Genomic DNA, 288,358 nt, shown 5'->3' on the forward strand with positions numbered 1-288,358 from the left:
GATGTTTAAGTAGTGTGTTATTTGCAGAAGATTGTGAAAATATTTTGAAGGATTCCTCTTTCACTTATCCAATAGTTACAATCACTGTCGTGGAGACATTGTTAGTTTACTCTCAAAGAAAGTCTCTCCTGAAACACTGTCAGTTTTATGAAGTCTTATCTTTCTCTGCAAAGTACATTAGGACAAAATTAAGTTTGGATCAAGATACCAACAATATTCCTAACTAAACTTTCTGAAAAATCTTTAGGCAAAACTTAAACCAATTTTCTAAATTCTATTTCAGTTTTGAAAGCCTCCTTCCAAAGAGCATTTAGAAATACCAGTGTTCAAAATTAAAAAAAAAAACAACCAAGGCATATCTACTCATTTAATGGTAAAAATTTTTGTAAAAAGCAAAGCTATTCCTCATTCTCTTCTAAGTTAATCAATCAACCAGTAAATTTGCAGTAAAAGCAGAATATGAAGGACTGTCAAATGACAGTATACATAAATTCTATATTATATAAGGATTACTGTCACTATATTATATAAGGATCACCTATAGTACATTAGTGATGGATGAGGGATTGGTTCCTCAACAAACAAGTAAGGAAGTTGTGGACAGAGTAGGCAAGTCAAGCACCCGGGATGATAGGAACAGGAAGGATAGAGCAATCAACAAAATAGAGCTGAAGTGGAATCACCTCAAGTGTAGGCATGTAGAGATGGAAATGCATGAGAAATAACCTACAGAGAACACTCCCGAGCCTGTACTGGGGAATCAGCATGCTTGGGTGCCTCTCTGAAGGGCCTCTTCAGTAATGCACATAGCATAGTGTTAGAAGAAAAACAGGATGGATGGATACAGGATTTTTAGGAAGGACAGGCCAGGAAGGTGAGGAGGGAGTGCTGCACTTCCTGTGAGAGAGCAGCTGGAGTACACAGAGCTCTACCTTGGGATGAGTCAGGAGCCAGTCGAGAGCTTATGAGTGCTGTTGTAGTGGGCATCTGCTATAAATGTCCTGATCAGGAAGGAAAAGTAGATGAGATCTTATTCAAACAACTGGAAGAAGCCTCACAGTAACAGTCCTGGTCCTCATAGGGAATTTAACCACCTTGATATCTGCTGAAAGGACAATACAGCAGGGCTCATCCAATCTAGGAGATTTCTGGAATGCATTGAAAACAACTTCCTGACACAGCTGACTGAGTAGCCAACAAGGAACGGTGCTCTGCTGGACCTCATACAAGGAATAACTGGTCACGGATATAAAAGCTGGTGGCAGCCTTGGCTGCAGTGGCCATGACATGAGGGAGTTCAGGATCCTAAGAGCATGCAGGGCAAGAAAGCAAGACTGCAACCATAGATTTCAAGAGGAGAGACTTCAACCTCTTCAGAGATCTGCTTGGAAGGATCCTAAGGGATATGGCCCTGGAGGTAAGAAGGCTGTAAGAGATACGGTCCTCCAACCTCAAGAAAGGAACAAGCAGAAAATCAAGCAAAGACACCAGGAGGCCTGTATGGATAGCAAGGATGTCCTACTTGAACTCAGACATAAAAGGAAGTGTGCAAAGGTTGGAAGTAGGAGCAGGTAACCCAGAAGGAGCACAAAGTTACTGTTCCATTGTGCAGGGATGAGGTTAGAGAAGCAGAGGTCAACCTGGAGTAGAATCTGGCAAGGGATATGAAGGACAATAGGAAAGGATTCTGCAAGTACATAAACAGCAAAAGGAAGACAAGCAAAAACATAGGCCTGCTGCTGAATGGAGCAAGAGAACTGTTCAAAAATAAAGCGGAAAAGGCCAAGGTACTCAATGCCGCCTTTGCCTCAATCTTCAGTGGTAAGATCGACCTTCAGGAATCCCAGATCCCTGAAACCAGAGGGAAAGTCTGGTACAAGGAAGACCTACACTTGGTGGAGGAGGACTGCTCAGGGAACACTTAAACTAACTGGATGTATATAAATATGATCATGGGGTCTGAGAGGTCTCACCCGTAAGTGCTGAAGGAGCTGGCTGAAGACATTGTGGGGTCACTCTTGATTGTCTTTGAAGAGTTATGGTGACTGTGAGAGGTTCTGGAAGACTAGAAGAGAGCAAATGTCACTTCTGTCTTCAAGAAGAGCAAGAGGGAAGAACTGGGGAACTACAGACTTGTCAGCCTCACCTCAGTACCTGAGAAGGTGATGGAGATAATCCTTCTGAAAAGCATTTCCAAACACATGAAGGACAAGGTGATCAGGAGTAGTCTGCATAGAATTATGAAGGGGAAATCATGCTTATCAATCCATTATCTTTCTACAATGAGGTGACTAACTTGGTGAATGAGAGGAGAGTAGTGGATGTTATTTACTTTGGCTTTATTAAGGCTTTTAACACTATCTCCCACGACATTCTCTTAGACAAGCTGATTAAGTACAGGTTACATGAGTGCACAGTGGGGTGATTAAAAACTGGCTGAACGGCTGAGCCCAGAGGCTTTTAACCAGGGGTGCAAAGTCCAGTTGGAGGCAGACCACTAGCAGTGTACGCCAGGGGTTGATACTGGGGCCAATACTGTTCAACTCAAGGGAGGTGATCCTTCCCCTCTACTGAGCACTGGTGAGGCCACACCTGGAGTGCTGTGTCCAGTTCTGGGCTCCAAAGTATAAGACAGACATGGACATACTAGAGAGAGTCCAACAAAGGGCCACTAAGATGGTTACAGGAACTGGAGCATCTCTGCTGTAAAGAAAGGCTGAGAGAGCTGGGACTGTTCAGCCTGAGGAAGAGCAGGTTCAGGGGGATCTTATCAATATGTACAAAAATCTGATGGGAGAGAATGAAGAAGACTGAGTCAGATTCTTCTCAGTAGTGCCCACTGACAGCACAAATTAAAAAATACGAAAATCAATCTGAACACAAGAAAACACTTTTTTACTGTGATGGTGGTCAAACACTGGAACATGTTGCTCAGAGAAGTTGTGAAGTCTCCATCTGTGAAGATATTCAAAAGCCATCTGGAAATGTTTCTGTGCAACCTGCTCCAGCTGGAGTAAGGGAGTTTAGACTAAATGATCTCAAGAGGTCCCTTCCAACCTCAACCATTCAGTGATTTTGTGAATAGCCCTTTTACAAGGCAATGTTTTCAAGGCAGTAGGTGTTATATCTGACACATTTGTAGTGTGAAGATGATAAATAACACATATCAGACCTTTTTGTGCTGCTGCATAAGGATGCTTTTGTGCTCTTTTGTGCATCTCCCATGAATCCTTTGAAATTGCAGATTCCAAAGCTCTTGTTAAATGGCTCAGTTGCATGACAGCAGAAGTACCCAATTTTCAGAAATATCCCATTTTCAGACTTGCCAAACCAAATTAATTGTTATTACTGATGTGTATTTTGAATCATAGAATCATTTTGGTTGGAAAGGACCTTTAGGATCATCAAGTCCAACCGTTAACCTAGCACTGGCAAGTACAGCACTAAACCATTTCCTGAAGCACCACATCTACACGTCTTTTCAATACCTTCAGGGATGGTGACTCCACCACTTCCCTGGGCAGCCTGTTCCAATGTCTGATAACCCTTTTGGTGAAGAAATTTTTCCTGATATCCAATTTAAACCTCCCCTGGCACAACTTGAGGCCATTTCCTCTTGTCCTATCATTTGTTACCTGGGAGAAGAGACTAACACCCGTCTCGCTATAACTTCCTTTCAGGTATTTGTAGAGAGCAATAAGGTCTGCCCTGAGCCTCCTTTTCTCCAGACTAAACCACCCCAGTTCCCTCAGCTGCTCCTCATAAGACTTGTGCTCTAGACCCTTCAGCAGCTTTGTTGCCCTTCTCTGGACTCGCTCCAGCACCTCAACATCTGTTTTGTAGTGAGGGGCCCAAAACTAAATACAGTATTCAAGGTGCAGCCTCACCAGTGCCAAGTACAGGGAGATGATCACTTCCTTAGTCCTGCTGGCCACACTATTTCTGATACAAGCCAGGATGCTGTTGGCCTTCTTGGCCACCTGGGCACACTGCTGGCTCATATTCAGCCAGCTATCGACCAACACACTCCAGGTCCTTTTCTGCCAGGCAGCTTTCCAGCCACTCTTCCCCACACCTGTAGTGTTGCATGGGCTTGTTGTGACCCAGGTGAAGGAACTGACACTTAGCATTGTTGTTTCTCATACAGTTGGCCTTGGTCCATCAATCCAGCCTGTTGAGATCCCTCTGCAGAGCCTTCCTACCCTCAAGCAGATCAACACTCCCACCCAGCATGGTGTCATATGCGACCTTACGAAGAGTGCACTTCGTAAGTCCTCATCCAGATCATTGATAAAGCTATTAAAGAGAACTGGCCTCAATACTGGGCCCTGTGGAACACCACTTGTGACTGGCCGCCAACTGCATTTCACTAAATCTACCCTCTTTCAGTTGAAAACTGTTACCCCTCATCCTATCACTACATGCCCTTGTAAAAAGTCCCTCTCCAGCTTTCCTGTAGGCCCCCTTCAGGTACTCGAAGGATGCTAGAAGGGCTCCCTGGAGCCTTCTCTTCTCCAGGCTGAACAACCTCACTCTCTCAGCCTGTCTTCATAGAAGCGGTGTTCCAGTTCCAGCCCTCTGATCATCTTCGTGGCCCTCCTCTGGACTCACTCCGACAGTTCCATGTCCTTCTTATGCTAGGGGCTCCAGAGCTGGGCACACTACTCCAGGTGGGGTCTCACGAGAGCAGAGTAGAGGGAGAGAATCACCTCCCTCAACCTGCTGGCTGCACTTCTTTTGATGCAGCCCAGGATACAGTTGGCTTTCTGGGCTGCAAGCGCACATTGCCAGCTCACGTAGAGCTTCTTGCCAACCATCACCCCCAAGTCCTTCTCCTCAGGGCTGCTCTCAATCTATTCTCTGCACAGCCTGTATTTGTGCTTGGGATTGCCATGACCCATGTGCAGGACCTTGCTCTTGGCCTTGTTGAACTTCATGTGGTTCGTACAGGCCCACTTCTCAAGCCTGTCAAGGTCCCTGTGGCTAACTTCCAGTCAACTGGGACCTCCCCGGTTAGCCAGGACTGCTGATAAATGATGGAAAGTGGCTTGGTGAGCACTTCCACCAGCTCTCTCAGTACCCTTGGGTGGATCCCATCCAGCTCCATAGACTTGTGTGTGTCTAAGAGGCGTAGCAGGTTGCTAATCTTTTCCCCTTGGATCATGGAGGGCTTCATTCTGCTCCCCGTCCCTGTCTTCCAGCTCAGGGGTTTGGGTACCCGGAGAACAACTAGTCTTGCTACTAAAGACTGAGGCAAAGAAAGCATTAAACACTTCATTTTTTTCCTCAATCTTTATCACTATGTTTCCCTCTGCATCCAATAAAGGATGGAGTCTCTCCTTGCCCTCCTTTTGTTGCTAATGTATTTATAGAAACATTTTGTATTGTCTTCTATGGCAGTAGCCAGATTAAGTTCTAGTTGGAGTAGGATCAAGTTGGCAAAATAAGGATTCATAAGGACAAACTCATCCTGAGCTTACATTCACAAAAAAAAAAATCAATTTTTAGAGGCCAGTTTATTCTATTCAGCATAAACAAGACCACTGTGTACATCCTTCCATTAGAGCATTCATACAGTGTCAAGAGTCCTGAGCATAATAAGGCTGTCATCCCCTAAAACATTCTAAACCAGTGGCAGAATTAACATTATAAATGACGAGTTATATATTCTTCTCCTTTTATAGATATGCTGTACACCTACTGAGCTACACTTATGAAGAGCAGTGTTTCACAGGTAGCGTGTTTAACCTTCATCTCATTCATATAATATTGGCCATTGTCAAAGATACAGTTTTCAAACTAGCTAACCCATTGGTCTTTTCTGCTATGGTTATAGTGCCTTTTGTTCTTATATATCAGAAAAATAAAAATGATAATAACATGGCAGCACTGGTAAACTCTTCCTTAGGTCTATAGTAATTTAATTCTAAGATGAAAGTCGTATTCATCTGGATAAATTATGTAAAAATGCAACTTCAGCTTCCTAGGATATTGAGAATATGTATTTTCAGATTCCTTAATAGCATTATATTTTAGCTTCTTGATGATATGAATTTCATTAACCAGGTTTTTTTTAATGCTGGTATGAATTTTTGACTCTTGGTTTGTACTCAACCATATTCCTTAATTAACTAAGTTTGTTTTTTCATGCTACAAGGACTTTGTACTGTTCTGAAGCAAGAATAGGTAAAAATCAGGGGACACTTACTCAGCTGGTAAGCTGTCTGTCCATCATAACTTTCACTTTGTCTTCTTGTTTATCAGAGTTGCCTCTCACAGATTTCGGAGATTAGATTTTTTGCAAAAGGAACTCTTGATATTAAATTTTTAGAAAGCACAAATGTACATTTGCAGACATATGCAAGGGGAAAATAGTGATGCTGTAATATCCCATTAAATAAGAGATTTTATGTATCTGGAAAATACATATCTATCTGGAATTTCAGAGTAGGTTTAGCAGGCAAGTGCAAGGCATTGGTTAGGACAGCAATTCACACCCTTTCACCAGGCAGGAAAATATATTCTTTTTCCAACAGAGAGGTGGCAGAACCAAGGACAAAGGGAACTGACTGACTAACTGAGAGTAATGAAGGTAAGGAAAGGAAAAATATTCCCACCAGGCAGAGCAAGGCAATGATTGCAGTCTGCTTCCAACAGAACAGGTATGAGCACAAGCCAGAAGCACTGATGAACAGCTCAGTGAGTGGGGTTAGAAAACGGAAGAGAATAAGATAACATCTCTAAATTAACAATGAAATTGTACAAGGTAATGGAGGCACCAGCCTAGCAACATGAATTTCCGTTTTATAAGTTCATATAGCTGTAACAGCAAATCAACATGTCCACCAGAGTCTTTTTTTATTTTGTCGATACCTCCAAACGGGGAAGGAATTTTCCCCCGAAGAAGAAGTCACAAGGTGGCTGTACCTAGCCAAAATATAGTACAAAAAGAAAAACAGTAGTTTTTTAATTCTTTAATATGAATTTGATTTCTGAAACAACACATTTGAACCACTTCAAACATAAATATCATCATCTTGCTCAAAATCTCCATTAGAATTTGGGTTTTTCAGCAAAGGAAGTCTGAGTCAGACCTTTTATGTTAATGTTTTCCTTTCTCTGTCTCTATCTACACTAAAACATCATTATGTACAATAACATGAGAATTTTTAACCATGTTCATAAACATGTGAATTTAACTTCCTATGCAAAAAAAAGTTAAGTATTTAACACAGTGAAAAGAAAAAAGCATCAAGAATTCTTCATCTGAAGTGAGTTTAGAAAACCAAAATTTACCTTATTATATCCTTTCCGGCTGAAATTCTGTGGGATTACATTTGACAGGCAATAACGCTGGCTCAAAATTTGTGTGATGGAGGCTGCACCAAATCTCTGAAGAAAAAAAACTGTTTAAAAGAAATAGATAGTCATTGTACTAAGTTTTGTATCAGGAATCCAAATACACTTTTGAAAATCTTTGTGCTTTAAAGACAGTTCGACATTTAAAAATTGAAGTCCTTTACAAAGTCACATATTTTCTGATGTGTTTAAATACTTTATGTGTTCAGTAAATGTCATAATGCCATTAATTCTCTTTGCAGAGACATGCAATTTTACCCTGTTATCAGAGGAGATTGCACTGTAGTGCAACCAGTGGAGTGTTTTTCTGAACACGAAGCCTGGAGTGGATTTGTCTGTAAAAAATTCAAAAGCAGTTGCTTGGAATTTGGAGTTCAGTGAACGTTTGCACCTCTCATGAGACCCCACCTGTAGTACTGCGCCCAGCTCTGTGGCCCCCAACATAAGAAGGACATGGAGCTGTTGGAGTGAGTCCAGAGGAGGGCCACGAAGATGATCAGAGGGCTGGAACTGGAACATCCCTTCTATGAAGACAGGCTGAGAGAGTGGGGTTGTTCAGCCTGGAGAAGAAAAGTCTCCAGGGAGCCCTTCTAGCATCCTTCGAGTACCTGAAGGGGGCCTACAGGAAAGCTGGAGAGGGACTTGTTACAAGGGCATGTAGTGATAGGATGAGGGGTAACAGTTTTCAACTGAAAGAAGGTAGATTTAGATTAGGTATTAGGAAGAAATTCTTTCCTGTGAGGGTAGTGAGACACTGGAACAGGTTGCCCAGAGAAGCTGTGGATGCTCCCTCCCTGGAAGTGTTCAAGGCCAGGCTGGATGGGGCTTTGAGCAACCTGGTCTAGTGTAAGGTGTCCCTGCCCATGGCAGGGGGGTTGGAACTAGATGATCTTTAAGGTCCCTTCCAACCCAAACCACTCTATGATTTTATGAATCTGAGCAAAGTAAAAACAAATTTTCAGGTTATTCAAATCTAGTTTTCTTTTTACTTAGTCAATCATTTTGAAAAGTATACTCTGTACGTGAAAAGTAGCCCCTCTCTTTTTTTAATAATTTTAATGTGAAGGTTTTTTTGGCATCCTAGTACTTTTATCACATGACTAAACCAAGGAGGTTGCTAAGCAACCTTCTGCAGCCAGGAAAAGCACAGGCAGTCTTAACAGAAGATTTATGTTGGTGACTGAAATACTAAGAAAAAATTAACAGAATATCTAAAATCCTCCATTGGTTTTTAAAGCCCTTTTAGCCAAACATCAGTAATTTACTCTTACTAAATCAAGAGCAGTATGAGAAACTAGTGCGGCCAAACAATTTTTTCATATAAACCTTCTGGGAAAATAAATGCGTAAATAATACTTTTATATCACACTATTGAAGCCTTGAAATATTTCTGTTCTGGGTTGTTATGGTATTTACAGAAGCTTTTGAACATGACAGTCCTGCTCAGTTAAGGGAGTGGTTAGATGCTCCTTCTTGCAGCAATAACTGAAAAAATGTGGATGTGCCAGGGGTCAGCCAGCGCTGACCTGGAGACAGCTGGCACCACACACACAGCCCTGCTCAGTACCCACAGCCTCAGCCCCATGCGGTGTCATCAGAGCTGCCTGGACAAGAAGGGGGTGTCTGCAGGCAGCACAGATCGTACCAGCTCCCAGAGAACAAGGTAACCTGCCACAAGTTCTCTTCTGGTGACGAACAGTCTCCCTGTACACACAAAATTTTTTGCTGCAGCACTAGCACCCAAGCAATAGGATTTGTGACAGGACAAGGTTCTTCTAAATCCCCATTTAAACAGCTGTCCAGGTCCATTTTCAAGTCCAAATTCAGCCATCATAAACACTGTTAATGCACCACCACACATTCAGGTGTGTGTATCACCCATGCTCTGAAGCATGCTGGAGCAGGATTGCTGCCTCATGGAGACTGAATGCATTAAACAAATACATGTACCAGTATCCCATTCACCTCCTGACCTGGAGGCAGGCTTTACCCTGGTACTGTCCTGTGCTTTGAATTAGAGCAACCTACACACAATGCATATGGAAAACACAGCTCATGAGATCCAGATCCTTTCATATGCTCTTCATACTGTAGCATGCACTAGCAGGCCACTGTGGGGGGAACAGGGGTGTTGGGTTTCCTAGCACTCTAATAATGCCTTAATAGTTAGAAATTAACAATAAGACCCTAGGTAGGTAATTAACTGGATTACAATTTTACAGTATTGCAGAAGGTGAAAAACAGCAGAAGCACAAAGAAAACTGATGTTCAGTGAATGGCAGAGACAGACAAACCAAGCTTGTAAAACAGTGGCCTGCCTAGATAAGAGACGTTTGGAATTTTAAACAAACACATTTCTGCTGCTGTTTGATTCCTGCTTATACAGAAAACTACAGATGTGTACGCTTTCATTGCATATGTACAGGCCTGCATCATGAATTTATCCTCTCAAATGAAACAACTAACACACCACAAATTTTGGTAATTAGCTCAAAAATATAATTACATCATGTAAATATTAGCTTCCTAGCTAATCTTTGAGATCTATTATTTATACATTTCCATTATTTCCTTGAATTTTTTTTACTTCTTGTTTTGCTGATCATTTGCTTTCTATTGGAAATATGCTTTTATTTTCCATTACAATTTTTAAAATATCTAAATAGCTGCAGATTTCTCATGTAAATCAGATCTCTATGTAACTCATAACTATTTTAAAAACAAAGCCCGGTTTCTCAAAAAGGCTTAGATACATGTTCTTCTACCCTAGATAGTGGCTTCATATTTAGTGGGGCAGTTCATTTCCAGCTATAATTTCTGAAGGAACTTTAGCATATTGTGGACCACCCTGTAAGAGAGTGATGATGGCAAGAGAACCCTTGCCCTCCTTCTCAATTGTACTGCACTTTACTTCATAAGCCAGATTCTCCCATGAAGTACCTCTGCTTTGTAAAAGTGAAAGAGAAATCGCCTTCTTTCAATCTCTGTAGTAGATGAATGCCTCAGAAAAGTTAATTAATTTGTCCTCAGAACACCATTGTTTAATAGAAGAATGCTCCTGAAAACTAAAACACAAACAGAATGTGTGACTTTCTCAAGGTTATCTGCAGAGTCAGTGACAAGGACAAGAACTGCTACCTCTATGTCTCCTCTGTTACTGGTGTCTCCAAAAACTGTCACTTCTATATACTTCAGTGTTTCAGCCAGAACACGTTCAGTCACAGCTCTACCTGAGGTAACCTAAGAACCAGCAGTTCTTTTTATAAAGAAGCATTATTCCCTTTCTACACATTGGGGAAATTATGGTGATGAAATAATTTGCCCAAGTTCACAAAGGAGCTCAGTGACAGAAGAGGAAAAATAACTTTTTTCTGCCCTTCTGGGTACAAATCCAATACCCCACTCTCTCAGCCACAAAGCATAACTTGCTACAATGGTATTAGCTCTGTTCAAGGAAAAATCACCTGGAGGCATACACAGAGGCTTGTTTATAATCATCAGGGACTAGGAGTCAGATCGCTAAACCAGCTTTGCACACAAAAACCTGAAAGATAAGAGAGAACACAGGCCAACTTCATATCTGTTCTCAAGGCCACTTGGCTCTTTAGAGTTTTAATTTTGCAGATTACCAAGAGGGCATTTTGCAAGCTGGGGTCACTTCAACTTAGCTCCCAGCAGTGCGGCAAATAAGATCCTGTCCATGTAACTGCACTATAAGCTCTCGTTTGGAAGAAAAATCTACACTTAGGAATCTATCGTGGTAAAGAAAACACAGCAAAAGGAAATTCACACCACGGTGCCTGTGAGACCTGGCAGTTCATCTGGCAACAAAAGTACATCTAGGAGTGAAGTACACAAGTCCTCCATTCATCTCCCTGAGTGATAATTCTAAAACCTATTTTGCCACCACCAGTGAGTGTTATTTCACTGCCGAGCAGAGAACAAAAGAAAAAAGGATGATAACACTATAATAATCAGCAACTTGTTTTTCCCCATAAAAGGCAGAGACTGAACTTCAAGCAGAGTTTTTAAAAATGCTTCCATTCTGCTGAGTGAAATCTTGACCACTGAAATCAAGAGTATTTCTGCCGCTGAATTCAGTGGGGCCAAGATTTCATCCATGATTTACCCAGTTTAATCTGTACAACAAGCACTAGTATGTGTATTTTCAAGACCTCAGTTGTCAATGCTGGTTCTCCTTAAAATATGGCACTTTATTACAATGCTTAAAGAGAAATTAAGCCCTTTAGAAAACCTAGCTAAAATAGTCCACATAGTTCAATTTGATAAAGCCTTTTGGCATTTGGATTTGTAATATGTTAGATTAGATTGCAAACTACTGGGATACGAAGATAAAAATGTCAGAGTAAATGCAGGGACAAGAATCTTGTACCCAGGATTTTGATACCTAAATATCTGTAAACAGTAATTAAGTATTAGAGTTTCTTACTTAACTGAGTTGTACATCTACAGGCCAGTGTCAGGATGCCGAATTCCCTGCTCGTCTGCGGAATTATCTGAAGGGAAGCTGATCTTTGCTGATCATCAAGTGAAGTGAATAAGCATTAGGATTTCTGGCATGCAAGGCAGGGGCTACAATTAAAAAAAGCAGCAGCATCAAGAAATAATGATAAGTAATGTTCATAAACCTTTTAGGAAAGTTCTGCTATGGAAAGAATAACTGGTATTAGACACAGACCCCTTATCTCTGGAAAACACATTTGTTAGGCTTATAAACAAGATATAAATTATGTATACCCTTGCTGCTGTGACAAAATACAACAAATACATTAAAAAAACATTTCATTAAATTTTAAATAAATTGCAGTTTTAACTCATTGTTTATTTCAAGAGGTTATTTTTTCTAACTTTGCTTTATCCTTATATGGCAAAAGTTGTTGCCAACTCCTTCAGAAAAAAAAATTACCATTAATGTTATGAAAAAGAAAAAATTACTCACATAGCCACCAGAAAAAAATATTTTTTTTTTCAGTGCACAAGATTAATGGCCCTGTCCCCTGGCCACTCTGTGGTGTTAGAGTAGCAAATTACAATGGCAGTCACCAAAAATTTTGCCCACAAATTTGGAAAGAAAAGCAGTACTCAATAGTCCTCAAAGACATTTCAGTCTTCATTATTTCCACAGATGGTTGAAAGATTTTGTCCCCCAAAACACTTGAGCTTTCCTCATTGCTGCTGTGGCCTCTGCTAGCATAAACAGCTGTTTCTTTCTGTATCATTTCAAGCTTCTATGGAAGTGATATTCAGGTAGCATAACGCTTTATGCTTGTTTTTTCTTTTGGTTGATCTTTCTGTGCTTTCCCTTTTCTCCTCATGTTCATCACTTTTCATCCTCCACGTTCTGTACCACTCCCCCCACATCAGACAAAATTCTCCTCTCTGCCCATACCCCATAGCCTCCGTTTTTAGGTAAACAAAGACTTAAGAAGAGCATTACAAAAAGTGACAGTGGCAGAATGTGCTCTCTAATGACACAGTTTTTTGCAAAATCTGTTTAATTTAGGAGAAAAGCAGGCAATAGGTGGGTTTTGCATGTTGCACTAGTTAACAAATCATTCTACTGATCAATTAGGTGCATTTGTGAAAGGTCAGACTTTGTTGGGGTAGCAGCTGAGTGGATTATCAGTTTGTGGAAAAGTATGTTTAGCAGTATCAGCAAACCGAAGCCCTTTGAATCTTTTGTTCTGACAGATACTCAGAATGAAATTCTATAGCAGCTGAAGCAAAGTAAGATAACTGGTTTTGTTAGAAAAAACACAGCTGATCTAAGCTAGGCTTTCAAATATACAGGAGCTTTATCTAACTAACCTTTTTCACTCCAAAACAGAGCATTTTAGAGCAGGAAATAAATGCAGAACCATTCAATGGAGTCAAACACTTTCTTTACATCAAAGTATAACAATGTTTAATGCTTCTCATTGTTTCAGTGGTCATGTGTACAACTGAAGAGGGCTAAATACAGCGTTTGAAGCTGGTCCTTTGTCATAAAGCTAGATCGATCAGGTGGAATGAAATTCCCTTCAAAAGGGATTTTCAAAACCACCAAGCACTGACCTAACACTGCTTTAACTGAAGCTAGCTAATAGACGCTGCAGACAGAGCAAAGGCATATGGTCTCTCAGATAGCTTAGGCTGATGATAGGCTGAAGAGAAGCCCATGGGAGAATGAAGCACTTAGATTTCAGAAAAGTACAGTTTTAATCTCAAGAGAAATATTGAAATAAGGTCAGATAAGTTATAAACACTTATCTGACAGAAGTGTATTAAGCATTGTTGATACAGTTCAAAAGGAAAATGTCTTGACCTGGTCAGTGTGTGTTACTACCCGTGAATAAATGAGCTATGGGTAAAATAAGGTGTTCCCACATTAATTGCAGAATCCCTTGTGATTACTACAGGGTAGTGACTGAGAGCTATTTTCTAAGGTGAGAGCATTGCCATGTTTCAGAATTCAGGAAAAAAGTGGCTTCGTTTTATTTCCCCAGTTAAACTTTAATGTCAAGTTGAGGTAATTTGATACTTTATGTGTTTGCTTGGGTTTGTTAAGAAAGATGGACTACAATATGTCAATAGTTGAGTCTTGGACAGTTTCGTTCAATAGGTATTTTATAATAATATTCTGAATAGCTACTTTGAAAGTTTCAGTGCCCAAGGTACGGGAACGTTTTCTGACAGTTTTCTTGAAAGTAGAATTAGATTCTAGACTGAAGGAAATTATGAGTTTGGAGATTTTGAAGAAGGGGAGATTTCAGCACAACCTATCTTGTGGAATAATAATTCCAACTTTCAGTTTGACCAGTGGTCTAAGAAACCTCATGCTTTGAGCCTTCATTCACTTTGCCTAGAGTTAAAGAAAAATCTTTATACGCGAATGAGAGAGAATCTGGAATTAGTACCAACGATGACTCCTTAATAAACTTAAATCCTGTAGAAGATTGAATGTTCTTTTTATTCTTCTCCTGGCCAGAAAAAAAAAATCTTATACAGCAATTCTAAATTTACAGAGCAGCTGAAATTTCCATCTGTGGCAGTAGCCAGACTGAACTCCCATCCCTCCTACATCCTTCAGGCATTACCTCTTACAGGTCTAACTAGCCAATCTATTTTGAAGTGACAACATGCAGTTCTTCTACACTCAACTGCAATATACTGGTTTTCACTGGAGCAATCTTGACTTAGAGTCACAACACGGAACAATGAATATTGCTTAAATTATTTATTTAGGACAAAAGCATAAGGAGAAAACAGGCTTTATACCAACAGAACAGAAAGAAGCAGTTGACCAAGTACACAACCAAATTCATAAAACAAGCTTAATATGTCTAAAGGGGATGGATGGATCTCCTGCAAGATCTCACATCAAACAAAACAATCAAAAATCAGTAAGGCTTTCCATTGTAGGCCTATGGGTCCTCATCTGCAACCACCATTATCAAGTCCATTATCCACCAGTGTTGTAATTCCATCATAGAAGGCCACCAAATCTGTCAGGCACAATTTGCCCTTAGTGAAGCCATGCTGGCTGTCACCAGTCACCTCTCTCTTTTCTATGTGCGTTGGCATAGTTTCCAGGACGATCTGCTCCATGATCTTGCGAAGCACAGAGGTGAGACTGACTGGCCTGTACTTCCCCAGCAGTTCCTTTTTCCCTTTTTAAAAATGGGGGTTATGCTTCGTTTTTTCCAGTCACTGGGAACTTCATCAGTCTGCCACGACTTTTCAAATATGACGGATAGTGTCTTAGCAACTTCATCTGCCATAAAAACAATGACAGATTGTCGTTTGGAGTTCATGGCCTGGACAAATCAATCCACTCCTTTGGTTTCTCTCCTGTCTTGTCACTACACAGGAATTACCATTGCAGCCCTTATTAACTTGTTGTCCTGGCAGATGTCAAGAAAAGTTCTTCAGAAAACTATACTGAAAACTATGATACACAATCTAATATATAATCATATCATGCAAGGAGATTTTTCTCTGGTCTCATATTTTAAGATAGGGGATTATTATTTTATACTGCATCCTAAATCTTACGTATCTTCTGTAATTTTAATAACCAGTGACAATGTTTCTGTTATGCTCACACTTGTAAATGTATATGAATTATTGCAAGCTAAGAGCAAGTCAATGATGCTTAATAATTTGCTCAATAAAAGAATTTGATATTAAAGTTCAGTTTTGATTTTTTTTTTTTTTAATGACTTTCAGAAAGTAAGTTAACCTCTTTCTGGTAATTTTTCCCAAATTTGTAGTAGGTTAAATCTACTTTTTGTCTTCAGCTAAAGAATATTGCATAACTAAGTACAAATTATGAATTACTATATTCTGCAGGAAAATCATTTTAGATGTTATATTTTCTACTTTGTTGATATTGTACAACATATAATTAAAAGATAAAACTACATCTTAATGGCTGTATGTTATCCATTACTCCACAAAGTTTCTTCTTATTATCCGAAAAGACACAGCAGCATGTATATTACCCTCATCACTGAAGTACCTTGTTAATTTTGCAGCTGGAGACATTAAAACATACCAAAGATCAAAACTATTTCAGTTCTCTCAAGAAATCTGTGGCAGAAGACATGGAATTCCCCAAATAGTAACTTTATTGTATAATAATTTTTCCTTCTTTAGATATTCTTTCACATTTCTATTTGATCTCCCTTTTCCAAAACAAAATGACAAACGAAATTAGAAACTGAGGTAGTAATAAGCAAAATAGTGGTACCACATTGTTTTCTAAGATCTGTAACTTCAGAAACATCTATTTCATATTGTTTCAGGTTTCAGCAGCAGCACTACACATCTGTTAAATCATAACTAACTCAGAAATCACCACTTTTTCCTGAAGATATGAGGTCTTTTTTCGAGCATTGCATTATCATAAATATGTTTATGTCTTTTTCATCTATCATCCGTTATCAAATTACCTACTTTTAATATTTTGTTCTAGTACTTCCTAAAAAATCTCCTTAGTCACAGGCAACTTGTACAAATGATAATTTCAGTAAAAGTTATCAGTTTATATTCACTCCTCTTTTAGCCTATTGGTACTGATTTCTAATCACTGTATTATTTCAGGCTTTTTCTGTGAAAAGAAGAATTGAAAATTCATTCATATCTTCCCAGTTTAGCTTCAGGGTTTTTTATTTTTCATATATATATAAGTAAATTAGTCTTCTTTTGAAAGACTGCTAAACAAATATGCTGCTTGAAAAATATTTTTTTATTTACTTCTTCTGTTATTAACTGGTCACCCTGGTAATTAAAGAGTGCATTTTCAAAGAGTGGACATTTGATTTGTCTAAACAGAAGAAATGATGCTGCATACATAAAAATAAGTACATGGTCCTTTTGACACTTCAAAAATACCTCCACATTTTTCAAAATATGCTAAAGACACAAAAAAGATCAACAAAAACAAAACTAATGATGGGTCTCCAACAAAACACTGAAGGCAATTTTTTAATCAAAAGAACACTTTGACTACACCCTAGTTATAGTTTAGAAATTCCACTTGGATGGACTCTACCCACAGCCTTCCTTTAAGTAACATTACTGGAACTGAAAAACCTTCAGAGTGAAAGCACTGGGAAAATGTGATGTTTGCATGGGTATGACACTTTGCAGGAACATTTCTCTGAAAAATAGCTCACAAAACAATGCACCATATAGAAATGGTCAGTCTTAGCTTCATAACAGCTCATACTCTTCTGTAAAGTTCTACCTATTATTATTCATATAAAGAAGGTGGATTCGTATTTGCAGAGACTATACAATGCTCCAAATCCTCTGGTCTTTAAAAAAATTGACGAAGAAAAAGAGAGAAAGAGAGAGAAAGAAAAAAAATGAAATAAAGAGAAAGAACAAAAGAAGGAAATACTTTTGTTTTTAAAATCACACTTTGAATTGTATTGTTTAGGCTTCCATGTCTTTAAAAAAATGACACAGACTGTAAAGCAATAAGATGATGTACAAACCTGGGATGCAAGTGGGGAATAGGAAAAGGGAAAGGAAAAAGAGTTCTATTAGACTGGAAAAATGTCAATATATTATTATTTCTTCTTAGAAGTAAGTATGCTGCAGAAGAAATGTAAGAGTTTATAAACTAGCCCCAATGTGTGGTCCAGTTTAGTGCACATTACAGTGCTTAAAGGATTTGGACATTGCCTGTTCAAAGAGCTGATGTATACAGGTTTCTGTGATATGTCCTTTAGCATTCTTAAAATTTGTAACAGTTATTTCATAAAAATCAGTCCTCTCTTCATATATGGTTTTAGTGCCTTTTTGATCTCATCAAGCTAGCAGGTAACTATGTGCAAAAGATGTAAGGATATCAGTTGCTTGAATTGTTCCTAGATGTCAAATTTGTTAAATATTTATAGCATTGGTTTATTGACCTTCTGAACATGCATCTTTTTTTCTACTTGCCATGAATTCTGGGCTCATCTGGAAAAGATTGTGTTATGCCTTCATGAGGATTTTAAATGGAGAGCCCTAAATAAAGTGAATGACACTGAATATTCAGTTGTTTGCTGTGTGTTCTTTTATGAATTTATGACATTTGAATTCTATAACAGAACCCTGAAAATCAACCTTCCAATTCTCAGGAATATGAAAATCATTAACATTTTGAGTTATCCTGAGGACACAACAGAAAACTTTAAGAAAAATATGATACTTGAACAAGAAAAACTTCCCAGAAGTCTGATTAAGGAGAAAATGTCAAAGTCATTGAGAAAGGTCAAAATAGGAAGTATATTTGACATCTTCCACTGAAGTAACTTCACAGTATTCATTCTACTGTTTCTTTTGGTTTTAGTCTTACCACAGAACAACAATAAATAATTACTCCTTCTGTTAAAAAATCCAGGCAAAAAGGAAAGAGTATGTTTTGCCATTTTTACATAGTACTTTACGTAGTCAATGTTAGTTCATATATTGGCAACTTCACTGTTCTCAGTTTCCTCTGCTGTTTCTGTATGCCACACTCCAAACAGCAGCAGAAAAAAGTCTGGTAAAATTAGGGCATATGTTTGCAATACCACAAAACTTAGAAAACACTATTATCATAGGGTATCATACATAAAAATCTCTTTCCTTTTTAGCTTTGACTCTAGTAGATTTGAAATTCAGCAAATCACCATCCATGCAATCTCTACACAAAACACCTAGTAATCAGAGTTTTAAACTCAGTTCCAACTTTCCATTCTTCAGTATATTTCTTCAGTGAGGTTAACTGACAGCAAAGGTGGGGAAGAGAGAGAGTTTTCACCAGAGAAAGAAATAAAAATAAAGAAAGAAAAAAGTCTTTTTCCATAATCAGGCACTCTTCTTCTCTGTGGGAATGTTCAAACAGTTAAGAGAGCACCTGCTGTTCATGGGACGAGAAACATTTGTACTGCCAAAGAAAGTATTTTGTATAAAACTGCATGGATCAACAGTGACACCGAGCGGCCAGTGCTTTTGCCACAGTGATGCGTTTACCAAAGCTGCATTTCCCTGCTCTTTTGTCTTGTACTCTTTCTGCATGTAAGGAATAACTGTTAAGCAAGTCTGGTTTAATAGGATTAAGCTAAAAATTGGTGGGTTTTTCTTTCTTTTACTAATGTCTTTTAATATTATGAACAGTATGCAGTGCATGATGTTTGCAAATATCAGGTTTATGTAGGTTTAAGGCAGACTTTTACTACTTAATGCTACAAGTAACATATGCAGCCAACGTGAAAGAAAACTGATACAGCCAATGTGAAAGAAAAATAGAGGCAATTAATAAAGAAAAAATGGCATCTTGTCCCAATACTGTGAAAGCCTTTAAGTTTAAGGAGTGCTTACCTGTAACACAATATTATACCAGCTTTAATTAATATTATATTAATATTATAACACTAATATTTTAGTAAGATTCCATTATATAAAGATAAGCACACACATTATTTCCCGTAAGCAATTATCTATATGGTTGCACTCACATTTCATTATCTTAAGCCCTGATCTTGCCAGTGAATCAACACAAAAGGACTTCAAATTCTTCCAGGCACAAGCTGCTTCTTAAGCTTTGTAGGCAGGATTAACTGAAATAGAAGGAAAAGAAAAAGGATCTATATTTAAATGTTATTTTTTCTTTTGAAGTGTTAGGGTACGGCTAACTAAAATGTGTTCCCATATGGTATATGAGGGAGGGAATAATATCTAAATTACTCTACCTGCAGTTTTCAGACTAATCATTACTAGGATTTTTTTCCTGCCTAATGTTGTGGATAGGAGTTTCACTTGCTATATGACAACACAGTCTATGTATTTAACTGACAATTAAGTTAATCACTTGTTCACCACAGGACTAGTGATATATACACAAATCACTATATAAGTATATGTATAAACATGTCTTACCCTCCTGGGATCATTTATTATCCAAAGAATGTAAACACTATCCTTTTCAGACTGATGAACAGTATTTGTTGAATGACTGCTCTCATATGCAATTAGGTAGTGTGGCATTGATGGTGAAGCATAAAAATCGTAACTGAAAATCCAGAATGTTGAAAACCAGGACCTAAATTTTGAACTGAAAGTGAAAAAACACATAAGTCTACTATTGGAAGGATTAAAACTGCAGAGCAGGTGGCCTAATCCACAGATAAATTAGCTTTGCTAAAAAATACAGATGCATTTGTAAACCGAAAAAAAAAAATCTTGTTTTCTTCTAACTAGCTTTGATAATAAGCTGTTGCTAAGGAAAGTTTTCCAAGAGGTTTTCTAACATTTTTGTATAAATATTCTCTTCCAGTGGGATATTGAAGTTCAGTCACGCAGTCTTGCTTTTTTTAGAAAATGGTATAGTACTCTGGTCTAAATGAAGTATTAAACACTTAAGACAGTTTTGAAATATGAAAAAAATGTTGTCTGCCCTTTTCTTTTTACATCAGTCAGTTTTGGAGGTACCGCTGCTTTCCATGAAGCAGATTCTAGTGTTGTGGCAGAGATTCCTAAAAAGTAGGGTTGCCTGCATATTTTGTATTCATTCTTTTCAGAAGTGGAAACATCAATACAGCAAGGCAGGCTAAGAAAATACCCAGATTCTTCCAACCCAAAAATGACTTGCAAGAGCTCAGAATCTATTACTGCTTGACAGCTGGTAAGAACAGAATTCTATGGCATTGATAGAAGATTAAATTCTATACTTTTTCTTAATAAAAACATCTAACAGTCTCCAAATCTCTATTAAAAGATTTATATTCCAAAGTATTTTCTACAAAAGGGCTAGTGCTTTCATACTTAAAATTTTAAACACAAAAGGTTTTATGATGTTGCCATTCCAAGGAGACATTCTCCTCCAAGCATTCTCTCCACTGCCCTTCTACCTGCCAAGGATAGTCTGATTAACACTTCCCTCTGGAAAGCATTTCTGCTAGACCAACACTCTGCTTTATCAGCTCCTTTGCAGTTTAGTGAAACAGCATCCATGACCTTTCGAAACCTCCTTCACCTTATGTTATATTTTTCCATGGCTGAGAAATGTGATCACTTCTTCCAAAAGAATATTAGACAGCTATAGTCGGTCACCCCAGAAGCACTGTTGTCCCAGTTATTAATGGCAAATAAAAATCTAGCAGCTAGCTGGTATTTGATATAAACAAAGCATTTACCCACGGCAAATTTCCTCTACAGATTAGAAAGGAGAAGTTTAAATTTCAATTCATAACCGCTTACACTAGAAAAAATAACACTTTATACAAACACAAATGGGGAACAATGAATGGAGGTCATTATTAGCTCTTAAGAGAAAGAAGGATATAAAAGTAATAAAACAATCACAGTGCGATAGTTCAGGACGAGTGGACCTTAACTCTTGCTTGCCATGTTTCAGCAAATGAAGGCCATCAGATACTGTTTGAGGATCAGTTCAGGATTTTTTTGCATAAATTTAGTAAGAAAACATTTATTAAAAAAAATACAAAAGCAGAGTCAGATCCTCGAAACAATGAACGGTTCATCACAGTACAATATTTTAATTACAATAAGTTTAAATTTAAAATGGAAATTAAAGAAAGCTTTTTAAAAAATGGAACAGGAGAAATTCTTCTCTTCTCTTTTGCAGAGAGATTGCTTTATAACAAGAACATGAGTATTTTCATATACTTTGTTTATGTTCCTCTATATGGGAGGAATATACTGCATGATTTGCTGGACCAAGGAACCGCAATTCACAGTTTTATTTTACAACAAATATCACTTAATGCAGTCCTCAGGGAGGCACTCTTATATACTCAGATATCTTGGTTTTGTCATCACCCACTCAATAAGTCTTTTTACCCACAACAGAAAACATTTTACTACTGATATTTAGTATCATTTAACTATGCTATTTTGATACAACAGAGCAAAGTATATACTAGAATTTGTCTCAGAGTGACACTCATTAAGTAAAAACATGCAGTTTTTAATTGAAGAAAGTATTTCATTTTCAGTAACTCAATACAACTTACTTATGTGATCTATAGTGAAGTGTTAGTTTCTGGGCATAAACACACAAACAGCCAAAACCTGTGTTATAACATACAAAAAAAATCTACCCTTTATAGCCATTTACTTACGCCAGTGGGAAGAAAACTCTTTTTTACTCAGGATAACTTTCTTCTTTCTCAGACACTACAGAAGATGTTTAGTTTGAGAAGGGAGGATCTATGAGTGGGGAATAGCAAGTGTCTGCTCTCATTTCATAGCCCTGCAGTGCTATCTCCTCCATTGTCCTGTGTAGGGAAAATCTTAGAAAATGCTAATGTAGTAAACATGGTCTTCATACTTCTTTCCAAGAGCTTCTAATTTCTGTTCCCAGATCTCTTCTCTCATCTTATGCTGTTGCATGGATCTCAACCTCAGGTCCTTTCTCAAGTTTCAAATGATGTACACAGGTTTGTCATCCACCATCTTTGCACATGGTAAGATAAGGAATTTATAGTTCTCACCAAGAAGTCACAGATCTAGCTGATACAGTTTGCCAGATGACCGAGTCTTTTATAAAACACTATACACTGTCTCTTCCTTTCAGGTAGTATCGCTGGAAGAAGACACATTGGTGTTATCCAATGGGGCATAACTTTCACCATGACCATTTCTCCCTTTGCCTGTCAGCCATTTAGTGGACCTATAGTTCTGGTACTTGCATCACTATGAAATACAATCATGTTGTACACTAAACCCTCCTTCTGCATCAAGGGAACCAAGCGTCAAAAAGGTGGCTACAGAGAATACTTCACAACTTCAGTAATAACTGTGTGTTCATTAGAGCAAGTACTTCCTCTCCTGGCCTCTTGGTCACTCATACTCTTTCTCCAGCCCTCTAGCCCAGCTAATCCACTTCCTGTAGATTAATCTATTAAAAAAGTGGATTTATGCCTGGCAATAAAGTCTTAAATATTGTTATGACACACGTTTTTAAGGAAGTATTCAATGCTTGGAAGGTGCTGTAATCATCACTAAATGATAGGCAAGATAGAAAAGTAAACACACACAGAATAATGCATTGCTTCTCAAATAAAATAGTCCTCATGCCCTGATCACAAGACACAAACTCAGTAGACCGAGTTACCTCCTGGCAAATCAGTGATAGTCCAAAGGAAAAACCCCAGGAGTTCACAAATGCATTCTTTTAGTCTTATCCCAGAAAAACAGTAGGCTCAATATTTTTTGGCTTTCATTAAATTTCAGAATAAATTGGAAGAGGGAAATATGATATTCTTCATGGAACAATAACTTATTCAAGCATTCCAACATTTTGTTTCTATACAGGACAAACTTTCCATGATTGCTTCAGCTCTGAATTTTTTATTTATATTTTTAATTTAGTTTTCTGTAGGCTGCTTTGCATTGTCACATTGTGATTCAACTGAGCTCAAGTTCACAGTGTTGAATAAGCCTCCCAAGCAAGCTAAAGAATTTTTATGTCTTAGATCCAGTTGAAAAGGTTCCTGCATTAAAACCATTGATGTGTGTGAACTAAACCTTCCTTCAGTGTTGGTGTTGGAATAAAATATTCAAGACCATAAAAGCTGGCCTCAAAAACTCTGGAACCTGCTTTAGCATTAAAAGTAGTATCAATACAATACCATAAGGTCAATGACACTTTTCTAGTTTTATTATTACTGTATATAAGTATATATAAAAGTGTGTATATATATCTGTGTATATATATAAGTGCATATATATATAAGCATATATATTTTTCATATAAATTCCTTACAAAAAAAAAATGAATCTGACACTATATCAGCAACATAAAGGCAAAACCTTCTTGAAAACTGTTGTTACATATCAGATGAAAAAAATGCATTATGGAAGGACAAGAAATTTAACTATGCAAAATGAAGGGTCATCTGACAGTACAGAAATAAAGAACTAAGATACCTCTTTATTTTAATATCACACAAGATGAATACTTTACCTCGTATACTGGTATTAAAAAAGTGCTTATAGAATAATTAGAATATATATGAAATATCTAGAGCATATCACAGCTGCTACATAGTGTTATACTGTTCTGTACTTACTCTCCAGCAGAAACAATAATAGGAATTATCTTGCTTTAGTAGTAGCAAAGCATTTGCTGCAACTAAAGGCCAGTATTCAGAAGGAAGACAACAAAATAGAAATATTTGAGCTCCTATAACACCACCTCCAAAAACTCTTTAAAAGTTATTTTGTATGCTCTGTATTTTCACTTACAAATTCCAGTTTTGTTTATTTTCTGAAAATAATAATCCCATCCAAACTAACGCTAAATGACATACGTGCCCTGGAACTCCAAAACCAAAGTAGGGAGGATTTTTGTACATAACTTTCTTAATTTTTGGAGTCTAGTGAAGTCAAAGAAAGCATCTTCTCTTTTCATTGACAAGGATGAAATCTGACCTAGCCTACCCTCTGAAGCAGAACAGCTGTTGATTTCAGCAGGGACAGAATTTCATTCATCCCTTAGCGTTCCAAGTTCCAAGGAGCTTTTTTCTGCACGTTTACACAAAATATAAATGAGCATTGTGTTTTGGACTTTCAAAGCAAACCATGACTTAGAGACAATACCCTTGCAGCCATGGGAAATTTAAAAAGTTAAACTCAAGAAGGCTGAGAGAGACGAATATTTTTAGTAACAGCACAGTTCTTGTTGGGCTACGTTACCACAAAGTTTGGAGAACACTGATTTAAGGAAGTTCGATATCTTTCTGATAGCACCTGCTCTATCCACATAAACATGCAGTTTAATCAGCCCAGGCTCATATTTAAATCTTCAGTTACATCATGTTCGTTCAGTCTAGCGGTATAATTTGTAGCTGTTGAAATAACACCACACTTTAAAAAAAGAGGAAAAAAAAAAGGTAAAATTATTTGCATGATCACTTTGCTTGCTATAAGCATTAGGCTTCTGCCCTCTGTAATCATAAGGGAAGTGTTGGATTCTTTTTCTTTCAGACATGATGAATTTAAGATGCAAAATGAATTTTAATCTTGATTCTCAGGTATCCTGAACCCTATTCAGCACTGGTCCCAAAGGGATGGAAGGGTGTACATTTGAAGTGTATGCTTCCCAATTCCCACCTGAGCTTTATCAGCTTCACCTCTCTTCTACTGCATATCAGAGATCTTCATCTGTATTTTGATGTTCATCGAGATAGTCATGACCCCAAGGATCATTTTAGAAGATGACTAGAATGGCCAGGCTGGCAGTGGATGTTCCAGCTTATTCTCTTTCCTTCAGACAGTCAAGGGGCAAACTTTGGGAGAAACAGTTGGCTTTGCCTTTTCAAGTATTTCCTTTAAAAGGTTTTGGATTGCTGGGCCTGCTGATGTTGCAGTCTTTTTTACAGCATGACAGCCACTGAAAGCAACAGAAAATTGTCGATATAGTGTTTTTCCACCAAGGTATAAACAGCTGAGCCAAACTGAAATTCTATTATTTGCAGATAAAGTGAAATCTCTGACTTGACCAGGCATATGCACCTTTAATATGCCTGTTTTTTTTTATTTTCCAATATACTTCGAGTTAAATATTAATTTGGGGGAAAAGGTAACATGGTCCATAAAACAGAGCTTAAAAAAAAAGCTATCATCAACTGTGACTGAGTAAAACTAAAGATTGTGCCTAATAGCAGTGCAGTGGTCACAGAAGCCTGGTGTTTAAAAATTAATTTCTAGTTTGAAGCTGTTACTGACAGTGCCAAGAGCATACAAAGTACATTTGTTCATCACCAGAGCTAGTTTCAGAGTAGAAAATTCAAGAAGATGACAAGGAAGTCTGTCCAGTTTTTAAAATAGATCTGGGAAATATTTAAAATCTCCAGGCAGTGAAAAATAGATTTCCACGAAAGAAGAGCTAAAGGGCAAATTAGAGAAATATCTCATCCCCACATTTTACAAGGCTATGCACTTGTCTGCTTCACAAAGGATGGCCCCCTATTAATTTGACAAAAAGCTAATCAGATGCAATTTAGGTTTTACTAAAATAGATATTTAGGGAACATCATCTGCTCTCTCTGTTCGCACTTGAAAGGAAAAAGGTGTTTCTGTTTAGCCCGCACCCAGGGCTAAATAATAACAGTTGTTCTATCACCCAACGACCCCTCCCCAGTCGAGAAAGGGATTTGGGAAAAGGGAAGGAGACTCTTGGGTTGAAATGGAAATAGATTTAATGAAATAAGAAAACCAATATCAGTACTAATGCTAATATAAAATACACAGAGTTATACTCAGCCCATATAGTGGTCGCAAGCTGCGCGCTCCCAGCAGTGAATGCCCGATGTCAAACCCTGCGAGCACCACAGCTCCAGTGAAAGCACGATGGTCACAACGAAGGGGAGAGCAGGCCTTGGGAGCAGAATGATGGGTGAGACCCTCCAGGGATGACGACTATTGAGAAGTGAGGCCGTCCCCAGCAAACTTTCCGATTTATAGTGAATGTGGCATTTATGGTAAGGAATACTGCCGTTGGCCAGCCTGGGTCAGCTGCCCTGGCTTTTGCTCCTCCTCACTTTAGCACCTGGCTAACTCGAAACTGCTAATGGCCTTGATCACCATGGAAACCCGCAAACCACAGCTGGCCAGAAACTAAACCATAGTGTCTTATCAACTTTGTTCTCACCGTGTTGGCTGCTGCAGGCTTCTCAAAAGTGCAGCTTTCCTGTACAGAAAATTGATTCTATGATACTATCCCAGTGAAAATAGGACAGCTATTTATCAGATCATTGACTTCGTAAACCAGAAACAAATATTACACCACTTTTCATGCCGTAAATGGAAAGAGAAACAGATTTGCAGATTCAGTCACTGAGCTGTAAATCTATTCCTGCAGCTACTCACAAGCATAGCAGAAAGACTTTATTGTACCCATCAAAGGTGTCACCATGTACACCGATAACAATTAGTTTGCACTTTCATCTGTGAACTCAAAATTCTTGAACAAGTCTGAGCGCTCCTGACCAGCAGTCCTAATATTTTAACAGAGGTACTGAGAATGTGTTTTATCTATCCAAGGACTATTACCTGCTCTACTTCCAGTACCTCAGTGAATGAAAGCACACAGAATCACACAGAATCACACAGAATCAACCAGGTTGGAAGAGACCTCTGGGATCATCGAGTCCAACCGTTGCCCTGACACCACCATGTCAACTAGACCATGGCACTAAGTGCCATGTCCAGTCTTTTCTTAAACACATCCAGAGATGGTGACTCCACCACCTCCCCGGGCAGCCCATTCCAATGTCTAATAACCCTTTCTGAAAAGAAATGCTTCCTAATGTCCAACCTGAACCTCCCCTGGCAAAGCTTGAAGCTGTATCCTCTTGTCCCATCACTAGTTGCCCGGGAGAAGAGGCCGACTCCCACTCCACTACAACCTCCCTTCAGGTAGTTGTAGACTGCAATAAGGTCACCGCTGAGCCTCCTCTTCTCCAGGCTAAACAACCCCCGCACCCTCAGCCGTTCCTCATAGGTCATACCCTCCAGACCCTTCACCAGCTTGGTCGCCCTCCTCTGGACTCGCTCCAACACCTCAACATCTTTCTTGAAGTGCGGGGCCCAGAACTGGACACAGTATTCAAGGTGCGGCCTCACCAGTGCCGAGTACAGAGGGACGATCACTTCCCTAGACAGGCTGGTTACACTATTCCTAATAGAGGCCAGGATGCCATTGGCCTTCTTGGCCACCTGGGCACACTGCTGGCTCATGGTTAGCCAGCTGTCGATCAGCACCCCCAGGTCTCTTTCCACCGGGCCGCTTTCTAACCACTCTTCCCCCAGCCTGTAGTGCTGCATGGGGTTGTTGTGGCCAAAGTGTAAGACCCGGCACTTGTTCTTGTTGAACCTCATGCTGTTGGTCTCGGCCCATCTATCTAACCTGTCCAGATCCCTCTGTAGGGCCTTCCTAGCCTCCAGCAGATCGACACTCCCACCCAGCTTGGTGTCATCTGCAAATTTGCTGAGGGTGCACTCAATCTCTACGTCTAGATCATCTATAAAGATATTGAACAGCACCAGCCCCAGAACTGAGCCCTGGGGAACACCGCTAGTGACCGGCTGCCAGTTGGACTTTGCCCCATTCACCACCACTCTCTGGGCTCGGCCATCCAGACAGTTTTTACCCATTGAAGAGTCCACCCATCCAAGCCCCGGGCAGCCACTTTGTCTAGGAATGACCTAAAGAAATAAGACGGCACACTGCAGGAGCACAGAAAGCAAGTAAGCACTAAGACTGTTCTAAAGACCAGCTTTTCATTGTTAATAGCATTCTTCCAGTATCAGAAGTGGATAAAAATAATTCTGTCTTTCAGAACAACTGAGGAAATTATTCATAGTGAACAAGTTCTGTAGTGAGTTCTCTTCAGTAAGCAAAGACATATTTTTGTGAAGATGCTTATTATTTAGACCTACTTGACAGATAGCCAAAAAATCCTGAAACATTTTGTGGACTCAGTTGTTTGCAGCTCTCTATTCAGGGCATGCCAATGGTCATCTAACAGTTAGAGTTTGTTTCTGTTCCTTAATTGGTTGGTTGAAGTGCTTTAAAATGGAAAAATATGAAGACTAAATAATCTTTTTATTGCAGAAATACTTATTTGCATGCAAATACATGTCTCTATATGTAGAGCAGCTATTCCCCAAACATCCTTGGGAACAATAATATGTTCACATGAATATTTGTAAATAGCAAATAAAAAGAGGGCAGGAATATGGTCAAAGACAACAGCTGTTCAGAATTTAAATTCATGCTTTCCAGCATATAGAGAAAAATTTTCAGTGGATCTATTTTCTACTGCATGTACTTCCCTTAGGCTTTTACACCTGCACGAAGCATGAACACTGTAGGAGTTACTCACTAGCAGACCAGACTCATCCATTCTCATTCTAGTTGCACTTTTTGCACATGCAGCTTTCCAAGTGAATGTTGGGGGAGAGTCATGCCCCAAATGACTGGCTGCAGTGAGTAATGTTTCACATGACTTTACAGTACAGCTAGAAATGCCAGTTAAGAGCTTAATTGTAATGCAGCAGGAAAAGATCAATTAAATTGATAATGGTATTGATACTGGGCTTTCAGCCTAGCAGCTGGCAGTATAACAAGATCCTATGGCTGGCAGCTGAAGCTAGACAAATTTAGCCTTTTAATCAGGTACACATTTTTAACTGTGAGGGGAAGTAATTAGAGCAGGTTACATAGGTTTCTGTTGATAATTTAAAAATCAAGACTATTTTCTGAAAACGTATGCTTCATTGCAGGTGGAAAGTTGAGGATGGTCTGTATTCTGAAAAGGAGAAACTAAATGATCACAGTGTGAATGTATGTGATCGCTTATTCAGAAACTCCTTCAAATTAAGTGCTACTGGTTTTGCCATCCACTAATTACCACAGCTATTGAGGTTGTAATGCTGCTAGAGTTGTAACAGCCTAAGATCCAAGAGAAAGCAAGGCTTAAAATATGAGACTTTTCTGAAAAGGCTAAATGAAAAGGGGAAACAGGAATAAGGAGACAAGATTCAGGTCACATAAGTGATTCTACAGGTTGAAACAGAAGCAACAAATTCTGAGATTGAAGTTAGGAACAGTTACTCTGAGTTTAAGTTATTACGTTATTCATTTATATAGTTTGAAAGGAAAAAAGAGGTCATCACCTGTAGAAGAGACAGGTTTTTACCAAGTATCAGAAAAACAGAAACAAAACTTTAGGCCCACTGTTATATTTCCCCTACTGTGCATGACTACTAGATGAGCACTGTACAAAAAACAAAATCTGTTCCTGATGGGTCTTGTGTTAAGTATGCAATAATGCCGCAAATAAATAAAATAAGCATCTTTTCTACTCATTAGTTAGAAAATAGCATCTTTATCTCAGTTTTAGCTGTACAACTTTAACAGAAAGGACAAAGCAGGACAAAGAAGTGCCAATTTTATTCTGCACTGACTGCATCAAGGTTTAGTACACATGCTGAGGAGAGTGCAGATACTTATTAAAGATGCTGACACTGGCATAAAAAGTAATTACAGTATTGTGCCCCCCTTTATAACAAACAGCCCTACTTCCTTATCTTAGAGGTGACTCAAAGCCTTGAATTAGAATTCTCAGGGTTTCCCACATAGGCAAACACTGCAGGATTAGAACAAGTGGATACACTTCCTGCCCATATTGCTTACTGCTAGCTATAATTATAGTATTTATGAATTTAAACCTTAATGACAACAAACACAGTAGCTCCACTGCTCTTGTACTAGAGATGTCCCTTTTAGTTTTTCCATAAGCACTATATTAAAAATGGGGGAACATTCAGAGCATGTTAGAGAGAATTATTTTTTTTCCCCTCTTCCTCCCCCCCTTTTTTTTTTTCCCCTTTTCACCTCAGATGTAGGGGTGCTTGGAGAGACTTCCATGCAATACATGGAAACACTGATGCAAACCCCTAAGTATTTGTTAAATCTTCCCTGAAAAATAAAGTAGTAAATTAAAAGGAACGGTTTGCAGCAGTTTTTCCCATCTCAAGGTCTGGCTGGGGTTTCTGGAAACTATAAACTGGTGACTGTGACTACCATCTCTGGTAAAAGGAAATAATCTGTAATAAAGAACAACACTAGCGTCAGTATGGCTTTTGTGAAGGACAACACTACCTCACTAACCTCCCAGAATTTTATGAGCATGTAAATACATGCATAGATAAAGAGGATCCAGTGAACATAAAGTATTTGGATTTTTCAGAAGCATTTGAGAAGATTCCACACTAAAAGCTTTGATAGGAACAAAGCTGCCATGCTCATAGTCTTTGAATATAGGAAAGACCATTTTATGAGTTGAAAGATGAATAAAAGATAGGAAAAAAAAGGGTTAAGACTTAATAGTTTCTGTCTGGGATAGAGAAGAGCCAGAAGCGATGTCACCTGAGGATGACTGCAGGTGTTGTCTTTGTTCTCTGAATAACATCACTTTTTTGCCACTGCAAGAGGCAGGCTAGACAGGCCATTGGTCTGAATAAATAGGCTGGTGTCCTGTACAGCTGTCTTCTTATAGCTTATTATCTTTTTTTCCAGTACTTTGGTTTTATGCATACCTTGAAGAACAAAAAAATATCTGGGGCAAAAATTAAAAAGAAATTATATGAAATGTTGTGACAAATTAAGGACAGATCTGAATCAGCAAACAAACCCCTGTCCAAGTGTGGGCATATGCAAGTCATGCAGCCTGCCAGAGGGCATCCCGTGCTTGGGATAGATCAGCCTACCTTACTTAGGATATCTCTGAACAGTTTACAGCATTGTTCATAACCTCTGATATTTTAACTCAGTTTGGCTTTTGCTTTACTCCTAATATTGTGCCTGTGAGAGAGGAATATCCATTTTCTGTTTGCTTTATTTTGTTCTGGTTTTTAAACATCATCTCTTATCCACCAGTAGCAGTTTAGTAAGGCCTGTTACATTTTGACAGTTTGAAACATGAAGCTGTGAAGATAAGGTGCTGATATAGTGAAAAGGGACATTTCTAACTAGGGAATAGCAATATATTTGAACAGTGAAAGGGGTAGTATAGTCCATTTTTTCCCCCTAGCTTTTGTTTCTGTGATTTGTGATATGGTCTAGGCAATCCTGCTCCGGCAGGGGGATTGGACTAGATGATCTTTCGAGGTCCCTTCCAATCCCTAACATTCTGTGATTCTGTGATTCTGTGATTGTTATCTCCTTTCTAATGAATGTATCTCTTCTTTCTCTTTTCATATTTTCACACTGCTGTAGGTCTCATTAAGCAAAGTAACTTAAGCGTACTCGTTAACCCCGATAACAGCTCCCCACAGCACTAACGTCAACATGGGATGATGTGATGTGGCACTACCTGAGGTAGTCCTCGTAGAGGTAGCCCCAGTATTGGGAGGTGCAGATTCAGTATGCTTTATTTAGCTTTACACCTTATTGAAAGTATAAGTTGACTAGATAAATTTCCAATTTCTCTAAGATTATTACTCCAAGGACAGTATAAGTTCATGAATTTAACAGTATTCATAAAACATCTCAGGTCTCTTTATCTCACAAACTTCCCTTATCTCTCACGCTGCAGTGTTATTTAGTAAGTTTTTTGGGGGAGAGAGATGTTTTGTTTTTCCTTTTTTTTTTTTTTATTGCCAAGTAAGTACATAACAGTATTATCATGAAGTGGAATTTTAAAAAGTTCTGCAAATATTTTCATGGCTCCTTCTGAAGAATTTCTTTGCCATTTCTTTTCTGCTTTCCTTGCTCCATGTTTGCCCAGGTATCATGGGCAGCTATGGTCAGCCATCTACAGTAGAGTGGACATACAATGAGATCCCCTCCCTGCATAGCTGTGTGATGAGGTCCCCTCAGAAGATCTTTGGTATCAAGATCAGTGAATCCAGGACTGCAACCAGAGCCTGAAGCCTACAATGGATGTGAAGCACCTCTATACTCTGAAGGCTATCTGCTCAGTGACGCTATCACTCTTACATGAAACACATCCAAGACCTTGTTAATACTCCCATGGTTCTGGCAGGAATATCTCATCTGGAATATTTTCCAGTTGGAATGAACCTTTTTAGTTAAAAGAAAATCTAAGTTCCTGGAGATCTGATGTTGCCATTCTATAGCACTAAATAGGACTATCTTCTACTCCCAAGAGCTCCTGGAAATAGAAAAGTTATACACAGCACATGAAAAGCAAGTAGAAAACCAGATTATTTTAGAATGGTTTAGTTATATCATTTGTATATACAATAGATTCTGAAAGCAAAAAATAAAGTATATTATTTATAAAGAAATTTCCCTGCAATTCCTTAGGACTTTTATAATTCCTTGTCTTTATTTCGCACTTCAATGGATTACTTTGCTTTGCCATGACTATCAATGCATCCAAACTTTCTCATCCAACTTTTGCTAAAGTATTTTAATTAAAATGGGAGTATTTACATTTTTTATATCATATTAATATTGCAGTAGGCATAAAAATTTCACTAAATAATATTGAATAATTAAGAAGGAATATATTATTGATTAGATAAGAACAGTTTCATACAATATAAAATGCTATTGTGCTTTGTTTGTGTTTTAATATTTGTTATTGAAACCTCAAGCTGATATTGGTAAATTACTTTCTACAATATAGACTAAGCAAATTTTAAATGGGCATCATCTAGTGTTGTAGAGATATAGAGGACATTATCTAGTGTTGTAAATATGAACACCAGTCTTGTTTATTTGACCCCTAAAACAGGGTTTTAAAATACCTGAAGATAGTAAAAGTTAAATTTTCTACTTACTGTACTGTTTACTAAGTTTGCTACTTACTGTATCATCTCACGATTTGGGGCAGTGACCCAAAGGGATATCTTATCAGATAATTTATTATGTATAAATGTTATTCTTGGTTATGTGCCTCATGATATTCTTCAGAAAAAGCCTGAAACAGGTATTATGGGGGAACCTGATAGTGATTATGAAAAGGAAACCGTATTCTGAAATGAGAGTACACTGAGACATTTATTTTCTTCTGAAAATAATCTGTTGTAGAATTCCACAGTTTGAATCTTCTGTGCAGTCTCTTGGTTTCTCTTCATAAATGTTTAAGGCATAGTCTTTGAAGTGCTCTCAAACTGAAACTTTTCAGCCTTACTTTTCATTTTCGACCAGTTTCTTGAAAAGAAATCTTACAGAACGTCAAGTAAATCTAATACAAAGGTGATGCGCGGTCTATGTTTTAACCTTGTTTCCTCAGGAAATTAAGTTCTTGTGATATCACTCTTTCTTTCCTTTCCCTCTCCTCTTCATGCTTTTTTGATCTTGCTTTCCAGGTCTGACTCTGTTTGACAGAGGACTCTCAAAGGTTTTATCCAAACTAGAGGACCTACTTACCTGAGCACAGTCCAGCTGCCCACTCATTGGCCACATGAGATCCAGCTGCACGCCATCCTCTTCCCCGAGTGCAAAGGAAAGTTCCTGTCCTCTGTGCTGTAAGGAGCAGCAAGTTACCGGTGATTCAGTAAGATGGGCCAAAGAACACGAGCAAGATCCAGAAATATTACCAGAGGGAATCAATGAGGAAGCTTAAATATATTGTGGACCTGGAGAGAGATGGCTATATCATGATGGGAATGTGGGAAGTACAGAAGTCACAAATTGCTAAGAAGCTGGGGTTGCTCGTTTGGAATTTCTGAATTCATGGAATTGTTATTTTTGACTCAGTTGTTGTTGTTGACATTGGTCATTACTGACTTACAGAATTTTTATTTAATGTCTACTAAGTTATGTGTTCAAGAGTTCCATTATGAAGCATAGTTTATATGTAAGCACTCACACCTAATCATTGGCAAGATGCTCAGACGTGAATGGCTGTGTAGATGTACATCCAGCACACAAAATATTGGCTACGAGCAACTGTGACATTTAGACCTGAATTAAAACAGCCATCTTACTTCTATCCTCCCACAGGACCAGGGGATACTTTAAGGAACAATCTTACTCTCAGTCCCCAATTAAGCACCATAATATCTAGAAAAATAATGATGTACATTAAAAAAGAAGCTGTTGCTGAAGCATATTAGCTGTTCCACTTCCACAGGCTTATCGAAGGACTACAAGAACAGGGAATGGCAATTACGTCTGGCAGTATTTATATGCCTACTTATAGACCCATGCTTTATTACCCAATTACCATATGCCATAGGCCATGCTCTGGAATGTGATCCTCTCCTAAATCGCGCTTCCCAAGCACAACTAACACCAAAAAAAATCTTCAATTACTAATGCAAATCTATCAGGATTGAGTGTGTAGAAAAAAAGAAGGACGATGGTTGGGATGAGCTGAATCAATTCATCAAGCAGAGGCACCCAGAGAACAATCACTCGAGCAATATAAAATATTCTCAAAGGGTAAAAAGAACTCCTTAGCTTATAAAGCTTGCAGAAATTCTTTATGTTCTATACTTACCCTTCACTATTTGCAGTGTTCACCAGCCTTGTTGTATTCACAGCTTATTCTACAGTGAAAAATTAGTATTTTATATTTATTCACCTTAAAACATAGATCTCCAAGTCCCTGACATACACGCACACCACTTCTAAAATGCAACCACCTCTAGTGTATTTGCAAACTATTCAGATAAATTATTTATATTAACTAGAGTAGGAAAATTGGAGGATTTTTTTTTTCATTTGACATAGAACCAAGAACAAAAAAGGAGCTGTATGCTTCTATCTTTAAGACAATGGCGCACATCACTTTATCCTACTAGCTCTCATAGATTAAAAAAGTGGTTTTGCCTTCTCTTCCACCTGTGCCACTTAAAACAAAAACACATGTTAGTCCAGTCAGAGTTAAGGTCTTCTAGAAAACAAACATGACTAACTGACAGTTATTCAGTGTCATTACTGCAGAAGTTAAAGAGCTGAGCTGAAAATAATGTTCTGTTATTGTCATTTGCTCTCTCTTCCCCTGTCGCCTAGTCAAAAAGAGCAGTTCAGCTTTGAAAACTTCATCAGGTGCTGTGCACTCAGCTAAGTTACAGATCATATCAAGATTTAAATCATCTGACTATACTCAGTAATGATCTTCTTAAAGCTGCAGACACTACTATGTTAGGGGCCTATTTAAAGTGTAAAATGTACACAATGGGATTACTATGCTGTTTTTCACAGATTATTATATCATTTATTATTTCAGTTTAATTAAAATTGATAGGACTCATCATCTTGGAAATCATTTGACTACTTCTATACCTCCCTAACTTTTCTTCAGCACATAAAATTGCCAATTTTAATTATTTTTTTCTCTGCTGGCTATGTACTTTTTCAGTCTGTAAGCCAAAATATCATGTATGAACAGTAATTAGATTTTAGAATTGATGGGTAATAATTTCCTCAAAATGTTATTATTTTTCCTGTAAAGATTCCCTTCAACCAGTGCTGAGCTCTCCCTCTCCTTGACTAAATAAGTATCTATTAAGAAGTGGCTACTTAACAGTAAACTCAAGTCCACCAAGCAGTAGGCTCAGAGATTTGTCATTCAATTTTGGATGAAGAAGGCTATATGTAGAGGTATAGGCAATGGGAGGATTTTTTGGGGTTTTGTTTGTTTTTTTTTTCCGAAAAGGAACCTCTCATACATGCACAAATAACACATACAAAATTAATATTTATAGTTTTGAGTTCTTATTCTTAAAAATTCAGGTAGAAATCCTAACTCTGCCATTATCTTTGATATGGTCAAGTGGCAGAGAATTAGATGCATGAAATTACATAAATGCCAAAAAATTAGTCAGCACAGTATATTACCAGCACTCCAGCTCTAGGACTCTATGATTAAAACCCTGAGGTGCATAAGGGCAATCTGCAGTGCACAGGGAGAGTTAGGCCGAGTCTATTCTCATCTTCCAATAGGCACTTCAACACAGCAGTTTACAGATCAGGCAGACTACCACTTCTAGAGAGCACATTATTGCTTCTGCCCCTGGGAGGCTTTTTTTGCAGAAGTGGAGAAGCAAGTGGCATAACCATGCCCAGGTCTCCTTCTGACAAGGAAATGCAATGAAGCTGCAAGACAGTAGCTGCAGCTGGGCTTATGATCCTTGCTATAGCAATATTCAGCATAACCTTGGACACCACAAACGGAATCTGAAGTGACTTATACATTGATAAAAAGTACTTCTTGCTAGCCAAAGTGGAAATGTTAGAAACAGCTGGTCATCTGAAATCCTAATGCTGTGTGTAACTTCAGCACCATATGAAAGCAGCACAAAGGTACCTCAATTCAGGTCCGGAAGAGTGGTGATACAAATAATTTCATTTACCACTCATTTTTGCCTGAAAAGAGGATAATCTGAATTGCTCTTCACCCTAGAGGGAGTCAAATCTTCCACTTAAAAGTAAACAACATCAACAACAATAAAAAGTGTACAGAGGTAATTATCATTCCATACAGAAATATTAATATATTAGAATAAAGCTTTTAAAAGGAAAGTGGACTTCCTGCATTTTGAATCACACAGGTACTTCCACACTTACTCTCTTTGCACTAAAAAACCCCCACAAACCAATTTTCATTAAGTAAGATGGCAGATATCTTATTTTGGGGCTACTAGGTTTCTCTGCTTTGTTAATAACAGAATTCAATTTAAAATTCTAATACTTTCAGCAAAGTATTTGATTAGGCAGATAGAGAGAAAATGTTTTTCTACTACCTAAACTGCACACAACAAAACATTTTTGATCTGTACCTCACACAATATTTTTTTGTCTTTTTTTCCAAGTTAGTTAACCAGTTATGAAACTCTGTTTTGAGACAGGTACTTTGTTTACACCATGAAACTTGTTTTAGCAGGAATTACATAACTACACTAGGATTTATATTACAGAATTTTAGCACCTAGATTGATGGAGTATGTCTGTAGGGGAAAGGAATGACATTTATGAATGTGGTGTGTTTTGTTTTTTCCATTTCTCTTTGTTGCTTTACCTGGTAGAAGCCAATAGGCTTTGGTTTTCTTGCATTTAATGAAACACAAGTCAAATTTCTTAAGATGGTATCAAACATATGAAAAATATATCAAGACTCATGCAAATACTTGGACTATGATGGAAATAAATCTGATATAAACTATAATAAAAGCTTAAACTTGATTAACAGTATCGATTAAATCTATAGAAACGAGTAATCTCTCTTTTCCTATTCATCTGAATTCTTATACTGCCATAGTACCACTAAATAAAATATGGACAACCTTTTCAAAAGCACAGAAGTAGGTGAAAATATAGCACCAAACAAAATAAATATGTTCATTCCTATTGAAAGAAATAGTGCTGTTTGTTAAATATACTTGAGAATATTATTTCCCACCGTACCAATAGTATAATTTTATTATAATCCCTATAGATATTTTAAAACTTACTGAAAGTCCATGGCTATATTGTTATACAAACAGCATTCTAGATAGATTGGGTTACATAGTGTAAAATTGACTGTAGAGAAAATCCTGAAGATTTTTGCATTAAGTGAGTCTTGGTGCAGGATTGCGGAGGAATCATGAAAGTGTTTCTAATAAGGCATTTGCAGGTGCTGAAATGTTATTACTAAGCTAGCAACTGCTTTGAGGAGTCAGATGTGAAAAATTCATTTCTGGTATCAGAGGAGCCACCACTAAAACAAGGTAAGAAAGGATTTATATGTGAAGGGCTTCAGTTTCTGCAGAAATCTTTTGCACATCACAAAACCTGAAAGGGTCCTCATTAGGATTCTTTTGTAGATAAATGAACATTCTTTGCATGAAATCCAAACAGAAACTCAGTGAAAAACCTGCTTTTAAAGAGCCTGAAAGTGATTTCACAGACATTGCAATGCAGCACCTTCCAAATAATTTATTTAAATCTCTTACCATAGTTCACATTCTCCTCTAATTATGAATTGGAAACACTAGTTTTCAGCATGTCCTGGTAATACTGTGCTGAACCTATAAGCTATTCAGTATAAAATTATAATGAAACAATGGAATACTAAGTAAAATCTCAATTCAATGGGAACAGAATAACCTCAGGTGCTGGAAAAGGACTCCACAACCTCTCATTTCTCAAGAGGCAGTCTACAATTAGCCAGGCTGGTAGCAAGATGTTCTAGCTTCTAGCTAAGATTTGACCAGGGAAAAAACTAGCAGTCTGCAAGTGCAGAAGAAACCACACTGGTGAGGAAGCATGGCGGCCCTCTCACCTCGCCATGGCATTATACAGTATTGAGAAAGAGATTAAAAATGAAGGTCCCACCCTAAAATAATGAACATATTTTAACATTAAATATTTAAGCAACCCCAACGAAAACTCAAGAATAAACTCGACTAAAAATAACTCTATGTTTACCTGCCCTACATACGGACATCAAAGGCAACTTGGGATTCGTCATCTCAGAGCTTAAGGTTAGTGGGACGCACACTCATTCCTTCCTAGGAAGGATATTCTTGTAGGAGGTGGCATTGCAGCCTAGAGCACAGAGGTTCACCAGCCTTTGTGGACTCAGGTGCACTGCCCAGTGCGGGTGCCCAGGCGCTGGCAGCAGGGCTGCAGGGTGGCCTCTGAGGAGAGACGGTGGCTGCCCTGTGCCAGACACAGCCGGTTCCAGCTGGTTCTGACAGACCCACCCCAGGGCATGGCTGAGCTCCTCAGGCAAGATGGTGGCACCTTTGTGAAACTATATTTAAGAAAGAGCAAAAAACACGGCATGGCAGCTGTGAGAGAGGGAGTCCGTGAAGAGGAGGAGGTGTTTGAGGCATCAAAGCAGGGTTTCCCCTGCAGCCCATGGTGAAAACCATGGTGAGGCAGGCTGTGCCCTTGCAGACCACGGAGGTTAACGGTGGAGCAGATATCCACCTGCAGCTCGTGGAGGACACTACGCCAAAACAGGTGGACTGTACCCTGTAGAACTGCTGGAGCAGTTCCTGAAGAACCACAGCCCATGGGAAGGACCCACATTGGAGCAGTTCGTGAAGGACTGTGTCCCATGGGAGGGACCCCACATGGAGCAGGGGAACAGCGTGAGGAGGAAGGAGCAGCAGAGGGAGTTTATTTTAGTTTAGTTTCTCAGTATAAACCTATGCTTAGCTTGCCATTTTCTCTCCTCTTTTGCCATTTTGCAGGAAGACATGACACACAAAAATAAACCTCTCCTTGCTGGTAATAATACAACTTCCAAAAGCAGGTTAGCCCATTCTGAAATGCTGAATTAATTTCGTTTCAAATCATCATGTTTTCTAGCAGTTTTGAAGTAATACAGGAGAAGATCATGACCAGAAATTGGGATTTGTTCAAGAGGATCATCTGTGTAAATAGGTTAATGGTTTTACACCTCTAATGGAAGAAACAGAAATTAGTTATACTCTATCCATTCCTCTGGTTCTTATATGATCCTTACTACTGCTCTGCTTTGTGGGTTTTCGGTTTTTTTTTAATTTAATCAGTAGCATCATTGAACTCATGTCAGCTGGTTAGATCTTAAAAGGTATCTCATCTATCATTTCTGATGTTTGGTGCTTGGCAGACCTATTTGCAAGCACTCAGTGAATGAGATGATAAATGTGGTATAAATGTTTAGAAAAGCAGATGTAAATATAGCTCTGTTTAAATTCGTTACTTTCAAGAGAGTACTAATCCTTAAAAAAATCACGTGGGTGGTGTTTCATGCATAGTATTAACAAAATTTTTATTGTACAAGCCAAAAATCTAAATTAAAATGAGAACTCTCTCAAAGAAATAACGTTATTTTCTTCTAACTGAAAGCCAAGTTCAATTGTTTCAAGAACAGCAAAGTACCAATTCCCGCTGCACACTGTCAACGGCAAGACAAGAGCGAGCAAGACAGGGCTCAAAAGCTGTGATTTTGGAAACCTAAGGAAATATATCCAATAAGGCTTATAATTTAACTCACTGGACAGTATAAAGAAACTAAACCAGCCAGCAAAGAACAAGACATACAACAAATGGAGCTATGTGTGAAATACTCCCTTTCTTGATGCTGATGACTTAAGGCTCAAGGGAGACCTTGAATTCACAGCTTAAAATCTCTGTCCTGGAGCAGGACACCCCCACTGTTCTTCACACAGGAGCAAACAGATCTCAGATTTTGCTTTTAAGACAATGAGAGTAGAGACTGAAGTTTAAGAGTTTATTCAAAAGGAGTCAGAAAGGAAGCAAAAAACAGAGGAGGAAATTTTAATGAAAAGTACATAAATAGGCATGGAAATATTTAATAAGAGAGATAAAAATGGTGGCACTCAATAACAAAGTGAAGGAAGGGAAATAAGAGACTCAGAAGAAAAACGTTGTAAGAGAAAAATAACCGTTTAAGGAAAAGTAATAGGGTCATAACTCTTAAGTATCTCAGGAGCCCTCCAGAGCTACTTCCTGCATGCTGTGGTTTTGAGGCTGTCAGTCAGCACCATAACACATACACTACCAAGGCTGTGATGCTTGTATATTTTTACCAAACACATTAATTTGGGAAGCCAGCTGTGCAATTATTCATAGAATCATAGAATCATAGAATGGTTTGGGTTGGAAGGGACCTTAAATATCATCTAGTTCCAACCCCCCTGCCACAGGCAGGGACACCTTTCCTCTAGACCAGGTTGCTCAAAGCCTCATCCAACCTGGCCTTAAACACAGCCAGGGAGGGGGCAGCATATTGCATATTGGTGAAAGACCAACTCCATTGCAATAAGAGCTAAAAATGCTGCTATTTGACAAAAACATACTATAGATAAAAGTGCAAACATGTCAGAGAACTTGAAACAGGAGTCAGTTATATTTATATCGCTGAAGCTAATTGACCTCTGTGGATTTTTTTTTAAACAACAATGAAAAGTATAATTTCTTGAATCTCTGAACTTTTTTTTAATATAGTGTGTCATTTGTAGACTGGTATGCTGTCTTAATGTCTGATAAGTGTGTGGGTTTCTGCAGGTAGAATTTGACTCGGAGAGTAAAGCCAGCAGGTGAAAATTTCTGTTTCTCATTTAATTGCTCTGTCACATTTGTCCGTCTTTGGAAAGCACAAGAAGATATTTCACAGTTATGTAACCCTACATTTGAAAACTGCCAGTTTTATTTCACAGAATCACAGAATCACAGAATCACAGAATGTTAGGGATTGGAAGGGACCTCGAAAGATCATCTAGTCCAATCCCCCTGCCGGAGCAGGATTGCCTAGACCATATCACACAGGAACGCGTCCAGGCGGGTTTTGAATGTCTCCAGAGAAGGAGACTCCACAACCTCTCTGGGCAGCCTGTTCCAGTGTTCAGTCACCCTCACCGTAAAGAAGTTTTTCCTCAAATTTAAGTGGAACCTCCTGTGCTCCAGCTTGCACCCATTGCCCCTTGTCCTGTCAAGGGATGTCACTGAGAAGAGCCTGGCTCCATCCTCTTGACACTTGCCCTTTACATATTTATAAACATTAATGAGGTCACCCCTCAGTCTCCTCTTCTCTAAGCTAAAGACACCCAGCTCCCTCAGCCTCTCCTCATAAGGGAGATGTTCCACTCCCTTAATCATCTTCGTGGCTCTGCGCTGGACTCTCTCTAGCAGTTCCCTGTCCTTCTTGAACTGAGGGGCCCAGAACTGGACACAATACTCCAGATGCGGCCTCACCAGGGCAGAGTAGAGGGGGAGGAGAACCTCTCTCGACCTGCTGACCACACCCCTTGTAATACACCCCAGGATGCCATTGGCCTTCTTGGCCACAAGGGCACACTGCTGGCTCATGGTCATCCTGTTGTCCACTAGGACCCCCAGGTCCCTTTCTCCTATGCTGCTCTCCAACAGCTCTGTCCCCAACTTGTACTGGTACATGGGGTTGTTCTTGCCCATATGCAGGACTGTACACTTGCCCTTGTTATATTTCATTAAATTTCTCCCCGCCCAACTCTCCAGCCTGTCCAGGTCTCTCTGAATGGCTGCGCAGCCTTCTGGTGTGTCAGCCACTCCTCCCAGTTTTGTGTCATCAGCGAACTTGCTGACAGTGCACTCTAATCCCTCATCCAAGTCATTAATGAATATATTGAATAGAACTGGTCCCAGAACCGATCCTTGCGGAACTCCGCTAGACACAGACCTCCAACTGGACTCTGTCCCGCTGACCACTACTCTCTGGCTTTTTTTCCACAAGCCTTTGTTGTCATTTTGTTCCAGTGATGACTTTGAATCACTTTGCCACTGTTTAGTGTACTTTGTAAAAAGCTCTAATTATACCCCTCTGTATCATTCTAAAAACATGGAAACTTGGGGAATCTTACACTGATCGCAACATCAACCCTTCCACCACTAAATGTGCCAAAGCATATCAGAAAAAAAATGGTGAAAGTATTGCACTCACCAGCATAGTAGAATTTCTGTGCTCCAGGAATGTAATAAGGCCATACATCTTACAAACTCTGTCCTCTCCTGTGAGTTTAGTTAATATCAGAAGGAACTTTCTTTGGGTTTACCTGCCAGATAAATGATACATATTTCAGTGAGTGGAATTTCTCTACCTCATTATACAATGGTGGCTTCAGAACAAATTATTGTTTCTAATTCATCAGTCTGGTGGAGATGAGTCAGAAGCAGCAAAATGTAAATCTCTTTATAACTAATTTAATCCAATCCTTTTTCATTTGTCATCACAGTGACAAAGCTCTATTGTCAGCTGAACAGATGTACTAAACACTTGTCTCTTGCATGTGTTAAAGGAGCAGCAACTAAAAAGAGATAACTTCTGACTAATACATGTCAAAGAAGAAGAATTCTTTTTTTTTTTTTTTTGCTTAGTAATTTGCTTGGGTGTTTTGTTTGCTTTACACCAGGTATGAACTTCTAGTACTGCTGGTATATGGAGGAAGAATTACGAATGTATACACCTTTTCAAATGCCAGGAACCCATAGCTCCTTTTATGCCTTCATTCTATGTTTATATCAAAATGCACAGAGATTATGATCTCATAATGAAAGAATACTGGCTAAAATAATCCTATTAAAATGTTGACCTTCCACCAAGTTAGAACTACTCCTTTAATTTTTCTGAAATAGACATACTTTGCAACAGGAGAACAATGTTCTTGGTAGACCATGCTCCTTTTATTTTTCTAATGATTTAATGTTCTTTAGAGATTGTTTTGTTGTTGCTTTTTTTCAGAAAAGTGGAATATAAAACTTTCTTTGAAACTGAAAAGAAAGCATTACATTTTATTATCATAAAATCAAAGATGAATAGATTAAGTCACTGTTATACCAAAAATCAAATATACTTTTCTCCTGTGGAAAAATAACATAAATTACAAAAATAATGCAACAATATAAAATCAATAAAGATATTCAAGCATCATCCTTGAATTCCTAGCTATAAATTATGATTTTTGTATTCTATTCTTCTACCTTAATTTGTTTACAGGCTATTCTAATTCCGGGACATGTACCATAAAGTACTGATTGCTGACTTAGATTTTTTCCCATTGAAATGGGATTGTAAGTAAGTAAGAACGAATGTAAGTAAGAATGAAAATTACATCATTCAAACTAAGATGCTCAAAATACATGAAGATATTTTAGTCTTGGAAATAATAACAATACTTGTACTTGAGCAAAGGAACAATAGTGTACATTCTGCAAACACTCTTCAGAGTTCTGGTACAAAGAAAGGGAGCTTATCTGCCCAGAGCTGATATACCCAAACTGCAGCTTAGGTTAAGAGGTCCTTCAAGAAGAGCTCCTAAGAAGGCATTTCCTAGTGAACTGCTCACTAAATCAAGAAGAACAAGTGGGTATTAGGCCTAAATAACTGATATTTTATATGTCCTCTCTGATGGTCTAAAGAATATCTCGTTCCCCCTGCTAAGGGGAACGGAGGACCCCATATGCAGGCCGGACCCAACTCACAGGGAAGTCTGCTGCCTCCCTGGGGCTCGGGTAAGGGATGTTGCCAGGAGGATTCCTGAGCTGGTGAGGCCCCCTGACTACTACCCACTATTAGTATTCCAGGTGGGTAGGGATGAGATTGAAGAGAGAAGTCCCAGGGCAATCAAAAGGGACTTCAGGGCCCTGGGGCATTTGGTAAAGGGGGTGGGTGCACAGGTTATATTCTCTTCAATTCCTTCGGTGTTTGGTGAAAATAGGGAAAAGACTATGAAAGTACAACAGATTAATATGTGGCTAAGAGACTGGTGCCGGAGGTGGGATTTTGGGTTCGTTGACCACGGGGCGGCTTTCATGACACCAGGCCTGCTTATGCCGGATGGGGAACAGCTGAGTCAGAAGGGGAAAAGGGTTATGGCCCAGAAGTTGGCAGGGCTGATCAAGAGGTCTTTAAACTAGGTTTGATGGGGGAGGGGGATAAGACCAGGGCAGCCACAAATGAACCTAGGGGTGACAGGCCTGCGTCGGGGGCAAGGCCGTTAGCCCAGCTGAAGTGCGTTTACACCAATGCACGCAGTATGGGCAACAAACAGGAAGAGCTAGAGGCCACTGTACAGCAGGAAGGTTATGATGTGGTTGCCATCACAGAAACATGGTGGGATGACTCTCATGACTGGAGTGCAACTATGGATGGCTATAAGCTCTTTAAGAGGGACAGGCGAAGCAGGAGAGGCGGTGGGGTAGTGCTATATGTTAGGGAGTGCTTGGACTGTGTTGCAATTGAGGAAGATGGTGAGGATGACAAGGTTGAATGTTTATGGGTGAAGATCAGGGGGAAGGTCGGCAGGGCGGACATTACAGTGGGAGTCTGTTATAGACGACCCAACCAGGATGAGCAGGCAGACGAGGCGTTTTACAAGCGGCTGTCAGAAGCCACCCGGTCGCCGGCCCTTGTACTCGTGGGTGACTTCAACTTGCCGGATGTCTGCTGGAAATACAACATGGCAGAGAGGAAGCAATCTAGGAGGTTCCTCGAATGTGTGGAGGACAACTTCCTCATGCAAGTGGTAAATGAGCCCACTAGAGGAGGGGCCCTGCTTGACCTGTTGTTTGTGAACAGAGAAGGACTAGTGGGAGATGTGAGGGTTGGTGGCCGTCTTGGGAATAATGACCATGAAATGTTAGAGTTTTCGATAGTGGGGGAAGTAAGGAGGGGCAAGAGCAGAACTCCTGCCTTAGATTTCCGCAGGGCAGACTTTAGCCTGTTTAAGAGGTTGGTGGACCAAGTCCCGTGGATTTGGTCTGAAGGGCAAAGGAGTCCAGGAAGGCTGGACATGCTTCAAAAGGGAATTGCTAAATATTCAGGAGCAGGCTGTCCCGGTGTGTAGGAAGACAAGCCGTCGGCGAAAAAGACCGGCCTGGTTAAACAGGGAACTTAGACTAGAACTTAAGGAAAAATAGAGAGCCTACTTGCTCTGGAAGAAGGGTCGGGTAACTTGGGAGGTCTATAGGGATGTTGCCAGGTCGTGTAGGGAGAAGATTAGAAGGGCCAAAGCTCAATTAGAGCTTGATTTGATTGCTACAGTCAAAGACAACAAAAAAAGCTTCTACAAATACATTAAAAGCAAAGGAGGGTCAAGGAGAGCCTCCACCACTTGCTGAATGAGGAGGGTAGTGTAGTGTCAGGGGATGAGGAAAAGGCAGAGGTGCTCAATGCCTTCTTTGCCTCCGTCTTTAATGTCAAGACCGGTTGTCCTCAGGAGACTCGGCCCCCAGAGCCTGAAGTTAGGGACGGGGGGCTGTGTGAACCTCCCATGATCCAGGAGGAGACGGTTAGTGACCTGCTGTGCCAGTTGGACGCTCACAAGGCTATGGGCCCAGATGGGAATCACCCCAGAGTAATGAAGGAACTGGCGAATGAACTTGCCAAACCGCTCTCTATTATCTACAGGCAGTCCTGGTTAACTGGAGAAGTTCCAGCTGACTGGAAATTTGCAAATGTAATGCCCATCTACAGGAAGGGTCGGAAGGATGATCCAGGGAATTATAGGCCTGTCAGCCTGACCTGGGTGCCAGGCAAGGTGATGGAACAGATCATCCTGAGTGCCATTACACGGCACATGCAGAACAATGGGGGCATCGGGGCCAGCCAAAATGGATTCATGAAAGGCAGGTCCTGCTTGACCAACCTGGTCTCCTTCTATGACAAAGTGACCCACTTAGTAGATGAGGGCAGGGCTGTGGATGTAGTCTATCTAGATTTCAGTAAGGCATTTGACACTGTCTCCCACAGCATCCTCCTAGACAAACTGGCTGCCCGGGGCTTGGATGGGTGGACTCTTCAATGGGTAAAAACTGGCTGGATGGCCGAGCCCAGAGAGTGGTGGTGAATGGGGCAAAGTCCAACTGGTGGTCAGTCACTAGCGGTGTTCCCCAGGGCTCAGTTCTGGGGCTGGTGATGTTCAATATCTTTATAGATGATCTAGACGTAGGGATTGAGTGCACCCTCAGCAAATTTGCAGATGACACCAAGCTGGGTGGGAGTGTCGATCTGCTGGAGGCTAGGAAGGCCCTACAGAGGGATCTGGACAGGTTAGATAGATGGGCCGAGACCAACAGCATGAGGTTCAACAAGAACAAGTGCTGGGTCTTACACTTTGGCCACAACAACCCCATGCAGCGCTACAGGCTGGGGGAAGAGTGGTTAGAAAGCGGCCCGGCGGAAAGAGACCTGGGGGTGCTGATCGACAGCCGGCTAAACATGAGCCAGCAGTGTGCCCAGGTGGCCAAGAAGGCCAATGGCATCCTGGCCTCTATTAGGAATAGTGTAGCCAGCCGGTCTAGGGAAGTGATCGTCCCTCTGTACTCGGCACTGGTGAGGCCGCACCTTGAATCCTGTGTCCAATTCTGGGCCCCGCACTTCAAGAAAGATGTTGAGGTGTTGGAGCGAGTCCAGAGGAGGGCGACCAAGCTGGTGAAGGGACTGGAGGGTATGACCTATGAGGAACGGCTGAGGGTGCGGGGGTTGTTTAGCCTGGAGAAGAGGAGGCTCAGCGGTGACCTTATTGCAGTCTACAACTACCTGAAGGGAGGTTGTAGTGGAGTGGGAGTCGGCCTCTTCTCCCAGGCAACTAGTGATAGGACAAGAGGATACAGCTTCAAGCTTTGCCAGGGGAGGTTCAGGTTGGACATTAGGAAGCATTTCTTTTCAGAAAGGGTTATTAGACATTGGAATGGGCTGCCCAGGGAGGTGGTGGAGTCACCATCTCTGGATGTGTTTAAGAAAAGACTGGACATGGCACTTAGTGCCATGGTCTAGTTGACATGGTGGTGTCAGGGCAACGGTTGGACTCGATGATCCCAGAGGTCTCTTCCAACCTGGTTGATTCTGTGATTCTGTTTCCTGTTACCTTCAAGAAAAACTTGAGCACTTATAACACATTTCCAGAATCTTACACAGGTTTTCTTCCTTACCTGTTACAGGCTGGTAATCCCTGCTGTCTTTCAGAACAATAATGAATAAAGGTACTAGTGTGTTCATCCAGATTTATCTCAAAGAACAAAGCAAATACTATTACTGTTGACAAATAATTAGTATTTGGGGCTCCAAATGAACCTGTAGCCTCTTCATTCCCAGCCTGGGCAACCAGGCCTTCCATCTGCTTAGAGACAGAAAAAAAAAAGTGATGGCAATCCTAGTTGCCACCTATGTAAAAAGATGAAAAAGACATTCAACAAGAAATTAAGGCAAATCTTTGGACAAATACTTTACTGTATTATTTTTTCTGTTCCACAAATGAAACACAGTTTCTATAATTTGTATAATGTTTTCTATCAGATCTATGAAAACAAAACCAAAGCTGTGCAAGCTGTACTTGCAGTTTGACCACAAACCTCTGTTTCCACACTGATCAGCACACAGATGTAAATCCCTGTACATGCATATTTGAAAGGATGGCGGAAGGCTGAAATCAGCCAAGGAAATCTGTGCCGTCTCATTTGTTTTTGCAGCATGAGGATGAATCTGTTTTCTGTGTAATGCCAGAAGATAACTGCCTGCATTGCAGGAGGGATTCCCCTCCTCTTCTTGCCCTCCTCCGAGAGAAAAGCTTCTTATGAAGCACTGGAGATTGCCTACAGCTAAAGGCAGGTCAAGATTGTTGTGGTCTAACCCCAGCCATCAAATAAGCACGACAGCTTATTTGTGCTGACATTTGTGCTCACATCTCGCTCGCTGTGAGAGAATCACAAGAGTAAAAGTCAGAAAACTCATGAGTTGAAATAAAGACAGTTTAAGAGGTAAAGCAAAAGCCATGCACACAAGCAAAGCAGAACAAGGAATTCATTCCCTACTTCCCATGGGCAGGAAGGTATTCAGCCATCTCCAGAAAAGCAGGGCTCCATCATGTGTAACAGTTACTTGGGAAGACAAACACCAGCTGCTACTGGTGGTTCTAAGATCTCCAGGTCATTAGTGAAATTTCTTGGTCATTTAAAATTTTAGAAATACTCAGAAAAAAGGAGCTTTAAATCTCTCTTGGCCAGACATGGCACATTATACCTCCCACAGTCAGCTCAGCATGTGGTCAATTGGTAACACATTCCATTTTCTCTCTTCTGTGTTCCCATTAAATTGCTACTTTTGGTTAAGCAGCACTAGTCTTTGGTTTACCATATAGTGTGGTCAGTGCGTGACCTCTAGTGTGAGTGCAAGAGGAGGAGAAGGTGGTTTGTGTTGGATTTGGGTTTTTTGTTGGTTTTTTTTGGTTTTTTTTTTTTTGCAAGAGTAATTTTAGGAAACAGGACACAGTGATGCAGGAGGCCACTTCCAGTTCTACAGTCCTGTGTCAGAGGTATTTAAAAATCCATAGGACTTAACTGTCTTAATATTGGTAAAGTGACTGCATTGACTTGACTCGTTTTTCCTCTATTAGAGAGCAACTTTAGCATTTTTGTAATACCAAATTCACTTTTCAATATACGTTACTGCTGATACCACCATCACCCCCCACCTACACGCCATCTGTTTGCACATATTCTAGAACACTAAAACTGACATTTCTGGGTAAAGCCACAATGTAACTAATAATAAAAATAAATTCTACTCCTAAGTAGAAAGACTACTCATAGATAAAATAACAAAATTAAACGCTGTCTGTCAGAGGCAAACAAATGCACATTTTCAATCTTACATGGTCACTTGGGATAGACAGGAAAAAGAAAAAATAAATCAATTTTTTTTGTAATCAAGTCAGTCAACAATACATTGAAATATCTAATGCTTATATGTTCTTTTTACCACCTATTCAAATTGAAAGCATACAACTTGGATACACTTTTTAAACTTATTTTCATTGGGCTTAACAGAAGAAAAATAAAAGGAACAAATTTAATGTTACTGTCAGATCATCCATAAAGTACACTAAGCTCATCAATTCTTTGAAAAAAATATTGGGAAATGGCCAAATTATTTAACTTTGCAAAACAGCTGCTTAGCATTCACGATACTCAGTACCACTAATCACAGAATCACAGAATCACAGAATGTTAGGGATTGGAAGGGACATCAAAAGATCATCTAGTCCAATCCCCCTGCCGGAGCAGGATTCCCTAGATCATATCACACAGGAATGCGTCCAGGCGGGTTTTGAATGTCTCCAGAGAAGGAGACTCCACAACCTCTCTGGGCAGCCTGTTCCAGTGTTCAGTCACCCTCACCGTAAAGAAGTTTTTCCTCATATTTATGTGGAACCTCCTGTGTTCCAGCTTGCACCCATTGCCCCTTGTCCTGTCAAGGGATGTCACTGAGAAGAGCCTGGCTCCATCCTCATGACACTTGCCCTTTACATATTTATAAACATTAATGAGGTCACCCCTCAGTCTCCTCTTCTCCAAGCTAAAGAGACCCAGCTCCCTCAGCCTCTCCTCATAAGGCAGATGTTCCACTCCCTTAATCATCTTCGTGGCTCTGCGCTGGACTCTCTCTAGCAGTTCCCTGTCCTTCTTGAACTGAGGGGCCCAGAACTGGACACAATATTCCAGATGCGGCCTCACCAGGGCAGAGTAGAGGGGGAGGAGAACCTCTCTCGACCTGCTAACCACACCCCGTCTAATACACCCCAGGATGCCATTGGCCTTCTTGGCCACAAGGGCACACTGCTGGCTCATGGTCATCCTGTTGTCCACTAGGACCTCCAGGTCCCTTTCCCCTACGCTGATCTCCAACAGGTCTGCCCCCAACTTGTACTGGTACATGGGGCTGTTCTTGCCCAGATGCAGGACTGTACACTTGCCCTTATTATATTTCATTAAATTACTCCCCGCCCAACTCTCCAGCCTGTCCAGGTCTCTCTGAATGGCTGCGCAGCCTTCTGGTGTGTCAGCCACTCCTCCCAGTTTTGTGTCATCAGCGAACTTGCTGACAGTGCACTCTATTCCCTCATCCAAGTCATTAATGAATATATGGAATAGTACTGGTCCCAGTACCGACCCTTGAGGGACTCCGCTAGACACAGACCTCCAACTGGACTCAGTCCCATTGACCACCAATGAACTAACGCTATGAACTAACGCTATGAACGTCTCCCAAAACCTCAGAATACATTTATTTGGGTTAAAAGAATGTCATTTGCAAAAACAGTTCAGAAAAGAATGCTGTCAAAATGCCTTTGAGACGCCTCAAACCCAGCTCTGACAATGTACCTTGATTTCAGTTTTAATCTAATCCTAACTATGGGAAATATACCTAACTAGCAGTTCATTTTCAGTGCAATTCATGAAGTTAGTGTAATGCTGGGGGTTTGCACCATCATTAATATCACCATGTCTGCTATTCCAGATTCATAGAAACAGCTTAAAGGACAGAGGGAAAACTCTACTCCCAATACCAGTTTTCTACCACAGGTCTTTTTTTGGTAGGTGTTTTTTTTTTTCCTTCATTCTGTTGTTATTGAACAAGGTTCTAAGAAAACCCAGCAGCATAATAAAAGCATGGGCTTTCAGCAGAGGCATAGCCTAAAATACCTACTGGCTTGGTCAGTGTAAGGAGTCGGGAACTGGTTGTTGCCAGATGCTGATAACCTGGCTTTCACACACAGCAAAAGAGACGCCTTGGTTCCAGGTGGTTTCCGAGAAGCACAACTGGATTTACTCTACTTGCAATGCTGTCACTTTGATCAAGACTAGCAGAAGAGGTGGGTAGAGCAGTGCAAAATTAACCATTACCACATGGCAGGACCAGGGAAGAAATATTACAGCAGATGATCTTGAATCTCCTTGAGCAAACTTAGGAGAAAGGAATGGATGTAGATTGTGGTGTAAGAGGATGGTAATCAGTGGTAAGAAGGGCATTGAGCTGAAAATCTGAGCCTGGGAAACTTGCCTGATCTCACACTTGTGACAGTGATTTTCATCACTGGCCCTGCAACTTAGTGACATTTCTTAATCCTGTCACTAGAATCTATGATTCCCCGTAAAAACACACAAAAGTATCTGCATTGTTCTCCAAAGTAACTCAGTTCTCTCTTTTGAAAAGAAATGGATGTTTTCATAGTCCACAAAAGCATCTATTCCTCCTGAAATCTTCATCCGAGCCATTCCTTTTGGAGGAGCTCTCATGTTGTTAAGAGCCAGATACAAACTTTTTTTTCCGTAATTTCAAAACTTACTGTGTTGTATTTCCATTGAAAGATCTACTTTTCATTTCATGAGAATGAGGAGGAACTTCTTTACTTTGAGGGTGACAGAGCACTGGAACAGGCTGCCCAGGGAGGTTGTGGAGTCTCCTTCTCTGGAGATATTCAAAACCCGCCTGGACGCAACCCTGTGCAACATGCTCTAGGTGAACTTCCTTTGGCAGAGGGTTGGACTAGCTGATATCTAGAGGTCCCTTCCAACCCTTAACCTTTCTGTGATTCTGTGATGCTTACCTTTCTTCTCCTGTGCTGAAAGACCTGCAAAGACAGAACAAAGGCAAAAAAGCAGAGGCTGCCACAGGAACTAGCTATAGTTTTTATAGGAAACTTTCTCTAACATCTGGAGCTGTCAGTCTGCTGTGAAAACATGACTAATTTCTCATCACTAAAACTATGAAATATAAATTTTCATATATCAAGTCTATGGAAATTTTTGTGTTGTTCCTTTATGAACACTTCCCTTCACGTCGTTTTTAACCTAGATAGGCCAAGACTTCTCAATGTCCATTTCATGCTTGTACAATGCCTGTAATCTTCCCTTAGCTTTGTTAATTATGCTTTTTTTCCCCCTCAGTATTAGCCAAGCAAGCACTAGATCCATGGAAAAGTTGTCAACTTCATTTGTAGCTACTTCTTTTTTTTTATTTTATTTTGAAACATACTAACATTTTTGTCTTTTTGAGCAAGGGTATATATTAAATAGAAGCTTATTATTCTTATTACACCACCAAATCCGTTTCCTGAGTGGCCCAGAAGGTGGCTTGCTGCAATACATATGAAACATTCAAACTCTTCCTTTCAGTATGAATCACTTTTACTGAATTGGATATATGAATTACATTTATCCAAAACTGTGCACCTGAACTTACACTCAGCTTTTTCTAGCTTTGGTTAACCTAAGTGATTCTGTCATCTGCAAATTTCCTTCCCTTTCTCCATTGTATCTGTCAGTAAATTCATAACTAAATGTTTATTTCAGAGTGACTAGTGAACAAAAACAGTCAGGACAAGTTACACAGATTTCTTTTTCAGGCCTGCTGGTCCTAAAGAATTCTGCAGTGATTACTTTTTATAAACAAAGTCAAGACAACAAATACATGTATTATTTATTTACTCCACAACACTAGGCATAATAAACATGGGCCACATTCATATGGACTTGTGGTGGCTTGACCCTGGCTGGACACCAGGTACCCACCGAGCCACTCTATCACTCCTCAGCAGGACAGGGAGGGAAGAAAATAAGATGAAAAGAAACTTGTGGGTCAAGATAAAGGCAGTTTAACAAAATTCCTCAGAAGCAGGGCTTCAGTACATGTAGCGATTACTTCAAAAGACAAACATCGTAATAACAAATGCCCCCCCACCCCCTTTCTCTTAGTTTTTATTGCTGAGCATACATCATATTGTATGGAACATCCCTTGGGTCAGTTTTGGTCAGCTGTCCTGGCTATGTCCCCTCCCAAGATCTTGCTCACCCCCAGCATACTGGGTGAGGTGGGGGAATGCTGGAAAGACAACCCCTGATGCTCTGCGAACACTGCTCAGCAGTAGCAAAAACACTGGGGTGTTATCAACACCTTTCTAGCTACCAATACAGAGCACAGCACTGAGGGCTGCTATGGGGAACATTAACTCCATCTCAGCCAGACCCAGCACAGGACTGTACACTGCATGGAAAAACTAGACTTCAATCTGAAATAACAACATAATTTCTCTAAATATCATTAAGTAGCAGGAAGTTGCCGTAGGCAAACTGCTTTCTGCACCCAGGAAATATATCTGTTTTTCTGCTCAGTAAAACTTTTCCTAAAAAAGTCTTTTAATTGCTAGCAAACTTTTAAAAAAAAAAAAAAAGCAGACAATCACAAGGTATTGCAGGCTGCCCTGAAAAAAGTAAGTGAACATGATGTCAGATTCTTGTGCTAGTCTCAAGGAAGAACATTCAGCGGAGCCAGTCAATATGACTAAAATGTGCATTTATAAAACAACAACTACAAAAAGACTTCCATGCCAGTGACAGGAGGTGATTCAACTAGCTGGCTGGAAGTAAAGGTTGTTTACCAGGTTCCGGACTCCTAATTGGGTGCCTAGCTTGCTAAGTAGCAGCTGGTCTTTAATTAGTTGAAAAATTATTATCACTAAAAGTTGCCATAAAAAGAAAAAGAACAATATAATTAAAGCATTAGAATCCATATGGTGGGATACATATCTTCACTTGTCAATAGCTGTTTTTCCTCTCTTTCCCACTCAGTATTAATAAGGCAAAACTGTTCATTTGCCAAAAAAGTCTCCTTTACTAATTTGTAGTGAAAGTAATATTAAAATGGAAGCGTGCTGGAAGACTGTACATAGTGTAGTGTTTCTCTTTGTCTGTGAAATTATCCAAGATGCTATTTGCAACAGGGGTGAGTTAGGAATGATGAGTCACCCTTGCCAGTACACTTAATCATGGTAGGACATAATTATCTCACCTTCATTCATTACTTATAAAGTAAAATTAGATTAAAACCTCTTTGCCTATAAGACTTACCAAAACACAAATTTTATGCCTGTAATGTATTAAATATGACTGTTGCCTGAATGCATATTGCAATATGTAACTGGAAATCAGCAAGCAGTTGCACTATAATTATCTGACAATATTTTATGTACCACTATTTATAGAGGTTTACAGACCTTCTCTGCACTTAAAGAATATTTGCCAATGTATGTGGAATGATGAGATTACATGTGAAGCAATACGGCGTTAATATAAAAGAATAAGTCTAGGCATATTTTTTCTAAAATATTTTAAACACCTGTGGTATCAATTTTAATATTATAGAGTATTACACTATTTTTATACTTACTGTACTTACTGATTTGGTCAAGGGGGGAGGGAGGAGGATAATATTAGTTGGTTTTGTAACAGTTTAGTATCTGTTTAGTGTCCAGATTAGCTGTGGAAAATGGATAAACTCTACATTGCTCATATCAGCAGCAGGCAACCTCCACTTATCTGCATTTGTTATTGTTTATATTACAGGAGAGAAATCTAGGAAATAAAATTATCTTCTGCTCCATGGGAGTAGACTGTCTGTGTTCTAAGTCTAGAAAATCTCAGTTAGCTAGAGTTAAAACCAGGACATTCAGTATAAAAGAAAGGAACTGTGTGAAAGCCTAAATTTCCAAGTGTCTCAATTATCCTGAAGTCTGTTTCTACAGCACAAAGTTGAGAAAAACTAATTTTAAACAACCCTTCACCATAAAATCAATTGATTCTTGGCAGTAACTACAGTGGAAACAGCCTTTCATAATTTTATATAAACCTTCCTTTAAGGTTAGGAAGTTGCAGACAAAGAAGAAAATATTAATCAGATAAGCAGCATATAGCAATATGCATCAGCCTTAGTCCTTCACAATAATGCCTTCCAAAGGTTAAGCAATTATTTTTTTCCCCACTGAAGTGTTGTTTCCTATCTAGGTTGTTCTACATTCAGAACTCACTCATATTAGGCCACTGTAAGGCACCAGAAGACATAAATGTGCTCTAGGGCAACTGTGCTACAGTGAAAAAAAAGGTATCAATTTTCCAGCTTAAAATACATTATCACCAGGTCTTCAAATTACATTGCTGGGATGAAGTAAAAAAGGTTTATCTAGGAATTTCATTTCATTTTTCTCTTGAACTGATTTTAATAGGATGCTAGTGTAATTTTCTGTAATTTAAGATACAAAGGGGTTTTTGATGAACATCACATTACTTTAACACTTGTATGTCTATAACAAAGACATCATTTCATTTTGGTAAATGAGAATAATATTGGACTTTTGTTTAGATTTAAGGTCTGATTTGTTCTGATTTATCTGAAGAAAACACCTTGAAAATGCACATTCTCAGAAAATTACTTAAATATCCATTTCACTAAACTTTAAATATTAAAATATAATTCAGAAAATATTGAAATAACTCTGTGTTCAACTACTAACTGATTAATGATTCTTCTATAACACTGTAATACAGCACTTAACACTCATGGAGAATTGAGACCAAATTTCTGTAGAAAAAAATTTAAAGTGTTTCACAAACAGCCACTGCTTTTTGCAGGCAGGGGAATTTCATAGGGGTAGAAGGATTTGATTTAATATATTTAGTTCTTCTCCTGTCCTTAGTAACAAAATAATCCATTAATGATGGTTAACACTTTTTCTATCTCACTGTCCCCCACAGGTCAACAAAAATCTTTATGGGACTAAAACCAGGAATTATATCCTTGACTCGTCGTATGTTGAAGAAATTAAATATACTATGAAAATACAGTGAAGGCAGTTGTAACTCATCCCTGCATTACTGTTTTAAAAATATCACTGCTTATGTTTGTCCTCCGCAATGTTCCCACCAATGTTTTGGTAACTCAGCTGTGTGACCACGTTCCAGTCTGAGTAGAACAGAGAGGTCCTAATTTACTCTGACAGTAGGAATGGGTCAGTGAGACTGGAGGGACCATTTTCTTCAATTTTATAATACATATAACAGCAGACTGCCATGTATTTACACTTACAGACAGCTCTGTTGTAGTCAGGACTCCATAAGTTTTCTTCCAATTAAGTTTTTCTCTATTTTAAAAATAATTTTTATTTGAATCACTGTGGAAAAATGCATCAAAACAAGGCATCCTAGCTGCTAGATTGTTGCATGGACCCAGATTCAACCTTCATATAATTTCCAGTGGTAGGTGATAAATGAAGAGATGGAAAAAGACAACTGTTATAGAATTCTGATGAGTAAGCCCTTTCTAACTTCAACACAGAAAAATGAAGACTCTATCTGATTTCCATGAAACAGACTGTATACTACAAGCAGCAGCTGGAAGAGAGCTTCTTAAAAACATAACTGTTAAAAGACTATACTCTTATGGTATCTATTTTCCGTGAGGGCTGAGCCACCCTGACCTGTCTCATTGAAAGTTCTTTAAACTCACTAAAGCCTACAAGGAGAGCAGGATTAAATACAAAATAATAGCAGCAAACTAAAAAGGTGAGAAAATCTTTATTTCTTTAATCACAGTTACCAAATCCAATAGTTTTAAGCCATCATTCTGCACTGCAGAGTGAAGACTGGTAGAAAAGATGAAAAAAGAAATTTTTGATTCACTAATGCATGACAAATTTCTGGTTAGTGGCCTGGTATTTCATTTTCTGGAAACTCAGCCCATATTTAAAACTGAAAAGAGTGTTTCCTCTTGCTAGAGTCCCCCAGTATAATTTCAACAAGCTAGAAAACTTTTCACTATTTTTAATCTTATATCCTATACTTCATAATTTTATTAGATATTACTTAGAAGTATGAACAAGTTTTGCCTTGATAAGTTGCCATAAAGGCCATCTGCAAGATGTTTAGATGATAAATACATAATCAGATTAGAGAGGTATGTTTGTAAAACAGTCAAATATATCAGTTGAAAATTCTGCAACCTATTATTCACTAGGCTGCTTTGGTATAGAAAAAAAAACAACAAAAAACCCCTAGTTGATCTTTTTGATCTTTAGAAATTTTTCACTATTTCTGGGTTATATGTTTCCACAAGGTGAGCTGCCTGGAACATTTCTCCCTCACAGCCCCATGTTAATGCAAAGTCCTGAGATCAAGAAACTACAAGGGGAAAACATAAGCAACTTATAATAGCTTGCTTACATTATTCAGCATGTGGTATATGAGCACAAAATATTTACAAGGTTCATTTTACATGCACATTAATTTTGTAAAATTAGAGACACCAAGAGAGAGTCATTAAGTGTCAATTAGACAATAAGATCAAGAATGTTGGCAGTGCTAATAAGAAGCCTAGAGTTTACTTCCAAAGGGAAGACGGTTCATTAACATTTTAATTTCTTTCTCAACAGTTCAATTATAACACGCCTAATGTACTGGACATTAAGCTTTGGGGGCCTGAACCAAACTGTAGATCAGAGTAAAATGATCATACTCTTTTGATGAAGATGTAGATGTGACTTTTTGGGGAACTTTTGTTGCTGTCAAACCAGTTGATGACCTAACTCTGAAACCTCTTTTACGAGTCACACCTCCTTCACCTGTAAATATTTAGGGCAACACCCAATAAATTGATGAGAATTTTTTCTTTTCCACTGGAATCTGGAGTTCCCCAACTGATACTAAGGTGCACACAAATGTCAGGGAACACAAAAGCAAACATTTTGTCTTAAAAAGGAACATAAAAAGTGGCAACATGACACTTTTTTCAATAGCAGAAAACGTAGGGCACGCTGAATGTCTTAGGTATCTTAGACTGTCTGCATGGTAAAGCTTTCTCATGGTTCAGTCAATTGTCAATCATCTCAAGTTAACTGATTGCAAAAGAACTTAAGTTCACAATTAGTTTTAAAATATAAATCCAGATACTAAAATTTGTTGCAAAATCTATAGCAGAGAGTTCTGATTCTGGGAAAGAAAACAGTTTCTGGTGTACATAGTAGTTCAGAAGTTGTTATTAAAAGCAGATAGTGATGTGGACTCTAGCCTCTTAATAAAACTAAAGTTATTGTCTGAAAATGGAGTATATAAATAAGAATGTTAACGAGACTTTTTTCTCAGAGTAAAGCCTATGTAATTTTGCTTGCTTTCAGAGTTTTTCCTCCTGTTGGTCTAGCAGACGTTTTATCTCGATAATAAAAAAAAAATAGGAGAAAGTAAGTGATTTTTGCAATCCAAGTAGCATATAAACTGGCCCTCCCTTTAAGATCTAATCATAAATACGGCAGCATAGGTAGTATCATTTTACTGTGCAATTTCTTTTCTCAGTTCATTAATTGTGAAGAGATAACTCAAAAGACAAAAACAATTGTCGTTTTATGATAGTGTCCTGTATGGTCATGAGGATGGGATACACTTTTATGTGTTCTTCTCACTAATGATACATCAGGGAATAGAAAGGTGGACATCAATAGCTAAGAAGCCAAAAATATTTATAAGAATGCTCAACATACTGTACTTTTGGAGGCAAGAAGGTGTCTGGCCTGCCTTTAATTTTTATTACTTATTTTTCAGCTCTAAACAGCTGACAACAGGCAAGGCTAAAGAAGATTCTCATCATAGGTGCTAAGTAAAAACAAGGGAACATGAGTGCAACAAAACACAAGTTGACCACTCTTTATTTAATAAATAACAAAAATATATCTTCAAAGGTACTGAGGAAGCAGGTATTGGAAAGGGTAAAATACGGTATATACAACAATGATAGTTCATGACTATCCGTTGCTTTTGCTTAGGGCAATCAGGAAAAAAACTGAGTGCTGTACTTGTCTATTTAAATGATGGCTTAAAAGGGCAAAACAAAAGCTTAAAAGGGCAAAACAAAAGCTTAAAAGGGCAAAACAAAAGCTTGAAAGGAAAACTTGAATGAAATAATGTTAGTTTATTTGTAAACCATCTTTGAATTACTTTTTCATTTGTAATGAAAGATTTACTATGAAACCAAAGTGATGTAAGTGCATTATCAAAAAAGGTTACCGACCAGTGACAAATGTGTGATACTACTGACCACATGCTTTAACAGCTGTTTTTGTTTTGTTACATACCTTCAAACGTACCAGGTTATGTTCTGCCAGAGATCTAATACTTGTCTGTGTGACTTCCATGGCTTGATTAACCAAAAAAACGAAATCACATAAAACCTCCAGATTCTGTTTGAGGTAAACATCCAAAAAGAGTATTCACCCTAATACTCTGGTACAGTTAACTAAAATCTGTCTATAAACTTTGTCCATTTAAAGTGTGACTGCTCATTTCAGAATATATCGAAGAAAGAGATCAGGTGAGTTCCACAAAAATGTTATTTGATTATAGATTTCATTAATCTTCACTAGAAAGCCCAGCATGACAATAAAGTCTAATAAAGACCCTTTACAGATAAGATAAGCTTTTTGATACCTCTTGGTAGTGCAAATCTCAGGTACAGGCCAGAGCATATGCTCAAAGGTGGAAAAACACTTTGTTCTTTATACAGCAGGGGTTTTCACCTTTCTTGTCCTAGTTGTGTATTCTAGGCATGCCAGACAAATTGTAGAACTCTGAAGTTCCATTTAGTCCTAAAAATGAAATTTCCAACAGCTACAGCAGAGAACTAATTAGCAACATTCAGTAACTAATGCATGACCAGATGCATACCAACAAGGCCTTGGTCTGGACTACAGTGTCCACAAGTTGGAAGGGAATCAGAGAAACTCCTAAATTCCACTTGCTTGAGCTACATTTGAGGCCCTTCTATAACAACTGAAATAAAAAAAAAAACAAAACTTGGTGAAACCATGGAGAGAACATTCATCTTTGAAGTCTTTAGCAAGTTTCTTGCCAATGACTTCTGACCTTGATTCAAGCTATTTGAAATATTTGCTTGATCATCCTAACGCATCTGATGAAGAAAGAATTATTCTAAGGGAAATAGCATTCACCTATGGCAGAACTGATTTGTATTTCAGCATAGGTGTCATCCCTCTGCTTTGTTATATGCCTCTCAAAAAATCATTTAATATAGGAAGCTTATGCAAACACATTAAGCAGGAAGGTTATTTTTTGTGGTTTGTTTTTTTTAGTTTTGTTTTTTTTTTTAAATAGAATTTTCAAGAGGAATTTCTGGCTGTACATTTGGAATTCCAAACTAATGCCTTTTTTTTTGAAACCCAAGGAGTTCAGAGAAAGAAGAGATGGCCACAAGAGACTCAATTGGAGATAAATTAACTGCTAACTGCAGAAACATCAAATTCCCTGTAACTTCTTCCTCATCATTGGCTATAACAAATCAAGGTTGTATTATTCAAGTAAGCAACATATTCATGACTGTTGAATTTCAATAGCAGTATTTTGCCTAACGCTGTCAGGTTGTTTTGACAAATTCCAATAGTAAATGGTAAACATCCTAAATTTGCATTTTTTATTAATTCAGTTATATATGAGAAACTTTTGAATTTTTTTCATGACTAACATTAAAAAAGATGAATAATCATCACAGGATATGTATTTATCCCAGAACTATTATTCAGAGAGAACTAAAGAAGTCAACGCTGCTATGTTGTAGCTAGTTTGTAGGAAAGCAAACCTTTATAAAAGGTCTTTTAAAAATATTTTACATTTAGTAACTGCTCTCTATCAAGATTTCAATCTCAGAAGATAAACTTTCTAAATGAAACTCAGTTACTAATATTGAAAATTCATAGAAAGTTCAAGCTAGTGAAAACTTTTCTTTAAAAGCTGGGATGAAAAAAACAATAAATCTGAATTTACTTCTGTTTTGCTATTTAATGAGTAAAAAAAACTTTCTTAAGCTAATGGTGGGATTTCTTGCTATTTTACAGATATTTCATATTTATTTGTCTGTACACTAATTTTTAGAACAGATCCTATGCCAGCATTTTAAAAACTCATTTACCTGTCTAAGCTGTGTTATACAAGATCAAAAAGTGATAGAAACAGAACTAAACCAACAATCTCCAGGGTATGGATAAAATGTACTGTTGTGTAATTCAGCAATTTAACCAAGAGTCCAAGACATATTCCCCTACCTGAAAGTTGTGTGATCTCCCATGAAACCCAGTTTCCTCTGGGAGGAAAGCCTGTAAGCATCCTCATGTGAAAAATGTTCTACCTATAACAGCCTGGGAAGACCTCAGGATTGTTATATGCAGTTTATGATATTTATCATCCAATGAGCTGGAACAGTTCCAATGTATACAACGAATGAGTAAACAACAAGGAAAAAAAAAACCTGAAAAAAAACTTAAGTGCGGGACACCAATCACAAGTGTAAACTACTAAGACACAATAAACTGCAGGCTAATGGCTAAAGCCTATTTGAAGAAATTATATTTCAATCATGCTGTAATTTAAATAGACATGTAAAGCAAAACTAGTAAATACAAACACATTATTAGCTTTTAAACCGAACATATTGGAAATGTAGATAGGGGAGAAAATGACAAGTTATAACACCCATATGTACAGCAAACCTCAATTTATTCAGACCTATTAGTTCTTCGGCAGTCTGCAGTACTGGACAAAGCAATGCTAATTAAGTTTTGAAAGAAAAGGCTTTACTGTTTATGTAACCAAAGGTTTAATTTGCAAAAAATTGCATTCTTTATTACCAGGCACAACACATATTATAGGTTCATTAAGGCACTGAACTGAAATAATTTAAAATGGCAAACAGAGTACACTCGCTTTAGTTTGCCTTCTGATTTGCCAAGGACTACAAATGTAAATATGTAGATGACCTCCAGGGGCATTTATAGAAATGGGTTACAGAACTTTGTAACACCTCTTTGTCAACACCTAAACCTCCATCTCTCTAACTAAAATAGCAGGACTGTTTTTCCCCCTAACTGAGCAGCAGATGGATCCCATTTGCAGTAGAGTTGCAAGGGAAGCAGTACAACATCCAAATCTAGTGTGAACCATGAAGAAAACTTTGCAAGGCTTCCTGCCTTTTTTACAGAGAACAATCTAGGCTCAAAAACCATCGAGTTTGACAAATAATTCCTTTTTGACAGCACAGAGAATATTTCTGGTGGGTCAGAAGCAGGATACTATACAGACCATATCCAAGCATTCTGAATCTTCCCAGTCAATCTTGCTGCAAAAGGCTCAGTTTTGCAAGTTCGTATATATTTTTTCAAACAATCCAACTTGCAATACATTCCATCACTCCATCAAGGTAAACTGTTTCTAACCCAGCCATACATAGCTCAGGTTTCCTAATATAACTTATTGAAACTGCACATTTGCCTTAACTAGCCTAAATCGAATGTATTTTTTAGAGCATGCTATGCTTACAACAAGGACTTGAGTCAGTACTTTCTGTTTTTTTTTATTCAGTTTCCATTTGGACTGAGGCACAACTGAAGTTGTTCTAATTTGGATGCCAGCAACAGTCTGATAACTGATTCTCTCCTACTGAAACAGCTTGCACTGGAAAACAGGATTTAAAAATCAGAAAGGTGATATGACAGGGTAGGCTCATAACAAAGTGTCTCAGCCAGTGAGACATGTACCCCTTACCTCCTGACTCCTGCGGGCACCACCACCTTCCCCAGCAGAGCATGTAAGCTTTTTCACAGACTCCTTAATCTGGAATTTGAGATGTGGAGCTGGTGGTAACCTGGCAGCACCCACAGGAACACAGACTGTGCCAGCACTATATCAGGGGAGAGAAGAATCATAGCAGTGAGATAAAATTCCCATAACTTTTACTCTCTGATAAACCTGTATCAGCAGAGCAGTCCAAAACTACCTCCATATGTGACAGTGGAAGGCACCCCAGGGGCCCCAGGGGTGCCTCTGGCAGACAGAGCCAGTGGCATCCTAACAACTTGCTTTACACACAACAGCCCAGAGCTCTTCTCAATGCAGAAACAAAAATCAACAATACGGCCAAGCCCTCCTTGTTAACTGAAGAAATCTTTGGGGGATGTCCTTCCCCCACTGGACAGATTCTTGGATAACATTTGCAAAGCATTATAATGCAGAAATTGTGTCTCAACTTGAGTCACGCAGTAAAGGTAAGCTCTGCATGAACATACTCTGTAGACCTCAGCTGGTCAAACTGACCCCAGAGTAAAGCAGTCTCTGCTGAGGCACAAAACCTATCAGTCAAACTGCTCTTTTGAACAGGTAGCCCAAAATAATACCTGGGAAAAACCTCTGTTTCAAAGAAAAATTCCAAAATAGTAGCCAATATTCAGCTCAACTGTAGTACGGGGAAAACCGGGGGAGGCGCGCTCGCGGGTGCTGGGGAATGGTCCGGAGTAAGCTACGTGATCTCAATGTGAGTATGGAAGCTTCTCGTTTATTAACAAAGAAAGCAGTGGTTATATAGACTATGCATATGTTAATCGCACGCCCTGATCGCACTTGTGATTGGTCCATAGGTTTACATATTCAGAGCCGTGACCGCCCCCTCCCCTCCCGGATGTAGTTTTGCTTCCCGCGAAGCAGGCACCACGAGGTTCTTTGTTCTGCTCCGTGCAAGGGGAGTGCAAGGTCGCTAGCTCTGGGCTTAACCCTTGCTCAAAGCCTGGGTTGCTCAGACTGCTCAGTGACTGACACAGGATCGTGCCCCTTCTCACTCAACCAAACCTCTACACTCAACTACAGGAAAAAAGAAAACAGATTCCAGCTCATATTTTCCTTTGGGTTTTGGGTTGTTTCCCTCCCCATCCTAATAAACGTTAAAAACCCCACACAAACAGAAAACAGGCATTATGTTAAAACGAGCATAAATCATGCTTATGTGCCAGCTTTACACCTACGATGGCTGCAGCAGTCTAACAAGGTAATGATAAACCTGAGATTTACCAAGATTTTAATCCCAGTCTTCCCACTATTATAAGCCCATACATAAAATACCTGTGTCTCATTTAACTTCATTTTGCAGATCAGAAAGTAAGCACTTACCAGGCTATTCAATAGCTTTCACATGGAAAGACATACAGAAGTTGGGGTTTTTTAAAAACATTTTTATTGATTTAATTTTTTTCTGAAAAAATCCATCGCCTATTTTAGAGAAATAGCATTTATTCAAATAATTACCATTTATTCTCTGAAAATTACACTTCCTTTACCATTCCACAACATGGCACAGGAATAATAAAAAGATCAGCAGCCATTAAGGTATTGCAACAAAACACATTTACTCTGCAGGTCTTAAATCAGTCTGAAATGTGTAGTGCAACAATGATATGTCAGATAATTGGTCCAAAACTTTGATACCTATTTGAAATAAATCATTGCAAATTTAATTTCTACTTTCCCAAATAAATTTTCCTTGGGTTAACCCTGTTACCAGTGTGCCTCTGTGGATGTACACATGACTGTATGCACACATACACATATATAGTGTGTTTGTGTATCTAAACATACAAAACCAAATTTAAACATATTTTAGTAAACATCTTTTCTTCTTGATTTTTAGGGCCCTTTAACAGCAGCCATACAGATAAAGTATCTGTGATATGCTTTTGAAACAGAATAAATGTTTCTATAGTCCTTAGATCAAAAAAAAAATCACAAAACATTTTCTTCACGGACATATTCACTTCAATGCACAAACCCCTTCCATTGCTCCATTTATTCCATTAGTGTAGGGGCTTAAATGATGCATGAGGCTTTCAGCAGAGGTAAATGTCATTTTTAAAAACCCAATAAAAAGATAAACAATACAGCAACCTTAACTCAATACTGAAAAATATTTGCAAATAAAAGTACAACTCTAAGCAGTACCTTCAGGTCCAGCCTCAGACAGAAAGTAAAGTCTTTTCTCCTGATGGCATTAGGCCCTGATTCAAATCAGCATTTAAGAATGTGCTTATTAACATTAAGCACCAGCTTTAGCCAACATAATTTCAGTTCAGGCTTATATGCTTTCTTGAGCCAGGGCCTCAATGATTACAAGAGGCTCAATTACAAATTAAAGGTAGCAAAACAGTCAATAGTGCACTGGGAAAATTAAAATCTACAAACTCGCTTCAGATTTAACAACTGGTCAAATATGGTAAGTGCAAAGTCTGAAAGACTAAACTTGCTTTGTCAGTGCTACATTCCAGAAGAATAAATAGAAAACACTATAAAATATTTGTTTGATCTTATTTTCCCTGTACTTCTTAGCAGAGTTGCCAGATACATTATTTGAGTCATTTGTCTAATTTTTTCAATCAAACAAATTATTTTCCCAATTAAGCTGCTCAATGCAATCAAGAACAGAAGTAAATGATGTGAAAAATGTTACAGCACCTGTGACTACCAAAAATAGAAGAGGGGATAAGTGAGCATACTGCTTCTGTATGGGAAGAAATTCAGTAGCAACATAAAGCATTCTCAAAACCATCTGTTAATAAAAATCAAATGTCACTGATGCTGATTAAATTGAATTTTTCCTCTGAAATTTTAAGGAATTAAGAGACTATTTAAAACAACTTCCAATAAACAAGAAATAGTTTAAAATTCTGTCTTCTACCCTAAGAGGTCTGGCCAATTCCAATCAAACTTGAGGAACACTAAAGGCATCAGTAAGCTCTTAAAAGGCTGGTGAAAATCTGTGGCAGAGTGGCTAATCAGAGCACAAAAGGGACAGCAGCAAAATAAAGCAGATGCTGTTATTAATGCCTCCCCTGAAGCAAAGGTGCAGTGCGACTCATTAGCTCTCTGCTCTCTTGGTCCTGCCTCGTAACCAGACAGCATCTGCCACACCTGGAAACAGCCTCAGCACAGTGGTGCCTTTTGCCTATCCAGCTGTTACAGGACAAAGTGAAAACTGGGATATGTCACAAGAGAGGAAGGAGGCAATCCCATGGGATAAGTGAAGGCGAGATCCACAAAACAACTGAAGAAAATCAAATAATTTCATTGCTCACATAGGTTTTGTTTTGAAGCAAGATTCTGTTTTTCAGATTTCAGGAATTCAGGGCTTAAAAACCAAACTAGCTGCAGTGTAGTACATCGTGCGTCTTCAGGAGCTGCTACCTGCATACTCAGAATGCAGTAAATGAGGTAACTGAGGCTGCTATCTCAACCTTGGGACCTCTCCTCACACTCATAAGAGGCGCAGCTGTAGCACAAGCATTTCCTAGTCCCTGCAAAGAGCATACTATTCACCTTTGTCCTCATGGTAAAGGGAGGGGTTAACCTCCTCACCCATTTAGTAACTGGCACTTCTTAATTGAGCGAATTAGTGCCCTTCTGATATGTTTGTGTGTGAACTATTTTTTCTTAAGGAAATTAATTTTTCATGTGAATATTAAATATTTATCAGATGCCAGCAACTTTGTCAGCACCAAGCAAGCTCTATCCAAACAGTGACAGAAGTGTCTGCCTTTGTCACCCTGAGCTAACCAAGGTCCGTTTATAAAATCACTTCAGCCTGTTGAACAAAAAGAGATGATTCTACTCTTCCAATTCATATACCCTTTTAAATTAGATGTTGCTTTGAAGACTTATTTTTGTCATCCTCAGTATTCTCTCTCATTGCTTAGATGTCACAATCAGATGTACACCATATAGACACAGTTTTGAGGTACAAGAACTAATACACTGTCTTACCTACTACATTCCTCTCCCTTTTGATTCTTTCATATGCCGCTGTGTCAGAGGACAAATCTATGGAAGCAGATACTAATTTTATTCTTAAATACAAAAAAACCCCCACCATGCAAAAATCACTTTTAAAAGCAGATGTTACTCATTTTTATAGTGTTAGACAATTAAAAATATTGCAGGCCAACAGTATGAATTTCAGTCTTCCTTCCAAAAATATCTCTCCACTACTTACAAGATGGTACAGAATATAAACAGAGCAAAAGTTTTTGATAGTGCTTAGAATTATTCTATCAAACAAAATCTGCAACAAAAAATAATAGACAAAACCCTGGTATCATCTCACTGCACAGGAAAACTTGCAAATTTCAAGTTTCACATATTCAGTTCTCTCAGTTCAATCAAATTGTAATACGTGGCATACACATATACAAAATGAACAGCTGCATATAAACAAGTTGTATTTCCTCAGCACTGTACAAACTACACACATCAAAAAAGACTACTTTTGCCCAGAAAATACACGTGCACACACATCTCTCTCTCTCTCTCTAATATACGTATATATATAAAAAAACCTCCAGACTCAGGGTATCAGCTGGAGGTTTCATCATGAAGTGCTCTGTTCTTCTGCAGCACTGTATTTAGTTCCTGAATCAGATTTGATGGCAATTTGTTATCTAATTCCAAAGTAGCTTTGTTTGTTTTGTTCTTCTTTTTCTTCAGTGCCTTCTGTGGTCTTTGGTTTAGGCCAGTCATCCCTGCACCTACATCCTCAACAGAGATCAAGCTCTGATGTGTTTTTGCATGATTTCGCACTTTCTCCTCCTTCCGTTCCAAACATTGTGCCACAATAGATGCTTTTTCTTTCAAGTTTTTTCTTTCTTCCAGAAAGTCATTTTCCTGATGCTCACTGAATTTTTGTTTCCCAGATTGCAGTTCTATATTCTGAGCAAACAAGCAAAGAGAACTCACATTAACACAATATTCAATAATATTTAGACTGCAATTTTTGCTCCTTAGTTTCACATAACAGTTTAAAAGAAAAATCAATTTTACTCAAGAGATGAGACAGCACAGTTAATAGCTTTAAATTCCCACAATTTGTGCTATTATCATTTAGTAAGCATTTTTAGTGAGCATATTTTCTCAATTAGTGATACTTCTGAAAATTACATAAATCTTTCAATTAAATGCACTATGACAATGAAGACATTTGTTTTCATATATTCACAATTTGATTTTTCATTCTACCACAGCAGACTAAATTTTAAGGTTTTACAGCAGATCCACATACTTTTAAAAATCAGAACTCTTAAATCAAACAAATACAACTGAGAATGTTGCAATTTTGATAACTTAATGACTGAGATACGTGAATATACAAAAGATAATTTTACATGATCACACAAACATTTTCAGCAGCTGTTCAGTACTACCTGATAAATTATAAAGACTTTGTCTGCGTTTTCAAATTTTGGCTAGCAATTTTAAGTAACATACTGGGAACTCAGATAAGACAACAAACCGATGGCAATGCAACTGTTCCATATTGGTGGGCTGTTTTCAAGTTCTTAAGCTGGAGGATATGACAGGTAAATCAAATGCTGCATCTAAATTTGCAACTAGCGTGGCCCTTTAGGAGCACACCTGTACAGTGAAAGAAAAATGCTGAGAACCTGACATCCACAGCAACAATATTTCAAGGCCTTTTTTTTTTTTAATACACTTCAGACTAGCTTTAGCTTTCTTCTACTGGCAGAAGGCCTATTTTTGGCTGCAGTGCATTAGATATACTTCTCCAGAATATCTTCAACTTCAGTTTCATCTGAAAGCAATTCAAGTCCACATGCTCCAGAACCACTCCACAATATGAAGCAAAACACAATATATGGGAACAACTGGATGACTTGCTCCTAAAGTGCACTCCTGATACTAACTAGAACACTCATGTAGATGTATCTAAACTAGCTCTTCACTAGTGTTCGAATATTTTTTCATGTTTGCTTTAACATATATGAGGTATCAAGATTCCATGAGACTACTTGCTCATATGCTATGGATGAGTAACTCCATAAAAATCCAGCCAAACTGAAAAAGTGCCACACAGGAAAGACAAAAAGAACCAAAGTGCCCCTCAGCTTTAAGTATCTTCTAGTAGTCAACAAAGATGTCACACATGAAAGAAGAATTCCAAGACCTCATTTTCTTTGAGAACTGTAAGGCTCTTCCACAAAACGAATGATCTGCCTACGGCCACACCAATAAATTCCTCTACCATTCTTATCTGTCTTCTATGGGTTAAAGTGATATTTCTTTCTTCATGAGGGCAGCAAACTTACAGCCAATACAAAAAATGAGTGTTGATGCAGCAAATTAGTTGCTGTGTAGGAAGAAAAATAGTCAATATTAAATGAGTTTACACTGAAGAGATCTAAGCTATAAAACAAAGTCTAAATTTGTGCAGTCTCTTGAAATTTCACCCAAGCTAGCAACTGTTCAATAATAAAAGAAACAAACATTTGGATGATATAAATCACAATTTTTAGAACAGCAGATAAAGGGGTTATTTTATTCATATTACTTTTAGCATTTAAGGAGGCTAGTATTTCTATTTGCATTCATCGAGAATGAAAACTACCCATTAATAATGAAGTACCAGTGGCCATGATATGCAAAAAAAATACCAGTTCCAGAACAACAATGCATGCAAGAGTTCATACTGCTACATGGGTTACCACTGGTGCGTGCTATGGAACAGATTTTAGCTTGCCTGAAGACTCCATTGCCATAAGTAACAACTGCTATCAGTTTAGAATCTTCTGCTGTCACCTAAGCCAGCAAGAGCATCCTAATATTTAACGTGTTCAGCTATATTCAATGAAAAACAGTTCAAGGCAACTGAGGAACTGTCACAATGACTCATGGATGTGGGGAGTTCTGTTCTGCCAACTATTTGAAAAGGCTGTAATTTTCCATTTAAAATAATTTCTGTCCATTTAAAATAATGTTCTTGCATGAACAAGAAAATAGTGAGATTATCACCAGTGATTCATGCTCAGTTAATAAAATAAAAGGACTATCTGTGATAATATACATGCAATATGTGAGATGTAAATTGTCATGCAGTACCTTTCAGAAAACAGAGTAACACACTCCAAGCTATTCACTGTTACTCAGCAAACTAAGATATGAATTAGTCGTAAAATTCAGTCAGGAGCAACAATCTTCTATTTACAGATTTTTTTACATCATGTTTCAATTTTGCATCTTTTGAGAAGAAAAATACCAACTACACTTCTGAAAATTTTTCACAATGGGCACAATCAGCCATTGGAATAATCTCCCCAGGGACGTGGCAGATTCCCCAACACTGGACACTTCTAAGATTCAGCTGCACAGGATGCTGGGCCGTCTTGTCTAGACCATGCTTTTGCCAAGACAGGTTGGACCAGATGATCCTTGAGGTCCCTACCAACCTGGTATTCTATGATTCTATGATTGAAATATAGCACTCAAATTTAAAGGTTGCCTACTTCTCTGAAACAGTCTATTGGCATGTAGCCCCTTAACACAGACTACTACTCAACATTTTGAACTTTTAAAGTAGATTCAGTATACATAGGAATCCTAAATCCCAGACTTTTGCACTGTAAGAATATTCAATTGATGGAACCAAATTCTGTTGTTCAAATTAGAGCACTAACAGTTACAGTTATAAAGTTTCCCTTATAAATAACATATTGAAATGACGTGTGAACAAAACTGCCACATCAAATTTCTTAAGCATATTATTTCTTAGTATTTGATCCACTGCCCACTGTTAGTCACATGATATAAATTAAACTGCTGGACTCCATACTTTTCTTCCAATAACCCTTAATGTAAAAAGCAACAATTTCATGTTAGAAGCAGCTGTTTGCCTCTAAATTTCAGCCCCTTAATCAAGTAACTGGTGAATAAATTGATAATAATATGTACATCTAACTACATTTTTCCTTTTTCTGCACATTACCAGTAAAAAAATACGGAGCAACTCGATATCTATTTGCATCCTTCATTATCCCCATGACATACTGTTCCTTTCAAAATGCTACACAGGTATAACCTATTATGAGTCAGTATGGTATTTGACCATGGCTTGAAAGAAAATTTTTTGTTCATTCCTCAATCTTCCCGTATTTTGAAATAAAATTACAGACTTACTGCAGATATACAGCAATGTATTTCTGTTTCAGGAAAATGATTCTACATGAGAAATATGCATATTTTAAATGCACTATCCATGTATGCAAGTAGTGCAGAAATAATGGAAATATTTTGATTCTATTTGTTATTAGAAGGATTCTTAATTATACAGTGTTTTCAAACTTTCTGTATTATATATTTATCTTGTTAGCATACAATAACATTACTTCCAATAATGGGAAAAAGACATTCATTATAGACTTTTTAGCACAGAACATTAATATTAAACTTGTTGGTTTCTGAGCATCTTTGAGGTTTTTTTATTTTTTCCCCACTTATCTTCACATCACAAAGATGTCACTTTTTTCACTGTTTGGAAAACTTCCAGTCTCTTTTCCTGACTGTATGAAGATAATTTTGATCACATTTCTACTACAAGTTTACACGTTGATCCATAAACAGACCTCCATTTTTCATAAACCAGCATCTTTCAGAAAATGCTTGCTAGTGTTATTACTCTCTAATGCCTCGAATGGAGATATTTTTGCTTGTTAAAGAAGTACTACAAATCAATGGAAAGACAGAAGGCATGGTCTTCAAATGGATATGTATTGCTTTACTGACTACACTGCTGTACGATATTTCTCCTTAATAAACCATAGCACATACTTACTTTCCCCCACTATTTTACTGTTCATTCCAGTTTTGGCTTTCCACATAAAAAGTGTTAGTTTTTATTTTCCATTATATAATTTTGTGTTAATTTTCCTAAAACATGCAAATACCCTTTGCATAAAACTTCTCTAGATCTAGTCAAGGCATAAATAATGAAGACTGTAATCTTCTACTTTTAAGTTTAAAGGCAGACTTTCTCTAAGTTGCACTGTACAAAACATTAGAGTCCTTCCTAATGAAGCACATTACCAACAAAAAAAATAATTTAAAAAAATTCTAGTAGTATAAGGTATTAAGAATTTTAAATCATGAAGTTCAAAATCCAATAAAATCTTTATCCTAGAACGCCCGAATTTGTAGCCAGCTCAAAGAACATATTAGAGATCTCAACTGTACCTGTATTAAAGGACAGGTAAGAGACATACCTAAGGGTTATGAAGTTTTTTTAATGACAAGACCTATGATTTACTTTCATCAAAGAAGTTTAAAAATGCAAACATTAGAAGGAACTTAAAGAACTGCAAAAATACTTCCTGAGAGAAGGTTAAAATGAAAAGACAAATTAAACAAAATAGGAAAACCATAATTGCATTCACACTGTATTATACTCATTTGGTATGGCAGAGCAGAAATGCCTGAAGAAAGCATAACAAAAGAAAGATGGAGTTGCCTTTTAGATAAATCACTAGTTCTACCTTTGCTTTTGGTTTGCTATGGCACTGAGTCAGCTTCACCAATCTGTGCCTGAACCAATGTCTCTGTAAGTGGTGATAACACATACTGTATGATCTACCTCCCTTCAAAATCTTCTAAAACATGCAAGAAATAATACTGCATACAGTCAAAGGACAAAGCTGTTCTGTTTCAACACTTATTCTCTGCTGCATTCAGATTAGTTACCATTATTTTTCCCAAGCAGAACAGTGCCTCCACCACCACTGCTACTTCTCAGCTGCAAGTAACGCAAATAAGTCCTCCCCACACGCATCAGTATCTTTAAGTGGATACCAGAAATTCATCTCAAGTTAATATGATAAGGTTGAGACATATCACTAGTGCACGTAATGTAGTGACACACCTCAGTCTTTGCGAAGAGTTGTAACTAAACCCTCTTGTTCTTCTTTGAGACTAATAATATTATAACTTAAATGTATCACAGTCAGTTCCATCTGAGCTTTTCCATTACATTCACATAGCAGGTAACTAAAACAGTGCAGTTATCTTAGACAGAAGAAAAAATAAGGTAGAAAACGCATGCAGGATCGTTTTCAAGGACTTTATTAAAATAAAACTGTAATAAAGTGTACTGTAATAATGCGCATTACATTTCCAGGTAAAAGTCCTATTTACTTTTAAAGAACAATCAAAAAAAACCCAAACACAAATAAAAATCCACTACTGATTTACTGAACAGCCAAAGAGATGACACGAGTTTAGGACACAATGTTTTTTATATTAAATTGTCCTAACTGTCCCTTTAATGACAAAAAAATGAAAAGGACATTGATAATAAGAACATCTACATTTTACATTTATCCAGCTCTAGAGAGTTCAGTATTCCTGGACTATTTAAAAGTACACTATAGTGGTTAGAAGTTCTGCACCAAGTTTAAACCCCACTTACTTCTGCACTCCCTCTGATTTTACAAGTGGTGTTCTCCTGTTGAATGGGAATTAGCGGTAAGCCTCCAATCTTTGGACTTTTAGTCATGGACTGTTTTCTTGCTTTTCCAGCAGGTGGCCATATATCTGCATGCTGAAGAACAAAATAATCATTTTTGGTATGCAATTTCATAAATACACAACATTCTTTCATATATAAAAAACTCTGGGAAAAAGCTATCTACTGCACAACACCATGCCCTCCTCTAGTGGGAGAAGGGGGAAAACACTATGGTGCTTAAAATGATGTTAACACTTCGTCACGCTGCTGCACAATATTGAATTAACAGAACCAAAATGTCTCTATATAATTTTCATGTATCAAACATCTTCCCTCCATTTTCTGTATCAATACAATTATCTTCTAAGAATAAAAAATATCATCAAACAAGACACGCACATTGACTTGATTCACAATTTCAAAATTCCACATAAGCGTGCTTTCAGGAGTCCCAACAAGTTTCTGATATAAAATAAAATGTCCCCAATTTGCAATCAAGTGTTTCAAAATTTATATTAATAATTTAGGAGAAAAATCATTGCTTAACCTACAATAACAACATGTGTTATCCAAAAGGAAATGGCTTCACATTCTGAATGCTCCAAAAACACAAACTACAAATAAACAGATCTGGCTTCAAAAATAGTATTTGCTTTAGCTCTACTGAAACAGGTCAGTTTTGGGGAGAACTCCAAAGTGTGCAGCTTCATTCTGAGTAAAAAACATGACTGGGATGAGAAGGGAAGGAAAAAAAAAAATCATTAACTGAATATTTCAAATAAAATGTTAAAACCTCTTTCTGTAAGATGTCTATAATGAACTTTCATTAGCGGATCACGTAGAATTTCACATGTAGAAATTTGAGCATATGTGCTTGAAGCTCACAGAGTCCTCTGGTGATGTTAATGGTAACCAGAAAGGTAGCTCTGAGGACAAGGTAGTTTAAGAGTATTTTCCTGAAAAAGCTTCAACATGAGATTCTGTAAATCAAAGAGGATGTACGAGGCCTACAGAAGAATAGTTTCTAAAGCTTGATGAGCGCACAAAGCTAAATCAGCACAACTCCAAAGGAAATTGGCAAGCCAGAACTGCAGAGGAACCCTAATGAAAGCTGAGAATACTTCATGTAAATACTGGCAAAATACTAATCCAAAGCAGCAGTTATAATAAATAGGAAACAAGAAATTCTAACTAAACATAAGAAAAAAAACAATGCTTTTTTACTGTGAGAGTGGTTAAACACTGGAACAAACCGCCAGAGAGGTTATAGAGTCTCCAGTTATTCAAACCTGACTGGACACAGCCCTGAGCAACCTGCTCTAGCTGACCCTGCTTTGAACAAAGGGTTTTGACTAGATGATCCCCAGAGGTCCCTTCCAACCTAAATAATTCTGTGACACCATCCAAATCTGTAATAGCTTCCTTTTCACAGGTGTCAGGATCTTCAGTGCCCTTTATTTTTTTTAATGGTATTCAAACCTTCCAAATCCATGAAGTAAGAAGTCTCTTCAAGACTGTATACAAAAATCCAGTTGTGGAGCTGTGATCACACTTGCAAATGGTCTGCAAGTAAAATCAGCATTGTTCCTAAAAAGCCATTAGAATCAGTGATCGTTGACTTAGAATAGCAGTCTAGAAATCAGAAGCCTCAATTCCAAATTTAGAAAAACTATTTTATAGATTCACAATCTTTACGGAGTAAAAAATTCTCACGCATGGTGCTGACCAGGGTGATGTAGAAGTCTGTTATAAGAGTTCTCCCAAGTGAACATTGAGAACATTTTCTTCCAATGAAACATTGAGAAAGTGTTATCTGAAAGACCAGATCTTGCCAACCAAAATCAGTTTATTGTGGACCAAGACACAAGAAACAGATGCAGTTAAGAAAGTGATTGAGACACTAAGTCAGCTTCTTAAGGAAACCATCTCCCTTAATTCTCATCAAGCTTAAGGAAACTATCCCTGTCAGTAAAGCAGCCTCACTTCCCTTTTGTGTCTGTAATTATTTCTTAAAATAGAAATCTGGGAAAGTACATCAGAAATAGTAGCAACGCATTAGGCCGCATAATAAATGTATTTATTCATAATTTTGACCTATCTGCTCAGCTTCACCTCATGGTAATATAACGTGCCTCTCTCTAGTTGATCAAAGGCAACGGAACTGGAGGAATATTATTGTTTCCATCTTCATATCAATGAATTACTTCCAACTGTATGCTATCTATGCTATTAAGTGATTTTGTACAAAACTATTATAGAATTCAAGAATCAAGTTTCAGTCATACGTTTCGGGATGATTTTGCATAGAAACAATGAAGAAACAATGGTCCTCCTTCAAACCCTCCTAGTATTTACCAGCTTCAAGTACAAGATTAATAACCTCTGGGCTAACTTGACTTTCTGTATCAAAAGTACTCTTGTTACTGGATTACAGGGGTACCTACACTTTGCTATTTATATTCTCTGCACCATTTATACTACAGGAATACACATGATCTGAAAACAGGGAGGAGGGGGAACATAACAATAGTACTACTATCTTACTGATATTAATTATCAATAAAGTCTTATTCTACTCAAGCACTGAGGAGCACAGTAACATACATTTATCTCCCTCCTAATTGCACTGAATCATTAAATATCAATGTCTTAACACTTCAAAAACTACTTTATTTTTCAATTTGTAATCTAAGTTATTCTACTGACAAATAAAATGTGCTGCCTGCAATCTCTCTAACATGAAGGTGTTCAAATACTGTGATAACAGATAAGGTAAAAGACAAGCTATCTTCTGTAAAGACGGCCTCAATTTGAAAATTCTAACTAGAAATAACTTCAGTTGACATTTACAGTTTTCTGGTTTAGAAATGGGATAATGTGATAATAATTGGCTGCTGCTGCATGATACAAAACATTTGGAGATCTTATAGTAAGCTTTAGCAACATGAGCCATTGCATTCTTAAGGAGATTTTCACTGTAAGTTATATGTAAAGCAGTAGATTGTAATAAGAACAATTCAGCAAATCTGCATCATTAGCATTTAATTTCTTATGTAACTCAAAGACTGACAACTTTACTGATGTCCAGAATGCTGATTAAAACAAAAAAAAAACAAACCCCACAAAAAAAACCAAACCCAAAACAAAATCAAAAAACCCTTCCAATGTAGCTCATTAGTATTGCTAATTCATTGTACTGTTCATTCATTGGAATGAAGTTTTTTAAAAAAATAGTATTAATTCACAGCAATTAAAAAAATGCACATGAAATTTTTAATTTTTTTTTGTTAGAAAAAATATCCTGAACATTGAGCAGTGTCCCTATTGTCAGAGGAACATTCTACATACCACACTGCCTGATCAGAATCCTAATTGACTGCCCTTCTTGTGATTTTACATCAAAAGGACTTCAACAGTTACCTAGCTTGTATGCGTTATTCTTAAGTAGCCTATATCAATAACCTCTGAGCCTATTTGTTGTGACACCACTCATGTTATGCCCATGAGATGTATGCAAGGACCAGTGGCTGTTTCCATAGAAACTACAATAGTTACTTCAGTTAAGGAAGCTGAGTAAGACAGAAGTTTGAAAGTCTTACTTACAAGGCATGCATTGTACTTCTAGCACTACTATCTATGATAGGTCAGATTCTGTTTTAGAAAGCTTCTAAGAAGTATGTATTGCAATAGCCTTGTGCCTAGTCTACTTTATGTAATATGTAAAGCTCACAGGTAATCATAAATCTAGTAATGTTTATTCACAGAATTATAGAATCAACCAGGTTGGAAGAGACCTCTGGGATCATTGAGTCCAACCATTGCCCTGACACCACCATGTCAACTAGACCATGGCACTAAGTGCCATGTCCAGTCTTTTCTTAAACACATCCAGAGATGGTGACTCAACCACCTCCCTGGGCAGCCCATTCCAATGTCTAATAATCCTTTCTGAAAAGAAATGCTTCCTAGTGTCCAACCTGAACCTCCCCTGGCAAAGCTTGAGGCTATGTCCTCTTGTCCTATTGCTAGATGCCCGGGAGAAGAGGCCAACTCCCACTCCACTACAACCTCCCTTCAGGTAGTTGTAGACTGCAATAAGGTCACCGCTGAGCCTCCTCTTCTCCAGGCTAAACAACCCCAGCTCCCTCAGCCGTTCCTCGTAGGTCAGACCCTCCCAGACCCTTCACCAGCTTGGTCACCCTCCTCTGGACTTGCTCCAACACCTCAACATCTTTCTTGAAGTGCGGGGCCCAGAACTGGACACAGGATTCAAGGTGTGGCCTCACCAGTGCCGAGTACAGAGGGACGATCACTTCCCTAGACCGGCTGGCTACACTATTCCTAATAGAGGCCAGGATGCCATTGGCCTTCTTGGCCACCTGGGCACACTGCTGGCTCATGTTTAGCCGGCTGTCGATCAGCACCCCCAGGTCTCTTTCCGCCAGGCCGCTTTCTAACCACTCTTCCCCCAGCCTGTAGTGCTGCATGGGGTTGTTGTGGCCAAAGTGTAAGACCCGGCACTTGTTCTTGTTGAACCTCATGCCGTTGGTCTCGGCCCATCTATCTAACCTGTCCACATCCCTCTGTAGGGCCTTCCTACCCTCCAGCAGATCGACACTCCCACCCAGCTTGGTGTCATCTGCAAATTTGCTGAGGGTGCACTCAATCCCTACGTCTAGATCACCTATAAAGTTATTGAACAGCACCGGCCCCAGAACTGAGCCCTGGGGAACACCGCTAGTGACCGGCCGCCAGTTGGACTTTGCCCCATTCACCACCGCTCTCTGGGCTCAGCCATCCAGACAGTTTTTAACCCATTGAAGAGTCCACCCATCCAAGCCCCGGGCAGCCACTTTGTCTAGGAGGATGCTGTGGGAGACAGTGTCAAATGCCTTACTGAAGTCTAGATAAGACTACATCCACAGCCCTGCCCTCATCTACTAAGCGGATCACTTTGTCATAGAAGGAGACCAGGTTGGTCAAGCAGGACCTGCCTTTCATGAATCCATGTTGGCTGGCCCCGATGCCCCGATTGTCCTGCATGTGCTGTGTAATGGCACTCAGGATGATCTGTTCCATCACCTTGCCTGGCACCAAGGTCAGGCTGACAGGCTACTCACAGTGATAGTCCCCGAAGTTCATTGAACATCATAGGAAGGACAAGAAAAATCTGACACAAATAAAAAATCCTTTTAAAACCTTAAACTATGTTCCAGTACTCTGCTAGGTTGAATTCTTCCCATCTCGCTTACTCTCAGTTCCTCCTATGTAAATATTAAACTCTATTTGCAAGGATGTGTTATATAGCATTCAAACATACACCCTCCTTACTCACAATCTACTAGCAAGCAGATTACTTAATTTAGGATAACGCCTATCCAACACAATGAATTGTCAGTGTTAACTAAGCTAACCTGGTTATCAGAGAAATACAGCTGTATTGGCACAGCTCTTCAACAGGGCTAGTTCACACCACCATGTTTTAAGATAGGGCACCCTTCTTTCATGACTACTTTGCATGCAGCATGCAAACTAGTGAGCAGAGAAATAGCACTCAGGCATTGTGGCACACAGACACACCCTTTAGGTCAGTGGCCAGAATTTCACCCAGAAGAGGTTTATTACTGCAAAGGAAACGAGTTGTCTTTCTTTAATCAGCTTCTCTACAACACAGCAGGAGAAAAAAATGATGCCAGAATGTAATGCTCTTCTCCCTTACTCTCAAAGCACTCAGCTTTCATATGAAAATGACATTATAAATAGTAGTCTTCATAGACTAAGACCATCTTTTTGCAGCTTTATTATATTGAGTATTCCAGAAACTTTAATGGCATTGCAACTTTATCCATAACACATACATAAGATTGTCTAATTGAATTTTCGTAACAGCAGTAAAAGTTACATTTCTTTGATTAGATTAGTACCTGTGCAGTAAAAATGCTGATCATCCACTCCATCTGCACATCTTGTCCATCACAACATATATACCTAGAATGCAATACATAATTAACAAGAAAAACAACCAAAACTCCTGTTCCAGTTAAACACATTAAAGAATAGGCTTCTAAACAACTTCAAACAGTGCTTACATTAATTTATGAATGCTATCTATATTGATTATTAGCTCTCCCATAAAAAGATAGGGAAATATAAATACTTCAAATTATCACTTTACCCTACTTTGAAGACAAGGCATGTGCTTCATTTAAAGGACGTGCATAGGTTTAAAACCTATCATTCTAAATTTATGAAAATAGTTTGCTTTATGGCCACAGAAGAGGGACAGACACCTAACCCCAAAAGATTACCAAAACATGAATAATGACTGTTTAGTTAATTAAGAAAAACACAGCAAAAAGTCAACATGCAAGCAAAATAATGCCCATTGTTTTCAAACATTCTTATTTTGAAATTGAACATTTCAACAAATATTAAACATTGAAGTTAAATCAATCACGTGTTTCACGTTTACCTACCATTGATGCTTTTCAGAAAATACTGCAAGTCCCCAGCTGAAAGAAATAAAATTTTCAAAAATTAGTTCCAGAAACTCAAGACAGGGACACATTCCTCAAACTGCAGAGATCCATTACCTTTATATAGTGATTCTAAGTAGGGAAAAAAAAAATTTACAGAGTTTTAATGTGTACTGCGAATCTAGAATGAAATTGTGGGTTTGATGATGGATTTGCTCATTTTCTCACAGTTGATTCACAGGTAATGAACATTCTGCTCTGGACAAAGGGTTATAGCCAAGCTCTGCAGGTGACGGCTAACTACTTGCCTCATTTTGGCCATGGGTGTACTTTCTGAAAGCTGCTGGAAGTAAAACTGCTAAGATGGTGCTCATCAAAGAGTCCACTGCAGTGTGGAAGTCACAGAGGGAAGAGAGGTATGCTTGCACTACAAACAGAAGGTATCACACGAGTCTAGAGAGATTTAAAAATTGCTGAAAAAAAGGGAGCAGGTGTACAATGAAGCCTCTGAGGTGAAACACAGACGCTCCTGGAGATCCAGAAGAGACTGCAAAGTTTGCTTTTAAAAGTAGACTGAAAATAAACCTCAAAGAAAGAATCTGCCTGCAAAGACTCATTTACATAATCTTTTTATTCCTATCTTGGACTAATCTCCTACCCATTCTGCGCTTAACTCAAAAAAACCCCAAAAAACAACGCACCAACTTTTTCTCTAACAGAACTAAGCTTTGAAATTTACAGACCTTTTTGGGGCATTTTGATATGCCAACTGTAAAGGAAAAGTTCAAGCAGATCTGTTTAAATGCTACAGACAACTTAGAATCCCCTTGGGACAGGATCCTCTATACATTGTCTCAGTGTCAGCATTCTGGAAACATCTGAGAAAAACAGGTGTCATTTTTCACTGCTCTCTTCCAGAGATATAGTCACTGATGTTTGTTAAGGGCACTCTAGTCTTCAGCTAGAAGAAGAAACATCAAAATAACATGGATCCTGAAAAAGGAAAATCCTTTCCTGAACAACAGGAACTGTCACTAAAGGCCATGACTAGTTGGTTTTCTCTTCTCTCTTCTTTCTTGGTGCAAAGAAGGTGTCCCCACCAATGAAATGCAGGACACATACTACAAAACTAAGTGAGCTAGCAGCAAACATATCCACGAGAGATAATACACTTAAGATTAAGAAAAGCCAATCGATAAAGCAATTTCCTAGAACAGAGAGTTAACATGGAACACAAAAACAGAGATAGAAACAGAACAAATAATATTATAGAGGGTAATTTAATTCAGCATACTTCAATTGGCTTCTTGACTTTTCCTTGTTCCACAATGTTTTATGTTCCCCTTTCTTGATGATACTAAAAGTACCTTGCTACATAGTGTTTAACTTATTTTCTTTTCTATTCTTACTTTGTTGGTGGCTTCATTTTCTTTTTCACTCCAAGATAAAGCTTCAGAGAACTGACAGGCAACACTTTTTCAGGTTTGCTAGCCTGCAAATAAAATAAGATTCTAATTATTGTATCAGTAACGTGCAATACAGAAAATGCCACATGACTGTCTTCACAGTTAGGCTTCTTTCATGGGCTGCACCCCTCTTTTCTAACAGATCATTACATTTTTTCTCTCTTTCTTTCCCATTAACAAAGTGTGCCAATCACTATTACTGGAAGCAGACTAATGAAGAACTTGAGGTCCACATGAAGTCACAACACTGTAACGCAACCGGAATAATGAAGAGGTAGCCGTACAATTCACAAAATTGGAGTGCTGTAATATATAGACACAAGCTCTTTGACAGAGACAGTCAGGGAACATGAGGAGCGGGGTTGCCCTCTGTTAAAGGAGCTCTTCTATGGGATGGACAATATCATGGTATTTGCTTCAGATCACCCAATCAGGATGAAAAAAAGCAGATGAAGTCTTTAAACAACCCAAGGAAGTCTCTGGATAACAGATCCTGACTCTTATGGGGCAGGGGATGGGGAAGGCAGAGCTTTGCTCTCGCTGATATCTTCTGGAAGGGCAACACAGTGGAACACAAGCAATCCAGCTGATTTCTGGACGGTGTGAGGGATAACTTCTTGACTCCAGTACTGCACGGGCCAACAAGAGGTGATGCACAGCTGGGTCTGCTATTTACAGACAAGGAAGAACTGGTCAGGGATGTGATAATCAATGGTAGTATTGGCCATAGTTATCACGAGATAGTAGAGCTTAAGATCCTGAGGGTAAAAAAGATGACAAGTAAGCAGAGGACAGACTACAGAGACTAGAAGAGCAATGTTTGGCTTATTCAATGAACTGATAGGTGGGGGTCCATGGGAGGAGGCAACTCTGAAGGGTAAGTGAGCTCAGTAAAGATGTCAGGTCTTTAAAGACAGCATTCTCCAAGAAAAAGAATGGTTCATCCTGAGGGGCCTCAGGAAAACAATTACATTTATCAGGAGACAAGCCTGATAGGTAAATAGGTAGCTCATGGTAGAGCTCCAATGCAAACAAAGGCAGTATACAGGAGATGGAGGCAGGGAGAGACTATGAAGGAAGAAATTTAGAAACACTGCCCAGGACATGTAGATGTGGTGTTAGGAAAGCCAAAGCTCATTTGGAATTGAGATCTGCTATGGACATTAAGGGCAACATGAAGAGCTTCTACAGTGGTACCTTAGTAGTAAAAGTCTGAGCAAGGAAAATGTAGATTCAATGCTAAACAGGGAGGGTGAATTAGCAACATCAGACACAAGTAAGGCTAAGGTAACTCAGTATCTTCCTTGCATCAGTCTTCACACCAGCAAGGTCTCCTAGGCCTCTACACTTACAGAGAGGGTTCAAGGAGCAGAATAATGACTGCACCAGAGGAGCATTGGATCGAGTCAGGAAAGACTTGCGAGAACTCATCACGCAAATCCATTGGATTAGATAGGCTGCATCCAAGGGTTCTGAGCATGCTGGCTGACATCCTTGAAAGGCTGCTCTGTGTCATCTTGGAGGTGTCAGAGATCAGGGGCAACTGCTGGTAACTGGGAAAAGGAAAATATTGCATCCATCCTCAATAAAGGCTGAAAAGATAACTTGAAAAAACAGTTGCCTGCCAGCCTCCTTTCAGTCCCTGAGGAAATCCTGGATTGAGTTTTCTTGGAGCACGTTTCTGAGCATGTGGAAGAGAAGGTGCTACTGGGAGCATATAGTATGACCAATGTGATTGATTTCTACAATAAAATGACTGGATTTGTGGATGAGGGGGGAGTAGTGGATGTCATTTACCTCAATTTTATCAAGGCTTCTCACACTGTCTCCCACAATATTCTTCTACGCAAGCTGGGATGTTATGGTCTGGATGGGTGGTCATCTATATCGGTAAAAAGCTAGTTGCACGATCAGACTCAGATGGTGACAGTTAATCAGACATACTCTAACTGCAGACGTATGACAAGGGGAGTACTACAGGGGTCTCTCCTGGGACCTGTCCTTTTTAATGTCATCATCAATGACCTGGAGAAGTCAGTCATCAAGTATGCACAATGACCCAGTGGACCAGTCAATACGCTGGGGGGCAGGGCTGAATTCCAGAGGGATGTATACAGGACAAAGAAATGGGCCAACAGTAATCTTACAAAATTCAACAACAATAAATACCAAGTCCCCCAACTGGGGAAGGGAAATAAACCTTCAATGACACAGATTGGGGAGCAGCTCTGCTGAGAAGGACCTGAGGGTGCTGGTAGATGGCAAGCTGGGCATAAGCCAGCAGTGTGTCCTGGCAGCAAAGGTGGTCTCCTGGGCTGTGTTAGCAGAAGCACAGCTGGCAGGTTGAAGAGAGTGATTTTCCCCCTCTCCTCAGCACTTTGAGACTGCATCTGCAGTCCTGAATCGAGTTTTGGGCCCCCCAATAGAAAAACAAGAATCAATAATCTGGAGTGAGTTCAGCAGAGGCCGACCAAACTGGCTGAGGGCTGGAGCACTTGCCCTGTGAGGAGAGACTGACCTAACAGCAACCACCCAGCACCTACAGGGAAGTTATCAAGAAGACTGAGTGAGTCTTTTCACATTGTGAGAAGATGATTAGATACAGATATTGAGTGACTACATCAGTGGACAAGGGAAGAGCTATGGATGTCATCTATCTCGACTTCTGTAAGGCCTTTGACATGGTCCCCCACAACATCCTTCTCTCTAAATTGGAGAGACACAGATTTGATGGGTGGACTGTTTGGTGGATGAAGAATTGGTTGGATGGTTCCATCCAGAGGGTAGTGGTCAACAGCTCAATGTTCAGATGGAGATTGGTGACAAGTGGTGTCCCTCAGGGAATCTGTACTGGGACCAGTATTGTTTAATATCTTCATCACTGACATAGTGGGATTGAGTGCACCCTCAGCAAGTTTGCAGATGACACCAAGCTGAGTGGTGCAGTTGACACATCTGAGGAACGGGTTGCCATCCAGAGGGACCCAGACAAGCTTGAGAAATGGGCCCATGTGAACCTCATGAGGTTCAACAAGGCCAAGTGCAAGGTCCTCACACCTGGACTGGGGCAATCCCTGGTATCAATACAGGCTGGGGGATGAAAGGATTGAGAGCAGCCCTACAGAGAAGCACTTGGGGGTACTGGTGGATGAAAGCTGGACATAAGCTAGCAACGTGCACTCACAACCCAGAAGGCCAATCGTATCCCAGGCTGCATCAAAAGAAGCGTGGCCAGCAGGTCAAGGGAGGTGATTCTGCCCCTCTACTCTGTTCTGGTGAGACCTCACCTGGAGTACTGTGCCCAGCTCTGGAGTCCTCAGCACAAGAAAGACATGGACCTGTTGGAGCGAGTCCAGAGGAGGGCCACAAAAATGATCAGAGGGATGGAACACCTCTCCTATGAAGACAGGCTGACAGAGTTGGGGTTGTTAAGCCCAGAGAAGAGAAGGTTCCAGGGAGACCTTATTGCAACCTTTCAGTACGTAAAGGGGGACTACAAGAAAAATGGGGACAAACTTTTCAGCAGGGCCTGTTGCGATAAGACAAGGGGTAATGGTTTAAAACTAAAAGAGGGTAGATTTAGACTAGATGTAAAGAAGAAATTTTTTACAATGAGCATGGTGAAACACTGGAACAGTTTGCACAGGAGGTGGTAGATGCCCCATCCCTGGAAACATTCAAGGTCAGGCTGGACAGGGTTCTGAGCAACCTGGTCTAGCTGAAGATGTCCTTGCTCACTGCAGGGAGCAGGACTAGAATACCTTTAAAGGTCCCTTCCAATCCAAACTATTCTGTGATTCTATAAGGAGAAACTTTTTCCCATTAGGACAGTCAGGTACTGCAACAGGCTGCACAGAGAGGTTGTGCAATCTCCATCCTCAGGGGTTTTCAAGACTTAACTGTATCAAGCCCCGAGCAACCTGTTCTGACCTCAGTTGCTAGTCCTGCTGTGACAAGTTGGACTCAGAGACCATGCTATTAAGTATGCCTAAACTTGCTTCTGTGGAATTCTGAGGTATATCTAATTATCAGCACTAGTTTTTGGAGGACTGAGAATACATCTGAAAACTGTTGTTGGGAAGCAGGGGAAGATTTTGCTAGTGTATTGAGAGTTATTGTTTCCTATAGTCTCTTTTATCATGACACTTGTAGGTTTCCTTGTAATTTCTAAAGGCTTTATGGGAGATATCAAGAAAAAATAGCATGCAGCTCACTTCCGTTCCGTATTACTTCTACTACTGCTCTCTACAGTAGGTTTTCAAAAAACTTAGTCACAGTACAACCTGTAGGCATTCCTAAACATTGCTTTATTTTTATTTTTTAAAGCTTGTAATGATGCATAATTACAATAGCTAAATGAGCAACTGACACAAACTCCTTTTACTAAAGGGTCTGTGAAATAGTAAGATAAAAATCCTGTACTTCAACCCCAGACTCTAGAAGTTGTCATTTAATATCAGAAATGTTGATCTGTTTGCCTTTCTTCTCTTTTTCATATGAAAAAGAAAGCTTAAGTGAGTGCCTAAGAATCTGGTGAAGAGTTTGTCTGTTGTACCTTCATATCCTTATAAAGAAGCAAGTTTCCTTCCTGTAACACAAAATAACGCTCTTGAAATTTGTTTCCGGACAGTAGTTTTGATGGTTCTTCTTTGTACTTCAGATTGCCTGCTTTCACACTATTTTTCTCATTTTTCTCTATCAAGAAAACAAAAAAGCATTTTGTTAGAAGATTTTATAACACTGGAAGCTGCTAGTTTTTAAGTGCTCCTTGTATTACAGTTTATCAAAAGACTAAAATTACACTTCCATTGATTTGTTACTATGTTACATACATAAAAATAACAAAACTATTTATATATAATATATAATTATATATTACATTTAAATACATATTTTATATTAATATATATTAATAAGAAAGGTATTCTTACATACTGACACCGTTATGATTTTAATTAATGGGGGGAAAAAAGTCTCTGTGTCACTTCTAAGATAACATGGAAAAAATCCACCAACACAATTTAATTAAAGGAATCTTTTCAGAATAGAATGTGCAGTTAAGTCTAAAAGTATGACGTGGATACTTTTAATCTCTGTGCTTAGAGAGGCAAAATTTTCATAAAGATCTGGTTTTGTCATCACAGAATCACAGAATGTTAGGGATTGGAAGGGACCTCGAAAGATCATCTAGTCCAATCCCCCTGCCGGAGCAGGATTGCCTAGCCCATATCACACAGGAACGCGTCCAGGCGGGTTTTGAATGTCTCCAGAGAAGGAGACTCCACAACCTCTCTGGGCAGCCTGTTCCAGTGTTCGGTCACCCTCACCGTAAACAAGTTTTTCCTCATATTTAAGTGGAACCTCCTGTGTTCCAGCTTGCACCCATTGCCCCTTGTCCTGTCAAGGGATGTCACTGAGAAGAGCCTGGCTCCATCCTCATGACACTTGCCCTTTACATATTTATAAACATTAATGAGGTCACCCCTCAGTCTCCTCTTCTCTAAGCTAAAGACACCCAGCTCCCTCAGCCTCTCCTCATAAGGCAGATGTTCCACTCCCTTAATCATCTTCGTGGCTCTGCGCTGGACTCTCTCTAGCAGTTCCCTGTCCTTCTTGAACTGAGGGGCCCAGAACTGGACACAATATTCCAGATGCGGCCTCACCAGGGCAGAGTAGAGGGGGAGGAGAACCTCTCTTGACCTACTAACCACACCCCTTCTAATACACCTCAGGATGCCATTGGCCTTCTTGGCCACAAGGGCACATTGCTAGCTCATGGTCATCCTGCTGTCCACTAGGACCCCCAGGTCCCTTTCCCCTATGCTGCTCTCCAACAGGTCTGGCCACAACTTGTACTGGTACATGGGGTTGTTCTTGCCCAGATGCAGGACTCTACACTTGCCCTTGTTATATTTCATTAAATTTCTCCCCGCCCAACTCTCCAGCCTGTCCAGGTCTCTCTGAACGGCTGCGCAGCCTTCCGGTGTGTCAGCCACTCCTCCCAGTTTTGTGTCATCAGCGAACTTGCTGACAGTGCACTCTATTCCCTCATCCAAGTCATTAATGAATATATGGAATAGTACTGGTCCCAGTACCGACCCTTGAGGGACTCCGCTAGACACAGACCTCCAACTGGACTCTGTCCCATTGACCACCACTCTCTGGCTTCTTTCCTTCAGCCAGTTCACAATCCACCTCACTACCCGATCATCCAGACCACACTTCCTCAGTTTAGCTGCAAGGATGCTGTGGGAGACAGTGTCAAACGCTTTACTGAAATCAAGATAGACCACATCCACAGCTTTACCATCATCTATCCACCAGGTTACGTCCTCGTAAAAGGCTATCAAGTTGGTTAAGCATGACTTTCCCTTGGTGAAGCCATGCTGAGTGCCCCTAATGATCCCCCTGTCCTTGATGTGCCTAGAGACAGCACCAAGAACAAGTTGTTCCATCACCTTTCCGGGGATGGAGGTGAGGCTGACCGGTCTATAGTTACCCGGGTCCTCCTTCTTGCCCTTTTTGAAGACTGGAGTGACATGAGCCTGTCTACGTTTTCTGTTTGAGTCAAAATACACGCAGAAACACACATATATATGGTAAAAATAATAATAATAAAAAAAACCCAAACCACAACTTTGCAGTCAGCTTTATTATAAAGTACTTAACTTTGTACTTAAAAAGCTTTTAGTTTATAAAAATATCAGAACCATTGAAGGTTCAACCTTCAATAGAAGGCTCAACCAACTTGATAGCCTTTTATGAGGACGCAACCTGGTGGAGAAATGATGGTAAAGCTGTGGATGTGGTCTATCTTGATTTCAGTAAAGCGTTTGACACTGTCTCCCACAGCATCCTCGCAGCTAAACTGAGGAAGTGTGGTCTGGATGATCGGGTAGTGAGGTGGATTGTGAACTGGCTGAAGGAAAGAAGCCAGAGAGTGGTGGTCAATGGGACTGAGTCCAGTTGGAGGTCTGTGTCTAGCGGAGTCCCTCAAGGGTCGGTACTGGGACCAGTACTATTCAATATATTCATTAATGACTTGGATGAGGGAATAGAGTGCACTGTCAGCAAGTTCGCTGATGACACAAAACTGGGAGGAGTGGCTGACACACGGGAAGGCTGCGCAGCCATTCAGAGAGACCTGGACAGGCTGGAGAGTTGGGCGGGGAGTAATTTAATGAAATATAATAAGGGCAAGTGTAGAGTCCTGCATCTGGGCAAGAACAACCCCATGTACCAGTACAAGTTGGGGGCAGACCTGTTGGAGACCAGCATAGGGGAAAGGGACCTGGGGGTCCTAGTGGACAGCAGGATGACCATGAGCCAGCAGTGTGCCCTTGTGGTCAAGAAGGCCAATGGCATCCTGGGGTGTATTAGAAGGGGTGTGGTCAGCAGGTCGAGAGAGGTTCTCCTCCCCTTCTACTCTGCCCTGGTGAGGCCGCATCTGGAATATTGTGTCCAGTTCTGGGCCCCTCAGTTCAAGAAGGACAGGGAACTGCTAGAGAGAGTCCAGCGCAGAGCCACGAAGATGATTAAGGGAGTGGAACATCTGCCTTATGAGGAGAGGCTGAGGGAGCTGGGTCTCTTTAGCTTAGAGAAGAGGAGACTGAGGGGTGACCTCATTAATGTTTATAAATATGTAAAGGGCAAGTGTCATGAGGATGGAGCCAGGCTCTTCTCAGTGACATCCCTTGACAGGACAAGGGGCAATGGGTGCAAGCTGGAACACAGGAGGTTCCACATAAATATGAGGAAAAACTTGTTTACGGTGAGGGTGACCGAACACTGGAACAGGCTGCCCAGAGAGGTTGTGGAGTCTCCTTCTCTGGAGACATTCAAAACCCGCCTGGATGCGTTCCTGTGTGATATGATCTAGGGAATCCTGCTCCGGCAGGGGGATTGGACTAGATGATCTTTCGAGGTCCCTTCCAATCCCTAACATTCTGTGATTCTGTGATTCTGTTTGCAATGTTAGAGACTAGATTTTTCAGTACGTTTTCAGCAATATAAAATTCTAAATAAAATAATACTAACAAGTATTACTAGTACTTATAAACTACTGCACCACCACTTCTAGATGTTTTTGGTTTCCCTATTCCATTCAATATATGTTTTTTTTTTAACTAGTTTCTCAGCTTTTCCCAGCAAGTCCACTTTCAAATAGGAAAAACTTCTGACCAATAATTACAGTAATTACCATGCTGATATGACTCATGTATATAAACTCAAACCAAAACAGCACTTCAACAAAGTAAGGGACAAACAATAATAAAAAAAAAAAAAACTACTTGCATCTTATGAAGTCTTTATGAAAAAGCACAGAATTCAGCAGAATTCTGAAGTATTTTTTTTCTCCTTGGGGTAACTAGTGCTGGAAGCAGACTGCCAGTGTGAAGAGAGAGCAGATAAGCAGGAGATGAACTCTTCTCCATTCCAGTGAACATCATTTCTCCTTGAAGAGGGAGCCAAACTAACAGGGCTAATAATTCCTTTATCCCAAAACACTACAAGCCTACTACTTATGCCATATTTTGGCTTTCACGACCTATCTTCTTTTGCTAAATGTAGATATTTCATGCAAGTCATTAACTTATTTAGGAAATACTTAATAAACACGTTTAGGAGTCCCAGAATGATACCACTAGTTTTTACAATATATTAATTTCAAGACAGTAAATAAAACTGTGCTGTAAAAGGAGTATGTGGTGTATGGAGAATAGCATCCTTACCCAACTACTCAATTGGCTTTTTTCATTAAGATTCCACTTAGGATTTGAGCATCTGATATCAAAACTATTATTCAGAAGCAGCACACAATATAATATCACAAAATAAGAATAAAATGTTTTAAATAAATCAACAATAAAAAGTAACAGAACATACATTTTCATTTGGTCAGGAAAGACAGGAATACAGAAAAGACTAATTGTATAATTATTTTTTTTTATTTATGAAGAGCAGTATTATACAGTCACAGATAACTACACAAATAGTCATCCTTTGCAAGTGATGCTTGCCATAACATGTACTAATCAAAACTAAGTATTTTTTCCACCTTCATATATTCTGCTAAATGAGCAGTCAGTATCTTCAAGTACTGCATGACATGCACAAAGCAAATATGAGGGGTGACAAGGGAGAATTAAGAATTTGCAAGAAATATCACTAATGACCATAAAATGCAGGGTCTAATACAAATATATTGCAGGGTACTGTTTGCAACTACCTGTATTTCAGTATTTATTGTTTTTGTCCTTCTTTTAAAGAACCTGTAGACAATTATTCCACACATGACTATTTAGGAAGAATCCCAACATTTTAATAGTGAAAAATGTATTAATGCACGAGATGCATGGTTGGGCATGCACAAGAAGTACAGAAGTGATATCCAGTCTCAAATGTCCAATTATGCAAATACACTTTAAAGTGCATACAAAAAAAAACCCCACTTAGGTTATATTTCAAAACTCAAGAGTCAGATTCTACTGTCATTTATACGGTGTAGAGAGACTTTGGGACTAACTTGAAAAGTTGTATCTCAATCCCATCTTTCATACTGGCTGAAAAACAGCTGTTTAAAGAGTCAGAATTAAATTATTCCTCCTACTAACCCTAATTATTTGTAAAAAGATGATAATTAAAAATTTTGAATCTAATTCTCTCGTTTTATATCTTAGTACAAACTGAAGTTATGAAAAACATTTTAAAATATAATGGAAATTAAAAAGATAATAAACTTCTTTGATTTCATCAAATAAACCCAGCTACATTCTAATCAACATGTTTGCCATGAAAGGAAAATCTCAAAAGAAAATTTCACAGTATTTTCATTACAGTTTAAGACAGAATCTAAAGACAGAATCAATACATTTCAACAATTAAAATCAGAAGTTACTTGGATTGCCTCAGTTATAAGGGCAAATACACACGCACAGGTAAAAAAAGCGGTAACATATTCCCTCTTTGCCAATAAGAATATTTGTTTCATGTTCAGAATAGAATATGAACCCTTATCCACACAATCACAAGTTGGTTTTTTTTTTAACCATACCAAATGAGAGTAGCAGGATACTTCCACATTTGTACCAAATTGGAAGATTTTAAATTTCTGCACGTAGCTCTCGAAAAACTTCACAGCATTCCCACCGTAGCAAATCTATCAAACACTTGATACTGACAAAGATCTTAGAAAAGCCTGAAGGAGGAAAAATAATAATCCTCTAAATAGATGATGTTCTATATTCTTTAGAAGCCAATATTTCATAAAGTAAATCTAAAATAATCGTGATGTGTCCTAATCAGAATGATTTTTCAGATACAAACTACAAAACATGTAGAACTTTCTAGAACTTTACAACTACTAGCTACTAGATGCACTCAATCCGTTGAGGATTGATTCACCTAGGGTTTAGAAGTTTGCGTTTTTTAATAATATCTCTGAATAATAGCCCCTGGTCTCAGAAATCAATACTTCACACTCAAAAAAGAATTCTTTACTGGTAAAATTTCAAGGATCTATATACACACGCTTTATAGTGTATCTATTCTCTCATATTTTTCTAACAAGTAAACCTTTAACGTGGGAAATTTTCAGGTAAGGAGAAGAAAAAGGGTCTTGAAATAGAACTAACCTGTACTGAGTATCTCTTTTACCAAAATATAATGCACACCTTGCCCTTCTGAACAGCACTTGAAAGAATGCTCCTGCAATAAGCATGAAAAGCTATAAATTGTCAAGAGAGAACAACTAAAGATCTGGAGGAAAGTGGAAAACTCACCACAAATTTACTGAAACATGTCAATACAAATAAACTAACATTTGATTCTAGTTGATTTCTAGACAATAGAAAATATACATCTAGACCTCAATACAATGTTTGACATTGCACAACATGAGAAATTAGTTTAAAATGGAGAACATAAGCATAATAATTATGAAAAAGGAGAATGTACTCTGTATAACGAACATGGGAAAAATTGTACTGACAGGGAAGACAATGATAAGTTGCCAAGATGAAATGAAGCTAATAGAGCTGTTCCTTTAGGCTCACTATTGAACGAACATTATTTCAAACATCATTAAAATCTCTGGAAGAAAAAGGAGAAAAGTGCTGATGACACAAAACTCTGAGGTAACACTAACAGGAAATAAAGGTCAGGAATATTGTAATTTAGTCTGTAAGATTCTAACATAAACCAGAGAACCAAAGGAAATTCATGGACTTCAGTTATAAATATAACATGATCACAGCCCTATTAATTTTACTGCAAAGGAGAACAACATCCATCCACCCAGTTGTCCATTTGTATGGGCTGAATCCACTGTTAAAAAAACATACTTCAAATAGTAGTGATTGGACTTCTGGCCTCAGCCCTACTCCTCATCGAGAAGGAATTAGCCACATAAAGAGCATCAAAGACTGAAGAGATTAAGGTCTCCCCTTCTTCCTTCAAGCCAGCAGTTATTTCTCATGCACTTTGAGATGGAGAGCCCCAGCATAACTACAGCTACCCCCTCCTCTAGACACTGGGAGCATCCCTTCCCCAGTGACCTCATCCTGTATCCCTTCTCACTCTGACACTATCTAATGATGTAAGTACAATGTTTACCTAAAAAAGCCGTATCTTTTTATCCTGAAATAGCTGCTTACTTGTTTTAACAGTGTGTATAGATGCAAGATTAGAAATAGAAACAATAAACATGTAGATTCCTGCAACTACAAAATGTGGATGAACGGTGCAGACTTTCTGTGCATCTTTACCTACTCTTAACATATACACCGTTTTGATGAAGCTAGTGAACTTACTCCTTAGTATTGCTAATGTTTCAGAGTAAATTTACAAGCTAGAAGTGGACTCAAAAACTCTAAAAAAATGAAATGACTACACAAACTGTGTTTATTATTTTATTATAACAAGATCCGGTTAGAAAAAGTAATGTTTTAGAAATTAAAATACATTCACCATGTAAAAGTTCCTTAAAATGGCAATTCCACTTTCAGGAAAAGACTTTGTAATCTACGAGATTACTCTGCCTTGTAGAGTTTGCAGAAATCAACACTATAAATCTGCAATATGGCAGAGATTTTTCCTTCAAAGCACTAAGAAAACCAATACAACTTATTAAATAAGGTTTTAATTATTTTAACACCCAAAAAAGCCAGTAAATGTAAACATTCAGTCAAAAGCCAGTGTGTCTAGACTAAGGTCAAACTGAATAAAACTATGCAAACAATTACTGTGATGGGTTAGAACAAACAGATGTAGAAATTAGGAGAGAAGGAGGGCAAATGGCAGATCTCCCCTTTACATAGTACCACATTTTGTAAATGGAACTTCAGACATAGCCTAATCCTTATGTGTTTCTCAGAGAAGTGGTTCACACAGTCCTTATGGCCTATTCCCTTTTCTGATTATACCTTAAGACATACCAAGTGAGGTGATGGGAGTTCATATATGAAGCTTTTAATGAAGTAGGCCATTTCTCTCTATTCACTATCTGCTATGACACGTTTAGAGACAGTGGAACTCAAATATAAAAGCCACGAATAGCACACTACTCATGTGTTGGTTCATATTGGTGGAATATGCTTTTACAGGAATAAAGGATGACGAGAGAAGCATATTACTTTCAGAAGAATAAGCATAACAGCATAACTTTTACTTTTTGAAATCAAGAAAGATATAGATGGAGAGATTAATACCTCTGTGTATGGGGAAGAGAGGAAAATAAAAGATTACATATTTGAATTAAGTCATTAGATAAAATCAGTGACAGCATACAAGAGTTCAACTGCTTGAAATAGTAAGGATAGTAATTTTTGGACACATTTAATTTCTAAACTCCTGCTTCCTTCAAAGCAAATACTACATACTATTACACAGGAGATTTAAAACCAGCTATTATAAAAAAAAAAAAAATAGGACTCGGGCAGCTTGTAAATAGTATTTTTCCACTATATATTTGAGCTGTATTTCCTTTTAAGTGTCAGATCTAAATTCCGCATCCTCTTTAAAGGCCAAATGCTTTCTAACTCATTCACTTGCTTAAATATGTCATTCATATTAGCTTTGTAGTTTGGAGGTATGGGATTATATAATATAAATTATTATCATTATATAGCATACTTATATAATTATATATAAATTACATTTTATATATATTAAATATAATCATCATATATAAAATATATACATATATATAGTCCACAGAGAGAAAGTATAGTGTAGTATATATGTGGATGGACAGTGCAGAACTGCACTATGGATAAAAGAGCAGTCTCAAGCTCCACAACAGATGATTGCAAACTGTGAACTGAATGCAGAGTTTCTGTATAACTTCTATGTTCAAATGGGAGAGCTTATAGTTTGTAGAAAGAAGAACATACATTATTTCTACGTTTGAAAAGGAAGTCAGCACAACCCTCAATAAATCAGTAAATTTTTTATAAAGTAGTAGTAATTCAGATATTCTGGGACACTTTGCCCCAATGAAACAACTATAAAAGAATTGCCACCCTCATGTCCCTCATGAAATATCGAGGTTTTAAAAAAGATACGTACCACTGTAGAGTTTTATCATGTCTGCTGTTAGAAATCTCTTTATTATTAGATATGCAGTGCCAGGCTCTGGTAGTGAACTCCAGTGAAGAACTTGTTCTAGCACATTCTCTGTATAATGCAGAGGGCGTTCTGAAAAATGCCAGAGGAAAAAAAGACACGTTGAAATTAAAAAAAAAACAACACAAGATTGGAGGCCCTTGGAAGGTACACATGTCTACACACAACACTGTCTCATTCACTTTGAGCTGTAGAAGAAAAACACTACTTTCAAAATAAGACAATCAGGCACTTTGACTTTCTGCAGCAACACCTTTGCCGGCAGGGCCTGCACAAGTAACAAATATCAAATTAAACAAGCAGCAGTCAAATGTTCAGTGACTCTTTTGTATTTAGTTATAAATATTTTCTTCTGTAAAGACACTAAAACACTGCTTTCAAACTAAATTCCAAGCATCAGAACAGACTGCCCAAGGAAGTGGTTGAGTCACCGTCCCTGGAGGTATTTAAGAGACATGTAGATGTGGTGCTTAGGGACATGGTTTAGTGGTGGACTTGGCAGTGCTAGGTTAACGGTTGGACTCAATCTTAAAGGTCTTTTTCGACCAAAACAATTGTAGGACTCTAAATACAAAAGTTAGAAACAATCACAGGGCATACCTAAATATGATCAAACAGGATTGAGACCTGCAGCTATACTGGGCCTCATTGGCCTAGGCTCAAAACAAAAATGAATCATCATAGCTACCAATTCTCTGCAATCAAAAACCAAAGAATTTGAAGCAGTTACAGTGGAAAAAAAAACACTGGCATAGATTATATTGTCTGTTAATGATCAAAGCAGATTGAGACAGACTCTTGGTTCCATTACATTCCTTTTACTAGAAAGGAAAAGTATGTGGTCTTACTAGGTCTTCTCCCTGTTGCTGTGGTCAGGGTATTTCCAGACTTCCATTTTATATTCCAACCTCCAACAAAGAGTACAGCGAGATTAAATTAACAACAGATGAGGGCATGACAAGACTGTATGTGTGCACTTCAACACTTCAGTTGCTCAAACATACATAGGTATCATCCATCCTAAAATAGAAACTCTGAGACCCTTTCACAAGGTTGAAAAACTGCAGTGATAAGGAAGACCAGCCACTACTCTGTACAAATCCCAGATCATATACCAAATGAAAGTAGGGAAGATCTTGCAAACAGTCTCTAAATCTGCCTTACCAGATCCAGCAGAAATCTAAGTGTGACATGTACTGCAACACAGCCTGAGGTATCATACAAGGCAACATCAATGTGGATGGAGGGAGACTGTACATCTCCCCCCTCTATTAATCCTTCCTCCACACCCCGCCCCCCAACCCCCCCCCCTCCACCAAAGGCTTTCACCTGCTCAGCAGTAAGCACCTACTATAATTCATGAAAGCACACAAACCTTAATGATGGCTTTGCAGGCTACAACTTAGAGCAGTGGATCCAAGTGTCATTTTACCTCCAAAGAGAGATTTTTCCAAAAGTTCTGAGTTCCATTTGTATACCAACTTATGTGGGTAAGGCCTTGAGAAGAGCTGGGTACAGCTTCTGGAAAGTCACACCTGTGTGACACTGTCATGTTGGGTCAGTCAGTCTAACCCTGTGTCTCTTGAGTACTGAGGGGAAAAGTATGCCACCATAACCTCATTTTTCATTTCTGCTAGGGTAGATGAATATGAAATGTCAATAGCTGCTTTGGGACTGTCCAGTGCTACACTCTAGCAGAACGTATTTTCCTGAACACCAAAGCTTCAGAAAGCAGCAGCCACAAATAACACACTTAAGTGACAGAAAAAACTACCACTGTTTTGGGATGAAAAAAACTACCTTACCTATAGACTTGTTATACCACTTATACAAAGATTCTATTTTTCAGACATGACAACAAAGCAACTTAACAAAAATACCATTCCGTAGATAGCAGCTCAATCCCTACTTTATAACACCATTTCTTCTGACCCTTTTTTTTTAAATGGCCAAACTTTTAAAATTTCTTTTCAACTCTTGGGAAACTGTGGACTCTGATGTGATAAAGTAAAACCAACTTGTTGCCTTTGTACAAGAGAGAAAAATCTATTTTAAGGAGAAAAACTTTACAAATCAAAGGCAGGAAACACTGGCAATCACCACATCTTCCTAGAACACCAGCACTCCCAGAGTAAACACCTACTGTTTTATTTATAGTTACATTCAAGACCATCTGTCATCATGGATTACACGGTACACAAATCATCATGCTGAAATGCATTAGCTATTTTACCGGCAACATACCTCATTTACAAACTATCCATCAAGCACAAATTACTAAAAAAAAAAATATACCCTATTTTGTAAAAGCATATGGTACGAACGTTCTGTATTAGGTTAGATAAAATTATCAATTATTTCAACTTTTTTATATGCAAATAATTTAGTTGATTTTTAATATTGCAATTTCAGTATTTTGAACAGCAAGTAGTCAACACATATGCCCAATTACCCTTTTACTTAGGTCATCATATGCTGGTACATATCCAAAACCAGTCATTTTCACCTTAAACAACATTAACTATCAGGAGAAAATTACTTTTTCGAAAATATAAGATTCTAATTTTCTTGACTTCTCAGGGTTCGTTTTCATGGCAGTGTGTCTTAAAAGCTAAAATAACTCTCACAAAACTTCAGGATTGAGTGTAACAAAATGAATACCACCATGCACTGGCCAGGTACCAGACCACAGCAGGAACACAAGCAGGAAAGTAATTTCTGTCAGAAAGACACTGATCATTAATGTATGTTTGAAACAAATAAGCAAACTTTGTTTCTGTCATGACATGTCAGAATCTCAACTTATTTGTAAATGCCTTACATTATGTCATGTTCAATGGTGTTTGTTAAACGACGCTAGTAAGATCAACTTTTTTAGTTCTTTAGTGTCACATCTGGACCAAAGACTGCCCAGGACTATTTTTCCTCTATTATTTTCTCTGTGTTTCAGCCTTTTGAAAATCTGCTAGTTTCAGCCATAGCACCACAGGAGTCTTGCTGAGTAAGTGCATCTTCCCACGCACATTATTTTTATTTTTCAACGTTATTAATTCAGTTCACCTGTTCTGATGCAGAGAATCTTCCAGAAAGGGGTCTGTGAAGCAGACATTTCATCAACACAGTTTCTAATGACTGGAGCCAGGTGCTGAATTAGGACTTTATTTAGTTTGCTTTTTGCTTGTTTGTTTTGGATTTAAAACACTGGTATACCATTTCTACTTTGCATTGTAAACTCTTGTTTCAATAGGATACATGCTAATCCCTTGTCAATATTTATTGTCCTATATAGGGCCTGTAGTGTCTCACTTTAAGCTTAAATTTTGCTGGTCTTCCATAGTCATTAGCTCAGATAACATTTCTAGCCCAGACTAAAATACCAGTTGTTGCACCCAAATACCTCAAGAAGGTGCTGTGGGGTCTATCTTTTGTATTTACTTTTATGTTCTCTTGACCATATCTAGTTTAGTTTTCATCTGCCTGGAAGTGTTATATACCAAGTTCAAAAAAATAAACTCCCCTCTTCAAATTTTTCCATTACTCAGTCAAAAGAAACAGGATTTCAAGAGTACTTGTAGGAGTTATTAGCACTCTTCTAAAGATAATAGATGCTAGCATTCTTTGTCAGTTGACACCTGCATCTATGAATCTGGAAACGAACTCTATGTTACAACTCTGCACAGCATCACCACAAGACTGTAAGATGCATAGAGGGATCAGGATCCTTTATTTTAAGTCAAAAGGGACAATGCACTTCCATTCTCATTATTGATACTGCCAAGGTGAAGAATGAGTATATCAGCAATATAAGTAAATCTGAGATTATTGTAAGCACGTCAGAAAATCAAGTACAACAAAACTATTCGAACAATCTTGGAACATTTAGTAATCTTAGTTTTCTCCTTTTTTTTATAAGTGGTTTTTTTTCCTTAACTTGAAAATAGGTACCGTCACTATAGAAATAAACTAGTCCACAGTCCACTTCTGTAACATGAAAATAATAGGAGCTGCAACTTACTATGAAGTGCTAATAGATGTTGCTTTTTACTAAAAGAATATTTCTGTCCCCTCATGTATTCTCCAAAAATCAGATTACATTAGTGAGTATTCATCAAAATACAATGTTTTAAATTAAAACATCTCTACTACTTTATGTTATTTTAAGTATCTCTAATAACAAAGTGCAAGCTCCAGTGTGCATAAAGCACTCCCAATGTTAAAACCTCTTTACAGTTCATGAATATTGTCACTGTGTGACATTTGCTCCTGTTGGCAGCAGAACCGTATTTAAAACAAATGTCTCAAGATTCTGCTAGATGCACCGTAATGCCACTTTCCATGAACACAGCATTAGACAACTTCATGCCTCCTTTTTCATCTACACACAGAAAATAATTGACTAAATAATATAAAAGATCCTCTCCCCTAAGTATTAGTTGTATTTTCTCATTTCATTTTCTGAAAAAAACATTATTCCTTATAAAATCAACTGCTGACATTCTAATAAGTTTCTTCTTTGAGACTTATTGGTAAGACCTATTTTTCTATAGCTGATGACTAATGAACTGCAAAGCAGCGTAATATAAAGAACATTTTTTCAGCCCTCAATTTACAAGCATTTTAAAACAATTCATCACATTATTTCTGGCAAAGTGTAGAAAGAAATCATGCAGATGTCCTAGTAACCAAATGTAAAACAATGGCATGAAGGCTAACTTTTGTTTTGTTTCTATAAACTTTTTAGTAACTCTTTGACTAAGCTTTTGATTATGTTAAGTATTGAAAAATGAAAATAATAAAATTTTATGAACATGCATAAATTTAAGTGTCACTAACCTAGTTCTCCATTTTCAAGTACTTCAAAAGCAGCCCAGATATCATCTTTGTTGGGAATAATGTTTTTGATTCCTAAAACATCGTTAGTTAGTTCTTCTGCTTCCATCAAAGGTGATACCTGTAATACAAATTGAGTTAAGTTTATATATATTAGAATTACCGATTTATGATGTATTTTTACAAAATCTGCCCCCCTGCAAGTGACTTTTTAAAAATAAAAAAGCAGACACTGAGTTGTAAACCCATAAACTATTTGCCAGACTGCAGCATGCTTCCCTTATTTTGTTCCATGAAATATAAGTTATAATTTTTAGCTGACTGATAACTTGGTAACTTGAAATTCCTTTTCTCTACTCTTAAAAATCAGGAAAAAAAAAAAGCCTTGATATGTTTTATTAGGTTTGGGAAAGTAAATATTACAGAAGTAGCATTTTTTTATCTTAGCAATGCATATTCCCATTTTTACCCCTATTAAAAGAGCATGTCTTATATGCATATATGTATGTGTGTATCTATGTATACCACATACCACATATGCGTACAAGCGCAAGTGTTTGAGTCATATGCTGAACAGAACAAAACAGAAACAGAAACAGAGGTGTCTAACACTTAAAAAGAAAAAATGCATTGCCCTGAATTTTCTGCTTCCTTCTTAACAATATCTGTCCTTTGTCATTACAAAAATGTTTGGTTTTTTTTTTTCTCAGCATCCAAACAATAGACCACTACTACATGGAGACGAGTATGTTGAAAATGCACTATCACATACAAGGCCGAAAAATCTCAGTTATAGTAAGTGACAAGCTTTGGTTTCTTAGCACTCAAGGAAAGCAAGATAGCCTCTGGCAAAAAGAAAAATCAGGAGCAAGATCATTTAAATGGCCTTGTACGATTGAATAAAACCAGCATTCACTGTGTACTCATTAATGTTCTTGTGTGTTGCAGCCATAGAGCTGCAATAGTTTATACCACTATATACTGCAGTAAAACTAAAGGAGGACATCTCCCCTTCAAAATCGTATCACAACGTTCTCCTTAAAAATGCATAATAATCAGTCTTCACAAAATTTAGGTGACACAGCAAATTAAAAAAATATTTAAATGAATAGTGATAGATATAAATTCATACTTTCATTATGTAATTATATAAAAACATGTATGAAAATAAATTTGGTATACTTCATGAGAAAGTGCTTAGTGAAAACACTATTACTTTTATACACTAACCCTGATTATAATACTACAGTCTGGCTCCTTTCTTTCCACGTAAACTTCAATAAGCAAATCTCCAGCCTGGGACACCTAAAACAAAACAATTTAAAAAAATTAGACTGTCTTAAAAATATTTTAAATATCCTTTCAAACAGAGAAAGTACAATTATTATCTAGGAGATGTGCTACAACCTACTGAACTCAAACTTTTTTTTTTCCACCCACTTATCTACAAAAATAGTCCAAATGTTGACTCTAATGGGAAAACCTGCACTACATTCACTTTTATTTGATTAGTGTAAGGAAAAAAAACCCTATTCACAGATTCAGGAGGAAAATCCAAACCCTGACTAAATCCAACAGAACCATATAAAAAAAAAAAAATGAATACACTTTACAAATATACATTCAAGAACAGGAAAATTTGAGGAGACATGAAATAAGTGAAAATTTTAAATTTACATTTAAGACTGTAAAGTCTAAGACATGAGTGTACCTTAGTATCTTAAACTGTCAGAACCCTAACTCTGATTTAGAGGTTAGCCAGGCTCACTTCAGAGCCAAAACAGATGAACAAAATATATAAAACCATGAAAAAGGACAGGGCAGGAACCCCAAACTAAAATGAGTCAGTTAAAAATTAGAGGAAAAATTGCAAATAACAGAGTATTTCAGTCATATAGCCATATGTAGACACACAGATAATCAAAATTCATTACTATGAAGACTACATTTATGATTATTAATCACAATGAAAACTTGTCACTATGTATTTAAAAAAGGAATCAAAACAAATGCTCTTGATATCAACCTCTTAAATACAGCTCTTCAAATTTGTTGGATAGATATCTAAACTTTATGTACAAAATGCTAACATGTGGAATAATTAGATGATAAAATAAATGTATTACATATTATATAATAGTTTAATATACATTTAATATACAAACAAATATAATTTAAGGATGTCTAATAATATGAACTTACAAAGAAAATGGAAAGTCAGTAAATCCAACATTTTATGATCAAGGAGAAAAATCTGATTCATGAGAAGGAATTTAGTATTTTTCTATTGTTACTAGTTTTGCTCATCTATGGCAATAAAATTATCTTTGTGGATGAGAAATTACTTTATTTCTCTACAGTTAAAAATGCCTCATGTTTTGCCTGCTCTAGTTCCCTTACAGTATAGTTATAAGCATCTTCAAAAGATTGTAATTCATCCCAGTGCCAAAAGTATTTTCTAAAATGAAATACACAGTGATGATCAGAGCATAGGAAGGAAAAATAAGGCAGAAAAATTGGACCTTTCAGGAGGTGTACCCTTTTATTAATAAGCCAATATAAAGAATTAATAATCAAATAACATTAAGGCTAACAATTTCTGTCTTAATTTTGAGAACAGTATTCATAGTAATGCTACTTATTTACATATTACTACAAACAGAGGAAGAGGTTAAGAAAAGTAAAAAAATGCATCATATACAGAATAAGATATGAAGAAAATGACAGAAACAGGTGAGCATTGGGATACATTTTGACTAATTTACAGAAGCTAAAACTATTTCTTCAGAAAAATAAATGGCAGCACTCAATTTTAAAGAATATTAACATTCTGGAAAACGGTGACTTTGAAGTTAGTTTAGCCTCTGAGAATAGAAAACTAATGGAAACATTTGTGAGGAAAAACATTACAAAGTTACTTTGAAGAAAGCTGCTTAATTGTAGTGGCACAAACTCAAAAAAGCTCATTTAGTTGTAGAATTTGCTTTTCTGATGATATTACAGAAAAAGGTTGGAAATAAGAATGAAGCTGACATTTGATTTCCACTGGGCTCATGTAAACAACCGTATGGAGAGAAAATGTGATTGATATAAATTACAGCAGCAAACAGAAACAGCTGGCATAAGTATATGGTGGACAGAAAATGAAGAGTGGCTAATGAAGTGCCACCTGGAATGGAACTTCAGTGACATTTCAGACATGGGAACTTCCAGGCCTTCAGCAGAAATTTGGTTCAGTTGCTCTTCTCTGAACACTCTGCATCACCAGCCTGGAGATAAGACAACTATAGCAACCTATATACTCAAATGTATTAAGTACCCACATCACTGTTTTTCCACACAGATATGCACATGTTTTCATGCAATAATATCAGACTATTAGATGTTAAATGGAAAGGATTCTTACACACAATTCTTAATTGTAGCTGCTTATTGCCAATTACCCATGCTGTTACATGACTTGGTCTGCACCATGTCATTGGTTTTAACAGTAATTGGAACCCTATCCAAAAAAGTTCCCAAAGAGCTACCTCTCCTGCATGAGCCTGAAGTCCAATCTCCATGCTACATGGTCTGCACATGCAAGTCTGACATATTCATAGTCTTGCAAACTGCTTACATGCTGAATAATGGTAGCTACTGAAAGAGGAAGTAGAGCAGCTGAAAAAGAATGTGTTTCAGCATACTCTCTTCTTTCACTGAAATAATGAAAGATATCAACTTAAAGCTACATCATTCCAACTAACCACTGTTTCTATGCTGAAAATGTTTATCCTATTTCATGTCTGTACTGACAAATACAGCTCATAACAATTGGCTGGGGTCTGGCTACTCTTTAAATAATGTTAATGAAAGCATCAAATGCTATGTCAGACTTAACAACAGCAGTTTAAAATAAGTTTATATGGCCAAGCCTGGTAAAATGTAAAAGTGTAGGCATCCATATAATCTAGCCTTACAAAGTTATGAGTAATGTGATCTTCATACTCATGACAGAAGTTATAAGTGTAAAATATAACAAAGAGGAAGCTCCATCTTTTTCAAAAGCACTTAGTGTTAGTCCAGGTCTGGCTTTAATGTATTCCCCCAGCAAAACCTACTGACAACACCATGCATAGTTAGGGAAATGTTGAACTCTTCTAGAGAAAAGGTTATATATAAAATCTGAAAACATCCTTGTAACCACCTAGAAGAAGTTTCTTTAATCAGTGGATGTCAGGCAGTAAATACTTTGAGATAAAAGCAAGTGCACCACCTTTGATCAGAATTACTCCCTTCTGCATTGAAGTGGTCCCAGGCATTAGACATCCATGCATTTCACGTTATGTGCACATGGAGTTTCAGAAAAATGTATTTTTAAATTGAAACACTAGTTACATTAATCATGTCTGCTACAGAAAAATTGGCAACTGGCATAAAATGTTCCACAGCTTAATTCAGAGGGGAAAAATGTTCATAGTCACAATCAAATTACCACAAATGACAGTCAGGCTCTTGAGGACTCCATTCTTCAGTTGTTATATTCAAGGGGTAACAGGCTGACATAATAGACAGAATGCAGTCCCTATCCTTAAAAGCAGTTCAAACTTCAATTTATCAACCACTAAAAGGTAGAAGTTTTGTTCCAATGTCCATTGCTTGTTTAGAAATCTATAAAGAAAAAGGCTGTTATCTCTGGGGCAAGTGCTCCCAAACAACTAAGGTCTCCTGAGTTTATATTTGCTAGCTTGACTTCTGGTGTACCTTGTTCCAAGAAATGCCATACAGAGTAAACATACTAATGGTCTGATAAGATCCAAAAACATTTTCTAACTCAAACTCAGCATTTCATTATGTCTTCAGATACAATATTGACAGAGATTAATTAATAAAATCCAGTGACCACATTTGTTCTAAGAATTTTGCATTACTTATTTTCTTTATAGGGAGAACAACATTAACCACAGCTTTAAGTTGAGATCATTGTCCTGTTTGGCAAACAGGGAAGTCAATCATTCTGTACGCTATTTTCCATTTTATGACATTCAAGTCTATATTAAAGAATAAAGCCATAAAACAATGTACACAATTTATAGTGCACATCCATTTTGCCCACGCAATACAAATAATATAGCATAAAATATTTGATTAGATGTAATAGTACAATATTTATAGAAAAGAGTGAAAAAGGTGGTACTTTGCTACAATAATTTTTCATTAATAAACAATTTTTCTGTCTCCTTTTCACATTTACATCCTTCTAGCATACAGATGTTTCTGATATATTTTTCCTTTGTTTATGTAACAGTTCATATGGAAATCCAAAGTGTTCGGTCATGTAAGGTCTTGAGCAATGCATTTAATGAATATAGCAAAAACTTACAGATAAACCCAGGTGATAACACAATTCAGTGAAATTTAGTATCAGTGACATGCCATATCTAGGAGAGTCAGTACGCAGACTCCATAGTCCAGCTGAGACTCTCTCATCCATCATATCTAAGTATTTAGCAGTTATTTACCACATTCTTTGGAGAACTTTTTTTCCCATGGGATGAAAAAAATAGATTTTCAAATATATACATTTAAACACAATTCCTAATGCATTTCTATTTTGCCCTTTCTCTCCCTTTAAACTGAAGTAGGAAGTGTAATATTCTTCAATTTTGTAAGTTCTACTTGTACAAGCATTCTCTCTGAAACTAAGAGTAGTCATTTCTAGCACATTTCACCTGTTAAGAATGAATGAGAACAAATTTGACAGTTGCATACCACCTAATAAAATAAGAAGTCCTTTCACTGCTGCCTTCCAAATTTTAAGTACTACAAAGCACTGCAGATTATCCCTTCCTATTTATGAGGCCTAGATGGATGAGCAGAGAACTCCTTTCTGAACTCATATGTACAAACGAAGTGTAGAAGAGATGGAAGCAGGGGCAGGTGACCCAATAAAAGCACAGAGCTACTGTCCTATTGTGCAAGGATGAGGTTAGAATAACCAAGGCCAACCCCAAGCTGAAGCTTGCAAGGGATGCGAAGGGCAACAGGAAAGGATTTTACAAGTACATAAACAGCAAAAGGGAGACTAGGGAAAACATGGACCTAGTGATGAATAGGGCAGGGGACCAGGTGGTAAATCACACAGAAGAAGCCAAGGTACTCAATGCCTTCTTTGCCTCAGTCTTTACTGATAAGTCTGACCTTCGGGAGTCCCAGGCCCTGAAATCTAAGGGAAGGTCTGAAGCAAGGAAGATTACCTTCAGTGGAGGAGGACCAGGTTAAGGAGTATTTAAAGAAACTAGATGTGCATAAGTCCATGGGGCCTGAGAAGTAGGACCCATGAGTGCTGAGGAATCTCACTGATCTCGCTGTAAAGTCACTCTCACAGAATCACACAGAATCAATCAGGTTGGAAGAGACCTCTGGGATCATCGAGTCCAACCGTTGCCCTGACACCACCATGTCAACTAGACCATGGCACTAAGTGCCATGTCCAGTCTTTTCTTAAACACATCCAGAGATGGTGACTCCACCACCTCCCCGGGCAGCCCATTCCAATGTGTAATGACCCTTTCTGAAAAGAAATGCTTCCTAATGTCCAACCTGAACCTCCCCTGGCAAAGCTTGAGGCTGTGTCCTCTTGTCCTATCGCTAGATGCCCGGGAGAAGAGGCCGACTCCCACTTCACTATAACCTCCCTTCAGGTAGTTGTAGACTGCAATAAGGTCACCTCTGAGCCTCCTCTTCTCCAGGCTAAACAACCCCAGCTCCCTCAGCCGTGTCTCGTAGGTCAGACCCTCCAGACCCTTCACCAGCTTGGTCGCCCTCCTCTGGACTCGCTCCAACACCTCAACATCTTTCTTGAAGTGCGGGGCCCAGAACTGGACACAGTACTCAAGGTGTGGCCTCACCAGTGCCGAGTACAGAGGGACGATCACTTCCCTAGACCGGCTGGCTACACTATTCTTAATAGAAGCCAGGATGCCATTGGCCTTCTTGGCCACCTGGGCACACTGCTGGCTCATGTTTAGCCAGCTGTCGATCAGCACCCCCAGGTCTCTTTCCGCCAGGCCGCTTTCTAACCACTCTTCCCCCAGCCTGTAGCGCTGCATGGGGTTGTTGGGGCCGAAGTGTAAGACCCAGCACTTGTTCTTGTTGAACCTCATGCCGTTGGTCTCGGCCCATCTATCTAACCTGTCCACATCCCTCTGTAGGGCCTTCCTACCCTCCAGCAGATCGACACTCCCACCCAGCTTGGTGTCATCTGCAAATTTGCTGAGGGTGCACTCAATCCCTACGTCTAGATCATCCATAAAGATATTGAACAGCACCGGCCCCAGAACAGAGCCCTGGGGAACACCTCTAGTGACCGGCCACCAGTTGGACTGTGCCCCATTCACCACCACTCTCTGGGCTCGGCCATCCAGCCAGTTTTTAACCCATCGAAGAGTCCACCCATCTAAGCCCCGGGCAGCTAGTTTGTCTAGGAAATTATCTTTGAAGAGTCATGATGACTGGGAGAGGTTCCAAAGACTGGAAGAGCACAAGTATCAATTTCATCTTCAAGAAGGAAGATTTGGGGAACTAAAGGCTGGTCAACTTCACCTCAGTCCCTGAGAAGGTGATGGAGAAAATCCTTCTGGAAAGCATTTTCAAATGCACGAATGAGAACAAGGTGATTGGGATTAGTCAGCATGGACTTATGAAGGGGAAATCACGCTTAACCAGACTGATAGTCCTCTACAATGAGGACACCAGTGCATGGAACGATAGCAGCAGACATTGTTTACCTCAGTTTTAGTAAAGTCTTTGATGATGTTATAGGAGACACTATCATCGACAAGCTGACAATGTAGAGGTTAGATAAGTAGATAGTAATGTGGATTGAAAACTGGTTGAACAGCCAGGAAACCATTAATCTTCATCATTGACCTAGATAAGGGGACAAAGCACGTCCTCAAGAAGTTTGCAGATGGTACTAAACTGGGAGGAGTGGCTGACACATTCAGAAGGACCTTGACAGGCTGGAAAACTGGGCAGAGAGGAACCTCATTAAGTTCAACAAGGGGAAATCCAAGTCTTGCACCTTGGGAGGAGTAATCCCAGGTATCAGTACACACTGGGGAACGACCAGCTGGAAAGCAGCTTTGCCAAGAAGGACCTTGATGTCCTAGTATACAAGCTGATCATGAGTCAACAATGCACCCTCACAGAAAAGAATGCCAATGGCCTCCTGGGCTACATTAGGCAAAGCACTGACAGCAGGTTGAGAGAGGCGATTCTTCCCTTCTATTCAGCACAGGTGAGGCCACACCTGGAGTACTGTGTTCAGTGCTGGGCTCCTCAGTACAAGAAAGATATGAAACTACTGGAGAAAGTCAAGTGAAGAATCACCAAGATGCTCGAGGGACTGTAGCACCTTTCATATAAGAAGAGGCTGAGAGTTGAGACTGTTCAGCCTGGAGAAGAGAAGGCTTGGGGGAATCTTACCAACATGTACAAATATCTGATGGAAGGGAATGAAGAAAACTGAGTTACTCTTCCCAGTGACATCCAGTGACAGGACAAGAGGCAATGGGCACAAATTAAAAACACACAAAATTCAATCGTAACACAAGAAAACAATTACACTGTGAGGGTGGGTAAACACTGGAAGAGGTTGCCCAGAGAGGTTCCATCCTTGGAGATATTAAAAATCTGAGAGGACACAGTCCTAGGCAGCCTGTTCTAAGAGGCCATGCTTGAGCAGCAGTGTAATTAGATTAGATGATCTCAACAGGTTCCTTCCAACCCAGACAACTGGAATAAAGCTGCGCAAGGGCAAGTTCAGATTAGACATTAGGAAAATTCTTCATTGAGAGGGTGGTCAGTCACTGAACAGGCTGCCCAGGGAAGTGATCATGGCATCAAGCCTGTCAGAGTTCAAGAAGTGTCCGGACAATGCTCTTAGACATATGGTTTAGTTTTAGGCAGTCCTGTGAGGAGCAGGGAGTTGGGACTGGATGATCCTTATAGGTCCCTTCCAGCTTGAGATATTCTATGATTCTATGATAATTCTGTGGTGAGGTGGCAGGTTTTGTTCCACTTTTCAGGTTAAAGTGATATTACTATTTTTCTTAAAGAATTTAAAGCTTAGCCATGCGTGTTATGAGAATCAAGTCAGAGTCATTAACACAGTAGGTGTGTAATCATCAATTCAGAAAACTGATTATTAATGCTAGAGACTTTGCTGAGAGCAACACAAAAACAGTTTAAAATCCCAGTTCAATCTTTCTATAACTCCGCCTCCCAACAACCTGGAGAGTCACAGGGAAACCAGTCCAAACGGGCCCAATTATTCAAGAAGGTTCCAATTCGATTATAAAATTTGGAAAACTAGCTTTTCAAGTGCTGGAAGCTTTTTAACAAAAACCTTACCAATTTTAGAAAGCCTAGACTTTTATTTTAAAGAACCAAAAGTAAGTCTCTCTTTTTCTTCAATAGGCAGTATTCTAAATACAATACACCTCATAAAGGTGATTTCACAGTGGTATTTGGCATGGAAAAAATACAGAACAAAACCACTTTATTTGGGTCTTCTCTATATTCCTCACAGCTTCAGTTTTAGACAAACTCACCTAGACAGCAGGTGCTACTATATTATCCAATCCATCAACAGCCTTTCAGTTTCCTTTCTACTTTTTTTTTTCCCTATCTAATCAAAACGTCTCCACTATCTCTTTCTCTACTCATGAAACTCCTCTCATATCTCCCTAATCTTTCCAGAAGGTATTACAAATATTTAACTGTTACAGCTTCCCAGAATTGCTTGGAAAATGTTAATAGTGTAACAAACTGTAACAAGCATTTTTTTGCTTCTAAAACCACAGAAAAGAATGTATTTAAAAGTCTGTGCATTTTCACTACCTTAGGCTTTCAAATTTTATTCTCTGAACTCAATAAGGTCCTTTTCATGGACTCCAGAATTAATAAGTTCCATTAAAGATACTTCAACTCTCCTTACAGAATGCCCTTAGGTATATCAAATTTGGGTTTCTTTTTTTTTTTTGCCATTACCAAGGCAAATATTTCAATTCTGCAAGACAGACACTAAAAATAAACTTTAAATCGTTTCCCAGTGACTTGGTCACTCCCCACCGGGCACCAAAAGGAGGAAATAGGCATTCTACCTTCTATATGCACATTCACAGTAGGTCATTATTGTCAGAAAGCTCCATGCCACTCTGACCCAGACAATAAGGGAATATGAGATAAAAATAAGACTCCAGATAGAAATTCACAGAACATGCAATTTCAACGTGTATTTGCAAGACCTTGTCTTCTTAATGATGGCTTACAAGGTACCATAAAACTGTTGCTGGAAGGGGGAAGGCAGCCAACAGACAAAGCATTATAGAGTTTTTTTTCTGCTAGCTTTCTATTGGTTTCTAAAACCCTATAAGCTCCAAAATCACTGAAAGCTTCTCCTCCACTACTTCAGATTTCTGAAAAAGCTTTTAAGATCCCTACATTTCCCTTTACCTCTCTTAATTCTATCACCTTGGTAGTATTATGAAACTTATCAATTTTTGCTTTAATTAGGACTGTACACAAATACGATTCAGACAGTGAAACATGCCATCACTTCGTTGTTTCCTACCACTCTGAAGTTATTAAAAAGTTGTTATAGGTAAGACTGGAACTCAAGATGATAATAAGTGGCATAAGATGTCCCATTTTCTTATATTGTATCCCAAAGTTCAGTTTGACGGTTAGTATGTGTCTGAAGATTCCCTAAATAATATTTGTGCTTTGGTGTTCTAGAAATGGTCACAAAACAGGATGTGGCTAAAGATTCAGATGCTTTAAACTCAAAGGGATGGTGAAACTCTAATGAAGAGAGACCATGTATACCCAAAGCTCGTGAAATAATAGTAGTATTAATATACACTTGAAGGTATTTAATGTGCATGTTTAAAATTACAAGAAGACAGGTCATCACTTCCACACTTGCAAATGCTGACGATTTCTTTCTAGTACAATTTATGAAGCATAATAAAGCATGTAACAACCCGAAAGTTACCCTGGTGCTCAGGCCAGAACATAATTCCACAGTATGCTTTACACAGAACTGTTCTGCTTTACCAGTTTATGCCTCCTCTTTTATTTCATTTTATTTGTCTCAGCTCTGTAGTTAACAACACTAGTCACTACACAAATGTAGAAATTTACATCTAGAAATCTAGGTATAAAAACCTGTAAACAATAAAATAGTCCTTGTTAAAATTGTTTTCGTACCAGTTGATATTTGCCACTTACCTGAGTGTCTTTCCACCTGGTAATAAAGCTGTTCTCTATATCCATTTGTTTGACCTGGTCTTCATTTATCTGTTTAAAATGGAGCATTTTTTTTTTTTTCAATCAATAAGTATAAGGGAGCTAGTATAAAAATTACAACAAAAACTAGCAAACACTAATTTAATATAATAAACTAAGATAAATACAAATATAGAGGAATGTTTACATCTAACAATAGTAAATAATTAATAATCATGTAACAATAATAAATATTGTTACAATTAACAATGCTGTTAATCATGTTCTTATAGAGGCACCTATGCAAAATATTCTATCAGTCAGAAAAAGCACTTCGTTGATAGGATTCATTACTATAAACTTTACCAAAAACATATTAGAAGAGAGAAGACTCCATGAAAAAAACTGCCAGTGTTATAGTGGTACAGTAAACTCTAAACCAAAATGGCTAATACGAATTGCTGCTAGTAATATCTTTTCTATCCAGTTGGATTTAATGTTCTCTCTAGGACAAAGGAACCAAACACTTTCTCTAGTCTTTATTTTAACCACAGCTCAGAGACTAAGAACACAGAATTCTTCCTAAAATTTGAATAGAAGTATTATTTTTAATAGTCGTAATCTTAAAATTTTCTTAAAATTGATATGCTGGTGTCAGCAAGAAGAATGTGCACCATTTTGGAAAACAGTAGCTCACAGCAATCCAATAAATATAGTCTTTCCTACACAGGCTAAGCTAGATGGGAAATAAAATTTAAAGCAGACAAAGAACAATGTCCACTGAATTAGAGTTCAAGAGCCCTGCAAATGCTCAGACAGTGTAAATAATAGCAAAATCATCTTTAAGAAGATTTCTATATTTTAGCATGTCTAACAGCTGAGCAATTAGGACACATTTATATAAAGATACCTACATCAAAAAGTTGCACGTAATTTTTAATTAGGTCTTCAATTACATTGACTTCTTCACTAGTTTGGCCTTTAGTTTGAAATAAGCATGAGGAAAACACCATGGCTAGATTGTGAGGGTTCATATGATTGATTTCAGAACACTTCTGCACCCTGTTGAAGGAAAAATAAACATTTTTAGAAGGTTTCGTTGTTCCTTTAAGTGTCTGAGGCTCCTCTACAGAATAAGGAGTAGCATTTCAAAAAGAATAACTAAATGCAATGAAAAAATCTAATATTATTTCTTCTTTTTAATATTTATTTCTTTATATTATTTATCTCACATCTCATTACAGAAATGAAAACTTATACTTTCTATCTGCATCTCAAGAGGTATCAAAATTATTTAGAACAGAATAAAAATAGAAGATTTCAGTTGGAAGGGACCTACAATGATCAACCAGTCCAACTGCCTGACCAGTTAAGGGCTGACCAAAAGTTAAAGTACATTATTAAGGGCATTGTCCAAATGCCTCTGAAACACTGACAGGCTTGGGGCATCGACCACCCTCTCTAGGAAGCCTGTTCCAGTGTTTGACCGCCCCCTTGGTAAAGAAATATTTCCTGATATCGAGTCTGAACATCCCTGGATGCAGCTTTGAACCATTCCCATGCGTCCTATCACCAGATACCAGGGAGGAGAGATCAGCACCTCCCCCTCTCCACTTCCCCTCCTCAGGAAGCTGTAGAGAGCCATAAGGTCACCCCTCAGACTCCTTTTCTCCTAACTAGACAAGCTCAAAGTCCTTCGCCACTCCCCATAACAGATTCCTTACAGCCCTTTCGCCAGCTTTGCTGCCCTCCTCTGGACACATTCAAGAACCTTCATATCCTTAAATTGTGGGGTCCAGAATTGCACACAGCACTCAAGGTGAGGCCGCACCAATGCTAAATACAGTTTCGCTATATTACGTTACATAATTATATCCTACAAATTTATGATCTAAGATCAAACAAAATGTGGAAAGAAATTAGATCCTTCTTAGTGTCTATACTTTTTCATATCAGTTCTGTTGTTTACATAGTGTGTCCTCTTTTGGAAGCAAACACTTTAAAGCATCACAGGATTTTGGCTGTTATACACATGAATTCAAACTACTTTCAGAACAGATATAACAGCATATTAACATATCTGAACTGGATATGCTTAGAAATATCATTAAAGGCAATACTTACTATAATCTTTATCTCAATAATGGCACCAACCAATTTAATGATGGTATAAAGAGTTTTTAAAGGACATCTGCTATGTACCTGGCTATGTAATGTAATTTCTGAACACAATATCCTGTAAAGAAAAGGTTCTACATATTCTCTACCCACTACAATTTACCAGGAATATAATTTAACTTGTTCAATAGATAATATAATATAGACCATTACTACTTAGCAAGTCACACATTTTTTTTACACATTTCTGCTGCTTATTTGATCTAGGAATAAAACATGACCTTTGTTGCTTAAACAAGTTTATATTTTGGATATACTCTACCACTACCTCAGCTGCAAAATGAAGTATTGATGAAAAACAGAAAGGGTAGCTAACTCTCAAAGTTATGTGCAATACAGATTGAGGAGAAGGACATTTTCCCTGAAAAAATCTTTTAATTTCAAGAACCATTTGCAACAATCCTCTCGCAGACTAGCAGACTGGGGTAAAATGAGTTTGTATAAAGAAGTTACACCAAAAATTACCCTCCTTGGACACATACACTGGCAGCCTTCTCTTGCTGTAAGGCTGTTCCATCCCATTGATATTTATAGATACCCACTGCTAAAAATACAACCAAAGAAAAAGCACATTGTAAATTAAAGGTAATCAAATATAATTAATTGTCACAACTAGGTAAGCGTTTGATGCTTACTAGTTAATGAAACAAGCCTCATTTCATTTATGGTAGAGTTATACTGAGAACACATTACAATAGATTTCTCTGCTACAGTGCATCATTTGCCTTGACCTGTAAAGATGTTCAATTAAAGCAGCCAAAGTTGCCCTATTGACTGGTGGAAGCGTTCGAATAAAAGCTCCATACTTCCTCACACGTTCCTTTTCATTCTGTGTATCTGCCGGAAAATAATAATCATTGAGCATTAATAACAATGCACAATAAAAACCAACAGCAGTTCTCATTAACTATATTGGCATCACCTAGTCATTTAAAATTACAATTTACCCCATCAACCTCTTCTTCATAAAGGCAATACTAACAATCTACTATTAACAAAGTCTATTATTGTTGTATTCCCAGTTCAGGGAAACAATATCAGCAACAAAGAGGGCCAGTTCTATATTCAAGCACCATTAGTTTAAGACTAAATCCCAGGATACCAATTGCTTTTCCTCTCAAAGGATATTTAATCTGTAGTTTGTGCAGGTACATGTGTGAGTGCATCTGTGTATGCATAAGTGTAAATGTACTTCTGAGGGTTCCCAGAGATGAGAAAGGAAAAGACCTTTTAATCTTTATTTGTATTGCAAAAGTGTCTCAAGGGCCAGAACACCTTAAAGATCCAAATATATAAGACTGATAAGAGAAGAGCAAAGGGAAGGGGTGGTGAATAAATTGTACAAAGTTACATAGCTGAACACAGCAGAGCCGATGACAGGAATTCCAATCTTGGGAATTACAGTATCTGAGACACAGCCACAGATCTCTGCCTTCAAGTTAAGTCTGCCTCCCCGTGCTGCATAGATACTACAGAACATAATCCTGTTCAGGATATGAGCAAAGTTAATGTAAATTTTATTTGAGCAAAGTTAATGTAAATTTTATTTATTTATTTATTTATTTAGCTTTTTCCCCTCAGCTCCTTGCTTCTCTGAAGTTTCTGAAAAGACAAAGCACAGAACAGCTCCCATCTCTTCCAGCTGATTGCTAGCACTCTCCACTAAGTACGGCACTATGTTTCGATTTCTTTGGTAATTGGAAGAAAAAAATAAAGGTCTTCTACTCTATCTTCCTAAGTGTTTTAGTCTTCCCGCCAGTACTTTCAGTGTCACTTAACTATAACACACAAGATTCTCTGCTGTAAAGCTGAAGCAGAATTTTAGCCCCATGTGCAAATCAGTAAGTTAAATCACTGTGACACCATTATGCGCTTTCACAAAAGAGCGAACTTAAATCTAAACTGCTACAGATACAACTTTTTCTGATTTCTGATGAGAGCAATCTTGTGGTAAGTGAATAAATCCTTAATATTCTTTCCTCTAGTTTGTTCAAATTGAGGTTAAAGGTCAAAAACTTGTAATATTCATACTTGAATTTCCCAAACTTCTAGTGGTTCATATTAAAGCAACCACCATCCTCCAAATCAGAGAGGACAATGCTTTTAATATCTTTTTTTAAAAACAAAACTTGCCACACAGTAAATAGGCTTATATGATTTCAATGTACTAATGCAGAAATTAATGTTCTGTCTTAGCTTTTCCTATGCTTCTCTTATTACTGTGCATCATCTGCAATTTCATAGCATAGCTTGGGAGGGAAAGGGCTTGTTTCTTGCAGTCTGTAAATACTGCAATATAGAATCAAATAGAAATATAGCTGTTTTGCAAGAACACTATAAAAATCACCACAATTTATGTAATGAGCAACTAATTAATGTATTAGCAATCTCATGGTTCTGTTTCCAACCACAGAGAGACACACATTCTCATGTTTTAAATAGACAAGTTAGTCTGGGTTGAAGTTACTTAAATTTTCTTTCAATGTTAAAGAAAACAAAAAACAAGTAACAGTTGTTAACAAGTTTACATTGTTAATATACATAACTTTGTGTGAATGTTCATAAAAGGTATTTGAAGAATTTAAGCAGCAGGACTTTCATTTAGTGATAGCATCAACATTTTGACACTTTTGAACTAAACTTCTACATACAGTCAAAAGACAGAATACACACTTTTTTCCTACTCTAACGTTTGTCTGTTTCTTGAATTCTACCATCAATGCTTCCATAAAATATTAATCACCACTTCTTACCTTGGCTGATCCAACTACGACACAGTGCATTATTGGTCTAGTGTTTACAGATATATTGTCAAGGAACCATCACTATTTGTTATTGTTCTTCTGGTTCACTCAAAGGCAATAAAATCATCCCTGATTAACATAAGTCTATTGCAGCCAAGCTCTAAACACTTTTTTCCTCACTACAATTGTTTTACCAATTACCAAATAACATAGGTCAGCACAGGGTAAGTGATTAACAATCCCCTCAAATTTGATACTGAAAATGTACATACAACCTTTCTTGTATGACTGTTATTGAATATATTACCTAATGCAGAGATCCAGAATGGATAAAGTTCTTTAGTGAGAAGTGCATCGTCTATTTGAGAAAGAAAACTTTTCAATACATCAGTCACATCTTCAAGCTGATGCTTTCCTGCTCTTAGTTTAACACTCCTTGCATCTTTTTTGAAGCTTTCCAGCAGTTCAGCAACATTGGAAGAATCGCCATTCTTAAGGTAGATCTGCTTGCTACCTAAACCTAAGTTACAGAAATACAGGACAGAAAAATAAATACATATGAAAACGAGTATTCTTTTAAAAATTCCTAACATTATTATATGAAAAGCATATCTGGCTGTCAAACATATTGTATCTCCTACTAAAATCTCTCTGATCTTTTGCACATACTCACTTTGTTAGTAAAACAACTTCCAAGTCTGCTCACACCCAAACAGACCTCTTTGCAAAAATACACATCATAATATCAAGCAAGCCTAGGATCACAATTGTAGGAATACTTTACAGGCAATTCATATCCCCAGATCTTTTCGGGACTTCCTAAAACAATAGTTTCAAACGGCACAGTAACGGAAAGAAGTTTTGATGACTGGTATTGTATTATACATAAAACACAGCTGCTTTCATGAGCAAAATTCCCACTACTTACTTACCCTGCTGATCAACTCAACTTAGGACTCAGTAAAGTATTGTTGCATTCATCCAGCCTGAAACTTTTCACTCTTAAAAGCCTCAAGATTAGTAGAAAGTATTCCTTTTTTTCTGATTTTTCTCATGTTCAGGAAGACATCAGGCAGCCACTATTCTTGTATTTAACAACTAAAAACACCAAAGTCCAAAGCCAACTTAAAAGAAAATTCATGGCCTAAAACAGTCAAGACCACTTCCAATTACTGCATATAAGAGTAGCCAAAACATTGTTTGTTTTTTGTTTGTTTTTTGTTTGTTTGTTTTTTTAAACTTGTGAAAGTTTGGCATAGAAGTGTAGTCCCATTGTTTCTCTTTGTAGAGGTGTTTCCCACATTCCCCACATTTCTTGAAAGACAATCATATTTTATACAAAACCCTGCTTTTCTTATGTACCTGTCAAATTAAGTACTCTGTCAAAACCTATGAAATCACGTCTTATGTTCTTGCAATTCACCCTTTCTGTAATGCCCACAAGCACTACCATTTGATACTGCCTTTCTGTTGTTACTGTCAGGAACAGCTGTGGGACCTGATAATGTCTGTCACTTGTAGACCACAACTAAAACCAGAACCTTTACCATGATGACATAAAAACATGTATGCATACAAGTAATGCATACAATACCTTCAGCTTTCAAATGAGTATTTTAACACCCAGTAATGCTGATCTTGAAAAAACATATTTTTTCAATAAAGATCTAACTTTTTTAAAAGACATTAGGAAATGGAACTTTAATTTAGAACACACACGAGCAATTGTTCTGAGTGGCAGACATAATTAACCTGCTTTAACAACATTTCAATGCATGAATGTAAACTATACTTAGAATAATTCCTATTGCTAATGATTAAAAAATAATTTAGCAAAAACATTTTTTTTCCTTGGTTTTAGGCAATAGTTATAACACAGACACAACTATTCACCATAATGCACTGTTGCCCTATTCAAAAGTTTAGTTAAACTTCAATCACTGAAATATAAATTAGGCTTTCTCATACTGACAGAGGTTACAGGCACATTTATCATCTTCCTGAAGACAGATTTGTACAGGGTTCATATGTTTGCCTGAGCATTTCACAAGAAAACTGATGAATTTGCAGTAGTACATAGGACACAGACATCATCTGCATATGATCTAATACTATGGAAAGTTATGCTGGCAAAATTTACTTAAACAAACAGTAACTGACTCTATGTCCTTAGACTATTATGCTGAAAAAACAGCAGCCTTAAGACTGAACTCAGCTCCACAGTTAGTATCCATTTCCCAGAAGATGTGCTGACCAGTCCAGGCCATAGCCTTTCCTGGTTCACATAGCTTATTTTCAAGGCTGAGGTGTTCTGCAGAGGCACTGGACCCCAAGGCTGAGCTACCTCAGGCAAACAAGTCAATTTTTAAAACAGGAAGTTGTCTATAAAGGGCATCTACCAAGTTGTATTTCCCCAAACTGCCCATTCTCAGATGTGTGGCAGTGTACTTCACCATTGCATCAAAGAGCAGTGAGGCTAATGAGGGGTATGGTTTTACTTTAGGTAACATACAAACTTATTCAATAAGACCTGATGTTGTGGGGGCTTAGGTATTATACAAATGATCTTAAATTGAATAAAATCCACTATACTTACCATACTGTGTAACAAATGCTATACAGCTGTTCACTATAATAGGTACATCATTTTTGCTGAGCTGCTGATCTTGTAACGCATTACCATCTGTACCTGCTGCTTTTTCAATTGCAGTATACCAGACCATGAAATCCAGCTTCGTATGGCCATGGATGTATAGCGTTCTGAAAAGTATAAAAATATTTTGAATGCAGAAAAGAAATAGAAAACTGATGTTATTGTACTACAGCAACATAGCAGATGTCTGGAAAAAATAAGAAATACTTGGAATAATACATCAAGGCACCTTCCACCACATAGAGCTGTGGTGGTGGCCTATTGTTCCAGCATCTTTTATTTTCCCAACTACATTTGTACTAGCAGTGTCACAATAAATGATTATCCACAAACAGTGTCACAGGCCTTTGAAAGGACCTGACCAACATTTTAATTACTCTTCTTCAGTCTTGCTCCTACACTGTGCATTTATAAGTCCAAGTCACAGTTAAGCAGGAAACAGAGATTTAGAGACAACTTTCAATACTGGAAAAGGCTTTCCTCTATTCCCCACCTCACCACACTTCTGTAGAGGAGCTGAGACATACTGAACTTCCCTCCTTCACATGTATCAAAATTATCAACCTCAAGAAATCACATAGCTAAGGAATATGTATGAAAAAAAATAAGAGTTGAGGTAGAATAAGTTAACGCAAGTTTTTAATTACCTGTTTATCTCAAAGCATAGCCCTGTTCTGATTTTATGATTTAAAAATGCTACAATCACCTCCTGTTTACCCCTGACAGGCTAGCTTCTAAGAGGGAATTCCAAAATTGAAAAGTTTAAGGGTTTATGTCCACCCATATGCATGTATATAATAAACAACTGTTTTAAGTGTTAAAATAGCAAGTAAACTTTTCTACATACATAATCTTCGTCTCCCACTAGAGAAATGTAAGGGATTCATTTTCTTTAATGACAATTTATTTGCTAACTATGAAAAGTTAAAATGTTCTACTGAACTTCTATGAAAATACTTTCATCAAAATGTAAACAAATATTCATTTTGATCATTTTATTTAGGAAAAAATCCAAAACATTTTATATAATGATGCAATATTTAATTTCTTTTTTTTTTTTATTAGCATCTTTCAATTTTGCTTTTATAAACATCTCCATTCTAGCATTCCTATCTCGAGAGGAAGTGAGGATGCAAGTCAATGTACACACATAGACGCAGGATCTGAAGTATTCTCAGGATCCACCATACAGAATTAGCTATTCAGCAGCAGAGTAGGAGACACTGAAATATTTCATCTTACTGAAGCCTCTTTTTGAAAAGTCTCTACTTCATGACTTCGGAAGTCATATTAACCACCACACATGCTTGGCTAGTAGAAACACTGATCCTCCCTTTTCCATTAAGAAAAACCAATAATTTGCATAAAGCTCTCAAATTTTTACAGCAAAATGAGTGTGCCTAATTCAAAACTTTCAAATGTTTTCTAAAGACCTATCAGAACAGATATCCTACATAGGTGGTTCTCAACCAGTGGCTTCCAAACAATAGATCATCCTGACATCCTCCGGTATTGCTGTAGCCATATATAGGAGGAAATGAAAAAGTGTGAACTGAGTGGAAAAGAGTCTGACATTGCATGTTACACTATTCCTTTAGTACTATTATTCACAGATCAGCAGAGGTTAGGACTTTGATTTATAAAAGATTTATGTTGCTTCCCAACACAAAAGATGCACGCATATATGCATATTACTGTCTTTTTATTTTCCCTGCAGAACAGCAGGATTCACATTACAGTATTATGCAAAAGGATAAATGGAAGCCTCAACAGATTATTTTTTGTTATCGAAAGAATTATGATATGTATAGGAAGCAGCATACTGTAAAGTGAAAATATTATTACTTCTAAACAAGAAAAAGGCAACTCTGCTGTATATCAATGAATCTGTATCAGAGCAGGAGAGAGGAAATATAGTAGCGTATTGAACTTCAAAGACAATTTAAGCTTATCTGTATTTTTTCAGAGATAAGAAAGTCTAAATCACGTGCCTGTCAATCAACTGTTGTGATATATGAATTACGTAAGCTATGTGAAAAAGACCATCCTGTATTCTATGGATCTTCCCATCTTCCCCTCAGTGCATCACATTAGAAAAAACATATCAGAACTACCAAGAGATTATGCTCTCATTGTTTTGTATAATTTGAAAAGCTGTTGAGTTAAATTCAAATTACAGAGGAAGAGGTTACTTAAAAATTAACAAAGAAAACGGTGTGCCTCTAAGTAGTAGTCCTATAGTACCAACATATTCATGAAAGAGAAGCTGCTGGTAAAAAAAAAGTAAATGTGAAAAATCTTGCTGCTATTGTAGAACTTGTGACAGTTCATGGAAGGGAACTTATTATTTTCCAAAAAAATATTAACTTTGCCCAAAAATCTCCACAGCGATCACTTAAGAAAGTCAGATAAGTCAGAGAAGCAATTTCAGCATCTACTACAACACCATAAAAGAGAAGAAAGGAGAAAAGGAAATAAACCCGCTACCAGACACAGTTCAGAATTCAGTCAATTTACTGTGGAAGTGGCTTAGAAAGCTCATCTCAAACTGCGGTATTTTTGGCAGAGAGTGCAAACACAGCATACATTTAAATCAAAAACATAGAGTAATGTTCGAATAATAAGTTTAAGCATTCCTTCTAATTTTAACACTTTCAGCCAAACGTAAAAACATTTTTTTCCTATTTGGAAACCATTTGTTGATCTCCATGAACGTGGAAGGTGGTATGAAAAGGAAAGGGGAAATAGCTGGCAGCAGAAAAGTAGAACTTTCCTCAAAGCACAGCCAAAGCCTTCTACAGAACTTCATGAAGTAACAGACACAGCTTTGCTGATCCAGCTTCTGCTTGTCATGTCAGTGTCATCATCTCTGCCACACAGTTTTCAGAGACAGGAGCAGTAGCAAACACCTGTATTTTTCACTGAACTAACTGCTATTATCAAAATATAAAGATATATTAAATGCAAGGCTGAAGACTAAGCATATAAACACAGGCTGAAGTGCACTGATGTCCCATATACCACAAAACTGAGCAACTTAATGTCAAGATTATTTCTAAGCTTATAGAAGTAATCACATTTGAATTTTTACTGCAATGTTTACAAAGATCTACCTATCATGCAGACTAACATCTACTTTGCGCAGACTCTGAACTGAAAGGCATTCCTGCAATATAAACTCAGTGCCTTCTGCAGTATGTTTATATATGTACTACTTCTTCCAGTTCAACAAATTGATAAAGAGCATACACTTCATGACAAATAGCAATAGTGACTACTTGGTGAATAATGGCAGAGTTTTTGCTCTGTTTAGTGTGAAGCACATACAGTCCATGCCCAATAAATTAATCATTTAAGTACTCAAACAAACAAGAACGCCCGCCAATGTAGATTTCTGCCTTAGTGAATTAAAGCAATTGAATTGGCATAAATGACTGCAGTAGTCCAAGATCACCTAGTCTCAACATAAAGGGAGCTACTGTTAGCTTTATTGTGGACTACCATCACCTTCTGGTGCATCCTTCTGCACCAGTAGTCAGACAACACCCATGAGCATGCTTCACCCACAACAGTGCAAAGGCTTATCTTGAACCCACCTTGCAAAGTCCACTAGCTTTAGCTATGTCTGCATGCTTTGTTGCACAACTCTGCATTGGGAAAGCAGTGATACTAAGTGATTCTGCATAAGGGTTGTGGGGAGGAAGCGTGAGAAACAGACATCAGCACAACTCAGTGCCCTCCGGCAATTTTCAAGTGATTCTAATAATCTACGTGTCTGAAAATAGAGGTACTAAGACGGTATGCATTGCTATGAAATTTTATAGGAATAAACAAATTGCAACCGAAGCATGGAAATTCCACTAATAATTACAGATATATAACAAAGATCAGCAATATTTCTTCAAAGGATATTAAGGGTCTTATATCCAGCACATCATACTGGAAGCACAAGTCCTTTCACTCATCTAAACCTTATGTTTAGATTATTTCTGGATTCTAGAATTTTGTGGTCATACCTGCATTTTACAAGAATCTTACTATCTCCAAAGGGTTAAGAAGAAAGCACTGTGATTAATGAACCATCAGCATAAAGAAATTGTGCCAGTATGTAGGGAAGGTTTATTATCTATAATAAGAAAGAGCTAACTACAAGAGAAGTATAACAGGGAGAAAAAAAAAAACCACCATCTGGATTACATTATCGTCTGAAAACATTCACTGACACTTAAGAGAGCTTAAATGATTACAGGTAAAAAAAAAAAAGAAACATTTGAAACTGAATTCTCTGCACAACTGTTTTTCCTTAAAATATGGCTTTACAGATTTTGCATTATATTTTATATATAGAAGATATATTTTAAAATTACTGTATACAGTTGTTTTCAGACACCTTTCCTCTCTTCAGTGTACAGTTTCCTCTGTTGACCTCTGTCGAACTACACAGGAGTAGCTGCTTCACCTATCTACTAAGCAGCTTCAGTTTGGATGACAACAAGAGATCAAGTGTCACCAGTCACTTCAGGAATTTTACAAATAGGTAGGAGAGATCAAGGGGATAAAAATCCAAACTGAACATGAAGCAAACCAGAGGACATCTGTGTGTGACAGAGGGAAACGTCAGACACAGAAATCTGGAAAATGGTTTGCCACTTCTAGCAAAAAGGTCAAGAAGCATTTTAACTATGAAAGCAGAACATAAGAGGAGGTGAATGACCATCTGATTATGGTATAAGAAAACAGTGTTGTGAGAAGTCAGGATTTTCCAGCTGGGTTGGAGATAGTTTAACAGGTTGGACAATATGTTCCAACAGAGATCAGAGTGCAATGAAATTTCAGTATGTGCTACAAAAGGGAGTGTGTTCCTTTCTAATTTACTTTACCAAAGATATCCAAAGACAAACATGAAACATCTTTGAGATCTGAAAAAAATCATCTAGAATTAGAAAAAATCTAGGATTATTGTGAAAACTTAGGAAGTACAAAAAACTTGAAAAACAACAACAATCTCCAAAAGAGAAACAGTCTTGTTGCTTTGAAAATGTTTTAGCCTGGTTCAGCCTCTCATGACATGCTATTACTTTGCAATGTAGAGTATGATTACCACCTCTTATTTCTGAGCTGATAGTCTTCTGCTGAACAGCGAAAAGAGATAGAGAATAAATGAACAGCAAGGTGCTAAGCAGAAAACAGGGTAGCGGAAAAGGTGAAAAAAAGTGAGAGTGGGAGTTATTGTTTCCATATGTAAGACACACCAGAAAAATCTCACATGCCTTTTGGTAGTATTCTCTCTGAATTCTTGTATTTTATACAAGCTGGAAAGCATTATGCACCTTGCAGCCCAAAATCAATTATAAACTCTTCCTCTGAGTAGTTATGGATTAGATGCACGTTCAATTTATGTACCCCATGAATTTAACATACATATAAATTTACTAAGTATTTTTTAAAAGTCCAGAATTCACAGATTTATTATATTATAATTATTTCAGCAGTAAGACTTGAAGGTTTTATAGTTCTGAAACTGTTTACTTGTGTATGCAATCACTCTTTTAAGTGCGAAGTCCATTTGTAACAACTTAAGTCATTCTTTTGCCTAGAGTAGCCAATGGAAAAAGTGTCAAAGAAAAAGATATATATGTAATGTATGATTTCCCCTAATTAATCAACCCAAAGACTGAGATTTGAAAAAAAGGCATAAGTATTTGAAAGTAATGAGAAGTTAGTAACAAAAACAACAGAAGAACAGTATGAGCTTCAGTAAGAAAATTCCCAAGGTATTTTCATTGTCTCTTCTAATAAAATTTAGCAAGATGTTGTAAGACATCTACCACATTTATTTCTTTATGCAAAAAAAGAGTGGGGTTGGTTTTTTTTTCCTTGGTTTCATTTTTTTCAGTTTATTTAGTTTTGTTTTTTTTCAAACTTTTCTTACTTCTGGAAAAATCTTACTTGTTTTGTTTCATTCTTGCAATACTGTTTTGGGGATTTTATCATTTATCCTGCATTTAAGTGATTAACCAATTAACATGAAAGTTGTCAATAATCAGTATATAGGGTTTCTTCCAAGCGATCAGTCTATGCCAAAGTTGGCATAGACAAGCACTGCTATAAAATAACAGACAAAACAGGAAAACCTAGAACCTACGTATGTCATTTAGTTGATGCTGATGATGTCTCAAAGGTATTAATTAATCTAGGGTTTGGAGGGGCAGAAGAAGGATTGCTGGTTTTGTTTCCATTTACAGTAACGGAGTCTAAAGATAAAGGTGATTTTATTCTTAATCATTTTCCCCACACACACACATTAGGATTTCTTATCACTGCAAGATGTAATACCATGCAACTGTGCTGAACACCTGGATACCTTTGGAGTAATATCCTAGGCAAGAATCACTATGTCAAGGCTTATATGCCCATATGGCTTTTAATGGTTAAGATAATGTGAACACTATGCATTTAAATTCTTCATGGCAGACTTCAGTGAAGAAAAATTAAACGTATTCATGGCCACCATAAATCAGCTAGTGCCCTTGTTGAAATTATTTTCAAATAGTTCAGAATTTCCATTAAACTATTAAAGCAGTTCAGGGAAAACCTACCCTCACTTGACAGAAATATTTTAATGAAAGAAATAATAAAAGATGACTTAGAGCTAGAAGTTTTGCTCAGCACTGATATCTATGAAATTAGATGCACAGTTTGTATTCATCTGTTGGACTGCACCTTGAGTAGGATACCCCTGGTTGCCTGGTTGGTCTGTGCAGCTTACTTAATGCTAAATCTTTCAATATGATGCTTCGGAAAAAAACCAACAGGAAAAAGTGTTTGTTTCTGATCTGCATCATCTTACTGAATCCTGGAACTTAACTAGTACCTTAGGAAGAATTAAACTTCAGAACACACAAGTTACGAGTTTCTCCAAGTTTCTCCGACTCTGAATAGATGTCAAAGGTATCTGCGTGTTTTTTTTTTTTGTTTCCCCAAAGAGAAAAAACAATCTTCCTTTATTAATCTACTACTGGCTGTTCAGAAGACTGTGTAAACACTGCACCACTTCTTACACAGACGTTTGTCCAATAATCTATCATTGAAATAAAAAAAAAAAATCTACTACAAGATAAGAATTATTTTGAATAATTTTACTTTAATCTTCAAATTTGTTACCCATATATGAGGCAGAAATACCCTACCTCACTTCAAGTTTCAACCTCCCATATCGCTATATTTGACAGAGTCATCTCAGAGTCATCTCATTACCTACTTGGAAGCAAACATGGATCATGTTTACCTCACAAGTATGTTTTTTTCTAGCTAGTATGTTGCTAACTGAGATCAGACATTAAAATAAGACTAACCAGGGGACTCATACATACCCTCTCAATCCTGGCCTAAACAGAATTCTGGGACATAAGAGCAATTAAAAAAATTGAGAAGCGGTAAACGCTCCAAAGAGGTACTCTTTCTTTACAGGGTAAAAGAAGGTAGATCCTTTTGAAGAAAATGTTATTGGCAGACTAATCTGACTGGGAATAACTTTCTCAGTGGGAAAATCACTTTTAATTAAGCAGCACTTGTTAGCATTTCCTGACACACATATAAAACATAACTAATATACAAAGACTTTCTCTCCTTTAAAAAGTCTGCAAATTTACTCTCTCTCTAGTAACCACAAGTGAAAAAACTCCATGACTGATCAGCAAGAATTCTAAGACATCAATATAAAAGCAGATCAAAGCTTTATTCAGATGGGAACCTTACCTTCCTTTTTCCACGAGTAGCAAGACATCTGTTTTCTCTCCATTTTGCATAACACTACTGATTGCTGAAAACAAAACACATACACATTCATATGATCTACACAGACACACATATATAGACAAACACATACATGCACGTGTAGACGTTTTTTCAAAATGATCTTCAGTGACAAAAGGAGCATGGAATTCTTAAAACATTTCAAATAAAGACTGCTGCTGATAACAGAAACGAAACTCCACAAAATCCCACAATACACTCACATTTACAAGAAAAAATAATGCAGAAAATTATAAAGAAAGGTTAAACAGGTACTTTTTCATGTGAAAACATGCTACAGTGTTTTATTGTATTAAACTTGTAAATACAAGTTTTAGAAAATATAATGATTCAGAAGGAAGCTAGATTTTTGAATCTATTAATTTAATTGCACCCTAATTGCTGAAGATATTTACAATAACATAACGTGAGTTATATTTATACTGTGAAGACCACTGCCACCCTTCTTTTTTTTAGCAGGAATATCATAAGGCAACATAAAGCACCCTGCAAAACACCTACATTATACATAACACAGAAAATACATCTGGATAGTTTCCAGTAACAGTGCTTATAAAACCATACTGTGCACTATACTAAAAATGGTAAATTAAATGTAACCTGTTTACTAACTCAAAATTCTGAAAAGTTAATGCTTTCACGGTTTAGGTCTTATATATAATCCACATCCTAAATCAACTAATTCCCAGAGACAGTAAAGTCATGAATATCAATGAAGCTCAATAAACATATTCTGATGCATGTTATAAGAAGTTTTTGTATCACACATACTCCTGGCCTCATTTACATTTACTGAGCAAATATCAAGAAGGTAAGTGACTATACTTCCACTGATTATTCATTATTTGGCAAGTTTCGGTCTTAATAGCGGAGCAGATTTATTTTGGGGAAACCAGAAGTAAAAGAAAAGATAGGAGTATGGATATATAATATTTACAAGAAATACAACTCTGTTACACAACTAATATTTAAAAATCAAAACCCAAACAAAAATTATTTTCAACCAAACGCTGAATGCCGGCTAAACATGAGCCAGCAGTGTGCCCAGGTGGCCAAGAAGGCCAATGGCATCCTGGCCTCTATTAGGAATAGTGTAGCCAGCCGGTCTAGGGAAGTGATTGTCTCTCTGTACTCCGCACTGGTGAGGCCCCACCTTGAATCCTGTGTCCAGTTCTGGGCCCCGCACTTCAAGAAAGATGTTGAGGTGTTGGAGCAAGTCCAGAGGAGGGCGACCAAGCTGGTGAAGGGTCTGGAGGGTACGACCTATGAGGAACAGCTGAGGGAGCTGGGGTTGTTTAGCCTGGAGAAGAGGAGGCTCAGAGGTGACCTTATTGCAGTCTACAACTACCTGAAGGGAGGTTATAGTGAAGTGGGAGTCAGCCTCTTCTCCCAGACAACTAGTGATACGACAAGAGGACATAGCCTCAGGCTTCGCCAGGGGAGGTTCAGGTTGGACATTAGGAAGCATTTCTTTTCAGAAAGGGTCATCAGACATTGGAACGGGCTGCCCAGGGTGGTGGTGGAGTCACCATCTCTGGATGTGTTGCAGAAAAGACGACATGGCACTTACTGCCATGGTCTAGTTGACATGGTGGTGTCAGGGCAATGGTTGGACTCGATGATCCCTGAGGTCTCTTCCAACCTGAATGATTCTGTGTGATTCTGTGATTTCTATACTTGAGATATACACAGATTTTGGATGCTCATATGATTAGGGTAGGAGCAATTACAGTTGCATTATCAAAACTCTAATATTTGAAACAGTTCTCCTACTGCCTAACTTTTAATTCTGAATCAAGATCAAAAAGTATTTACAAGTTAAAAGATAGCTAGAAGCATAAAAATATTTCTGATTAAAAAACACCTTCACAGTGTTATTCACAGCAAATGTAAGGTGGCAGTAAATAAACAGTAGAAAGCCCTATGGCATTTAGGCAAGTTCCTACAAAACAGTCCACAATCTGACAGCATTTACAAAGAGGATCATCAATAAAGAGCTAAATTATCTTCTCTATATTACTTTAATATAAAATCTCAAATTATTTTTACTTTTCTACATAACACATTTCCTTGTCCAATATAAAAACAAGTAGGGCAGATATGCTTAAAGAGGATTCAGCACATAATTACAGACAATGATATAAAACTGGTCATAGAAGACCATTTGTATAAATATTCTTATCTTTCCACATCATGATATTAAGCAAAGAATATTTTTAGTATCAGAAAAAAAGAAAAGTCTATTAGTCTGTGAAACAGTTTTCCAAGAGGATTATAATTTTTCCAGTACATTTGAGTATTTTGAAAGTAGGCTTGTCAATCACCTCAAGAACACGTCCTGCAGTGAGCATTTCTGCCCTGTCAAAAATATGAGACAATAATCCCAAAAGGTCATATATTATTATTCAATTCTGTACTTGTAAGAAAGATACTGCTGCAACTGGAACAAAAATTGTCTTCATTCATTATGAAGCTGTGAAAAATCTCTCTAGCGTGTGCCACTAAGTAAGGAAAAAAATCCAAGACAAAACTTTAGCAACTCCATATTTAGATGAGAGTTGGGAGAGCATCTCTCATGCAAAGGAATAGTTACCAAGCTCCCTAATGTTTATGACTTTAAAATGTAATAGAAATGTCCTTAATGACAGTGAATTAATTCTGTAGAGTATTTCCTAAATTCTATATGTTAAGAAAAATTCTTACTTAGTTCTTGCAACCTCCTTAGATATATGGAATCTTCTTCAGCATTCTCCATTTCAAGACAAAAATAAAGGCTTGACTTCTCAACAGCAAACCAGCCTTTTCTCCACTGATCCAGGTTATGGCAATCTTTGTAGTACAGCTGGCCAATCAGGTCACAGTCTCTCTCTAATAAGCATTCAGCCACAGGGGGAACAAAATACTACCAAAGAAAATGGTGTCAGTCAGGTGAAGGAAAAAAAAAACCACCTCTTCCCCTAAAAAAACCCAAATCAAGATATTGCAAATCTATAAGATTCAAGGATGAAAGCCACAGTAAAAAAATAAGACTTTCAGATTTATCAATCATAAACCCATATATACACTAAATTTAAATTATAAAATCAAGTATAACATAGTTTTTCCATTCATACTCTACAATTCAAACATTTTTGCTTTGTAAACTAGAATTGATTTAATTAGTAATGTGACTATTAGCATTTGGTACTGTATAAAATATGGTACTGCTTTATGAATTCAGTTTCGGCAAACAGAAGAACAGAATTGCAACCATAAACAGTTGAAATAAATTCATATAGTATATGTCTTTATACTAGAGAACTTTTAATATATTCTTAAGGTCGGCATTAAAATGTTGCTTCGATTCCTTTTCCATTTTATTTTATTATCTTGTTTCAAACATTAAATCACAGAAGTTATTTCTTCCTGCTGCACAAGAAACCTTTACACATGAGGTAGATCAGTATTCATCAAGAATGGATTCTCAGAGGATTTTAAGCTAACAATGACACTTTATCCTTTGTGCAAAGGCTCCTGGCCTAACTGGAAAAGATAATTATCAGTATTACCTTAGCTATTGCCCAAGTCCATTTTCTTTGTGAATATGCAGTTTCAGCTCCAAATAGAAAAACACGTTCTGACATTAAGTAGATTTCAAAGGTAAAGATGTCCCTAAAGCAAGCAAGAGGAAAAAGGCAGCTGTATTTAGTCTTCGTAACAGTAGACACAAGTCTCATTTCTCTCTCTATTTTTATATTATTTCATACCTATGGAATGGAATCCATCTGCATTTCTCCTCCAATCTTACAAGTACAACCCAGCTAATAATAGAGTATTTTATAACACAACATGATCAAAGTGCTTTTCAGGTCAATAATACATGCTTAGAGGCTACTGCATAATAGTTTTTTCAGTAATTCTGAAATGAAAAAATTTTTATATATAGTCATTAAAATTCACAGGATTTTTTTGTTCACGATATTTCAGCAAGTATATTTTTGTGATGCATTCAAAACATTTTGCTTAGGTCAAATATAAGCAGACCAACTCATTGAATGGGAATTGTAAACACGTTACCACAGAATCGCAGAAATGTTGATTCAAAGGGACCTTTAGATGTCACTTGGTCTAATCTGCTCAAAGTGGGACCATCAATAACCATAGATCAGAGCAGCAATGAAAAGCCTTGAAAACCTTCGACGATGGAGACTACTATTTCTCTCAGCAACCTGTTCCTGTCCTCCACCTTCCTTCTAATGAAGAGGCTTTTCCTATCATCCAGCCTGAATGTCCTAGGGTGAAACGTGTGTTCACTACCACTCCTTCTATCATCACTTGCTGCCACCAAGAAGAGTTTGGTTCTGCTGTGTTTACGACTACCCTTTGAAGTTGCCGTAGCTCGAGAAGTTCTTAGAAGTTTTTTGGGGGGTGTCTTGTTTTTTTTCTTTTTAAAGAGTACATAATTATTTAAACAGATGGACCCTTTTTAACTGATAAATAATAAGGATAGTAAAAGAAGAAAAAACAAAACAGTTGAAATTCGGGCAGAATTTAGAAACTAAATATTTTGTTGGACTTAGTGTCAGTCTTCAACTTATAAATTATTGTTCACCCACCGATAGTATGATTTCATCTGTGACCTCTCCCCAGAATCCAAATAGATGGAATATGCTTTTTCCTTTCAATGCTGGAGATTGAGATTTGTCTAAATCTGGAGAACTGAACACTCATTTTCAATAACCACTTTGAAAATTACATGCTAATAGAACAGACATTTTAAGGACCAATTGTTCCACTACACGAAATATCAAATTTAGGGAAGTTTCTCATAAAACTACCCAACTGCGGTAAACCACAGCAGGAGGTTAGTCATTCCCTAAAAGTGAAGTATTCAGCCAACACATTTTTAATTTAGGTATTATCCTGAAGTGGAACCATTTGGAGATGCAGCAAGCAATAGGTTAGATTTGATGACAGAAGAAGAAAGTGATATTCTTCTTTTTTTTCTGGAAACCACAAAGCTATGCTACTGCAGAATAGCGAAGGCCATCTCCATTGTATTATGCAGCATGTTGCTGCATCACTATGCTTCAGGATTTCTCTCCTCTGCATGCCCTTTTTCTCTGTAGTAGCTAAAGACACTTTTGCTTTGTAACTACAAGGATTGCAGGATTAGACTGTAGAAAAAGCTTGTTATTTTACATACACACACATATAAAGAAATTTAAAAGGAAGTGTTATGGAGTTTGTTAGACAGATCCAAAGTATAGATTAAACAAAAATGTTGCCCTAAAAAAATCAAGTGTCACTGGGATGCAACTCAGATTTAGGAGAATCTCCATGTGATGTTTTTAATGTACAAATGGGATGTGAGAAACTTATAAAAGAAACAAGACCACAAAAAAAGTTGTTATCTTCAAACTAACACAATGTTCAACAGTTACACTGTTGTCCTCAACTGAGGACAAAGAATGGGTTTCAAAGACTGATAGATCTGTGACCAAAACAGAAATCCTTGTGGAGAATTCTAATCTGCTGCATTATTATCAGGAAGAAACAAAGCAAGAGTTTTGGCTTGAGGCAGAGGTCAATCCGAGAAAGAAAAATGAGTATTAATTGTTCAATTTATCATCATGTAACCTTTTAAGCACTGAGAATATGCATTACAGTTTTAATAAGAAACAGATGTATCTAATTTATGCTGCCCTTTTAAATTATCCTAACATTTTCATCATATCATTATAAAAAAAAAAAATCCCCAAATAGCACTTATTTCTTGAAGTCAATGTAAAATAATTCAGCTTTTTTTCGTAAATTGCATGTTCAAAACTCAGGAACAAATGAACAGCTCTGAAAACCCAGAATAAAACCTTTGAAATACCTGAGTTTATTTATCAAAATATTAATTTGGGAACCTACCCTCTATTTAAAAAGAAGTCTGACTTGTGCACTACAAGACAGATAACTTCATTGATGTCAATCATACCATTAGGAGTTGTAGTTTTATCACTTTCATAGTAGCTTAGAAAGCCACTTTCCAAAGTGCACCATCTTCTGTTGCAATCTGTGATTAAAAAAATAATAGAAAAATCAGTTGGCATAATAATAAAAATTACCTCTTCCTATAGAGGTCGCCTCACAGGATGCATAGCTCTGTTGTAACAGTAATACATTTATGATGAAATCTCAGTCTCATTGACTTCAGTGGGCTAAGAATTCAATGTCTGTGTTGATACTCTTAACCTACAGGAACTCTAGCACATGGTAATTTAAGAAAATATTTCAAATAAAACACACCTATTTTTACTTTATGAATATATTAAATCGACTCATAAGTTAACTTTACCATTGTATAGGGGTTTTACTTCACTTGATGTGGAACTTGATGGGGGAAGAGCTAGTACATGGTACCATGTTACATGTTTATCAGAAGAGATTTAAGGAAGTGAAAAGAAAACACGCTACAATGTTAGAAACACTGAAAGCTACAAGAACAATATATTCTGACAAAAGCTGATAGCTAAATGACTGAGTGAATCACGGTATGCAGTAGCAAAAAAAGGGCTACTCTTTCATTCCTGTTGCTGGAACTAGAGACCAAAACCAAGTCAATATGTCTTCCATTGTTTGGTAATGCTTGGGTGTCCACTCACTGTCAGAAGATGAAGGGAAACAATTTAAGCCTTTCAAATAGTCTAGAAAAAACAATGTCATACATATAGAACTTGTATCCACTGCACTCTACTAGAAAATGCAAGGAAAACACTATCAGAAGTTGTGTTATTTAACATGATTAATTTTTTTTTTTTAAATATGCTACCAAAATAGTAGGGGATGACAAACTGATAAAACAGAAAAACTAATAGAACAACCCTTTCTAGGTACATCAGTGGTAGAGCTCAATTCTCTTCCACTACAGGCCCAAGTGTCAGATAGTAATGAAATTGTACAGAATTTATTCCTTTATACTGGGGGAGATAAATGGATACATTGTAGATAGAGGGTAGCTATAGCCATTTCAGGATGACATGTTCACATTAGAATGAATTGGAGATCTCTCTTGTTGCTATTCACATATATACCTGGCAAGGGTAAATTCATTCAGCAACACTGTAGTTTACAGAATGCTAACATTTGTAGGGTGCTTTCAATGTGTAACAATTTACAGTTGCTGAGCATGGTTAAATTACCCAATGAAGAATTCTATCTTCAAATAACTTTAAATTAGATATATTGGAGTATTTAGTAATTGCCATCTGTGACGGACAGAGTTTGTATGCCTTAAACAACTTGTTTGACAACTCTGGCTGGAGGAGTGGATGGGTGCTATAAAGGCCTGGAAGTATGGCAAGAGATAAGGGCCTTGGGAATGGAACAATACCTTTGTTGTGCCTTAACTGGTGTGATTTACAACTCTGGCTGGAGGAAGGGAGGCCGGATGGTATCTTTTCCTTGGGGCCAGGCTACACGTAAAACGACTTTGCAAGGCATCAACCACGCTTGTGCAGAAGCGGGGTCATATAGCGGACACCACAACTAGGGGGGATCGCGACCACCAGCCACCCCTTGAGGGACCACCGACTCATTTCGAGAACAATCTAAGACTACAAAGCACAGGCGTCGCAATTAGCATGAGAAGCGAGCAGAGGGGGGAGACAAGAGGGATGTTACCACCCTCTCCTCTCTCGCGTGCAAATAACCTAAAGTATTTAGAACTTCTCGCTTAGGATGCTGGGCGTGCGCTCCCACCCACCACCTGAGGACCAATCCTGCAAGCGATTTACCAGAGGAGCAACTCTGCAAGCAATTTACCAAATCTACAAGCAACTTACATCACTGGATCCAAGGGTGGTGATCTCTCTTTTCCTCTCTCTCATAGTCTCTACCCTCTTTCTCTTTTCCCTTTTCCTTTTCTGTCTTTTCTCAATGCCTTTAGAAATCCAAGACACTTACGACCATGCCACTTTCCCTGTATTAATAAATTGTCCTTAATTTCATACCAGTTATTTGGTGTCATTTCACCTTAATTTACTCCAAGGGATTTATGAACTAGTTGAGACCAGGTCGTAACACCATCTACACTTTAAAAAAAAATACAAGGTGGAGGAAAAAAAATCTGCAGAGCAACTTAGAAGTATTATTTGGCATATTTAATTAAGACCAAATGTCTACTCCTTCTTATGAACTTAAAATATGAACACAGCACATGACATAGCATATTAATGACTATTTGCTACTCAAAATACTCATGCATTCATTCTAGCTTACATCTACTTCTTAGAATATAATTTGAGGTGCATCTATTCCCACCACTGCAGAGAAGCAGGTCCTAAGAGAAAATACCCTGCTTAATTCTACAGTCTTAAAATTCCTATACAGCTGCAAATATTCTGGTAAAGTATTTGTGAGAATCTGGTAAAACAGCTCTGGGAAAAAAAAAAAACCACCAAAAACAAGCTGCTGTTGTAGTTAGCCAATACTTACTTAGTATGTTATCTGATATTTCATCCAATCAGTTTTTCTGTTATTTGCTATATGATTTATACACGTTTTACAAATATCTCCCCTCTCCTATCCCCCAAAGACTATTCTACAAAATAGCTTACTGCTTCAATATTCATCAAACTGTTACAACTATCAAAGAGGATTTTGGAATATCAAGGCTTTTAACGGGGCTCCATAAAACCTTTTAAACTAAAAACAGGAGCAGAAAACCAAACATGAGCTACTAAATCTCTAACCTTTACTTTTTGATCCATTGCATCAGAATAGCACCAATGTTTGAGCTCTCTTCCTGCTGATCAACAGCTGTTAATTAACAACAACTTTCCTCAAAAGTTATGCACCCCTGCAGAAACCACTGATGGATAATGGGAACTATACACAAAGTTGGCTTACACTCTCCTGCGCTGAAATCCACATTATGAAAAACTGGACTGTATTTCCAGGTGTTCCACCTGGTTGTTATAAAACCTGAGTTCAGTTCACAGCACTGAATGATTTCTTGAGTGTCCTTTTACCATTAGGGCTCAGCCCACAAAATGATAACAGTTTTCTGTGACAATAAACACAGCGCTTAAATTTTCAGCCCTTGGCACTAAAGGCAAGGCTGACAACTACCTCGGAGATTCATAGCACTGAGGAAAAGCCCAATGTACTTTGGGACAGGGCCCAAAAGTTTGGCAAGTGCTGTAATCCCCACTCAGAGAAGGGTGCTCCCTTCTCTGGCCCAGTGAGAACTCAATTAGTTCGCAAAAAGTCAGAACTGCTTCAACAGCAGAGCTTCTTTCTTTCTTCTAGAACTAAATAGCTGGGTCACTTTTTTGTGCAATATGACCTTCTTATTTGAATCTTTACAGGCAGAGGGAACTGAAACTGTATATCCCATCCCTTAGTATTCTAAACATCAAATTATTTTCTAAAGAGAGTAAGAAGGGAAAAAAAAATATTACCACCTATTCCCAAAAATCTTCGATATGCAAATCCCATATTACTTCATGATAATGAGTTTCTATAAAGTTAGAAACAGTTCTTGATGTAGGGAAAAAAAAAATCAATACAGAAGGAAAAAAAAAAGATTATGTGCTTTATATTTTAAATAGCAAAAAAACCCTTTTGTCATAATACTTATTACACATGGCTGAGATATATTAGAGCCCTCAGGCAAGAGCAGTTTCTAATTCAAAATTGCAGGGTTTTTTTCTGTTGTTGAAAGGATGTTGTTATTACATCTTCCTCCCTTGTCCCATTTGTCTTCTTAAACTGCAAATGGTCAGGGAAACCTATCTCGCTATGTATCTGTAAAGCACCCATCCCAGAAACATCACTCCTGACAGACACATGAGTAATTCAACATTAATGCAAAAACAAAGCAAGCAAACACCCCCAAAAAAATCCCCCCAAAAAACAAACAGTAGAACATCTACCATCTACAAGACATTATCACAATTTCAGAGGCCAAAACCTGAGCTGAGGGAAATCTGGTTCCTTTCCATTCACTGTATGTTCATCCAAGTAGTAAGTACAATGCTAAGCAATAGACTACAAGCTTTCAAAGCAGCTTCATTTCTGTCCACTAAAAACTTATGATGGAAGGCAGTCAAAATTCAATTGTTTCTTGTCTGAGGGCTTTCTTCATAAATACTTTTAAGGTATCCGACTAACGATGCTCACTCCCATTACATCTCCCCAATAAGCACTACAGAAGACTTTCTGTGAGCATTTATAGCTAAATCTTCAATCTATACAGGCATTTAAAAACTTATACTGCACTTTCAACATACCATTGTGTTAGAAGAGACCAGTAGTATTGCCTTGTACCTGCTCTTTACTTCTCTTAGTGGACTCTAAGTTTTTTTATGAATACAGATACTGACAACACAGAAGAGGTGGTCTGCACTTAGAGTAAGTAGTAGTGAGGTCTGCAGTTACACCTTTCTTTCCTGAATAAGCAGTTTCAGAACAATCCTGAAGAAATTCCTGTCCAGCAGCAGTCCTCTGCCACAACAGGTGTCTGTTAACAACTGCAAAGTTGCCTGTTGATCACTCAATGCTTTCAAGTATTTGGACCCAGACTAACATATAGATTCTTCAAAAGCATATTTAAATAGGAGTTATATGCTTTAACATGCTTTAGTCTCTACTAAGGATCTTAAAGGCATACACCACAAGAATATGGACATAATCATAGAAAAATATTTATATACCAACACAGAATGCCATGTCAAGATTTTAGGAGCAATAAACTCAGCCATTAATCAGCCCATATTTTAAAAATCTGTATCATTTTTTTGTTTAGATGGAAGAAAAATATAGGAACACAACTGGGGAGAAAAGGGAAAAATAAAGCTAAGTAAATTATCTGATAACATCTCAAAAAAAAAAAAAAACAAATCACAGAAGACTGACAGACACAGAAGATCACAGAAGATCACAGAATGTTAGGGATTGGAAGGGACATCAAAAGATCATCTAGTCCAATCCCCCTGCCGGAGCAGGATTACCTAGATCATATCACACAGGAACGCGTCCAGGCGGGTTTTGAATGTCTCCAGAGAAGGAGACTCACAACCTCTCTGGGCAGCCTGTTCCAGTGTTCGGTCACCCTCACTGTAAAGAAGTTTTTCCTCATATTTATGTGGAACCTCCTGTGTTCCACCTTGCACCCGTTGCCCCTTGTCCTGTCAAGGGATGTCACTGAGAAGAGCCTGGCTCCATCCTCATGACACTTGCCCTTTACATATTTATAAACATTAATGAGGTCACCCCTCAGTCTCCTCTTCTCCAAGCTAAAGAGACCCAGCTCCCTCAGCCTCTCCTCATAAGGGAGATGTACCACTCCTTTAATCATCTTTGTGGCTCTGCGCTGGACTCTCTCTAGCAGTTCCCTGTCCTTCTTGAACTGAGGGGCCCAGAACTGGACACAATATTCCAGATGCAGCCTCACCAGGGCAGAGCAGAGGGAGAGGAGAACCTCTCTCGACCTGCTAACCACACCCCTTCTAATACACCCCAGGATGCCATTGGCCTTCTTGGCTACAAGGGCACATTGCTGGCTCATGGTCATCCTGTTGTCCACTAGGACTCCCAGGTCCCTTTCCCCTACGCTGGTCTCCAACAGGTCTGGCCACAACTTGTACTCATACATGGGGTTGTTCTTGCCCAGATGCAGGACTCTACACTTGCCCTTGTTATATTTCATTAAATTTCTCCCCGCCCAACTCTCCAGCCTGTCCAGGTCTCTCTGAATGGCTGCGCAGCCTTCCGGTGTGTTAGCCACTCCTCCCAGTTTTGTGTCATCAGCGAACTTGCTGACAGTGCACTCTATTCCCTCATCCAAGTCATTAATGAATATACTGAATAGTACTGGTCCCAGTACCGACCCTTGAGGGACTCCGCTAGACACAGGCCTCCAACTGGACTCTGTCCCATTGACCACTACTCTCTGGCTTCTTTCCTTCAGCCAGTTCACAATCCACCTCACTACCCGATCATCCAGACCACACTTCCTCAGTTTAGCTGCGAGGATGCTGTGGGAGACCGTGTCAAACCCTTTACTGAAATCGAGATAGACCACATCCACAGCTTTACCATCATCTATCCACCGGGTTACGTCCTCATAAAAGGCTATCAAGTTGGTTAAGCATGACTTCCCCTTGGTGAAGCCATGTTGAGTGCCCCTAATGATCCCCCTATCCTTGATGTGCCTAGAGACAGCACCAAGGACAAGTTGCTCCATCACCTTTCCAGGGATGGAGGTGAGGCTGACTGGTCTATAGTTACCCGGGTCCTCCTTCTTGCTCTTTTTGAAGACTGGAGTAACATTCGCTTTCCTCCAGTCCTCAAGCACCTCTCCCGTTGCCCACGACTTAGCAAAGATGATGGAGAGTGGCCTAGCAATGACTTCCACCAGCTCCCTCAGCACCCACGGGTGCATCCCATCAGGGCCCATGGATTTATGGAAGTCCAGATTGCTTAATCACATATATCTACTGTGATATACACACATTTTCACTCCAATAAGCTCAATTTGTTGTAAGGTTATTGGAAGTCCTAATTTCCACTCGGAATACTTTCAAAATTTGTGAGCTTGAGAAACATCCTAGGTGTTGACCATTTAGACTCTTACTAAAAAGGCAGTGATACATTTAAATGATTTCCGGAATATTATCATTTTAGATGGAAACTACTTTTTGGCAGTTAGCAGCATCCACCTAAATATAATTAAAGTGAGAAATGTTTCTAAGTGGTTTTTATTTATCAATAACTGTTGTTAACTTGAATATTTTTTCAGTAGTTCAGTTTTCTTCCTCTGTCAAGCACTGAATAAAGAAATCAAGACAATCAGTATTTTCTTTATCTGAAAGAGGTCTACTGAATCAAAAGAGGATATGTCATGTCAAAGACACTTTATCTTTAAAAAGTAACGCAAGAAGTTTAAAAGAACCATATTAATCCAAAACATACATATTCATGTATTATTCAAGTACATAAAGAAGAAGTGAAATACCTTCTTTTAATTTCTTCTCTGTAAGAAGCTTAGCAGTATTAGAAGAAGCTTTGTATAAGAATTCAAAAAGAAAGGTGGAATGTGAAGAATGTTCAGAGAAGCCGCTTTCAAAACAAGTATCACAGTTTGGGAAATCTATTAAAAGAAAATAGAGTTTAAACATACAGAACTTCAGTTATATCCATTATAACCATTTCTCCACAGGTCTTTAACTGCGTACCTGTAGATACCCAGTTGCTCTGTAATATCTTTACTACAGCACAGATACATCTTATTGATTTGTTTTTATAATTAGAGTAAAATTCTTACATATTAATCAAAAAAAATACAGGTTCACATTTGTTACTGTCCCAGTTTCACTGGGATTTTGTTTCAGTTTGTGGCCAGCCATGGTGATCAGGGCCATTAGCAGCTAAATCCAGGACAGCTGACCCAGGCTGGCCCACAGGTGTATTCTATATCATTAACAACCAAGTTCACTATAAAAGGGAGGGCTTGGTGGGAAGAGGTGGGGCTTGTTTTGCTCTCCTGTCTTCTAGCTTTTTTTTTTTTCCCCCTTCTTTTCTTCTTCTTCTCTCCTTTCTTTCTCTCTTCTCTCTCTCCCTCTCTCATTGCCAATAATTGGTATTCCTGGAACCTGCTGCAACTGTAGCTAAGTATACTTTTGTGTATTCTCATTTATATTGGTTTCTTTATTTTATTAGATCTGTTTAATTTTAACCCATGAGTCTCCCTCTTTTTCCCAATTTCCTTCCTCAGCTGGGGAAGGGACATTGGGTGAGAGAAAAACTGTTATTGTTTATCCCCACATGCGGGCTAAACGAAGACAGTTACAACATTGCCAATGTCTACTACTGCTTGCTAATGTAATCTACAATATGGTTTTCTAGTGTACTAAGCTTTTATTTTCATCCCTTATGTAACATGCTTCAGCAGAAGGGCACTTTTTCTCTTGAGAGCTTATCTAGAAGTTTACAACCAACTCTAGTAACAGACGGAAAATGATTCTGAGAATCCCTGGCAACCTGCAATGACCTCCCTTTCTCTGAAGAGAACAACAAGCACATGGTGATGCTGCCTTGGCAGGAGAGCTAAAAGTAGAAAAGACAGAGCCAAGACAAGCAAACTTCTCTCTATGGCCTTAGGACCACTTGATAGCATAATTAGCAAAAAATAGCTCTGTATTTGCACAATGACTGAGCTCAACATCCTAGGAACCAGTGCCTGGCACTTGTGCCAGAGCAATGCTCAGGCAGAACTTAAGGCACCATGTCTGCTCTAGGAAGTCCTAAATCATTCCTGCATTTCCCACTAAAACTTTTGTTGTTCAGCCTACGCAGTGTTACTTTGCAGAATGGCATAACACAATGGAAAGTTGGCCCACAATGCTTGTTGCAGTACAGCATACCTAATTTTTTTCCTGTGTGTGAACTTTCATTCCCAGACTGCTTCAGATACTGCAAAGCCTTTTTAAAAGGTAAGCTCAGGCACAACCATACTCTACAATTCATTTATTTTTAAGAATAGCTTTCTGTTTTCAAGAGCCTCATAACAGTCACACACTGCAACCAGAACTGTTGACTTTCAAGGCCAAAATTTATCACGTGCTCCAAGCTGTAACAGAAGTTGTGATCTGAAATAAAGATAGTTTGCTGGGATACATACTAATACAAGATCAAGAGGTGAGTTTTTTCGGAGGAGAGTTTGGGAAAAAACAGGTAGGTCTGTATGCAGTAGAGGTAGATATCAATTTTTAAGAAAAAACAAAGCCCCAGATGAATACTTTAGATACACGTTAACTGTATATGCCTATTTATTCTGGCAAAAGCCTAATAGTATTGGCAGAGCAGATGATATTTTTCTTCTGTGTTGTAAGTAAGGGTATGAGGTCTATGAGTTATCACAGGCTTTTTTCTTATTTTTTTTAAGTCCTAAACTTGATGTCTAAGCAAAATAAAAGTAACTTGTACACAATTACATACTCTGTCTGCTGAAATACAGTTAGTCATCACAACTCACCCTCTCCTATACCACTGTTGTTCAATTCCATGACAATTTTTCTTCTGAATTTCTTCCTACCTTCCCTTTTGCTCATTATAAAATTAGAAGAACAAATCAAAGAGAATATACCGTACCTGAGAACTTATTATGGTACAGGAATTCCATTTGCAGTCTTTGTCCAGCTTTCTTGGCTAATAAGTATGGAGTACTGTAAACAGGGTCTCCAGTGGCACACATAGCATCAGCACCACTGAACAGCAACATCAGAGTTTCTAGCACATCTTGTTTAACTACGGCAGCACACAGAGCCTTATCATGGAGAGGGAAAATAAAAAGTCTCTTTAAATTAGAAAGTCATTAGCAACAAGTACATGTAATTTATATGCAAATACTTTCACCTCCAATATTGTTGCCCTGCATTTTCAAAGACCATAAATATTGAGAAGTAGCCAGAATCATGAAGTATGGTCTGAATCTAGAAAAAAGTAGCAACAACAAAAAAAGAAAACCCAAAACCATCACCACCCCAAACCCTGCAAGATGTTGCTGCCACAAGTTTCACTTGGGCAGAATAACATGAATTAAAACAACTGGAGAATAAGCTTGTTGTTTATTTATGTGAAAAATTCCCCCTCATTTTCCTTCACACACTAAACTACTAAAGAAAAAATTCTTATTATTTCGGACCTCAAAAGTTCAACCCAAGAGACAAGATTTGATCCTTAAATTCTATTCCTAGGAAACAGACTGAAATTCATGGGTAATTTTTCAAAACTATGGTCACAGTCAATAAAGCAACTGTTCTTTAGGGTATCTTAATACTTGGTCATCTTCCTTGAGATTTAAAGATCTCACCACATCCTAAAACATCAGTCACGTTTCATTTTTATATACACAAAGACAGACAAACACAACCTTTTTTTTTTCCCCCAAAATATTGGTCCAAAACCTTAAAACCAGGAGTAGCTGCACAATTGCAGCAGTCTATTCCATAATAATTTCTATGATTTAATATGTATTATTAAATTAGTTAATGAATGAGTTTTTCTGAAACGATTAAGGCAGAAGTCACTCAAGACGAGTACCCTCTAAAATTCATCCGTTCTAATAAACATATAAGCATTCAGTAGGCACGAGATGACAGGGCAGACAGCTCAGTAAAAGTTCTAGAATTACTTGGCAATGACCACTTATTACATGATAATTTCATGTCTCTACAGAGAATTTGACCATTACATCTGATGTATTTTCCCAGTAGTTAAATCATTAATTGATAGACATCCTTCCTCCCCACCAGCAAAAAACAGACTTCAGAAAAATCAAGCCTGTAAAACACAGAGCTATTTTATGTGATCTGCAGTTACAATATTAAATAAGGTCTCTTGCACAGCTGCTACCAATAAATAAAAAGCAATCCAAATGTTTTATTTTGCAAAGACATAAAGAGTTCCCATTGAAGCCCAAAAATGTTTCCAATTCCAATGAAATGCAGAAAACATTAATTCAAGTTCTACAGTGGGATGGTTCAATACTTTGGCTAGAAGTGTTTTAAAGACAAGTACTTACATGCCCATATTTTAACTTCTTATGTGTATAATTGATATACAACTTATAAGATGTATGGAGAATAACACTTCCTTTTTGACACAATAACCACTGAACAAACAAGACCTCTCTAGTTCAAACCACAATAACTTTTAAATGTTACTGCCTCCTCACAATCTCTGCATACCCATTGAGACAATTTGACTCGTGTAATTGAATGCATTAGCATTGTAACATATATGCATTTAAACTCTTCTATATTCATGAACTCTAAACAATCATGACTCTGAAATTAACATATTAGAAGTCAGTCAAATGGACATAAAAAATTGGCACAGAAATTTATAATTATAATTAGCATTTTCCACTTCGTAATTTTAAAGAATTTGTGTTATTTGTGTATAAGGAAACACAGAGAACTAAAATAAGAATTTATCTTATTTCATTTCCAATTAGCTACAAGCTACTATAAGTGTGCATGAGATACTTTCGGCATTGATAACACTGAATCATCTGAAGTACTGGAATGTTAGATGTTAGACATATAAGATATCAAAAATACATAAAGAAGGAATCTAAAGAAGTGAAGTGGGACTCTGCATCCCTAGAGTGTGCATTTGAATTAAAATAAAGATCCATATTCATTGATGGCTGTGGAAGACATACTACAGGCACCATATAGGTACCATGAGCTTCTACAAATTGGAAAAAACGAGGAACTAAGAAATCACAAAATGACTCCTGTAAAGGCTCCAAACCAACCTTTATTCAGCTCTGTGAGAATGTCACTCAGGATTCTGAATTCATTTCTCACCAGTTTAACAAGATGACCAAACTGCACATACAAAAGGTATAGTATGGGCTTACCCATTCTAGTATTACCTTATTCAACTGTTCCTTGGTTTTGTAGGGAAAAGGTGCTTTCCTGAATTTTCCCTCTTTGTATTTTTGTGTAATGAATGCTATCCTTTTTTCTGCAGGTGCATCCATATGCAGCTCTTCATCTGGAGGAAGATTTCCTGCCCAAAAGCTGTTTGCCCTCTTATTTCCAATGATGACAAAGAGCTGGATGAGGTGTAAGAAAAAAAACAAGCAATAATAGCATGAAGGATATGAAGCTAGTCTCCATAAAGTTTTCAGCTACTAAAAGTTGAAAAAGAAAGTTATTAAAGAAAAAAAAAATTGCCTGCAGGAGATGGAAGCCTCTCTCAGTCACTGCCTATGGTCATCTATAAATGAATAATAAAGTCTGTAGTCATCATCTACCATCAATAGCAACTAGGCTTTACAAGGCTAACCAGTTATAATATTTCAGTACATATTAGAAAATACCAGTAAAAGGTGAGAGAAGACTAGCATATATTTTAAAGAAAACAGTGATGACTCAACACTCTCTATCAGCACCACTTTTTAACACCCCAAGCAACTAAACTGGCAGTGAGAAGTTTCCTTTCTTTTTCCCTTCCCAATACTGCCCATCATGATTGTTCTCCAAAAGCATTTCCCCCTACCCCCCCCATCAGATGCTTGTAGAAATATTAAGATAAATGGTATAGATTGTTATCAAAACAAATGAATATTTTGAATCACACAAACGTACATTATTCCCAGAAGCATGAAGTTTGCTATAACAGCTACATGTTATTTAGCAGCTGTATGTTCAGTTTTCTTGTGAGTAAAGCAATAAATAACTCCTATTCATACAGTAGTTTTCAAGATGGAACAAAGAGTTAGAATATCACAGCATACCTCAATAAGTTCATTACTCCAAACGCTGGCATCCATTTTTAGACTCCGGACCTTTGAATCTCTTGGTCCTAAAGATCTGTGCTGTCCTGAAAATCCAAGAGTATTTTTACTTAACTACAGCACTTAAATTGGGTTTCTCTTCCGCTGAACTAACAAAAAAACCTAATGAAGACAGTTTTATTCTAATTGCTATTTTTAAAAAAGGCTGGGGTTGATATTTGAATATAAAATCAAAGCACCAAAAAACCCCAAAATTAAAACAAAAAAAACTTAGATTGCATTTGATAGTACTGAATAAACAAAGTAGGCCGTCTGATGTAGAAAACTTTTGGGAGGGTTTCTTTTGAAAGAGAGCCTAGAGTTATAAACTATTTCTTTGAATCTACTGCTTAAGCACATATTTAAATATAAAACATGATGGAACTAGATTTTTAGTCGTATCTGAAAAAGCTATCCCTATGGGCAGTAAAATATGCCCCGATATAATAGAATTAATACCCCAAGTTTATACACTGAAAATTGTTATCCTTTGGCACCCAGCCTTGCAAAAGCCAGCCATTTCCCATGAAGTCCTAGTGTGTCTTCATTTTCACTAATTTTCACTAATTGTGAAGGATTATTCATCTAAGGGAAACCAATCACCTTACAGACCTGTCATTTATACATGGAAGTGCTTTAGAATACGGATGACCTTGGTATTGAAAAAAAAAAAAAGAAAAGTTATGTTCAATTTTTGTCAAAACTGTCACAAGGATGGCACTGTTAAAAATAAAAAAAAAAAGCCAATTCAAGGACATATACAGATATGCAAATATGACATTTTGTAGAACCCACACAGCCTGTCATTAATTACTCTACCTGCGCACTTCTTACAAATGACAACACAGAGATTGATGGATGCCCAGTCAGGACTGGGAGCTTTACAGTCAGCACAGCTCCTGTTGGACTCGTTGAACCAAATCTTCTCAGCTACTTCATAATCAGACAGAGTTTCTGCTATCGATTGCTGCAGTGCTTCAATCCAGTCTTGTTTCTCTCTTTCTGACTCTGCTGTAAAGCTGAAACAATTGACTTTTCTGTGTTATTGATCTTTATTTTAAAGACCAATTAAACATAGTCTGCAGTCTTTCATTTATTACATTTACACTTGAAATCACAGTCAAAAAAAAATCTTCCTCTACGCAGATATAAATACTAAGATGGAATGTATTATTTTGTAGTTTTAGTCAATGAATATTCTCTCTATTTTCGTGTTCAGTTTTCAACAAAATCACTAATAGCATGAGCTACATAGCTTTCGTAACATTTAAGTTATGTTCCAGAGTTACTTTCAATATTTTTACGTTACCATGCACAAAACTTAAAGCCTGAATTTTAACAAAGTCATAAAATGACGTAAGGAAACACGGAGACTTACTGAGGAGTAAAAATGCACTTGCTAACTACAATAGCCAAAAAATGCTTTTCATTTATATTGATCTTTTTAAAAAATACAAATCATAATAAGCAAACACCAATATAGTGATGGCTTAGAGAAAGTCAAAGAACTAGCTATCTACCAACTAGCCACAGATTCAAATCACTGATCAAGACTAATTTACCTGCTACTCCAGTCGACTGAGAATGAAAGAAAATTCTTTGCTAACATTTAGCAAGCCCAGGAGAACAAAGTGATTTCTCCTTCTCCTGCATTACTGAGATTTTATTTAAGAAACACCACAACACTTAATGAAAGGCTTTTATTAGCATATACTTTTATGGTCTTAAAAATCGTTACAACAGCATCAGCCAAAGGGAAACTTTCTACTGATTTCAATGGAGGATTTGTACAAGCGATGGCATATGATTGATTCTTTTCTTTTTGAATAAAATATTTAATATTAAATGGATGCAGCATTATTTCACTACTGCAGTTTGTTATTCTTAAGATGGAGTCAAGTTGTTAAAGTGACTTTTTTTTTTCTGCCCTCGCACAGAATGAACAAAGGCGGCTACATAAAAATACAAATTGGTGGGCACAGGATATCTAGTCAGAGAGGTAACAGATGAAGCACAGAGCTAAACAAAGGAAAGAAAATCCTTCTGTTTTTTTTTAAAAAAAAAAGCTGAGCATTCTTAATAAAAGCATTACCTTTCATCCAAACTAGATAAGTCACTATAGTATGAAGCAAGTATTTCTTTAGTGCATTAGTTATTTGCGTATTTTGTAACATTAATATTAAAGTTCTCACCTAAAGCTTTTATAAGGAGTAATTATTTCAAAAGATTGCTTTGCAGTCCGATCCACTTGTTTTACATTTGCCACGTTCATAGGGATTAAAGTGATACCAAACCCTGTCTTAAAATCCTAGGGAAAAGACAATAAAAGTTCAGGGTTTTATCATTCAAGAATCAAACATGCATAGCACAATTAAATCAGCATGGTCCAAAAATCCACGGTCAGTAATTCACATTTTGTCTATAACATGCAAACTCTTTCTAATTCATTAATGTATAAATAAACCTACACTAAACTTTGTCCAAACACTATGCTTCTAATTGCTAGAATGACCTTACTTGATTGTTAGTAGGACACAAAAAAGCACACTGTAACTATTAATAAAGGAAAAAAACAAGGCTAAATAACAGATTGCATTAAAATGTGGATCCAAAACTATGGAAGTATCTAGCTTAAATCATACTTTAATGATTAAATAATGTTTATACATCTAAATCCTCATTGACAGCAGTTTTGCCTGCTTTTAAACAGATTGTTTTAACAAAATAAAATACATTATGTATAAAATTCTTTCTTAAACCTTTGGTTGCTCATGCTTCTCATGTATTACATAAACTAAACATGTCAAACTTGTCTTTGAAAAAAAGTCCTACACAGCAGACAAAATAGACAAAGGGTTATCTGTGACTCAATTATTAGAAATGCTAAGCTTTTTTGCCTTAAGAACCAGTCCTGATAAGAATCAGCCCTCCATTAACACAGTTGGGAAATAAAACGTTTAGTGAGCTCTTGTGAGGTTCTCTCAAATGCATGCATTTTGGAAACACTGATAAGCATATATGTTATTTCTGAACTACTCGGAACACCATCAGTATCTCCTTCTTAAACTGATTTAGATGTTCATCTAATGGTATCCACTTCCACAAGTTCAATCTCTGAAAATATCAGCGTACTTCTCGGAAACAGTAACTGCATCAGAAACAAACTACATCACCCAAGCAAAAAACCAAATCCACATATCTTACCATCTGCAAGGTGTTCACTAAGTTACCTCTCACATAGCAAGTAGTCGGGTATGGGGTGATAAAAAAAATGATCACTGGAGAGGAAAAGCTTCAGAGTTACCTGCCTGCACAGCAGGGATTCTTTTTCTAGTATATACATATTTAAACTGCATAATGGACAAGTTTATTTTCATAAGATTTTCAAATTTTCTAAGTATTAAAGCTCACATCGAGAAGATACTTCACAAAACTCTTTTCACTTCATTCCCCTATTTCAGGTATAAGAAAAAAAAAATATTATGTTAGCCATGATTGATAAGGCTAAATCTGAACTAAAGAACACATACGGGGTCTACACACAAGTGGAAGTACTAATTATATCACACAGGGCATTGACGAGAATCATGCCTTGAAAGGCATTACCGTGTCCATTTTAAGATGAGATTTTTAAAATGCCATAATTTCCACTAACTAAACATAGTGTGGGATGAGTCAGCTAATGTTTCCTTACCAGACTTCTTATTAAGAATTTTAGGGGTTTTTTTACCTTCTGTTACACTTGACAGTAACGGTGTGGAACCCAAGTGTGTATTTCAGCACAAACTTCTATAAAAATAATAACTTTTCAACAAGTGCCCTGGCTTAGCCACTCCTCATATATTTTTTAATATTTCTACCTTTCTTCTACCCTCATATCCTGTAACATAGACATTTTTCTTCTCCCCCCTCATCTTCAGCGCCCACCCCATTTTCCTATAAATCAGTGGTTTTCATACTGACACATCTGTCTTAGAAGAGAGCAGAGAGTTTTGTGAAGCCTACACAGTGCCTAATTCATCTTCAAATATCAGTTCTATGGGAAAGGAGTGGGCAGGATAATCTCTTTTTGAGTATGAACTTGACAGCATGCTCTGTAGCAGTGAAACATTCTTAAAGTCGGACATCACCAGTGAAAAAAACAGAAGCGTGAAATATAGGATAAAAAAAGACTGAGGATAGTACAATACTAAATTTTTATTTCAATTAGCGGCAGTGTCTCAAATCAAACGAGCAAGACGAAAAAAAAAAAACCCACGTTTAACCTTCTAGAATTAAATGGTCTGCACTTCTGAGATGTAAATTGGACGCAGGTTACATTTGTTGGTTTCAGTTATTAGAAATAATTGGCCTTAAGAAGTCCTGATTTTTAAAGGACAGGTAAGAAGACTATACTTGTACCTGAATAACAGTGCAATGCATTCTTTGTTAAATAACAGCTGAATGACTGCCAGAAGCCACGGTTAATAGTAGTTCAATATACTCTTAGGTCCAGATCAGAGTTCTCTGAAGGTAAATTATGAGTAATGAAGACTACTGAAATAATAACTACCACATTGAGCTAGATCAAAAGTTCACCTAGTACAGTAGCTTCCCTTTAAGCACTCGCTACTGGAAACTGTCATAAAAAGAATGTAAATAAGAAAAGGTACATTCTCATGTTCCCAAATAAGCTTCCAGCAATCTAAGGACTTTCAGCCCAGAAAGTCTCTGAACAAATACTTGCAGCAAAGCCATCATACTTACTAGACATTCACATCCACATCCTCAAGGAATTTAAATAAATTCATGCTTTGAGGCCTCTGCAGCATCCTACTTCATAAATTTTCCAAATACTAATTGTACAAAAAAAGTAGTTCCTTTTTGCCTGATAACTGAGAATTTCATTACATGACATTGGAGAAAAGAAACAGTAACTAAACTTTATTCATTTACATATTCCACACTGTTCCTTCTTGAAAATCTCTATCCTATATTCCCTTCAGTCTCTTCTTTTTTATGCCTTCAAACAACTAGCTGCACCCACTTTCATTGGAGCAAAAAGGGAGCAGGCTGCATGGAAGCGCCCTGCAGGCCGAAGATCACACACGTTTTATGCCTGTGAAGACAGACACCAAACTTTGTTGTACTGAACTTAACAATTAAGAATTCAGAAATCACTTTAGAAATTAAATGCATTAATTTGAAAGTCTCTATCCATATTTAGTTGGAGCACCAACTCTCAAAAATTTGCATGTGCACCCAGTGTATGAACAATGACACTGAAGAGAGAGTAACTATTATGTTTTAAATTCAGCAAGTGGGTAAGAACTTACAGTACTGAATTTCAGTGTGAGGAATGTCAGAAAGATTAAGAAATTGGAAGTGAGGAATATACTTTTCAGAACTGAAGGTGGTGGCAAACTAACCAATTTCATTGGTGCATTAGAGTGAAGTTATTTCTGTAATGGTCCAAACAAACTCTACGGTAACTGAACAACACTTGGCATAAACCAGGCTTTGTGAGCGACAGGTACACTGGAATCTAATTTTCAAGGCTCAGAATTATAAGCTTTCAGGAGTGCAGTCCTGTTCTCTCCTTCAGAAACACAAGTGGGAATTGGTATAGGGAAGAAAGAAATGCTCTACTTCGAAAGATAAATTCATTCACTTTGAGTGCACACAAGGACAACAGGGCCATTCAAGCACTATACAAACGTACTGACAGCAAGACCAAGCAGTATCTTTTCAGAATAAGGATTGTCTTACTTCTACAGAATGAAAGCTCATTGTTTCACATAGATTAAACTGTGTTAGACTTTCTGACAAACAAAGAAAAGTTTAAGAAGATTCAAAAATGCAGAGAAAGCTGAGGGGTTTGGTTTTGGTTTTTTGTTTTTATTTTTTTTTAAGATATAGACATGTCTTAAATGTCTATATTTATACTATCTTCACGAATTTCAAGAAAGGTTGAAAAAATGGTTGACAATAAGAGCTTTTTTTAAAAAAACAAATTCTTTACAGATATAATAATAGATCAAAAGTATTTACTAAACAGTTAACTGAAGGCTAAAAATACTAATAGGGGAAAGTAGTTATCTAGGAGATGAGTACTGGCTTTCTGGTAAGCTGTTGTTCCTTCCTGAAGGAGGAATGATTATATGTGAGTCACACTGTCATTACCACCCCTATCTGTAAAAGACATAACCTATTAAAATTTGTCATCTGTATATAAACTGTGAAATTATGTAACAACTTCTTTTTAAACATACCTTTAACGTGTATCTATAAAGTGCATATCAGTGTACAACATTGCTTTCTCTTATGTATTATCTTTTCACAGGCAAATGCTACCCTGAGACAGGCTTTACTAACCTTTCTTCGGTTTTATTCTGATTTTGAACCTCCTTGAATTTCATCCAGTCTCATATGTTTTCTAACATATTACCACTGTTTTACAGACATAATAAACACCAAGGTTAAGGAAAACTTAAGTATATGTATGAATAAAAACATGCAGCTACATCTAAACAAGTCTAATTTTCAGAGTTGCTGAACACCTAACTTCTGGTATGTTGTCTTAAAAAGACAGGCCCAGGCATCTTTCTCTATGGAATTCTTAAACAAATCTGTAATCAGAGGCTGAATCTTGTGGCTCTCAGTTAATGAACAGACCTTCTCTACAAAACTACTCTTCCTCTCCCTGGAAAGTATAATACTTTTTTGGTCTTTTTTTTTTATTTTTTCCCTTCCACTCAGTTTTGCACTAGTAACACTTGGGCTGGCATTCTTGTTGGTTTAGTCAAACCAAAATTCATCTGAACACAGGAGTTCTAGAGCTGCTGTTTGTGTTCCTCAACTTTTACTGTTTTAGCAGTTATAATCATGTCTTTGGATGTGCTGTCTTTTATGAATCCAGCATTTCTTCCACAATATATAAAGTTGAGTAAAAAAAAACAATTTGCCTCAGGAAAAGATTTCAGAAAAACCCAACAAAAAAACCCAACCACAATCATAAGTTTACCCTTACCCCTCACATAAAAATTCTTGGAAATAAATGCCAAGTTTTATTTTAAAGGTTAACTAACTCTATTATTTTCACATTAGAAATATCAGTCCACATTTTTATCTCAGTTTTTTGCTGGAGGACTAAGGGGATAACAGCAACAGCAGAGAAAAAGGAAAATTGCTGCCATATTTTAAAAGAATATATTTCTACGTGTACACACACACGCATCTACATACACGTGTAAATATATATATGTAGCATATTTTGAAGTACAGAAAGTACTTAAGTACAGAACTCTGAAGTACAGAAATAGTACTGGTGTATGCTGGGAGCACTGCGCTTTTGGAAATTGCTACATAGAACCATAGAATGGTTTGGGTTGGAAGGGAACTTAAAGATCATCTATTTCCAACCCCCCTGCCACATCAAGTGAGTATTCTCACTACACATCAATTTCCTTTCTGTGAATGAAGAGATCATGGTCCCTTTGCTTTTTTTGTCTTTGGCTGTCAGATCTTGAGGTCATGCAATATTTAAGGGTGTGAGTGCGAGCGCACACACACACACATACAAAATAAGGCCCCTATAATGGTAAGAGGTACCAGATAATACAAGAAAAATATACTACATATAAACACATATATACACACATACGTATGTGTGTGTATATATATATGTGTGTGTGTGTGTGTGTCTTTATGTACACACACTTTTAACATCCATCTTTCTTACCATCCTATCACTAATTTACAAAAGGCCCATCCATATTTCTGCCCATACACAGAAGGTTCTTGAACTTTATTCACAGTATCTCTGATCAGAGTCCCAACATATGACCTTACATGTTTCCTTGAATTTACCTTTGCTATTTGCAATAGCTCTTTAGGTTTACTTTGGGGAAGCTACCACGAAGTTTGTGACAATTAGACTAATTTCTGAAAGATCTGAGAATTCCCTTAACAATTTAATATGATTTAGACTTTTCCTTCATTCTAGCCCCATGGCATTCGATTCCCTTCAAACAAGCAAATTATTTTAGAGCAATTAAAAGCCAGTAACTAGAATCCTTCAGCTAAAGCAATCATAATTTCTCTCCTCCTTAATTGCAGGTATATATTTCAGCCTTTCCAGCTAGTAAGGAAGGCTAATTTCTGCAACAAAAGTGGGAAAAAATTGTTTCCATGTTAATGAAAAATTAAGACATATTTATGTATTAGAGTTTGAGAAACAGTGCAGAAATTGCTTTGATGATATTAATTCTTCTCCACAAGTTAATATTGATTTCCTCTCCTTTTAAACTATACTTAGGCTTAGCCTCCTAAGTTACCTTTCATCAGGCTTTTCAAATCTTTAGAGACTGACATCCCTCATCACAGACTAAAATCTTTTAATATAGATTTTAGGTGATAGTTACATATCATGGATTGGAATAAAAACTGCCACAAGCAGACATATGTACTCTCTCTTACAGTCTTCCTAATGAGGTCTCAAAATGAAACTGCAATGAAGCATATAGTATATAATTACACACACACAAAATGATGTTAAAAGAACATGAAGCTTGCCAACTCAAGCCCTGATGAGCAAGGAGATGCTAGAATTCAAGTTGTCTGTGCATGTTAACTCTGCAGCTTCGTGCTCATCTGTTATGTGAGGTAGTCACATCATCAATTTTAGGTTCTTAGCTAAGCACAATTCCTGTGTCCCATAACAGAACAACTTGAAAATTATTCCAGCTATTATTGCAAAACACTTTGTAATGACAACCTGACATCCATAATTTGGAGGTTAAAAAGAAGGAAGAGAGCAAAAGGCAAGAAGGGCCACTTAGATTAGCTGTAGTAAGTGCCATGCAGTAGGCTTGTTTGCAGTGGAGCATATTGGATGCACTACTGGAGTACATCCCACTCTACATCATTATATTACTAAGAAATCTAGTACATGTACTTTGAGTCAGCTTTGTGTTGAAAGCCAACACAGAAGAAGTAGGGACAACTAAGAGATTTATTTCAAAATTTATTTAAAAAAAAAAAGTCATCACTGTGCCCAGGTGGCCAAGAAGGCCAACAGCATCCTGGCTTGTATCAGAAACAGTGGGGCCAGCAGGACTAGGGAAGTGATTGTTCCCCTGTACTCAGAACTGGTGAAGCTACACCTCAAATATTGTGTTCAGTTTTGGGCTCCTCGCTACAAGAAAGACATTGGGGTGCTGGAGCACGTCCAAAGAAGAGCAACGAAGCTGGTGAAGGGTCTAGAGCACCTTATGGGGTGAAGGGTCTAGAGCACCAGCAAGAGTCTTATGAGGAGTGGCTGAGGGAACTGGCATCTGCAGAAAAGGAGGCTCAGGGGAAACCTCATCGCTCTCTACAGCTACCTAAAAGGAGGTTGTAACAAGGTGGGTGTCACTGTCTTCTCCCAAGTAACAAGAGATAGGACAAGAGGAAACAGCCTCAAGTTGCGCCACGGGAGGTTTAGATTGGATATGAGGAAAAATTTCATCACTGAGAGGGTTATCAAGCATTGGAACAGGCTGCCCAGGGAAGTGGTTGAGTCACCATCCCTGGAGGTATTGAAAAGATGTGTAGATGTGGTGCTTAGGGACATGTTTTAGTGGGGGACTTTGCAGTGCTAGGTTAATGGTTGGACTTGATGATCTTAAAGCTCCCTTCCAACCAAAACGATGCTATGATTCTATGAAAAATGACTCCTGACCAACACTCTAAGGTAGTTAGGACCTTAGATGTTACTTCTCATATAAGTTACATATCTCTCCATTCACTTACTACAGGAGTAATTCAGAATCCTCATTTCAGCAGTAATGTGTGTGCATTTTGCAGTATCAATACAATTTTAAATAACTTGATTATGCACCATCACATTCATGCCTTGCTTGTTGTATGGGATGCATCTAGGACACACGAAGATGAAAGTCCCCTTCCTGTACAGGCAGCAAAATACAAAAAAAGGAGGATCACATAATTAAAGTGACTGAATACTATCTTGGAGAGTTAGCTCTTATCTTTGACTTTGCCAGTTTCTACTCAGTGCAAATCAAAAGCCTTAGCATACAATCATTTCACTGTACAGTTTTCATTTCCTGTTACCTGACTTTATGCTCTAGGGTTTGATTTGCAGAACTGCTGAGCAACTGGAACTTCAGCCAAGACCTGTGAAAGCAGTATTTTGAGCAGGTATAGTTTGACATAAAACTATTCCCTCCCAATCCCCTAGAAAAGACAGAGAAAACAGAGAATGCAAAATATATGGATATTTGAATCATTCAGTTTCTTGGAACTATGTGGTCATATGGCGGAGGCAATCATGTTCCTTTATGTAACAGGAATTGATGAAGAATAATCACTGTTCCTCAAATAGCCAAACACAGCAATTACTGATCATTTCCTCACAGAACATTCCTTTACTGGTGAAGGATTCTTTCTGCAAGGCACTTTACAACAGCGTGCAATAAAAAAGGCACAGGTTACTTCGTGAAAAGAAATGAAAATTATCAAACAGTTACTAAGTAAACAATGCACTGAATGAGGTAGTGATCCTGTGGAAGAAAGTAGCATATTATAGTATCTACTGCACAGTATTAAATTGTATAGATTTAATTGGATGAAATTAAGGGTTTAGAAATAAGCCCAGTCTCCCCATGTTTAGAGTGGGTGCACAAATCTGTAATCAGAGTAATGTAATTTCAAATAGATCTTTAAATTTTCATAGTTTTTTTTTTTAGCTAAGTTATCCCCAAAAATTAAGTTTACATAATCACAGGAGCATCTGTCTCCCTACGTAACCCCAAGTAAGTTTTTACTCTAGATAGATGCTTGGCTTCAATCAAATTCGACATAATAGCAGCCACTGAATATCTCAGGTCTTAACAAGACTTAAGGAAGATAAGTCAGAGCAGAGGACATGGACTCTAAGTTTCCCCACTCCCATCCTCTCCAGTCCCAGAAGGAAAGGCTTTAGTGTATGGTCACAGCGAATTAACACAAAATGATGCAATATGGAAAGAGATGTTCAAAGACAACAGCTACAAACAAATACATACATACATAAATTAAAAGCTTCAACTTCTTAGTCCTCAAAAACAAAATAAGAAGATGACAGAGGGGGGAGGAAAAGTTGTAATTCCAAATATTCACAAGTTTCTTGCTTGTGCAGAAACATGCTGAAAGGGAAGGGGGGGAAAAAAAAAAAAATCCATGCTGCAGCCATGCCTTGCCTTTACAAACAATTTGTGTGCATACCATTCAGTGATGGTCCAATAACCTTTTTGTTACTTCTGAAACAATTTGCGTGAGCTGTTGCATCAATGTAAGGAACTGAATTCTACATAAAGTTGTACATTTTAACACAAAGCAATTTAAAGCTATTACTGGAAAGTAGAGTTCATGACTTAAAGATACTATAGTCATTTGCTTTGCTGCTTTAGAAAAATACTGAAAGGAATGAATTCTTCAACTATTGTACAAGTCAGAGTTCAGCTGAGGTACAGAAGTTTGATTCAGACCATACTCCATTCTGCATGCACATGCTTTCTTTTTCTTGTCACTCAACATGCTAGGAAAGCAACAGTCTCACATCCGAGGCACACAAGACAGAACCAAGCATCAAAAGCAAGCTGGTAACACTGCATACAAAACCTGCCTTGCTATCTTCCCAAATACCCTGGCAGATATCAAGCAAGAGAGCCAAAAGTGCTCCCTTTGTCACCAACCCTCCACCCCATCTGAAAGACAAGGGCAAAGCACGAATTTGAACAATTATAGTAGCTCCCTTCCAAGCAGGTCTCCTCTGCAGCATGAAGCTCATTCAGAAATCAGCATCTTATTAGCTAGAGAGGCTGAAGCAACTGCAGCCTGCCTGGGCTATGATCTTTACTTTTGCTGCTTCATGAAACATTGTAAGACGACATAAAGGTAGTGCAGATAAATAAACACATAAGTAAAATTCAAAGCCTGTCATGAGCAAGTACAGCCTATACTCAAGGCTTTCATCTTTATTCTTATTTCAGTGGCCATTTATAACATTGCTTCATATTAAAAGAGACAATCATGTTACTTAAGATACACAACTCATAACACATGGAAATTAATTCCATTTCAGAGTCCATTTCTTGCTACTCAATTCACACATTTTTCATCCCAAAGGGATGCCAGTTTAACATATGCAAAACCTATTATTACCTGGAAATTCCTCAATTTTCCTCACTTTTATTGTTTGACTCCTTCTAATCGCCTAAGACTTTTTTTTTTTTCATTTAGCTGAAACAGGTATCCCTATAGCCACCATCTCAAACTCACACATAGTTTTAAACACTTCCCTTGTAATGAGCATCCAGAGCACCTCTTGTTGATACAAGGACATTTTTAAACATAGCTATTACTATTAAAATTTTAAGTAGCCATCTGGACTCTTCTTTGGAACTGCTTTCACAACTGGAAACCTTCTTGGAAGATTTATCAAGACTGTTCTCTGGAGACCAGAAGGATCCGTGTATTTTAAAAGTACCATGTACAGCTATGATTTTCTGAATTCACATCTTTATAAATTTCTTGCTGAAGCTTTACATACACACCCCGCAGATCTTGTCCAGGCAAATTGCTAACAAAGTGTTTGAACTCCTAGAGGAAGGAAAGATTGTGAACGTTTTTGTGATATTTTAAAATCTAGAATTGTGGTCATGCAAAATTGATGAACCTCTTTAAAGACCTTTTTGTACAGTTATCATTATACAATAGAAAAAACTGGTACGATACCCCCACTGGCAAAGATCCCCTAATGAACCAAGAAAATCTCCCAATAATGGGGTTCCTGCTTTCCTCTAGATTTACCTGTGGAGATAAACATATATGACATTGACCAGTAAAAAGTATCACTGACCAAGCACAATGCTTTTACTTATTGACTGCAAACAGTGAGGTGCTAAGACAATTAGTTCTCACTGTATATATAAAAAATTCTTATTTACTACCTCCTACTTTAGTAAAATAAAATCTAATTCTATAACAACATATTTTACAAGTAAAAATAATTCATAATTTCTCCTTCAATAAGTATTAGCAAAAGTAACATTTTCTGATGGAGAAAGTTTTCCAAAGCTTTTTTAACTTATGAATCTAATCTCCAAGTAATCTGCAAAATTCAAAATATTTACAAAGGACAATTAATTTCACAAAAAAAAAAAAAAAAAAAAGGAAATGTTTCAACACTTTAAAAAGTGTCATCCGCATAAGCATAAATATGATGGCCATTTTTACATCCTAAAAAAAAAAAAAAAAAAAGCATCTATGGCTTTCTGAATACCCCAAATTCCAAACATATCCCATTTTATCCTAAGTGGATCACCATGAGATTTCCCTGCTGATGTTTATAAAACTAACAGTTCAGATTTCTGATCCTATCAAACCAAATGGCCCTTCTGAGATGATGCAAACTGCAACAAAACACACACAAAAAAATCTTATTAGGGGTATTTTAACGAAATATGGAGAGTTCTGGATTGCACTGACAGTACTTTTTCCAGCTAAGGAGATTTTAGACACTTGATGCTCACCGAGCCATGAAGAGAAAAGTTGCACTTTAACAAGTGACATTATGATCTTCAAATCAAGCGGGAAAAAAAAGGATAAGGAAAGTACAAACCCACACAAAAGCTCTTGGTCAGGTGGTATAAATTCTCATCTGTTTAAGAAACATTCACCCTAGCAAAAAGGAGAAATTAAACCCCACCAAATTTCAGATTTGCTTTAAATTTGAAATTCAGAATCTTTTGAAATATCTGAACCAAAACAGCAAAATAAATTTTCTTCTTATGAAAGACATAAATACATATTTAGTAGAAGAACTGTATTTTGAGTGTGTGCGCGCATGCACAGTAACTTTGAAGAACATGCCTTAGACTCCATAGAGGTACAGACATTTTCTAGAAGTCAGTATAAAGCAGCAACTTCCCACTAATGCCTAGAATCAGAAACCTAAGGAGACCAAGCTGATTTGTGAATTCTTTCCACTTCTGTAATACATATTCTAAAACAGTGAAGGGACAGCAGCACCAACAGTTTTGCCATACATTCTTCTGTGCCTGGACCAAGAGAGGGCTGATGCCATGACAACAGCAATGCTGCACAGTGGTTTTTGATAAACAGGAATCTCTCCTAACCCAGTCAGCCATTTCAGCATTTTCTCTCCTGGGAAGACATCCTCCTTACATTTAGTTCGATCAAAAAAAGAGGGGAGGGGGGGGTGGCGTGGTGTGTTTGTTCTTTGTTTGGTTGGTTTTATTTTTAAGAAAATATTTCCTCCTGCTAGCTTTGGATTCACACACACTAATTTGTCTCTATAAGACAAAGATGAAAATAGCTGATGAATGCACAGAATATATTTTGATTTTTTTTTTTGTAAAGCAAAATCGCTAATGGACACACATACTGCTACTGCGTAGCAGCTATTCACTTTCATATTTGCCTAGGCTTTTTTTCATGAAGGTAATGATTCCACATACAGAAAACACTGTTAGTATAAAAGTAAATATGTAAAAGAGTTCCACAAATCAATGCCATTTACAAATAAGCAGTCTACTTTTCACTACTTAAATACTGAAATACCTAGAGTATTAAATGCTTACAGAGTTTACTGAACTCCTAGCAAATCCATCATAAATAAGTTTTATTAGTTCATACAGAAGCCATTGCCATTTGTTTTTAGTGATTTTTTTTTAATTTTGATTTCATAGTGATTAAAGCTAAGAAGGGCAACCATCACAGCTACACAATTTAACTAAAGGCATTCACAACTCAAATAAAGAATAACTCCATACAATTACAGAAAAGCTATTCAAATATTTTTATGATAGTCAAAAATAAAACAAGGGTCCAGCTCTAAAACATCTGCACTACACTCATGTTTCAGGATTGAGTCTAGAATTAATATAGCCTTACTGAATCAAAATGGCTTTGTCTTAATTAACAGAACAGTCTAAATTTTAAAGAATATCAGTCTTCCAAAACTCAAAAGTTATGAGCTAGAAGCACCTTATGTAAAAATTAAGTCAATTCAAGCTTGCAATGAAATTATTTTCTGCTAGTGAGAAGCAAAGGCTAACATTCAACAGAAAAATACAAACTGTTTGTACAAATATGGAGCAACCATATTCTAAAGAAAATACTATGACAAGTTAAAAGTTAAAAAACAAAACAAAACAAATTCCTTAAAAAATCCCCACAACATACTCCTCTTGAATAACCTTCATACTCTGTGTTACTAAGCTAGAGAGATAGTTGGTGGAAAGAACACTAAAAATTACACGATCTTTAAAAAAATCATCTCCATTTACCATTTCTACATTTATCTTATGTTTGTTTCACTGAGCTCCCTATTGTCACACAATGAACAATACAGGAAGGTCTTGTAGGACCCAGAGTAAGCTACAGCCACGTGGCTCCCTTGCAGCGTAATGATTCCACCTATCTCCTGCATTGTTTTCACTTCTCAGGTCTCTCACTCCCATCCATCTCCTTACACAAGAAATAAATCTTGCTCATCTGGATTTAGGAGAGACGGAAAAGCAAAACTTGCCAACAGCAATGTTAACTCTGTTTCAGAGCACATTCTTGGGGTAGTGCAATGGGTCTTGATCACTACTTAAACTGTTATTCTAAAACTATTAATAAACTCTGAGTAATGCAGCAAATTGAAGCTTAACTTTCAAGGTTACAAATTTGTTACCTTAATGTTCTATTAGAACAGCCTTCAAAATCATGCAATAATAAAAAATAAAAATTATTTTGAAACATGTACATATTACTATGTTCAGATAAGTCAAGATGCCTTACAAATCAGAGATTAGCAAAGAACAGCACCTATAGTCGCAGTTTGTTCATGGAAAGAGACAAAAAAAGTGAAGCACTGATTTACAGGCTGATCTAACAGCAACATCCTGACCTAGACACGCCAGCAAACTGAACCCATTCATGTCATGGTGAAGCACAGCTATGAAAAAGCTGTTCCGGCTCATAGCTGAAGGTATGCAGGTACATTTCATCACACAGAAGTGGCATCAAAATTCCAACGGCTCAATCAAGATAACACTGTAAAGGAGAATCTCACAAACAGTAATACAGAACTAGAATTAGAATTATAAAATCACCCCATTTCAGGATATTCAGAAATCTACCAGCAGCATTTTGTACCAACTGTGGGTGAGGAAGCTTGTAACACGCTAAAATGATTTTTGAGAACAGAAAATCTTCCAAAAAATCCTTCTATATTAGCAAGAATGGGCAGCTGCAATCTGCAAACACACTGAAGTTAGAAGGTGGTATGTTTTCCCAGCATGACCATGCCATTTAAGAAACTAGGATGAACAAGAATTCAGGAATGAAACAAAACGCTGGACTAAAATGAAAAACTGACAACTCTGACATTAATGGAAAGCTCCAGCTGACATTCACAGAGCTGGAGAGCCACCCCAGGTATCTACGTTTAGAACTGTTAAGCAACAGTTTTCCTTAAACTGCCCTGTATATACTGAAAATGCATCTTTTAACCTTTCCATTTAGAAAGACAAGCAGATAGAACAAAATCTGCACAGGTCTCTCAAGGTTAATTTTAAAATACATCTGCATGCAGTGTATGAGAATGAAATTTAGGTCTGCGGCTGAAAGACCTGCACAATTAGAAGACCTGAACAGCCAGCACCACAGAATCATGCAGAACTGTGATGAGATAACATCTTCTGGTTTTGTACCTACAATGCACTCTATTAACCTTTATTTTTTCTTCTCCCTGTAAAATTCCAGTACAGCTCCATCTGCATATATTCAGAGATATGTTTCTGATATTCCATAGCCCATCAATAAGAGAAGGATGAAGAAACAGAGCCTTTGAAACAGAGCTTTGTGTAGATGTAACCCTTTTATTTCCACATTAGCATTTATTGCTGAGAACACCAATAAAGACACACAAGTTTCACATCTAAACTGCTAATTGTACACCTTTATCGTAAAGAAGTGCAAGTACCTAATATCATCCTCAAATCAGACTTCTAAGTTTTACCAGCTGCACATTGTCATTAAATAAACAGAAAAACCTGTAAATTTCTAAATGCACAGAAATTATTACAGAGCACACAGAAAACACATAGAGAAACAGACGATGTATTTATTCAGGGTGAAATAAACCCTTTCTAGATAAGTCACAAAAATGGCAGGTAGCTCTGCTGTGTCGTTGGTTTGTTTTAAACAAAGTAAGACAGAAGATGCTAGAATCCCTCTCGCTTCTCTTTGTGAAAAAGAAGTGCAGGGTGAAACAAACCAACCTGAAAGTCAGAATCCATCTCCTACCCAGGCATCAGTGATGACCAGTCAGCACTGCCTCCTCCTCTTCTCTTATGGCTACTCAGGACTAATGAATTTTGCCTTGATCAGTTTCTTAACTTTCGTTATGACCCCCATCTCCTGGCTCATCAGTTTTCTCGCAGCCCAGGAAATTGGCAGCTGCTCAGTTCCTTCAGGGGAGAGAAGCGAGAGTCAATTGTAATAATGGGCTGCAATTACTCCTGTGTTGCAGGAACTGAGCTGCTGTTGCTGACTGCTGTCATTTTATCTGCCTTTGAACTTCTTTATGACCCCATGGCAAAGAATTACAGCCCTCAGCTGGAAAAAACATCACACCTCTCATCATCACACAACATCCTGCAGAGCCTCTGGAATAAGTGCCAGACAGGTTGATTGTGGAACAGGAGGCAGTATACAAAACCATATTAATTATACTAATGCAGCCACACTGCTTCAAGACCTTTTTCAAAGCTTACTCACATATCTCTAACACAGCTCTGCATACTGGCCTTAGACTGTAGACATGTATAAACATGAACAAATGCAGTATAGTGGATATAGACTTCTCTGTCTAGATGCGGTGTATAGAAAACTGCACTATTTGAAAACATTGGACAATACAAGACAGAGACAATAATTTTGCCATAATCAAAATGGAGTCATATCCAATGGACAGCAGTATTTTTATAATAGCCTAACTCACCTTAAAGAAATGGACAGGAGCTGTAATACTCAGTTAAATATTAGATATCAGAATCCCCAAAAAGGACTGGCGAAGTCAATAATTAAGGTGTTTATCTTCATGAGGAAACACACTAGTCAGTCATTGCATTTTTTGGCTCAACATTTTTTTCAAAGCAACTTTTATTGGAAATACTGCAGAAGTACAACATAAAGGTCCCCAAAAGACAAAAAAAACCCCAACCAAATAAAGTTTGAAATGCTCAAAACACACTAATGTCACTAGGCATCACTTAGAATACAAACAAGATTATTTCCACCTTTTATTTCCTGAATCATTGCTTTCCACCTTCTCTGTTACTAAGCTGAATATATTTTCCTTCTCAGCCACTGTCCAGGCCTGTTCACATGGTCATCCAGCTGCCCACTACCAATTGTTTTGGCAACTTTCCACCTTAAGTGAATGTAACAAACTTGATTTTTTGCTACAATTCAGTGCATGTAACATTTCAAATAGAATCATAGAATCAGTTTGGTTGGGAACGATCTTTAAGATCATCAAGTCCAATTGTTAACCTAGCACTGCCAAGTTCACCACTAAAACATGTTCCTAAGCACCACATCTACATGTCCTTTACATACCTCCAGGGATGGTGACTCAACCACCTCCCTGGGCAGCCCGTGCCAATGTTTGACAACTCTTTTGGTGAAAACGTTTTTCCTGATATTTAATCTAAACCTCCCCTGGGACAACTTGAGGCTGTTTCCTCTCATCCTATCACTTGTTGCCTGGGAGAAGAGACCGACACCCACCTCACTACAACCTCCTTTTAGGTAGTTGTAGAGAGCGATAAGGTCTCCCCTGAGCCTCCTTTTCTCCAGGCTAAACCACCCCAGTTCCCTCAGCCACTCCTCATAAGACTTGTCCTCCAGACCCTTCACCAGCTTCGTTGCTCTTCTTTGGACTCACTCCAGCACCTCAATGTCTTTCTTGTAGCGAGGAGCCCAAAACTGAACACAGTATTCGAGGTATGGCCTCACATCAATCAATCATTCTGGTGGATCTCTGGGGCAGGGGTTTGACCCACATGCTGAGATAGAAATAACTTTTGAGTGAAGTTTTCTGGAAATATCTGTAAGATACTGATTTTTAATGAATGGGTTTTAAACCATGCCATCTCTAACAAGATATTATTTTGCCTGTAAAATATTTAAGATGGAGAATTTAATTTAGTAACAATGGCATTGAAGTGTTTCATGAGGCAATAATTCAGTCAAATTTGTTGGCCTAGCAACCAGGGACAGAAATTATTGCTGAGAAAGCATGCTGGGGTATTCCCCACATTCTTGCTACACTGTAAATCATAAATTCCCTTCCTTTTGCTGTAAGGATAGTGCATTTATTTAGATTAAAGTTTGTAGATATAAGATAGTGGAGTAAAGAAAATAATGCTTTGTTATTATCTGAACAATACCATACTGCTCCAAACAACATAAAGAAACCAGTACAAATAAAAAACAATTTATTTAACGTCCAAAAGGTTAAAATGTCACTTAAGCTATAATGATATTAAAGTTATAAAGATGATCCTTAAAATACTGATAATGCTTATTTTAAACTATCCACTTTGCATAACTGATGAAAACTCAAATGGTCTAATTATTTTAGTAGTCCAATAGCAACTCCAACCTGCTCTTTCTCCACTGCCAGCAAAGATACTGTTCACATTTCCAGTGCACACTGTGCAGAAGACAACAGTTCTGGAGCAAGTGTGCACTGTTTGATTAACTGTTTGTAACAAAAAAAGGTGGGGGGGTGAAAAAGCATGAAGGTAAAAAAAAAAGGGGGGGGGGGTGGAATGACTACAAATTCTGGGCATTTTAAACAAATTCTAATGGTCCTTACTCTGATGAACTCCACAGAGACTGAAGTGAGACCACCCAATCTTAAAAATCATCATGAAGAAACAACAGAAATCTATGACTGCCAGAACAGTTCTCTTTATGAACACTGTGCTTTTCCTGTGGGTTCAGCTACTGCAAGCTAAATGCATTATGATCAATCATCTGCTTTTAAGTGCTTGGGGTTCTAGACATTACAGTGTCAGTTACAAAGCACATTAATGAATTGCAGGTATACTCTTTGGTCTCCTGCTGGTGCATGCTAATCCATTCTATTTAGTATTGCAACCAAGGAGGACATTTTAATCATCATAATGTGACTGCCAGTGCTCATCTGATCATACTCTTCACAGATGAGGAAAATACTAAAGTCTTCAAGATTACTGCTTTTCCACTTCAGATTGGACAAAAGAATAGCCTCTCTGTTAAAGTTTAGTTTCACAGAACGATGCTCATACAATTTAGCTCTTTATTATACAAGCAATGTACCAAAAAAAAATAAAAAACCTTTTGCGACATTACTTGTCTGAGCTCTGCCACACCAATTAAAGATTAAATTCATAAACCGCATTTAGTTAATTGAGTTCAAACAGATTTCAAAAATGGCAAGTTGGTAAGAGAAGATGTATGCTAAATAATTAAAAATTTGCAATGGCATATCATGGTATTTTTGACTAATTAGAAAATAGAATTACAGAATCACAGAATCACAGAATGTTAGGGATTGGAAGGGACCTCCAAAGATCATCTAGTCCAATCCCCCTGCCGGAGCAGGATTGCCTAGACCATATCACACAGGAACGCGTCCAGGCGGGTTTTGAATGTCTCCAGAGAAGGAGACTCCACAACCTCTCTGGGCAGCCTGTTCCAGTGTTCGGTCACCCTCACCGTAAACAAGTTTTTTCTCATATTTATGTGGAACCTCCTGTGTTCCAGCTTGCACCCATTGCCCCTTGTCCTGTCAAGGGATGTCACTGAGAAGAGCCTGGCTCCATCCTCATGACACTTGCCCTTTACATATTTATAAACATTAATGAGGTCACCCCTCAGTCTCCTCTTCTCTAAGCTAAAGACACCCAGCTCCCTCAGCCTCTCCTCATAAGGCAGATGTTCCACTCCCTTAATCATCTTCGTGGCTCTGCGCTGGACTCTCTCTAGCAGTTCCCTGTCCTTCTTGAACTGAGGGGCCCAGAACTGGACACAATACTCCAGATGCGGCCTCACCAGGGCAGAGTAGAGGGGGAGGAGAACCTCTCTCGACCTGCTAACCACACCCCTTCTAATACACCCCAGGATGCTGTCCTGGTTTGGCCCAAATCAGGCCAATTAGTCTTAGAGAAACCAAGGTCACTGCTAAATTCCTCACTGCTTATGAGTGAAGAGCTGAAGGGGGCTCGCACCTGCAGGGAGGAGCAGACAGGGCAGGTGACCCAAGATTGACCAACGAGGTATTCCATCCCATACATGTCATTCTCACTTTCCTATTTATCACTAACCCACTGCCTCCTGGAGGTGGGGCCCAGGAGGGAGGGGCCCTCCTGTCTCCCACTGATTGGTACCAGCTTTGCCAAATCTCCAGTTAAAAGCCTGCAGGTGTGATGGCAGGGGAGCTACTGCATTTTCCCCTCTGCCCGTGCTGGGGAGAGCTACTGCATTTTGCCCTCTGCCTGTGCTGGGGGGAGGTACTGCATTTTCCCCTCTGCCTGTGCTGGGGGGAGCAACTCTGCCTGAGGAGGATTTCCAAGCTCTTGATCTTGGTTTTGTACATATTTGTATATATTTGGTTATTTCTATTATTATTGTTATTATATTCTTTTTCATTATTATAGTTTATTAAAACTGTTTTAACTTTCCAACCCATAAGTCTCTCTCCCTTTTCCCTTTCCCTTTCCCTTAGCGGGGGGGGAGAGGGTTAAGAGAGCATCTGCCACCTGGTTAATAGCTGGCCCAGCTTTAAACCGTGACAGATGCCATTGGCCTTTTGATCCAACATATTATTTTACCACGGGATTTGAAGCCAAGCTAGTAGTTCTTAAATGCAAGTAACATGCATAGTGATGGATAATGCTCTTAGAGGAAAACAGATTTCCCCAGTACTGCATTAATAGTGTGTCCTGGTTTGGCCTAAACCAGGCCGATTTTCCTTTCAGTGATTTTTACTTTCAGCTAAGTCTCCTCTAAGTAACTGCACTTTCTGAAACTAACTGCATGTTTGCAGACAGTGTCTGCTTCCAGGACTGATAACGCTCGAAGTTTGTAGTTATCACTGAGGCACTGGTAGGGATGTTGTGCAGTAAGGCTCTTGCTGTACTTATTCTTAGAGAAACCAAGGTCACTGCTGAATTCCTCACTGCTTACAAGTGAAGAGCCGAAGGGGGGTCGCAGCTGCAGCGGGGAGCAGACAGGGCAGGTGACCCAAAATTGACCAACGAGGGTATTCCATCCCACACACGTCATTCTCGGTATAAAGGGGGGGGGATCACGAGGGTCTCGCTCTCTTTCTGCTATGGCCGGTGTCCAGGGAGGACTCCGTCTGTTTTCCTGCTGCCCCCGATCCCGATCCGTGCGTTCCTGAATCCAGCTCTCGACCGTCGCTAGGCCCAGCCTGGGCCTTCCCGGAGCCTGCCCTGCAGTGCCGGTGGTGACGTGGCTGACTTCAGGGGAGCTCAATCTTGGTTTTGTATATATATTTGTATATATTTGATTATTTCTACTATTATTATTATACTCTTTTTCATTATTATAGTTTATTAAAACTGTTTTAACTTTCCAACCCGGAAGTCTCTCTCCCTTTTCCCTTTCCCTTTCCCTTTGGGGGGAGGGGGGGGATAACAGAGGGCATCTGCCATAGGTTTAATAGCTGGCCCAGCTTTAAAACCGTGACATAGTGTTATAACCTTATGACAAGTAGATCTAAACCGTCTTCAATTGCTTACACATGTGCTGTGCCACTCTAAAAAATCTTTTTTTTTTTTCATAATATTCAAACAAATCCTACTTTTCTTCACTGTTAATTTTTACATGATCAGGTTAGCTGGCCCTATACATTTTAGTCGTCCAGAAAGCCTGAGTGAGCATTACTGAGAAGATAACTTTGTAATTTTCCTTCCTCCTTCCCTACCCTCCACCCCAAATCAAATTAATCACAAAGCTTTTGATCATTGCAGAAGCATTAGGCTTTCTCCCGTGTTTCATGATTGCTTTAGGTATACTTACATCTCAGTGAGATTTTAATAGCATAAAAACAAATGAATAAGAAAAATATCCTCATAGAGCCAAAGTTTAACTGCACATAGAATAGCTTAACATTTAACTTTTTAATTTTTCTTTGATAGAATTCCTGTTTATGTCCTTCTCCATGTACTTTAATAATATTTTCAACAACCTAGAACAACATCCCACAAAATTATTTTTGAATGTAAAAGTAGATCTTCCCTGTAAATGTTGTCACTGACAGTTTTTTCTTGTCCGATTCAACCACCTTACTTTAATAGCATAACACTTTAAATCCATTTTTAAATCTTTTTTGGAGTAGGGGTGCGATTAGTTTAAAACTGAAGAAGTAATGGTCAGAACAACATCAAACCTTTCCCCCCCAACATAATTTCCTGTAATCATTCATTTTGTATTGCACAACAAGCAAAAAAGGAATTTTTTAAGCTTTATTACAGAATTCAAGTTATTTCCTGTTTAATTTTTTCTGATGTTATGCACAGAAATTGATCTTCGCCATGGTTTTGAGTGTGGAAGATTGGAATGAATTCCTTGCCAAGGAACTGTTGAAAAATTAGGACTATGACCTTAATCTATCATCCCACCTACAGCTTGATGCAAACAACTGTATTTAAAAGAGGCTGGATCATTTGCTTCCACTTCAAATCACCAGTGTATCAGTATATTTGATCTTAAACCCACAACTTTTTCTGTCACCTCCACCTATATAAGGCATTCCGGGCCAGGCTCATTCGTGTTTGTAAACATGTTTGATCATAGTCCGCACTAGCGATCAAGTAGAGAACTCTTTCTTTAGAGAGCTTCCCAGTTATTATTACAAATAACAGCTTATCACCACAAAATCTCCACAAGGACGTGTGTTCTTGGGGTGAGGGCAACAAGGATGGGGGACAGGGGGAACACAGAGACACAGACAACAGTTTCTTGCTTTCTCATTCTCAGTAATTCCACCTTCCACTGCCGCACCCCAGTGCATATCAGGCACTTCTCTCTCCTCTTACTTACCATCTATCTAATATCTGAAAGGTCTTCCCCTTCCTCCTCCCACTTTCTTTTGTTGCCTTTAATCCCCTACCTCTTTCCCTAGCTTCCTTTCCAAAACTGTCAGTTGCTTTGCTCAGGGTTCCTTATTAGATCTCAAAATCTTTAAGCAACTATTTTGCTTTCTACTCAACTTACATTCAGCTCCTACCTCCAACTCTTCTTCCATATTTCTGTTGCCATCACCTTGGACTCATTTCATATTCACAAATATTATCCAATGATACAACGAAGAATCTAAACACATTAAAAAGGCTTTCTCATGCTGCTTTAGCATGACAAACAACCATTACTATTTATCTTCAGGACTTCATTTAACTACACTTGGGGGTTGGACTAGATGATCTCCAGAGGTCCCTTCCAACACTTAACCATTCTGTGTATGATTCTGTGTGATTCTCTGTTCACCTTCCATTGCTAGACAATTCCTACTGTATTTAATAGATCGTTTACCTAATTTTTTTAAGCATTTTGCTTTCTCATCCATCATGTTCGTGATTATTAATCAGGATTACATTTCTCTCTAGGGAAAAACAGAACATTTCCTAATGAACAATCCCCTTGCAGAGGATCATTATAAATTCCCATCACTATAGACCAAAAAGTCACAGACTTCTCAGTCTGCCCCTGAATCCCAACCACATCATCTCTGGCACTGTATTTCACAGAATCATAGAATGGTTTGGTTTGGAAGGGACCTTTAAAGATCACCTAGTCCAACCCCTCTGCATGGACAGGGACATCTTTCACTGATCATGTTGCTCAAAGCACTCCCCTTTAAGCCTGTGTTTCTTAACAGAGATAAGAACACATCTGTTCTTACGCACACAGAGATACATGCACACATCCCTTCCACTTCCCTCCACTGACATTCACATCGCTTCCTCTCTTTCAGAATGCCAGTCTCAAGCATCATCTTTGACTTGTCCTTCCATCTATCCCCTTATTGGTTTTCTACATTATCATACCCTTTGCCATCTTCTATCTGTTTAATATAGTATCCTGTAATACATCTTTTGATGCTGTCCAGTTTTGCTTTAAATGCACCATTAGCAATAGAGAGGAAATGAAAATTACTAGGTGCTCTCTTATTGGTTCACTCAACATGAATAAACATCTCCATCTGCCACACAGCAAATCATTTCAATTTTCGACAAAACAAAAAAACCCTCTGAAATCAGTAAGAGCATCGAGCCAAAAGAAACAAGAGGTTTTCGATAAGAAATGGATACTACTGCTTGTACGTAACGGAGAGAATACTCATCACTGTTCAAGCTTTAACTTAGAGCCATGCATGGAGGAAAAAAGTCACAAATGATTACGGCACACAGCCATACATACCGTTTCCCAGTCTTTATATTTGGTGAAGCTTCCTCAAATATCCCAGGTAAATACATCTATTTCAGAACCACCCAAAGCAGTAACAAAGAGGATCCTGAATTCTCCTTATCAAAGCCAAATTCTAGTGCAAATACTGTGACACCTAGGCCCTCCCTGACTTTAGATACCAGTGGATCCTAAATACACGCTAACAAAGGGGGTATATTCTAGCCGACCAGGCAAGAATCTGTCAGAGCTCTTCTGATGGTCACAGAGGGGAGGTTATCACTGGCACCACCACAGCAGACTGACATTTTAAGCCAATGCTTGAGCTGCCATGAAGGATCAGATGATATGTTTTTATTTAAGCATGAATGATTTTGAAATAGAAATGGGAATTTCAGCAAGTTGCAGGTTGAACAAATTGATTCTGTATGATCTATTTTTCACTTTTGCTCCAAAGAGGAAGTTTAAGAAATTTACACTACATGGAGAGTCAAAGAAATTGATGGGTTCATACTAGCACTATATCACTGCCAGAAGCTCAAGCTAAACCAATCACTTTTTAACTAGAAATAGGCCTGAGACATGATGTTCTGATCTCAATCTGAACTTCACAAAGTTCATGGTGGTTATGTTAGGATTTGGCATTTGGCTTAGGATCTGCTCCACTTTTAACAATGAAGAAAAATCTTTTAGAATAACAGTGGACTCTCCTCTATCAAGCTTAATAGAAATCAATGAATCAGCTTGATCCGATCTCATTTCAACATTGTAAGAAGTCTAAATAGGTGTCTTTTAGCACTGCAGTTATAATAAACCCCTCTAAGTCTCTCTGGGAGTCATTCTAGTATGGATATGAATTCCAATATGAAACGGATTTGAGGACATCCCTGGACATATTCCCTGGTAATTACTGGCTAAAGCACAAACCTGAGACGAGGAAAGATTTTTAGAACAACAGAGCCCTCTAATGGATTAATGCTGTATTACTGGGTTTTTCTTCAGTGCTGCAGTAAAGATAATTTTGTTTTCAACTTGAAAATAAAACACAAGAGGTACCAAGAGAAGAATTACAGACTATGAAAGCTCAAAGACAGAAGCTATTTATTCTGATTCACAAATAGCCAGAAATCGCATAAAAGAAAGAGACATTTTTCAAATGGAGGATCTAAAAAGAAATCTCTCAGGGCCATTTTATATTTTTGGTTTTAAGTAAATAAGCTTTGGGAAGAAGCTGGGTTTGCACCATTGTTTGTAATATTCATACATGCAGAAGGAGCTGACAGGCTGGCAGCATGTCTAACCTTCATTCTGTTTCAGGGCTTGATTTTGGTTTGCCTTCTGCTGCACTGCAGTTAGTGATCTCTGCAGAGCATCCATGTAGTAGAAGGGAATAAACATCTAGTAGAAAGGCTGTATAAGAGTGTTCTTTCATGATCAGCTAAAGCAAATCTGGAATCAACAATGTTGAAAGGGCAGAGCGGATACAATTTACCTTACAACTGCACAAGCAAAAGAAGCAACACACATGTGCACACAGAAAATAATAATTAAAAGAAATCCGTTAGAAAGGAAATTGATTTGGGGGTGGAGGGGGGAAGCAGTCTTAGATTATCTTAGACAGTCATAATCTGCACCCTGAAAACATATAACAGAGCAATCAAGAACCTTTCAACAGTCACTGACTCTGGAACAGTTTTGTATCAAGATAAGCAGTCAGAAAAACTGACTCAGCATAGCGGGCAGAGCTGGGAGTGCCCAAGTGAAAGGTCCTGCATGTGGGTCGGGACAATCCCAAGCACAAATACAGGCTGGGTGGAGAATGGATTGAGAGCAGCCCTGAGGAGAAGGACTTGGGGTGATGGTTGATGAGAAGCTCAACATGAGCCAACAGTCTGCGCTTGCAGCCCAGGCGGCCAACCATATCCTGGGCTGCATCAAAAGAAGCATGGCCAGCAGATTGAGGGAGGTGATTCTCCCCCTCTACTCTGCTCTCATGAGACCCCACCTGGAGTACTGTGCCCAGCTCTGAGGCCCCCAACATAAGAAAGACATGGAGCTGTTGGAGTGAGTCCAGAGGAGGGCCACGAAGATGATCAGAGGGCTGGAACTGGAACACCCCTTCTATGAAGACAGGCTGAAAGAGTTGGGGCTGTTCAGCCTGGAGAAGAGAAGGCTCCAGGAAGCCCTTCTAGCAGCCTTCCAGTACCTGAAGAGGGCCTACAGGAAAGCTGGAGAGGGACTTGTTACAAGGGCATGTAGTGACAGGACAAGGGGGAATGGTTTTAAACTGAAAGAGGGTGGATTTAGATTAGATATTAGGAAGAAATTCTTTACTGTGAGGGTAGTGAAACACTGGAACAGGCTGCCCAGAGAAGCTGTGGATGCCCCCCGTCCCTGGCAGTATTTAAGGCCAGGTTGGATGAGGCTTTGAGCAACCTGGTCTAGTGGAAAAGTGTCCCTGCCTGTGGCAGGGGGGTTGGAACTAGATGATCTTTAAGGTCCCTTCCAATCCAAATCATTCTATGATTCTATGATATCAACAGAGAAAGATCAAAGGACTACCTGAGACAAGACAGATGCTCCCAACGGTTATATGCAGGTAGGGTCAGAAAGAAGGAGGAAAGCAAAAATTGGATGCCTGGTATGGACTCTCCAGAGAGACATAGTTAGTTTCAAATGACCTATCACTCTAGAAGATAAATTCCTCCACAAGTCTGTATACCTCAAAGTGCCACATTTGTCCCTTAATCAAGAAGCTCAGAATATCCATAAGAGAGCACTCAAAACTATTCAGGGCATAAGATGAATACAGTATTGATTCTGAAGGTAAAAGTGGCTCATTACAATGAACGTCTGCAAAGCTCTCTTTATTGATGAGAATGCATTCTAGGGATTCTCGCTGATGCCCGTCCACAAATTTGAGAACAAATGAGAACAAGGCAAGCAAGTAACAACACCTCCCCCAAACACCCTCCCATGTTCCAGCTGCTTGTAGGTCATCAATTTCCTCATACAGAAATAATACCTTCCATTTAATGTCCTGCAATAGATTTTTCTTTCATTAGTTCACAGTCATTCATTGAACCCAATTATCCCCATTTATTCCCTATCTACAGCATCCTAAAGAGTACCACAGCTAAGTACTTCGTATCATAATATATTCATGCCCAAAACAAAACAAAAAGCCCTAGATTTTGGGAGCTGAAATTATAGGCCTACTTCATGGTTTTTAGTACTGGATTTGTTTAAAATATTACAGTGCACAAGAGAAACTGGCCAATCTAAGTTCTTAAAAACACAAAGAACATCAGTTTTGAACATTTAGCTGAAGTATCACTTAAATATCACAATCTATTTCTGTACAGCACACTTTCCAGAGCACTGTATTACAAGACAGTAAAACCAGTGCACAAAATAAGCCTTCTGATTTAGTAGAGTGCTTATGGCACACATTTTAAGAGTGAATTAATCCCAGCCCTGCCACTAACCTGTTGTGACAGTCAGGGCTTTTCACTTCACCTCACTATATATTCGTTTTTTTCCATTGTACAATAGACATAATGATACTTTGCCTGCTTTTTGAAGCCTTCTGAGAATTGCAGCAATAAAGTACTACATAAAAAGAGATATGCATTTATATTGAAATGCACCTATTCACAAAGAGCCATCAATTTCCAACTCACTAGTTAAATCATTTTTATAAGCATTCATTCACAAAAAGCATATGAAAAATTTACCTGCTCATTTTTGCAGATCCACACAGTATTCCCCTGAAGTAGAATAAAGATTTTGGCTTTGTATCCTTTCAACTCAAGATATCCACTTTTCTCAGGGGCGACAGAAGTTCGAGACTGAGAGTTATTATCAGTCTGCGATTTCAAGGCATTGAGCATCGTATTAACCCAGTCATTCCTTTCTTCTAAATAAGAAAAAAAAAATATACAAAGACATATGGTTAGGCAGCACCTCCATTCTTTACACGTTAGTTTTCCTGTTCTTCCTACTACGCTATGCTGGTTGATGACATAGCTATACCACATCAGAGAAAACATCCACGTTGAAGAGGAAGCGTAAACAAAAATGACATGAGAGTCCGTACCAGTGGAGTTGTTAGCAAAGACTCCCAACAATTCAATTAACTCCCAACAATCAACACACAAATTGAAAGTTATACAAAATGATGATCAGGATTCTTAAAGTCATGACTATTAGTTCTAAAATGCTTAATTCCAGATAGCTTAAAGACTGAGGTGCTAGACAGGTGGCATGTTTGCTTTCTGGAAGCCAGACCAATGTGAAAGAACTACTGAAGTTATGTAAGCAAAAACCAGGGAGCCTAAATAACATCCGTCACTAAAGAGGCAAGCCATCGCCAATGCTATTCTATGTTTGGCCATGCTTTTAAAGCAAAAACACTTGGCAATTTACAATCTGCTCCATTAAGGTGCAGTGGTTAAGCTTGATACTGCCAAGGGTACTGAGTAATCAAGAAAATGCATGTTTTAATATCTTTGCATGCATTATTAATTTAACATCTTACAAATACATGAACACAAGCAGGTGAAGTAATGAAGTTCCACTCAGTCTCATTCACTATGTTCAGATATTTCACCAGACTAAATCGATACACTTTAACACTGAATACTCTGAATGAATTAGACTTGCCCCATGCAATTGGAACATCATGAATATTTCAACTCTTTGCTCTGAAAGATTCAGGTTGTAAAATATATTGGTGGCAGGAGGCAGGGAGGGAAGGAAAGTTCTATCCACAATATGTATAAAGTTGACACAACCAGTGCTGAATACTGCAAAGAGCACCATTAAAACAGTAACATGCTTACTTCATAAATGTCGCGTGCAACAAGACGGAACAAATACACAAAGTGTCAGAAAATAGTTTGAAGAAGAGGAAGATAGCAGCCCAACAGACTAGCACAGGGAAGGTGATCCAAGCACTCCTCTTAAAAGTTTTGTTTTAATACACGCTCTTCTAAAGTACTTTGAAAAGATCACTGGAATATTTCAGTATAGTTGAGGGCAAATTACTCTAAAAGTTTTTTTTTTTAATGGTATTTCCCTCCAATGAAACAAAATCTTGCCGCATCTGAGCAGATTATGCTCTAATTCACTGCTGTCACCTAACTACTTAATTTTTTGCCCTCAAATGCCCCTAAACTTTCCGAAGCATCATATAGAGTTTTTCCCCTCTAGATATTTAAATAAATCCAAAACCAGTGTATTTTTGATATACCAAAAAATAATAAATCAGAGCCCTGAAAGCAAATGAAACAAGCACTATAATCCACTGACTGCAGACCAATATTAGTACCAAGGGACACAGGTCAATGAAGACAAAGATAGCATTCTTTATTTTGATATTCCAGCAGAAAGAAAGGAAAGTTAATAAATAAGGTCCACAGGATGAAATATGTATAAAAGTCTCCATTTCAAAATCTTTGAAAAGTAGTTAAGTATCCTTCAAATAGCCCAAGAACAATTCCCAGCAACCTTACAGTACCTGAAGGGGGCCTACAGGACAGCTGGAGAGGGACTTTCTACAAGGACATGGAGTGATAGGAGGAGGGGGAACAGTTTTAAACTGAAAGAGGGTAGATTTAGGTTAGATATTAGGAAGAAATTCTTTCCTGTGAGGGTGGTGAGACACTGGAACAGGTTGCTCAGAGGTGCTGTGAATGCCCCCTCCCTGGAAGTGTTCAAGGCCAGGTTGGATGGGGCTTTGAGCAACCTGGTCTAGTAGAAAGGTGTCCCTGCCCGTGGCAGGGGGGTTGGAACTAGATGATCTTTAAGGTCCCTTCCAACTCAAACCATTCTATGATTCACAGAGGGAATAGCATCAAGTATCAGTTTGTGCACATAACAGAACGCAGAGTTATTTACATAATTTACTATGAATACATCATCCAGCTCCGGATACAGTAAGGACCAAATTACCTGTGCAACATATATTTCTAACCTTAAGTGAACAGCTTTACAGACAGGCCACTATGTCCAAGATGGTTATATACTAAATGAAAACTCAATTTCATATATAACAAGTAGTTGCTCTGAATATATTTTATAAGTCAGTATAAGTTGTTAACATTTTTATAGTATTCAAAGGCAACGGTCCATAAAGCAAATTACAGCCCTACCAAACGTATTGCACCAAGATGGTTATGTTCCAATTTATAAAAATATTTTAAAAATAAACTGAAAGAGAAAGGCAAAAATAAAAATAGACATACTTTTAAACTCAGCTAAGACCATAAAAACGCCTGAAATGATTTGAGCCAAACCTGATAACAAGGATTTGTTCACTGATGCTGCACTCCTGTTACAGCCTGCAGCGAATGTTTACAACCAAGCTATTACCCATAAAAATGGGATTTGATAATGGAAATGCTGAGAGACCCTCAGTTACAATGGGTCTGGTGTGTACTGCTATAACTACATATTGCACATCTTTAAGTATTCCATTTTATTTGATTGTTTCCATAAATAAATCATACGTGCACTGATATTGATTCCACGTAGTACAGCTGTAGGTTGATAAAACATTAAGTTAGAAGGGATACTAACTTCCTTACTACAATTTACATTTGTATTCTCTATCAATACATGGCTGGCAATACTGTATAAGGCAGTAAAGAAAGACACACAGAAAAACACAGATTTCCTTTGATCACAGCATCACATTCAAGCCATCAACTTCATTGTTGCTCTCTGTCAATTTTATATCAAGTGGTGACTCGGAGCAGATGGCTGAGAGCACACAGGCTGTAAGAGCTCCTAGAGAGACCTGAGGAACATCCAGAAAAATTCATCTTTGCGAAGGATGGGGGAGGACGCAGAAGAGTTGGAAAATAGTATTCTCATTTTCACAGAATGTTAGGGATTGGAAGGGACCTCCAAAGATCATCTAGTCCAATCCCCCTGCTGGAGCAGGATTGCCTAGACCATATCACACAGGAACGCGTCCAGGCGGGTTTTGAATGTCTCCAGAGAAGGAGACTCCACAACCTCTCTGGGCAGCCTGTTCCAGTGTTCGGTCACCCTCACCGTAAACAAGTTTTTCCTCATATTTATGCGGAACCTCCTATGTTCCAGCTTGCACCCATTGCCCCTTGTCCTGTCAAGGGATGTCACTGAGAAGAGCCTGGCTCCATCCTCATGACACTTGCCCTTTACATATTTATAAACATTAATGAGGTCACCAAAGTTTTGATACTTTTGAAAGCCATTCCCCAACAATTTCAGTTGTTCTTACAAAGCTTACAGTTATCTCCAGTTCCACTTTATGAGCCCAAAACAGCTGGACTCCAGAAACATTTCTGGTAATATAACAACTTATATTTCACAAACATAATTTATCAGCAGTGATTACACGGCTTTTTGGCAATCATTAGAATTACACATGTTCTACTTACCTTCTTTATCCACACGGAAGACAAAAGTCCTATGGGATGTGACAACTTCAAATTTATTTTCCCCATGAACTCTTACTGTTGCTATAGCAGACAGCAGTATTATTCCCTTTGAGAACACTTCCTATAATAAAAATGCAACAGAAATAGTTAATAACTCTCATGGAACATTAAATGTCTCTCTCGTAATTTTACTTGCCATGATGTTTAGGAAGTTCACATACACAGGCTGTGCTCCTAAAAGTTCACCACACTATTAATAAAACTGCATTAATAAGTAAACCACTTCACTACCTACACATCATCAACCTCACTGTTCTGGGTCTATGCACACCTACTGCCTTCTAAAATAGAGTAAAATCCCATAGTGAAACAGAACGCACATATTTGAGACACCACTTCATAAATTGTCTCATGACACTAATATTGCAAAATATCACACTCTTAAATTTACAATTTTATGCCAAAGTAAATTACATTGTCTATCTCACAGAACTATAAATTAAAGAAAATATAATTATTATACTTGTAAAATAGAATCAGACAAGGGAAAAAATTGTGCCTTCTCCAGGCATAAAATTCCAACAATTTTTTCTGTTCCTTCCCCACTCCTTCAGTGGCTAGCCAATAAGAAAAGTAAATTCACTGATTTTATCCCTAATTTTAAACTCAAAGGGGGTCATCACTCTCCAAAAAATCCATTGTCCTGTCATTACAAACAAGAATCCTCTAGCTTGGATCAGGTATGTACTTTTACGCTACATGAGGTAGGAGAAGAACGATCCCTCAAAAACATTATTTGGTGTCAGAGCAAATCTTCCCAAAATTTACTAATTTCCAAGTAGGAATCAGGACAACTGAACTGAACACAAAAGCAAGATAGGAAAAGGGAATTGCTACGAGTACTTTCTTCACATGGCTCATCTTTTAACCTAATTAACCTAAGTACTCCATATGGGGTGGGGAAAGGGAAAGCTCAAGTAGACATGCAACACTTCGGAAATACTTCTGCACAATTCCTGGATTCCAGAGTTAACGCTGCTGCTCCTGCCCCCACTATGCTTTGACCAATTGGTTTTCTGACTAAGACGATTCAGATATACTGCCAAGATTTATGATCCACATGCAGTAACAGTCCAAGAGTCAGCTCCCCATAAAGAATTTGTACTGCAATAACTTTCCTTCCAAAGTATAAATTATTATAATAGACTTCATACAAGGTCTTAAGGAACCACTGTGAATGCTAAACATAAAGGATACACAGGATCATTTTTTTGTTTACTGAGTTTAATATACTACCGATTTCCACCAAATTCACACTCTATGTTGTTTTACTTCTACTTTTACTATTATATGTCAGTGAATGCAATTTAGCAAATAAATAAATAGAAATATAGAAATACAGCTGAAGCGAACATGTTACTATCATTACATACAAGAACTACTCTGTCACTCAGAATGATCTTAGTATTGCACACCTATTTTCATTATGGCTATATTTGTTAGAAGAGAGATTTTAACATATTTGTTAATAAGGTTGGATATTATGTTAACTACTGATCCTTCACAATGGTAAAGCAAGCTTATTACATATGCAATTTCTAAAGGTGTTCAGATGTAATTATATTACGGTGTTTGCAGGCATCTACTGGCTGTATTTGGTACTGTAAGAGAACAATTCAGACTGCTAAAAGTCACAGTTATTTTATTTTATTTGCTTAAAAAAAAGTCAGTTTCCTTTTAAGCTAAGCATAGTTTTGGTTTACTATTTAAACAATTATCCTTTTTAAAGCTTTGTTCTCCAAGGCATACCTATTTTCAAATACAGTTTAAATCATAATAATTTTTCAATGTTTTTTTCTGCAGCAGCTTCTCTTTCACATAGAAGAAATAATGCCTACAGTTAAAAAGCTCTTGTTGATCAAGATACAATTTCTCTCTTTGAAATACTCCAGACTAGAAGTTAGGCAAATTATTTAAGAATACAGAAAACAAACACAGACAAGAACCTCACAAATATTTCTTCTGTTACCGAGAGGTGTACTCTAGTTTCAGGGCTGCTAAAAAATTCTCTGACAGAACAATTTTCTAGTGGGAAATAAAAATATTTTTTTATAACAACTGCTTCGATGAAAACTTTTCTTTTCACATACAGCCCAATGAAGTCCTCCTTGACAGTTGTGTTTCAGAGCTCAGCTAAAAGATTCTGGAAAACACCGTTTTGCACTGCTTTGGCTTTCCTTCCACAACAGATTAAATATGACCTATTTCAAGAATGACAACGATTCACCTGTTTTGCAGTGAATTTTGTTCTTTGTTATGCTCACATGCAACATAACACAACAAAATATTGAAGTTCTCCATAGGAGAAGGCAAGGCTCTTTCCTAAATCACTAATACATTTGTCAGGGACCCCAAGATGTTTTTAAATAAAAACTTTTTACATAATCAGCAGTCTTTGCCTTACTATAAAGTGCACATGAGAGCACCAGAGTTCTCCTGCCAAAAGCAGAAAGACATTTGAAATAAAAACTCTGCATACTTTGCCTTACTATAAAGTGCACATTAGAGCACCAGAGTTCTCCTGCCAAAAGCAGAAAGACATTTGAAATAAAAACTCTGCATATTGAGTAGCTGAAAAGAATTCTCAGATTCTGCCTTCCCCTCTTCAGTTCGCTCTCACTGCAGTTAACCACATTCTGTTAAGGCAAAACCACATGGGATGTTGCTCTGACCACACCAACTTGCCTAGGACCATGAACGCAGAAGAAACGAGCAGCATCACAGATTCAAACAAGAACTGTTCCTAGTTCAGATGCTGTTTGTAGAAAACTAAGCATGTTTTTCATATATGCAGATATAAAGTAAAGAAGAGATCTCTATCGATAAGAAATTGATGCACAACTAGATCAAAGTTAGAGAAATATTTAGAAAATTAAGGTTTAAATCATTCAGAGAATTGTTTAGACGGGCTACGTGCACATTTTCAGGACTACTACCCTCTCTGTCTCCCCCTCCCCGCCCCCATCCTCCACTTGTTTCACTCTTCATTAGCCACATAGCACACTTCCCCTTCTTGAGAACCTCACTCTTCTCAAGTTCCTAATTTGAATGACAAATAGAGCTGTTTAATATTGGTAGTGTTTCTGGGTAAAATAAACAGTTTCATTCTACTGATTCCACCCTTCTCTGCTTGTAATAATCAGAAAAATATCTGAGAATCAATTGGTTTCCTTTTGAGAACTACTTTTAATTGATATGTGAAACCAAAAGCATAGCAATTCCTTTATAACATGCTTGTCTACGTAGGAACATCCTTGGACAAACACACATTAGAATAGATGGATATTGCCCTTAAGATCTAAAGGGAAAACAACTTATCCATTTAAATATATATATATATATATATATATATATATATATATGGCTAGCCATGTAGCTAGGAGGAGCGACCTGCTGCCTTGCAATGAACTGTGTAACTATCCCTGCCTTTTACCAGAACTGGCTCCTAAGCTGCATGAGGGTCTTGATATAAGCTGTAAATAGCTGCTTATAATGTCAAGACAATGACACACAAGCAACAGCAGGAACATGCTGGTATCCATCTAGAAGGCAACACGAATACTTTGGGCGTGGGAGTAGCAATCCAGCAGAGACCACTGTACCAAAAACTCATGTTTCCCAGTGACACCACTGCTCACCCAACACAATCCCACTGCGCACTGAGAACTACTGGTAGTCAACTATATTTTCCTCTTATCTGCAAGCTAGTCCAAGACTTTCACCAAATCCTCAGTTCCCAGAATTTGCTTCAGGCCTCGTAGTTCTCAGACATACGAAGTTCTTCGTGTATATGACTCATCAAGTTAACAAGTCAGACACTCCGATTTGGTCAAACTGTATACACACACAGACCAACCAGCATCTCTTTCAATCCTAAGAGTGAGGTTTTGTACTGAGATTCCAAGAAAAAAATGAGACAAAGATGCTTCAGATCAAGCCTTTTGCAAGCTCTTTATGGTCTAACCTATCACATAGACCGTTTAAATAGAGGACACAGAGTTGATAGCTTTCTATGCATCGTGTGATACACTAAACATCCCCAGAAGGGAAGATTTCTGGAATCTCCTATGACAGACGAATGTATAACAACTACTATTCTAGAGCAACCGACCTCCAAGTAACTTTTTCAGTGACCTTCAAAAAAAAAAAAAAATACCCAGTGCACATACAAGATTTAAAATTATCTCTTAGAACTTCTTTCCCTAATTATGCTATAGACAGTGTTACGCTAATCCCAACACTGTATTTTTCAAGTCTTTTCAACACTGCTTTTCTGCTCCTCTGAAGCCCTGGGATGAATACCACAAAGGGGTAACATTTTTTGTCACTGCAATCCAAATGTTATTCTACTGTTTCCTTCATCTATAAAATCATGTCTTCTACTGTGAGTGAAGCAAAGTAAGCAAGTAAAAACAGATTGTTTCATGTTCCTAATCAGTAGGCATAAAAATTAATGTAGATAATTTTTTGAGCTTGTTCTTAGTTTCTCTGGCCCCTCAGGAAATAAGCAGTCTTTTCTTACTTCAGTTCTACCCCCCTCATAATCTGATAAAATAGGTCTAAGAGTGTGCATATTATAAAGCATCTATAGGACCCTTATTGATTACCACCACCCAGCATAATGCTCAGGAACTTTTATTTGAAATTGTATTTTGTTCCTAATTTAATACGCATCTTCAACAGAAACTACTTTCCAGCATTTCAGATAACACACATGTATATAACCTCATCTCCACCAAACATGCATACTATAAACTCAAAAGTGATAGATGATTGTAAGTTCTACATTTCTTCCAAGAGAAGAAATTAATCACAGAGCAAAGGAAAAAGAATTTTGTAATGGTCTAACATGTACTAAATAAAAGAAAAAAGAAAGCCATGTTTAAAGGTGGGTCTCAAAAAATAAAAAGAGGGGTTTCTATTGCGAAAAAGTAGTATCAAAAGGTCAAATAAGTCTTTTGTAAACCTCAGTTTCATAGAGGGAATACACATTTTGGTGAAAACCATGGTTTACAAATCTGTTTTCATATCACATATCAGAAGTGAACTACTGTAATCAAAGCAGCTCATGAGTCTGCACGTTTCAGTAAGATTCAATCCTTAAGTACAGAAACAAAGAACAGTCACTGACATCACAGACCCATTCAAACATAACCTAGTCCAATGATACGTAATTATTCCTAGAAGACAAACAGGAAAGAGACATTTTTAATTAAAGAGTAAGCAAGTGTATGGGGTTTTTGTTTGTTTTTTTTTTTTAAAAAAGGTCTTCCATGCCAAATTTAATTTCTCTCAAAATCTCCAGCACGCTGGGTTGCCATGACAAGATGCTTTGCAACCACCATCAAAATAACATTGGATCTCTTAAACATGTTTTTCATGATCCTGTTCTGATGATACCTACCTGAAAAGGCCAGGAATACAAGCCCTTCTAGAAAACAAGAGGATGAACAACACATGAAGATCTCAAGGACACCTTAAAATATTTAATAATGTCTCATCCTAGTACTTTGTAATTTAAAATTAATTTAAGATGAATATTCATTTGTAATTATTTCTGAATTTCTTCATGCTAATGTGTGTATTACACAGATGTATTTTGTCCCAAACGTGACCAAAACATGACACTTACCTTTTCATTATTGTAATAAGAAATGCTGTCTCCATCGAACTTAACCCAGCGCTTCTGAAACATACGTTTGCTGTGAATCAAAAATTAATACACTTAAAATTATAAACATAAGTTAACAATGGCTTTTAAGAATGTCTTAAGCACAAATTATAGAAAGGTCATATCATGTTTAGCTTCCTGTGTTTTGGCCTAAACATTTTGAAAACTAAAATAAATCTTAGCCCTATCATATCTTTTCAAAAGGAGAATGCTGATTTAAAACATAATAAAAATATCTGGAAACAAGAAGTGCAGTATTACTGGACTTCTTTTATAAATCAGTGTCTTCATGTTTTTAAATCAATTCAGTTCCCTTTCTCTCTATTTCCTCCCCATGTGTTCTACATCTCATCTGAAGTGAGAGAGGAAAAAAACTTTCAATAATGTAATTTTGCTCAAAACTAACAAGGATGAGAACTGACTATTTTTATTGGAGGCAAAGGAATATTGTGAGCACAGAGCATACTTTTAGGTGTTACAAGCTCTGTACAATACTTTCCAAAAAGGAAAGCTGAGAACCTAAAATGACCATCTCATTGCCATGTTTATGAGAAGGACATCTCTGTTTACAGACTACAGTATCTTCAGTCATCAACATCTCCTGAACACTCCTTTCCCTAGCCAATGAATCAATACTGGTCACACCAAATCACTCAACAAGTACAACATACAATTTCATTTTCATTCTGTGTTATCAACTGGACATCATTAATGAGAAGCTCATTTGATAAATTCCATTTGCCGTTACTCATGCTCTATAACGACCTCCTAAAAAAATTATTTTTACATGAACCTGAAGTAGTCTGTTATGCTCATTAAAAATGGTGACAGCCTATTAGTCATCATCTATAAAGTTTCAATTCTAAAACTCTATTAAACAAGTTAATTAAGCAAGAACAAGACCTCACTCTAACATCTCTTTTCCCAACATTATTTCCTTTCCTCCTAAATGAGTGCTCTGCTTTAGGATTATTAGACTGTGATAGTTTATCAAAACTTTAATCAAATAGCAGTTCTGGCTTAATTAACTTGTACGATATGGCTACAATAAATCATCATTTTTCATAACTTGGAAAGGTCAATGTAAAAATCTATTTTCCACTAAAATGTCAACAAACTTCAAGATGATGCAAGGAAGAAAAAGTGAACCTAAATACCACATACAATGTGAGTAAACTGAATGGCTTTACAATTTCTAGTGAGTTAACTAAAAAGAGAAGCTGTACTTTAAATGCACGATTTGTAGCAATTTAAGAAAACAGAATACATTCATTCCCGTGAGGAGACACAAAGTGCCAGATGCAAATGGGAGCTCTATAAAAAGAAGGGGGAAGGTGGGGGGAGAACAGAAAAACATTCAGTTGGCAGTGACTGAAATAAAATATGTCAGTTCATTAAGGGATTAAAAAAAAAAAAAAATTTTTATTGGTTTCTTTAAGTCTTTAGATATTTGAGAGATGGTATTGTAAGAAAGAGAAACAAAAAATGTAGCATTCGTTAAACCATGCTTAAGAAAAAGTCCTTGAAATTTAGCCAAAGAATATCACTGGCTCAAGGCTAATGTCCCTGCAACTGTTCTACTCAGTCCTAACCAATACTAATTTTCTGGTTAACTCATCGTTTTTTTTAAATAATATATTCTCACACAGTATTTTATTTAAAGCCTTCACACTTTGTTTGCAACCCTATTCCTTCAAATAGCACAAGATGAGTCAACTAGCATCAAGAGCTATACTTTTTAATCACTATTAGCTAACTGTCAAAAGTGTTATTTAAAAAAAAAAAAAGTCCTGCAAGTGAAATAAAACAAAAGTTAAAGCTAACTGCATCTCTCTGAGAAGTCAACACAGTAACAATTCTGAAAAAAAACGTGGGAAAAAGTCTTTTGACTCTGTGTATAATTATTCTTTGATTCTTTAGCAAGAGTAAACAATGACAACCTATAAATATGAATGAAACTTTTGAAACAATTTAAAAACAAAAAAGTTTGAGCAGATTGAAATTCCATTATGGAATCAGGTTTATTCCTTGTTATTTGGCTTTAACAACATATCACAGTATCAACAGAAATAAAGCCAAAAGAACTCTTAAAAAAGAACAACAAAAAAAAAACCAGAAATTGCTATACAATAGAGGTCACTCCAGCAGGCTCAAACCAGATTATACTCTCAAACAGTTTAATTGAATAACTTTGTCACTAAACTGAAAAAAAAATTAATTGCTGTACTAGTCGATGAGTAGTGATGATTATTATAGCCACAAATAACAAAAGGAAAGGCCAAACAGTTTAATATCACCCTTCAGTGTAGCTAAACACACAGTCCTAAGAACAAAGAATGCAGAACTACTAAGGCTTGAGTAGAAGTATAGTAAAATAGATTTATTACTGCACTAACAACGACAAAAGCTTTAATTTCTAGATGCTAAGTACTAGTGAAGATCAGAAATAGACTTAAAAGGTAAAATTGTGCCACTTTCAATACAAAAAGGAATTCAGAAGAAAGTTATAAGAACAACTGGAGAACTGGAAACTACATTTTAAAATGTATAGTCTATTCAGTTTATTAAGGAAGAGGTTAGAAAAATTTCATCAGAGTTTGCAAGTCCTTATGAAGAGAAGATCTGGTAATAGTGCTCTTTAGTGTAAAACAATCTAAGAAGAGCTGGAATTTAAAGTAGGTTAAAATAAAACAATTAAAACACTTTAAAATATAACAGAAATTAAACATAAGAGAGCGGCAAAGAGTCCTTTCTCTTTCTATTGTGTTCCTCCTCATTATCCGAAATCTTAAAGCAAGACTTGGGCTCAGATTCCTCCCATCAAACTTTACGAACATCGATAACATCGATAAACTAAACTAGGAGACAATTCACCCTAGCTGCATTTCTAAACTCAAAGCTCAACTTACATACACAATTCTGAAACCAATAGGATCTCCAGTCACAGTAATTATTAATTTACACATCCATGGACAAACTGGTAAAGTAGTATTTCAGAATCAGAGTTTGTTTCCACTTTGTGGTCCACAGAAAAATCGGCAAAAATGTACAGATTGGAAATATTGCTACAAATTAATTCTGTATTTTTCTGCCACAGTTCATGAGTGATGATCAATGTTTTTAATAAAAATTTTTTTCCTGAGTGCATCTCCTAAATAAACTTTAGAATAGGTAACATGACTAAAAACTAAGAATTCAGAAGAGCCTATGCTCTTGCAACAACAGTTCCCTTTCCTTTCCCACTACAAACAGTAAGCAGTGACCAAATACAAACTTAACATCTCTCATGCAAACACACATCTTCACAATTATACAGTAATAACTGTAAATACCATACCTTTGAGGGGATAATTTATCCAGCCATCCTGCTTTAACCTTCTTTACCGATGGTCCATAAAAACAAGCATATGGTGTTATTGATTCATTTCCAATCGAAGTTTGATCTCCATCATATTGCCAAAAATGCATTTGTTCACTGACCAAGCGACCTGAATCTCCACTTTGTGTCTTACTACAAGATGCTGACAGTGGTTTGGCTTTATTTTTCTTTTTCTTTAAAGGTAAAGAGCACTGTTCCACAACAGAATATACAGATTCACTCTCAGGTTCTTCTGTTGCTAATGAATCTTTTTCCTGAGACAGGGATTCATTTTTTGCTAATTCCTTTGTCTTCTCTTCCTGATTATTGAAGGACCTAGAAAGGAAAAGTGCATTTTACTCTTAATGTATCGCTACAATGCACAAATACATAAAATTATTAATTAGAACAAATATTGGTAAGACAGATTATAAATATGTTTATAACTTGTTTGATCGTTGTGGTAACCACAGACATGCTAAACACAATGTATCTTATAACTATGACCATAGTGAATCCTACTTTCTCCATTTAACAGTACTGGTAGCAAGGTAACACTTGCTGGTTCCTTTAGAAGCCTGAACAGAAATTTAAAATGAATTCTCCTTCCTCAGAAAACTATCTTCATTCATTTTAATATTTTGGAGGACTTGCAGTATCAGGTCTCTCTTCCCTCTCCCACCTCTAACAGAAGCCAGGTACAGACTGGAGTCTTAAGGAGCACATTAGCTCCCATTTAATTAAACCACCAGCCACTACCTCATGACAGAAGTAGAGAATTGTTTAGTTTTGTGTTTATTTTTTTTTTCTAATGAGGAGGCAGAGTATGAGACTACTCAGACATGGTTAGCTAGGAAACATACAAAAATAAAACTTGTGTCTTCCTTGTTCTGACTTGGGAAGAGAGGGACATCTTCCAAATCCACAAAAGATTCTGAAACCTGGGTTACACAGTCTCAGGACAGCCACAGAGCTAAACTTCGCCTCCTATAGCATGGGGTAAAGGCTCAAATAGGAAAACAAATAAATACAGTCATGGTTGTGCCTTCTGAGGTAGAGATCTACTTGGGATATCAGTAAATAACTCTTTCCTCTTTATGTTTTGAATTTCTCTGTAACTCTTGTTTAATACCATAGATTCTTGCAAGAAGAATACTCTTCATTCACTCCTAGATCCAATTGATTTTCACAAGCCAAGAATTCATTTCCATGAAGTTCCTAGAAAAGAAATATATTGTAACCAACATTTGTACTGAAGTAGTAAGTGATGTTTAACTTACTGTAGACATAAATCACACACAAGCAACAGGCCAACTAGCAAAGCTATTCTTTGCCACATTTTTCAAATATGCATTTGAAAGGTCATGTTTTTAAAAGTCTTTCAAGAAACATTATTTTCAGTATTCCCATTTTAAATAATAACACTCAGATAAAACATTTGAGCATAGTCCAAAATACCCAGCACAAACAAATTAGATAAAGAAATTCAGTACGTAGAAGTACCAGTGCTCTGATTTTTCTTGAAGCACAACTGAATATTGTTTTTACCTTGAAATTTTCTAAGATCAAGAGCCACGTGTTGCATGCATGTTAAGTACACCATTTATATATGGCACTTGCCACTGCTAGCCTATCTTTCATATCCATACTTCTCTGAATTATATGTACAGACTTCATGGTACACTAAAGATAAAATAACGGTAAATGCAAATTCCTACAGTAAGACTGAACTCAGCCATATCAAATATATCTCTCATTTTCTTGCCAAGCTCTTGTTCCTAAAAGGCACATTTATTAATGTTTGTTTAGAAATCCTTACCACAAACTGCTTGCAGTGTACAAAATGTCAAGGTTAACATGTCCAAGAACATTACATTTCACACTTCCTAAAACTTGGTCTGACAATCTTATTGCATTACTAAGCTTCTCAATACTTGTCTTTCTTCCTTTAAAAAAAATAAAATTAACATTTTTGTGCTTTCTGATGGAAGCATTTTAATTTACTCATTTAAGCTTTGATGTGTATGTCATGAAGATGAAGGGTGGCAGAAGAAAGTGGATAAGCTTTCACAATGGTTGCCATTTGTTTTCTGAGCAGCAGTACCTCATGTTGTACTCGAGGGCTGTACCTTGGCAACATGAAAAGGCAAGCTTAAAAAAGCACATAGCCCAAAGCTGAGTACGCGTACACTGCAGCAAAAATTGTGAAAATCACAGGCAGCTGCTGCTAGGATAAATCTAGGTGAACAATCTGCCTTCCTCTGCTGGCCAGATCCATTATGAAAAAACAGAACAAAACAAAAAAAAAAAAAACACAACAAACAACAGCAACAGCCACCACCCACACACCACACTATTAACTATGTTGTAGCACAAAGGCTTAGACTAGAAAAATTTCAAAATAAAACACCCATGCACTTTGCAAACAAACTAAAGAAAAAACTCAAAAGCAACCTGTCCACTGTTTATCAAAGGCTTGAACTGACTGGAATCTCACAAAAAGAGGGGAAATGGCAGTGTCCCACTTCTAAGCAATAGTCAAGACATTAATATCATCGCCCAGGAAGCTGCTTCAAAGTAAAAGTGACAAGTATTTATCGTCATTTGCTTATCAGGATGCAACCGCAAACCATTCCCACTGAAGCTACCTCCCTCTCATGAACCGTTACTATAACAGTTTTACGTCCTGCTTGTGCCCACTACACAATTTTCAGCACTTGGGCAAGTGAATTCAGGGAACCTGAGAACTTCTAAGCAACACTCAAGAAATGCGTTTCTATTACTAGCAGGTTTTTAAATGTTAAGAAGTCCACAAAGACAGACAGGTTGTGGGGACAAGGAGTTCTATTTGTTCACAAAGACACATATTTCACACAAATTAAATCCCATGCATTTTCAATGTGTTGCTTACAGAATTACTCTGCAAGATGCTCAGACCCAAGATGAGACAAAACTCCCATCTTCTACCTCCTGCAAATCTCCAAGGTATTATAAAAAGGTAGTTAGCAGCAGCATTTTCTCCTGCAGACACCTTTAGAAGAGAAGTATTTCTTCTATACCTTTCTATACATATATATATATTACACAGAAACTGTCTCTAAATATGTACTGTTTTCATGCATAGGAAGCACCTACCCTTAAGGAAGAAATCTAGCTTCTGGATCCCAGACAGATGGAACTGCCTACTTGCAGCCCTGTATAAAAATCCTCTACTTTCTATCAGGAAGTAATTCAGATACATTTTTGGTTTTAGTTTTTTTAACAGGTAGTCTTGATCACAACATCAAGTCAGGAAAGATGAATGCTAAAACATGGACTGCATGAAGAATATCGGGACTGAGGCTACATTACCACAGAATCACAGATTCAGAGAATGTTAGGGATTGGAAGGGACCTCCAAAGATCATCTAGTCCAATCCCCCTGCCGGAGCAGGATTACCTAGATCATATCACACAGGAACGCGTCCAGGCGGGTTTTGAATGTCTCCAGAGAAGGAGACTCCACAACCTCTCTGGGCAGCCTGTTCCAGTGTTCGGTCACCCTCACCGTAAACAAGTTTTTCCTCATATTTAAGTGGAACCTCCTGTGTTCCAGCTTGCACCCATTGCCCCTTGTCCTGTCAAGGGATGTCACTGAGAAGAGCCTGGCTCCATCCTCATGACACTTGCCCTTTACATATTTATAAACATTAATGAGGTCACCCCTCAGTCTCCTCTTCTCTAAGCTAAAGAGACCCAGCTCCCTCAGCCTCTCCTCATAAGGGAGATGTTCCACTCCCTTAATCATCTTCATGGCTCTGCGCTGGACTCTCTCTAGCAGTTCCCCGTCCTTCTTGAACTGAGGGGCCCAGAACTGGACACAATATTCCAGATTAAAAAAAGACTCAATGCCATTAAGGACAGGCATCTTCCTTAAGAGATACTGCCTCAGTCTTCTATTAAAGCTAACGTCACACAGTTCTCAGGTTGATTCCTGAATCATGGTTTGTCAATACAATTTTATAACAGTTCCATAAAGATAAACTCCTTTTAAAATATTAGGGTTCTTATTTTAAAGTGGTAAGATTTGCAGTCTGGCCAGCATTCTACAGTATCACAATGCTTTGGAGCTAGCTCACATAGTTTACTGAACTCAATATGCACGTTTAATTTAGTCTGACAGTCTACAGCAAGAAATAAAGCCAATAGTTCACTCTAGAGGCCTGAACTCATTAGAATTCAGTTTTTCCGTGAAGCAATTCTAATATACTTGACTCTTCAGTTGGACACAACAATAAATCACCTCTAAAACAATTGGATTTTTACCTATGTATTTTTAAATCAACATTAAAAAAAAAGTTCCTTCTTTGGTTTGCCCTTTAGAGCTTTCTGCTTCTAGCTCTCTTTCTTCCTGACCTAAGTCCAAGGCATATTTTCTCTACAACCTTAATTCCCTGTTCTCTCATGCTCACCTCCAGCCTGTAGTGACTCATTACCTATTTCTACCGACACTCCCTTTATAAAAGCCTATAGAAGCCTTTTCTTCTTTACACCAATGAAACAGGAAGAAGGGTAATGGCCAACTTGCAAGCCCTTAGAACAAACTTCAGTCAGTCAGTAAAACAATTTGCTCTGTTTGTATGTAAACAAACTATATTCTCATGTGAGGTTATCTTTTAAAATGAAGCAGCAGTTACAAGCCCTAAAATCTCAAATACTTTGCAGTGTTATCTAAACGTTCTTATTTGTTTCTAGAATACTTGATACCTACTGAAAAAAATCTGAAAGTGAAATGCATCTTAGGACCTTTGTTTTATGTTTCTTCTTTATTACTTTTGTCTGCAATTAACTCCCAATGGAACCAAAATTAACTATTAAGCTTCCAACAGGCATGTGATAAGTATAACTCAAAAAACTGTTCGTTTATGTGAAAGTGATAATTAGAATCCAAATCTTCAGATCAGGGAAAGCGTGTTATAATATACTGCAGTAATCATGATTCTGCAACTAGCAGAAATAGCAATTTTATTTCAAGCACTTAATCCAGTTTTTAACAGCATGGTATTTTTGTATTTGGTGCCTTTGTAAGATAAGAAAGATTGCTGACAACCTTCCTGGGTATGTCTTTTTATAACCATTTCAATGAAACATACAGAATCATGCTAAGAAGTAACAAGATGACTACGAATCTTTTTCTAGAAAGCTTGCTTATGCAACTGAACTAATTACAATGAAGTTAAATTTTGATTTTTTTAAAGACATCGGCACAGACAACAATAACTGACACAGACAAGACACTGTACACACGGCAAGAAATAAAAGCTCAGAAGTCACTTTTGTGTGCAGATAAGAACTAGAAGGAGAAACAAGACATGAATTTACGTGAACCTCCTTAAAAAGTCAACAAAAAAAAACCCACAACATATTTCCAAAGAAAGAAGGTACACACCAAAAATAGAATTCATTTTTATGCTTCTAAAACCACTCCCATTAGAAGATGAAATTTGAACCATTTATTTTCACTGGCCAATTCTTAAAAAATCAAAATTGGGAAAAAAAATCCTAGGCATCCATTTGAATAGCTTTCATTTCAGTCAGTAGTTTAAAAAGTGAAACATCAGAGCAAAGACCAGGACAAAAACTAAGTATAATTTACTGTTTTCTTTAACTCAGTGGCTTGAGATCGGCTGGGACAAGTATAAGCAATCAAAACCAACAATTTCTGGTCTGCATCCTGCTGAGACAGAAGCAGGAGCTGGAATTCACGGCATTTGGCGGATGCCTCACTAAGCTCATTTACCTCCCAGATCTCCATGTGATTCAGAAGTCTGTCCACATGCCATCTATGGCATTCCCACCATCAATTACTGACTCCAACAAAAATGTTCACTTCAGGGAATCCTACAACAAAAGTGACTTTCTGGGTATACAGCAAGTTTAGGGGATGCATGAAAAAGATCAGAAGTCTTGAGAACTTTCATATACAGGAATTAAAAAAGGGTATGGCCAAAAGCAACCATTAGATCATCTAAGCTAATATGTAAGCTGTTTTCACAGGATATACACAAGCCTGTGTAGAGATGCCCAGTCTTGATCTGCAAGTATCAGAAGAGAGAAAAACCACTTTTACCTTTACTGGTCAGTTCTAATAGTTATCCACCACTTAACCTCACTTAGGCACAAAGTATTACAATATGCCACTGTACCTAAAAGGGTAAAAGGAAGGCATCAAGGTAGTCTGCAATTGCCTGTAACTGACTGTTTTGCATGCAATATGGCAGCTCTGGGCACCAAAAAAAAAAGTTAGTTATCTGTCCTATGTTGTTTAGAAAAAAAAAAAAAATTAAAAAAAAGCAACCAACACACACCACAACTTCCTATTACTATTGAACAGTACAAAGCGTATCTCCAGATTAAGAAGTCACTAGTCCACAAACATTTACACTATAAACTTTTTTGCATATACCTAAAAAGACACAAAAGGTACTGATAACTGAAAAAGCAGAGCAAAAACAGAATTAAGGCCAATATAAAATACATAGCATGAAGATTAAAGTGAAGACAGACCATTTATATTGAGACTTCTCAACTTACTTTAGCATCTTTAGGGTTGTCACAAATAAAGGCTTCCCCATATGGAGAGATGATGGGTGGCTTTTCTTCAGTGAAAGTTTCTTAAAGCAAAAAAAAAAAAAAAAATACAGAGTCATACAGTACAACGCTCTACTAAAGTACTAATAAAATCAACAAGGGACACAGATTTTTCTGCTTGTGATTTCTCTGTCCTTCTCAGAAAAAATTCTGAAGAAGAAAAAATTTCCCACTTCTAACTGAACTCCAGACACTTTTCTACCCCTCAGTAGTAGTCTACTAAGAAGGTAAACCCCTAAGTATCTACTTAGACACTACTACTATTACTATTTAATTTGGACATAACTTGCATAGAGGCATTTTCCTCTTTCCTACCCTGCATCAAGTTAAAAAAAAAAAACAAAAACAAAAAACTCTTGCTGCATATTCTCAGGAGCAATAGCTCCAAAACGTCCTTTATTCTGACTTAAAAAAAAAAAAAAAAAAAAAATCACACAAAAACTCATTTGTGCACAATCTTCATTTTGTCACCAAGTATTTGCTTGAAATCAATATGCATAATTCCAAACAAGACATACCTCTAGAGTATGAAAGAACTTTTGTTTACAACTGACTGCACAAGACTTCTAAACTCTTCCAGTAAACTATTTAATAAAATTAATTTCCTGTTATTTCCTGGAGCTATGAGCGCTAACAAATTAAGCAGCATTAGTCAGGAATACGCTCCTTATATCTTTCAAGAAAAAGCTAACTCTACTTAAAAAATCTGGATCTAATCTTAGAAACTCAAAATACTGTAGTCTAAAAAAAGTATATTAAAATAAGTGAGGTTTAAAGACCAGATTTTCTAATTTTCATTTTATTAGTTCATAAACAAAAACTAAGTAAAAATGCAGAAGTGGTTAAATGCTCTGCTATTACATACATATTGGGCTTCTGGAAAAAGTGATTTCTTAAAATAAGCAACTCAATACTCATTTTAGACAACTTCTGGTCTGAGGTTTCTTTTTCCTCAATATTCAAGATGTAAATATCAGCGTGCTTAACTCACTGTTTTGTGAAATTTGCCTCCCAGAGCAAGAAATATTTACAAGATCCACATTTCTTCTTTTCTGAAGGGAACTTGAACAAAACAAAGCACAAAATGAAAACACTGAGTGAAACTTCCCAGAAATAGAGCAAAAATATCTTATGCAGTTAAACTATTAAAATTATATACAAATATAGAAATAGTAAATTTTAAGTCTTTGGAAAATTTCTGATTTAATTTAAAAGCCACCCAACAATGTGTTTTCCTCTCTTTATGACACTGAATACTTCTCTGATCCTAGCACACACCTTGAGTTTGGTGTTTTGGGTTTTTTTGTTTGAATTGACCTTATGATACATTTAGGTTGCTGGGAAGCATGGAGATCCTGCACACTTCCCCATCCTTCCCACTGATTACCAATGACGTAGGGATTGAGTGCACCCTCAGCAAATTTGCAGATGACACCAAGCTGGGTGGGAGCGTCGATCTGCTGGAGGGTAGGAAGGCCCTACAGAGGGATTTGGACAGGTTAGATAGATGGGCCGAGACCAACGGCATGAGGTTCAACAAGAACAAGTGCCAGGTCTTACACTTCGGCCACAACAACCCCATGCAGCGCTACAGGCTGGGGGAAGAGTGGTTAGAAAGCGGCCCGGCGGAAAGAGACCTGGGGGTGCTGATCGACAGCCGGCTAAACATGAGCCAGCAGTGTGCCCAGGTGGCCAAGAAGGCCAATGGCATCCTGGCCTCTATTAGGAATAGTGTAGCCAGCCGATCTAGGGAAGCGATTGTCCCTCTGTACTCGGCACTGGTGAGGCCGCACCTTGAGTACTGTGTTCAGTTCTGGGCCCCGCACTTCACGAAAGATGTTGAGGTGTTGGAGTGAGTCCAGAAGAGGGCGACCAAGCTGGTGAAGGGTCTGGAGGGTCTGACCTATGAGGAACGGCTGAGGGAGCTGGGGTTGTTTAGCCTGGAGAAGAGGAAGCTCAGAGGTGACCTTATTGCAGTCTACAACTACCTGAAGGGAGGTTGTAGTGAAGTGGGAGTTGGCCTCTTCTCCCGGGCAACTAGCGATAGGACAAGAGGACACAGCCTCAAGCTTCACCAGGGGAGGTTCAGGTTGGACATTAGGAAGAATTTCTTTTCAGAAAGGGTTATTAGACATTGGAATGGGCTGCCCAGGGAGGTGATGGAGTCACCATCTCTGGCTGTGTTTAAGAAAAGACTGGACATGGCACTTAGTGCCATGGTCTAGTTGACAGGGTGGTGTCAGGGCAATGGTTAGACTCTATGATCCCCGAGGTCTCTTCCAACCTGGTTTATTCTGTGATCCCATTTTGTTAGAACAGTCCATGTGCTAGGATCTGGGATGTTCTGTCCTTTCCCTCTTCTCTCTGCTACCATGAATTTCCTAGGTTAGGGTTTTAGAAATAATTCCACCTTTATTTGTCTCAATGACATTGGAAAGTTGTGACATGATCTAGGTAATCCTGCTCTGGCAGGGGGATTGGACTAGATGATCTTTCAAGGTCCCTTCCAATCCCTAACATTCTGTGATTCTGTGACTATACTCAAAGAAGGATGTACTATGAAAGTCTAACTTAACATTAAGCTCAAAGGGAGACTGGGCATGGAAATCCAGACAAAACACACTCTCAATCACTGAAAAAAAAATGCTGTAAAGTTCTGATTTCCTAAGGTGAATTTTTTCCCAGAAAGATTTTAATCTGATCCATAAATGACATTGTATTACAACTGCCTGTGACTTACCACTGCACGTTTTGTAGATAGATAAGAGTATATCCCCATACACAAAAGAAAGAATAGTTTATTATTGGTGCTGCGCTGGCCCCCAAGTATTTCAGCAATTTCATGAATAGTGGCACTCATCATGCTGCTAAAGGTCGCATTTTTAAAATTATTATTATTAATAATATTATGGAGATTTCAGGCTGAGACAGCAGCTTTAGAACAACAACACAGGAACAAACATGCCTGAAGTAGTACATTTCTAACCCATCTTCACTACTCAAGCAGTCTCTATTAGAGCTGTTTTCAGCCAAGCTGATTTCCCCTGTTAACATGAATAATTAGTAGTTTTTCCCTCTTAATTTCATTTTCTGTGCTTGAAATAACAGTGATATAGATCCTTGTGCATCCTTATAGAATATTCATTGATTAATAAATGCCATACAAGACCCTTAAAGTTTTTCTAGCATTTTGCAGGTCTTCCATCCTTCAAAGTCAAAGATAAGTATGTTTTACTAAAAATAACAATATTCCTAATTTTTGTTTCCCCACTAGATATATTGAAAAATTTTGTTCTTTTAAGATTAGCTATATTCAAAGCTTTAGAAATACTGTCCCGTGAAGTCCAAGTTAAATTACACCATATTTCAGGTTGATGTTTCTCTATGACAGAAGGTGTACATTTATGAACTACTATTTCATATCATTTTTAATCCATGCGTAAATCTGCTTCAAACAAATTATTAGATTAAATTCAAGACAATAGCCACACCTTATTAAGTTACTTGACATTTCAAATGTTATCGAGGTTATATCAATTAAATTCCTCCATGAAATTTTGTAAAATTCTGGTTTTAGAAAACACAGGGTGAGTTTGGAAAGTTAAGGTGTATCGTGGCCTAGCTCCCATACATAATTGTTTACTCTCCCGCATTATAATTACAAAAAATACACAGCAAGTACTTTAAAAGTGTGTGTTTCTTCAAACATTTTACTAAAATTGATGTACTTACATCTTTTGAAGCTACATTAGCAAAGTAACTTCATGCATTTGTACTAAACTAATTTTAAAGAACCTGGTAAGCTTACAAAAAAAAAAAAAACAAAACCCTTAACTTTTTCAACACAGACCAGATTTTTTGTTGTTAGGTTGGATTTTAAGGGTATTAGTATCATTAAAATAAATTAGAGATACAGATAAGCAGCTTTGACTCAAAGAGTTTTTAAAATTATGGTTCTCTTTTTTATGTAAAACAGTGAGTCATTGGCTTAGTTTCAGGGCAGATGGATTTAAAAGCGGGTAATGTTGATATCAATGAGTGAAGATAAATTCGCCATGAAATGAAAAGTAACAAATCAGCTTAAAAAGATCTGCATTTTTAAAATTCATATATTTTTCAAGACTTGTGTATTCTTTTTTGATTATGTACCTACATGGAAAGAAAACCTACTAATAAGCAAACTGTAGTCTTTTTTTCCAGCAATCAAAAATAAAACCTTTTTGTCATTTTTTGAAAACAAAGTTCTAACTTACGTCAAGTAAAAACTATCTGAAGATATAAAATAAATGGAACAAGCTTACTTTGAATATCTGCTTGAAAGATTACTTTTAACAAACAACATACAGTACAAGATATGAAATGATAATGATTTGTCAATGCTCAATAGAATAGCATAGTTAAATAGTTATTGTACAAATTGAATACTGTATTAGAAGACAGAAAAATACCGAAGACTTCTTTGGGGGCAAATAAGATTGAAAAAAAAAAAAAATATCTTACATCTACACAAATCTATGACTTGCCTTAACCATTTCCAAAACTTAATAACTCTTCAGATCAACGATCTTCTTTATTTTGCTCTTTATAGAAAAGCTAGTGCAAGCAGTCTGCCAATCACAAGGTGTGCCAATTTTACAAAGATATAATAATAATTTCAATTAAATTATCACTGTTACAGCCACGGAGACTAAGACCCACTATTTTCATATATTAAGAGGTACCGGATGCAGCTCAGGCTGTGCACTCTTCCCCATCGCCCTTTCCTTTTGCATAAACAGGATGAAAGGGTGTGATGAGGCAGCGACTGGTCTTGCTAAAGGCTGAGAGACTGGAAAGGTGAGAGCTTAGCACGGGGCTGAGCTAAACTGTTTCATTCAATATACTCTTGCCACCTCGCAAATAAAGTGAAGGAGAGAGGTCAGCACAAGTAGTCAGAGCTTCGAAGTCTTTACTGGCATTCATCTGATGGTTGTTTTAAATGAATGAAGCTTTTGTTTTCAAACTCATTCAAAACATGTTTTCTTTTCTATCTTAAGACCTAACCTTCCCATAATGCAAACATGCCAAAAGTGCTCTAGCATGCTGTGTTAGAGCTTTGAGGTTCGTAGGCTGCTTGCAGAGGTAAATTAATGGCGATGGTTGGCTGCAGGAAAAGAGAGAGAGCAGCTTCTCTCCTAAAACATTTGCTTTGCGTGACAGAACACAGTAGCATCAACTTGGGCACCTCATTAGCAATCTTGACCACTTATATGTTAAGAAATGGAGTCCAAAGAATATCAGCACCAAGCAAGAAGTTTCAACCATAGGATCTGCCAGTAGCAGTAAACAAACAGTGCCTGCTCAGGCCAAGCACCATTATCTATTTTATTTATTTATATTTTCCCCCAAACACAGCATATTTTCCAGAATTACTTTTGGTCTAATTTTTCTTATTTCTTTTAATAAAGAATCACAGAAACCCCACTACTGAACAATACAATTAACAAAGCTGGGAAATATGAAAAAATCTAGAAGTATATAGAGTTCATCAGCCTGCAATTTTATCTGTGCAGCATTCTGTATAACAAACGGATCTACCATGATATAAATCTGCTTAGCTTTTTGAACAGATTGCTGCTCTGAATGATGCAACAGTAGCTATTTCACCTAAGAGTGACTGCTAAATGACATGATCCAAAGCCTACAAAGCCTCTAGGACTATTTCTATACATACTATCTTTAATCTTGAGCTAAAGGCATGTCAGTGGTTAGCTCCATCCATTGCATTACTTTCACTATTTTGTCTTACAGAAGTCTCAGTTTTTCACTCATGTCTGTATGGAAGAAGACACTTAGACCAAAAGTATCAAGAGGGGCCACAAAACTTTCAACCTGCTCTGTTTAACCCTTTGTGCTGTTCCACAACATGACTGGGGAACCATATTAAAAATTTAAGACTGCTCATTTAAATATAGAATTCAGGGTCTCAGAAACATTTTTGGATGCAGATTATTTTAATTTTAGAAAATTATTTGCAATCCCCTTAACAATTCCAGCGCTTTTAAACACCTTTAGAGTGATCTTTACGACTTATGTACCAACAGAAAGCTCATAATGTTATAAGAAGTAAAAGTCTAGCTGACGAGAATCTACCATAATTACACATCACTTCAATACTGATCAACCAAAAACACTACTAAAATCTGCACAATAACCTCACTATCAAGAATGCTGTGTAATAGTCACTTCTTTTTTTTTATTTATTGTTTTTTAATTATGCACCCCTCAGTACTGCAGTGATGCCACACATACTTCAAAGAAGAAAGAAAACCAAAATATGTCCAAAAACTTTAAAATGCTATGGTGTCTTACCAGTTGACAGCGTGTTTTGTTACAGGCAAGAGCCAGGAGCACAAGTGAGGCACAAGGAAGCAGATACAATTGCAAGAGAGGCAATTGACATGGTCACAGAATTACTAAAGGGCACAAGGAGAGCCACCACATGAAATTTTGTGCCAGAAGGCACACAGGAGATCATGAGAAAAGCATTTCCTTGCATAAAAATCTAGTGACTAAAATTCATGCATGACTAGAAGGAAATTATGAGCTTCCCAGAAGATTTCAGCAAGATTTCCCTGCCTCTGCGGAAAAGCCTTCACACAGTGTAGTAAGGATGAAAACAGCGCCTATCAATAAAAGGCAGTTGAGAATGTTTGTCTATGCAATTCTGTAAGACAGACACAATCTTTCCTGAGATTAAAGATGCTCCAAGCTGCCATTTTAAAATTCTGTATTAATTCTTTGCCTCCAAAAAAATACCCAGCAAGGTTATCAAGAATGTTTCTGTGAAGTTTAAGTTCTGTTTTGAAGTTCTGGTTTAGCCTTGATCTTTTTCAGACAGACTGCTACTTGTCCTTCAGGATTTCCATATTGTTACAACTGGAGCATAAAGATGAAGAAAATAAGCTGGAGCTCACAAATCAAATGGTGAGTAATGAAGTTGGTGACCCAGTCACATATCAATCACTAATAGACTGGGATTTAGAGGATTTACTTCAATTGTGGGAAGACTACAATATAGCATATTCTCTCTACTGGATGATTGTTTCTCAAAAGACATTAAGAGCAATCTTTTAGTAGCTAGTTATTGTTATCTTTTAGGATGAGATTCCCATTTCAGCTCAGCAGGAGTAGCTTTATGATATGAAGCAGGGATAATCACTCTACAAAAATTAACGCAAAGCTACTCCCCACTGAAAGATGTTTATAGTTAAGTTTCAACAAGCACAATTTTTTGGTGATTTAGAGGCACTGATGAAACATTTTTTAAGGCACATAAAAATCTCTTAACTGTTGCAAAGAATCTTTGCCTCTCCATCTGTTCAAAGTATTTTATTACAACATTTAATGTTGAATTCTTTCAATAATCTAAAGAAACTTTCAAATGTTGGGAAAACTCTGCATTTAGGGCATGCATAAACTTGCTAACGATGTTTCTAACTGCTGAGATATGCAGATGAAAAAGACAAGATAAATACAAAACATTCTCAGACATGTCCCTTCCAGGCATAGGTAGTGGCTTTTTAAAAAAAAAAAAGTCTGACAAAAAAAAGTGCAACCTAATGATTTGGATATGGCTACACCGACAAAACTTTGCATATGTCTTTGCATGAATTTTTCTTCTCTGTTTAAGACACTAAACCAGCATGACGAGTAAAACCTTACAGTTAACAGAACCAAAAACATTACAAATTAATCTGTGGGGAGATATTGTTTGTTTATACAGCTTGTAATATTGTGATCAACTGCACATTCAGTGCCTATTATTTTTAACATTCAAACAATATTGCTTTTATTAAGATAGGCCCGGAGTTAAGGTCTAACAACCTTTTCCTCTACATTCCATCATATTTTTGCTAGACAAGCTACAACAACTAACGCTTATTCAAAATATTAAGGGCTACTAACTAATTTGTGGATTCAAATTACGAACTCAACCATTTTGAAGGAAGAAAAATCCACGCACACATCACATGAATATCTCAAAACAAAGTCAAACTCTCCTATGCAATTTATCACAAAAAATTTCTTGGTCTCTACCCAATACTATTCTCACCAGTTCTGCACAGAATTGTCCTTACAAAGATACCATAAATGCTGAAAACCTCCAACATCTATCCTTTTTTGTTTCTTTCCTTTTTTTTTCACTTTTTTTTTTCCTGATGGAATGACTCAGAAAATATTTTTATACTACAAGCATCATTAAAAGCTACATTTTTGTTACTACGAGAACACCAGCAAAAGCCAACACCTAAGATGACAAACTGGTTGCATTCATTCTCTGAATTAACAGCTAAATGACAAACAGTTTAGAAATTAATCTAAGACCCATCTTGAAGAAAATCCTTGCTTTACACCCACAATATACTGTAATTTCTCCTCCACAAAATAACCTATTTTAATTTAAAACAAAAAACTTACATATTCATATTTACATATAAATTTTATGTGCTTTAAGGCTAAGACTTAAGATTCTTATGTAATCGTCTTGTTATGCCCATATATGCAATCATATCAGATGCTTTGTTGCAGGGTGGCTACACCATACAATGCACAAAACGGACAAGAAGGTTTTTCTAAATTTTGCCCCACTTTTCAGATAAAACTACATTAACATGTGTAGTTGTGTTAAACTTCCTAGATCTTTCTTATAAGTTACACATTTAAAAATAATAAACTTGTATTTTCCAAGAACAGTATCTCTTGAAAGGTACGACCTTCAAAGTTACTAAGATACAACTTGAATACTTGTGTTTCACCATAACTGCTGTCTCATCATAAAAATAGATTTTTATACTTAAGGGTGAATTTTTAGCCCTCTTGAAATCACCATCTTGTCATCATTTTCCTGTGATGGATCAAAATTTCATCAGATACACTGGAGCTAAGGTCTAATTAATATTATTAGCAATGTTTTGGTTTGGAATAGATTCAACAGTTTTTTCTGTTATTTGATTCTGTTATTTTTCAATCTTGGTTTTGTAACACTTGCCTATTTCCATTCTTCCCCACCTCAACAGCACACAGATTAAGTTTAAAAAATACTTGATATAGTTGTTTTTAACAAGGGTTATATCTAAAGCTATAAAGATTTCTTTCTTTGAAAATAAGTAGACACAGAGATGACTGGGGAGGTTATTTCTAAAACTTTCCTTTATACTCTCACTTGAGCTTTTAACTTGCATTGAAGCTTAATCCTCCTTCAGTTAATTTCAACATTCATTCCAGATCCAGTGTATTTACAGCACATATAAAAAAAAGTCACAAAAAAAGGACATCAAAAAAACCACGAGAAACCCCAAACCATAATTTCCACAATTGTAGCGATTCTTCATTAGAAAGAAACAGCAGTTACCTTGATGAAGCTTGAACTTTACTTGATTCGGGTATTTCTGGTACAGGTCGATGTCTTAATATAAAAGATCGGCTTGCTCTTGGAAATACTTTAATGCAGTTTCGTGTATAAGAATCATATAAGTCATTGTCTATCATTTCTCCTTTAAACTTAAAGAATGGAGAATTGGGCTCACTATCAGATAAATCATCCTCATCTGCAAACATGAGATGCTTGTTTTCACTGTATTTTGTCTCACATGAATGAGCAAACGAAGAAGGAGGATCGTGAAACGCCAAACAGCCAGCCAAGTGCTCATCAGTTTGGTATGCAGTAGCTTCTTCCAGTGATGTGTCTGGCTGAGTATTCATCTTAATACTTCCAGTTAGATTGACGGCTTTTAGTATGCTGTCTGAATTCTGGTATAAACTAGAAAAATCCAAATTTGTAAAGCTATCATCATCTGCCTCAGATAAGTTTTGCTCTGCAAGTTCAGACCTTTCTTTATCAATGTAAACTTTATCAAGAAGTTTTTCTGACAATGTTGCAGGTATCAAGCTAGTCTCATCTATGCTGGAATTGCTTATTGGAGACTTCTGATCCAAGGATGAATATTGCTTCTCTTCTAAACCTTTCAAGTCTCTGAGTTTTAGATTTTCATGGAAAAGAGAATTTTCTTGCTTTTTTGAAAGAGCGGTGTCTAATTGCTTAAGAATCCTTCTGCGGTGCCCTGTAGGCAACACTCCCATTTGCTGAAGCACACTGTTATTTATTCCCACGCAATCTGTCACAATGTTATATCCATATTCTTTAAAGTTAGGAAGATATTGCCCCAAGTTAATGTTGGCCAAGAATTCTTCAATATCAGTGCCATTGCCTGTGGATGACATGATGGCAGCTTCATTCCGAATATTGCCTTACACAGTCATGCAGAAATGTAGTCAGGATGTATGCATATTCACTAGCAACAAAGGTCTCTAAATCTGTTGTCAGCCAGCCAATGGAGAATATCAGTTTCTTCAAGACACTTCAAGTTTCTTCAGTTCAAACTGCTTCTTTTTTTCCAAGACTACATATCTACAGAAAAGAAAAAGGGCATTAAAAAAATTCCCACCTGAATTCACATTAATCTTCGATAAAATTCTGAAAGGCTCCCTGCCATTTGTACAGTAATATTTTCAATTGCTTATATATGAAAGTTTCAAGGAGGGTAAACATCATAACCTCTCTATCCTTTTACCTTGGCCTGTACAAAGAGAATAGAGAAATTAAAAGTCTTAACTCGGCACAAGTAATACAGTTGTAAAACATATAATCCTAGTAGTTAACATTAAGATGAACAGTTAAGAGGTGAACCACTTATCTACACACACACACTCTTAATACACAGTACTTGGATATAAGGGGAAGAAAAAGTGACCTAAGACCAGAGCTGGAACCCAAAGCTTTCCCATTCCCATGCTAGCACCAATTAACTACAGCGTAGAGCTTCTACTCCCTTATATTCTGAGCCTTAAACTCTTTTTAGCACAGAAACACACTTTTAATGGGAAAAAGGAAAAATGACTGGCTAGAGCATTCTGTGTGAACTGTGGGTTCAAGTCCTCTTCAACTGAGAATCCAACTCAACAAGGACCACAACCAATGAAATAGTTTACAAAGGTAGAATCCCTTCTCAGCATATTGCGGGTGGCAGGGGGGGGAATGCCTTAACTGTTTAAATAACTACAGTCAGAAAGCTATGGAAGTGATCAAAATACGTCTTGCAGAGCAGGCCCTTCAAAGAACTGTCACGAGGGAAAATAGGAAGCAGGTAACTACTAGCTTTTCAACTCTGTCAAGAAAGTAGTTTTTCCTCAGCCACGATCAGTAGCAAAGGCATAACCCCATAGGCAAGTTCTGGCCTTCACACTAGGGACATTCGGTATCTCAAGAGCTCAAGACAGTTTTTTCTCAGTATTTTCCAACTCAGCTCTTGCACTCTCCAGATTCCACCTATTTGAGTTCTTTCTTTCAGGGCCATATCTAAATTCACAATTTATAGAATCCAAAGCAGACAGAGAAGCTACCATTCCAAAGGCGTTTGAGACAGCCTGAAATCACATCTGTTTAAAGAAGGTTTAAGATCAGCAGCAGTCAACAGGTTTTTTCACCTCTCTCTTCCTGTATAAAGAGCAATTTGGCCTTAGGGAAACCTGCTGACTGTAGCTGCTGTCCTGGCATGCAGGTACTAGCCTTAAGCAGCCTGGAAAAGAAAGAACAGCTTCAGTAGAACAGTATAAGACTTAAACAGCAATTAGAAAGAAAAGAAATCATACACCCAGAATATATCCATGACAGTAGGTATTGATACCTTATTCTTCAAAATATTTCATAACAAAAAGGGCACTACTTACCATCTAGAATTGAAGCTTAAAAGATTGCCTACTTTTCCCCCAATAAAGGATAAAACCTCTTCCTGTAAGATTTCCCCAGTATCCTTTGAAAAAATAAGTCGTTATTCAGAAAAGCAGTCATAAATCTTTATGCCTCTCCTCATTCCCCAAAGCCACATACAAATAAATATAAATTTAAAATCATGTACTGAATGGAGCACAACTGTTATCACTGCTATTGGTGACTGTGCTTTATTATGGTTATGAAACAAATGACTAAATAAATAATTCAATCACTTAGAAGTCTTTTCTTGCAAAATTTTGTAAATATCTTTATTACTCCCACACTTTCAAAAAGTGGTAATCAAAAACAGGGAAAAAACAAACCTCTTTATATTTACACCATATACATGACATAATAAGAGGAAAAAAAGAAGGTGAAAAAACCTACATTTTTTTTGGAAGATGTAAAAATCAACACAGCACACTTACTATAAGTGTTCCATTATTTAAAATAAGTCTTTGGATTCTTGGTTATCTCTAACTTCACTTTTGGGGCAATATTTTTATCAGCTTTGATCACTGTCCACAAGTCTGAGAAGTGACTTACTATCTTGAATATGAAATCCATACAATTAAAACTTTTTATAGAGCGAACTCTATAGGCCAATCAGATATCAACCTCTCAAGAGAGATGAAGTTTGTCAGGGAGTTAACCCTAACTAAAAGATTCCCAAGTCATTTAAATTCAAAAAGCCTTGGATTGAGCTCAGCTGCTTATCAGCTTTTAGATTTAACTTTGTCCTTTCCCAAACAGAGTACTTATGTAAACACTCATAGTTCCTTCAAAAATTTTAGTCATCAGCATTTCCTCAAGCTTTTCACATAAGCCTCTAGCCATAAAAGATAAAATTCAACAGTATGGTCTCCACCCATCTCTAAACCCTGAAAAACACAAATATAAATACCTAGTCTCTTAAGAAGTCGAATACATATTCTGAGCACAGAATGAGAAATAATTAGTACAGAAATTACTAAAGTGGGCAAAAAAGTATCAGGCAGGCACTGTTTGTGCCGGAGAAGAGTCTTTCATGTACTCATTAATGCAAAAAAAACCCACACATGTTCAAGTATATAAAAGCCCTGTGTCCTGGTTTGGCCCAAACCAGGCCAATTAGTCTTAGAGAAACCAAGGTCACTGCTAAATTCCTCACTGCTTATGAGTGAAGAGCTGAAGGGGGGTCGCACCTGCAGGGAGGAGCAGACAGGGCAGGTGACCCAAGATTGACCAACGAGGTATTCCATCCCATACACGTCCTTCTCACTTTCCTATTTATCACTAACCCACTGCCTCCTGGAGGTGGGGCCCAGGAGGGAGGGGCCCTCCTGTCTCCCACTGATTGGTACCAGCTTTGCCAATTCTCCAGTTAAAAGCCTGCAGGTGTGATGGCAGGGGGAGCTACTGCATTTTCCCCTCTGCCTGTGCTGGGGGGAGCAACTCTGCCTGAGGAGGATTTCCAAGCTCTCGATCTTGGTTTTGTATATATTTGTATATATTTGATTATTTCTATTATTATTACTATACTCTTTTTCATTACTATAGTTTATTAAAACTGTTTTAACTTTCCAACCCATAAGTCTCTCTCCCTTTTCCCTTTCCCTTAGGGTGGGGAGGGGAGGGGGCGGGGAGGGTTAACAGAGAGCATCTGCCACCAGGTTAATAGCTGGCCCAGTTTTAAACCGTGATACCCTGCAATGTTAGCATATCAGCCTAAGTGTTTTAAACTTGGAGTTGCAATTGGTTATCTTGGCCATTTCCACCTTCCCTGGCAGTTCTGGGTTTCATGGTGGCATTTGGGTATTTTTTCCCTGAGGTGTTATTGTTTACTTCAGACAGAATCATTCTCTCAATCCCTCCATCTTCAGCAGTAACAAAAAAGACACTTAGTAAAGTAGCTTTTAGTTATATATTTATAAATAAATATGTATTTGTATATAAATATATATGTTTATATCCACACACACTCTTTTCAGTATCTAAATACTGTTTTTTCTACATGTAATAGCTTTGCCCACACCTTATTCTGGAACACCTCCAGCGTTGTTACTTTAGGATATCAAATAGCCACATATGATCAGCTATTTGGATTCTAACACATCTCTCTATAAACCACATAACAATGCAGAGGACTACCTAGCACAGAACAAACTTTGTTTCCAAATTTGCAAGAACCATTACTTTTTGTGGCATATTTTATAAGCGAAATATGTAGCAGACTGAGAAAGGAAGAAACTGCTTGCTGAGAAGACATTTTGACCACAAAATGCCAGCACTGCTAGAAGCTGAAGCCCAAGCCATTTTTTGTTTCTGTAGTAATCGACAGCAGAAGCTGTCAATGCATCCATCAATATTTATAAAGACATGCTATCAATCTGGCCTACCTATACAGCTGGTTAGATACGAGTAAGTTCCCAGTCTTTTTGTGGGTCTGAGCAAAGGGTTATACTGACATCTGTTCTGACTACTCCGACAAAGATTCAAGTAACAAACAGCTAAACAAATCTACACATATTGGCGAATGTTTGTATTGCAGGCTAGATGATAAATACTGAATCATTTCTTACATTACAATGTTTTATCCTTACTAAAGGCTTAAGCTCAAGAAGTATACAGAAAAGCAGAACTCAAGGACCACCTTATCCAATATATTAATCTATTTCAATGTAATTAATATCAATTTAAAAAATAATCTCCTCCATAGCTTTAATTGCTGAATGTCATAACAAACCCTAAAGAACGTTTGTACAGCATTAGATATGTAGTGTATATATATGCTATATACACATTTATATGCATACATTCACTTTCACATCCATATTTGTACCACTACAACAAGTTAAAGTAAGCAATAGTCTTCAACATTAGTTCACATGGTTGCATACATCCTGTAAAACAAAACTTTTACTCCCAGTAGCAAGGCAAAATAGATTTTTCCCCACAGTATTTGATAGAAATAAATATTAAAAAAAGAAAAACAAACGAGGGGAATTTAGTCTTGCTTAAATAAAACTGATTCTTGCTGTACTATCGTATTCTCCAATATAGAGTAACCAAGACGAAAGTCATCATTCCACATGGTTGCTAAAAATGGGAAAATGCTATAGCGGTTCAACAAAAAAAAATCAAGCTTCTTGGAAGACACTTGACCATTCAATTTTATAGAAATAAGGGTAAAACATCTAAATCACTATGTGGAAAAAACAATACAAGGGAAACCATCTGGGCTTTTCTTCCAAGAAAATATGTTTTGGCAGGGGATGAGTTGCAGTTTGTGTTGCACATCCCAAGCCTTACATGGGATCATCCAATTTTCTTCCATAGCAGATGATGTTTCTCACACTTCTTTTCAAATCGATTTTCACGTCTTTCCTTTTCCCATTTTATTGAAGGGGCTTAGACAAGGAGGTACAACAACTCAGAATGGCATAACAGTTCTTTTTCTCTTACTAAAAGTGACAGATAAATAGCACCAGAGAAAAATGACAACACTGGCACAGAAAAAATACATAACTTTCAGGACCTTTCCTCACCTGGAGGATAAGTTTCTGCATCTAACATTCTGAAAAGCTATATCAGTTGATTCTATCATTCTTCCATTCTATGATTTTCAAGTTGAAAAGTCTTCAAGACAACATTGATTGGAAGATAGACAGACGAATTTATGTCGCAGCAAGCAAGCAATCCAACTTTTAATAACGAAATGTGTGAACAGTAGGATATAGCTGAATATAGAAACACCCAAGTGAGACTCTTTTTTCCCCTTTTTAAGATCACTACAGATATTAGCCTGAAGAAAGTGTCAAACCTGTAGAAGTGCAGGGCAAGATAAACACACTTCAAGCAACCAGTTGAACAAATACAAGCAAGTTCAGGCTTGCTCTCAGCTTCTTCTAAACCATATACTAGATTAAGATCCCAATAAACAGGTAAAAAACCAAAACAATACCAAACACACTACCACAGGACTTACCATGGAGCAGAATGAAACCTGCCAGTAGTGAATTTCATCTTCCCATCATACTTGACTGCATACAAACTGACAAAATTTACAGGCCTAGAAAACATTGTCAATCATTAAAGATCTTTCCAAAAATCTACATAACACAATCAGCATACTGACTGCATGCTCAAAATAATTATAATTTAAAAAAAATCTCTCAAATGAGCTTTTGCAAATTGTTACTTAATGAATTAATGTTGGGGTCAACTCAGAGCAAGACAACTGATTGCAATAATTCTGAAAGAACTGTTCCCCTTCCAAATGCAAGGAAGTTACTTAGTTCAACATAGTGGATAATTACGAAATACCTTTAAGCACATCCTCTGTCAAAATGTTTGTGTTTTTTTTTTATTTCAGAACACTTCTCTTCCAGAGAAAACTTCAGCCACCTTCGCTACCTTGGAGTCAAACCTCATACTGCAAGAAATTCCAGTGGAACAACTTGCAGACAGTCTCCAGAGGAAGGCACTGCATGGCACGAATAAGCAAACTAAAGGCGAATTGGCTGAGTACACTTTAGCAAGCTCCTGTGACAACACTTGGGTGTTGTATCATTCACTTTGTCTTTTGTATCTAGGACAGCCTAGTGCCTCTTTGACTTTCTCAAAGTCAACTTCATGCACTTTCTCATAAAATTCCCAGAAATATACTGGCAGCTAATAAGAAATCTGTTTGTGTCTAACTTCACAAAAACAACTCATAGAGTAAATAAATACACAATAATAAAGCACCGTTCCTTAGTATGACATTTACATAGAGACCGTTAAAATATATTTAAGCTAAAAGAAAACAGAAAGAAAAAAATACATGCCTTATTTTCCACCTGCCTACGAGCTATTTCTTGTCAGATTCCAACTTTGGTATCTGACACTCATCTGCGACATGCCCTGTACCAAACCACTCAGCCTCGCCCTTGAACTCGCCGGTAACTTCAAAGCTCTTCTCCACCAGCGCGGTTTTCGCTGGCCGCGGCGCTGCCGGCGAGACCGGGACCTCCAGCATCACAGCAGCGGCCCACGGAGAGGCTCCGTGCCCGCAGCGGCCCGGCCCGGCCCGGCCCGCGGAGCCGCCCGCGTAGGCCGCCGCGCCGCGCATGGGGCAGTAGGCTGGCAGCGCTTCCCCTCTGCCTCGCAAACTCCGCACGGCGCGGAGGCTGGCTTACCTCTGGCAAAAAGCAGCGGGGGAAGAGGGTAGAGGAGGGAAGGAAAAACAGGGCTTCAGCCCGTTTCAGCCTTTCCTCCCTCCGGCTCTCCGTTCGCTCGCTTTCTCTCTCTTTCTTTCCTTCCTGCCTGCCTGCCTCCACCACCCCACCCCACCCCCGCGCTGCTCCCCGGCAAGCCGCGCCCGCGGCGCGGAGCTCGCTCCCTCCCTCCCGCAGGAGGCGGCAGCACCTGGGCGCGGGCGGGGAGTGCCGGCCGCTCCGCGCCCCTCCGCGCGTGGGCCGCCGGGGCGGATGCTCAGGCCGTGCTGGCCGGGCAGCATATTTCTTGAGGAGTCGGGAGGAAGCCCGCTTGCAGCCGCAGGTTTCGGCCCTGGGGGTGCTTGCTGCCCCAGCACATCGCTTCGCAGGCGCCCGTGTCCCCCCTCCCCCGGAGCGTGGGGTGGGCTGGCGGCGGGGCTCCCTCCCTGCGCGCCACGAGAAGCCCGGGCAGCCAGCAAAGGGCCTCCCTGCATCACCTCTGGCACCAAAGGGAGCCACGCTCCGGGTGCGAGGGAGCAGTATTGCCTTAAGTAGCGGCACAGCTGCTGAGTGATCACTTCTTTAAATAAATAAATAAATAGCTGAGCTTTCAGTAACGCGTGTAACTTCCCCACTTCTAGGAACTCGCCCACATCTGTGAATTACTGTCACTCAGCTGAAAGTAGCTTTTCGTTACACAAATCGAGACTGAAAAGTACTTTCATATACACCGTCAGTGTACATATACATCTTCCTCTTGATGTATCAGTTCTGATTTTTTTTCTAATTAAATCCAAGGATGTACCAGAAGGCTCACACTGTTGTAGCTGAAGTCTGAGGTCTGCCACTCTGTGCAAAGATTTACTGAGAAAAAGAGGCCAGTAATTAAAGTGCTCATTTAGGAGCAAGTAAACCTGGGTTCTTTTTCCTGCTTCAAAGCCTGTGCTTCCTACGTGCTAAATACAGCCTTACTAATAATAAGTCTTAAAAACTGTTGGTGCCATCGTAGTAAAATGAGGTTTCAGGATCACAATTTTGAATGTAAACAACTTTTTCACTCTCCAAGTTCCAATCAAAACAGAAGTCGGAAGTTCAGCGTTACAGAACCAATTCCACAAGTGCCAAAGCAGTTCTGAAAATCCTGATGCAGTTATTAGATGCCTAAATACCAGTGTACCAAAAAATGCAGTAAATTTTACCTCCTAAACTTGCATTATGCAAGCAAATTTTGTGGCAAGGAAGTCCCACTCCAGTGCAAACTTTTGGTTTTGCCTTTTTAGAAAATCTAAAGAAATTCATTACGTTCTTGCTTGACTTCTTATTAATGCTTTTGCTGAGTCTGGATCAGTGTAATTCCCGATTATTTGCAAAGGGACCCATATGTTTCCAAACCAAGTTAGTGCACAGACGTGATTCAGATAAGTATACTAACACCCTCTTCGGTCATAGCCTTTCTGGATTGTAACCTAATGACTCAGAGTCATCTGATCACAGATTTGCCTAAGATTTCCAGCTAAGCCTAGCTTTCTTTCAGTACAGTAAGAATGCCAATGAATGCTGACTTAGAAAAGGAATTTTAACCACAGTAACTTAAAATATTTGAAACATTCAGGTCTTGTAAGCAACAAAAGACCTGCTCCCTTTGTAAGGCTTACCTTGCCATGAAAAAACCCGATTAATTAGCAGTTTATGCTGGGCTTCTTTTTCCTGCCAGTCTTAAGAGATGGTCACTGATTAATACCCTTGAGCTCTTTTCTCTGTCAATAAATTCCCAAGTCCTTCTATGAAGTCCACCTTTCTTTCTCTTCCAGGAGGCCCATGTGGTTTGCCCATTAAGTGAGCCAGCAGCAGAGACCACAGATAATGGTCCCCTCAGCATTCGTCTTTAAAACAGATGTCAGTCTCACATGGAACTCACTAAAAGAGATTGCCTTCAGCACATTTATACTTGTGCAATAGTAGCATCTCCCCTCAGAGCATAACATGACAGCACACCCTGACACACTGTGTCTCAACCAGAATTATACTTATCTGCTTTTCTTGACCACAATACGAGACCACAAGATCTGAGTTGTTTTTTTTTTTTTGGTGGGGGGGCAAGTAATTGGAGAAATAAGCATTAAATATCTGAAACACCTACTCAGCTGTGTTTACATATTTCTGTTTGCATTATGTCCAGAAAAATTATAGTTCATTTTAAGCCATGTTGTGCTTAAAGGCCAAAATGAACTTAAAACACAAGTTCATTTTAAGCCATGTTGTGCTTTTGGGGGTTTAGGGGATTTTCTTGTATTTTTGTGTATGTCTAAATGACATTATCAGTATCAGGCAAACCTATATGCTCTTTTACTATTTGTTAGAAATGAAGTAGCATAATTTATCAGATTCTACAAAGTCTCTCAAGTCTCGGATTTATCTACAGCATACAGTTCTCTCTCAAGAGCATGGAATGGCAGCTTTCTACCACTCTGGTAAAAAAAGTCTTACAATCATCTAAAAGGAAATTGCATCTCACTAATTCTGATGTAATTCAGATATGACATAAGGCACAGTACTATTCTATGGCTTGTTGATATTCTTGAGTTTTGAAAATCTGCTGACAGACTTGAAAACTGCAGAGATTTTATTATCTGATAATTTCCTCTTCCCTTGAGTTTCTATGTTGCTATAATGAAAAAATGTTAGGTAGGTAATGTTTTTTTAGTACCTGAAGATAAAACTTCAGTTTAGCAATTAATTATAAAAGAAGTTGCAAGACTTTTGCTGTATCCTCTGAAAGACATTAGGGCCTTTTTTATCCTAAAATATGTTTGACTGTACAATAAGGTGAACATGCTAAGATTGCCTTCCAGCTCAGATTTATGTTTACAAAATCATTTAAAATAACCTTGTTTTCCAGTAATTGATATTGGCCTGATTATTTTTAACATTATCAGTCCGTAAGAATAACCATGTAAGTCTCTGTTTAACTGAAGATGGAATAATATAACCTAAACTGTACAGGAGCTGATCCTTAGAATATGAATCTACACCAGATTTCCACACTCTGCGTGGTTTGTCATAAGTCAAAGTGGATGTTTGCCATATTTTTTATTGTTCACTAAGCTAGTAATGTAACTGATTCAAACTAGTCTGCCATTTCACAATTTTCAAATATTGTAATTTTTGGATGTGTATATCTTTAAAACTGTGGATCATTCTACTTGCTGCATATTTATTGTATTTAAGAACTCCAAAACTAGATGCACAAGCAGCGAATTGCTAAGATAAACTGGGGGAAACAACTGCTAGTCCTTCCTTTATGGATGGCCTACAAGCACCTCTGATATTGCACACAAAGTTTGTCAGCTGTCTAAAATACAGAGAAGAACTGAGTTTATTTTTGACTTTTAATAAGATTAGTTCTCTCTCTGCTGTAAAAATAGCACATATTCACATTGAACCCGGTCCAAGCTAGTTACAGAATCACAGAATCACAGAATGTTAGGGATTGGAAGGGACATCAAAAGATCATCTAGTCCAATCCCCCTGCCGGAGCAGGGTTACCTAGACCATATCACACAGGAACGCGTCCAGGCGGGTTTTGAATGTCTCCAGAGAAGGAGACTCCACAACCTCTCTGGGCAGCCTGTTCCAGTGTTCAGTTACCCTCACCCTAAAGAAGTTTTTTCTCATATTTATGTGGAACCTCCTGTGTTCCAGCTTGCACCCATTGCCCCTTGTCCTGTCAAGGGATGTCACTGAGAAGAGCCTGGCTCCATCCTCATGACACTTGCCCTTTACATATTTATAAACATTAATGAGGTCACCCCTCAGTCTCCTCTTCTCTAAGCTAAAGAGACCCAGCTCCCTCAGCCTCTCCTCATAAGGGAGATGTTCCACTCCCTTAATCATCTTCGTGGCTCTGCGCTGGACTCTCTCTAGCAGTTCCCTGTCCTTCTTGAACTGAGGGGCCCAGAACTGGACACAATATTCCAGATGCGGCCTCACCAGGGCAGAGTAGAGGGGGAGGAGAACCTCTCTTGACCTGCTAACCACACCCCTTCTAATACAGCCCAGGATGCCATTGGCCTTCTTGGCCACAAGGGCACATTGCTAGCTCATGGTCATCCTGCTGTCCACTAGGACCCCCAAGTCCCTTTCCCCTACACTGCTCTCCAACAGGTCTGGCCACAACTTGCACTCATACATGGGGTTGTTCTTGCCCAGATGCAGGACTCTACACTTGCCCTTGTTATATTTCATTAAATTTCTCCCCGCCCGACTCTCCAGCCTGTCTAGGTCCCTCTGAATGGCTGCGCAGCCTTCCCGTGTGTCAGCCGCTCCTCCCAGTTTTGTGTCATCAGCGAACTTGCTGACAGTGCACTCTATTCCCTCATCCAAGTCATTAATGAATATATTGAATAGTACTGGTCCCAGTACCGACCCTTGAGGGACTCTGCTAGACACAGGCCTCCAACTGGACTCTGTCCCATTGACCACCACTCTCTGGCTTGTTTCCTTCAGCCAGTTCACAATCCACCTCACTACCCGATCATCCAGACCACACTTCCTCAGTTTAGCTGCGAGGATGCTGTGGGAGACCGTGTCAAACGCTTTACTGAAATCAAGATAGACCACATCCACAGCTCTACCATCATCTATCCACCAGGTTATGTCCTCATAAAAGGCTATCAAGTTGGTTAAGCATGACTTCCCCTTGGTGAAGCCATGTTGAGTGCCCCTAATGATCCCCCTATCCTTGATGTGCCTAGAGACAGCACCAAGAACAAGTTGTTCCATCACCTTTCCGGGGATGGAGGTGAGGCTGACTGGTCTATAGTTACCCGGGTCCTCCTTCTTGCCCTTTTTGAAGACTGGAGTAACATTCGCTTTCCTCTAGTCCTCAGGCATCTCTCCCGTTGCCCACGACTTAGCAAAGATGATGGAGAGTGGCCTAGCAATGACTTTTGCCAGCTCCCTCAGCACCCGCGGGTGCATCCCATCAGGGCCCATGGATTTATGGATGTCCAGATTGCTTAATTGGTCCCTGACCCAGCCCTCATCTACCAAGACAGATTCCTCCTCCATCCTGACTTCTTCTGGGGCCGCAGGGGTCCGGGGCTCCTCAGGACAGCCTCCAGCAGTATAGACAGAGGTAAAGAAGGCATTCGGTAACTCCGCCTTCTTTTTATCCTCTGTCTCCAGGGCCCCCACCTCATTCATCAGTGGGCCTACATTGCCTCTAGTGTTGGTTTTACCTGCTATGTATTTGAAGAAGACCTTTCTGTTCTCCTTGACCTCTCTTGCAAGGTTTAATTCCAAGGAGGCCTTAGCTTTCCTAGTTGCCTCCCTACATCCTCTGACAACAGACTTATATTCCTCCCAAGTGGCCAGCCCCTCCTTCCATCATCTGTACACCCTCTTCTTCCACTTGAGTTTGCCCAGCAGTTCCCTGTTTAACCATGCAGGTCTCCTGGTACCCTTTCTTGACTTCCTACCTGATGGGATGCTCTGATCTTGATCTCGGAAGAAGCAGTCCTTGAACGCTAACCAACTATCTTGGGCCCCCTTACCTTCTAGTACCCTGTCCCATGAGATTTCCCCTAGCAATTGCTTGAAAAGGCCAAAGTTGGCCCTCCTGAAGTCCAGGGTTGTGATTCTGCTAGGTATTCTGTTCCTGCCACATGAGATCCTGAACTCCACCCTCTCATGGTCACTACAGCCAAGGCTGCCCTCAACCTTCACCTCTTCAACCAGACCCTCCTTGTTAGTGAGGATAAGATCCAGCAACGCTCCTCTCCTAGTTGGCTCATCCACCATTTGCATTAGAAAGTTATCATCAATGCACTGAAGGAACCTCCTGGACTGAGGATGGCTGGCTGAGTAGGCCTTCCAGCAAATATCAGGGTAGTTGAAATCCCCCACGACAACCAGGCCCTGTATCACACAGAATCACAGAATCACAGAATGTTAGGGATTGGAAGGGACCTCGAAAGATCATCTAGTCCAATCCCCCTGCCGGGGCAGGATTGCCTAGACCATATCACACAGGAACGCGTCCAGGCGGGTTTTGAATGTCTCCAGAGAAGGAGACTCCACAACCTCTCTGGGCAGCCTGTTCCAGTGTTCAGTCACCCTTACAGTAAAGCAGTTTTTCCTCAAATTTAAGTGGAACCTCCTGTGTTCCAGCTTGCACCCATTGCCCCTTGTCCTGTCAAGGGATGTCACTGAGAAGAGCCTGGCTCCATCCTCATGACACTTGCCCTTTACATATTTATAAACATTAATGAGGTCACCCCTCAGTCTCCTCTTCTCTAAGCTAAAGAGACCCAGCTCCCTCAGCCTCTCCTCATAAGGGAGATGTTCCACCCCCTTAATCATCTTCGTGGCTCTGCGCTGGACTCTCTCTAGCAGTTCCCTGTCCTTCTTGAACTGAGGGGCCCAGAACTGGACACAATATTCCAGATGCGGCCTCACCAGGGCAGAGTAGAGGGGGAGGAGAACCTCTCTCGACCTGCTAACCACACCCCTTCTAATACACCCCAGGATGCCATTGGCCTTCTTGGCCACAAGGGCACACTGCTGGCTCATGGTCATCCTGTTGTCCACTAGGACCCCCAGGTCCCTTTCCCCTACGCTGCTCTCCAACAGCTCTGTCCCCAACTTGTACTGGTACATGGGGTTGTTCTTGCCCAGATGCAGGACTCTACACTTGCCCTTGTTATATTTCATTAAATTTCTCCCCGCCCAACTCTCCAGCCTGTCCAGGTCCCTCTGAATGGCTGCGCAGCCTTCCGGCATCTCAGCCACTCCTCCCAGTTTTGTGTCATCAGCGAACTTGCTGACAGCGCACTCTAATCCCTCATCCAAGTCATTAATGAATATATTGAATAGAACTGGTCCCAGAACCGACCCTTGCGGAACTCCGCTAGACACAGACCTCCAACTGGACTCTGTCCCGCTGACCACTACTCTCTGGCTTCTTTCCTTCAGCCAGTTCACAATCCACCTCACTACCTGATCATCCAGACCACACTTCCTCAGTTTAGCTGCGAGGATGCTGTGGGAGACCGTGTCAAACGCTTTACTGAAATCAAGATAGACCACATCCACAGCTTTACCATCATCTATCCACCGGGTAACATCCTCATAAAAGGCTATCAAGTTGGTTGAGCAAGACTTCCCGTTGGTGAAGCCATGTTGACTGCCCCTAATGATCCCCCTATCCTTGATGTGCCTAGAGACAGCACCAAGAACAAGTTGCTCCATCACCTTTCCGGGGATGGAGGTGAGGCTGACTGGTCTATAGTTACCCGGGTCCTCCTTCCTGCCCTTCTTGAAGACTGGAGTGACATTCGCTTTCCTCCAGTCCTCAGGCACCTCTCCTGTTGCCCACGACTTAGCAAAGATGATGGAGAGTGGCCTAGCAATGACTTCCGCCAGCTCCCTCAGCACCCGCGGATGCATCCCATCAGGGCCCATGGATTTATGGACATCCAGGTTGCTTAATTGGTCCCTGACCCAGCCCTCATCTACCAAGACAGATTCCTCCTCTATCCTGACTTCTTCTGAGGCCGCAGGGGTCCAGGGCTCCTCAGGACAGCTTCCAACAGTATAGACAGAGGCAAAGAAGGCATTCAGTAACTCCGCCTTCTTTTTATCCTCTGTCTCCAGGACCCCCACCTCATTCATCAGTGGGCCTACATTGCCTCTAGTGTTGGCTTTACCTGCAATGTATTTGAAGAAGCCCTTTCTGTTGTCCTTGACCTCTCTTGCAAGGTTTAATTCCAAGGAGGCCTTAGCTTTCCTAGTTGCCTCCCTACATCCTCTGACAACAGACTTATATTCCTCCCAAGTGGCCAGCCCCTCCTTCCACGATCTGTACACCTTCTTCTTCCACTTGAGTTTGCCCAGCAGTTCCCTGTTCAACCATGCAGGTCTCCTGGTACCCTTCCTTGACTTCCTACCTGTTGGGATGCTCTGATCTTGAGCTCGGAAGAAGCAGTCCTTGAACGCTAACCAACTATCTTGGGCCCCCTTACCTTCTAGTACCCTGATTACCCTGTAATTGAGAGACTGCTCTCAGCTGCCTGTAGAAGGTCTCATCACCCTCCTCATCCTGATCTGGTGGCCTGTAATAGACACCCACAACAGTATCACCCCTGCCAGCCTGCCCCTTAATTCGCACCCACAAACTCTCAACTCGCTCCTGATCCGCCCCTGGGCAGAACTCAATACATTCTAGCTGCTCACTCACATAAAGAGCAACTCCACCACCTCTCCTTAGTGGCCTGTCTTTCCTGAACAGGACATAGCCATCCATGACCACATTCCAGTCATGCGAGGTGTCCCACCAAGTCTCAGTAATTGCCACTAGATCATAGCCCCCCGACCGAACACGGATTTCTAACTCCTCCTGTTTATTCCCCACGCTGCGTGCATTGGTGTACAGGCATTTCAGGGAGCGAGCTGAGCACACCGATTTCATCCCAGGGGAATGGGAGGCCTCCTGGTCTACCTCAACACTAGAGTGTTGCCCCAGCGGTGCAAGCCCAGCTACTACCCCATCCAGCTTCGAATCTAGTTTAAAGCTCTCCGAATGAGCCCTGCTAATTCCTGTCCCAGAACCCTTTTGCCCCAACGACATAAACCTTTCCCATGTATTACCATCACGCCTGGTGTCTTACAAAACCAGCCATTATCAAAGAACCCAAAGCCCTGCCTGTAGCACCAGTCTCGTAGCCAGGCATTAATAGAGAGAATCCTATTATTCCATCCTACGTCATCCCCTGAAAATGGAAGGAGGGAGGAGAAAACAACTTGTGCCCCAGACTCTTTCACCAACCGTCCTAGGGCCTTGTAGTCTTTCTTCATCCCCCTCAGACTACGGGATGCAGCTTCTTCCCCACCTGTCTGGAAGATCAGCAGGGGGTAGTAGTCTGTGGCCTTTACCAGGTTGGGGAGTTTCCTGGTGATATCCCTGATTCGGGCTCCAGGCAGGCTGCAGACCTCCCTGTGATGGGGGTCAGCTCTGCATATTGGGCCCTCAGATCCCTTTAGGAAGGAGTCTCCAACCACTAAAACTCTTCTCTTCTTCCTTGTGGAGGAGGTAGCTATACGCCTGTCAGGTTTTTCTGACTGTGGTGGGACCTCTGATACAGGTTGCCTCTCCACCACATCCCCATTGGACCGGCTGTATTCCACTAGGGCTTCATATCTATTTCTCAGAGGCACCTGTGGAGGCAAGGTAGGCAAGGAGGGCACTCGCCTTTTGCCACGGCCATAGACTTGGCTCCACTCACTCCTCTCCTCTAAGTTATTCTTTTCCACCTGAGAGGGGCAGAGTACAGGAGTCCCTTGACCCTGGGAGCTCTCTGGCAGGTGCTCCCATTTTTGTTGCAGGGAAGGCAGAGCCTGGCTCCACCAGTCTATCTCCATTTCAGCCTCCCGAATGCTCCTAAGCCTTTCTACTTTGGCTTGAAGCCTTTCAACCTGGCTTTGCAGCTGTGCCTCTCGGCCGAGCAGATCATCTCCCTGCTCACAGCGCACACAGCCCCCTGTCACCACAGAGACGCTGTAGCATTCCCTGCAGCCTGCGACCTGCACCATCGCCTTCTTCCGTGGGAGCTCTGTCTGGGTTCCCACATCCATTTTGGTCTTCTTCCGCCAGGTAGATACCATTGTTCTTTGGATATGGTACCATTGCTACCATAGTTAGCAATGTCTAAGTTCTAAACTTGGTCTTCTGCAGTCTTTTCAGTTTCATTTGCTCCTGTCTAAAGAAAAGGTAATGAAATTCATCCACCAGTCTCAAGGCGTTGAAAGGTTAAATGTATTTAGCTTTTGGAGCTTATGAAGCATTGTAAGAAATGAAATGTTAGCTACATCTCAAAAAAATAGCAGGTGAATATCTAGGCCTTTTATGATTTGAGCTTCACTACTATTGTTATAGTTTAGCTTCGATATTATTGTTAATAAAATATCAGGAAAACTAACATTGGAAATTAAATCATCCATTACAATTTTCACAAGCAGAGTTCTAGCATGAGGTAACATATTTCACTCAGGGGAAGATAAAAATGCTGCAAAGCTTCAGAAAAATGATAGGACTGTAGTTAAGAATAAGCACAAGAGTTGAGATATCTAGGTTCAGTTTTTGCATTTGCTATCAACTGTTTATGTGACCTTGGGATTCCTCTCAGCCAGTTATTCAGTGCATTATAACTCATTTACTTTTGTATGTCTCACTGCACACCAACCTATATTTTTACTCAGACCTTTAAGCCAGTTTGACCCATACCCCATATTTTAATGTAATTGTAAATGTCAATCTGATCTCCAAGAAGCATCATATCCCTGTACCATATGACGGATTTGTATTTTTAGACTACCACTTTATAAACTAGTTAATGTTCTTCTTTACAGATATGACAACACAATGATTGTGGCTTTTGCAATTTTATTTCCTTTAATGGCTATATGTTTGACCTTAATGTAGTTTCTGTTTTCTTAAAACTGCTGATGAACTCATGAGGTAGTCCCTTTAAGCTATTTTGATACTTTTGAAACAAATTACATAAAGCTGGTGTAATAGGGGGATATACTTTTTACTGATTACTTTTATAATACACTGATTTTTTTTCTTTCCCTTAACAATTCTGGTGACAGTTAAGTCAGAGTGAGTTTTCTGGCTTATTTATTGTATATTGCACTTAAGTGCACGTGCAAAATCCTCTAAAGGCGAGAAGTTATTCAGATTAACTGAAATACTCTTTCCAATAATAAAAACATGTATAAACCAATAGTAATATTTGCTCTAAAAGCACCTCTCGTATAGAGGTGATGGGTGAGTCAGAAACATTGAACTTGACTTCACTGTCAATGGGAGTCTGCAAAGATGGCAATTCAAAATACATCCCTGGGACAACTTGGTGTTTCTGGAAGTTAAGGAGGGTCTATCAACTGCCTTTTGCCAAAGCACACAATATGGTACTTCTCTGGACTAACCTGCTCCATGTCCTGTCTTGAGCCAGCACCCAAACCTGTTGATACAGCCCTATGGGCTGGTGATCCCCTACTTTCATATACATTGATATGTGTTTCAATATGCAGACAACATGAGAATTTTGTCTGCAGAACTGCTTTATTTGAATTCATTGCTTATAGGGAAGTAAAAGCATGTCCTATGTATAAGATCCACCTGAGTTCACAAGACTAAAATTGAAGAAAGCAAATTTATTCTAGCAAGGCAGGGGGGTTAAGCTCTTGCTTCAAATGAAAGGCATCTAACCAAGAGAAAAAAACAAATTTAAAAAATACCTGGCATCAATCTCTCATTCTAGCTGCTGCTTAGGGTTTCTCCAAGAAATCTGTTACTAGAAAAGCTAGAGGGGTGGCTTCAATATTTTCTTTTCTGAGTACCTGTGTTCCGTGTGGGACCTTATCCCAGCACTTCTCTCATTTATATTTAAAGGTTTTCAAGTTGCTTTTGAATACAAATGCAGCTTCAAAGCATGTGGTAAGTTCCTTTTTATTTCTTTGCTATTGCTTTCGTTTAGGGGACCTGGTTACCTTGGCATAACTTCCTGTCATCTTTGAGAAGGCTAATGGAGCATTCTTAAACTTATTTGAAAATAAATCCCTCTGAGGAACTTTCGTGCACATCAAAGTGCTAAATTTTTCCTATATTCATCTTTTGCGCAGTTCGTTGAATTGTAATGAATCACACATCATTAAGGCTTTATCTACACAGCATTGGCTTGCTCGCATTCTACAGAAACCACATATGACACATTCAAAGATGGTATTAGTTTTAAAGGTCACCATCTCAGATACTTCCTTCCCTCTTTTATTTTACTTGTTTTTTGAGCAAATTTGGCATGGAAAGTAATGAAGCATACTAGACATTAACAGGACTATTTTTAGAGAAAAAATATTCCAAAGTACAATCACAGTTAAAATTGTATATAGTTCAATAGAATTTCACACTATTGTGTAGATCTGGTGAAACACATTCTCGCTCTTCTGTTTTCTCTCTTCTTCATTGTTTTCTGCCCAACCAAAGAAACCAGCTCATGACAGCTGTCTCACTCCCCAGGATTCTGATGCTCTTAAAGAGACTAAACTGTAGGCTTACTGTATATACAAATAATACTTCCATAGAAAACTCATAATGAAGATACCCCATCTGTCCATGAATAATTTCTTGTGAAGGTACCAGGTTAAGTTAGAAGCTGAGAAGTATCAAGTCTTTGAAGTTTTCCTACATACATCCCATTTCATACACGGTTTCCTTAGTTTTCAGTCTCTTTTCTAAGTAACAAAGTGAGAAACAGCCTCAAACGTAAAATGCTAAAGGAAAAGTTAAAAGTAGACAAGTACTGGAAGTACCAGTAACCTTAGTTATTTTAGGTAAACAAAGGAGAGCATAAGTATTCTGCCTACAGTTTTGAATTAGATTGCCATTTAAGAAATCTCATTCAAATATTCAGATTATGTTACAAGCTCTGCTGAAATTGGTCACACCACACCATTCTGTATCCAGATAGTTATAGTTCTCACTACCTTTTTCACCTTCTTCTGCTCAGAAAATTTCATACTTCCTTCAAGGATTGCTTTGTGCCAAGGGCATCTCTTAAGAGCAGTGAAGGTTTAACTCCATTATTGCGGGCAGCAGTATAACTGAGACTAAGACTGTCATTAGGCCAAGAAATACCATCAAGTGAAAACAACACTTCCATGTCATATTTCTACAGCCTCTCCCTCTCTAAAATTCAATTAAAATTGCAATTAAATAAATGTCAGTTCAATATTGGATAGAAAACCTTCAGTTTTTCTTAAATAGTTAAACACTAACATTAAAACCACATCAATCACGTTTAATAACTACAAAATACTAGTGCTGATCACATCAAAAGGCATTTTTCTTTCAAGAATAAGTTTTTCCCAAAGGTTATAATTAGGTTATTGTTTAATCCTATAACATGAGACAAAATGGCAGAGGGGCTGTGGAAATTATGATCTTTTCCAGGTAAACAGTTAATCAAGCTTCTGACCTTTCAGAGACACTGTGGTAATCTTGTCACAGAATCACAGAATCAACCAGGTTGGAAGAGACCTCAGGGATCATCGAGTCCAACCGCTGCCCCTACACCACCCTGTCAACTAGACCATGGCACTAAGTGCCATGTCCAGTCTTTTCTTAAACACATCCAGAGATGGTGACTCCACCACCTCCCTGGGCAGCCCATTCCAATGTCTAATAACCCTTTCTGTAAAGAAATTCTTCCTGATGTCCAACCTGAACCTCCCCTGGTGAAGCTTGAGGCTGTGTCCTCTTGTCCTATCGCTAGTTGCCCGGGAGAAGAGGCCAACTTCACTACAACCTCCCTTCAGGTAGTTGTAGACTGCAATAAGGTCACCTCGGAGCCTCCTCTTCTCCAGGCTAAACAACCCCAGCTCCCTCAGCCGTTTCTCATAGGTCAGACCCTCCAGACCCTTCACCAGCTTGGTCGCCCTCCTCTGGACTCACTCCAACACCTCAACATCTTTCTTGAAGTGCAGGGCCCAGAACTGAACACAGTACTCAAGATGCGGCCTCACCAGTGCTGAGTACAGAGAGACGATCACTTCCCTAGACCGGCTGGCTACACTATTCCTAATAGAGGCCAGGATGCCTTTGGCCTTCTTGGCCACCTGGGCACACTGCTGGCTCATGTTTAGACGGCTGTCGATCAGCACCCCCAGGTCTCTTTCCACCAGGCTGCTTTCTAACCACTCTTCCCCCAGCCTGTAGAGCTGCATGGGGTTGTTGTGGCCGAAGTGTAAGACCCGGCACTTGTTCTTGTTGAACCTCATGCCATTGGTCTCGGCCCATCTATCTAACCTGTCCACATCCCTCTGTAGGGCCTTCCTACCCTCCAGCAGATCGACACTCCCACCCAGCTTGGTGTCATCTGCAAATTTACTGAGGGTGCACTCAATCCCTACGTCTAGATCATCTATAAAGATATTGAACAGCACCGGCCCCAGAACTGAGCCCTGGGGAACACCGCTAGTGACCGACCGCCAGCTGGACTTTGCCCCATTCACCACCACTCTCTGGGCTCGGCCAGCCAGCCAGTTTTTAACCCATTTAAGAGTCCACACATCCAAGTCCCGGGCAGCCAGTTTGTCCAGGAGGATGCTGTGGGAGACAGTGTCGAATGCCTTACTGAAGTCTAGATAGACTACATCCACAGCCCTGCCCTCATCTACTAAGCGGGTCACTTTGTCATAGAAGGAGACCAGGTTGGTCGAGCAGGACCTGCCTTTCATGAATCCATGTTGGCTGGCCCCGATGCCCCGATTGTCCTGCATGTGCCGTGTAATGGCACCCAGGGTGATCTGTTCCATCACCTTGCCTGGCACCGAGGTCAGGCTGACAGGCCTATAGTTCCCTGGATCATCCTTCCTACCCTTCTTGTAGATGGGCGTTACGTTTGCTAATTTCCAGTCAGCTGGAACTTCTCCAGTTAACCAGGACTGCCTGTAGATAATAGAGAGTGGTTTGGCAAGTTCATTTGCCAGTTCTCTCATTACTCTGGGGTGATTCCCATCCGGGCCCATAGCCTTGTGAGTGTCCAACTGGCACAGCAGGTCACTAACCGTCTCCTCCTGGATCATGGGAGGTTCACACAGCCCCCTGTCCCTAACTTCAGGTTCTGGGGGCCGAGTCTCCTGAGGACAACCGGTCTTGACATTAAAGACCGAGGCAAAGAAGGCATTGAGCACCTCTGCCTTTTCCTCATCCCCTGACACTACACTACCCTCCTCATTCAGCAAGTGGTGGAGGCTCTCCTTGACCCTCCTTTTGCTGTTGATGTATTTGTAGAAGCTTTTTTTGTTGTCTTTGACTGCAGCAGCCAAATCGAGCTCTAATTGAGCTTTGGCCCTTCTAATCTTCTCCCTACATGACCTGGCAACATCCCTATAGACCTCCCAAGTTACCCGACCCTTCTTCCAGAGCAAGTAGGCTCTCTATTTTTCCTTAAGTTCTAGTCTAAGTTCCCTGTTTAACCAGGCCGGTCTTTTTCGCCGACGGCTTGTCTTCCTACACACTGGGACAGCCTGCTCCTGAATATTTAACAATTCCCTTCTGAAGCATGTCCAGCCTTCCTGGACTCCTTTGCCCTCCAGGACCGATTCCCAAGGGACTCAGTCCACCAGCCTCTTAAACAGGCTAAAGTCAGCCTGCCGGAAATCTAAGGCAGGAGTTCTACTCTTGCCCCTCCTTACTTCCCCCACTATCGAAAACTCTAACATTTCATGGTCATTATTCCCAAGACGGCCACCAACCCTCACATCTCCCACTAGTCCTTGTCTGTTCGCAAACAACAGGTCAAGCAGGGCCCCTCCTCTAGTGGGCTCATTTACCACTTGCATGAGGAAGTTGTCCTCCACACATTCGAGGAACCTCCTAGATTGCTTCCTCTCTGCCATGTTGTATTTCCAGCAGACATCCGGCAAGTTGAAGTCACCCACGAGTACAAGGGCCGGCGACCGGGTGGCTTCTGACAGCCGCTTGTAAAACACCTCGTCCGCCTGCTCATCCTGGTTGGGTGGTCTATAACAGACTCCCACCGTAATGTCCGCCCTGCCGACCTTCCCTCTGATCTTCACCCATAAACATTCAACCTTGTCATCCTCACCATCTTCCTCAATTTCAACACAGTCCAAGCACTCCCTAACATATAGCGCTACCCCACCGCCTCTCCTGCTTCGCCTGTCCCTCTTAAAGAGCTTATAGCCATCCATAGTTGCACTCCAGTCATGAGAGTCATCCCACCATGTTTCTGTGATGACAACAACATCATAACCTTCCTGCTGTACAGTGGCCTCTAGCTCTTCCTGTTTGTTGCCCATACTGCGTGCATTGGTGTAAACGCACTTCAGCTGGGCTAACGGCCTTGCCCCCGACGCAGGCCTGTCACCCCTAGGTTCATTTGTGGCTGCCCTGGTCTTATCCCCCTCCCCCATCAAACCTAGTTTAAAGACCTCTTGATCAGCCCTGCCAACTTCTGGGCCATAACCCTTTTCCCCTTCTGACTCAGCTGTTCCCCATCCGGCATAAGCAGGCCCGGTGTCATGAAAGCCGCCCCGTGGTCAACAAACCCAAAATCCCACCTCCGGCACCAGTCTCTTAGCCACATATTAATCTGTTGTACTTTCATAGTCTTTTCCCTATTTTCACCTAACACCGAAGGAATTGAAGAGTATATCACCTGTGCACCTACCCCCTTTACCAAATGCCCCAGGGCCCTGAAGTCCCTTTTGATTGCCCTGGTACTTCTCTCTTCAATTTCATCCCTACCCACCTGGAATACTAATAGTGGGCAGTAGTCAGAGGGCCTCACCAGTTGAGAAATCCTCCTGGCAACATCCCTTACCCGTGCCCCTGGGAGGCAGCAGACTTCCCTGTGAGTTGGGTCTGGCCTGCATATGGGGCCCTCCATTCCCCTTAGCAGGGAGTCGCCTATAAAAATTACTTTTCTTTTCTCCTTTTTGGAGCTGGTTGCAACCCTCTTACTCGGTTGCTTCTGTTTACGTAGCCCCGTAGAGGGTCTTTCACCTAGGTTTGTATCTTCCTGACACTCAGGAAGATGCTCAGGCTCCAACGCCTCATACCTATTCTGCAGGGGGACGTGGGGAGGAGAGGAAGGTCGGGATGGGATTCGCCTGCCACCTCGAGGAGGAACCTGCCTCCATTCCCCCCCATCCCCTAGGTCTCCTCCTGCTCCTTGTGGAGGAGGAAGAGGATCCTCCACTACGCAGGGAGCATTAGGCCTGTCCGTTTTCTCCAGGACAAGCAGGGAACAGCACTGCCCGCCATCCTCTTCCTGGGATGCTCTTGCACTCCTTGACCTTTCCACCTCCTCCTTGAGCTGGGCCACCAAGGAGATCAGGTCGTCGACCTGTTCGCACCTCACACAGGTGAGGTCTCCGTTACCCTCGAGTGCCAGGGCCAGGCTCTGACACTCCCTGCAGCCTGCCACCAGCACCTCCGCATGCTTCCGCAGCAGGTCCATTTGGGTTGCCATGTCTTTTCTGGCACCCGCAAGGGACTTAGGGCCCCACCAAGTGGAAACCATACCTGCCTGCCCGCCTACTCTGCTCGCCGCCCTGCCTGCGAGAACTGCTGCGCAGACTGACACGCCCCTGGGGCCCACAGTCACTGCTGACTCACACAGTCACTGCTGACTCCCCCTCTCCCCTCTGGGCAGGGACTCCCTGCCCACCCAGAGGCTCTTTATCACCCGATCACAGGGGGTGGTGCTACGCCCCCTCCTCTCCTGAGGACTTCCGGGTCCAGGCGGGTCTCGGGCTGCTGCTCCGGGCCCCCCAAGCACGGAAACCGCACGGAAACCACCTGCCCGCCACGGCCCGATCTCTCCCCGCACCAACCTCAGCCTCTGCCGCAGCCGCTGCTGCCACCGCTGCCGCCGCTGCCGCGGTTGCCGTTGCCAACTGGCTGTTTGTTATGGTTTCACCGCCTTTAAATCTCCCGCGGTGCCTCCGGCTACGCCCCCTCCTCTCCTGATTCGTTGCCAGGAACTTCCGGGTCCAGGCAGGTCTCGGGCTGCTGCTCCGGGCCCCCCGAGCCCTTTCCTTACAAAATAAAAGGACAAAGCCCTTTGTCCTTTCCTTACAAAATAATTGGAAAGCCAATGTATCACGCAAAGGCTTGATTCCAGATAATTCAATTTTGTACGCACAAAGAAAAAAAAAACCAAAACCTTGACTAAATCTTTTTGCTTTATGCACAGTGGTATGGAATTCAAATTGCATACTCTGTTCAGCTACTGCAGTGCAAAACTTATCGCTTGTTTATGAATGTTCAGAATCCTGGAGGCCTTCACTGTTCTTGCATACAGGACAAAAATAAAAGGAAATAAATTTAAAAATAAAGGAAATTCTAGTTTAAATTAATGCACTAAAACCATTCACTCCTGTTTCTACAGTGTACCAAGGGTCTAAATGAGCATGAAAAAAATGTAATGAAAACTGGTTGGGGTATTTCAGTGGTTAGGAAAAGGCCACTTTTTCTTCATATCTGTCATCAAAGCTCACTTCTTGTGTGCCTGCAAGGAATTGTCCATTGTATGAGAAGCATCAGTAAAAGTGGTTTGTGTTTCTTTCACAAAAAGGAGGTATAGGAAATGCATATTACACTTCAACCTGGATTTCAGGCAGAGTAGGTTTCCAGTTAAGTCAAGATTATCTCCTGTAGGAGAATGCAAATAGGATAATATAGTATATGGATTTCAGAGTATATATTGGTATTTTTATCTTCCCCTACATTCTTGCTATATTTTGTAGGTCTGTGCTCAAGTAGTAAAGGACAGATTAGATAGGCTAGGAGTTTTTCTCGCCATTCCAAAGATGAGGACCTTGCCCACCAGAGACGAGGACTTGTAAAGTCCCAGTCTGCAAACTCTTTGTCTTTGATCAGTACATAGATGATTATTTGTTCCCATGGAATATTATTCAAACTACTTACGAATAGTTATGAACAATTAAACTAAAAGAGGACCCATAAAGAATATAAGCGGCTTCCCCCCCACCGCCCACCCCCACTGATCACAAAGCTAACCAAAGGCTGTGCATATGCAGTTTGTCATAGATCAGGCTCAGAAATGAGAAAAACGTGGTTAGCACCTTGATCCTGTGTTCTGTGTGTTAGCTCTACTCCAGCACAGCTGAGTATGGCTTTTTTTTCTCAACATTGGTTACCTGCGACCTCCACAGAAGCAAACTTAAATATAATGGCAAATTCAGGCCAAAACCACCATGGTACATTTAAGTGAACACAGGTACATAGGTGCCCCCACACCAGGGTTTAGCACAGGCTCAGACCTTCCCTCCTACAGTCTGGAGCTTTTCCTTTGCTAAAGTGAGGATTCATAGTTAAGATGGCTTGATGTCAAGTACTATGACTGTGCTAGGAGAGATATACCATTTCTAACCATGTTATTTCATAGTTATGTATTTCAAGGGAATTATAACTTTCTTCAAAACATCCAGCACTGGTCACTATGGTATAGTGCTAAATGAACCATTCACATGAGCGTATAGTATAATTTCTATGGCACGGTACATCTATAGCACTTTATTTGTTTTCCTATTATGATCACTGTTTTCTCACTTGGGCCTTAGAATACCAGAGACAGGAAGAAAAGACATTACACCTATTTTCAAATATGAATAGATCGATAAACGCACCAAAGTACATTTATTGTCACATACTGAACTTTGCATTATACACCGAGTATAAAGATAGAACTTACTGGGTCTGCATCATAGTGTCTAATCTCTTTTCCTAGCAGAGCAAAGTCCACTTCCTTTGTTATCAGGTATGCAACAGTGTTAAGGTATTCTGAAAAGAATATGTACATCTGCTAAATGGTAACTTAATTTAAATGTATACTTTGATCCCTATTTTTCTAAATTTGATGTTTGTTCCTCCTACAACCAAGGCCACAATTTAACATGGAGATGAAAGCTCTCTTTTATTTAAGGACTCTTTGAATAGTTACATAATATAGTTAAAAGTGAAAGTAATCCAGAAATAGAAATTGTTTTCAAAACAAAATCAAACACAGAGCCAATTTTTGCTTTGTTTTTTTGCTGATGTATTTTTGCTGAAGAGTATGATCACTCTTCAGAAAGGCAAAATTCAATGGAGAACTAAGCTCTGAGAATGACTGCACAGCTCTTTAGTTATTAGTAATTTCACATAAAATAAATAAATAAAAAACAACCCAAGACCTGAAAAGGCGCAATCTAGTAACAACTCTACATCTATCACAATGGGTCTTACACTTTTATTTCTTACACATTATCTCTTAGTTATTTTCACCTGTATTTTGACAATCAGATTGCAGGACACCCACATCTCTTTTCCTGCAAGTCTGTTGTAAGACTAGTTAACTGGTGTCCATATGTAATAGTAAACATGATAGCTTGTGTCTTCATCCTACCCCTGTGGGCCTGATTCTTTCTCAGTGAAAGTATATATTTTAGGCAAGGATTTTCAGTGAGGTGGGGGATCCACAGTGGCCAAATCTGTGAGTTTTTCTGATACAGTATCCCAGAATTTATTTTCTTTGTGTCTCTTGTGTGTGTGTGTGTGTGTCTTTTTCTTCTGCTCAGGATTTTGTAGTAAAAGCTGAAAGATCAAACTATACTTTCACTGTTAAAGCTGACTCTTCTGGAGAATGGAGTAATACTGTCCTTATCAAGTCTGCTTATTCCTACTGTCTTAAACTCTGCTTTGTAGCTGATGTGCTGTGTAGTAAACCATCTCAGATAACTAATCCAGGCTGAATTTAACTTCACAAAAGTATGAGCTTAAAGTGATTGTAAAACTCCAGCATTAATTGTATGATAAAAATTCTAGTTAAATAACCTTTGTACTAGATTCTTTATCATATTGCATCAAAAGGACTTCCTTTTTTGCACATCATCTGTTACAGTATCTTATTTTCTTCAGTATACTCTATACTATATATTAATATAGGGAGTCTTATATTTTCAGAGAATATACACTCACTTTTCTGTAATATTTCTGAATGACTCATGTTGTCTACTTTCTTTACCCTTCATGTTTTCCAGTTATATTTTACTGATTTCAGCAACGTTTACTTTTACAATCTACAGTATTCAAAAAGCTTCAAACATGGCCCAGCTAATTACCTGCACTCACCAGGTAAGGCTAGTCTGGGCCATGAAGGCCTATGGGTGCATGCAGTGCCCTGAAAGCTACTACTGCAATTGGATCTCTTTGGGTAAGAGCTTGTGTCAAGTAAAAAATGTCTGATTGTTCCCAAAGGCTTTATACTTACATTGTCTAATACCTGCCAGTATGGTACGCAAACACAGAATCACAGAATCACAGAATCACAGAATATTAGGGATTGGAAGGGACATCAAAAGATCATCTAGTCCAATCCCCCTGCCGGAGCAGGATTACCTAGATCATATCACACAGGAACGCGTCCGGGCGGGTTTTGAATGTCTCCAGAGAAGGAGACTCCACAACCTCTCTGGGCAGCCTGTTCCAGTGTTCAGTTACACTCACTGTAAAGAAGTTTTTTCTCATATTTATGTGGAACCTCCTGTGTTCCAGCTTGTACCCATTGCCCCTTGTCCTGTCAAGGGATGTCACTGAGAAGAGCCTGGCTCCATCCTCATGACACTTGCCCTTTACATATTTATAAACATTAATGAGGTCACCCCTCAGTCTCCTCTTCTCCAAGCTAAAGAGACCCAGCTCCCTCAGCCTCTCCTCATAAGGGAGATGTTCCACTCCCTTAATCATCTTCGTGGCTCTGCGCTGAACTCTCTCTAGCAGTTCCCTGTTCTTCTTGAACTGAGGGGCCCAGAACTGGACACAATATTCCAGATGTGGCCTCACCAGGGCAGAGTAGAGGGGGAGGAGAACCTCTCTTGACCTGCTAACCACACCCCTTCTAATACAGCCCAGGATGCCATTGGCCTTCTTGGCCACAAGGGCACATTGCTGGCTCATGGTCATCCTGCTGTCCACTAGGACCCCCAGGTCCCTTTCCCCTACACTGCTCTCCAACAGGTCTGGCCACAACTTGCACTCATACATGGGGTTGTTCTTGCCCAGATGCAGGACTCTACACTTGCCCTTGTTATATTTCATTAAATTTCTCCCCGCCCAACTCTCCAGCCTGTCTAGGTCCCTCTGAATGGCTGCGCAGCCTTCCTGTGTGTCAGCCACTCCTCCCAGTTTTGTGTCATCAGCGAACTTGCTGACAGTGCACTCTATTCCCTCATCCAAGTCATTAATGAATATATTGAATAGTACTGGTCCCAGTACCGACCCTTGAGGGACTCTGCTAGACACAGGCCTCCAACTGGACTCTGTCCCATTGACCACCACTCTCTGGCTTGTTTCCTTCAGCCAGTTCACAATCCACCTCACTATCCGATCATCCAGACCACACTTCCTCAGTTTAGCTGCGAGGATGCTGTGGGAGACCGTGTCAAACGCTTTACTGAAATCGAGATAGACCACATCCACAGCTTTACCATCATCTATCCACCAGGTTACGTCCTCATAAAAGGCTATCAAGTTGGTTAAGCATGACTTCCCCTTGGTGAAGCCATGTTGACTGCCCCTAATGATCCCCCTGTCCTTGATGTGCCTAGAGACAGCACACAAGGCTTAAATCATAAGACTATCCACTAAATAGCATCAAAGGTTAAGAAATTCCACTTACATGATTTATCACCATTCTCCAAGTAAGAGGAGAAACAGTGAATTAGTAACAAAATATCACAAATAACTGGTTTTCATAGTCCAGCACCAGGACTGAAATTAAAATAGGGTGTGGGAGCTATCTTTGTTTAACTAAAACTGTTTTTGCTGTATGAATGGCTGAATTTAAAGACCTTCAAATATTGATCATCAGACAACCTAAATATACATTCTCTTTACTACTGCTGAAGAGTAAAAAAGCTGGAAGAGTCAACTGTAATTTGAGTGGCCGTTACTGCCTCAGTTTCTGCCATGAGATCTTATATATAATCATGTGTTTAAAATTCAGATGTCTCCCAATAGCAGTGCTTGTGTAGTGACTGTTTCAGTAAGAATGTAGCTTACCTAATTGCTTCTACAATAAATTCTTGTACAGACCACTCTATAACTGCAAACCCTTATACCATGTAGTACTTCATATTTTTACAAAAGGTTATTGTTTTGCATATTTCATTCATGTTTACAGAGAAGACCAATATAAATTTTTTATCTCTAAGGCTTGAAATTGTTTCAACAACCCATTAAAAAAATCAGAATAGTTTGTCTCCTATTGAATATGTTTTAGACAAATGTATTTTCTAAACTAGTGTCTTCTTTCAAATATGGATAGACAATTTATACAGATAGCATATATTAACTGAAGCAGGAGTTAGATACATATTTTTTTGACAAAAAAAACCCCGAAACCAAACAGTTTGCTTATGGCAAAAAACATGAATATAGACCAGTTCTTGTCATGTCTTCTAAAACTCTGTATAACATTGTGTTGTAGTAACTTCTCGTAAGCTCTACAACATTCAGTGAAAAGCATATTCTGATAACAGGTCCATTTATTATTATCTATTTCACACACAAAGGTTACTTTTTTAAAATCGGGTCTTCTTTTACCTTTATTCAAACTAATGTCTTTTTTCATAACTCACGTCTGTACATCACTAATTGATTTAGTCTGAAGTAATCTAAGCAAATGCCTATTTTGGAAAAGATCCAGAGCTGATGAATCCAGCTGTACTGTGGTTAGGGGAACAATATGGATTCACACCAAGAAGTTGGTCTATGCAATACTATACAGTAAATACATAATAATACATTTTTGCCCATCTTATTTTTTTTCCTTAAACATCCCAAAAATTTTGGGTAGGAAGATGACATTTTTCACTTCCTGTACATGAAAGTATATGTTCTTTCAGAGTTCCCTTTTTACTAGGAATAATTTGGGAAAATTTGGAAGTGCTGGACCATCAGAAATGGTAAATAGGTTAATGATTCACACAGCTTTTTGCGTTAGCTGTGCAGTACACTTTCAGTGTGATCAAGCGAACTATAATGAGTCAAAAGGAGCTTTCCTTTTGAATGTAATAATTACCGCTTGTTTCAGCTTATATGTTTGATTAAAGACATTTTATATCTTTCGTTGTTATTTTAACGTTTATACAGTGCTTTACATCTTCAAAGCACTCTGCTGACATTACCTTAGTTCTTGCAATGCTTAGATGCAACTTTCAGCATGCTTTTATATCACAGTCCCATTTTAATTGCTAGTTAAAGGTGCATTAATTATATTTGTAATGGGCCATAAAAAGGAATGTTCTGTAGGAAAGCCACTGCACCAACAATTTGTGTAGTACATTTCTTAAACTGTAAAATATTTGGTGTATGTGATACTTCAGATTTAGCCCAGTACTGAACTCTGCTAATGAGGGTTTCAGGCCTGTCCTCCCCTAGCACAGCACGAAGCGAACTAGGATCAGTAAGAGAATGTCAGTGCTGTTCCTCCACTTGTTTTCATTGCTGTCCTAGTGAGACTTTTTTCCTGAACTTGCTGGGTGAAATGGAAATCATTACAAATACTATCATTGAGGTATCAATGCTCAGATTTCATCCACTGGAGACAATGAACAGCACAGGAGCCCTGACAGGCACTGACCCTGCTTCCTCCTCAGTTGCCTCCAGGAGCATGTGGTCGTGAGCCCCAGCGAAAACAGTGCTGCCTGCTTTCATGGGGGTACTCTTGAGGACAGTGCTTTTTCCCCATGAACTCCATATAATCAATTTTTTATGCTGCAGTTAAGTTTAGTGAGCTCATGTTTTTCTCCTAAGCTTTCTTGTCAACTCCCAGTGTCAAACAGTTTCAGTCATTAGTTACTTGAACTTTTAGCTGTTAGTGCTTTTCCTTTACATTTCTTCCCGTTATATAAACACACCCCAGAAAACATTGCAAGTTTCTTTAAAAGTCTATTGTTAATAAATATTTTTGCTAATCACAAAATTAGATTCGTAGATTCCTGTGTTGCTGAAAGCTACGTATAATTCAAATACATCATCCAGAGTGCATAACAGCTTGGACCTGTCCCACCTATTTCATAGAATCATAGAATGGTTTGGGTTGAAAGGGACCTTAAAGATCATCTAGTTCCAACCCCCCTGCCACAGGCAGAGACACCTTTCCGCTAGAATTGATGATTTGATGTCTCTGAACAACAAATGAAATATGGTTGTCAGAAAATGGTGTCAAGTGACCTACAGCATTTAATGTTAGCTTGCAATGAAAACACTTCCTCATTGTTGGTGACTACATAATTATGAATTCACAATTAAGCCTGATTTCATAGATACCGATCGTTTACAGCCACTAAAGTGAGAAATTGCTCAGAGCTCCTGAAATTTAAGTCACTGCTACATAACTGAGTTACATAACCTCCCTTAAAGGTGCACGGCGTACACTGGCATCTCTTGGCAATCCTTGCCCGTAGTTACAGGAGAGCCACTCCTTTCTGTCACCTAGTAACTTTTTAATAGTCAACATCAACTCAGAATTTCTGAACCAGAGTTTGATTTGTCTGTGTGTGTGGAACATAGTACTTTTTTAAATGCTATTTAAGCTACAAACACTAAACAGTCTAGTAGTCTGAACCAAGGACAACCCCTTGGGAAAGTGTTCAAGCAGAAAAAAAATTGTAGAAGTATATTCTGAACATAAAATGGAAATGGCTGAAGGTAAGATTACACCTGCAGGAAAATCGGGCCAACTCCTGGAAAAAATCTGGCACCTGAACTTGCTAGCGAGAGATGTGCTTCTGAAAAGTGATCTGGATAATGACGGTATATTGGAGTACGTGCTTAGACTGACCTCTTTAACAAAAGAGCTGAGCAGATCTCTTAGCCAGCAGCTGGAGAACATCACAGAAAGTATTCAAGACACCTGCCACTTGCTGAGTGCTCTCCATGACAAACACAAGGAATTGACTGCAAGACCAGGCAAGTATGGAGAAACCTGTAAACAGAATGGACTGGGTATATTGGATGCTAAGTTCTGCCATGTGATGATGCTGTGGGAACTTACTTTTCATTTGTTAGTATTTCAGTATTTGGTCATTTTTTAGACCAAATTAATTAATATTTCAATAGTTGTGTCATACTGGTTTTGAATCTATTACATGAGATTCAATATGTGACTCATAAATCTCATTATGTGAGGAAAAAAGTATATATATAAAATAAAACTAACTAAACAGAATTGTTTCAAAGTTTTATGTATATTATACTTCGGTGGGTTTATCTTGGCCAGACACCAGATGCCCACCCAGCAACTTACTCCCCCTCCTCAACAGGACAGAGGGAGAAAATAAGATGGAAAAGCTCAAGGGTCAATATAAAGACAGGGAAATCACTTACCATCACGGGGAAAACATATTTGACTTAGGGAAAAAATTAATTTAACTTATTGCCAATTGAAATAGACTTGGATAGTGAGAAACAAAGGCAAAAAATTAAAACAACACCTTTCCCCACCCCTCCTTTTTTCCAGGCTCACCTTCACTCCTTCATTCCCAACTCCTCTGCCTCCTCCCCTCCTGGGGAGCACAGGGGAATGAGGGTAGCAGTCCGTCCATAACAGTTCCCCTCTGCCACTCCTTCCTCCTCACACTTTTCCATGCTTCACCGTGGGTCCTTTGCATGGCCCACAATTCCTGTCAGGAAAAGCTGGGCCCTCCACAGGCTGCAGTTCCTCCAGGGAATATCTACCTGCTCCATTGTGGAGTCCTCCACAGGCTGCAGAGTGGGTGTCTGCTCCAGCCTGGTCTCCTGTGGGCTGCAAGGGAATATCTGCTCCATGCCTGGAGCGCCTCCTCTGCTCCTTCTTCTCCAGCCTTGGTGTTCACAGGGCTATTTCTCACACCTTTTTTTTTTTCTTCACTCCTCACTGTTCTCTGGTGTTCTTGCCCTTTCTTAAATATCATTTAACAGTGGCAGCACCAGCTTCACTGACAGGCTCAGATGCAGCTCCTGTGGAGTCGACGGGAACCGTCTGTGTCCGGCACTGGGGCAGCCCTGGCCTCTCCTCATGGAGGCCGCCCTGCAGCCCCTCACACCAGCACCTCAGCAAGTAAACCCAATATGTACAGTCTACAGTCCTCTACAAGTAACAACATAGTTAAAAAGATGACAGTAAAATTAAGAAAGAATTCTGCCATCTCAGTTCACAACTAAACACATGGAATTTAATGCCTTGCATTTTTAATAACGATGTGGATATAATAACGGCGTTATTTATTGTGAGGACCAAATCCAGATTTTATTTCTGAAAAAAATGCAGGATCATTTTGTGATGAATGAAACAACTCTTTTTCCTCAGAAACAAGATCTTAACAAACGTGCATCAAAGTAGAAAACTAACATTTCTGCTTTAATAATGGTCTAACGGCATGAGGCATAGGCAGAGAAAGAGAGAGATTCCAGGCAGAAATCTTTAGCTATGCCTGCATTTATGAGTCTTTATTCTACAGGTTTATAAAGTGTCCGCAATTATAAAAGACCATTTTTATAAAAAGAACCTGCTTCCAGGCTCCCAGATCAAGCTAACTTTGCCCTGTTGGCCTCATGGCCTACGTGATATTTTTTTTTCCAGATTTCTAAGAATTCACTGTCGTTGTCCTTCCTAAAAGCTACTTTTCCTTATCTGACGCTTTCCCATAAAACAGTCAGCAAAAAGGGTTGAAGACAGTTGCATATGAACTGCCACTGTATTCCAAAGCCATGTTATCAAATATCAGAAAAGCACAGAAAGCAAAGTGTTAGAAAAGCGATGGTGGTGGGGGGGTAACACAAAAGAAGCCTTATTTCGAAGTTAACCTTGTAACAGAATGCAAAAAGTGTCTTTTCATGTGACCCAGTTGGGTAGTGTAAAATTACAAAGCCGTGTCTTTGCTTGGCTTTAAGCACTGCAGTGTTAGAAAAGTCACATTCACAGCATAGGAAAATGCCATTGTTTCAAATGACCCTGTTATCTTCAAAATTGATTTTAGGGAATTTTAAAGAGCTGTATGATTTGTTTGGGTGTTTGGTTTTTTTTTTGGTTTTGTTTAAAGAACTCAAAATTCAGGGAAGAAATAAGTTAATTTTGGCCATTTTGCCGAAGCTTGAACTTTGCCTTATAGTGAGACTGGGAAATGGTCTTTTACAACCTCTTAGGCAAACGAAGCTGTGTAAGCTATGATATTTCCAATCCTTTTGTTTTATTTCTCAGCCCTATTAAACTATTTAGAAGTTCTTCTTCACTATTGTAAAAGTGCCCCTGGAAAAACAGCAGTACCTTGGTACAAACTTATTTTTCCCTTTGAACTGCCAGTCAAAAAAATATATTAAAAATGTGTTTGCTTTGCTTCTTCCCCCCTACAATATAGTCAAGATCCAATAACAAGTCATATGGGAACTGAGAAAGTATTGCAAAGGAATAATTTTTAGACTGAGTTCAACTAGAAAAAAAACTTTATTCTGAACTGTACTCTTTGTAGGTTTAAATTAATCAGACGCAAATAGAGATGAAAGTGAAAAGCCTGTCTAGGTCATATAACATCACACATTGATGTGTGATGACATTCTTACTCAATAAAATGATTTTCCAAGTTGAAAACCTTGATTTACCTCATATGACGTTATTGAGAAAAGTGAATGTAAGCCAGTGGTTTCACATAAGACTTGTATCAGCCCTTTCTGTTGTCCTTCCCTTGTGTATCTCTGTCCATTGTAAGTGGAGACCACACTATACTGTGTTTCATTCTGTATGATTTTCTTATTTGTATTGACTTTCACTGGATTTAACCTGCAAAACAAAGCTTTCCAGGATCTCATGCAGCAAACAGAAATAAGCAAGAATTTTTCCGAGAGGTTTGCAATATACCTAACTAATGAAGACACAGTTGCAGTTGTGAAGATTGACAGCATAAGGTGGGGGGAGAGCTGAAAGTAGTACATCTGAAACCCTTGGAGAGAATGTCTGGAAGTATTTCTAAGAAAAGTTGTAAGATAAGAAAAATGAGGGATTGTAAAATAATTAGGTTAAAGATAAAATCTTACATGAATGCAAAGCACACATAATGATTGTGTGCTTTTTGTGCATCCTGCTTCATCAAGTATTTTTAGTTGTATGCAAGAGCAACCTCCACCATTCCCATAACTGGATGCTACAAACTGCTGAACTTCAGTATTGTATATGTGTTGGTGGTTTTGTGTTATCCTCTATTCTCCATAGCAAAAATGGAGCCCATGTAGAACAGCTTTGTTAGAGACCCATGCATTAGAATATTGAAGGATTCAATTTTAGGAAATACATATAATTCATGTTTAGTTTTAAAGCTCTTCCCAAATTGATTTGACTATTATTTACCAATTCCATGCTTTAGACTGATTGTTATTAAGAATTTAGCTAGTGTCTGATCATTAGAAATGTGTTCATTACAGTTGCCACAGTAGTACTTTGACAAATACACAGTTGTACTTGGACAAGTACACAAATGTACTTGTCTGTATTCATTTCTTCAGAAATTCACTCAAATTGAATAGCAATAAATCAAAAAATATTAAATGGAAGCCAGGAAATACATGGTGCTTTGTGTATTGAATGTCACTGTGGAAATAACTGGAATTCATTAGGTATGTGTAGAAGAGTTTTCACATTTTTGGCTAGCTTTCATAGCAAAATTCAATTGGTTACCTATTTTTTTCCTCAGAGTACAATGGAATTATAGATTGTCTGCAGAAAGTGAAGGATTGTTTGATAAATACAGTCTCACACCTTCAAGAGGCAGAAAATAAACTTTATGCTACTAGCTGCAGACAAGATGATGATTCTCAGATCCAGACTGCTCAACATGCTTCTAGAGAAACGGATGTGTGTTGTTCTGAAGGAGAAGCAACAGAGTCTGTGCAAGCATCTTCTAGTCCCAGTCAGCAATCCCAAAGAACTCCTTCCCTGAATAAGATGGAAAGTCAGAATGTTCATCAAATCCAGCCAAGTGAAACTAAAACTGTGGAAAAAGACATTGTTGCATCAGTAGCTGAAAATGTATCTGCTCAAGAACAGGATGTTAGCAGAGAACCTCCAATGGAAAAGGAAGATAGTGAACACAGACTACTAATGAGCTCTGTTGCAGAGAAAAACGATTGCAATGGAAAGGGTAAACCTAATGGAGGTAGCTCTGTTACTGAAAAGTCTCCAGAACTGGCTTTTCAAGATGCTCGTACGAGCAGTGGAGAAGGCATTCTATCTGGGACATTGAAAGACATTCCTAACAGAACTGTCACCAATCTTTCTGAACAGAAAAAAAATGCAGTAGTCAAAAAATCTTCAAAAGGAGTAGAAAGTGAAGCACATAGACTAACAGAGCAAATGGAAGACAGTAAAATGGAAACATATCATGAGATTTGCAGGAATGACCTAATTACCTTCACATCTTCAGCACAAACGTGATCTCACTGCTGTGAATCCTTCTAGGAATCATTCAGAAGTACAAAAATCTAGGCACTGGATGAACAAAGAGTAAGCACATATTATTCTTTTTAGGAGTAGATGTACATAAATATTGCTTATTAGTATACATATAAACATCTGTGGGCTCAGAAACTCAATATGCATGTATTGAACAGCTGCTGGACATGCACATAATAGCAGTTTACAACTTCAGCATGCTCAGTGAAGATCTTCCATTTGGTCTAAAGTAAACTGCAACTTCCTATTTGATTGCATAAATTATTTTATGCCAGAGAGGGACTGAGTCACAGCCAGTAAAGTCAGTAATTCCCTAATTGTTGGAAATCAGTAGGAAAGGATCCCAATTAGTCAGTTTTATAATAATTTGTAAGCTGTTCTGAAACAAGCTAAACATAAAAATTTTCATGATTTGTCGATCTATTAATAAACATATATTTTTATGAATGATCTGCTTATGCTACAATGTAGCACATCATTATAGTAAAGTATTTAATTAAAAATACAAGACACCACCCCACCCAAAATATAAAGAATAAATTTTTATATTCTTTTTCTCCAGATTTCTTGTGGAGGGAAGTGGTAAGAATGAACGTGAAGTAGCTTGTTTTATTAAAGCCCCTGCAACTGCTCTGGAGAATCTGAAGTGTAAGATAGTCAATGACACTAGTTCCTTGGTGGTGGATGATTCTGAGGAGCTGGTCAGCAATGTCATCAGTATTGAATACTCTGATTATGAGAAAATAATCCCTTTCCCTATCAACATTGCAATCCCATTTACTTCATGCTTCAGAGGAAATTATCGGGAGATCATGGTGAAGGTGACTGATGTGAACTTTGAATCAAAATACTTAACTCCTATTTCTTTGGAGGGATACCAAGGAAACCATAAGGTTGGTAACCCCTCATCTAAACATTGTAAAAACATCATTCCAGGTTCCCAGTCAAGCCTCTGTGGAGTTATACAAGTAAAGTTTTCATTATTAAGCCATATTGCCCACTATATGGGGTTAAATTGAACTTTTCTTCCTGCTTTCTCAAGAACTAATTCTATTTGAAACCTAGTATTTAACAATGTCTTTTTTTTTCACTCATAATGTTAAGGTAAGTGTTTGATCCCACAATACTAATAATTGAGTAATGCTTCATGATTTTTGTAAATAAGTGTAATATGTTGCATTATATGATAAAAGTAAAAACTTAAGGAGAATTATTTTGCAGTCAGATCACAGAGAAGTAACACAATTCTGTGTATATAAGTCTAAACTCCATCTCAAAGAAACACAGGATTGTTCTTTTTTCTAACTGCAGAAGAATTGTATTGGGCCAGATTCATCATCCAGTTTAGGAGCTTAGTTCATTTCACCTCGATCATACACTGGAATATTAATGACCTCACATGATGACTAGAGATCACCAGATAACTGGGCATCCAGGTGGCAATAATATTTAATTTATTTTCATTTCACACCTTGCTCTATAAATAATGATGGCTTCTCAAAATGCTAATCTGCTGCAGAACACAGCTTCCTTTCCCTCCAATGTACTCTAACCCCACATTTTCTTTATGCAGGAAACATTTGCGGAAGTGAAAATTTATCAGCTGGGTGTTTTTTCTGTGTTGTCATGCTTAAAGAAAGAAACATTTACTGTTCCGAAGGTAGGACTCTCACAAAAGCTGGGCGTGGATTCTAGAATCTCTTTCTATTACCACCCAGAAACATTCAGTTCTCCAGCACCCATGCAGTTAAAGGTGAGCTTGAAATATGCAATACTTGTTCCATAAGTCTGTTATCTGATCAGTTCTGAAGCAAGGATGCCAATAATGTTAAAGGTCAATCTGTTCCATTATTAGAAGTGAAAAGTGGTTGCAGCTCCACATCCTGTATACACAGCAAATGGTTTCCTGTCAACTTTCTTAAAACCACTTATGTGGTACTTACTGTCAGTAATCAGTGATATCTCTAGCTAAAAAGAAGAACCATCTACCTTTGTCTGATATACTTCAGAAAATACAGTTGTTTTCAATAAGCGTTAACTCCAAACTTCAACTGCTTGGCCTAGTGTTTAAGTTAATGGAGCAATCTTTCTCACCTGACCTTCATCATTTGTACCAGTCAGTGGAACAGAAGGTTTTGTCACCTCTTAGGCTGAGAATAATCTCAAAATTTGCTTCAGTTATAATGTGTTTTCTCCCTTCCCTCATGAAAACATTGATTCTGAGGTACAGAGAAGCTAAAATTAACAGTGAAAAAAAAAAAGATTTGAAAAATCTTAGAAAATTGTCAAACTCTGAGGGAGATCAGGAGCTTCAAAACTTGAACTCAAAGCAGGAACAAAACAAAATATTTTAGTCAGTAAAGGTTTCATGTTTTTATGACTTGCAAGCACTTGGTTGTGCGTTGTATAAAGTGCTGATACATTGGTAGGGTTGTTCCTGGGTTATAGAGAGGAGCCTAAAGCTTCTGTGATAGTCTAATCCAATTCCAAGAGATAAATCAATTTGTAAAAAAACAGGCATGTAAGAGAAAGTTTATTCATTTGTAAATTAATTGTACAATTGCTTTCCATATTTAGGTTCAGCCAATTGAACCATCATTGGTTTCAATGTTGAAAGCAAGACACGATATGTACCACTCAGTGGTGTCTACTAGTGCACTGGTTTATGTCCAGCATCCTTCAGCCCAACCATTTAACAGCTCAGTCACTATTACTCTACCCTGTCCTCCAAACCCAGAAAAAAAAAGGCAAGGAGATGAGACAGAACACGCGAGAGCCATTAATGCTACAGTAAAGAGGGTTGCTATGGCATACCATCCTCGGTAAGAACAACTTCACTACAAATTCAGCATTTTCAAAACATCAAAATGAATTAATTTTAACAGTTGCTGATTAATAATTTATTTTTGTATTAAAAATGTGTTAGTTCCTTAATACAGTCTGCTATACCTAGAAACTTTGTTAGAAACACTAGAGCAAATCCCCACAATGCTCATGTTATGGCTTCACCATGAAAATTCATATAGCATTTGATGTATAAATATTCTGACCACTATATTTCTAGCAGAAGTAAGGATGAAAAATGCATGTTCTTTTTCAGCAATAAATGTTCAGCCATTTTCACCAAAGCCAAACATTAAGCATAGAGAATAACGACGTCTCAAAGCTGCTGTGATCATTACTTTACCAGTCAGTGGTTTGGCTACCCTGGCCTTTGCATTTTCTGATCTCTACTTCTATGCATTCCAATGGCTACCTGAGTCATAATTTCTGACACAGTGATTTGGAGTAGGTCAGTTTTGTGGTAACTGCTGCATTAAATAAAGGCCTATATTTTTTCCAAAGCACTCACTACAAAATTTCTAAAACTTAGACCTTTTGGAATGCCTTAAAAAAGCATTAAAACATGGGGACTCCTAAAAAATGTCTAAATTTCAGTTGTTAACTGGCAGTTCAACAAAATTTATCCATCATGCACATGAGGATATGGATGAAACTTTTCGGTGGATAAAAGGCCAAAGCTGACCTCATCTATTTTGACAGTCGGCAAAATAAATGCTGTTTTTACCATCTCACACAGGAAAAAAATCAATCTGAACTTATAATTTGATTGTTGTCCTTCCAGTTCTGCTACCATGGGCAACTCCAGGTTCAGAAAGGCTTACTGGGATTCCTTGGTAGGGACTAGCTCAGGACAAGAGTCAGCTTTGAAATACTTCTACTTTAGGTCATTAAAGAGTTAGCTTATTCCCACTGTGCTAAACATTATCTTTTTCAAAATTCATCTACATGCCAAGATTATGGTTATATTGAAAATAAGCAAGGTACAGATGGAGAAGGCAGACAATATTCTAGCTTTCCATTTCTGAAAATCTTCTCAGATCATGTTTTAAAGAGCTTACACTCACACCAGTCTCTTAGACTATATATCCATCTTTATCACAAACTCCAGATTTGGGAAGGATGCCTGACTGACAGTTTATAGGAGATTCAAGTTTCATTTCCTGTACCAGAAGCATTTCCTTGTGTGGCAGTACCCTCGTGGCATCTATCTATTCTTAATAACAGTCTAAATGGCAGTTTAGATTCTCAGTCAAAGCACATCCATGAAAAGACTGTGGTTTGATTGCTTATTTCTATATAAATTCCTTAGAAATTGATGTCAACATTTTCCTGTATTTGCACATAGGCTGAGGCTGTATGCTTGAGAAATGCTTAGCTGTCCTGTCTGGAGTATTTTCTTTTTTGGATTGTACACAGAGTGTGCATTTGAGGTGAATGGGTTATTCACATTCAGTTTTAAAAAACTGATGAGGAGAGGTGTGTGTGAGAGGACAGTTATGGGCTTCTGTAAAAAAACCTCATGTTTCATTGATTAAGATAAATTAGCCAGAGCATGTCATGTCACAGTTGCTTGATTCTAAGTGTGATATCAAAGTAATCACCTGATTTGAAGAGAAGCTACTTTTATTTTCTCTGTTGAAAGAATTAATGGATAGCAGTCATGTCTTATTTTCTAAATTCCTTTGTGTTTATTGAATAATATTTGCTTCTGGAAGAAAAAGTGGGTTCTGGTTTTTTTCAGTTATCTATTTCTAGAGAATCTAAACCTTGATGAATGACTCAAAACCAATCCATAATTACTGTGCATGACATTAAATTATAGATTAAACTAGATTAATTTAGATAGAAACCTTATTTTTCCTTTTTTCCCCCTTTTCTGGAGAATTGAAAAAAAAACTCTTAAGAATTATATCACTTATGTACTCTGGAATATAGTTCCATATGTAGATTTTCAGCAAGGTGGGAAAAACACATGTAGTCATCAAGGAAAGCAGAAGGGAAAGCAGAGCTGCAAATACAAGTTTAGTCTTTCTGCAGGATCTATTTTATTATATTTTTTCCTATAATTCCTTGGCTTTCCAGGGCTGTGAGTGCTTCTGTGAGAAAAAATGGGAAGAATCTCAGTGATATGTTGAAATTATTAGGTCACAGAAACAAAGAAGAGGGGTGGAAGGTGTTTGATGATGTTATTATCCAGAATGTACAGAATGGGCTTGTATCATTTGAACTAAATGAGCATTTAGAAAGGTAATGTATGAATAATTTAATAAAATTTTATTTACTAAAATATTTACTTCCAAGTATACGGATGAATGGAAATTGGTAGCGTTAAGAAATCATCTACTATTTATTAACTTGCCAGCATCTCTTTATTCCGCTTTGCAGTATAAGATCATTTAGATTTGTTGTTCGTAATTACAGAAAATACAATTTTGTTTAAATATTTTTCATCTATAGACTGTACACAATGTAATATATACAAAGTTTGAAACAGGAAATGCAGATATTAATTTGAAAATGTGATTTAGCTGTCTAACTACAATCATAATATTTTTTAGAATTTCTTATTAGGAAATATTATCTTATTTTCACCTAAAATCCGTATGTCTTTGAATTCATAGATAGAGAGTCAATATACTCTACAATACAGAAGCAGGCAAATTTCTACCTTTTCATGTGTTGGAAACGAGAATGAAAAGGAGGTAGCAAAAGGTCCATTGGAGACTGAGCCCTATATTATTTTGCACAATAAATTGTTAGCAGTTGAAAAAGTGATTTAAGATAGAGCTATTTATTTTTTGTCTTTTTTTTTAACACAGCTTTGTTGTCATTCGCCTTTCGTTGCTCTTGGAAAACTCGTATCTTCTCCTCTTTGCTCAGGCTCTGGAAGAAGCTGTTTGTAGCACAATGGCTAATGTGATACTGTATCAGAAAAGAGAAAACCCATACAAAACAGTAGTTTTGCTATCTGCGTCCAAAGAATTGACCCGGGAACTTCAAAATCTCCATGAAGAGGGCTACTTTGGTCCCCCAGAACCTACACAGCAGTTCTCATTAAGAGAAGGAGAGCAGATTCATTTTAGATTTAGAGGCAATATTTTTGCTTCAGGTAAGATAATTCATGTATCTGGGTGAACGTTATCAATCACCTCAGCTGTTCATAAATAGTGTATGTGAACATCAGTAGATTGTGGTTAGTCAGAGCACATGTAGTTATTTCAGTGTTTTATTTCTCGTAAATGATAAGCGCATGGAAATGCATGGAACTACATGGGAAACTGCTCTAGCTGAAAAATAAGATGTACTAGATGAACAAGCTCCTGAGCAACCTGCTCTAGATGACACTGCTTTGAGCAGGGGGGTTGGACAAGATGATCTTCAGAGATCTCTTCCAATCTCTGCCATTCTGTGAAAACTGGTCCCTTGGAAACTGTTGGTATCTTATCTTTTATTTCAAAAGGACAGGATTCAATCAATGGGGTTTTAATATAAAGAACTTCTGATAGGAATTAAACAGATTTCAAACAAAAAAGAATAGTCTGCTCTTCTGTCTGTGTAAATTCACTTAAAATGAGAAAGATTAAACACTGAAATCCAAGGCAAAATGTTGCTTTTTGTGAGTTGCACTATGAATTGAGGTGGTGAGATAGATTTGTTATGCCATTTCCCTTAGCAGCCTCACCACTTATTTCTTATGCCAACAATTCAGGGGCTAAGACAGCTAACTATGAAGACATTTCAACTGCTGAAGCATGCTGGCAGGAAGGTTTGAACCTCAAATGTTGAATATGAAGTAATAACAATGATAAAGAACAACCAAATGTTATGTGATTAGCTCTTTTTTACTCACCCTAATGAATTATTTTAGATGTCACACATCTAAATACAGCACAAAAAAAAAATTTTTTTCTATGGACTGCAGAGAATGGAAAAGATTTTGGAAAAGTCTACAGGCTGATTTTTCATTCACAAAGAAAACCCAGGCTGGAGCTCCTAATTAAAGAAGTGGATGAATTTGGTAACCACAGCTCACCTCATTACAAAGGAACAACAGTGTTTTATAAAATTACCAGAGAGATGATAACCAAGGAATGGGAACAACCCTTGCCATGTGGTGAATATCAACACCAGTCTCCTCTGTGTAAATTAGCACTAATGTTACCAAAGGTGGGTTTCTCACTTGATAATGTTAGAGATCTTTCCCTTTTCCCCTTACCACATATTTATTAAGCAAAAGGATCTTGGTATGATTTTGAGTTACAGATACACACAGGAGTCACTGATGAAGCAGTTCTGATCCATCAGCAACGTACAAACACCCTCATAATTTCTCTTAGCAGGTGGGAGGGACACTTACCCAAGCATGAGCACGGAAAAAAATGTTTAGCAGAAGTTTTTCACCCATTTGCTCTCCCCAAATGGTACGGCCCTGAGAAATAATTACTTAGGTTTTAGTTATATACTTCTTGTATCCTTGTCTTGGGAGTGCAGAATTGCAAATTGTAGGAGCAGTAAGTGGTTCGTGTGACCTATCTTTCTCCTGTCAGATGATTCTCCTATTATGCCTGATAAGCTTCTGCAATACAGCCATGTGGGCAATTGTCTCCATCTCTGGCGAAAGCTATTCCTACATAAATTAATCTTTAATGTTCCTGCAATGAAATCTCATTATAATCTTTTCAAGGAGCCTAGGTATCAGTGCCCTATATTGTAAAAAATGCTACTGCTAGACTACAGCTATCAAATTTGCATACATTTTATTATCAAAATATGTACAGTAACACTTGGTCTAAATCTCTGGTGACAAGCAGTAGCATCTCTCTCTTGTTGAATTTAATTGACTTCACTCTTCCTTAAGATATCACCTGCAAATACATCTTTTATTTCATAAGCATACCTCTCAATTTCTCTTTCAACCTCACTCTCCCAAGTAAAAAGTAAGACCAGTTAAGTGCAGATTTTAAATGGACATCTCTTTTAGTGACAAGCTCCATATAAAATGTAAGTTTTCTGTTGAGAATCACACGCTTTCAAACACTTTGCTTTTCCACAGGGCTAGCATTCCATGTGCAGTATTCACAGAGAGGGAAATACAAAACCTTGAGGTCGAGTGGGATGATTAAAAAAAAAAGAAAAAAAAAAATCTGTGTCAGACCCTAGGCATCAGTTAGTTTTCTTCCTCCACCCGCCTAGCTTCCATCCTGTTCCACTTTATTTAATCTTACTGCATAATAAGAATAAGACTTAAAGGATTGACCTGCATTTGTATTAAACCACAAAGGTAATTATGAAGTGTCTTAGATTTGGGTTGGCATGTATGATCTACTGCTATACATATTAGTCCTTTTGTTTTTTCAAAACAAGTATTTCTGACTACCCCTTTTCTCCTACTAAATTTAAGGTTACATTTCCTCTTTCTCCACGTGGCTGAGATCTTGAAGTCTGGTCAGTTTGTATAAGTGTGTAAGAATGTATAATATACGTGAGTACACAGTAGGATGCAGGCAGCCTACTCATTTAAATGTAAATAAACGGAACTGTACAACATGATCATTGCTGGTAAATTAGAAATTGGAAATGATGCCAAACCTCAGGAATGGTGATAGCCTTTGAGAATATTTTCTCTAAGTCTATTTTTTTAGTAGTGGCTCTTCTTTCAACAGAATCAATTCAAGCACAGAGGACCCAAGTCTGATGCACAAAAAGTCTGCTTAGAGAGACAGTTATATCACTTCAGAAATCAGTGTTGCAGCATCTCACAAATAATTTTTCTTTTGCCTCTGGAGGTGCATTTCAAAGGAGTCAGAATCTTCATTAAATGCAAATATTAGGCCAAAAAAAGTGATCAAAATGCTTGAAAACATTACACGATTTGTATTTTCTGTCTTACACACAATGAAATACTTCTCTATAGAATGAAGAATAGCATCAAAAGAACATCTTCCCTTATGTTGCAAGTCATCTTAGTACACAAAATGTTATACTTTGCTATAGTTGGTGAACCCTCCTACTTTTTGATCTATCTTCCATCCATCCAGTGTAATAATTTAAAATTGATAATGCCTTAAGTCAGGTTTTTTAATAGAGAAGAAATACTTACTAATTTAGCTAGTTCAGTTATCTTTTTTGAAAAATGATAAAAGCTGATTATTTGACTTTAGTGAATAATTAGTAAATTAAATACAACATATACATACATAAATACAATACATACTATTGGTATATAGGTACACAAAGCAAATAGGAATTTCACCCGCACCACTGTCTAGTGGTATGTAACATTCATGAACACAAAGTTATAATGTTGTTCACTGTTTTGCTCTTTATACCTTCTTCCACACAAATAAATCTTGAGTTCGATACTGAACAAACTCACAGAAATTTTAAAAGCAAAAAAACCTCTCTTTTGACTTTTTTGCTGGCTGAAAGATAGGAAAAAAAGAGTAGGAAAAAGTGGATGATTTTCTCAAGGGAAGATAATTACTAGTAAAGTCCCACACAGATCCATGCTAACATAGTCAGAGTACTAAAGCTGTCTGGGAAGAATCACAGAATATGATGATACTGAGCAACTACAAAATAAACTAGATAATTTAGATGTCAATAAGTGTTTTGTTGGGGGGGAAGTACGTATCTGATTTTATACTGATAGACTCCACATTACCTATTACAACTCAAAAAACAAAAATCTTTGGTCATTTTTCTCTCTGAAAACTTCCAGAGCACCCAGCAGCAAATAGAAAGGTAAGCAGAATGTTCCAAATTATTAAAGAACAGAAACGAAAACACGATTATGCCATATACCTTTGAGATATCCACATCATGACTGCACTCTGCGGTTCTGGTCACAGAACTCAGAAAGAGGATTTGGAAGAAGAGGAAAGAAAGAAGGTGATCATAAACATGGAGTGGTTCTAGGTAGAGAGAAAATACATTGATGATAACACTTCAGGCAGTTTCAACGGAAGTTGAAATATTGTATATGCTTACGAATATTAAGGAGGAACTGAAAAAGGAATGATTATGTCCCCTTTCACAGGATATCAGAACAGTGATATTGGTAAGTGGCAGGTGTAACCGGTAATATAAAAGAACACACTTTTTTACATACAAAAATAATCAAAAGGTGAACTCATTTTCACAGGATATTTGCAGCAGTTAAAAATGTGTTTGAGCTAGAAATGGAATTGAGTGGAAGAGAGAGAGAACCATATATTAAAGATGATGATCCAGGTGCAATTAAATGCCAGAACAATAAAAAGGAAATTCTAATTACTTACCGTATCTTATTATGTGTTCTAAAATTATTAACAGTGATGACAGCACTGACAGTAAAAATTAACATAAGAACTTTTATCGTGTTTTTAGTATCCATGATCTAATCAACGTGTTTGAATCAGTTGTACCTTCACATTTAGGTGGGCTTTCTAATGAATAAAAGAAATAGAAGGAAATAGTTAAAATTGGATGAGAAAACACAGTTATGGAGAAATTCAATGCACTAATTATACAAACTACACCAGCCATCTGTCAAATGCAACTGCTATTTACCACTTCGTTAAAGTACAAGTCTTGTGTGAATGTTCATATAATATGAATTGAGACTGGCACTGTACATAATTAGTTATATGCTGATGCTATTAATATATTTTGCGAAAGCACCTAGAACTATCTGGCCACATTCGTGTGCACAGACATACACTTGAGCAATGATCCTTCAATTTTGCTAGTTTCTATCACATGTATACTACTACAGTACAGCAATTAAGTTGCCACAAATCTTGCAAACATATCAAAACATAATGCTCAGTGTTCATATCTGACCTATTGATAATGTTGGGTAGTTTATAGTATTGCTCACACTAACACAGCTGCTTACAGAATTCCAGTTGTCACAGTAAGGGTCTCGTGTCTTAATTGTGAATTAGTTGACTTTAAGTTATAGAGTTGTTGATGGACTTCTCACTCCCCAGTATGCTGGGGCAACCTTTCATGGTTTTGGAATAAAGTCCCCAAAATAGAGGTAAATGCAGGGAAGGAACAGCAAAGACTATTTACATTTCTACTACTTTGTTGAGTTAATAAATATTTTCATTTTAGTTTAAACATGTTAGCAGATTAGTTTTAATACACATGAGATCACAGACAGTGTTGCCAGTAACAGAAATTTTCTCAGCAAAATGAAATTAAGTTTTAGCTTTTTTTTTTTTTTTCCAGATGATAAAGTTAGAACCATCCACAATGCCTGATTTTAGTTGTGACAAAGACAGAAGGAATCTTTTTAAGACAACCACTCTGACTACATTTTTCAATCATTTCTGTAAAATTCCTACCTAAATTTCTCTGAATTGTGGAGAGAAGACAGTAACTATATAGATTATAAGACATTTTTATATGTATGTGCCCACATTATCCACTCTCTTACAAATATTTTTCTGAGAGTGGTGAAAGCAGTGGTTGTTTACTTTGTATGCAACCATTCACATCAGTTTGTAGTTTAACCATGCTACATTTGTACAGAAGTAAGCTGATCTTCACTAACAATTCCTATTTATGAAGCTTTTGTTTTCTCAGCATTAGAAAACACTGGTCGGTCAAACCTGTTATTTTCAACACAAGTTAAATATGGTGGATTAGATTCTGATGTCAAGTATGTGTGTGCTTATCAGTCATATTTCTGCTGATTTCAAAGCAGTTGTATTAATGTGAAACTGGGCTAAAGAGTTTAAAAGGTTAATTTCTCCTTTTCTGTCTCTCCTGTTTGATATGCTACTAGAGTCTGGTTGTGTCTGAGAGGTCCATTTGACAGAGCACTTCAGTATTACTGGCTGAAATTAGAATGCTTTGCAAAAAGAGATTGTTGTAATACATACAAGCATTATCAAATTACTATTGTGCTGCAGTTTTACGTCTAATGACTGTCTAACAGCAAAATAGCATGTGGTTCTTTGCTTCAAAAAGGCAGTTGCTTAGCTAATTGAAGGGCCTTCCACACTAGAAAACTGCTTTCACTGCTAAAAGTATTTTAGTTATGCTGTCAACCAGAACAGTGGGGCCACATGCCAGTGCTGCTGAACCGTGGGTAAATGTAGTGCTTCAACACAGATATTTGATCTTTAAAGGCAGATTTAATGTTTTAGATCTAATGCATTGTATATTATTACACTATTTCTAGACAATACTCATATTCAATTCCTATCAATTTTACTAGTATTTTAACATTAAGTAGCATAAGTGGTTCAGATTAAAGTCAATGCATGGGTAATTGAGTTCATCTACAGTAACTCTGAAAACTCATACAGACCTCTGAGGTGCTAAATTCTCATTAATGAATTAAAATATGTTTAAATATAAATGCATAATTAAACGAAGCCAAAGGAAGCTGAGTCTTGGAAGAAAAACAATGCCCCCTTCTGGAAGAGCTTTATATTCCCTTTATTTTGAGGGCTTTTTTTAGCCATGTTACGCCATCTTCACACTAAGGCACAGAACTGCTGTAGAAGCACGCAAGACGAGGCAGATTCAGATCTCAAGATGAGTACAGCACAGGATGGTTTTGCACTGCCAAGCAGTGCATACTGTGTGCATCCTGTGCACACTGAAACTCCCTACCAAGATGACAGAGTACAGGCCTGATGAAAAGTTGTTTAATTCACAGGTGAATATGTAACCTGGATGCGTAGCTCAGTGCATATGAAACACTCCAAATGTTGAACAATATATAAAGTCTGTATTAGAAAACTATTTAAGATAAGCTCAGCAAGGCTCTGGCTCAGTATGCCCAGCAGGAAAAGCAGAGTAATTTATCCAGTCAGAGTTTCGTGCTCTTAATTCACAAATGGAAAAAAAGAAACTCAGTGAATAAACCTGGAGCAAGTCTCACAGGGAAAGCTGTGCATAGACAGCCAGGTAATACAATTGAATGTGTGTGACAAAAGTAACATGGGCACTAAAAGAGGACAATTACAACTTTTAACAAAAAAAGAGCTGAACTTCACTTGATACAAGTTAATCTCTTCTTGTGCTCAGTGCTTATGTAAGTAATTTCTTGTTCTATATGGAGTAGGAAACAACACTAAAGTCCACAAGACTTTCCTCTTTCTCAGTCATAGAGAAAAAGGACAAAGTGTTTTTTTCTTTCTCTCCAGTGTTCAGTGGAAGAAAGAGGAAGAATTCTGTACTTTTTAATGGAACTTGTCTTTTGAATTCTGATGATTTTTAGTGATTTATAATTAAAAGTTGAACTATGTAAAATGAATAACTATAGCTACATAGTATGATTTCTAGACCTAACAATAGCTACTACATACCTAGAAACTGTTATTTTCCTTCAAACAGTATGGTATGCACACAGTTGTAATAAGAACACAGAGACAGCAAGGCGAAGTTAAAGCAGTATTCAAAATTAGAATCCATTTCATGTACGAAGGAAGGTTCTATACAGATTTTCTATACACCTAGTTTCTGTACACCATCATGACATAATGCTACTGATCAAACACTTGTAAAATTGCATAAATTATAAACATTTTAATAAGATCCAATAAACATCTATTTGGTATAAACAGACTTAGTTTCATTATTTTAATAGCTCTATACTGATTTATACCTGCTGATGGTGTTAACTGGTTTTCAATAATGACACGAGTCCTCTGTGTAGATAGAATCAATCTTAAATGCTGATTTAGTGCAACCCACTCCCATATCCTACACCTCATCCTGTACTCATTTAGTCATTTCTCTTTCCTCAACACATTTTCTTTGATAGCATGAAAAGTTGACCAACCGTCCACGAAGCACAAAAGGAATTTCTTCTGATTCATCAGGTAAGAACACATACATAATATACTAATATCAATATAAATAATAGTTGTATTTGCTATTTACTTTTTTTTAAATGCCGAGATTTGTTCCAGCTTTAACTGACATGTTAAAATGCCATATTCAGGAACCAAAGTAGTTAACATGTTAAAAGATATTCAAAGAAAAGAAAACCTGATCTGTTTACCAGGAAATGGAAAAGCTCTTGTAAGATAATGTTGTGGTGCTTGAACAGCATATAATTTTCTGCATAAGCAGATTCAGTTTGTACTGGAAAGCTCCAGTACAACTGATGTATCAGTTATAGGAAATGCACAAACCCTTTTATTTTATTGTTAGCTTTCCCCATGCAGTTCCAAAAATTATAGATCTTTGCTGAATCTGCTCTTGACTAAATTCACTTCACGTTGCAGTGCAGTTACCAAAAATTGCATTAGAAATAAGAAGTGATGATGTTTCCACTTAAGTAAAAACAAACCATATTTAGTTGGGGAGTTCACCCACTGAGCCTCCAGCTTTAGAAAGCTTTTCAAAAGAAAGAAAAGATTTACACAGCAGAAGAACAACGCTCTTAATTTACTAATTTTTGCCCTTCAGAGGCCCTATGGGACAACTTGCTATATTGGCTTGCAGAAGAGCTTGCAGAAGATAATACATCGTTGCTTGCTTTACGCTTACCTGTTCGGCAGAGTGTACTTCAGCTTGTTAGGCTGAAGTGCCCTGATAATTTAACACACCAGACCTATGAGCTGCTTTGCTGCTGGAAAAAGACCCTTCCAAGGTCGGCTGATAAACAGCAGCTCCTGTCTCGCTATTTGCGCAAGAGTGGCAGAAATGATCTTTCAGAAGAACTTCGTTTTAAGTGGCAAAATAAAGTGTTCGCTTGACAGAATCACCGGCAACTAACAGCCAAATTTCTCTTCTTTCTTGTTGAAAGGCATGAATATTTCCATGATATCTTTGGATGAACAAGTGACAGGGATACCAGTCAGGGATCAGAGTCTTTTGCAACCTAATTAATAAAGCAAAGTATAATAGCAATGCCCTTGCTTGCTAAAAGTGAACATTTCTTCTGTGGAAAAGTGAGATATTGAAAATATAGGTATGAAGAATCATAGACTAGTCTGCATAGGTTTCTAAGGACTTTAATTGTTCGCACGTACCACACCCATTTGACATAGAATCATATTTCTACATACCTTAAACACTAGGAATTATTCACTCTACTTTATCAAAATCTTATGAATCGTTCCATGATGAATGGATTACTCTACATCCAGTAATAATAGATACCAGATTCTTGAGACAAAAGCATAATAGATCATTATAATGCACAGACAGAGGAAATTTCTTCTTACTTTCAGGTTTGTTAGTAATTAATCCTGACTTTTATATTTTCAGTGAATGTTTTTTTATCCTTGTGAATGTCATAGCAGATTTCAGTGTTACCACATGTGAATATCTAATCTGTTTCCAGCATTTACTGGATTTGTTGCCTCACTTTTATCTATCATGGTAACGGTTCTTTTCAGGTTACCATCAAATTTGGAAAAAGGAGTATTTCTTCATAAAGTTTTAAAATGTGTTGCTTTGAAACTTTATTCATTATACTGAGTTCTTGTATTGAAGGTACAGATAGTAAACCAGCTGTATTTGTGCCGTTCCTTAGCCATGTATTTTAATCACTAAAAACTCATTTATTTCCAGAATGCTAAGTAAGACTAACCTATTTTTTAAAAGTCAGAGCAATAACAAGGTTGAAATTTTATAACTATGTTTCTACTGAAATAATATTCTAATTTACGGTCTTCTGTTGCTTTCTGCTTTATTGCAATCTACCTCATACAACACACAAAAAATTTCTCAATGCTAACCTTTGACATTTCTGTTAAAGGCCTAAAGTAGCTGTCAAATACCAGTGAATCACACAGTTCTGGGATTCTATATGTCGTGCTGACAAATCTTAATTGTGATACATATTGTTAGTCTGGATATTTTATTTTCAGAGGTCATATATTTGCAGCATTTCCAAATCACTACTATAAATTATAAAACTGCATTGCAAAAGAAAAGATAAATAGGCATAGTATTAATTAGTTTGATTCATCTAGTCAGTAATGTCTCATCCTGTATGATTATCAGTTTTTAATTGTAAAACAGAATATATGAGGAATTTAACCCCTTCACTGTGACATAACTATCCTTTCCTTTTTTTTTACTATAAATAAAGATGTTTTTTAAATGTAAACTGCCTTCTTATTAGCAGAAAACATTATCACACTTTTCTCACTGCCATAACACATTTTGGCGTCACACCTTTTGTCATCAGTGCCTTCTCTTTAGGAACAAATATTCTGCTGCAGACTCAGCAGGTATTGTCAGAATGTACATATATTATGATTATGCTTCAATGTATGATGGTACTACAAATAATACTGGAAAGATTGCAACAAACTGGACTTCATTTTTTCATCTAAAGTAAAAGTATTTTAATACAACTACCAACATTCTGCCACAAGATGGCCTCTGTGTCTAACAAAAACACAATGCCCGTTTTTCGCATGATGTAAAATATGTGAATAAAACACTACTAAAAGTGAAAAGCCACCTATAAAGACCTAGATACTCCATAGTACAGTATTATTAACATTAATGCAAAGCAGCAAGAATTGTGGGCATTTCAGTGGCATCTATACAATGGGAACAACTGCATTCAGCCTCCTCTTACTAGGAATTTGAGATTATTTTTTATATTAATTGAATGGTAAACTTATATTAAATTTTCCTATGTTAAAAAGCTCATTTTTATTTGTTGCAAACACTAATCAAGTGACTACGTAAGCCATACATTTTATTAAAGTTTGGGAAAAGACTAATAAGGTAGATTAAAAAATTAATAACCATTTTTAATATAACAATTCATGTTCTTCTCCTCTGAGGAGGTAACTTTTAGGCCTGCTGGTTATTTTTCTCTTCTTGCAGTAACTCTCACTTACAGTCTGAAACTAGTAACTAGTCTTGCTGTGGCCCAGCAAAGCTGAGCTAGCTGGTGATGTGCTTTTCCTCTGTTCCTCTCCCTCATCTCTCCCACCAGTTCTGCCTTGTGCTAGGGCTTTCCCTGCTAGCTGCTCTAGGCAGCCTTCACAGCTTTTGTTCCCACTTGTTTGTTATTTCATCTCCTGGGAGAGCATACGTAGCAGTGAGCACACACTTTCTCAGCTCACAAAAACATTTTAACAGAAAAGCATATTTTAAATGCACATTTTAACAAAAAAAAAATATGAACAACACATGCGAAACAAACATGCTTATGCCTGCCCACTTTGACTCTTTTGCTCTACCAGATGTCCACAGACTCACCCTCCTTGCCTAGGTCTCCCTGACCCCAGGGACTCCTGGCAGGACTAAGGAATATGGGGGGTTTCCCTTCATGTTAGGTCTCAACCAACAAGTTTATATACAGATACATTTTTTATTCCAATTCTTTTATCAGAGAAGAGATTCTTCCCCCTCTAAACTTCATAGGCCTTAAACAAAACCTCCCAACAAACCAGTTTTCAGTCCAAAATGTGGCCTTCTGCGCAACAGAACAATGACAGCAGCAGCAGTAAGACCCCAGAATGTAGCTCTTTATGGCTAAAGTAAATCAAAATCAAGTTGTAGCAGAATGCAAAGAGACTCTGTCAAAAAGGGAGGAGCAGTGGGATGTCAACTGAGACAGTTCTCAAGGCTTATGGAAGGAAGAATATCTGACTACTCTGCTTCTTTCCAAATAGCAAATGCCGGTCACAGGCTGGTATGACTGAACTATTGCTGTGGAAAATCCAATTTCTTATCTAGCATCAAAGCTGTCATTTGCTTTTCAATCAATCAAATATTGTCTCCTAAATGAAAGGGTTCCCTCAATGAGATTGAGACTCACTAAACTGCAATCAAAATGTAGGAAAGAACGCAGTCTGTATGGGAGAAATCATCTTCTGTGCTATGTTTTTATTGGCTGTAAAAAATATGTGGGACTAAGAGCAAAATCTCAGCTTAATTGCTTCAAATGAGTATGTTTTCTACCCCTAAATAAAAGGTGATACTGCATATTTCTGCTAAGCTGTGAAGGCAACTGAACAGAAAAGGAGCAAAGATAGGAAGACAGTTGATCATAAAGAAATCACCTAGACAACTGTAATTTGACTGACTGAATAAAGAAGCTAATTATTTAAATGCTGAACAGTTAAGAAGAAAAGAAGTGAAGAAACACATGTACTCCTTTTACGGCATTGTTTCAGCATGGGTTGCCAGATGTATCTGAGACTGGTGATGTGCAAAGGTATAAAGTAGACTTTGCACAGGCAACATTTAGAATATAAATTCTCTTTACTTAGTGAAATAGGGCTCAATAAGCAGGATCAGTAAGATGTTGAATGCAACAGATGGGTTTAATTTAAAAAAATTAAGATGGCATTTAATCAATATCCCATCCAAGCCCCTTGCAAAAATGAGTTACTTTATCTTTTCATTAGTCCTGGGAGAAGTACTGTTTTCACAGAAACAACTACCCGTAGCAAAGTCAAGCATGAAAGTCTCAGTTTAAAAACTGCTCCTAAGTGAAGTGGGAGGGAGCTCACATGCAGAGCTGATTGAGGGGGCAGCCTCAGTAGAGGCTCCTTCCAGCTCTTCTCAACAACTCATTTCAGTGAGCTGGCCTTAAGTGCAGTGAGCTAAACCTCTGTGAAAGGGTAGGGCTGCTCAGGAACCTGCATAAAATAGCCCAGTTGAAACCACTCCTTTATTTTCATATAATCTTTAGTGTAAGACACAACAAAAAGTCCTTGAGTATCTCTGATGCATCACGGAAAAGTTGTCAACCAAAGAAACGTGTTACCTGCAATTCCTCTGGTTCTAAGGCAGTAGAGGAGTTCGAACGTATGTCTGTATACTGAATACCAGGTACCAGCCTGTTCCAAGACCCCTTCAAAGTCTCCTTTTTCATGAAGATACTAGAATATTTTCTCTAATGACTCTGCATACCCATTAATTATACAATCATTGTTAATATACCAGTAGAAACAAGGTCTTTGCATGATGCTCTGAAAATATACTTAGGAGGTCTCCTAATAATTCTAGATACTGTAGACATTTGGAAAAGTACAAACACACCTATTTCAGGTGATCTGAAATTGAGTGGTGTTTCACGTTGTTGTGACGACTAAGAAAGACTGTTGAATGTTTCCTGGGAGAACATGAAATACAATATGAGGAATCAACCTTAAAGTTGCACTTTTTGTTTTAGAGTTTATCTAGTAATCATATTAATGATTCTTTTTTTCTGAAGAAAAAAATATGACTGTTCACAAGGAAAGTTGCCATTAAATTCTTCCAGCTCCATAATATTCATGGTGTATGATATGATTTAACACTGCCTTAGTACTTCTATTACTTTATTAATGTCTTATTCTAAATAAAAATCATTTATAATCTGGCAATTTGAAGAGCTCCCATTGTTAATACAGACTGATATGAAAACAATTTTCTCATATATTATTAGAGGTTGACAAAAGGCTTGTTATAAATTAGTACTATACTGTAATGTTGTAATAAATCATAGTAAAGCTCACAAAAATAGAAAGACAGAGTCAATGTTTCATCCTTTCTCTCTGAACAATGAAAGTATCATAAATATAAGAAAAATTATTCTATAATACAATAATGCAAGTGTAAGACTTTGTCCTCATCTATAGTTTAAGTGAAAGGCAACCCTTTGTCATTACTATTGTAACCCTATTCTGAGTCTTTCAAAAAAATTCATATGCTTTTGAACTGCTCATTACATATATAAATTCTCTATGTCACAGTGGGTATATCCCCTTGACAGAATGTTTTCCAAAGCCCTACATGGGGTCTTACATGCCTGGATTTCATTGACCTTTTTTTGTCCGTTGAGCACCTACCACATCATTGTCCCCATTAAGACCTTTTCTGCTGTGGCTTCCCAAATGAAAAAATGATGGCGCTTCAACTTGTTAAAATACTTTAAAATTCATACATAACCTTTATCATCGTTGCACTCTATTTAGGAGTCATTGACAATATGACTTCCAGAAATGTTATCACCCATATTAATTTTGGCCTTTGGTCAGATTATGGCCAGAGCAGACTAATTACATATCAGAAGCTGAAAGAGCTCAATAGAACGGGAAGGATTCCAGCTGGGATTATTATTATTATTATTATTATTATTATTATTATTATTATTATTATTACTACATGCCAGCATCACAGTGCAAGTGCCGACTGAGCCAGGAAAAGTTGCAGAAGAGCCTCTACAAAGATCCTATTTCTAGTATTTTAAAACCTGAAATCAATATACAGAAAGTCACTTCAGTAAGAGAATGGAAAAGAAAGTCCTGAAAGCTCGTGCATTATTCATTTGTCTCTTAATGAGTTACCCCCTTTCAGAGTCTTTTGAGGTGAAGGGATGCAAATCATTTAAGATGCAGATATTATGCAATCAGAAATAGGAATGCTTTCTTTATGAATGTTAAAACTTTGTTAAGATCCATGTCCATGCCTGAGGAATTAAGGAAAGGAATAAAAAAAAGGTTGAAGTGGTATAGAATTAAACATGAAAAAAACATTTTGGAGTGTTTTAATTCTAGAAAGAAAGAGGAAATTATTCTGCACGGAAGAAACTCATAACAATATCAGAAGAGTTTACCGTTTCATATACTTCCAAACATTTTAAAAAACTAGCGAAATTTTCGAGGTAAATTAATAATTATTAACGGACATAGCCAATTTATGTTCTCCATTTTTTTTTCATATGGAGTTTTGATGAAATGTCATTTCTTAGAGAAAACAAAATGCTACAAAGTATCTGGAAGTTTTTCTGAGAACATCTGTCAAGCATTAAATCCAGTTGATACAATAACAGATTTTACAGTACTTATGAAAATAAATCCAAATGGTTTCAAGAATACTTTAGTTCATCCCTCTGTTTACACTCACAGAAACTCCTAAAAGTCTTAGATTTTTGTCAGTCTGCAAGTAAAACACTGAAAGCCGCCTGCTATTTTTTTAACTACGTGGACATCTTCTGAAACCTTCCAGAAACAAATGCTATGAAGAGCTGTTCATTGAGCTGAATGGTTTAGAACAAAACAAGGAGAGACACAAGGTAAAACTACATCCACTCAGCATGCAACATCAGCAATCTATTGTGGGTTTACAGAACCATTTCTACTCAACGCATTCTCCCCTTAGACTTTGCTTGGGAGTCTTTTTGATTCATTCGTTTCATACTGTATAAGCACTGTGAGTTTTAATCAAGAGCTTCACATTTTTCTCATCATTGCCATGCCAAATGTAAATACAATCCCAGCATATGCTGAGAAAATATTTCAAAGAGGGGCAGCAAACGGTCAGCGCCAGCCTAGAAGAGGCTGAGGAGACCTCCTTTGCAGCGTGGTGCATAGTTTTGCTCATGTATGCTCAAAAAGAATGAACTTAAAGTGCTGAATCCCTTTGCTGAGGCCTTCTGCAGAGAATTAATAGTTAAAAGATCATGGAAAAGGAGAAGGGATCTCAAAAGGAAACTAAAAAAAAAGCTTTTATACCTAGAAAAAAAAAGAAAACTGTGGAGGGCACTGAAAAATTCTTTTTGGTTAGATAAACACAGTACTGGCTCCTGAACGTATACATAAATATACGTTAGGAACTAGAAGTACTTTCCTAACCATCACAACTTTCCAGCAGGATTAACAGAAGAAAATACCTAAAACATTTCAAAACACAGTTTTTAAAGTTCATGGAAGATTTTATAAGAGCAGTCTTCAACAGTGGAGGACTGAAGTCACAAGGAGTCTCTGTCCATTTTTGTGTTCCTAGATTACACAGACACATATAGTCTGGACAGGAATTATCAACATATCCTTTATTCCAGTTGCTCAATTCACCTCATCCTGCAAGTGGGCTCATGCCACTCCTCATCACAACACACACTGTTTACACGCATAGACACACATACACACACCTAAACCTCACAAGCAACTAGTAGCTCCAGTTCATGTCTAAAAAGATATGAAATTAATCTGATTTATGGTTTCATGGCTGACAACAAACTGCTGTCAAGTCTTTGTCTCTTTTCTTTTTCAGTGACTGGTAACCATGGCTACGCTATGTAATAAAGTTAAGTGATCTACAGTGCTGTAATATAGGGTGTGTTTATTGTAACAAATTTTGTTATGAAATCCCAAGAAGATAAAACTAGTAATTCAAGGTGAAATGGAAATTAGCTACTAGTTAAAATTTTGCTTGTATTTTAGTAAAAAATGTATGCTTTGTTGGATGGCATAATTTCTTTTCCTGAATAATTTATGGCAGCCAGTCTGTCCCATTGAAATGTTCATATTAATTTTAATGAGCTTGTCAAAGCCATTCTAGCCATTTTATGTTTAATAGATTTAGCTGGGGTAATATTTTAACCCCTTGCTTCTTTTAAACAACATAACAATCTGTTTGATACAAAACAACTTTAAGATAGCTTTTTCATTTTTTTAATTTATAGATTAACATCTATAGTTCATTCAAATATTAGTAACATTATGATTCCCTATACTACATTTTATATTTCCATATCAATTTTAATTTGGGGCGGAAGCGGAAAGTGTTTCAATTGCAACCTTTTGTTATCTCTAGTTACCTGGGTTGGCCCTGCCACAGCCAAACTCTGGTATAAAAGATACAAAAACTCTGATTAAGAACTAACCATAGCAGTTTTGTGTGGAAATGTAAGGAGCAGAAAAAAAAAATAGTATTACTGGTACATCCAAAGGGACAGGAACATGCATCCTTCAGCTGAAACATGATCCAGTTTGGATTAGGTGGCTCAATTCTTTTCTGTGAGAATCGATCCATTTCTGCTACCAATTTCTGAACTGCAGAAACATTTTAACAACTTATTTGTGTATTCATCATTCTGGTTATGAATGGAAATAATCTTCAAAAGACCACAAAACTCACTAGCTGTTTCTATATGGCTTGACTGAGCTAAATCCCTAATGTGTGCTAGCCTCAGAACTGCAGAAATCAGAGGCCAGGTTTTGTAGATGGCATCGACCTCTAGCTTATTCTTCTACCGCTAGCTTTTAAGATTATTTTAAACTCAACACATAAATTTAGGATGTTAGTCCATGGTAATGATAAGTAAATGTGTCTGTGATATGAAGACTCATTCAGCAAATGGACGTTCTGATACCTAAAAATAGACAGGTGAGCAAAAGCTCTATTCAAAAATTGTATTATATAAAATATTAGTCTGACATTTTTAAAGATTAAAAAAAGTTAAGAAGATTGAACTAAGTACAAGGAACCAGTATATTTTTAGATGAATTCATATTGGAAAGTGATCGCATAATTGATTAATTCTACTTCAGTTTTACCAGGTTTGGTAACAGCTTGGTACAGGCTCAAGTATCAGATGTGGGAAAAAACTCCAGATGTTTCTTACAACAGTGGTCCAACATTGTGCTCTGCAGTGGCAGGTGTTCAAATGGGAAGATTCTGAAGAAGAAGAGAAGACTTTCTATCACCCATGGTCAGAGAAAATAATCTAGAAATATCTGTGACAGAGGGAGGACAAGATGTGGTTATACTACCATACATCTGCAATCCCCAGTAGCCACGAGGATGGTTGTTGTTACAGTACAAGTCATAAATACTTGATTTTTTAATTTTTTTAAATTTATGTAATGGTGAGAAGCTCTTAGAACCTGCTTCCACTTGTGCTAAAGTTCAGCTACAGTGACTGTGAAACAGTACAAAATCTCTCAGTGACACCAAATAAAATGCTGATTCCTTGACAGATAATTTATTATAGTCTTCTAGGTGCTTGAGTCAGGAAGAATAGAGATTACATGTAACAGCCAAAAATGCCTTGAGAGCATGCTTTCATGAGATGCTTCAAATATGCATATGTTGTTATAACGATTTTAAAATAAAAAAGTATGATAGCATGCAATGGGATGGCAAGTATATATTTTTTTCCTCTTTGCCACCATACTATTACACTGCAATGAGGAGTTTAAAAACATGTATCTCTACAGGCCTCTAAGTCCACCCCGGGCTACAGGAGGGTTTCTTATTATAAAATGAAGTACAAGACAAAATAATAGATGTACAATAAGTTGCCATAAAAGTTTGCATGATATGAAAGAAGGTGAATTTATCTTCCACATGAATTTTAAATTTTGATTCAAGAAAAAAAATCAATTAAAGTATGCTGTTCTTCCCTTTCCTCTGAAAAATTTAATTTACGTCTTAACATGCAACCTCTAAGACAAAAAGGTCAAGTGAAATCTTTCAAATGAGCTTGTTAACCACGGCAGGAAGCTTATTCTGGCAATTTTTACATTTGTCATATTTTTTGTAGTCTGCCAAAGTAAAATTCTGAGTTATTTTTTGTGCTCATAATTGATGCTATTAGTGCTCCAAAAATCTGTTGCAGACTTCCTTCTTTTTCTATACCGAAAATTATGATGGGATTGCAGCCAAATTTATTTTCTGCAATGGGTTTCTCTTTGTAAGCTATATTTGCAATTTAACCACCAGCGTTCAATGAATCTCAAATACTACAAAACCTCTTTAAGTCTTACTAGATAGCCATAATTACAGCAACTCTGAAGCTGTAAAACAAGAGAGCAGTTTTGTGACTTGCCTTAAAAAAATGGTTATCATCTGAGAAAACTGAGATTTAGAGATTCTGGAATTTGATTTTTCGATGCACTGAAGACACTTGGTACTTAGAGATGAAGTGCTCATTTCTGGTCACTCTTTGTCCATCCAAGCCTCACATTTGCAGGAGAGTGGTAATGCTGTGGAGCACGATCTCAGTTTATAACAATAACTAGGAGCCTGGGCAAACTCCACATGCCTGTGCAAGTTTGAATCATATTTTTCTGAACTCCCATGATATGGTTTAGAAGCTTGAAAAATTCAGGGTCTGCAAGAAGTAAACCGGCATTTTTATTCCTTTTATGTACTCATGGCACTAGTGATAGTAAGAAAGGAGCATTTTAGGACAGATATTTTTTGTTAAGGGAAAGATGGGAAAAAATGAAAAAAAACCCTAAGCTATAATTGACACAATAAGACTCTGCCAGAGACAACAGTGAAGCTCTACAGGCCTAACATGTCCACATGAATAAGAACATAATCCAGGAGAAAATAAAATAGCCTAGAATATGGCTAGGCCATGCTTCAGAGCACAAAACCTATCAGTAACAGCTTTGCATTAGGAAAATACGTCGTCACAGCATGCCATAGCAATTCTTTCCTGGAGCAACATGTTATGGCCACTGTCAAATTAGACCAGAGAGACCTTGATCCCATGTTGCATGCCTGACATTCCTGAGTTTAAAAAAAGCCTTAGTCAACCTGTAGGTTCAAACACTCTAAAAACAAAGCTGAACTACACTATGTTTTCTACATCCTCTTACACAGCCAGGCAAATACTACCATTCAATTCAACATTCCCCTCAGGGAAGTGGGATACTACTCATGCAATAAAATAAGTATAGTATCTGCCATGCCATCAGGTCTGTCATTTAGCATTTGGTCTGTAACATCTGCACTGAACAATTTTTTTCTTTGCTGAACGTTTTGCCCACATTGCACTTCATAGAACAAGTACAAAAACAGCAGTATGGTTTTGCACATCAGGATTGCATAATACTGGGTATGCTTTAAAACAACAGAGTAAAGGCTGACAGTAAAACCTTAACTTTCTCATATACCATACAAAAAAAATAACTGTAATTAAAGAAAGTGGAGCAAGGAGCATCCACTGTAGAATGTTAATGTAAAGCTAGCCAGTCAGCTAATGTTTAGGAGGGCTCAGAAAAAGAAAAGGAGAGTCCCCAAGACAAAAGGAACTGCCTAAGGGATAATAATCGACTTGGAGAAAATCTGTAAGGCAAGAAGGAAACTAAAGGAGCATAAATGCAAATTAAGATGACAAAGCAAATGGAATGTGACAGGGAGCAAGAGGAGAAAACAATCAAGGATCAAATTCTACTAAACACTTTCATTAATGTTGTAAAATACAAAACAAAGAATACACTCTAAAAATATTACCTGACACCAAGACAGGAAAGGTTATAAGAACAGCATCAGAATAAAAAAAATATCTTAGAAAGGGTATGATGGAATTCAATGCACAACTATTATATTTGGGGAAAAGAAATAAAATGAAAAGCTTTAATGGGGAGAATAGGTGAGTAGGCATAATAATTTAAAAATATTTTTTTATTGCTATTTTAGTTTTAGAATGTTAAAAGGAAGCCTTTTAAATTTCAAATCTTATCTAGGGTGAGCAGTTCTATTGCATTTTTAATCTGGACAAATCCAAAAAGTCTTCTGTTTTGAGAGAAATGAACAAAGCAGTTAAGGTAATAAGTTTCCTTGTTCATGCAGAAAAGAACTTGCTTTATGGAAAATTCCATGAGCAAGTCTAATTCTGCCTCTTTCTCATGGTAACAATGACTTCGGCCTTATTTTGCATAACTTCAAATTCTCATTACCCACTATTCTGCAGTATAAACACATAATATTTCCATTTTGAACACTCCTATTCTCCCAGCACTGTCCCAATTACCCTGGATGACAAGACTGGCATTGGAAAATACTCACTGAGCAGCTCAACCTTCTGCTACTTCTTAAGAGTAAGTGATACACCCTAGAAGCCCTACTTCTGCATGCAGGAAAGTTTATGTCCTGGTTTGGCCTAAACCAGGCCGATTTTCCTTTCAGTGATTTTTACTTTCAGCTAAGTCTCCTCTAACTAACTGCATGTTTTTGCAGACAGTGTCTGCTTCCAGGACTGATAACGCTCGAAGTTTGTAGTTATCACTGAGGCACCGGTAGGGATGTTGTGCAGAAAGGCTCTTGCTGTACTTATTCTTGAGAGAAACCAAGGTCACTGCTGAATTCCTCATTGCTTACGAGTGAAGAGCCGAAGGGGGGTCGCAGCTGCAGTGGGAAGCAGACAGGGCAGGTGACCCAAAATTGACCAACGAGGGTATTCCATCCCATACACGTCATTCTCGGTATAAAGTGGGGGGATCACGAGGGTCTCGCTCTCTTTCTGCTATGGCCGGTGTCCAAGGAGGACTCCGTCTGTTTTCCTGCTGCCCCCGATCCCGATCCGTGCGTTCCTGAATCCAGCTCTCGACCGTCGCTAGGCCCAGGCTGGGCCTTCCCGGAGCCTGCCCTGCAGTGCCGGTGGTGACGTGGCTGACTTCAGGGGAGCTCAATCTTGGTTTTGTATATATATTTGTATATATTTGATTATTTCTATTATTATTATTATACTTTTTTTTTCATTATTATAGTTTATTAAAACTGTTTTAATTTTCCAACCCAGAAGTCTCTCTCCCTTTTCCCTTTCCCTTTCCCTCTGGGGGGAGGGGGGGAGATAACAGAGGGCATCTGCCGCAGGTTTAATCGCCAGCCCAGCTTTAAACCGTGACAGTTTATCATCATCATTGACATACAGATATTTTTCCATGGCATGGTGCTGTCACTTGACCAGTTCAACTCGCTTTATACTCTAGTTGAATTTAGTAAGATGCATGAACCACTATGACTCAGCAGCAGTTGCCTTGCATCTTTATAGTGTTCAAACACTTGGTATGGGAATGAATCCTCCCTGTACACCAAATTCTGCCACCCTACTAAAGGGATGTTCAAGGTACATATGAGGGATGATTCAAGATGCTTCATGGGTTATTCAATGACATACAGTTCAGCTTGAACTGAAGTATTGGTTTTTAACAGCCATTGCAAAAGCTCAATAAATATTTTCTTTCTTCCCACCAGTAATTTTCCCTTCAGAAGTTTTGCAGGGAAAAAAATAAGAAAAATAATGTGTTAAGCACTACATAGCTCTTTTTCTATACAAAGCATTCTAGCAGGCATAGACTTTTTTATTTTCTGTTTTGGAAACATCCCAGATAGATGTGCTACTCTGAATTCAGACTCTAGAAAGATGAACACCCCTCCCCACCATCTTCTGAAAACAATTACATGAAAAATAAAAACTTTCCAAATAATATTTGAGATAATATAAACCCACTCAGTTATCAGATTTATATATAGGGGTTTTTTTCTAGGGTCATGTTCCTACCTGATATCAATCACTGTGCTCCACTAGAGGCTAAGGATCTAACTCACAACTCTTTTTCTTTGTAATATGCTCTGCATTTTGCTTCCTACATATAATTGTAGGTCTTTTGCACCTACAACCAGACTTCCTGTTACACCAAACCACTGAATATCAAGGATTAACCATTAAAACATGGATATATGTCATTCTTAGTTCAAAATCATTAAGCATCATTATCTTAGAGCACTCACATACTTCTCACCTTCATCCCAAGCTCCTGTTCACACGTATCTCTCAAACATTTCACAGAATCACAGAATGGTGAGTATTGGGAGGCACCTCTGGAAATCATCTAGTCCAACCCCTGCCGAAGCAGGTTCCCCTAGAGCACATTGCACAGGGTCGCATCCAGGCAGGTTTTGAATACCTCCAGGGAAGGAGACCTCACAACCTCCCTGGGCAGCCTGTTCCAGTGCTCTGTCACTCTCAAAGTAAAGAAGTTTTTCCTCATTTTCATATTTCAATGAAATACAGTATGCTAAAAAAAGTTCTTAGTGAATACAAAGGTGATATAAAATATTACATTTATTTCTTCCAGATAAAAATCCAGCAAATCATTCCCCCGATAGCATTACCAAAAAAACACTTATTTTCCTCATTTGAGAAAATAATTATCATTAAAACAGTAGCAGCTTGGCCAGTGACAACCACATGACAGAAGTATGGATGTCCTTCATTCCTTTAATCACATACTTAAGACCTATCTCAGAAAAAGATCAGTTTTCAAGAGGATCTTCCAGAGGAAAGAAACTACTTAGAAAAGGATATTAAATATTCACTGATCTTTAAACAGAAAACTTTAAACAAAGTTGTTCAGAAAAAGAAACAAGTATTTCAGAAACAGCAGCAAAGTTCCTGATAAGCTAATATACATTCAAGTAAATTCAGATACTCTTTTCAAAAAGTCAGGCTACATCAATCTATAGGCTCAGTATTACATGTTTTACATTTATTTTGGCCTTTCAGATCTTATAAATCATGTATAAAATCCAATATCACTTAAGGAAAGAGATGTATTAGATTCAGTCTTCTAATTAGAGCCTCTGAACATCGCAAGGACTTTCATTTTTCCTTTAGATGCTGATTTTCCACTGTGTTCAAAGGCTTGTTACTATTAAAAACGCTATGACTTCATTAATTAAAATTAATGAAGGAATGTGATAAACAAAGCAAAATTGATCATATTGTATTATTAAAATAAAATTATAGCAAAACAAAATCAGAAGCAGAAGTGTAAATTGACTTGAATATCAGTTCTTCAGTCATTTGAGGACCTAGGCTATTGCAAACTATTTTACTAATTGGAAACAAAACAATACAACTGTTGGACCAAATTAATCCCAATAAGCACCTGGAGGATAAAAATGTCCAGTTAACTTTGTTCTTTAATTGATGAATTTGTTCTTCATTGTGTTATTTACAGAGGTGTGCCTGTGGTATTTTGAATGCCAGAAATGGATATCTGCTTACAAAAAGATATAGAAAAATATTTTCCTGTCTCCTGTAGGTGTGAAAATATAAGTAATTCTTGTTTTTAAATGTATAGCTGATGCAACTGCGTTCACTGAACTATATTTTGTAGGCAAAATATACCAGGGACCTGACACTTTTTAGACAAATAAAATCAAATTTTCAAAGTACGTTCTAGCTACTGAATGCATGATATTAAACTATGTATGAAGTCCAACAGTGAAAGTATAACAAACCTTAAATTCTTAGAAAAAAGATAGAAGGGGATGATAGGTACCCAAGATCCCCTCCATCCCCCATCCTCCCCTTACCCCCTTGCTTTAAGGACAGTTGCTTTTTCTGGGAGGTGCATCTGAAAAATATTCATGAAGGGTCAGTTTGATTTGTAGTCCTTGCAGTAAGTGGGGTTCTTTTGTTCCTTATGTAATATGTGCTTGCATAAAGGCTACATAAAATGTAGTCATCAACTCTTTCAGATTGTAACTTCCAATACAACAATGTAAGAATCCCTAGGAATAAAGAATAAGGCCTGGAATGTATTCCTTTGTTAGGAAAAAAATTTTTAATGTACTGAAATCTTGTAGAAAGACTTTTTAATATGAAAAGCCTTAAGTTTCCAGGGAAGCTACAACTCACACTAAAGTAATTCTGAACCTTCTGGTCAAATCTTTCACCAAATAAAACATGAGACAGGGTATTATTCAGTTCATTATTATGTTCACACTATCATAACGTTTTAGTGAGCAGCATAAATAGGTATTTAAGCATCTCTCTGGAATATTTAGAGGGAAAAAAACACCTTGCATTATCATGGGGAAGATAATCTAAGCATCATCAGTGAAAGGTCTCACACTGCCACTATTAAGAGATTGTTGTAATTATGTAAAGCCTGATATGAGATTCAAGTAATAAGCAACTAAAGGAGGTTAATATAATTACTTTTAATCAACATGGGTACATGGAAAATAGATCTTGTCAAATTATCATTTTTATGAAATTATAAATTCATTTGATAAAAATCATCAAGGCACATACTAAAGGGATTAAAAGCTGAGTAACAAATAGATCTTAACATGCAATGTAAATAGGGAATATCACCAAGTGGCTATTTTTCTTTCATCACACTTTTCCAGGACTAATTTTACATTTATTTATATTTTTACAGAGCTGAGGACAAAAATAATTCAATGCCAATAAATTTTGTTGTTGACTATTCAATGAGTGATCAAGGAAGGCAGGTTCAATCAATGAAGGAAAAATTCAGCGTGGTAATATGTGCAGTCAGGAGAGGAGGATGGAGTCAGTTCTTACAGTATGAAAGAAAGTTTGAGATTCCCGAGGCAGGACTCAGACAAAGGAGACACAACTCAGTCTCTTCTCCTTTGCCATCAGACTGAACATCTGAATATTTCCCCAGAGATCTCAATGCATGGTGCACAAGAGCAGTTCACAGAAACACACCTGGACCCTAGTCCCAGTGATAATAACAGAAGAGGGTGCAATGGTGACTGCCAAGGAAAAGAGCTGACCCACCAGTGCCGTGGGACAGTTCTGTGGGGCTGAGAGGCTGGAAACATGCCATGGTAATGCTCCCATATCCAGTGGGAGAAGCTGCTATAGTACTAAGCTGAGCTCAAAGCCCTGATTCTGAGTAAGTTACAATTATAAGGATGACGGATGAAAGAAGCACTAAAAGAATTACTCAAAGCAGTAGAAGACATAAAATGTGTTACAGAAGAAAACCTCAATAAGCTCAGTCTGTTTATCTTAAAGGGTGGAGACGAGTTGAGCAGCTAGAAGAGTGCTTATACAGCTCTTCTATTTAATTCACTACAGATGAACACAGAGAAATTCGGAGAAAAAAACCCAAATGTCTTTGCAAGTGATGACGGTTAACTTTGGGAACAACTACTGGGAGAACACTGCAGGGGAGTATCATAGTGGGTTCTGAATGTTGCATATACACAGAAAACTGTGATTTAGCTCCAAGTTAACTACTGTACCTGAAGGAATGTGTTGGAATCCTACTTCCAACATTACACAGAAAATCATGAAGCCACAGTCTCTTCTAGCTAGAAGCCTTTTTGAGCCAAAAGAACCTTTTTGTCAGCCAAATAAATACCTTGTTCTATATGCATTTTTAGGTATATTTGTCATATTCTAGATCAGAAAATATTTTATCCTCTCCATTCTATCCCAGCTCATTTATGTGAGGTGATCCCATCCTAAATTGTCAGAACCTACTTTAAGCTTTAGGCATAAGAATTAACAGAATAAGAGTTATGTCCACAAAAATATGTTCTTAACTGTTTCATTGCAAGTCACTGCAACACAATCTGAACATATTGCATTAGACTACATAAGGTGTGTTTGCTTCAGCATATAATCTGGACTCAACATGACTCCAGACTTTCCAAATTCTTGGGAATAGTCAGCTATAAAAAGATTTTTTTTGTCTTATTTTTCTATGTATATTGTATAGCTACTTGACACAGAAAAAACAAACAACTTGGAGAAACTTACAGGTTTGTAGAGTATTTTCAGGTTGCAAAGTAATGCTGGATCCTAGGAGGCAAATGTCTCACAATTAATTAAAAATGGAGTTTTAAAAGAACTTTTTCAAGATTTCATTTTCTGTTTTATATAGTTATCTTCCATTGGTTTTAAAAGGGAGTAAAACTTTCTGAAGGAAATGGGACTGGAAGGGACCTTCTGAAAGTGTGACGTGCATCCTGTTGCCTGCAAGCACTCCTAAAGGGCTGAAACATCTTAGCAGGAAAGAGATAATTTGCATTTCTACACCCACATCTGTATTTTGGAGGAATTGGAGATGGAAACATGGTGAAAATTCATTTCTTCAAGGAAGGGAATATTAATTTTCCTTTGTAGAAGAGACAGCTTTAAAATTCTCTGTGAAACTACTGTTTCTTTTTTTAAAAGGAAACAATAATTTCATAGATGATTTTCTCTGTATGTCTGGATTTTACTTCCCCTTTCTGTTTTGTCACAGCTCAGTCCCTAGAACAGGGCAGAACAGTTTATTTTTCTCTGTAATGGCACTCCCCAGACATTTCCTCCTCCTGTGGGAGATGTCCTTGAGGATGTCCACAAGCTGCACCCACAAATACAATCTGGATCTATTTTAAGGGGAAGTAGGCAAATACGCTCTTTTATACAAACGGTCTTTTATACGCCCTTTGTCTTTTCTTAAACCATTAGAATTATTATCTGTAAATTAGGAGATAAAATCACAGTACAAAGCAATATGTGGATTGGAAGACAAGAACATTGAAAGATGGATGTACTAGCATAGGATTTGTGAAATTTTCCAGCCATATGAATACTACAGAAACAACTTTATCAAGAGCATGGAAACATGCTAGGAAGTGAACCTATCACCAGGCTGAGGTGGAGCTATGAGCTGATAAAACTGAAGTTGTACAGCTTCTACAACTTTAGGAGAGCTTCAGCAATATATCCCACCAATAATTTTGCAGCAGTGAGTTAATCTGTTGTTATTATTGAAATTGATGTATAAGAAATACCTAAAGGAACTGGAGCGAAGAACTTGTTTATCAAGTGTTCTTGGAAGGCACAGCTTGCTTAGTATAAAATACCATAATGTGATTTCAGAATTGTGAAGAAAAATAAGAACTGCAAAGAGTTTTATAATCACTGAGATTTTGGGTGCCCACAGTATTAAAGGCTTTTCTGGAAAATGATAAACACCCCTCTCACCCTATACTTTCCCCCAAAGATGCACACACATACATGGAGCGGCACTGACAGGGCAGGATCATGCCAGCCAGGGCCTGTCCCACCGCTCCCAGTGAGGGAGCAGGGCTGGGGCGGGCAGCCCACAGCCCCTGTCATCAGGGACGCTTGTGGTGACAGAGCAGGGCCAAGCTCCAGCTGGGACATCAAGTCAGTGGGTCAGGATCTGAATCAACAGGGCACAGGCACAACATGGCTGCAGCAGAGCTCAGGCAGGTATCAGCCACGAGAGCCTCAGCAGCCCCAAGCGAAGGAGGAGGGAGTCCCAGCTCAGCCTTCCTAGCAGAGCTGCTTGGAGCAAGCCTCCAAGGAAGCATCTGCTTGCTCTTTCTTTCCAGGCCCTCAGCTGTACTATTTCTAAGTTGGCCTTGAGCTCAGGCAGCCAAACCCCCAGGAACGTCAGAGGAAAATCACTCAGGGCCCTGACACCAGCCTCCTAAAGTGACTCATGCCTCAGTACAAATGTTGTCCTAGGCTTTACAAAGGGGTGAGCAACTCTACTGCCATTTTGCAAACTTTACATTAGGCAGTTTACCTGAGTAAGGATTGCATGGGAATTGCAGAATGCAGCTGTATCTGTCTCCTGTAAAGGATTTTCATTAATTTTCTTAACTCCTACCTTTTAATCTTATTTTCTGGGCAAAAGCATTTTTCTGAGGTCATGAGACTGATGACAGCAGTAAGATATTGAAAGTTTAGGGCCACACACAGGAGACTGAGTTCATTTATCAGCTGTCATTCGCTTGTCATTAAAAGTCCTAGTTTAAAAAGTGTTTCCATTAGCAGGTGGGATCTAAATACTACATGTAACATTGAATTGTTACAGTTGGGACTGATACCACTGTTTGTCATCAAGATCCTCTTAGGTCTCTTCATTATAAGAGCTCATCTTCTCAGTTGCCAAGCTTCAAATATCAGTGTGAGCTGCTATTTTGCTTGTTAGATTTCTACCACTGACAAGTACTATTTGAAGGTATTCTGTGTTGTCTGGCCAAGTTATTTGAGAGTTTTTTTGCTATTGCAAAAATAACCATAATTTTGAATAATTTAGAGAATAAAACAAATCCTGATGGCCTTTTCTTTGAAGTCCAGAATCACTATGTTTTGGAGGAGGGAACTCAAATGTTTGGAGTTCTGTCTTGGACACAAAAAAGTCAATTTCTATTCCAACAGAAATGGTAACATGGTATGAAATTCCATGTGGTATAAAATGTGTGAGGAATGAAATCACAAATGGAAACACATGTGGTTAACTGGCAGCTGAAGTCAATGTTTAAAGCTGTGGGGAGCCCAAGATCAGGCCTAAATCATCCAGTTTAGCTGAATGTGCTTAGCTATGAGAAAGATACTGTCTACTTTTGCTTAGTGGTCATCAATGCAGTGAGACGAGTTGTTGGAAGTCATGTGGGAGAAGGAATAGACAGGAGCCTAGACTGGAGTTCTTCTGGCAATTAAGTAAATTTTTTTGTGGCAGTATTAAGTATGGGGGATCCCCTATGAGGTGGGATTTTGCTGGAAAAGAACAATACACCCTTTGGTTGAAATGTTTTACTGGCAGTTTTGGAATCTGTTTGCATGTGAGAGTGGTTCTCACACGATACTAGGCAGCTTATTTAGACTAGACTGTTCTAGGTTGTGTTCATTCTGTATTGCCTGAATAACACCCATAGTTAAGTTTGCAGGATTGCTCGAAAGCCAGAAATCCACCTGAAGCCAAAGAGTTTTCCATTTTGGACTTACAGAATACACGTACTCTGAAAAAAATATATCCTAGACATCTCAAGTTAATTATTCCTTCACCAAGTAGCTTTGACACTAAGGCCTTTGTGTCTTTGATCCACAGACATAACATATGTTCTACCTTTACCATTTTATGTGATCATTCAAGAAATACACATTCTCCAGTGAAGTAATTCATAGAAAAGGATGCCAACAATAGCCGTATTAGATGCAGGTATTGAATAAAGTATAGTAAATAAAGCATGAGATAATGGGCTGTAGAATGAATAAGCTTAACTATAGAACAGCTGCTTTTTAAGAGACAAATGAACTATGAACAAATACATTGCAAAAATAGCAAGCATTATTTTAAAACAATATTGTAATGCACATTTTCAATGTTGGCTTGTGCTAAGGTCTTAATGCTGGAACTTGCCAATTTTGGCAGGGCTTTACTTTGCAACCTCCTCTTCTAACAGTTTGTTTAATGTAAATGCTATTTGAACAAGATGCGGCACACTTACAACTTTATTCTAGCTGTTGTGATCTTTTTAATTAAGTTGATACACTGGGGGAGAAGGAGATGAAGCAATCAGTGGATTTTGATCACAATTCTCTTTGTTTTGACAGACAGCTCAGCTGTTGACAGCTCTGTTGACTCGGGCTCAAATAGTCCAGTGTTACTTAAGGCAGCAGGTCTCACTGCTGAGCCAGATTAATGCCAAACAGGGTATGATCAAGTACAATAATTAGAAAATTACAAGGAACTAAAAGATACAGACAAGGCACTACCAAACACCAGACAAACTCCTCCTCTGTTTAGCTGGATATTACCAGTGATTTATAGCTGGATTTTGAGTTTCACAGCATTCTTTCCTCCTCCCTACCCCATTTTACAGAGATTACAATCAAGCTACCTATACATGCACATTTGCCAAGATTATTGGGGTTTTTTTTATAAAGATCTTTATGATACTCTTGTCTAAAAATCAGATTTGAAAAAGAATTGTTTATAAATGCTCTGAACAGCACTTTGGGGAAGAACTTTTATAAGAGTGTGCACACTGTTTTATATAGCAGCGAAACCCTCCAAGAGCAAAAGCACAAAGAAGTAAAAAGTGCCTTGCAACAAAAGAATTTAACTACATGTAATCCAAACTTTCCAATGTTCCTTTCTCTCAAGTGACTAACCATGTTCCTTTGAAGTTGCTGGAAATCATGCAGAAGGTGAACCCCAGACTGATCTACTGGTATATTGAGCTTCAAACCTACATGTATACCAGCTGCCTGAACCACATACATAAATGGAGAATTTTTCCCAGGAGCAAGGACAAATGTGGTATTTGAAGACTATTTCTAACTCTAATCTTGTAGCAGTACAACATATAACTGCACAACTCTAAGGGTCTAAACAAGCATCTGCGACGCTCTGTGAACAAACAGTACAGATGCTGGAAATCACCTGGGAGGCATGATTCATAGTTGATAAACTAAAATAGAAATCGGTCCATAGGGAAAAATAGAAATGTGCGCTTTTTCCAGAGAAACCTCTAGAAACTACAGTGAAAAGGGTTTGTCTTCTGAGCCCCAAAGAGCACTGATGCCTAACTTGAGATTATCAGTTTCTTTAAAATGGAATATCTGGTTACTTCTATTGAAGAAAATACAGTTTGTCTGACAAACTGTTAAAGGACTGCCAGAGCCACATTTGTTACCTGGGCTAGAAAATAACCAAAAGATACTTGATTCAATTGTCCAGTAAGACTGTTATCCTAACACAAAAAGTAGCTAGATTGTCATAATTTGTTCCTGAAAAGTAACATGGATCTGTTACCTACAGAATTCTTGAGGCTTATAAATTTTGGTTATTTTGTTGTTTTTCAACAACTAGAATCCAAACACAATCCTTTTTTCTTCTACCCAACGACACTTGCTTTTTAAAGAGGACATGACTTCTCCAGTTTTTGATACATTTCCCAACCTGCAAAGATTCTCATGTCTATCCTCTAACTGAAAGCACTTCATCCCTTCTCTAAGCACCCTGTGGTAAATTTCCTCAGACCTAGACTATCTAAAACTGTCTGACTTTAATTAGATTTTTCCTGGCACTGCTAAATACTTCACCTGTTTGAAATATCTAAGCTTTCATTTTGCAGCTGCATCTCAGCAGTAGTCACTCCATGATTAATTAGTGCACAGAGATGCTTCCAGCTGCTGTGCTTAGCTGGGAGGTTTTGATGGCAAGGCTGCTTCTCGTCGATCTGCTAGTGCACCACCTTGTACTTTGAAGATACTCATTTCCTCAATTGTTTTATATCTGTCTTCTCCAGTTCTTGACAGTGCTGTTTTATTAGTGGTATTTGTCATTAGTCCACATCTAATTTTTCTGTTCTATTCTGGAGCCATCAGTAGAAATGTTAAGTGAGATCATTATTCAGAATGGGTACCAGTGACTGCTCTTGTGATGGTGACAGAATAGTGCAGAAGCACCTGCAGGAATTGTAAGCTCTCAGGAATTTATTTTTGTTTTATTCATGTGTAAGAGTGTGTGTGTGTGTGTGTGTTAGCCTTTGCTATTGTCCACAGCACAAGCAGTCTATTCAGTTTCCTGCCTGCCAGCTGCACAGTTGGCCAGGCTTGATGTGAGATAGTCGCTGAATCAGACAGCCAGAAGCTTGAAGTCAATACAAAATGTGCCTTAAGACCTGCCTCATGACACTGCTATATCACTGTTTACTTACTGACCTTTAAAGAGGTCAAGATTTGACGCTGCTTTGCTCTTCTGCTCCCATGGCTGCAGCCACTAGAGGTTCTTGTGAATTATACCATTTACTGCATTTCTTTGTTGTATTGGATCAGAGAAGTCTTTCTGAAATAAACTGAGAGTTCATATAAGTGAAGGTCAGTAGCAGGTGTGCAGACTATTCCTTTTGTGGATGTGCTGGCTCTCCTATAAATGTGTGGCTGGATTTTTTTTCTTTGAAAAGTAGATTTGAGGCACAAAATCTGTTCAAAAGAGAAAGAAAATATGATAATAGCCTTGAACCCTACCCTCTATCTCAGATTTTACAAATTCACAATGAGGCTGATGCTCCACTACACCCAGCTGTTGGGAAATTGTCTTATTTGTTTCTACCTTACACAACACCTGCCAGTTTTGACACTCCTTGGGTAGCAGGAATAGGAAAAAGTCTTTTTTACTTTATTTTAGTATCTTGGCAAGACGTAATTCTCCTTGAATCTTGGCAATTCTCATATTACCCTTACAGATGATCTCTGATAGTATTTTTTCTCTGATCAGGTGAGTTTTGTGCTCCATGTATGTTATCAGCTTAGTTGTTTGGCACTTCACAGATGGTAATTCATAAGCTTGGACTCCAGTTATACAAGTTCCCTCCACACCACTTTTGCTTGAGATGCAGACTCATAGTTTTATCAGTTTTTATAGTCTTGTAGAGCTGCTTTAACTAGTTGATTCTACTAATTAGTTCCCTTGATGAATGAAAGATTGCTTTTTGAAATTGAGAACCTCATGGAATGGGTATATGGATAAGTATAAATTATGCACTGAAATCCAGCATGGCAGCTGCTTGACAGTAACCACCTGGACTAATCCCTCACTGAAAGAAGAGTAAACGGATCTGACTTTACAAACAGTGTGACCATATGTACAATTGACTACTTTGCAAGTTTTCACTTAATTCCACCATAATTTGTATGTGTCACAGATTTAGAGATCTTCTTTCATTTACTGTTCCAATGTAATTAATTTGTATCAACTCATCATCATATTCATATCATTCTGTGATGTTGTCCACTCATTGCATTAAGTGATATTTAACGCTGAATTTTACTGGAACAGTCATCAGTATCTACACCTACTATAGCATTACTAATTCCACTATCTATGCAATGCTGCAACATAAAAATTCCTGATAATATTTCTTAAATAGAACTATAGAATCATTTATTATAACCAAATGTGGCACTGGAATACCACAAAAATACTCAGGTTTAAGTAAAATTCTTAGTGATCCTTTCCTAAAATTATATTAACCTTAAAAGATCTTTCTTTATCCCTTTCTGTCTTATTTCTTCAGTAGGTTGTTACAGTGTTCTTAACATCACCTTTATTTTTCATCTTTCCTCCCAGCAGACAAAGGCTTTAAAAGTAAGAACCATGATTAACATTCTGTCACATTTTAGTTACTCCTTTAATACATTTCTTGATGTCCTACAGTATTTCAAATTCTTCCATGTTGTTTCCTGGGTGAACTATTTAATTAAGATGGAATCCATTTAACTACTGCTTTCACCAATATTAATACCTTTTTGGCTGATATCTGGCCACCTACTCAGGGAAATTCATCACCGATCTGTTAATTGTTTTTTACCTACTTTTCTGTCACACTAGCCCTCAAGTTCTTTAATCTCTGAGCCTAATGAGGGGAAGCTAGTTGGAATATGCTTCTTAGTTCATACCTCTTATAACGTATGCAGGGCAGTGAACATACATCCAATGGTAAATATGATCTCAACATATCATTTAAGTACACTGGTAAGACTACTTCAAACTTACGTGGTCACGCCTGTGCACATGCAAAATTAATTGAATAGCTGGGGTTTGACAGAGGCTATTCTGATTGTGGGGCTCTGCAAGACTGAGAGGGGAAGGCTGTGAGCTGCTGCCAAGTGAGGGGATGATGGCTTATGTGTAGGTTTATCTGTAGTAAACCTCATCATTGCTAAATTTGGACTGAAAGCTAGAATGAGGAGAAGGCTGAAGAATTAGATTTCTTACTAAATAAGGTTACTAAATAAGTTATGACCATGTTTTGTAGGAAAAGAAGGAACTGACATATCAGCATTAGAGACCTCATCAGTTCAGGCTCAGTACTGTGAAGCTGTAATGATCACACTGTGATAACTTGCTAGGAGAGCAGCCTTAAATACGCAATAGTTTGGCTACCTCTTTTCCCAACATCATTTAAGACCACTGACCTATCCTTTTAGCCACTGCAGTGACTGTGCATAGACAAAAAAGGAATGTGGCAGGCACACAGATATCACTGTATAGCCCCTGGGTGTGTTGCAGACCTAGTTACACAATGTGCTCTGTATTGCTTTTGAGGGGCATATATGTGCACACTGTATCTATATAGAGAAGAGGCAATTAATCTGTTTGTCATGTTTTCTGTGCTTTCTGTGTTTATCTAAATCAGAAGCAAGTGTAACATTCAGATGAACCCGAGGAGCAGTGTTTAGTACTGTAAAGATGTAAAATTATTACAAAAGCACCAGAGCAAGGCAAAAAAATAAAAAGTAAAAGTGAAGATTGCTTAATTTTTTTTAAATTAAGAAACTTTGAATCTAAAATAGTATTAATATGATGCATAATGAGTATCTTTCAGAGTGACAGATTACTGACCAAACCTATGATTCAATTATAACCTTATACTATCTGTATATACAGAAAAGGCAGTTTAAAACACCCTTTCGGCGGCTAATGAATACTGGAGCAATATTCTTTATTACCACAAGGTGTCACCTTTATAATGCTTGGATGAACAACAAATTTAACAGTAAGTTTAAAAGGAAACTGTTAGAAAGCATAATTCCCTACTTTTTCCTGAACTTCCTATGTTAATTTCTCTAGTTTATTTAATTTGGTATGAAAATTGAATTAGCTACATATTAGATCTGAGCAGGCATCTCATAAAGAATAATCTATTTAGTTTACCTGCTGTTTCTGCTTCTAAATTTTAGGAGTAAACTGCAACTTCCTTCAATTTAAATTTTTACAATATTTGTCATATAAACATTATGAATAATTACAATTACTCCAAATTTAAATATTGCACACTAGATATTGGCTAGGTAATACTGCTAATATTTCTGCTCTTTGGCTAAGCACTCGTGCATTTTTAGAAACATAACCCAGAATATTTTTAGACATAGCTTTGAATATTCTTCTTTTTTATAAAAATTTCAGCGGTAATTTTTTTTTCAATACACTCACTATACAAGTTCACAGACTCACGTGCTCAGACTCACTGTGAGCTGGACCAGGGAACACAGAGCTGCAGCAGCGTCACCCCTGTAAGGCTACTGAATTCAGCAACTCTTAACAAAACCACAAAAACTTTGCTAACTGAAGTCCTAGGCTAGTGCAGTTCAGTAGAAATGTTCCTATGAGTTTCAACCTTAAATAAACCTTACCTGAAATAATAAATAATTTTGGTTTATTTAAGATCATGGAAAAGCCTAAGTCATTTCTTAAGAAAACCTATCTAAATAGATGCATGCTTTCAAAGTTGAAATTTTAGTCTAAACCAGAAAGACAAGTATATCACTATCGTTGTTGTTAGAAAACAAAGGAAATGTGAAATATGCAGAACTATTTTCAGAGAACGCCTTGATCTTAAGTGGTCCTGTTACTACAACTTTAGTGGAAAAAAACAGTTTAATTGTAAGTTTTTTCCTGTGATTTCTCACTCAAAAAAATGCAAGCAAGAAATGTTTTGAAGAATTTAAAGGTTCCTGGTTTTATTATACATATAACTTGTTAATTTTCTCACTGCATACTTTGTAAAATTATCAGCTACAGTGATACTTTTAACAAATCACGTATAGGTATAACATTTCTCATCAATTTTAATAAGCTGGTGAGATTTTATAATTGCTTTGTAACCACTGATGTGGTAAATATCATTGCTGCAGTGCATTTCTACCTGGTAAATGAAGTTCAATCACTTATGAAAACATTTACTGTGACTTCCTCTCTTCTAAACCAGAAAAGATTGTCCTTTCACATATATAGAAGTAAAACCAGTTCATTACAATAGAACGTTTAGTTTTAAAAAATCCTGCCATCATTCGTCTCAGGACTTGCCACTTCATAAAAATTTGCCCCTAAATTTGACTGAAGTCTCTGAGGGAAAAGGCAGACTAAACAGTACTTATCCTAAAATAGTTATGCATTAATAGCACATATTGTTAAGTAAAACAAGTCAAGGAACAACTCTCAAACAAAAAGAGGCAACAGGAAACATGAAAGAGGAAACTAGTCAAGTTTGCTTTGCTAATCACATGTCATCAATGCATTTTAGCACTTTTTAAAGAACTACTTCAAAATATTCATTTATAAGCTCTCCTTAATTATTCATGTACCTTGGGTAACACTCCAGGGTGACTGAGATCCTTAAATGCACTGACAAAAACTTTGGGGAAATTAAGAGAAACTGACAGTTTTGCCTTAAGTGATCATCTAAATTTAACCACAAAGGTCATTTAGCAGTATGAATATTTGCATAGTGATACATAGCCTCAGACAATTCATCAGTTAGTACCCGGATTCAAAATTTGGCTGACAAAGTAGCTATTTCTAATTGATAAAGCGATGCCTTCTAGAAGAAATATAACTGCTTTTATTGTTATTTCTCTGCTGCTTAATAGAAGAGTTAAAAATTCAGTGCACAGGAAGACCCTATTTTTAAAGCATGATGGTTTGTATGGAGGTGCTGCTGGTTAGAAACTGCTAGTAAGTGTCAGACTACACTGTGTGAAACTCTTCTCTTTAAAAGGACACAGCTTTTTAATTTTCCCCCAATACATGTTCACTATGTTCCTCTAGGCTTCAGTGTGCACTGCTAATATGTTATACATTACCAATCCATGCAAAAAGAGTGAATTGGTGGATTAAAACAATGTGTGCTGAAGTTCCTCACACTTGTATTTTGAGTGTTTTGGAAAATATGCAGTCTGGTTCTTAGACAAAATGTCTCTACCACACTTGCGGTTTGAAAATTTCGAAAGTCACAGACCTCGATTCTGTGACTGCAGGCCACTGCGGGAAGTGATTCCCTGTCCTTTTCTCCATCTCACACAGCTGTTATTATCACATTATTGTCCACATCTGTGCATCCCTCATGACTCATATTAGGCTTCACATGTGAAGACTGTCATACAGTGATTTAATTTCCAATAGCTGATATATTTTAATCATAGGTCAACACATCACACTGATGTCTCCTTAGGGCTTAAAAGCTCAACTATCCTTGTCTCTCTGTCCTCACAACTGAACACTGGACTCAGCTGCAGACCAGCGATTAAGATCTTTTATGGGTTAACTACGAAAAGATGTAAATAAAAGTTTTCTATTCAGAAAAATTTCTTTGAATTAAGAGAATTTTTTTTTTCCACATCATACATTGACTGAAAAGGAAGAAATGCTTTGTTGGATTTTTTTGTTACATTGTGAATGATTGATATTGATTCAGACTACAAGCAATGGCTGTAGCAACTAATGAACTCACATTTTTAGTCAAATAAAACATATCTGCCAGCATACAGAGTACTTGTTGGGTTAACGGAGTTGTCGGTTTTTTTAATCCTAAACTTTATATTGGAGAGTTAACTGACAGAGCAGTCAGAGCAATGACTCTGTGACCGAGATACTCATTCGTGAATATTACATCTTTTCCAGTCCTCTGTGATACTCATCTGCATTCAGCAAAGTGCTTATATACGTGTATAAGTATATTCTCAAATCCCACTGTAGTCAATGGGACTTCAGCGTGTAATTGCAAGTGCTTACTTGATAAGGGCTACCAAGTCCACCATCCCTTTGAAATATGTAGAAGTCTCTGTACTGATGTCAATTAGACTTTGTCAACATCTGCTCCTGCTAGTAACATTTTTATTTGTATTTCACAGAGATATTATGAGCATAAACTTGCTGCTTGTTGTAAGGAATTCACATAGAATGGCAATAAACCCATTAGAAGAGGCTCTGGAAAAATAATTCCTATTTAAAGAGACAAAATATGGTCACCTGATGGTAGTTATATCTAATCAACCATGAGATAGCAATAGATAAAAACCAGTTTTCGGATGCTATGTTGTCATGAGTCTACTATGCATGTGCATAGGAAAACCAATATGATGGGCAACTAGACCACCAGGTTGTGTCTGTATGTACTCAACTGCAGTGTGTGTTTTTGTTGCCTCTGCGTTACTGATTGCACTGAGCACCTTTCCTCTGAAAACATGTGTGTATATTTGCATTTATTTTGTTCTACCCTGTGGGGCTTTCCTTCTGCAAAAAAAAAAAAGTTTTTCTTCTCTATGGGGTAAGGATGGGAGAGGTACGGGAGGAGAGACAGAAGGACTGAGTTAAATGGTTGTGGTCACACCATACCTGTAAACATTCAAAAAGCTTTTTTTAAAATTTTGTAAATTGTTTCATTGTATTATTTCTGCTAATCTCAGTGATATTGTCAAAATAGATTTTTGTACCTATTTGGTCATCTGACTGCAGGAGGTTCCATTTATTAGGCTGAGGATGAGATTCATCACTCAAAATCAAACTCCTGAAAATTAAGCATCTAGTCTAAATTCATCATCTGGATACTCTAAAATCAATTGAGAGATCCAGGCACACTCAGAAGGAGTTTATGGCAATTATGTTGGCCTTTGAAAGGTGGTTAATTGTTCTTTGGGACCCCTGAGTTCTGCTCACAGACTACTGAAGGCGTTTCATCTAGATATCTAATATACGTATTTAAAAGACAGGTGAAATTAAATTGATTGGATAAAAGCATTTTCTTTTTCCCTTAATGATCTGATATTTGAAAAAACATTATGGAGAAAACACAAACAAAATAGGTAGATTTTCCATGCAGTATATTGCCAGGGTCAGCTGTTAAAGTATTAAAAAAAAATTATCTTCACTGTTAAGCAAGGAATGTTTTTGTTTTCACATGTTGGCAAAATCAGGTCCTCCTACTTTTGAAGATGACATGTAATGTGTAATTCTAGAACTATGAAGCCACTCAACGAGAAGATACCAAGCACCTATGAAATTATCACAAATTGTCTCAGCTTATTAAAATTTGGAGAAGTGACAGTTGTATCTTAGCTTTGATGAAGCTCGCTGGAGAAATATAGGACATATGCATAAAAATTCAAGCATGAGTCTCAACTTGTCACAGGCTGAAACTGTTCACATCCTTGGATGTAATTCAGATGCATTTATACTATCACTAATGGACAGTTGTCAGGCAAGGAAGAGCTAATCCAATACTGTCATGTAAAATATTTGTATATTAAATTTTCCAAATGGAAATGTTATTATTGTATTCTACCTTTGTGAACAGAACTGTCCAGTGAATCTTTTTTCTTTTAAATGTAAGGAGAAATCTCAATGGGAAACTGCTATTGTATAAAAAAAATTCTTGAAAGATTTTGGCTTCATTTGCTTCTGAATAGTTTACTAAGTGAAAACATGAATAGGACTATATCATTCAGAATGCCGTTTTAAACTTTTGATAGCAAACAGAATAAAAATAGAACATCTTCGAAGGATATTGGATCACAAAATACATACCAACTTCAGTTCTTTCAAGTGTGAAGAAAGAAGAGCCTGAGTTTGAACACTGAAGTTTTCCATAGCTTTACATCAAGAGTGTTTGTGTGGGAAAAAGGGGGCAGGGCACTTCACTAGCTCTAAATTGTGGAGGGAATTCAGGAAAAAGATGAAAATTATTAAAGGGCTGGAGGATTTGATTTGGATATTTAAGAACAACTAATAAGCATGTGTGTCTTTGCTTAACAATTACAAAGGACAAGGTAGGAAAGACTGCATTTAATATCTTCAAAGCTCAGGACCTCAAGAAGTTTTATTATTACTTAGGGTATATCACAAGGTTTAGATATAATAACTCAAAACTTCAGAGCTAATTTTTGATTTACTAGATATGTAAAAATAATCTGTCAATAAAATATCCAATAAATTACTTTTTAGGCCCAAGTATCCATTCACATTGTCAGCTGGAAGACTGACAGTTAAGACTTGCTTATATTTCCCAGTGAACACCACATCCATTACCTGAGACATTTTTAAATCATTATTTGCTGCTGACACTGGGAGCTATACTTTAGGGCAGTCTTTTGCCCTTTGAAGGATGAACTCATGCCAGCCCTGTTTAGCACTTACTTTCAATATTTGTTAAGTCTATCCATTTTCCTTTCTTAGGATAAGTTCTATCCATGCTATTGCCAGCAAAGATTAAACAGAGTACACCGTGGCTTGTTACCTTCTCAAGCAAATGTGTCCATCCAATAAAGCTCTCTGCATCTGTACTCCTGTCCAACAGCGGAATTAGACAGAAGTCAAGTACAGGCTGATGATTCACACCTGCTCCTCTACTACTTCACCTAAATAGCAAACCAATACTATCATCTCTGCTTCTCTTCCTCCCTTCGTGCACAGAAATCACAGAATGGTTAAGGGCTGGAAGGGACCTCTGGAGATCATCTAGTCCAACCCCCTGCCAAAGCAGGTTCACCTAGAGCGTGTTGCACAGGGTCGCGTCCAGGCGGGTTTTGAATATCTCCAGAGAAGGAGACTCCACAACTTCCCCGGGCAGCCTGTTCCAGTGCTCTGTCACCCTCAAAGTAAAGAAGTTCCTCCTCATATTCACATGGAACTTCCCATGTTTCAGCTTGTGCCCATTGCCCCTTGTCCTGTCACTGGGCACCACTGAGAAGAGTCTGCCCCCTCCTCTTGACACCCACCCCTAAGGTATTTGTAAGTGTTGATAAGATCACCTCTCAGTCTTCTCTTCTCCAAGCTGAACAGACCCAGCTCTCTCAGCCTTTCCTCATAAGGGAGATGCTCCAGTCCTTTGATCATCTTTGTAGCCCTTTTCTGGACTCTCTCCAGTAATTCCTTATCTTTCTTGAACTGAGGGGCCCAGAACTGCACACAGTACTCCAGATGTGGCCTCACCAGGGCCATGCAGAGGGGCAGGATAACCTCCCTCAATCTGCTGGCCACACTCTTCCTAATGCACCCCAGGGTACCATTGGCCTTCTTGGCCACAAGGACACATTGCTGGCTCATGGTGAACTTGTTGTCCACCAGAACACCCAGGTCCTTCTATGCAGAGCTGCTCTCCAGTAGATCAGCCCCCAACCTGTACCGGTGCATGGGGTTATTCCTCCCAAGGTGCAGGACTCTACACTTGCCTTTGTTGAACTTCCTGAGGTTCCTCTCCGCCCAGCTCTCCAGCCTGTCCAGGTCTCACTGAATGGCAGCACAGCCTTCTGGTGTATTGGCCACCCCCTCCAGTTTTATGTCACCGGCAAATTTGCTGAGTGTACATTCTGTTCCTTCGTCCAGGTCATTGATGAGTAAGTTGAACACGACCGGACCCAGTACTGACCCCTGAGGAACACCACTAGCCACAGGCCTCCAACTAGACTGAGCACCGCTGATCACAACCCTCTGGGCTCTGTCGTTCAGGCAGTTCTCGATCCACCTCACTGTGCACTCATCTAAGCCACACTTCTTTAGCTTTCCTATGAGGATGTTATGGGAGACAGTGTCAAAAGCCTTGCTGAAGTCAAGGTAGATAACATCCACTGCTCTCCCCTCATCCCAGCCAGTCATGTCATCACAGAAGGCTATCAGATTGGCCAAGCATGATTTCCCCTTGGTGAATCCATGTTGACTACTTCTGATGACCTTCTCACATGCTTAGAGATGGCATCCAGAATGAGCTGTTCCATCACCTTTCCAGGGATAGAGGTGAGGCTGACTGGCCTGTAGTTGCCTGGGTCTTCCTTCTTACCCTTTTAAAGACTGGAGTGACATTGGCCTTCCTCCAGTCCTCAGGCACCTCTCCTGTTCTCCATGACCTTTCAAAGATGATAGAGAGTGGCTGGGCAATAACATCTGCCAGTTCCCTCAACACTCGTGGGTACATCCCGTCGGGGCCCTAGATTTGTGGGTGTCCAGTTTGTCTAAATGATCTCTA

The 288,358-nt window shown here is 38.2% G+C and overlaps 2 protein-coding genes across 2 annotated transcripts; one reads left to right on the top strand and one right to left on the bottom strand.

Annotated features, from left to right (window-relative positions):
• Nucleotides 1-67,651: 67,651 nt before the first annotated feature.
• ARAP2 (ArfGAP with RhoGAP domain, ankyrin repeat and PH domain 2) lies at nt 67,652-203,933 on the bottom strand. The gene is given in 32 exon segments (XM_068403695.1): nt 67,652-68,005; nt 73,545-73,676; nt 79,508-79,571; nt 80,060-80,095; nt 81,469-81,551; nt 86,081-86,220; nt 95,092-95,220; nt 99,982-100,099; nt 101,209-101,283; nt 111,256-111,324; nt 112,167-112,314; nt 114,162-114,267; nt 116,482-116,694; nt 118,771-118,934; nt 126,586-126,649; nt 129,346-129,544; nt 130,191-130,293; nt 132,541-132,685; nt 139,631-139,765; nt 141,766-141,940; nt 144,059-144,241; nt 144,926-145,011; nt 145,784-145,983; nt 147,157-147,272; nt 174,220-174,401; nt 177,913-178,033; nt 183,605-183,674; nt 186,981-187,337; nt 188,134-188,219; nt 193,575-193,654; nt 194,623-194,693; nt 203,026-203,933. Coding segments are annotated over 32 exon segments (5,112 nt in total).
• A 31,983-nt stretch (nt 203,934-235,916) lies between these two features.
• Nucleotides 235,917-255,249, top strand: DTHD1 (death domain containing 1). The gene is given in 11 exon segments (XM_068403223.1): nt 235,917-236,187; nt 239,940-240,675; nt 240,677-240,748; nt 241,260-241,590; nt 242,271-242,450; nt 243,275-243,519; nt 245,624-245,788; nt 246,361-246,650; nt 247,464-247,708; nt 254,310-254,367; nt 254,960-255,249. Coding segments are annotated over 11 exon segments (2,883 nt in total).
• The last annotated feature ends 33,109 nt before the right edge of the window (nt 255,250-288,358 follow it).

This window comes from Nyctibius grandis, chromosome 6 (assembly GCF_013368605.1).
Source record: "Nyctibius grandis isolate bNycGra1 chromosome 6, bNycGra1.pri, whole genome shotgun sequence".
Classification (NCBI taxonomy): domain Eukaryota; kingdom Metazoa; phylum Chordata; class Aves; order Nyctibiiformes; family Nyctibiidae; genus Nyctibius; species Nyctibius grandis.